Source organism: Phymastichus coffea, unplaced genomic scaffold (assembly GCF_024137745.1).
Source record: "Phymastichus coffea isolate CEN01 unplaced genomic scaffold, Cenicafe_Pcof_1.1 PCOF00142, whole genome shotgun sequence".
In the NCBI taxonomy this organism is placed as follows: Eukaryota; Metazoa; Arthropoda; class Insecta; order Hymenoptera; family Eulophidae; genus Phymastichus; species Phymastichus coffea.
Genome location: NW_026706953.1, coordinates 131,633 through 417,465, shown reverse-complemented (window position 1 = coordinate 417,465; position 285,833 = coordinate 131,633). Strand labels below are relative to the sequence as shown.

The 285,833-nt window shown below is 37.5% G+C and overlaps 25 protein-coding genes and 2 long non-coding RNA genes across 43 annotated transcripts; 13 read left to right on the top strand and 14 right to left on the bottom strand.

Annotated features, from left to right (window-relative positions):
• Nucleotides 1–10,773: 10,773 nt before the first annotated feature.
• On the top strand, nt 10,774–16,319 carry LOC131672077 (protein MMS22-like). The gene is made up of 20 exons (XM_058949018.1): nt 10,774–10,893; nt 10,959–11,167; nt 11,255–11,395; nt 11,469–11,622; nt 11,691–11,873; nt 11,932–12,045; nt 12,115–12,315; nt 12,429–12,691; nt 12,755–12,855; nt 12,929–13,104; nt 13,195–13,356; nt 13,420–13,654; nt 13,726–13,948; nt 14,017–14,119; nt 14,188–14,379; nt 14,481–14,654; nt 14,730–15,089; nt 15,169–15,371; nt 15,925–16,113; nt 16,194–16,319. Exons 1-20 carry the CDS (start codon nt 10,891–10,893, stop codon nt 16,222–16,224), a joined length of 3,417 nt encoding a protein of 1,138 aa, XP_058805001.1. The 5' UTR covers nt 10,774–10,890; the 3' UTR covers nt 16,225–16,319.
• Nucleotides 16,260–18,269, bottom strand: LOC131672078 (high mobility group protein 20A-like). The gene is made up of 7 exons (XM_058949020.1): nt 17,908–18,269; nt 17,653–17,827; nt 17,430–17,544; nt 17,175–17,360; nt 16,989–17,067; nt 16,700–16,915; nt 16,260–16,582 (listed from the first exon to the last, which is right to left on the bottom strand). The coding sequence occupies exons 1-7, from the start codon at nt 17,990–17,992 to the stop codon at nt 16,443–16,445; spliced, it is 996 nt and encodes a 331-aa protein (XP_058805003.1). The 5' UTR covers nt 17,993–18,269; the 3' UTR covers nt 16,260–16,442.
• A 395-nt stretch (nt 18,270–18,664) lies between these two features.
• Nucleotides 18,665–29,908, top strand: LOC131672063 (serine/threonine-protein kinase ATR-like). The gene is made up of 41 exons (XM_058949003.1): nt 18,665–18,772; nt 18,973–19,082; nt 19,165–19,376; nt 19,441–19,620; nt 19,687–19,844; nt 19,915–20,064; nt 20,128–20,323; nt 20,400–20,518; nt 20,596–21,167; nt 21,239–21,403; nt 21,479–21,958; nt 22,043–22,220; nt 22,301–22,546; nt 22,642–22,758; nt 22,834–22,956; nt 23,028–23,275; nt 23,366–23,587; nt 23,667–23,838; nt 23,918–24,044; nt 24,112–24,236; nt 24,315–24,475; nt 24,555–24,715; nt 24,800–24,993; nt 25,109–25,193; nt 25,287–25,432; nt 25,514–25,630; nt 25,696–25,835; nt 25,893–26,117; nt 26,196–26,453; nt 26,521–26,746; nt 26,836–27,023; nt 27,108–27,289; nt 27,548–27,720; nt 27,790–27,933; nt 28,012–28,169; nt 28,262–28,493; nt 28,561–28,699; nt 28,816–28,930; nt 29,041–29,194; nt 29,271–29,507; nt 29,694–29,908. The coding sequence occupies exons 2-41, from the start codon at nt 19,036–19,038 to the stop codon at nt 29,874–29,876; spliced, it is 7,455 nt and encodes a 2,484-aa protein (XP_058804986.1). The 5' UTR covers nt 18,665–18,772; nt 18,973–19,035; the 3' UTR covers nt 29,877–29,908.
• A 201-nt stretch (nt 29,909–30,109) lies between these two features.
• On the bottom strand, nt 30,110–32,181 carry LOC131672065 (actin-like protein 6B). Its single transcript, XM_058949004.1, has 5 exons — nt 32,042–32,181; nt 31,378–31,721; nt 30,970–31,299; nt 30,439–30,888; nt 30,110–30,338 (listed from the first exon to the last, which is right to left on the bottom strand). Exons 2-5 carry the CDS (start codon nt 31,699–31,701, stop codon nt 30,123–30,125), a joined length of 1,320 nt encoding a protein of 439 aa, XP_058804987.1. The 5' UTR covers nt 31,702–31,721; nt 32,042–32,181; the 3' UTR covers nt 30,110–30,122.
• Nucleotides 32,182–42,597: 10,416 nt separating this feature from the next.
• Nucleotides 42,598–46,486, bottom strand: LOC131672082 (uncharacterized). 2 transcript variants are annotated; one of them, XM_058949023.1, is made up of 10 exons: nt 46,311–46,486; nt 45,930–46,142; nt 45,561–45,790; nt 45,100–45,460; nt 44,793–45,020; nt 44,414–44,581; nt 44,072–44,262; nt 43,462–43,687; nt 42,914–43,039; nt 42,598–42,838 (listed from the first exon to the last, which is right to left on the bottom strand). In XM_058949023.1, the coding sequence occupies exons 2-10, from the start codon at nt 46,129–46,131 to the stop codon at nt 42,750–42,752; spliced, it is 1,821 nt and encodes a 606-aa protein (XP_058805006.1). In that variant the 5' UTR covers nt 46,132–46,142; nt 46,311–46,486; the 3' UTR covers nt 42,598–42,749. The 2 variants fall into 2 exon arrangements, with proteins under 2 accessions (XP_058805006.1, XP_058805007.1); XM_058949024.1 differs by lacking the exon at nt 46,311–46,486 and having other exon boundaries at nt 45,930–46,171.
• A 213-nt stretch (nt 46,487–46,699) lies between these two features.
• LOC131672081 (uncharacterized) lies at nt 46,700–50,833 on the bottom strand. The gene is made up of 3 exons (XR_009302593.1): nt 49,823–50,833; nt 49,540–49,730; nt 46,700–49,452 (listed from the first exon to the last, which is right to left on the bottom strand). It is a non-coding gene; the product is annotated as an uncharacterized LOC131672081 (long non-coding RNA).
• A 1,473-nt stretch (nt 50,834–52,306) lies between these two features.
• Nucleotides 52,307–53,746, top strand: LOC131672080 (serine protease 38-like). The gene is made up of 5 exons (XM_058949022.1): nt 52,307–52,312; nt 52,595–52,697; nt 52,770–53,134; nt 53,211–53,441; nt 53,504–53,746. Exons 2-5 carry the CDS (start codon nt 52,643–52,645, stop codon nt 53,663–53,665), a joined length of 813 nt encoding a protein of 270 aa, XP_058805005.1. The 5' UTR covers nt 52,307–52,312; nt 52,595–52,642; the 3' UTR covers nt 53,666–53,746.
• A 12,523-nt stretch (nt 53,747–66,269) lies between these two features.
• LOC131672102 (uncharacterized) lies at nt 66,270–95,670 on the bottom strand. Its single transcript, XM_058949060.1, has 5 exons — nt 95,650–95,670; nt 95,485–95,604; nt 95,303–95,420; nt 94,975–95,236; nt 66,270–66,381 (listed from the first exon to the last, which is right to left on the bottom strand). Exons 1-5 carry the CDS (start codon nt 95,668–95,670, stop codon nt 66,270–66,272), a joined length of 633 nt encoding a protein of 210 aa, XP_058805043.1.
• An 8,259-nt stretch (nt 95,671–103,929) lies between these two features.
• Nucleotides 103,930–106,092, top strand: LOC131672100 (uncharacterized). The gene has a single exon (XM_058949059.1). It carries the CDS (start codon nt 103,930–103,932, stop codon nt 106,090–106,092), a length of 2,163 nt encoding a protein of 720 aa, XP_058805042.1.
• A 372-nt stretch (nt 106,093–106,464) lies between these two features.
• On the bottom strand, nt 106,465–110,034 carry LOC131672072 (odorant receptor 13a-like). Its single transcript, XM_058949015.1, has 9 exons — nt 109,976–110,034; nt 109,303–109,422; nt 109,036–109,153; nt 108,709–108,970; nt 108,134–108,241; nt 107,934–108,024; nt 106,802–106,941; nt 106,595–106,724; nt 106,465–106,528 (listed from the first exon to the last, which is right to left on the bottom strand). Exons 2-9 carry the CDS (start codon nt 109,378–109,380, stop codon nt 106,478–106,480), a joined length of 978 nt encoding a protein of 325 aa, XP_058804998.1. The 5' UTR covers nt 109,381–109,422; nt 109,976–110,034; the 3' UTR covers nt 106,465–106,477.
• Nucleotides 110,035–128,032: 17,998 nt separating this feature from the next.
• Nucleotides 128,033–130,923, bottom strand: LOC131672073 (uncharacterized). Its single transcript, XR_009302592.1, has 3 exons — nt 130,661–130,923; nt 129,506–129,941; nt 128,033–129,431 (listed from the first exon to the last, which is right to left on the bottom strand). It is a non-coding gene; the product is annotated as an uncharacterized LOC131672073 (long non-coding RNA).
• A 4,002-nt stretch (nt 130,924–134,925) lies between these two features.
• Nucleotides 134,926–139,348, bottom strand: LOC131672099 (odorant receptor 13a-like). Its single transcript, XM_058949058.1, has 9 exons — nt 139,205–139,348; nt 138,410–138,529; nt 137,840–137,957; nt 137,478–137,739; nt 136,659–136,763; nt 136,486–136,576; nt 135,249–135,385; nt 135,039–135,168; nt 134,926–134,976 (listed from the first exon to the last, which is right to left on the bottom strand). Exons 1-9 carry the CDS (start codon nt 139,346–139,348, stop codon nt 134,926–134,928), a joined length of 1,158 nt encoding a protein of 385 aa, XP_058805041.1.
• Nucleotides 139,349–152,196: 12,848 nt separating this feature from the next.
• On the bottom strand, nt 152,197–156,078 carry LOC131672071 (odorant receptor 13a-like). Its single transcript, XM_058949014.1, has 9 exons — nt 155,840–156,078; nt 155,244–155,363; nt 154,924–155,044; nt 154,600–154,861; nt 154,287–154,385; nt 154,081–154,171; nt 152,684–152,823; nt 152,469–152,598; nt 152,197–152,357 (listed from the first exon to the last, which is right to left on the bottom strand). Exons 1-9 carry the CDS (start codon nt 155,969–155,971, stop codon nt 152,307–152,309), a joined length of 1,146 nt encoding a protein of 381 aa, XP_058804997.1. The 5' UTR covers nt 155,972–156,078; the 3' UTR covers nt 152,197–152,306.
• Nucleotides 156,079–162,583: 6,505 nt separating this feature from the next.
• Nucleotides 162,584–173,150, bottom strand: LOC131672062 (pH-sensitive chloride channel 2-like). 3 transcript variants are annotated; one of them, XM_058949000.1, is made up of 9 exons: nt 173,009–173,150; nt 170,091–170,280; nt 169,431–169,660; nt 168,514–168,596; nt 168,202–168,357; nt 167,642–167,797; nt 166,606–166,771; nt 165,038–165,218; nt 162,584–164,273 (listed from the first exon to the last, which is right to left on the bottom strand). In XM_058949000.1, the coding sequence occupies exons 1-9, from the start codon at nt 173,086–173,088 to the stop codon at nt 163,992–163,994; spliced, it is 1,524 nt and encodes a 507-aa protein (XP_058804983.1). In that variant the 5' UTR covers nt 173,089–173,150; the 3' UTR covers nt 162,584–163,991. The 3 variants fall into 3 exon arrangements, with proteins under 3 accessions (XP_058804983.1, XP_058804984.1, XP_058804985.1); XM_058949001.1 differs by having other exon boundaries at nt 170,091–170,493; nt 173,009–173,145; XM_058949002.1 differs by having other exon boundaries at nt 170,091–170,377; nt 173,009–173,052.
• A 1,505-nt stretch (nt 173,151–174,655) lies between these two features.
• Nucleotides 174,656–178,370, bottom strand: LOC131672087 (transducin beta-like protein 3). The gene is made up of 15 exons (XM_058949034.1): nt 178,221–178,370; nt 178,093–178,144; nt 177,814–178,021; nt 177,537–177,711; nt 177,281–177,451; nt 177,025–177,194; nt 176,750–176,949; nt 176,480–176,683; nt 176,200–176,389; nt 175,988–176,109; nt 175,737–175,892; nt 175,463–175,628; nt 175,166–175,390; nt 174,968–175,095; nt 174,656–174,890 (listed from the first exon to the last, which is right to left on the bottom strand). Exons 1-15 carry the CDS (start codon nt 178,244–178,246, stop codon nt 174,687–174,689), a joined length of 2,397 nt encoding a protein of 798 aa, XP_058805017.1. The 5' UTR covers nt 178,247–178,370; the 3' UTR covers nt 174,656–174,686.
• Nucleotides 178,371–179,403: 1,033 nt separating this feature from the next.
• On the top strand, nt 179,404–182,670 carry LOC131672067 (HMG box-containing protein 4-like). The gene is made up of 5 exons (XM_058949006.1): nt 179,404–180,178; nt 180,349–180,917; nt 180,991–181,066; nt 181,139–181,282; nt 181,368–182,670. The coding sequence occupies exons 1-5, from the start codon at nt 180,139–180,141 to the stop codon at nt 181,775–181,777; spliced, it is 1,239 nt and encodes a 412-aa protein (XP_058804989.1). The 5' UTR covers nt 179,404–180,138; the 3' UTR covers nt 181,778–182,670.
• A 185-nt stretch (nt 182,671–182,855) lies between these two features.
• Nucleotides 182,856–184,013, top strand: LOC131672070 (protein yippee-like 5). Its single transcript, XM_058949013.1, has 2 exons — nt 182,856–183,242; nt 183,540–184,013. The coding sequence occupies exons 1-2, from the start codon at nt 183,079–183,081 to the stop codon at nt 183,709–183,711; spliced, it is 336 nt and encodes a 111-aa protein (XP_058804996.1). The 5' UTR covers nt 182,856–183,078; the 3' UTR covers nt 183,712–184,013.
• A 1,924-nt stretch (nt 184,014–185,937) lies between these two features.
• On the top strand, nt 185,938–187,150 carry LOC131672069 (protein yippee-like 5). 2 transcript variants are annotated; one of them, XM_058949010.1, is made up of 3 exons: nt 185,938–186,179; nt 186,526–186,707; nt 186,771–187,150. In XM_058949010.1, exons 1-3 carry the CDS (start codon nt 186,019–186,021, stop codon nt 186,821–186,823), a joined length of 396 nt encoding a protein of 131 aa, XP_058804993.1. In that variant the 5' UTR covers nt 185,938–186,018; the 3' UTR covers nt 186,824–187,150. The 2 variants fall into 2 exon arrangements, with proteins under 2 accessions (XP_058804993.1, XP_058804994.1); XM_058949011.1 differs by having other exon boundaries at nt 186,511–187,150.
• Nucleotides 187,151–187,444: 294 nt separating this feature from the next.
• LOC131672066 (tyrosine-protein kinase transmembrane receptor Ror2) lies at nt 187,445–190,357 on the top strand. Its single transcript, XM_058949005.1, has 6 exons — nt 187,445–188,031; nt 188,101–188,288; nt 188,360–188,621; nt 188,761–189,003; nt 189,077–189,264; nt 189,350–190,357. The coding sequence occupies exons 1-6, from the start codon at nt 187,959–187,961 to the stop codon at nt 190,349–190,351; spliced, it is 1,956 nt and encodes a 651-aa protein (XP_058804988.1). The 5' UTR covers nt 187,445–187,958; the 3' UTR covers nt 190,352–190,357.
• Nucleotides 190,358–193,050: 2,693 nt separating this feature from the next.
• LOC131672068 (S-adenosylmethionine sensor upstream of mTORC1) lies at nt 193,051–194,323 on the bottom strand. Of its 2 annotated transcripts, XM_058949009.1 has the most exons (3): nt 194,093–194,323; nt 193,878–194,007; nt 193,051–193,760 (listed from the first exon to the last, which is right to left on the bottom strand). In XM_058949009.1, the coding sequence occupies exons 1-3, from the start codon at nt 194,273–194,275 to the stop codon at nt 193,129–193,131; spliced, it is 945 nt and encodes a 314-aa protein (XP_058804992.1). In that variant the 5' UTR covers nt 194,276–194,323; the 3' UTR covers nt 193,051–193,128. The 2 variants fall into 2 exon arrangements, with proteins under 2 accessions (XP_058804992.1, XP_058804991.1); XM_058949008.1 differs by having other exon boundaries at nt 193,051–194,007.
• A 721-nt stretch (nt 194,324–195,044) lies between these two features.
• Nucleotides 195,045–197,148, top strand: LOC131672086 (cytochrome c oxidase subunit 4 isoform 1, mitochondrial-like). 2 transcript variants are annotated; one of them, XM_058949033.1, is made up of 4 exons: nt 195,045–195,136; nt 196,178–196,381; nt 196,469–196,661; nt 196,729–197,148. In XM_058949033.1, exons 2-4 carry the CDS (start codon nt 196,184–196,186, stop codon nt 196,845–196,847), a joined length of 510 nt encoding a protein of 169 aa, XP_058805016.1. In that variant the 5' UTR covers nt 195,045–195,136; nt 196,178–196,183; the 3' UTR covers nt 196,848–197,148. The 2 variants fall into 2 exon arrangements, with proteins under 2 accessions (XP_058805016.1, XP_058805015.1); XM_058949032.1 differs by lacking the exon at nt 195,045–195,136 and adding an exon at nt 195,183–195,310.
• Nucleotides 197,149–202,108: 4,960 nt separating this feature from the next.
• Nucleotides 202,109–226,714, top strand: LOC131672061 (amyloid-beta-like protein). Of its 2 annotated transcripts, none has more exons than XM_058948999.1 (15): nt 202,109–202,509; nt 209,778–209,831; nt 210,812–210,943; nt 212,639–212,765; nt 213,121–213,211; nt 213,767–213,897; nt 214,941–215,163; nt 215,499–215,757; nt 217,079–217,261; nt 217,364–217,435; nt 217,510–217,700; nt 218,069–218,166; nt 218,262–218,821; nt 219,252–219,398; nt 219,906–226,714. In XM_058948999.1, the coding sequence occupies exons 1-15, from the start codon at nt 202,450–202,452 to the stop codon at nt 220,014–220,016; spliced, it is 2,439 nt and encodes an 812-aa protein (XP_058804982.1). In that variant the 5' UTR covers nt 202,109–202,449; the 3' UTR covers nt 220,017–226,714. The 2 variants fall into 2 exon arrangements, with proteins under 2 accessions (XP_058804982.1, XP_058804981.1); XM_058948998.1 differs by having other exon boundaries at nt 218,006–218,166.
• Nucleotides 226,715–228,073: 1,359 nt separating this feature from the next.
• Nucleotides 228,074–237,548, bottom strand: LOC131672091 (arfGAP with SH3 domain, ANK repeat and PH domain-containing protein). The gene is made up of 18 exons (XM_058949043.1): nt 236,987–237,548; nt 236,204–236,399; nt 235,992–236,139; nt 235,226–235,298; nt 234,995–235,140; nt 234,671–234,925; nt 234,505–234,590; nt 234,273–234,429; nt 233,866–234,130; nt 233,552–233,779; nt 233,237–233,459; nt 232,960–233,140; nt 232,607–232,882; nt 232,387–232,506; nt 232,099–232,309; nt 231,058–231,303; nt 230,493–230,674; nt 228,074–229,325 (listed from the first exon to the last, which is right to left on the bottom strand). Exons 3-18 carry the CDS (start codon nt 236,115–236,117, stop codon nt 229,107–229,109), a joined length of 2,994 nt encoding a protein of 997 aa, XP_058805026.1. The 5' UTR covers nt 236,118–236,139; nt 236,204–236,399; nt 236,987–237,548; the 3' UTR covers nt 228,074–229,106.
• Nucleotides 237,549–243,338: 5,790 nt separating this feature from the next.
• Nucleotides 243,339–244,510, top strand: LOC131672083 (small ribosomal subunit protein eS19-like). The gene is made up of 3 exons (XM_058949025.1): nt 243,339–243,527; nt 243,732–243,802; nt 244,059–244,510. The coding sequence occupies exons 1-3, from the start codon at nt 243,354–243,356 to the stop codon at nt 244,450–244,452; spliced, it is 639 nt and encodes a 212-aa protein (XP_058805008.1). The 5' UTR covers nt 243,339–243,353; the 3' UTR covers nt 244,453–244,510.
• A 1,546-nt stretch (nt 244,511–246,056) lies between these two features.
• On the top strand, nt 246,057–249,387 carry LOC131672107 (GDP-fucose protein O-fucosyltransferase 1). Of its 4 annotated transcripts, none has more exons than XM_058949079.1 (7): nt 246,057–246,420; nt 246,639–247,815; nt 247,888–248,003; nt 248,131–248,254; nt 248,329–248,693; nt 248,755–248,991; nt 249,071–249,387. In XM_058949079.1, exons 2-7 carry the CDS (start codon nt 247,707–247,709, stop codon nt 249,272–249,274), a joined length of 1,155 nt encoding a protein of 384 aa, XP_058805062.1. In that variant the 5' UTR covers nt 246,057–246,420; nt 246,639–247,706; the 3' UTR covers nt 249,275–249,387. The 4 variants fall into 4 exon arrangements, with proteins under 4 accessions (XP_058805062.1, XP_058805061.1, XP_058805058.1 ...); XM_058949078.1 differs by having other exon boundaries at nt 246,057–247,352; nt 247,553–247,815; XM_058949075.1 differs by having other exon boundaries at nt 246,057–247,352; nt 247,888–248,052.
• An 88-nt stretch (nt 249,388–249,475) lies between these two features.
• On the bottom strand, nt 249,476–252,957 carry LOC131672105 (carnitine O-acetyltransferase-like). 7 transcript variants are annotated; one of them, XM_058949073.1, is made up of 12 exons: nt 252,926–252,957; nt 252,117–252,203; nt 251,907–252,037; nt 251,705–251,840; nt 251,463–251,635; nt 251,242–251,395; nt 251,025–251,178; nt 250,765–250,952; nt 250,596–250,696; nt 250,412–250,534; nt 250,024–250,345; nt 249,476–249,949 (listed from the first exon to the last, which is right to left on the bottom strand). In XM_058949073.1, exons 2-12 carry the CDS (start codon nt 252,159–252,161, stop codon nt 249,614–249,616), a joined length of 1,863 nt encoding a protein of 620 aa, XP_058805056.1. In that variant the 5' UTR covers nt 252,162–252,203; nt 252,926–252,957; the 3' UTR covers nt 249,476–249,613. The 7 variants fall into 7 exon arrangements, with proteins under 7 accessions (XP_058805056.1, XP_058805053.1, XP_058805055.1 ...); XM_058949070.1 differs by lacking the exon at nt 252,926–252,957 and adding an exon at nt 252,626–252,693; XM_058949072.1 differs by lacking the exon at nt 252,926–252,957 and adding an exon at nt 252,556–252,664.
• Nucleotides 252,958–254,623: 1,666 nt separating this feature from the next.
• Nucleotides 254,624–255,139, top strand: LOC131672098 (uncharacterized). Its single transcript, XM_058949057.1, has one exon. The coding sequence runs from the start codon at nt 254,624–254,626 to the stop codon at nt 255,137–255,139; it is 516 nt and encodes a 171-aa protein (XP_058805040.1).
• Nucleotides 255,140–285,833: the final 30,694 nt, after the last annotated feature.

Sequence of the window (285,833 nt, the reverse complement as noted above, 5' to 3'; positions counted from 1 at the left end):
CCCAGGTATACAGATGACATCTTGCGCAGAGGATCTTTATTGAATGTTGCTGTTTATACTTCGACGCTAGTCGTCGCGTGCGGCACACGAGACTTTTTCTTGGGCTTGCGACATTTTCTACCGAATGTTCTCGTGTCTGCAGTGGATTAAACTATTGAATTATTTTTTATCCCATAAGGTTTAAATCACTTGTACAAATATAACTTTTTTTCTTATCGAAATAAAAGACGAATATCGTAGACAGCGACGCCAGCAGCGCTTTCAAATACGACCGATGTATGGCCGATCGAAGATAAATCGACAAACGATGAAATTTTACAAGTTCGACACGCGCGTTTCTTCACTTTAAATCAAATCTAAAGCGTTCACACGAGAAAAAAGGAAGCTAACGCGCGAACGCTACATGAAGCTTTTTCAACGGCACGCGAGTCGACGTCGTGTATCAAGTAGAGCGTTTCGCTTACGCGAGCGCGATTCCTTTCTCGATTTCGGTTCATTGAGCGCACGATGTATGTCTCCCCTTTTCTTTATTCTGCTTCATTACATAGAATAGCCTTTCGCTAAAATTAGCTCAGACTTGCGCTCTCGCGAGCGTCTCGTCTCACAAACCACGTATATGTACTATATACTCGTCGAAAGTGTTTACAAAATTAAAAATACCTGCAAGCTTCAGAGACGCGCTCTGCGAATTCGATATTTGTCCGCGCTACCAGGGCTAGACTTGTCGGAAGCGACGGTAATCGTTAAATCATATCTACACGCGCGCTCTCTCACGAATAATTCGCGACGACCCCGAATGCTTAAACTTTTCAGCTTATTTCTCGCTCCGAGGATTCGTTTGTTTTCTCGTGCAAGATATGCTTTTTGGGCTTGGTTTCTTCTTCTGAACTGTGTTTCTTTAGGATTCTGATTCACAAGGTTTTTTCATATGAGCTTTTGTACTAATCAATAACTTTCGACTCAGACTGTTTTATAGTAAATTTGTAAACATACAGTTATGTAAATGTCATGAAAAAACAGTAAGTATTTAAAAAATTGAATACTCTTCATATTATTTAATCATCGTCAATCAGTTTGATTTTATCGTGAAGATACAAGAATATTTTTAAAACTTAATTTTTTTTGTCACAATGTAGATAGCCAAGAAATCAATTGAAAAATGGAAAACATCGTCGTGTTTGATGATTGCGGTATTCAACTTTCGAAAACTATAACTTGGAAAAAAGGTATGTATGTCTAATCTACCAACCGCTATGTTGATCAAGGTTGGGAGACAGTTCGTACAAAAGAGAAGAAAGACATTTCCTTGGATCGGTACTAAACGTACAAATATGAACGAAGATTATTAAAAAAAATCGTAATAGACGCAAAACTTGCATTGCCAAACTAAAGTTACGACAATAGTCGCTTAAAAATAATCATTCTATATAACAGTCGGATGCAAGCTGCGAGACGGCACGTGCGACGATTACGTGTGAGGATTCGCAAGTACGTGGATAGCCAATAGATATTGGGCATTGTCTGAGATCTTAAATTATTCAGATATACATGTGGTCGCGGCGCGTGGGCTTTGGCACTGGTTGCCGCGCGCAAATGTGCGTATTCGTTGGCGTCGCCGTACTCGCTGCCGTACGGTGGAAACTCTCTGAAAACTCTCATCTATCATGTTGAAACGCCTGCGAGTGTGCGAAAATAGTTGCAAGGATAGACGCGCAAGGTCGAGCCAAAGCTCTCTCCCTCTACCTTCTCGTCGCGCTCGCTCCCTCTCTCTCTCTCTCTCTCTCTTTCTCTCTCTGCAGACGTTATCATATATGCGAAATAACATAATGATCATCGTCCCGCTGGTTATTAATTCTATGGACAAATCTCGTTTTTTCTTCCTCTTTCACCGAGTCAATCGACCCCACGTGATATGTGTGTCGCTCAATTATACACAACACCATTATTTTATTCTATTGTTTGACAGAAATACGTATAAAACTGTCTGTCGGTGCGCACGTGGAAACAATCGTGTGATTTTTAGGTTATGAACAAAGCTTTCATATTTGATATAATAAACATGTTCTTTCCATGAAATATTGTATCAAATTTATGATAGTGTAATGTAATTAATTGTAGCAATACTATATAACATTCTAGTATCAAAAACTTACTCAATTGTATTATATTTCTAACTCGTAATCGTATATTACAGACATAATCATTAAATTTTTTTCAAATACTGTGAAATAATAAGTATTATAATAATTAGTTTGTTAATCATTTAATATCCATTTTGAAGACATTCTACATCATTCACTGAAAAATTTTTCAATTACAGAAAACGATATTTTTGTTCTATGGAGACAGGCATCTTCACGCTTTTGAGAAATTATTGTACTACGATCAGCTACATATTTACGCATCCAGTAACCACATGCCAGGTTTATATCGACTTAATCAATTACATAAATTTATAACGAGGAGTAGATAGAAACTTACATATGATTATATATTTGTGGTTTGTAGTTAAGTCTATAATTCTCAATTTTACATTCAAATATCAAACAGTTCGATTAAGATTCTTTGATGCGTTTTATTTTATTTTCTTTAAAATTGGGAAGCTAGAAGGGAGTTTTCGTTAGTAATTTATGCTGAGCTGTATATTATCTTCTCACGGATAGCGTCCAATATATTTTTCATTGGTTTATAACGCCCACCATGATAATAAACTTTCATGACCAGAAATCAACGATAAGGCAATCAATATAAGATGATTTGGCATGATTTAATGTCTCACTGTTCTTCGCGCATTCTTAAGACTACTTAGGTCATATTGATGGTGTAACATCAATATGACTGATAATTGGTATATTTTCAAAAGAGCTAATTGTGATGGAACAATCTCTAATGAACACAAGAATAAGGATATGAAAAGAACTCTCCAAACTATTATATTACATTATTGTCTTTAAAATGTTAATCGAGAACGTAATTTTATTCTACCGGCGGAGACAATTTTGTCCAAATACTTTGTTTTCAATGAAATAAAATTATGAATATAATAATCTTCTTTAAAAAAAAAAAAGCTTTATGGATTTTGCGGGAGAATATTTAATTTTCGTATAAATGATTGTTAACTCTTAGAGTCATAGCTTTACGGAGGCATCTACAGCATAAATTTGGATTATTCGTATTACCGCTTATAGGAGTAAATCTAGGAAATCTTTGAATTTATACTCAGGAAAAAAAATTTTTTTTTTTTGAAGGCACATGAATTTTAATAGGCTTAAATGCTTATTTAGATAATTAATAACAAAGAAATATAAGGGCCCCCAATTTTTTAAAAGACTTATTTCAGAAATTGCACGTCAAAAATTAATTACTGTACTCGTTAAATTTTAATAATATACATAAGCAAAAAATGATTGCTAGAAACGGATAGGGTTATCCTTATGGATTTGGCGTTGCTGATCCAAAGCTGGTATTGTTTTATATCAGGTTCAGAGTTATTTTTATAAAAAAAAGGTAGTTTAGGAATATTCAATAAATCAATGTCGCAAATCTTATGACGCTATGAATCATTTAATTCACAAATTTACAAATACAAGAAAATAAGTATAAAGACATTCGCAACAATATTTTTCTCTAATTACATTAGTCATCAATACAGAAAAACGATTCCTTTTCCTATGTAATAACACTCTGTAAATAACATTTTTATACGTTTGAATCAATTAACTATCTATTTTTATTTAGCATAAATACTAGTTTAATCACAGGTACTGTAATCACAGAAAGTATCTCTTCGCTATTTTTTTCCATCACATCGTAGAACAAGTTTTTTTATTTGTTTATTTTACAGTATTTTCTTCGAAACATGTTTTTGAATACCTCTTATTTTTTTCGTAACATACATATCCCAGCTAAAGGGTTTCAATGAGTAATGTGAACATGGTGAACTATCGAAACATTCATTGCAAGACAAGTAATTTAAATATAACTTTTTCGATTTTTCTTTACTCCATAGCAGCTGAAAAATTTTGTTTGAGTTCGGTGCTGGTTTCAAATCCTTTTTCACAATCTTATCAATATTTTCCATATCCAATTGTGAAACCAAAAAAATATTAATATTATTTGATTTGGATCGAACTGCTGTTTTGAAATTTTTCGCAGATGTGATATCATTTCCACCTAAAACATATTGGTCACAGAGTCCTTTCACTGACCCACCAATAGCATCAGCGCTACTTTTTCCGTGCCCTGGAGAAGAGAAATTCCACGAAGCAAGATAAAGTCCCATTTTCGAACAGTGATATTGAAATAAGTAGAAGTTTGTTTTATTCTTGTACTGGGTTGTTGGACCGTCGCTGCGAAAATGGATAACTTTCAAATCAGGAACAAGTGTTTCAATGAGTTTGAGAATCGGGCGTAAATGCGCCCAGATAGCTGCTGCGTCGTGTCTTAAACAATCGGAAACTGTAGAGAATGAAATCCTTCTCAGCTCATTAGATGGAAAAATTTTATAATAAATTACACCAGTATGCAATGATACTTGTTTTTTAGACGCACCGAAATGTACAGATTGAATTTCATTAGCATATTTACATACGTAATTCTCAGAAAAGTCCATAACTATTTGAGCTTCACCAGGTTTCAATTGCATTTTATTCTTTTCAAAAAAATTCAGTTGGTGCCATATATCATAAACATGTTTAAAAAATGGAGCTGTTAATGCATTAATGTCTTCAATCATTTTTGTAATAGTACATTTAACTTTAATTTTAGTTGTAACAGTGACATTGAATATTTTATTTTTTGCACCAATTCTATTTTCTTTTTGAGTGATCCATTTAAAATAATATGAGTCCAGACTATTTTTTACCTCTTTCACTCTCCTATGTCTACAACTTGGACACTCCCTGTACATGCATGCTTTATTATTTGGATCACAAGTTAATGCTTTAATGAATGATTGAATGTTTTCAGTCGTTATAATCCTATGGTAGCACAGTTTCTGAAAAATGAATTTGAAATTGGCATGTTTTGTGCATAAAAAAGTATCACGAGCTGAAAGCTTTTTATGCGAAATCCAGAATGGTTTATATTTGAAAAACGTTGCCCTTGAAATATTAAATGTTTCCTCCCTCAGATATTTTTTATGTAAATTTCCTAAACTATCAGCCAAATATCGTTTCCTTTTAATTATTCCACCCCTCTTAATAACATCTTTAATTCCAGGACAAACTGTAGAATTCTCATCTTTTTCTAGAAATTTTCGAATTGCTTCCTTGATTTTCTTTGTCATAGCCTTCTTTTTAGTAGTCGATCGCGAGAAAGTAATGTTTATTCTGTCAGCAAATTTACGTAGAAAGTACCCACTGTTAATTTTTTTCATCCTATTATTAGCAAAATGATATTTTTTAATCAATTTTCCTGAAAGCACTTGCCCATAGATTGACCTTTCACATTCATTTTTCAGTTTGCTTTTATTTTCTATCAATTGTGCTTTTAACACTTCTCCAAACAACAAAGAGTTTCTTATCTCCTTTTTACCTATCTTCTCTATTTCTTTTACTTTTTGTAAGTGAATATCTTCACTTGTATTTTTAGATACAGCTTTATACAATTTATTTTTTGTTCGCTTCAGCTCCATTTTCTGATTTTCGATGACATCGAGGGCATTTGCATAAAGCCTGCGAAGTTTCCTTTCTCTTTTTTTTGCAAAAGCTAATGATTTACTCAAGCTGTGAACTTTCTTTCTATCTCTGTTGCTACTGTATACTCTATTTTTGTCAGTCTCATTCTCGTTCTGCATCTCCGAAGAACTTTCGTCGTTTGATGAAAGAACTGAATCGTTTCCATTTGTAGAAAATTGATGATCATCCATCTCAATAAAATCTGTAGACGTCGTTGTTTTTCCTACTGAACTCACATCACTCAAAGGTTCAAAAATTTTCTTTCTTTTACGACTTTTATGATTGTCAGTGTTCAAACTATCATTTCTCATTTCCCATTCGTCATCGACTTCTTCTGATTCAACTGCTTCCATCGATTTTCGCTTTCTGTAAATGAAGTATGTGGGTGCGATGTTATCACGCAATCGGGCACTCTTCCGTAGACTAGAGTGAAAACTGTCATTAGTGACTTCTGTGGGCGTTGTAGATGAACGCAAAGCATCAGCCACGAAACTGTCTGAGCTGGCACCTTGCATATCCCTATAAAATTCACATACACAAATTCACATCACATCTAAACATAATCGAATAATTGTAAAGCTTGTAAACGTTTTTAACTATGTTGCCTACCGAGTACGTAGTTGTGTATTCAACTGTTTGTTTCTATTAAACTCTTCTAGTTTCAGTGTTTTCTTAGCTTTCTTCTCAGCAGCAATTTGTCGCTTTTGTCGCATTGCAAGTCTTTTTGATGCGGCTTTATCAATCTTCGGTGATTCCATGTTTTAGCACTCAATTCACATTCACAAATTTAATCACGAAAACACCGAATCTAATACCTCACCATCAATGACATTTCATCGATCTGAAATACTATTCTAAATGTGAAATTACCACATTCTCACGCATGTACATAGTTGGATTACACGTTGATAAGCCTGCAGCAAACCTCTAGAGTTATAGATAGACTTATCATGTTTTTTTCCTTGAATTAGCACGATAAATAATTTAATTCGTGGTTGAATGAATATTATAGAAATTTTCACTACTTGTTCAGCCTATATCCTGAACGTTTATACGAATCTAAACGTAAGTCATACCAGAACTGTTTATCTTTTACTAAAAATAAAAGAGCTGTTGAGTACAAGCGCGTTCGATAAGAACCTGCCGTGTGCTACTCAAAAATGAAAATTTTAAAGGCGAGGGGCGCGGGAATAAGGAAACTTTGGATTAGCGTAACTTTTGAATGGAAGGTGGCACACCTTAGCGCCAAACGTAATTGAGTTCCGTTATTCAAACACAACAGAGTAATATTAGTTGCAATACCTTTTCTCAAAACTTATTTCGGCAAAATTATAAATTGTTGCAATTATCAAATTTTATGAAAAAGTAGTTCCTTATGAATTTTCATTTTTATTTCGTTATTCGTGAAAGGCACACTATTCTAACATATACAGCCTTAAAGTAGATGTCAATGAGATCCTAAAAAAAAATTTTCGTGTTGATTCGTGAAGACTTATCCATTTAATGAAGTTAATAAATTAGACATCACCACTACTTCTCTTATACATTATTTAAAAAATCGAACTTTACGAATATTTTACGGGTCGGCTATCGAGTATAATTGAAAAAACTATGTAGGACCCTGTTTTGTATCCTTAATTTATTATGAATCCGTTGTTACATATATACAAAAGGTTTTAGTTAATAGTTTTTGTACCCAGATCCTCGAAAATCAAAGGTTCTGAAGATTCACTCATAGCATAATTTTAAGTAATTTTAATTTCGGTTCGATTAATTGAACCTATTACAGATACCGAGAATTGAATGTAGATTGTTTAATCGAATTTGTATAATTGAAATATGAAATCTAGTCTTCATTCAATTTGATTAGTGTGTTAAGTATTGTCCACTGCCGAGGACGTTAGGATTCTGAGGGTTAAAAAAGTTCGATGTCAAAATTAAAGGTAAATAAAACGGCCTGCTCATTCCATTTATAAGGAAAAACTTACGTATCCAGTTGACAACTAAAAAGGCCTTATAAACTTTAAATTGTATTAATACTATAATGTTTCCATTTATAATAATGAAAATAATGTATCCATTATTTCACATTATTAATGATAGGTCATAATTAACTGTACAAAAGATCAGCCGTATTCCCATTTATTTACAGACCAAATAATCGTGGCTCGTATGTCGGTTCTTTCTTTCGGCGAAAGCTCTACCAATGAACTTCCCCTATCTTTATTCTCATTGGTTGGGGGGCGGAGCGTCTACTTCTATGCCTGTAACTTTGTGATAATACAACGTACTTGTAATAGTAGTATACATTATAGGTATTCATTTTGTTTCATTATCAGTAGAATGAAAGACATCTTGCTCTTTTTAAATTGTTATTAATTAAATTATAAATTACTCTTGATTAAATAATTTGCTTAATTTGCACATTACGTATTGAGTAGACATATAGCAAAATAATTTATCAAATTATTTTAGTAACAAGAATTTTTAAATGATTTTCATTATACTGTTACTGTTTATTTAAAAAACTAAAAATAAAATTGTATTTGAAAAATAATTTTATATTATTCAAAATGCTCATTGCACGTTTTGTACTCGCAAAAAATAAAAATTTGAGAGTAACATTCCCTAGTTTTTTATAAATAATTTTTTATTTATTTCAGAAAGTACAATAACTACAGATATAGGTATCAAAGATGCCAACTGCATTATTACAGAGTAGAGTATATAAAAACATAAGTATGCGTACGCCTACTGAATAAGATTTGCTTATCATCATTTTTTTATGTATATATAAGAACGACGTATAATAATAAACATCAATAACGGTAGCGTTTGGCATGTTTTAGTTTGCTTAATTAGCACATATATCGGGGTGATTACACAGGAAAAATATGCGTAATTAAAAATTATAAAACCTGCGTAATTAACTTTTAATACATTCGATGTAGACACAAATATAATTACAACTGGAGGGAAAGAGAAGGGATTTGAAAAAGAGTTTGGCGTGAGAGAGGGAAAAGAAGTCAGTCTTATAGAAGGCTATAGGGTAACATGCAAGATACTTTATTTTTTTTATCAGTTAATTCACAAACCAATAAATATGAGGTGATAACTTTATGTGATTACATTTTCCGTGGCAATACTCACCTAGCTGATATGTCACGTGACTCCAACTTGATTAAAAAATGAATTTGAAATAAATTATATTTTCTATTGGTAACGTGAAATAGTCCGTTAATCAATTGAAATAAAAATCAATTGGGGAAGTAAATAAATGGAATGACTTTAGTTTAAAAAAAATGCAAACTATCCATTTAACCTTTTATGAATATTATAAGAAGACACGAAAGAGCTTCAGTTAAAAGTGTATGTCTTTCGATCGGCTAAGATCGTTCTGTTCGTCGTATATAACTATACTTAGAAATCATGGTAGAGAAGATATCCCTACGCCCTCTCCTCGTTTTGGTTGTAGTCTCTCTCTTTCTTTTTTTATTCTGTATTCCTTTTCCATTTCCATCAGTTGAAATTTTTTCCACCTTTCCATATCCTCGCACATGTTGAAACTAAATATGTTCGGTATTTGAGACAAAAATATCTAAGGTCATTTTTATTGGAATAGTTGTAAAATTGCAGATCGGCGGAAGGAAATTTGTAAACTGTCAAATTTACAAGAGTGGGTTAATAAGCATTATATCGAGACTTTTGTAATGTGATTTTAGCCTTATAAATGTACAATCATTTATAAATAATTAATGTAATTGTTACAATAAAAATAATTATTACAATAATTGTAACATTATTATTGTTATAATTAGTGTAAAAGTTAATATTATTCAATAATAATTATTTTCTAAATGGAAAGTGTAATCATTAAGCGAGCTAAAAAGTTTTGTTTTAAATAAAAATTCAAATCTGTCAATCGATTTATAACTCGTAATTCATATACTACGTCAATTAAACTACACATTCTTTTTATGTGACTTATTAGCAAGTGAATTGTTTGGATGAAAAAACAAATTTTTTGAACTCTATTACGTTTAGATACGACATCTAAAATGATATATTAGAACTTAAAAAAGTATAAATATTGCTACCACTTCCAGAAGATTTTATGACAAGTTGTAAATGCACTGCTTGCATAAGCGAAAAATTTTGTTGTGAATTTTTTTGGTATGAAATATAAAGTTTAATGTTGTTCATTTTGTACATGTGCCAAAGATAAAAAAAATAGAAACAAATGAAATTAATTTATCAGTCAATATAAGTTATTTAAATGAATATTATTATATCGTTGATATAATTGTTAAAAATTGAATAAAATATAACATAAAAAATTTCTGTATAATAGGATCTACCAATACGCGTACTAGATCAATCATTGAAACATGGAAAAAGTCTAACTGTAACGAAAAACCTGCACTGAAGTTTCACTATACCAATAGTAAATAATAGAGTATCCAATTTATAAGTATCCAAGAATAAGTCGCTTTTACAGTTATAAAAAATATTGACTAGGCCAAAAGTTATTAACACTCAAAGTTGGTAAAACGTCAAATTTTGGACCTTGAAAAATTTATAACTTTTGAAATATGCATCTTACGAATAAGTTACAAGAGACATTTTCGCCTTAAAATAAGTCACATTTTCTGAAGAAAATTTGTCCAGCACGAATAAACGATGATTTTATAAATTGTTTAAACAATTGCACTTTAAACAATATTCTATGCGTTTTTCGAAAAACTGACTTGTGTATTTGATTTCTCAAGGGGCTCAAAATACATAAGAATAATCGGTTTTCAGTTTTGGTAAACTTATTGCATACAGGATGGTACTCAGCTTCCAGACTAATTGACTTGACAATCAGCTCGAACCGTGAAAAAATATATATTTACCGTTCAGACTGAAGTAAAATAATAATTTAAACTAGATTTACACTCATTCGATCACACATATTCTGCGCATATTTAGTGCGTCGCTTGCGACATCAAATCAGCTGATTTTTTCACGTGGCGCGAAACCGGTATACACACGCGCACGCGCAACGAGAGTTAATGGACTGATGGACAAGTGTGGAATTGAAATATCAGAGTAGTTTGGTTATTACCTATCGGTTAGGAATAGGTTTTTTACAACGACCGTAAAACAATTCTCAATATAAATAAATGCAGGCGAATCACATAGATAAATAATATTTTGCTCGAAAATTGAAATGGTAACTAAATACATCATGATAATTATTGTTTTGATAAAAATTGTTTTTATATCTTAATTTTCTAGGAGAATTTTGATCCAACTTTCAATTGTACTGGCAAAGTTAATATAAATAATTGGTATATCAATGATTCAAGCTTTTATAAGAAGAAAGATTTAGATATAGTTCTGAATAACAATAAATCATGTAGCAATGGAATTTTTAGTATTTTTAATTATGAAACAACTGGCATCAGTATTCTGTTAAAGCTTCAACATTTTAGTAGATGTTTAGAGTTAGTATATAAATTAATATCATAATTTTCTTAAAAAAAATAGCTTATTCATTAAAGGTTTAATTTTTCTACTTTTTCTTCATATAGTTCTAGATTAAAACAATTTGAAAGATATGAAAAATTAAATACTATTAATGAAACATTTGAATGTCATCAAACAGTTAGCTTCTATTTATTAAGAAAATCAACATGTGAGTTTGTTTATTACCTACGTAATTATTTGAAATGGTAAGTTTTGTAATATGAATGAACTTTTCACAATTCTGAAACTACTTTAAATGTTAATTATTTCATTTATCAGTTTAAAGTCAGAGAATTTTGCACTTAAAGACATAAGTAGTGATGCAGAAAGTGATTTTGATGATTTAGTTGATACAATCATTAAATTTCTCAATAGACTAAAAAACATACCAACATCAACTTTTCTTTATGTTTCATCAACTTCTGGAAATTCAGTATGTGAAATATTTAAATAAAATATTCAATGTTTTTTTTTAATTGTAAAAATAAATGTTTTCTCTAGTCTAAGCACCCAGAATATCATCTATATCACCTTCATTTGGATTTACGCTGGTTATTAATCACACTTCTTTATGTAAAAAATGATCAATGGGATCATTTGAATGAAATTACTGATGATTTGAAAAATTGTATATACGACATTATTGCAGATTTAATATATATAAATATGAATATATTTGAAAGTGTAAGTATTTGATTTAATATAAAAATTAATTTTTCATCAATTTTAATACACTTCACAGATTCCTATTGTGGAACTACAAACAAAAACACCATACAGCTGTACTTGTATGAGAGAATTATGGTTGATACTACAACTATTATTAGACGAATTAAGCAAAAAGAATGTATCTAAGGTATGTTTATGTAATTTCACTATATGATCAAATAGAAAATAATGATAATATGAAATAAAATATTTTTAGTGTTTTTGGAATTATTTTAATTCTGCTTTGAATATGTTGTTTTTTAATAACTCTATGGAAGAGATGCCTCATATAAAACAATATGGAAATTTCTCAGATTGCAAGAATCCAGAATTATTCTGTATATGGTTAACATACCATTTAACATTATTGTATGGGTATGATACAAATGGCAATTATTTGAACAGACCATCAAATCGAGTAAATATTTTTAATGTTAAAAAAATCTTTTATTATCTTTGTTATATGTTATGAATTTATTAATGAATTTATAACAATGAATAAATATTCACCTAAATACTATAACAATTTAGTATGAAGAAATCCAGATGATATTGAGTAAAGAGCAAGTAGATAAAATTTTGAAAGCATATGTCATAAAAGGTGGTAAAGAAGGTGAACGAGATGAAATTGATGAGGAACTTTGTGTCATGATACCTTTATTACAACTTTTATCTATCAATTGGGGGCAATCAGATTTTCAATTATTTGCATTATTATGGGATTGTTTTCATAAGAGATTAGATAAACCATTTTTATTACAGACTCGTGGACCATGGCTAACGTCATCAGAAAAGTAAGGAAATAATTTTGCTATATTTAAAAATTGACTTGATTTACATTAATGTACAAATTTTAGAAAAACTCCTATGGACATTTTGAACAGTGTTAAAGATAGATTGAAAAATAACAATGAAGCAAGCCAAGAATCTAGCTTTAGCTTATTTTTACATTTATTAGGTGAAAGTATTTGGATGTCTCTTACTTTTTAATTTGATTGTGTACTATAAATAATATTTTAATATTTTTACAGGAATGTTTTTAAAAAAAAATTATAGTCGTACAGAATCGAAAATATGGCATCAAATTAAAGGACGAATTTTTATGAAAATCACGCGAAAAAAATTAGAAGAAAGCACAGAATGTGGCCTTTATAATTTTGTTTCTTTATGTCTAACATTAGCTGTTACTGCTGATACGTGTGATGCGGTAAATATGATCAGAAATCACCATAATCTCTGGTATATTGCAAAGAAAATATTGATAAATTAGTTATAATTAGTTCAATTATTGTTACAGACTATATCTATGTTAAAAGTTACTCCAGATGTCCATAAATGGACTGATGCTGACAGTGCTAAAAAATGTTGTTTGTTATGGAAAAGTCAACTTGCTATGTTATTGTTATACCATGAAAAAAAGATACCGCTGAAAGAAATAGCAACCTATTTTACAAAAACGGTGAGCAATTGTTGATCATTATGTACAGTAGTGAACATTTCTTAATTTGTTTCGATTATTTAGGCTGATACACTATGTTGTATTAATGAAGAAAATTCTCGATCAATGATGGTATGGTACATCGATGTTTTAAGAATAATTTTAACACAAAACAATAACTTTGAATGTGATGAGCATGAACTTTTGAGTGGTTGGATTGATAGAATCCTTAGCGACACTGCCCCAAATAGAGTTGGAGTTTTAATTAGTACTCTGTTGAAAGTTTTTCTGAAATGTGTACAAAATCGTGATTTTATAGGTATTATCATTATCAGTGTTTTTGCCAAATTCTGTTGATTTTATTTATTTTACAATTAATAATCTTTATAGGAAATCTATTAATGAGGAACGCTATACTCCAACACGCCTCTGGTCGGGTTCGCACAATGATTACAGTTAATGATTTAAGTAATAATCTTTACGAGAACCTAACAAAATTGGGGGTTGCACTTACAATAGAAGCTTGCAAAGATAATGTTACACTTAAATATGGACATTCAGCGGCAAAACTTTTTGTGCATTATACAACATGTCCTATTTTAAATGATATGAGGTATCTCTTTAATCAATAAACTTTGTTATAACTTTTTTTTTTAATATAACCAATTGTAATTTTTTTAGAGTACCTAAATTATATTTGAATATACTTCTACAAAATGATTTGGCTATAGAATTTTTAAAAAAAGAAAAAGAAATTAAAGATTTTGATCTTCTTTGTATTCAGGTGAACTCTTTAAACATGATTGTAACAAAATTACCTCATTTTATAACAAACTATACATTCAATTTCAGTTATGGATAAAAACAAATATTTTAACTAAAGAAGACAATGAGGACTATTTCTGTTTCAAAAATTATGTTGCCAACATACCAGTAATAAAAGAAATTATGAGTACAGATAGAGATTACTATGAGTTTTTGCAAAGTAATGAACCTTTAGCTAAATTTTTACTTATTGTTTCAAAAAAACGCAAGACATTTCAGGTATACTTATATTTACTTCGAATTTTTTATTTGTATAAATCAATAATTTTTTTTAGGTATTATATACAACATGAAAGAAATAATTTTATGGTATATTTTAGACTGAACAAGAGCAAATGACTTTTGATAATAAATGCAAGTCATTTCTTTTTGGCATTGAAAAGTGGGCTGTTCAACTTATAAATAACGAAAATAAAGATTCTAAACTATCAACTTGGATCTATCAGTGTATTGGATTAATTACAAAAACTTGGTCTCAAATTTTATACTCAAAGGTTTAGTATAATTTGTTAAAATTTGGTTAAACAATATATTTTCAGACGCAAATAAATAATGTAAAATTTTTTTAGAATGCATCAAATATGCTAAAAACACTCATTACTAAAATAGCTCTACCTCTAGATCAGGAAAGTTTGTCATGCCGTATTCATTTAAGCCAGAAAATATTCTCCATGATCATTTTAGGCTTTGAAAATTTAAATATCAACGTTGACATATCTTTACAAAATTTAATAAGAGAACTCTTTGAAAGATATTTATCATTTTTAGTTATACCAACTGATAGCAATGAACGCTCTTTTAAATTGGCAGATCAATTGTCAATGTGTTTCTTTGCTAAACCTGATTTTACAAAGTCAATTTTTTTTATTTTGGCGAAAAATTTGATAACTTTACCACAAGACCAAACCACACATTCAGCTTGTTATCTGGTAAGATTTTGAAATTTTAAATAAATCATTTAGACTGACTGAGAGGTATATAGTTTTTCAATCGTAATTATTTTCACAGGTAATGCATTTACTAATAAATTTAATCAAAGCCGGTAAAACATACTCTATAGAAATATTGGATTCAATAATATTAGAGTGTGTACCAAATATTCTGAGTTGTTATTGCCGTGTACACGACTCGCATCCTCATAAAAAACATACTATGGATTTTTTGCGGGAAATCACAACAAGTCCTTACTATCAAGAAAATGTGTCATTGAGGTTTGTTCTAGTAACATTGATTAACCTTTAGAGGGTCGAGGTTTTGAAAAATTTGTAAATTGCTTTTTTTTGTAAAATATGGTCAAAGATCCGTAAGTTAGGATCAAACTAAATTGGGATGTTAGCAGGTCAGACTTTTTACGCTTAGAAGCGCTTCCCGGTCCGGTACGGTAAGGTCAAATATTAAAATTTTCAAACTTTCAAAATAACATTCAATTGCACAATTTTTTTCATTTTTAGTTTCATTTAGGTTTCATCTAATCAAATAATTTCATTTTGTAAAATTATTTTTTTTAGGAATGACTGAGCACTTATCAATATATTTTACAATATTAATTTAATAATTTATCTAATTAAAATCACTGCTAGGTTAATTCCATACTTATCACCTTAAAAAAGATTTACCATAAATAATTGATTAATTATTATTTGTACAATATAAATAAATTTGATTTTTTTACGTCTCTATAAATTTACCGACTCTCTAAAGGTTTAATTATTTGGTTATGATACATCTTCTTGGTGGATCAATAATATATTTCTTTATTTTTAGAGAAAAGTTGAAGGACTTAACGTGGAATGTATTTAAAAAAACTACCATACCGCAATCAAAAGCAAGTTTTAACTTATTAAGTTTTACTTTCAAGATAGATAAAGAACTTTATAAGTACTTGTACACTAAAATGGAAACATTAGTTTGTGGATGTGAAAAAAATCAATTTTCAAATGCTGCTACTTTGAGGTAAAAAAATAACGAAATAACTTAATAAGGCATTTAGTTTTAATTCTCTTATAAACTTCAAAACATTTTATATTTTATAGATTTCTACTCAACAGTGTAAAGAAGATATAAAAAGTGAAATAGTAAAGCGGATTCGTTGAAACTTACAATTATAGCATTTATTATGTATATATTCACATGTCATACTAAATGTTTCTATAAAATTTTTTATATTTAATATTTTATTACTTATTCTAACGAGTGACAAGTTATTTAATTGAGCTAACTTACTTCCGCTGCCGAGATCGTTGATTTTTTGTTGGGACTGTACAAGTGTTTGTAAGCGAGTGTCATTTAATAAGTTCGACGCGCGTAATAGCAGTTCGGACAGCATTTTTTAATGCTGGCTCGACGTGATTGTTACTTATGAGGTAGTCCAGTCTATCTATGTATGAATCTACATTTTCAGAAGTAGCTCCGTCATGCGCATCTATATTCAGATGATGCAATATATTAATAAATGATCACTGACATAAATAATATAGTAATGCTAAAGTTTTCTACTTTAAATCTTATTTATAATATTGTTATTTAATGCAAATTGTACCTGTTAGAGGCATATTTGAAAAACAAGAGACTAGTTGCACTCGAAGTTTATCTAGATATTGTTGTAGAGTTGCAGTTGATGTCTTATAATAATTTGTATCAGTTTCTAACTGAGTAACAGCTGCATGTAAACTGTCAACATGCCGTTGTAAAACAGCATTTTGAGATTCATAATCTGTTGTTGATTTCCGTAACTGTCGTAATTCTGCCTCACAAGCTAAAATAAATTTAAATTATAGTAATGCAGTAATAAATGTACATTATTTTTTGAAATAGAAATGTTGTGTTACTTTTATTATGCTCCAAAAACTCTTCTGTAAATATTGGAATTTCTACAGTTCCATCATCATTCTTTATTTGATTTGGCACCTTTGATGCAATAAACAGATTTCAATAATGGATGAGAAAGATAATTAATTGTAAAAAGATATTTAATTCTAAAAGATAATTAATTGTAATATTTTAAGAATTATTACATTATTTGTAGCAGGTGGAGCTTCTGATGTAGTAGAGTTATCAGCTTCGTTTTTTTCTTTTTTTACTTTCTTATCTTTTTTAGCAGCTTGTTTCTCAACAAATGCTTTGTAAGCATCAGTCTTTTTATATTCTTCAAATTCTTTGCTATATCTTTCCTTATCTTGCTCTGCTGCATCCAAATATTGCTGAAATAATGATACTATAAATAAATTTGGAAGATACTTTCAAATTAAACTAAAAATAACCAATTATACCTGCTTTTGATCTGTAGGTAGTACATTCCATTCAGCAGCTAATTGTTTAGTTATTTCCGAAAATGGCATTGTAGGATTTTCAGTTCTAACTTTTTCTCGGCGGTCATTTAAAAATCTTTACAAATTCAAAATTTCATTAAACAGTTTTTTCAATTGAAGTAGCTAAATTAAATATTCTTAAAAATGTATAGAGATGGTAGATATATATTATGCATTATTTTACCTGAAATATCCTGTAAGAGGTTGCTTGGGTGCTTTAGAATCTCGTAAAATTTTTTTTCGTTTTTTTGCTTTATTTGTTGTATTCGAATTGGGTATAACTGCTCCTTTTTTAGGTGTAGTATTTTCTGGATTGTTCTCAACTGTTTTCTCTTCTTTAACTGTTGATGTTTTGTTACCTGCAATTTTTAGTTAAATTTTTGCTATGAAAATAAGCTTTATTTACTTTTATTTATAAGCATAAGAAAGTTTATTTTACAAGAAAGATCTTCTGCTTCTCCGTTCACGTTTGAAGTTGATGGTCCAGCAATATTGTCAAGTATACTATCTATGCTTCCGTTCATTTTGATAAAATAGTAAGTAGGATTGTTGAGAAGTTATTCAAACGTTTTCTTCTTTTGTCAATAAAAAGCACAATTTATGTATTGTAAAACAAATCAAAGTTAAAAGAAATAATTAATAATATACTGCTGTTAAAATTAATATAAAATATTGTATTGCTAAAATTTTCAAGATCAATAAATAATTAGTTGTTTATCAATACTGAGTCTTTACGTCTTACTTTTTTATAAAATACTGAATACAATTTTTAAGGTTAGACTTGACTGATGTACACCAAGTGAAAACAAGTCTGGTCTATAATGCTATAATTCTAGTTAAACTACTGTTGAATTTGTGCGGTGGTTGATTCCCACGTTCCAGTTTTCCCATTCTTTCTTATTTGATTATTTGTTATTTGAAATCAACATTACTAACAATAATGTTTACTTAATAATTAATAAAATATCGAAGTTATTCAAATCCATCATTATCAGAATACATAGATACTCATAATTTAAGGCTAAATTATTATAAAATTCAATTTTATTGAAATTATTAAAATTTTATGGATTTTGATTGGTTCACGGAATGAATAGTTTCAATTTCCTAGCCCGCATGTCTTATGCCTACACTATACCGCATGTGCAATGTATGTATGTGTACATACATACACATGCACCTCTGAAATAGCGCGGTAAAGACCTAAATGTATCTAAGTAGCAATAACGAATATTTCATACTTGTAGCTGCTACTATATAACGATGGCATTAATTATTTGATTTATAGTATTATTATTGGAATAGTAAGTGGTCGATCTAGAAAGTTAACAAAATATGTCAATGTATTTTTCTCTAATTTTTGTAACTATAAGGCTGTAAGCAATGTATGTAAACATATACAAGTAGTACATATACAAACAAAGCAAATAGTAGAATTTTTAATTTAGTGTATAAGTTAACGATTTGTATAAACAAAAATTTATCGTATGCTATACTTTTTCAGCAAGCAATGTGGAATACAACCAAATTAATTTTTTAATGGGTGATTTTTGACATGTGAGAAAATATGGAGTCAGATGAGTCCTCTCAACAAACAAATGATTCAAATGACAAGTTTGTATTGATATTTGTGTATTTTCAAATCCTCATACATTTCAAATTTGCACATCATATATATTTAAAATTTATAATTTAGTACGTTGTGCAATCGACAAGTATGGAGTTTTATGAATACAACAATCATAACTTTATTATCAAACATTGGTGGTAGCAAGTCAACAATAGCTGAGGATACCAGTTTTTATGCACTTTTTGATTTATTGTTAAGTAAAAAGAATGAGTTAGATATTCTAGCCCCACGTATAATAAATAATTTTGTATCTAAAAATGTACAGCAAAGTTATACAGGTATTATCAATTATGTCTTTTATACAAAAAAGTATTTAATTCACAACTAATGATTTTTATGTAGCTTTCACAACATGGCTTTTTGGAGTAATGGTTTACTTAACAAATCTTCTTATTAACAATACAAATAATACTTTGTTGAAAAAAGCAATTGAAGTACAAGTATTGATGGTTAGATTTTTATCTCGTTTGAATGTAGAAATTCATGAGAAAATAACTTCTGAATATTTAGATATACTTGGTGGTAAGAAAGAAAAATATTTCTTCTAATTTGTATTAAGCAATTAAATTTATGTACTAAATTTTGCAGAGTTGATGCTCTTTAATGATGAAACAAAGGATACAAAAGAAATAAAGCTAATTAAATTTCAAGCTGATCAAAATGCCTTAGATTATTTGAATTTAACACCATTAACAGTTATTGTTGAGCATGAGGATATTGTACTATTTCAGGATTCAATTTTAAAGGTAGTTGTACGAGTAAAAATAATTTTATTGTACATTTTAATTAAAATGTGTAATAAAAAAAATTTTTCAGATTATAATTGAGACTGATGTGTCAGTCTGGCCACAGAAAAGACTAAAAAAAGAAGTTTTTGATATTTTAGTTTACTCTCAGCCTAAAACAAAAATAACTGCATTAAAAGTTGGTGTTGAAATGTTCAATTCCTATTTACTAAATGATAATGTAAGTTTTATACATATATAAATAATTATTTCTATATCTTAAAATCATTTGTAATAATTTTAGGATATACAAAAAATAATGCTTTATGCAACTGAAATTGTTAAGTCATTATTTGAGTGGAAAAGAAAAGGATTGATCCTCCTTGGAGCATTGCAAGAAAATTCTTCAATTTTTGAACAACTAGTAACATTTGTTGATGATCCAACATATATCAATTTCTACTTTGAAATATTTGCTACTTTGGCGAATCATACTTTAAGTAATAATTCAGATTTAATCTAAAAATGATTTACAGTTCATCAAACTTTATTGCAGCTTATATTTTTTATTTATAGGATCTGATAAGCTTGAAACAGAAATATGTAACAAAATTGAATATCATATGAATCAATTTTCATGCTCAGATGTAAATACTGAAGTTAACAAATTCTTCAGTTATTTTGATAAAGCTATTGTAAAATTTAATTATTATGAATTCTTATGACTTTATTTAGATTTATGTTAAATTATATTTTCTATGGCAATTTGTAGGACTTCAAGAAGATTATAACAAGTTTTATTATGTACGAGTTTGAAAGTCAAAGATTTGATGATCCTTCAATTGATTTGTCCCAAATAAGTAAAGTATGGGCTACTCTAAAGAAGTTCATGTCTAGAAATTTAGAAATGGAAAAGTATAAAGAAACTCTTAAGCTTCTTCAATTAGCTAATTGGATAGATTTTCGATTTTCCCATAAAAATATTACAGTGAATTTATTAGATACTGATGTAAGAAGTATACAGTCTGCATTTTTAAAAGGTTTGGATTCTAATAATTATCGACAGAACAAATTAATTTTCGAGTGTTTTTCTCAATTAATTTCTCTAAGAGAAATCAACAAAGATCAAATTCAAAGCATATTAATGTTGCCATGGCTTGATATTAGCCTGATACCACCTGGAGTAACAAAAACTCACCTCGCAAATGCAAAGTCATTAGATTTTGCAACAAAAGTTAAATGTGTGAATTCTTTGAGCAGATATGGTAAAGGAAAACAACGTATAGAAATATTAAACATGTGTTTATCTAGTTGTGAAATTGAATTAGGAGTTTCTAGTGTTTTGTAAGAAATTTTACTCATCATAATATAATTACTAAATAACTATTTCTTTACAATCTTTTTTTTTAATTTAGAAATTGTTCAATGTTGCTATTGGATAATACTGTTAATTTCAATGATATTGTGGAACAAATTTTAATACCCGCATATAATACACAAAAAGTTGGTTTTCATGACGTTCTTTCTAATATCCTTGGTCAGTTGGCTTGCATTATTTCAGGAGATGGAATAATAACTAGGTAATCTTTGAAGAAACCATAACTTTTTAAATTAAACTCTTTCACCTAGATTTTATATATATGTTATTTTATCAGAGATTCAACAGATTTTGAATTATGGAAGGTAGTCTGCAAATGTTGTGACAATCTTCAAACTCAAAAAGGCTCTCCTAGTAAAATTTCTTTAAAGCATGAAGCTTTGATGCTTCCCTTTTTTGAATTATTAAATTCTGCATCAAATAAAGTGCGGCTTAATATGTCAAAGAATCTACTTAGATTTTCAAATCACGTTAAATGCTTTAATAGTAATTCATTAGCACGAAAATGGATATTGTATGTTGAAGATGATAATGATGAAATTAGAAAAAATTTTAGTGATGCAATTGGGTTGATTTTGACTAATCGTATCGATTCTTCATTGCCAAATAAGTTGTTTCAAGATGATATACCACCATCATTAACAGAATTTATTAATATAATTATGAATAAACTTATTACTGTACTGAATGAAATATTGACGAATTATAATCAGTCACTCCACCAAAGTCTACTGATGACTGCTAAAAATGCAGCTTGGTAAGAATGTTGCTAACAAGTGAAAAATACGACGTTAGAAAATAATTAATTACTAACAAATTTTGAATTAAAAATATTTTTCAGTATACAATCAAATCTGACCGAAAGAAGAGCCTTAAATATTTTTATATTAACTATTGTACATGTAAAATCGTCACCACTGGCTATTGCATTAGCTACTGATGCATTCGGGGAAGTCGCAATTTATCATAAAGTTTCTGCAAAAATGATGTATACTCGTTATAAAAAAGACTTTATGAGAGTAAGCTGTTTTCAAATAATTTTAGTGTTATATATTATCAAAATTGTAATTAATTATGATTATGATTATATTTTTATTAGTTAATGATGACAATAGCTGTGCACAACAGAATAAATTATGACTATAATATGTCAACCACAATACACAGAGTTGCAAAGTGTTTAGGATTTCAAGGATCTCGACAATTATTGCGTAGAGATGGGCATCATGCCGTTAGTTTTCTATTACCTCAAATAATTAAATTTCGCAAAGCTATCACCTTGTTTCACGATATCGCTGAATTAACTAATTCGGCTGAGAAAGACATGTTTAAGGCTTATTTTAAGGTTTGCTCAGTTATCAAATAAAACTAAAAATCGTAATTGTCAAACACATTGATGCATTTTTTCAATATTTAACTTTTGTATTGTCTATTTTTCAGCACATATGCTGTCAAGTTTTTTTATTTGAAAACATTGAAGATGGTGTTCAAATCTTTAAACTAGTTTCCGACATCACTGAGACTAGTATACCTGTTATGACGGCACATGAATTTTCTGTAATAAAATTACTAAATCAAATTGAATGTCAAATTTGTCGATATGATTTTATCTTCATAATTTAATTATTACAGTTTATAGTTACTGAAATGATGTTGCACTTTCATTCTCAAAAGGAAAAAGTTTTGAAGCATTTGGAGTTTCTATCAAAATATGATAGTCAACAAAATCCCAATTTTAAAACGCAAGACGGAATGGTGAGAATAATTTAAAAAATAAAACGTAATAAAAAAATTGTCTAACTATAAATAATATTATTTAATCAAAGGTGCAATATTTGAATGTAATTTTGCACGCCATACTAGTCCATATTGACCAAAATTTGAATCCTAATAATGAAGAAATTATACAACAATATGCATTAGCATCACTTGCTGAAATAATTCGCTTCATGGGACCGAATTACATCACTCAGTATAGATACAAAATTTTGGCAACTTTGAGAACAGCTCTTACCTTTACCAGGCCTGGTTTCAGAAAATTAGCTTGTGATGCGTGGGATGCATTTATTCGAAAGTAAATTCGTTTGCAAGAATTTGCAACCAACTTTTTAGTGTTCAATAGAATAATTGCAAAAAATTTCTAACGTAATATTTTCATTTCCAGCACAACCTTTAAAGAACTAGGACCATTATTAGCTACAATATGTATGTCATTGGTTCCACTGTTTGAAACTTACGCCAAAGAAACTAATTCAATACTTGATTATCTTCTCATTAAAAATAAAGATGCTTTGAAAGAGCATTTATCCGATTTATTTTTTATCAACGATTTGAAAATATCACCTAATATTTCGACTCGAGTGATCAGTCACATGAAACAAATTAGGTAAGATTTTTCAGCATTCTTTAGATTTCGATATTTGTCTACAAAATAATAGAATCATAATAAAGTCAATATTGTATAGACCAATATCTATCGAGGAAAACTTGAGATTGTGGATACAACGAATAGTGCACGAAACGGACGAAGTACGGTTGAAAGCCCTACTGTATTTACAACAGTATCTTTCAAAAAATCGAGATGGAATTAACGTGCTCATATTATCTGATGTCAACGTTCACCCACTCATTGTAGAAGTAATTTTTGTGTTACTTGATTTTTGTATTGAAGATAATACTGTTTATGTTTATAAAATTTTAATTTGAATTTTTTAAGTTACTAGATAGACTTATGGCGGGATGCCAAGATAAAGACGACGCTATACGTATAGCAAGCGGCGACTGTATTGGAGAACTAGGTGCAATAGAGCCAAGCTTATTGCCTAGAAGAATTATTTCTCGAGGTAAAGTTATAAGATTACTGTTATAGGTATATTGCAGTGGTTATTAAAATTGTTATTACTTTATTAGGAGATACCAAGTTTATTCCCGATATAAACCACGAATTTGCTTATGCGCTATTCTGTGAACTCGTCAAAGATTATCAATCGCAAAAAAGCACTCAAAGCATGGATTGTTTTTCATTAGCCATACAAGTATGTATTAGCATGAAAAGGTGTTCAACGTGTTGTTTTATTTATAATTAAATTCGTTATTTCATTACGGGTAAATAGGAAATATTAAAAGCGTACGGTATATCTCCTGGAGGTAGAAACTGCAAGATATGGAATGAATTACCTTCGAAAATCAAACACATGATCTTTCCTCTACTCTCGTCTCATTACCGAAATATGACTGTAGATAATGAAATTCCGATTTCAAGTCCAATCTATGGGTTTGTTTATTTCAAGTTTTTTATTCTATTACAAGTTACATGTTTATTAATTTCATAACACGCTCTTTATTTCTCATAGTTCTGAATTAGGTTCTTCGTTTGAAATGTGGGCTGCCAATTGGATAATTACTATGATAAGAGGAATAAAAGATCCTGTGATCAGCTGTGTTTTAAACGCCTGTCGTCCAGCTTTTAAACGAAACGTTAAATTAATAACTTTTTGTATTCCTTATCTCGTTTGTATGTTTGAACTAATTTGTACTTTATGTGAGTTAATATCTCAAACGATTCCAAGCGATATTATCATTATATTTTTCTTTATAGCATACATAGTAATAAATGGATCGTTGACCGATATTCGAAAATTGACCGCAGAAATGTTAGCTGTAATAGCAATCCAAGAAAGATCTCAAATTGATCGTGAACTTTCGCGTTATCGACCATTACGTGTCACATTTGATGTACAATCAAATAGTGAAAGAGTTTCTGATGAAGCTAGACGAGTTCGTTGTTTACAGGTGAAATTGATATTATTTAACTTTTTTCTATTAAAAAGCTATTAATATTCTCAACGGATTTATGTAGATTAGTTAGTCATTCAAAATAATTTCACTAAGAAAAATATTTTTACAGATCATTTTTTCTACGTTTGATCATTTGCAACGATGGTTAAGAGAAAAGCGGAAATCGCAAGATGAAGCTTACAAAAAAATTGAAAGTAAATATTTCTTTATTTCATCTGATTCTAATTGAAACTGTTAAGAACTATGAATAGTATGAAAAATATTAAACAAATGTGTTTCACTTGCAGAATTTTGTGATGGTTTCCCAAAATTACTATTAGCCGAAGGTTGTTATCAATCCTACGAATATCATAGGGCACTCATATATCTAGAAGAACATATGACTGTTAGCAAAAAGGGATTATCGGAATCAAGAGAAGCAGGTTTATTAGCCGTAATAAATGATTTTTTATATTATGGAGTAATGTTTATATATATTGTTGTTTTTATTCATTTCCAATGATAAATGTTTTAGAAAATTTATACGCAATTAGAGGAACCTGATGGAGTTTCTGGTATTTTAATTAGTCAAGATCAATCACCTACACTTCAACAATTAGTATTAGCCCACGAAGTTAACGGTCAATTCCAGGTAATTCTCAGTCTAAAATAACAATCATAGTTAGTATCATCCAAACAATGAGAAAACCTGTACAGGATGCTGCTACTTGTTACGAGAAATTGCTGCAAAACGCGGGTCGAAATCCTAAGTATTTACACGGAATGATTCAGTGTCATCTTGGCTTAAATCAACCATTTACAGCATTAAATTTAACTAAAGGAGTATCGGATAATAGGTAAGATTATATAAAACGTTTAGTTAATCAAATTTAACAACAATCAAAATTTTTTAGACCGGAGTTGGAAACTCTTATATGTGATTCAGAGCCGTTTTGGCAGCTTGCTCATTTCGGTAAAATTGAAAGTGACTCAAAGAAAAATATCAAATTTAATTTACTTCAAGATTTAAAAAACCGTATAAAGCCTAATATACTATCTATAAAAAAGAAGTTAGTTTCACTATTGACAGCATCCTCTCGTCCAGGTGCATACGAACAAAGTTATTCGTACATTATTAAGTAAATTTCTTTTAATAAATAAAATCATATAATGCAAAGTCACTTATATTCGCCAATTAATTTTTCACATTCTTTTAGACTACACGTTGTGAATGAATTTGAAAAAGCGTGTTCTCTGATGCTGGAGGATTCTGAAAATTTGCCGATGATATTTGATGAATGGGAAAAACGGGACAAACTGATAAACGCTTCGCGAGGTGCCGAATTCATCTGTGGAATGCGAACAGCTATATTGGATTTGGCTGTGCAATTACAAGTGAATTCGAAACCAGAAAAAATTATCATCAAAGAAGAAATTGGGAAGCTATGGCTGAAAAGCGCGAAAAATGCTAGAAAGTAAGATACTTGATTATGTTGGTTTCTATATGAGTCAATTGATATTTTTTAATTAACTTATTTTCAGGGCTGGATTATATCAACAAGCATACATGTACATTTTATATGCTACAGACTTTTGCGCTCCACAAGAACTTTGCATTGAACAAGCCAAACTGTACTGGCAAAAAGGCTCGCATGAAGAAGCTCTTATTACTTTGAAACGATGTTTAGCGACGTATTTCAAATCATCTGCAGAGTACAAGAAGATGCCTCCTCTTACTGTTACGACCGAAAGAGAACAGTGTGCAAAGGTCTATTTCCTAATTTTAGTACAGAAAATGCGCGCGCACACACTTCGTTATAATTTCAAGCTATGATGTTTATCCAATTATTTCATTAGGCTAAGCTGCTATGGGCGAAATACAATGATGAAACGTTGAATGTCGATGCCAATGGAAATATGACAAATTATAAAGAGGCATTTGAAGTATGGAGGCTCTGGGAGAAAAGTTGTCTTGCTATTGCTCGTTATTACGAGTCAGTAATAGACAAAATGAGCGACGAAGAGCGTATGTCATCGAGTGGTCGGTTAGTTGATTTTTGTATATTATTCTTTGTAGCTTAATATAATATAAATACTTTCTCAAAATACGAATATTTTTGTCATTTCAGAGAACTACAAACGCATATAATCAATTATTATGGAAAATCTTTGACGTGCGGTTGTAAATATGTTCATCAGTCACTACCAAGAATGATAACAGTTTGGCTGAATTATGCCTCTCGGGCTAGGACACACTCTGCTTCGGATAATGGCATTGCAAAAACTTTGGGTCAAATGACAAAAATTGTTGGTAAGCCAAAAATAACTACTTATTTTTACAACGACTTTTTAAAAATATAATTCAAATTGACATTCAAGTATAATTTACTTTTTCAAAAAGATGTTCCACATCATACATCCACTTAATCGATTATTAAGATATTATAATTATTAACATTTTATAATTAACAATATAATCAATACTTATATTTTATTATATTCAACGACGCTTGATAATTATTCTCCTCTTATTTATTAAAGTTATTATATTTTAATTTTACTTTCGCAGAAGTGTATATAGAAAAAGTACCTCTTTTTATGTGGTTGACAGCATTTAGTCAACTTGTATCAAGAATTTGCCATCCAAATCGTGAAGTTCAAAATACACTCTTTACGATTATTGTTAAATTGATAAGATCATATCCTCAACATTGCCTGTGGATGATGGCCTCAGTATTCAACGTAATTTTTCATTTTATTTATATTTTTCATCTTTATATTGAACCATCGGTTGAATAATTTTTTATTTAGTCTTCATATTCAGCACGACAAAAATGTTGCAAAGAAATTCTTAACAGAGATGCACTTAAAACAACGGAAATGATAAAATTAATTCATTGTTTTCATAAATTTTGGGAAAGACTTATAGAATTGTCAAACAAACACATTCCTGAGGTAAGTTAATTTTTTTTAGTTACAAAATGATATCGTCAAAATTTCGATTATAATAATCACAGAAATTATTCACTTTAGGGACTGCAAACAACAACCGTCAATGTACTTTCAAAATCGTTGCCTCGTCTATTAGCTGATTCAGATTTCGGACCGATCATGATTCCAACATCAAAGTTTAGACAGCTTCACTTACCGATGAAAGGCGCAAATATGGATCAACATAATCCATTTGCCCCGTAATATCTGAATGTTTCTTTTTCACTTTAGAGTTAGAGTAAAATATTCAATCAATTAAAATTTAAATTAAATTATGTTTATTTCTTTTCAGTAACTGGGTGAGCATAATTGGTATTGAGGAACAGGTAGCAGTGATGCCGTCCCTTCAACGTCCACGTCGAATTGCCTTGCGAGGTTCTGATGGCAACTGTTACTTGTTCATGTGTAAACCGAAAGACGATTTACGAAGAGACTTTCGATTGATGGAATTCAACGATATCGTCAACAAGTATCTTCAAAAGGATCCGGAATCTCGTCGGCGTCGTTTATACATACGTACTTACGTAAGTTTTCTATTTTGCGAAAGATTGAAGTTTAAAAATTAACATAAAATTTCACTAATTGCTGCAGAGTGTGGTTCCATTAAACGAAGAGTGCGGTTTGATAGAATGGGTGCCAAATTTGATGGGATATAGGGTCATAATCATGAATACGTACAAAGAACGAAATATGGCAACCGGTATGAAACAAGTGAAAGCTTGGACATGCGGTGAGCACTTGACTTATTCCTAAATAAAATTATTTAGGATAATATAATTATTAAGATAACTTATTTCTAATATAAATAAAAGTATCTTTCAATATAAAAATACGCTTAATTTATAGCATTGAAAGATCCATTAGAAAAAAAACGACAAGTATTTTTACAAAAACTTTTGCCATGTCATCCACCTATATTTGGCGATTGGTTCCACTACGCCTTTCCGGACCCGTATGGATGGTAAACATTTGTTATAATTTGAAAAGTAACCATGCGATCAGTGAAATTTAATAAAACTTACAAGAAGGATCTATGTGATACTCAAGTAAATTTTCAATTATTATTTTCAGGTATGAAGCGCGAACTGCTTACATTAGAACTACAGCTGTTATGTCAATGGTCGGCTACATCCTAGGTCTGGGTGATCGTCACGGAGAGAACATTTTGATTGACTCCAAGTGTGGAGATTGTGTTCACGTTGATTTCAATTGCCTTTTTAACAGAGTAATTAATATTTTTTCTTCATCAAAAAATACCATAATAATCTACATAAATATTGATTTAAATACTTAATTTAAAGGGCGAAACTTTAGAATGGCCCGAGCGTGTACCCTTCCGTTTAACTCATAATATGGTAGAAGCTATGGGACCCCTGAAATATGAAGGACCTTTTCGACAATCTTGCCGCACTACGATGAAAGTTTTACGAGAACAAGCCAGCACACTTATAAGTGTGTTGAAGCCATTTGTTTATGATCCTCTTGTTAGCTGGAACAGGAATCCACTTAGCGATGCTGGTGAAAAAACTAATGAAAAGGTAAATTTAATTTTAAGCCAAAGTTACGATAAATTAATGTACCATAAAAGAAATTGTCGCTATTCATTGAAATTTTCATCAGTTTGAAATCAATGATTTATTAAAATAAGAATTCAAATATGTATGTGAAAAATGCAAATATAAGTAATCAAAATAACAATTTGAATAATTATATTTCCTTTTTAGGCTGTTGAACATATTAAAAGTATAGAAGATAGACTTAAAGGTATGGTAGGAACACGAGGGAAAAGATTGGAAGCTCTCACGCTGTACTTGAGTGTAGAAGGTCAAGTGAATCATCTGATTTTAGATGCTATTAATATTGATAATCTGTGTCAAATGTATGTTGGTTGGGGGGCATATTTGTGAAACATAGAGATAATTTTTTTGTACAGCCGTTTTTTACTCTTTTTTTAATTATTTTTGTATAAATACGAATTAATATTTTAAAGGATTACCATTTGTTAAAAAAGCGTTGTATTTGATGTTTAAAAATCGAATTCGATTGACAATAAAATAATTATACACTTAAAAGTATAAGTTCAGTCATAATCTACAAAATTCACCTCACGTTGTATCAATAAATGTATTCCACAATATGTAAATTATACAAATTCACGGACACTTTCTTTCCACTTGGCTTTTTCCACTTTCTTCATACTCTTGACTTGATATCCACATTTGTTGAAAAGTTCCAATTGAAGCTAGAATAGATCCGCCAATCCATGCTCCAAATCTACGCTCGGCACATCCATTAGCACTTATCAATTTGAGTCTCATACTGGACGGTATCCTCATAGACAAATCTCGATTGAGTCGTTCAGGGAATCCCTGTAAAATATTAATTAAAAATTAATATTTATTTATGTAAGAGAATATAGATTGTCTATTCCAAGATAAATTTTTATATTAAAAATCCATTGATCATTACCTGAATAAATGAATTTCCTCCAGTAACAACAACACTGCCATATAATGCTGGTCTAACATCCACATCACACATACCAACACTAGTTGTGACAATATGACCTACTCCAAGCATTGTATTTCCGACCATGCCTCCACGCATTTGAACTACGCTAGGGTCAAACAAAGCTTCAGGAATACGAAATCTTTCACAACCAAAATCTTGTCTATATCCTGTTGGAAATTCATAAGGTACTGCAGGAATAGTTGAAACCACTTTTTCATCGTATGGCGTTTCAGAAACTTGAAGAGTTGTGGCTTGAAAATCTTGTATGAGCTTTTTGACCATATAATTGTGCCATGACTTTGTTACTTCTGGGAGATTTTTCTTTTTTACCCATCTAGGTTTGTCATGATCCTTTACTACTTCTTTACTTCCAATCATGTATGCTGGTGAAAGATCAATCTCATTTTCCTGGAAAAATAAAAAATATATTGTACATACATTGAACTAGTAGGTAATTTGAATTCATTGTTTATATATTACTGAACTTACCTGTAAAAATTGTCGACACTGCATAGAAATGTAATCTCCTCCTAAAGGAGATTTTACAATAGCTTGTGTTAGAACAAATCCATCCTGTACAGGAATAGCTGAGGTATGCGTTGCACCACTGTCGACAACAATACCAGTTGCTCTTCCGTTAGCAAAAGCTGCTAAGACAGCATTTTTTACAAGAAAGTAAGCTGGAACATTATATTTTTCAAACATGAGTTCCGTCAGTTTTTCTCTCTTACTTCTAATATTCCAAGGTGATTCAGAAAATAATACTGGATGATATTCAGCATCAGATTGAATGATTTTTGAATACGTATAATCTAAAACCTTGTAAATATTTTCAAAAAGAAGTTATTTTATTTATAATTTATATTATGTAGTTAGAAAAAAATATAAAAAATTTACTTTTTCAAAATGATCCCAATCTTCAATCATACCATCTTTCATGTAACTAACAACTTCCATTCCTTTTCGAGGTACATGTAAAATAGTTGTATCAATGTAGTATTTTGGAATACTTTGGGTAATATTATTATCAGGCTTCTTATCATCAACTTCCATAGGTTCTGCTTTAGTTGCATTGCTATTTGCATCTTCTCCTACACCTACAACAGCTGGGATTTCAGCTTTTGGTGTATCTTCTTGAGCGTAACCAACTCTCAGAGAATAGTGACCCAAATCAAAGACAAGGGCACCTATCTCATCTCCACCATATATCATATTTGACATGATGACAGTTATTAGTAAATCTGGAACAACGTTATTTATATTATCTATTAATCATAATAAATAACATGTTTGGTAAGTAAATTTTCAAGTGATTAATAATTTTTTACAGTGAATATGTTATATCGAAACTTATTACTTAAAATTCACGCATTAATACTTATTAAAATATGTATGTGTAAACGCATAGTGCGTATCAAAAGCGAAAATATTTATTGTTATAAGACTCTTTTATTTGTCTCCAACTAACGTATCGTTCAAAGGTTAATATTTATTATGAGAACTCGCGGATTAAAGTAATTTAAAATGATTTGAAGAAATAGGAGTGAATTTAAAAACTTACATTGCAATTAGTAGAAAAATATTGAATTATTTTGTAAAGAGCTAACTAACTCCAAGCATAAACATCACTATTTCAACTAAAAGACGCGGAGAATATAACCTACAATGATCTCTACTGCCGCCGGGCGGCGCGGTGGTTTAGATTTTTGTGGCAACTGCGCACACTTAGTGTGCAAGTAATGCTCGAGTATTTTCGCTATTCATTGAAATTTTATATTCGTCAAATTACTAACGCAAAGTCTGTGTATATATATATATTAACAAATTTTTCACGTAAAGAATTTTTTTTAACCTAAGTCTACATTTTTACTATTATTACAAACAGTAGTTGTTTAAATGTCTTATACCGTAACAATTTTTATATAACTGTAAATTTTATAATTATTGTTCGTAAAAATTTCTATACAAAAAGTAATAATTGAATATTTGTAATATATAACATACAGTTCGGTTTATTTTTCTTTCCAATAAATACAGTATTATATACTTATAATTATAAATAACCAATTTTATATTTTTAACATAATTTTTTAAGTAAGTTTTGCCCTTTTTAAAAGTGGTTATTGATGTCCATATAATTAGTATCTTCGTTTTTATGCTGTATAAGTAAGTTATCTTTGCGGAGGAACTCATACACATAATTTCCTCATCGAATGGCTTAGTCAATTGATATTTTGTTCGAATAACAATTCAACTTGCAGAGACGAAATAATGTTGAATAAATATAATAAACATTTTTTATAATACAACGATTATACATTTAAACATATTTTAAAAGCATTTTACTATTACTGATTTCTATTATTATAAAATATATAACTACTAAAAGTTAATGTTTATAAGGAACAATCTTTTTTCTTTTTTAATCAAAATCATGGTTAACGTCTTCAAAAATTACTTTTCGAACAGTGTACATTCAACATTGGAAATGCACATTTAGTTCCCGTTAGCTTCCATATTATCACTAATGCCTCAAATGCGACAGAAGGCGGACCAACATCGGAGTAAATAATTGAATATCAGTGGTAACCACTAAATTTTTTTCAAGCAAATTCTCACCTGTTCTGAAAAGAATTATAGCGCCAATTACAGAGAGCTGACAGCCACGCCATTCATAGCGAAGTAAAATTTTGTCACCCATGGATCGAAAGGTTCACGGTATTCGGCATTAGCACGGGTCACTAATCACTAATCAAAGCCTTCCAACAGAGTTCAGATAATTAAGCCTTTCCTCATCCACAATAACAGCTTCCGTATCTTAGTTAACTCACGGATATACCATTGAGCACATCACTTACAACGAGAATTACTTAGTGGATGCACTTTCCAGGATCGACGCACTACGTTTACCAACTACTATAAGCTTAATCGAATTACCGAAGACACAAAGCTCGGAGGAAGATCATCGAGCTTGAACAATTACTGGGATGTACCTCAATTTCATTTAAGCTGTAGAAACTTATAGGTGAACCTGAATTTACTACGGCGTGACATCAACGAACATTCATCCTTTCGTATGTCAACAGTTTTGCAAACAGATTTTCGACACTTTTCGTGTACCCTCTTATCCGAGTGGTATATCCCGTGTACGCATCGCCTCACAATGCTATATACCCTATGGCACATTCCGGACTATGACGATCAGCTTTTCAGGGGTAGGTTTCGGATTTTCTTGAAACTTGGTCTACATATTGCTTATATGGTACTGCATTCAAGTATGGATTATTAGATCATTATAATAATTATATCAAAAGTTATAAACAATTGAACATTTTTGACGAAAAATTTTCAAAAATTTATATCTTCGCAACCATTGAAGTTATCGAAACGAATTTTTTTTATATTACGCATAAAAGGGTGTACTTTACGAAAAATACTTTAATATCAATTTTTCCAAAAGTTATTAACATTTTTTTTAAACAATTGCCCATATCTCAAAAAGTGTTATTTTTATTTTAAAAATTCTTTTTTTATTGCATTCTTTGACATTTTATCTTTAAGAATCCGTTTTAAAATTCATCGAGCAATCATTAGATGCGACACTGAGCGATAATAGTGGACGCTCACAGGCCCTACGACGCCGACAAGTCGGTAAGTTTGATAGCAGCGTCGACGCGCGGTTGAGCGAGCGTCGTAGGGCCTGTGAGCGTCCACTATTATCGCTCAGTGTCGCATCTAATGATTGCTCGATGAATTTTAAAACGGATTCTTAAAGATAAAATGTCAAAGAATGCAATAAAAAAAGAATTTTTAAAATAAAAATAACACTTTTTGAGATATGGGCAATTGTTTAAAAAAAATGTTAATAACTTTTGGAAAAATTGATATTAAAGTATTGTTCACTCAATATTTTCAAAGTACACCCTTTTATGCGTAATATAAAAAAAAAATCGTTTCGATAACTTCAATGGTTGCGGAGATATAAATTTTTGAAAATTTTTCGTCAAAAATGTTCAATTGTTTATAACTTTTGATATAATTATTATAATAATCTAATAATCCATACTTAAATACACTACTATATAAACAATACGTAGACCAAGTTTCAAGAAAATCCGAAACCTACCCCTGAAAAGTTAATCGTCATAGTCTGGAATATTATGTACGGCCTGACGTGCACAAAGACTTAGGTAGCATGGTTAAGCACTAAGAGCAAGTTCCTAGCATTCCTCACTCATTTGGGTATTCGTTTTAACCTCGTAAGTGTACGTCGAAATTGTACGACTACTATAAGGTGAACGGTTTCAAATATTAATAATTTTCTTCACGCACTAGATCATAAGGTTTGGCTCTTTCAATACTGTAACAACAAATCAAGGTTCCTAATTCGAATTCGCTCTTTTCGTGGTGTTTGTCGAGTTGGTCAGCGAGTATCACCCTCTAGAAAATGGACTATTTGAATGCTGACATCGTACTATGAAAGCTGCTATCGTACGTCACGAGGACAAATAATAGTTAGATGCACTCCTATCGGTTTTACTTGCTTGAAAAAAAATCTCAATACATCAGCGACTGAATAACTCTACGGCTCTACTCTAGTGATTCCTGGCGAATTCTCGTATAAAGATTCTCCAACGGATCCACACATTTTTTTAGAAGACTACAGAAAACACAAACGCAATCTTAGTTTAGAACATCCTCACACTCGTACAGTCTCAGCCGTATGTATTTTAATTATACTTTCATAATTATTAAAACAAAAATATTTAGTTCTGAGAGTTAGATAAGCTATACGAATGAAGCATCAGTAGAAATTGCAGAAACTGCTTAAAATGTAGTTTTTAATTAACACAAAAGTCCAAAATAACTTAAAAAAATAGTATTAGAAATGATAATAATTAAACAGCGCTTTAGAAAAAATTAAGTGGTATCTTCAGAAATAAAAAAGCTGAATTTTTCTCATCGACCGAAGTAATGGAATATCTAGAAAAGGCCGCGAATAATAACTAGTTAACAAACAAGATAACATGATATAATTTTTTTTAATAAATATTTTATTTATATTAATATCAATTTTAATTTTTTTAAAAATTTGTTGAATATGCTTAAAAATTTTTTCTTTTTTTACAGGCGGCAGGCTGTTCCGATCGCCCTTCCTTCGCATGTGAATCTTATCATAATAATCTTTTATATTTGTGATGCTGTGCAATCACAGAAAAATTTTGCCAATTATCATCATCGCGTACACCTACCTACCTCTTACTTATATATATATATATATTTTTTCCTTTTACGAGATACTTCAAAGTCCAACCAATCAGTTGACAGATGCTTTTAGCTAAAATGTACACGCCACGAGACCTGGCAGGGAGATACCTCAGAGCTTACCCGATGCGCACACAACACCCCAAGCACTCGCATCTTCCCTCAAACTAGTAAAGCGAATCGACGCCTTCACGAGGAGCTAGGCAGTAAAGAAAAATAAAACTATACCTGATACCAGTGTTGATCCGAGAGCCGATTAGCACATCCACACACACACACACGCGCGCGCGCGTGCGCGCAGGCACATGCAGGCACGCACGCACGAATACGAACATAAATTTCGCTATACGGGTCCTTAGCTCGGGACTTCGCCACACAAGCAGTAAGGAAGGAGGGGGTGGAGTACCAACCTCGTTAAAACAACATTTTCATTTGGCTCGGATGATAGCTCCTTGTTAAATGGCTCCCACCTGGAACACACGACCGGGGAAGAAATCTAAATATAAAAAAACAAAAATGGAAAAAAGGGTAAAACAGCATAACCACAAGCGGGCACGGCCGAATAACCAAATCTCGCTACCGGTTCCGATTGGATGAGAGTCCCATTGGCCGGTGCTGGCTTCATAGATTTTGAGATTCTAAAACTCACGAGATCGTAGAGGTGAAAAAGAACCACAATGAGCAACGAGAAGCTTGTGTCACTCGTAGGAAAAATCAATTAGATCGACTTGGTGACAAAATTGATGAACTTGTACAATTTGTTAAGAACAAGAACGTCTATAAAACCATCAAAAATCTAATAAGGAGTATAGGGGCCTCGTATAAGGTCCTTTATTCAGCGTACAACGATCTGCAGCAGGGCCAGCGATTAGAAACACTAGCCAAAGAGACGCGAATGACCCCGAGTCTCACAGCTAAAAAAGAGAAAGAAAAAGTAAAGGAGAAACATAGGAAAGATCCTCAAACTCCCTTACGCATCCAAATAAGACAACAAAGGAGTACTAGCACTTGGGTCACAGTAGAGAAAAATAAGAAAAAGAAAGATAAGAGAAAACAGCAGCAAGGCTAAATATAAGGTAGGAAAAGAATAGAAGAAAATAAATAGCGCAAGGACATACGATGTCACCCCCCCCCCCCCCCTCGTCCAGACGCAATCAAGATAAAAACAGAAAGTGAGATACGCAGATATCCTAAATAAGGTGAAAGAGGCCCCTGAACTCAAACCAGTTAAGGATAGGGTAACGCATATTAGAAAAACGTTAGCTGGTGAGCTTGTGGCGTCTCGCACAAGGTCGGTGCTGACACCACTCGGACGACAACGACGGCAAGAGACGAGCCAATTTTCCGCTTGAGCGCTGATGCTCGTTAGCACGACCTTTGATGTCACTTTCTGCGGCAAGAGAGGGTAGTTCAGAAGTTTTCTCCGAAAACCGGAACCGACTCTCTCGCTCTCTCGCCTACTGGGCGCCACCGGCTTCGGACCGTTTTTCCGACTATCGTGCCCGTAACGTTTGCCACGTGGAATTATATTGTACACGCGCCCGTCTTTTCACCACCGAGTTCTCTTCTTTGTTTTTGGAGAAATAAAATTGGTAAAAGTTTAATCCTGCATTGTCTTTTGATTATTTTCCGTTTCTCCGCATTAGAGCGTTTGGCCGTCCCGCGTAACAGGCCGCCTCGGCTTAAAGCTATTGTTAAACTCACACACTCACAAAAGATGATAACAACTTTATTATTAAAGAATGATAACGAGTTTTATTTTCGAAACTCAGAAATAGGTTAACAACAGGTATTATTAGAATCGAGCTATTAATACAACTAACTGAAAAAATCATAACACCGACGAGAGAGAGGTTGCTTAGCAACGTAAACGTTCTTTTTCTCTTCAGATGAGCCACACAACACTATTATTGGTACTAGGTAAATCTGAAACATAAACGCCGGAGCTCCAAACAAAAGTATCCTCGGCACTGGGAAATATGGCCGACACCATTGCTCTAACCCAAAGGGAGCAAGTCAACATTAAGGATATGGACGAATAGCCACTACAGCAGAAGGCGATAAATACAAAAATCAACCTGGATAAGGTTTCCGTAAAGGGCATAAAAATGAGAAAGCCATATCACGGCAATCAGGAAGCTACGGTCCTGCTTCCAGTTGCAGCTGCGAAGAAATTGATACAGGAAGAAAAGCTCAGAATAGGCTGGATAAATTGTTGGTTTCGGCTAAAACCAACCTCTCTTCGGTGCTATAAATGTCATGAATTTGGACATATAGCATCGAAGTGTGCAAGCTCGATTGATCAATCTGCGCAATCCTACCATTTTAGAGAGGAAGGGTACAAAGCAGTAAGTTGTTTGCAAAAAGATATCAGGTATAGTAGGGCCTGGGAGAAGAATGGAAGTGATGAAGCTAAATCACTGCAGCATGGCAAAGGACTTGTTAATCCAAACAGTGCCAGAAAGTAACATTGATGTAGCGATATTATGTAAACAATATAAACAGCGGAACGATAATAACTAGGTGTTCGATGCGTCTGCCCAAGAAGCAATATGGGCATACGGAAGTAGGATAATACAGGAGTCTGGACAAGACAACAACGGATTTGTATGAGCTAAGGTTGACGAGGTCAACATTTGTAGTTGCTATGCCTCACCAAATTACTGATAAACGAATTTGAGGACTTGGTTCATAAATGAACGGAAAAGATCAGATCCAAAGCCCAGCAATTGTAACTAAAGACTTCAATGCATGGGCCTAAGATTGGGATAGCAGTAAGATCAATTGACGAGGGGATATTCCACTAGAAGCCTCTGTATCAATTAACATCGTCCAGCTAAATGCAGATACTGATCCAACCTTCACCAGGGCAGATACTATTTCTATAGCTGATCTTACATTTGTTAGCAACACCCTGTCGAAACGTAGTAAGGACTGGAGAGTGGATGGACACTTCACGCATAGTGATCACCAAACTATAATGTTTAAGATTGCACCCCTCCCCCCCCTCATGGGCTTAAAAGACGTAAAACCAAATGTCAGAGTCTGGAATGCAAGAAAGCTCGATAGAGAAAGATTCAAGATTGCGATGCAAGACGTAGACATAACACCAGATACAGCGTCTGAGAAAGCAAAATGTTAAATGCCTGCTATCGTTAAGGAGTGTGATGCATCGATGTTCCAAAAAGGGAACCCGTGACACCACGCACCAGTCAACTGGTGGATGAATAGCATAGCTCAACTGAGGAAAGTATGTCACCACGCTAGAAGACAACACCAATGAGCTAGAGATAAAAGAGATCCCGAGTAGCAGCGTACGCGGTTCAAAAAAGCTCGCTAGAATCTTAAAAAGGTAATAAAAGAAGGGAAGTAAAATAGCTTCAAGAAGTTACGTGACATAGTTAATAGTGACCCCTGAGGTAGGCCATACAAAATAGTAATGGCAAAACTGAAATCCCCCACGAAGAAAGTGACGGATTAACTCAACAAATTACAACATTTAGTGGAAACACTTTTTCCACAGCAGAGACAGATGAACGCTTTAAGTATTGGAATATCGTAATAAAGGAAAACACCCCCCCCCCCAAGCTACGGAGAAGGAACTCTTGAATGCCTTGAAAATAATAGGAGATAAGAAGGCACCAAGTACGGATGATATACCAAATGTAGCTTTAAAAGTGGCGGTTTGATGCCGATCCGATATATTTTTAGATGTTTATAACGAATGCCTAAAGCAGGGTGAGTTCCCGTAACAGTGGAAAATGCAAAGATTGGTACTACTGTAAAGCAGGTAACCCACCCGGCGATCCCTTCTCGTATCGTCCGATATGTTTGTTGCCGATTCCAATACTTGGAATTCTAACACACCGCTGCATTGGGGCTGGGGTCGTTCGACGATCCCACCACCAATGACGTGCATTGGTCTGTAAAAGTTTTTTACCCTAAAACCCTTTAAATGAAAAAAACACATGCACACATACACACTCGACCACTAACTTGCGTCTAGTTCCCGAACCTAAACGAGCCGCACACGTACGCACGCGCACTAACTGACTAAACGGTGACAAAGCGGAATGTCGACCCGCAAGCGGAGCCATTGCGATGCAGTCGGTATGAGCGTGAGCGGGGAGAGCGAAAGCCCGTGAGTGCGAGTGAGATGACCGACAAGCAGCATAAGTAGAAGCGATAGATAATAGTTAATGCGCGAAACTGACTAGAGTGTGCGTCTTTTGCACGACCAATTAGAACCGGATAAGGGGTAGATCAACAAATAGGGTAATTATGCGACGCAATTAACGACCAATAATAAAATCACGCGGGACAAAAACGCAAAATAGACGGCGTTGACAACGCGAATGACACCATGTAGGGCCAATGAGATAAAAGTTCGCGAAGGCTAAGGATAAAATTAAGGAGAAGCAAAATGATACTGCACTTGGCCTCGGCCTATTCCCCGTCGACCTTCAGAAGAGGCAGATATGAATTTAGCGAGGCAGAGACAAGGAAAATTCGGCGACTGTGGAAGGACGTTAGCAGCGAGCGGCAGAGTGAGAGTACCAAGTAGTGATTTCGGAAGGAATTAGCAACGATGGGCGACTGTGAGTACTTATATCACTTAATAGCTCAGAAGTGCATTTTGATCTTTGCGTCTTTCCAACCGATCAAATCGAGGGAATTAGGGAGCGTGCGTTTCGACCTTCACGACGTTCCTATTGACCCAATCGGGACTAACTCGGTAGCGTGGGAATCGAACATTTTAACTGTTTCTCGCAGCGGAGTTAATCACTCGACCAACTAACTTGACTCGTGGGTTCTAGGAACGTAAATCGTGATCACGTCGCGATGCGTCTGTCAGGAATAGCATAAGTATATCTGTACGGTTAAAACAGATATTGGAATAAAAAGTTAAAATCAGGTGATCGCTTAACAGTCAAGGAGACTAGAACGAGGTGTCCAGCGTACGTAGCTCTTTCTCCCCTTTGTTCGACCTCTATTAAGTGGAATAAAGTGTGACCCGTAGGAATTGTTGAATAAATAAAGAAAGTTAAAATCGAGTGACCGTAAATTTAATTACTGAATTATTAACCTGTGATCTTACATCTTATGCGTAGCTACCGCGATGGGATTATTTAGGATAAGTCAACGCGTAAGTATGCCAATGCTATCTTAATAAGAGCATCGGTCATTTAGTGTATTCTAAAAACCAAACCTATTTACTAGAGTGTATGCCTTTTTCGACTGGTCAGGACCGGACAAAAGATAGACCAATAAATAGGGTAATTATACGTCGTAATCAAAGACTAATTATAAAATCAAACAACGGCTACTCGAGGAACCTTAATTTCGACTATATACTCCTAGAGATTGTCTCTACGCAAGACTAGTCGATACCTGTTCGTATTCTGAAATTTTAGTTAAGACTTTTGCTCTCCTTTCAGCTTGAAACAGTTGAGAGAAACTGTCATCGTCCCGACACATAGCGAAAATTTTGGCGCTAATTGCTCTTCTTCGAAGGCCTTAGCGAGCGCCCAACAACAACTAAGCTGAGAGCAGGCTAACGATGTCACTGGTGACCGAGGGACGCAGGGAAAAATAATTTTTTCAAAAATTCCCTAACGTTGTATATTTCGTAACAGAGAATCATGGCTGTGCCAATTCGTCTATTGGCTCTCACAATCATTCGTTCATCGCTTTCAGGCTAAGACTCTGTGCGTGCGTGCGTGCGTGCGTGCGTGCGTGCGTGCGTGCGTGCGTGCGTGCGTGCGTGCGTGCGTGCGTGCGTGCGTGCGTGCGTGCGTGCGTGCGTGCGTGCGTGCGTGCGTGCGTGCGTGCGCGTGTGTGTGTGTGTGTGTGTGTGTAACACTCTTACGACTGTTTCTTTATCATAAGGTGCGCAAGAGAAAAAGAGTAGTGTCAAGTGAGTTGTTGGATCGGGCATACTGCTGTATTTTTTGACGGCTTTTCATTTTGAGATTAGCTTTTCGTTAGATTTGATGCGTGTTTCTCCACCCAACAACGATGGACCCACGGATATTAACGCCTATATATAAAAACTGATGATTAAACTCAACAATATACACCACTTTGCAAAACGAAACATCAGAAATTCATCTCTTTGTACGAAGAAAATCTACAATAAAACAGCTCGACACCTTCAGTTTCTTGATGGTCAGAAAGTTTGGTTTTACAATCCTCGAAGATTCAAAGGAAAGACATCAAAGCTTCAGAGCAACTGGGAAGGATCGTACGAGATTTTGATGAAAATTAACGATGTTGTTTATTACATACAGAAAACACCGAAACACAAAAAGAAAATTGTTCACATCGATCGTTTAGCCACTTATCACGATCGATATAATCTTCTTACTGCTTTGCTCACGGTTCTATTGAGTCGTGGTTTTCTCCGTGAGCCGTTGGACGAATGTCGGAGCAGGAACAGAGGCGTGGATCCACGACGCATCATTCCCCCCTCTTGTTCGAAGATGTTTGTCGAAGTTTCAACACGTTTTAGAAAAATCATAATGATGATGTTACTAGTGATATGCACCCTGTTGAAAAAATTTGCCGAAAATTTTTGCCCAATAATTTTGGCCAAAAATTTCGGTCGACAATTTGTTTCAAAATTTTGGCCAAAAATTCCAGGCAAGAATTTTGGTCGAAAATTCCAGGCAAAAATTTTGGTCGAAAATTCCAGGCAAAAATTTAGACCAACAATATCAGACCAAATTATCGCAAGAAAGACTTTTGAGCAAACAAAGATGATTTGGTGTTTTCATCTCAATAAATGGGGACTAGAACAAGAAACCACGTGGATTATTTGAACATTTAATAATAATCACAGCAAAGTATAATAACATTTTTATGAGTATTTACTAGATAAGTATAATCACGAGCTTGAAAACGAAGTATTAAAAAACTTTTAGCCAATAATTTTGGTCGAAAATTTAGACTAATAATATCAAACAAAATTATCGCAAGAATGACTTTTGAGCAAACAAAACGTTTTATGAATCGTCGGAGGACAGACTAAATTGTTCTTGAGGTTCCTTTGTAGCTTTTGCTTTAATTTTTTGCTTTTTCTCAATTTTTGCACCTGGAAGATTTATTACATTATACTATACATATATTTACCAATATTCTTTTACATTAATCTATGAAAAAAACTTACGTTCTGCCTTTTCATTCATAAACAGCGAGTTGATATGTTCGCTTATGTAAGATTTCCAATTATTTTTGTACATTTCTGCTTCTCGCCTCCGTTTCACGACTTGGTCGCATCGGCAAAAAAATGTTTCTACAATTGAAATCGATCATTTGAAAAAAACAGTTTTGCAATAAAAAAATGTATCATTGTTTATTTTGCAATTGAAAAAAAACGTGATTCATACATGATTTTTCTTTGTTAATTGCAAAATAAACCATGATACATTTTTTGTTGTTTTTTCAGCGGTTTTTTCAAAAAATAGAATTTTTCAATTTAAAAAAAAAAAATTTCTTGATGAGAATAAAAAAACCATTAGCGATACTTTGCGAGGAGTATATACTAGTCAAACACTACCAGAAAAAAAAATTCGAATTGAAAAATAAATTAAAACGGTGTTTTTTTAATTCGGGTTGAAAATCGCATTTTTTTAAAAAAGTACCGCATTCAAACCGCTGTAGCTGCTATATATATATATCAATATTCCAGTGCCTTTGTGATACGAAAATATTTACGTCTTATAGCAGCTTTTTCCTCCCGCTTAAATTCTGATCGGGTTATCCCTGGTAAACGATCGATCTTGCATCCTGCAAGATTAAACGTCTTCCCTATTAGATCTTCTTCCTTGAACATCGCGTGGACTAATACTCTGATCCACTCTTTCATGTCAAAAATTTTTTTCAGCGTATCCCACGTCTTGTATTTAATACTTATGTCACACATAAGGTGGTACATGTGTCTCTATATAATAAAATAAAACAGATAAAAATAATCCCCCCCCCTTTAATATACTTTTCAGAAAAAAATGGCACTCGGATAGGCTGCAGAAACTGTTCGGAAATAGTTTGCAATTAAAACTGCAAGCGAGTTCGTGAGAATTACTCACAAAACAACGTCGCAGAGTTTAATTCATGATAAATAGTAAAGCGGACAATACGTTTTTCTAAAGTTTCAAAATTAGTGCGTCGTCGACATAATTGAAACTTCCATGCACTAGCTTGCCGTATGAATTACAAACTATTTCCGAAGTGAATCCGCACCCTACTCACGTGCCAGTTCTACCTGGAAGGTATATGATAAGGGGGGGGGCAGAAATTTGTTTGTACGTAATATTATCGTTGTTACCTTCTTTCCAGTTTCTGCATAATACGACTTGTAATTTTGATGATTCTCTGATTGCCGTAGATTTTCCGGTTCATACTCGTCATCACTGCCCCGCGTGAAAGTTCTCTTCTCATTACATTCAGAATCTGATGAACTGTGGAAGTTTGCGTACTTTTTTGTTCGTACAAATCGCTTCTTGAACTTCTTCGGACCTGCCATTTTCGAATTATTGAATAATCAGTGAGAGAGAGAGAGAGAGAGAGAGAGAGAAAAAGAGAGAGAGAAAGAGAGAGAGAGGGCAGACTATAGACTCGAGTAAGGGTTTGACCGAGCGTAGCCATGCTCTCGTTTCAAATCACTTACGAGATTTTTTTTCACACTCTTCTTCGATATCGCTCATGTCATCGAATCCGTCACTTCCAGCCGTCCGTTTTTTCTTAATGGCTTTTTCTCGGGGTTCCTTCACTCTCTTGTGGTTTATCTCATTTCTACTCCTCTCCTTTTTTTTATCGTACTGAAAATTCTCTTCATCTATAAAAAAATATTTGTTGGAAGAAGTCAGTTATACAATAGAGACCCCGAAGAAAGCGAAGCCTGCTTATTCGCGATGGATTGGCTGAGAATTATAGTACGGGAGCCCGTCGTATTTTCATATGAGTTATTTTGAAGAGAGAAAGAGAAATAGTACTACAGACTGATAGTAGGGTGGACGTGCTTATGTATATGTTTTAGTAATTGATACCTTTGGCTGAGCCAGATCCAAGACTTTCATTTGTTGACATTTTTCCACCACGACTTGATTCCAGTATTCCAAGACTGTATTCCTCTTCATTATCCTCAAAGTGTCCTGGAAAATCTTGAAACGAGTAATCACCGTGACTATCCATAGCAGATGTATCGGGCGAGTGATCACCATGAAGATTTAAAGCAGTTTTAGAATTCAGTGGTGGTCTCTTTTGGCGTAATGTTTCTGTAAATAAAAAAAAACAATGTATGTTTTATATATTTATTGTTCGTATTGTATTAAGGTTGAAAGTAAATATTCTTACCATGAGATTTATAAATAGTTTCTGGAGCAGTATTCTGACGCTCATTCTGCAAAGTTTCAATAAGTTTCTTGCTTTCTTCCATAAATTCTTGGTTCTTTTCATAATTGCTTCGCCAAAACTTAGAATCTTCTTCATATTTTGCTATCTTTGCTTCTAATTCTTGCTGGTTTTTTTTTAATTGTTCAAACTCTCCATTTTTTAGTTCGATGGACATGTGTAGATCATTGATCTCTTTTTGTTTCTTTTCTAGGTCAGTACCATCTGAATAGACTAATTTGTTCTTTTTTAAGTTTTCTATTTTTTTTTTAAGAATTTCACTTTCTGATGATTTTGAAAATGCTCGTGCATTTTCTTTTATTTTCTATAAAAATATTTTGAAAATCAACATTCATAAAATTTTTTAGATTAGAAATATTTCTAAATTGAATTGAATTAAAATTGAATGCTAAATAAAACAGTACCTTCTCTATTGCCTTCAACTCATGAATGTTTTTTGAATTTCCAGACTGAGAAGATGTTGTGATGATTGATGCTTCATCTATGAGCTCGTCGTCATTGCTAGGGATTGATTTTTTGGTTTTCGTTTCGATCATTGTTTTTTGTTTTTCCAAAATCTCATACATCACATCACTCTTTCTTCTCTTGTCAAAAACTCTCCTCTTTGTAGGGTGAATGAGTTCATTTACATTATCTGTGTGAAATGTGAAGGCAGAACTTATCATTCAGAATATAAAGTAACAAAACAAACATTGAACTTAAGATATATTCAATTCCTCTGAAGCACATCTAATGTTGATATGATGAATATTTATAAATGCATATTTCTTCACCTGATATAGCAAACACTTGTACTAGCTCAGTAATTCTTTCACCATTTTTGATTCGATGAATAAGATGTGGAACATTAAAGTTAAATGTTTCAATCGATGCATAATCAAGTATTAAGGCTGGATCAACTATAGCAACTGTATTTGTCTCATCTCCATAGTAACGTACGGATGCCAGGATTTTCTCACTTTCTCCTTCTGCCATGGCTGATGAACCTGTATCATTACACAAGGACAATTAGAAGAAGGTATCTTCAAAATTTAAGAATCATCATGAATTTCAAACACAATGTCAAATCGCTGATAATTTAAAAAAGTGTGTATTTCACAAAATGATATGAAATATGTAGGTACATTTTATTTATTTATTTAAGTTATACATACCTACATAAATCGCAGGAATAAATTAAACTTGTCTTCTTTCACAAAATCACCAAAAGAAGTTTGAAGAGTGAGAAATCAAAAGAGATGATCACTTTAAAACACCTTTTTGATGAAAAAAAAATGTTTGGTTGCCAAGCAACTTCTATCTTGGGTTAGATGGCTCTGCCTTATTTCAAAATTCAAGTAACTATCTACCATTTGTTCTGATAACTTGAGTCAACGAACTACGAATATATATATATATATATATATATATATATATATATATATATATATATATATATATATATATATATATATATATATATATATATAGAAAAGAATGAAACGAGGCTAAAAAACCAATAATGAGAATTGAACTCTAATCTTGAAATATTAATTCTCTCGTTATTAATTTATCGTTCGTACCCGCATAACCTTCTATTCCTATTCGATATTAATGTTATATTTTGATTTATTCAAACATTCTGACTCAGTGCGCGCTTGTTAAAAAAAAATCGATGCAGACAAGAATTTGAATGTCTTGTATAGCTGGATCAGTGTTCACGTTGCCGGATCGCGTCAGCTATGTCGAGTGGGTTAGGCTAGGTTGCGCAACTGCCGAAAAATCAAACGCAAAATCAACAACTCTCTGAGCGGATGGCCTTATAACATTAACGTGACAAATGATATTTTTCGCTACAAGGAGAGAAAAGTATCGATCATATCAATTTCCATTAGTATGAAATATTTATAAACTGTCACATCAGTAACAAACGGTGAGTGACCATTGAGCCAGCCGGCACGGAAAAATCAAGTGGGAAGTTGCATCATCTAACAGGTAAATAAAGTATCGAGCATTTAGATTTTCGATGATCATTGGCTGCCTATAGACGTTTGATTTAAAGAGATGTTTCGTTTTGAATTTTACAGATATCATAATTTCATCTGACGTATTATCCAGACGTACGTGTATCAGGATAATTATAAGTTCAAAATGAGAAGATCCAGAACCACAGAATGGCGACACAACAAAAGATTGCGTGCTCAAAATTATGAACCTAGTAGTAATGAAGATGAGGATAGGTTGTTTAGGGTGAGTATTGAATATTTTCATGAATTCATGTATTTCAAAAAGATTTTGCTCCAAATTTTCATAAAATTTCGATGCATACTACCCGGTTATAACTTGCAATAAGGGATTTTAAAAAGTTTTTTTTACACACTTAAACTAGAATGTTTTAATAATAGTAATGATTAGTTTTACTGTGGAAGATACTTTTGTGAAAAACATGAAGATGTGGATTTGGATTTTAATTTGAAGACTGGGAATAAACGAGGTTTATTCACGTCTATCCATTCCAATGAAAAGTTAACATGGGGCTTGATGAGAAATGAAAATAGAATTATAAATAGTTGTGGTGATGAATGCAATAGAAATGGTTGTAGTGGACTGTAATTTATTTAAGAAGATCATTGATTCGATTGTTTTTCTTGCAACATTGCAAGGAACAACTTAAAATGATTTTTTTTTTCGATTGCAAGCGTTCATTGATTTCTACCTGGATATTCCTATTTGCTTGCAAAAACGCTGTGTAAATAAAGGCTTGAATCATTTATTGATTCCTAGGTGGATATCCAGGCGAATATCAATGAACAATTTTCATCAAACAGTTATAATCATCATACAGAAACTTTTAAAAACTTATCAATTGATTTAATACGTATAGGAATATAATCGTACACCAGCTCGGTTTTCAAACACATCTACGTCTGGAGAATCTACAATTACTCATCATAGTGGTCAAGTTTCAACCTCAACCTACTCAACATCAACATCCAACAACGCTCCGTCATCTGATTCTCGTAATGGATCAATTACCGACAGTGAAAACATGGATGTTGTAAATCAAGAATTACCACAAGAGGTAAAACTACCTGTAATTTTTTTTACGTGAATATAAAAACATTAATTTTTGATACCTTGCTGTGTTTCTGTCTGTCAGAGAGTATATGAGTAAATCTATGGAAAAATTACATTTTTTGCGGACCCAAAATCGACGCAAAAATTTTTTCTTTGCTAGGCCTCCCGGAAGTTTTTCCTCTTTTATTTAGGGTATATAGAGATCAAAAATACTCACGAACATGAGAAAACTTTATATTCACTTTTTTCGGTACTTTTATATGATAATCAACTTATTTCGCAAATAAAGTCATTCTAATTTTTAGTAACTTGATGATATATTTTGGCGGGATTGATATTTTTTCAACAAAATCTTTTCTAAAAAAAAAGTTCCAGCAATCTTGGAAGTAGAAAAGTAAGCATTTGAAATAAGAACAATTTTCGAGCAGTTTAAAAAAAATTCGAATAAAAAAATGGAAAATGCTGAAAAAATATTGTTCATGCGAACTTTTATAATTTTTACGAATATGTTTCATTTCTATTTCTGACAAATGAAAAGAAAAAAAAATTCAGGGTGCTCTAGCAAAGACATTTTTGCCCTGGTTTGGGTACGCAAAAGTTTACGACTTGGCGGAATATACTTTCTATGTACTGTATCAAATTACTTTTACACCGAATGATAAAACATTTATTCTCTTCATTAGAGTGAAACTGGAACAGACGATTCAAATTTAGAAACTGAAGACGATGATTCCGAAGAAGAGGATAGAATGTATAGAGAATATAGAAATGAAGAACACAACGGCGATACAGAAACTGAAGAAGAAGAACCGTTTGCAAGACTGCGTAACATTTTATGTAGCGATGAGAACGTGACGTTAACAGTGACCGTAAATAAGGCTGAATTGATGTTAGGAGGTTTAAAATTTGGGTTTAAAAATGAGTTGTGTCAGACTGGTTTAGCCGATCTATTAAAATACGTCAATAGTATATTACAGACGAAACTTTTACCGGAAAGTAGATACCTTGTCGATAAAATTTTCAATTCATCTAAAGGTGTTGAATACCATGCTGTTTGCCCGGATATAAATTGTTACAGTTATGTTGGTCAGTTTAATAGACAGGATCGGGAAATGTTGTGTCACGTTTGTCGGAAGGTTATATATTTGAAAAGTCCTTGCTATAACAATTTTTTTGTAGTTTTCGATGTGGCAAATGATTGCAGCAACTTGATTTTTCAAAACTGGGAGCATGTTTATTCTGTTATACAAAAAAGATTTCAGCAATATGATACAATCAGCGACTTTTGTGATGGAAACTTTTACAAAGAATTTGTGAGATCCTTACCACCTAACGAAAGAAAGAACTTTGTTACAGCCACATTCAACAGTGACGGAGCTCCTGTTTTTGAAAGCTCTCAGTATTCAATTTGGCCTGTCCAAATGATTATCAATGAACTTCCTTATAATGTTAGAACTTCAAAAACAGTGACTTGTGGTTTGTGGTTCGGTAAAGTCAAGCCAGATATGAATGTGTTCCTTCAACCATGCGTAGAAATGATGAACAGATTATCTACCATCGGAATCCAAGTCAAAGTGAACGATACCATGCAAAACATGAAGATACATACATTATGCTGTTGTGTCGATTCCGGTGCCCGAGCTCCCATGCAGGGCATTGTTCAGTACAATGGTTACTTCGGTTGTTCGTGGTGCTTGCATCCAGGTGTGTATGTACCAACTCTTCGTGGCGGTTGTGTGAAATATGTCTTGTTAGACGAACTTCCTCCAAGGAGAACCGAATTAGACATGATACAACACATTCAACTTAGTATAGACTCTAACGTTCCGGTTTTCGGCGTAAAAAGGCCATCGTGTTTAATTAACCTTAAAAGCTTTAATGTTGTGTTTCTCATTTGCCAATGAAATCAATAATTACGTTAAATCATATAAGAAGCGGCCATATGTCACTAAATTATTATTTGTTCAGATTCAACATTGTAAGTTCTGATATGTGCCGATGTGGGAAAGAAAAAGAGGACATCGATCATGTCTTTTGGCGCTGTGAACTATTATGTAAACAAAGAACTAAAATGTTCAAAGAACTGTTAAGATTAACTAAATCCGAACCTACCTCAATAATTCCTCTTCTCAAAGACATGAACATAAATGTCATAGATGTTTTATCAGACTTTATTCTAGGAATAGACATAAATATTTAACTTCTTGTTTAGTTGCTAATTAAAACTTTTATTTTTTTCTATTATTTTTATTTTTGCTTTCTCGAAGAGAAAGCATTGTAATGGTGAAAATTTTCGATTGCATAATTTTGATGTTTTTCCATGTTTTCGAGGTCGTTGATCACGAATAAAATGTCCGGATCCGAAAAAAAATGTTCGTGTGTGTGTGTGTATGTATGTATGTGTATGTATGTGTGTGTTCGTATGTGGTCACTTTTTTAGCTCTCTCAGCTAGAAGCTACTACGGTCGAACGGTTCCAGATACGATTATGAAACTTTGCAGTTATTATTATCGTTCCAAAACTTAGAAATGGTAAACATTTTAAGACGATGAGTTGATTTAAACCTAAGTTATGACCATTTTTGATATGTCGTTTTTGCTTCCCTTGAAGAAGAGGCACAGTTCCGATGAATTTTGAAAAAAATTGCTATTGCGCTGTATTTGCATGCTTGTAATAGTTTCAAAGAAATAACTAAATTTATTTATGTAATAACTAAATTTATTGATGTAGCTTTATGTCATTACTAAAAATCTTTAATGCTACTTCTGGAAATTTCCAAATACTTCACAATAATATTAATGGCACAATAATAATATCATCTGTTTCAAAAGACAAAAACTTTTATTATGCTTTGCCTTTTATTTATTGCATTGTGCGCGTGTATAATTTCAAGTTTCAGAGGGAAATTCCAGTTTCAGAAATATCAGCAAATCGTGTTAATGGAAAGCTATAACATTGGAATAATAGTATTTCTGTTAGTCATAATTTCTCGTTGGTATATTATACATTCAAAAATTCACTCATACGCGAATCATACGCTAAAAAATATCACGAATTATTAACTTCAAATCCTAAGTACGAGTATATAATCTACGAAGGAAGTCTATTGATCCATGAAAATGTTAAAAAACAGATTAAAATGAATTTCCCTTCGTCGTGTCCATTAGCTTAAATAAATCTATGAAAACTGTACAAGAAAATCATGCTTATACTTGCACAGGACCGTTAATAACTATAAATCATGTACTAGTGGCTCATCGTTACCGTACCGATAATAGTAAACTGCGTACTCAGGCCGTGAAAGTATTGGCAAATCCATAGTGAAAATTGAGGTAAAGTCGAGTCAATTTCTTGGTCGTGGTACGTACACTATTTTGTACCCAGGAAGGCCGAAGTCATAATGTTACCAATCGAATTACGGCGAAAAATTCAAAATAATAAAAATAAAAATACGCAAGTCTAATAGTCATAAAAGTGGATTAAAAATCCATTACAAATTACACATAAATACACAAGATTTGTATCCTTGTGTCCTTGCATTATGATTTCATTTCTTCAAGTCCCTTCGTATACCCTCAATCAAAATAATGCTTGAATCTACTGGCTAATCCAATTTACGCTTTTAAAAAATGTGTTGCATCTTTAATTACATAGAACAGACTAACCGGTTGTCTGCGACGGTAAACCCAAATAATAAGTTAATATTTCAAGTATTTCATTCAAATAAAATATCAAGATTAAGTCTCTTCAATTTTAGATTTAGAACTGAGATATTTTTTAAAATTATTCAACAAATTAAATTTTACCATTAATTTTATATTAAAAGATTTTTAGGATGACTCACCTGAGTCAATATTTCACAAAAGAAATGCCTAGACATGATTTTCATTTTGATAGCTATTTTTTTTTAACCTTGGCTTTTTATTTACTCATATTATTTATGGACTTAGCAGTTACTAAAATCATAAATGTCACGTTGAACGCCTTATCAGTAAATAATATTTTCTAAACGTGGATAACGCTGTTTGTCTCAATATAAAACGATGCATTCATCAGTTATTTTGGATCCGAATTTCGCAACTAATCTGAAGTCTCCAAAGTACTTGTGAAATATAAAATAAAATGAAATAAAATAAGAAATTTATAACAAAGTTCAATAACGTTCAGTTATGAATGTTATTTAACATTTATTATCTATTAATTTATTACATTTATTATCTATTAATGCGTCGTGTTCGGCAAAAGCATTTTGCTATTAATTTTTGTTGCATAGTTAACTCTTATCAATGGATAATCCCATTGGTTTGACTAATATTTGCCTAGCTTTAAAACATTTAGCATATTCTAATAAATTCTGTATAACGTGTTTCCAAAATTACAGTTTTCAACACAACTCAGACAAAAGTGGTCGTTCGCATCAAACCACGGAATGAATAGCTTGTTAAAGATGTTTAAATATATTATGCACCTCTATTTTATCACAAGTAAGTCAGTCAAAGAGTAATGTTAATTTTGTGTATAAATAACATTTCCAAAAATATAGTGGTGAATTTTAGTTACTCCATTTCCATTTTACGAAGCGACTCCACTGATCGGACCTGAACCGGATGTGCAAGTTGCAACTATATATGAAATGCTGTTTATTGTGTCTATAGGCTGGAATAAATCTTCAAATTATGGAAAAGAAGAAAATAATCATTTATGTGGAGGATCTTTAATAACTACCCAACATGTTTTGACTGTTGCGAATTGCTTTAATTTCAGACAAAACTACCATGAAATTGTTGTGAGAATAGGATCAAATAATTTGAGATTAGCTAAGCTTCATACAATAGAATGGTGGAAAACTTACCATGAATGGCTCAATAAGGCAATTGATCCAGTCAATGAATTAGCTAATTATGATATGGCTATCGTAAAGGTCTATTAAATTTTCTAATCATTTAATGTTGTAACTTTAGAAATAGTTAGATGTTCTATTTGTTTTTATTATATAGTTGCATAATGCTGCGAGTTCAGATATTGAATTACCTACAATAAAATATATGTCCTTCGATAATTTCATTGGCAGATTAGTAATGACAGGAGGCTGGGGCAGGATGGAAAATGACATAGTTTCAAGAAATAAAAGGGTTGGAAAGTTTTTTGTAATGGATCCGAATGAGTGTGAGCTTTTTAGACCGAACCGATATTTTTGTTCCACTTCACTTAATGCTCGTATGACAAAAGTGGGTACAAGTTGAAAACAACGAAAATTGATTTAAAAATAACATTGCTTCGTATATTACAGGGAGACAGTGGCAGTCCTTTGTTGATGAAAGATGAGCATACTTTAATTGGGATTCACAAAGGGGAATGCATAATGAATACGAGTACAGTACCTAGCCATGTGTATGTGCATTTATCTGTTAATAATGCCAGACAATTCATTAACGAAGTGACGCGAATGTGAAACAAATTATATCAATCATTACTAATTAAAATTTCCAAATGTATTTTTTGACAAAATATACTATGTAATTAAATATGAAAAGATATGGAACTGGTTATTCTTTTTTTCATTATATTTACATTGAATATCTACATGAATTAGAACAATTTCAATTTTAAAAAACCATACCAAGCAAAGTAATAAACTATGCTTTGTAACGGTGAAATCCAGTCGTCCCTCAACGGATGGCTCGTGACTGTCCGTACAAATTATTTATTCGGGGATTCGGGAAGCAAAGATCGTTCCCGCGGTTAAATAACGCGCCGAGCACGCGCGTTAATCGTACGCGAACCGTTATATTCAGGATGGGAGTGACGACATAGGTAAGGGAGAAAAAAGAAAGGGGCGGAAGTAAGTGTGACAACGAGCTTTAATAGTAATTGTATTAATGACAAAATAAAAGAGTAACTAAAGCCAACATGAAATTAAATAATCGGATCAAATCAAATAATCGGTTAACAAAGTGAAATAAAGAAAATACAAAGAAAAAGAAATTACGAAATCATTAAGGCGAATAAGCAAAGAAATACAAAGAAATACAAATAAAGAGAAAATCATAAAATAAAGCGAAACTACAAATTAAAGAAAACCGAAGTACAAAAGAGAAAATTACAATAAAATAAAATAAAATAGACGGCCCGGGACACAATTATGAACGACCTCGCAATCGGCAGGGCTGCCGAACTGCGAGGTGTTTATTCGACGCCTCGGACAGAGAGAGAGAGAGAAGGAGAAAACACTACACCGACCTTGCCTCGCGTTAGCTGCGTTGTCCGCCTCGGTACTCCTATGCTCGTCTCCCAAAATGCTCTGCAAATACAATTAAGATATCTAGGCAATCGCTCTCCTTTGTATCCTCGTTTCTCCCTCGTCACTTGCTACGGTGTTGTTGTCGATTGTGAATGTTGGTGTCGTTGTTAATGTTGGTAAATTACTGTTGTTGTTATCGTTATTGTTACTGCTACGTTTATTGCTATTGTTGTGGCTGTTGTTAGTATGTTCCAAATGTGTTCGTCTGCTGTGGTTGCGAGGAGTGTGCGTGTGCGTGTATATGTGTGTCGCGTTGTGCTTCGTTTCGCCCAGCTAAACAAATCGGCGCGAGACTCGCACTCACCAGCTCACCAAGATGGCCGCACGCGCGCACACGCCCGCGTCACCTCGCCGGTCGCCCACGTGCACCGGTGCCGGCTTCGTAATTTATAAGAAACTTCAAACGAAACACTCCGCGCACCGGGCACGTATCACATATGTCTCGAATCTTCGGCGAGGGCGCGGGAACTCACAGACAAAAAACAGGTAATTCGGAAAATTTGTGTGCGCGCGGCGGATCGTACGACTTTTCAGCAGACACTGCCGATCTCCTCTCCTCAAGCCGGCGAGATGCGCGCGCAGGCCTGCCCGCGACTTGCCGGCTTTCCCCTATCTTCTGTCTCTCTCTCTCTCGTTACGCTCTCCTCGTTGGCTCCCTCCAATCGCCGCCGTTGCCGTCGCACCTCAAAAGAAAAGAGCGAGACGGAGTAATTAGAGTGTGCTCAACTGGCGCACTCTCCCCGCTCGGCGAGGCACACGGGGAATCGGTGAGAGCCCGGCGGAGAGCAACGGTCGAGCCGTGATTCTCCGTCACAGCCCCCCCGAAGCAACCGATCCTTTTACCAGGATCGGGGGCTGTTTCCCCCGCTCTCACCGCCCGGGCGCCGTACTCGAGCTGGGAGGGTACTTAATTAGATCAAATCAAATAAAATAATCTTACAGGATTATGATGATAAAGGGAGAGGGTCAGCTTGAAATAGACCAAAGGAGAAACAAACCAAATGCAAACAAAACAAAAAGAAAGGAAGAACAGAGTCAAACATAACTTACTTCGTCGCCTCCCCGTCTTACTGATTTTCCTGACGGGGTGGAGGCTGCGAGAGCTCGCTCGCCTCAGCGACGAACCGCAGCCGGTCCCCAATCGACAGCCCGGCAAGATATGCCAGAGCAATCGATCGAGGAGAGAGAGACGACGGCGTCGATGGTTCCGGAGGCGCCAAAGATGGCAAAGCCACCGATGCCACTGCCGGCATGGCTGCCGAGGGCACCGACGACCGCGCCACCGACGTCGCCGATGGCGGTGGCGACGTCCCCATCGACGCCGGTGGCGATGACGTGGAGGGGGTGATTTCCACCATCCGGTCGGCGTAATGCTCCAGCGCTTGCCAGCGCGGTGGGGCCCGGCACGGCGCTCGGCCTAGTGCTGGTTCGGCCTTTGCCGCTGCCGTGGCCTCCGACTGGGGCTCCGGCCGTGGGATGGCAGATTCTTGCGTCGACGCGGGGAGGGGTGTTCCCGACGCACCCGAGTTGGCGGTGAGAAGGGCCCTTTTCTTGGCCGGACCGCGCTTGGCTCCAGCCCGTGTCCTTCGGCGACGACGGCCGTCCGGGTACACCTTCCAGAAGACGCCGTCGTCGTCGATGAACGGGCGCCACAAACGCGTCTGGCCCGACGCCTCCCCTCCGACCGCAGGTCCGTCACCAGCCAGACCCGGTCCCGGAGGTGAGTTCGACCCGGGGTCCTCCACCTCCATGGGGCCAGGTTTGTCCAGGTTCACCCCTTCGGGGAGAACCGGCTCCGCCCCCGAGGTCTGGGTTTGCCCAACCCCTCCGGACGCGTCTCGGTCCGCCTCACGCCGGCTTGTCGCCTCTACTCTCGCAGTCGGGGTCTTCTGCGAGGGCGGGCTGTCGCCGACGTAGCGGAACTCTACGTCCGTGGAGAAGTTGGGAAGCCGCCCAGCTTTCTTCTTCCTCGAGGGTTCGGGGACGTCCTCATCCTGGTATCCCTCGGGGGGGAAAAGACCCCGTCCGCCGGGCCGCACCGGCGGGAGCGCCCTGCGTGGCCTTTCCTCTGGCTCACCCGACGCCGGAAGGAACTGCACCTCGAGGGGGATTTCTACCTCCCGCCTCGGGGCGCGTGTTGGAACCTTTGGTTCCTCCCGGACCGTCGGTGGGAGGCCATGGTCCTCCTCCCTGGCCGCTCCGAATCGCAAACCCGGGGTGCCCGGTTCTATGCGGGTTTGTAGACCCCGGGTGCGGGCGGTTTGGAGGCCCATGGCCACCCCCGCGTAGGCGCGTCCAATCCGAGCGCGGGCCCGCGGTGCTCGGGAAACCAAGTTGGCCAGCGCCTGCTGGAGCGGAAGCGCCTGACGAGCTGGGCCGGTGTTGAGGTGGTTGTCCCACTCGGCCCGACCCGGGTGGGGAACCGACTCCAGCGGGACGAGGTTGGCTTTGAGAGCCTCCTTCTCCCGCTGCTCCCGAGCCTGCCGTTGCAGATGCGGCGGGAGAGGAACAGCGGCCGGCGGCGCCGAAGGCGCGCCACCACTGGCCTCGCCCACCGCGTCCACGGCCGGCCCAAGAGTAGGGTCGGGTTCCCCCTCAGGGTTTTGCTCGTCAGGCCCGGGGCGAGGGGCGAGCCCCCGCACCTCGGGGGGGTCCGCGGGTGGTAGGTCCGCAGCGGCATGGCTGCCAGCTGCAGTTACCCCCGACCCTCCCAGAGACTCTGCGGGGGCCATCGCCTCCCGCCCCTGAGTCGGGCCCACCAGCGCCTGAAGGTGGCCAATCTCCTCCTCCAGGCTCATGTCGAGAACCTCCTGTAAACAGACAAAGACAGAGTAAAGTTCCCACACCGTACCCCTTTCGCGACCAGATTAATCGAACTGAAGCTACCCTCCACCAGATTAGTACGGGAGTTAGCATGCAACACTGAGCGGATCGACGACTCAAACCACTTGGCCGTCAACGACCTATCGTGGCGATAAAGGGTACTTTTCGGGAAAGGAGGAAGGAAATGGAGCGCGCGCCGTGACCTGCGAGGGTTCCCTAGCTAGTGTCCTTCCTCCCTCTTATGTTCTAGGGTTCTCTTCGCGGCGGAACATACCGTTTTAGCTCCTTTACATGTACGCGATCTACCTGTTTCTTGCTGTCCGTTGTCAGGATATATAATTCTGGGGACAGTACCTCTAGCACTTTGTACGGCCCGATGTACGAGGGGTCTAACTTCGCGTTTCTGCCCTTCGCCGCGTTAGAGAGGGTGTGCGACCTTCGCCACACCATGTCGCCCTCCTGGAATTGGGCAAACCGACGATTTCGGTCATAATGCCTCTTTTGCTTGTTCTGCGCCTGGTCAATGTGCCTAAGCACGAGGCTCCGCAATGCGTTTAGGCGTTTCATCCGGTCGGCCCATTCCTCGGGAGTAAGACGTACGAACGGTCCTCTTTTTTCCACCTCCCTTCGTAAGCTTTTGGCTGGGCGTGGTTCTCTTCCGAAGTTCAGGAACGCGGGCGATACCCTCGTAGTCGATTGTACGGCCGTGTTAATCGCGTGTCGAAACTCGTGCAGGTGTTTGTCCCAATCGCGGTGGTCGTGGTCCACGAAGATCGAGATCATGGTCTTTAGCGTCTTGATCGCCCGCTCGCAAAAGTCGGCCTGTTGGTGGTAGGGTGGGCAGGGTACATGCTCAATCCCGTATTCCTTGAGGGTGCCCCTGAATTCGGCCCCGCAATAGTTCTTACCACTGTCGCTTACTAAATAGTCGGGAATCTCCCATCTGAAAAGGATTAGCTCCTCGAGGGCATTCCCCAAGGTCTTTCCCGTAGCGACAGTGAGTGGCTTGAACTCTACCCATTTGGTGAACAGGTCTTGAAATACCGCCAGGTATTTATACCGGTTCTTACTACGAGGTAGTTCGATTACGTCCGTGGCAATGACTGCCCACGGACGCTCGACCACTCGTTTGCTCATCAAGCCCTTCGGTACGTCCTGTTCACCTTTGTAACGCTGGCATGGTTGGCATGCCTGCACAAACTTCTGCACATCGTACCACATACCTGGCCAGAAGTACTCGCGGGCGATGCGATCGTACGTTTTCTCGCGACCAAGATGTCCCGCCGATGGTTCGCAATGAGCGTCTTGCATGACGCGTGATCGACGCTCCTCCGGTACGACGAGTCGCCAACACTGTTCCTTATGGGTTACTGGGTCCAGGAGTTCGTTGGTGCCATATCTGTACAGCATTCCGTCGTCGATTTTCCAATACTGGAACTTTTGTGGTTTTGACTCCACGTCCTTCAACCGTTGGAGGTACCACGGGTCGACAATATTGTCGAATGCTGCGATGTCCTCCTGGACCCCTGTCCCACGATATAACGCATCCGGGACATGGTGGAATGCCCCTTTTCGATACACCAGCTCGAAGTCCCATTGCTGTAGCTCAAGGATCCAGCGGGCCAGCCGCCCCGAAGGATCTTTCTTATTTTTCAACCAAGTCAGAGCCGTATGATCGGTGACTGCAGTAAAATGCGCGCCCTCGATGTACGGCCTGAACTTGTGAATGCCAAACAGCAAGGCGAGGCATTCGAGCTCTGACACGGTGTAGTTCCTCTCGTGTTCATTCAGTGTGCGGCTCGCGTAGCATACCGGGTGGTCGTACCCCTCGTCGTCCTTTTGCATCAGGCATGCTCCGAGTGCATAGGACGACGCGTCGCAGTGCACATAGAACATCCGGGTAAAATCCGGACGCACTAGCACTGGGGCCTCGGTCAGCGCTTGTTTTAGCGAATCAAACGCTTGTTGCTGTTCGAAGTCCCAACGCCAGGCTTGGTTCTTGCGCAACAGCTTCGTTAGGGGTACTTTGAGATGTGACTCGTGCTTGACGAACCTGGAGTACCACCCGCACATTCCCAGGAACCGGCGCAACTGTTTGATGTTCCGCGGGGCTGGAAAGTCCAAAACGGGTTTCACGCGGTCGGGGTCTGGCCGCAGCCCGCTCTCGTCGAGAAGATACCCCAAAAACGTCACACTCGAGCAACCAAACTCACTCTTCTCGACGTTGATCTCCAGTCCCGCCTGAACCATGCGCTTCAGCGCCTTCTCGAGCCACACCAAGTGGTCCTCGAACGTTTCCGTGACTATAATCACGTCGTCGAGGTACTTGAACACGTGCGGCTCGAAGTCTGGTCCGAACAGTGCGTCCATCAAGCGCATGAAGGTTGCAGGGGCATTGACCAATCCGAAGATCATCCGGTTACATTCCCAAAGGCCGCAACCCGGCGCTCCAAAGGCTGTGTACTTCTTGCTGCCTTCTTGCAACGGTACTTGGAGGTAGGCGCTCTTAAGGTCAATTTTGGAAATGTACCGGGCCCCTCGCAACCGGTCGAGTATCACATCTACCCCCGGCATCGGATAAGCGTCGATGCGAGTGGTTTTGTTTACCGGTCGCAGGTCGATGCACAGGCGGTAGCTTCCGTCGTGCTTTTTAACGACCACCGGTGCGCTACACCACTCGCTCTGGGACGGACGGATTAACCCTTTTTTGTGCCAGTCCGCAATCTCCTGGCGGATGAATTCGGTGACCTGCGGGGAGTACCTGCGCATCGGTGTCTTGATCGGCCTCGCACCCTGTACGTCGATGGCGTGTTCGATCAAGTCCGTTTGCGCCGGTGATTCCTTCGGCACCACTCGCCGCACCAGCGCCTCGATCTGTAGTCGCTGGGGTTCCTGCAGTGTCGAAAGCCCTCCAACTTCCGCGGCCAAGCTCAGGTTCCTCGGTCGGTCGGGAAAGTATATGCGGTTTCCTATTCTCTGCGCAAAGTGATACCACATGTCCCGACCCGCGACACTCCATGTGTCCTCCTTGGCATTTAACCGAAATCCGAACGCACGGATGAAATCCTGTCCCAGAAACATATCGTACTGCAAATCCTGCTCGCACGCATATGCCTCAATCGACCGGACCACCGTGTCGATCTCGATCGTCAGTCGCAGCTTCCCCAGCATACTGACAGATGTGCCCGAGAAACCATTCACCGCGCCAGGGATTCTTTGCACTCGAGCTCGAAAGTCTTGTGTAAGCCGGCGACCCACAACTGATACTTGTGCCCCTGTATCGAACAGGGCGCTGTACGCTTTGCCGCCAACGAGCAGTATGAGCAGTGGGCGGTTTTCTACGATTGCGTCTAGGACGGGGTTCTCACCATCAGATGCGGCCGAACAGTCAGTCGTGACCTCCACGACCACCGCCCCCACCGGAACCGACGAAGCTTCCAGTCCCTTCGTCGCGTTCCTACCAACTGGAGCACACACTGCATCCGATGGTGACCCAGAGGATCCCGGTTGTTCATCAGTGTCCACCGACGTCTCAGACGAGGGGGCAACCCGTGGCGATGGCTCGCCGGCGGGCACTGCCACCCTCGGCCGATGCCTCTCGCTCTCCGGTGCCTCACGCAAGTCCTGGGGTTCCTCATTGTCCGTCTCTCGCCAACGGCTCTCAAGACGCTCTTCGAGCTCTACCCAATAATCCTCGTCCGTCCCTGTCTCCTCTCGACCCTGAATTCGTACCTTTAGGTCGAATTCATCGTGCCCGAGTTCTGCAGCCCACTGCGGGTTATTGCCGAGAGCGTTGGGCCACCACTCCCCGCAGGCCGGTTTTCCGCCAGCCTCCGTATTGGCTCGCAATTTGCGCAGGTGCGGAATGTGCAGTTGGGGGCCTGACAGTTCTGGCACGATTCTTTCGACCTACTTAGAGGGCAACCCGGGGCGTAGTGTCCTGGCTGATGACATCGGAAGCAGATGGGGCTTCCCTGCACTGGGTTAGTCTGGTTTCGGCCAGGACTTGGGCATTCCGAGATTCGATGGCCTTCTCCATTGCAACCATAACACCTCCCCTGGAAGTTGGCTCGATCCTGTCCGGTCCTTGAGTTTTGCTGGCGCCTCGCAGCCTGCGTTGGCGCCTGTAACGATGGGGCAGTTCGCGGGTTATCACCCGCACCCCCGGTGTTCCCCTGAGCCTGGTTGTTGGGGCTTTTCCGCAATGTGGGCTGCACTGGGCTGCTCGCCGCACACTGCCCCCCCGATTCACTACCGGATGACCGTCCGGTTGTGGCGGTGCCGGAGGTTTTCCCCTTTTTCTTCTTCTTCTTGGCTTTGGCCTTATCTGCTACAGGCACCTTCGTCGGGGTAGCCACGGCATTGGCTGCTACGTGCGCCCTCTTTCCTTTCCCCCGATAGGCGGCGTCTTCCACTGGTAGGTTGTCCTTGACCGACGGAGGGTGCCATCTCTTCTCGCATTCACGATGCTTCTCTAATTTCTCGCCGTAATACTCCAAGTCGCGCAGGGTATGCACGGACTTTTCCCTGATATACCTTCCGTATTCCGGGTTGAGACCCGCTTTGGCCAGTCGGACTTGTTTTCTTTCCGAGGGAGGGGGTCTCATCCTTCTGATGACGCTCTCAAATGCGGTCAGGTAGTCGCCAATGGACTCGTCTTGGGCTTGCGTTCGGCGAGCCAATACGTCATATAGCTCCTCCCTTGACAAAGCTCGGCAGTAGTGTCGGCGGAAACTGTCTGCGAAATCTCGGAACGTCCGCCACGTTCCGAGTTTGTTGGCCAGCCATACCTCCGCGCGGTCCAAGAAAATCACATCCAGGGCCGGCAAGACCTCGCAGTCCGGGAGTTTGTACATCCGCACGCAACGCTCAAGCTTCTCCAGGAAACGTTCCGCAGCCGAACCCAGTGCCCCGTTGAATTTTAAATTCCAAGTGCGGAACGCTGTCACGGCATCGGCTCGCTTCCCGTTCAAACGTCCCCTGGATGCGCCCCGTCTGGAGTCGCAAGAACTCGACCTGGCCCGACCGCCCCGACGAGACCGGCATCGGCGACGAGAACGCGGTTCCTCAGGGCTGCTCATGGAGCTCCGAGTGCTCACCTCACTCGACTCCGAAAAGCTCACCCGCGCTTCCCGTCGCCTTCTGCCGAGCCGCCTTCCCCGGCGTAATCGCCCTCGATCCGACTCGCTAGACGACTTTGGCGACGACGCCGGAAAGTCGTGGGTCGGCGTTTCCCCCCACTTGCGCCGGAAGTGGCTATCATTCGTTCAAGTCGGTCAGCAAGGCCGCCGGAGCTCGAACGTCCGGGGGACTGTCCCCGGGTCTCCTCCTGCCCCATGCCAGTCGCTGTACACCTTGGCAGTGTGCGAGTAGCCGGCATATCAATGGGGACCCGAAGCGGTAGGGCCTCATGCGTTATTGGGGCCTGACCCCCTGCGCCAAACCCGAACGCTTGAAGCACCAAGACTAGTTGGTTCAAGACCGCTGGGTCGATCATGGCGAGACTGGGGGGCAAAACGGGATTCGGCTGTTCGGGGACTGGTTGTGCAGGACCCAAGGGTACCACACGCGGTAGTGTCGCTGCTCCCAGCCCGTCCTTCCTGTTTGCGTACGTCGCATCCGCCCGCGAATCTATCGGACCTAACACGGAGACTTCATGCCTTCCCCCTCTTTCGGTGCCCGAAGAACTACTCGCGTCCCCCGCGTCGATCAGGGTACGATTGGCCAAGTCAAACGGCTCCGCTACCCCTGCCGCGGGGGGGGGAGTGCTGGACTTTCTTCCGTCCGGAGGGATGAAGGAGGGAGGTGTCCCCTCCTCCCGACGGGTTGACGTTCGCCTCCCGAGTCAAGGCCTGCTCCAACAGCGTAGCCAGGCTCTGATCGACCCCTGAGTCCCGGTCCCCTGCCTGACCGGCCTGACCCGATTCCGGTAGACGTCCCGATAGGAAATCCTCGGGAAAAAGGGGAGCATCCGTCTCTGGCCGTGCGGCCATAACGAAAGCCCGGAAAAATCGATCCTGAAGGACGGTCGTCTCCCCCTCGGCACTCAAACCCTCCTGGAGCATCAGTTCAGTGAGTTGCTGTGGGGGCATACGCAGAATGCGCGCGCGCAGTTGCTGCAATTCAGGCTGCCTCTTAAGGCGACGAATAAACAATTCTTGTTTACCTGGGAGGGGCGGCATCGTTATCAGGCTTTGATCTCGAGGCAAAAAATGCAGGTAAGCCCCGTTGGCAGTACTGCCAACACGCGACTTGAGCACCTCAACCGATGCGTTTTCCCCTAGCCACTGGTCTTTCGCATTCGTAAAAGTCCAAGAATTCTCAGGCGTTTTGCTCGAATTTCCCAACCTATCCACTGGAAAACACGACGCACACACAATAGAAACAATTGATAACCACAATATCAGGTCGCCGCTAGTTACTCCTGAATAAACGTCCGAAAAGGCACACAAGGATACCCGATCACGCGTACGCACCGCTTATCCCCACAAGGGATGCCATGTAACGGTGAAATCCAGTCGTCCCTCAACGGATGGCTCGTGACTGTCCGTACAAATTATTTATTCGGGGATTCGGGAAGCAAAGATCGTTCCCGCGGTTAAATAACGCGCCGAGCACGCGCGTTAATCGTACGCGAACCGTTATATTCAGGATGGGAGTGACGACATAGGTAAGGGAGAAAAAAGAAAGGGGCGGAAGTAAGTGTGACAACGAGCTTTAATAGTAATTGTATTAATGACAAAATAAAAGAGTAACTAAAGCCAACATGAAATTAAATAATCGGATCAAATCAAATAATCGGTTAACAAAGTGAAATAAAGAAAATACAAAGAAAAAGAAATTACGAAATCATTAAGGCGAATAAGCAAAGAAATACAAAGAAATACAAATAAAGAGAAAATCATAAAATAAAGCGAAACTACAAATTAAAGAAAACCGAAGTACAAAAGAGAAAATTACAATAAAATAAAATAAAATAGACGGCCCGGGACACAATTATGAACGACCTCGCAATCGGCAGGGCTGCCGAACTGCGAGGTGTTTATTCGACGCCTCGGACAGAGAGAGAGAGAGAAGGAGAAAACACTACACCGACCTTGCCTCGCGTTAGCTGCGTTGTCCGCCTCGGTACTCCTATGCTCGTCTCCCAAAATGCTCTGCAAATACAATTAAGATATCTAGGCAATCGCTCTCCTTTGTATCCTCGTTTCTCCCTCGTCACTTGCTACGGTGTTGTTGTCGATTGTGAATGTTGGTGTCGTTGTTAATGTTGGTAAATTACTGTTGTTGTTATCGTTGTTGTTACTGCTACGTTTATTGCTATTGTTGTGGCTGTTGTTAGTATGTTCCAAATGTGTTCGTCTGCTGTGGTTGCGAGGAGTGTGCGTGTGCGTGTATATGTGTGTCGCGTTGTGCTTCGTTTCGCCCAGCTAAACAAATCGGCGCGAGACTCGCACTCACCAGCTCACCAAGATGGCCGCACGCGCGCACACGCCCGCGTCACCTCGCCGGTCGCCCACGTGCACCGGTGCCGGCTTCGTAATTTATAAGAAACTTCAAACGAAACACTCCGCGCACCGGGCACGTATCACATATGTCTCGAATCTTCGGCGAGGGCGCGGGAACTCACAGACAAAAAACAGGTAATTCGGAAAATTTGTGTGCGCGCGGCGGATCGTACGACTTTTCAGCAGACACTGCCGATCTCCTCTCCTCAAGCCGGCGAGATGCGCGCGCAGGCCTGCCCGCGACTCGCCGGCTTTCCCCTATCTTCTGTCTCTCTCTCTCTCGTTACGCTCTCCTCGTTGGCTCCCTCTAATCGCCGCCGTTGCCGTCGCACCTCAAAAGAAAAGAGCGAGACGGAGTAATTAGAGTGTGCTCAACTGGCGCACTCTCCCCGCTCGGCGAGGCACACGGGGAATCGGTGAGAGCCCGGCGGAGAGCAACGGTCGAGCCGTGATTCTCCGTCACAGCTTAAAAAACTATTACTTATTCGTTTTTTTTAAGTCAGCAATTTTAGCTCACGTTTTAAAACTTAAATATAACTAATACGTTCGAAAAAAATATATGAATATTGTACGTTATTCTGCATGATTTATGAGTTAGGTCTCTCAATTAAAAAAGCTCATTTTCTACTAAAATTCATTAATTCATTTTATCATTTTATAATTCAGTATTAACTCATCGGTATAATCGTGCCATTATAAACGTTAAGCATATGTATGTCCGCATCATCAATAGTTTTTAAAATTATAAATTTTGTAATTATTCTCAGTGTGATATCCAAAAGATGATATATGCTCACTATTGGCGAGATATTGTTGCTGATAGTTACTTAATAACTTTTTTACAAATCATATTAGTTCTAACTAATCATACCAGCATATAATTATGCACAATTCTCTACTATAACTATTCAAAATGGTTTTCAAAACAAGTTAAAAGAATTACGAACTGGAAGAAACATTTCTTCAATTTGTCATTGAATAGTTATTCTAGTGAAGTCATTCTAGTGAAGTTCTAGTTTGAATTAATTATGTTTCGCTTCTGTTATTAGTTTTTTCAAATATTCATATTTATTATTTATATACGTTTTTATTGAATAATATAGACATTCACTAATTCCATGTGAAATTAAACAAGGCATTCAGTTAAATTCCGTACGTGATTTTCCAGCCAGGTATCTTAGATCAATGATTTAATGGCTGAAAGATTGTGCAACAAAAGCTTACTTTATATAAGAAGAATAATACATTTTAGACGGAAAGTAGTCAGCTATTAAAATATGAATAATAAAAATAATCAAAAAGGGCGCAACTTTCAACTATTCATTTTGCATACGTCTTGAATACATGTAATTTTATTTCTATTAGTTCAAAAACTGAAATTGAACCTACACCGATAATTAATTCATTATGAAAAATAGAAATGATTACTCGATAATTTCTTGATGTTGAGTAATGCAAGTTCTTATTCGCTGATAATTTTCCTTTTCCTTTGATTCCTTTTTATAAGTTTCTTCGAAACAATTTTCAATACGACGGCTGAAAATTAAAAATTAATGATATAAATTACTTGTGTGAGGCAATGTAATAATTGTTTCTATACTAATTTTAATTTACCGTAATTATAAATGTCAATACAAATAATGAATGTAATTATTATTAAAGACAACGTTCATTGTTTAATTTTTTTAACATTCGAAACGCCAATAATCCAATTTAATTGAGATTAATATTTCTGTGAACTTTATTTTACAACATATTAATCAATTCTTCAATTATAATTTTCTTCGAATGAGAGCTGTTTATTAATAATTTCGAATGCATGCAGGGGACAAAAATTTGATTATCTAAGTATAGAACAGATATTTTTTAATTGTGTTTTGAAAAATTTACTCGCGCAAAACTTTGATTAGATATTCTTTTGTGACGTCGTGGCAACGACACAGCTCAGGTGCGGCTGAGGCTTAGCGCAGTCTCAGGATTCGTTGTCGCCAGAACTGCGATTTCTCGCCTAAACTGGCGTGGATCACTCGTCAAGAAATTGTCTAAATCGAGGGGGAAAGTGCCACAGAGCCTATACTTCCGCTCTCAGATTCCGATCGAAAGTCGTAATCTTTGAGCTAGAAGCACCACGGGTCCTATCAATAGTAGTGCCCGGATTTTCTAATAATATTAACACCTGGAGCCTATCAAAAGTAGTCTCCAGCTAATAAAAAAAAAGGGAAACACGAGCTATTACTTCGCTAGAGAAAAGAGAGAGGAAAGTATAGAAATAAAGGATTTTTCTTATTCGCTTACTGTCTTTTTTTTTATTAAGAAGTTTTGTTGAGTTTGGTGTTGGATGTCTTCTCCTTGTTCAATTCCAGATTTATTCTGTTATTTGGCTGCTTGGCTCTCTGCTCCTTCACTGATAGCACAATGTTGAATTTTCTTCTCTTGATTTTTTTCTCCACGACTCTGATTTTTTTCTCCACGACTCTGATTTTTTTCTCCACGACTGTCGCTCGAAGCTCGTACATCTCTTTTTATACACTGGGGGTGGCTGGGTGGTAAGTCCCTCTCTTAGCGTCTTAGCTTTGGGAGGAGTGGAGTAGGCGATGATGCTTTCATTGGCCTATTTGTCTCTTCTCATTTTCTTCACTGATTTTTCGGGCCCTAATTGGAGCGGGGGCGTGGAGAAAATCGGAGGAGCGAACGCAGAGGTACAGGCCTTGGCTCGTGAGATGGCTCCTCGAGTACCATTCTCAACTAAGATTTATCCAATAAGCGGATTTACAATAACTTAAAAATTATTCTTTTTTGTAAACTCGATAACTTACAAGCTACTTAGTGCTAGGAACAATATTGTATTAAATTTTTCACTAATCATACAATTCTATTTCAGTTTTAATCGGAGTATTAATACAAAACTTATGTAACTTAACAAGGCGATTATCTCCTAATTTCTTACAATAAAAATCCGTTTAACAATATAGTGCGCGTATATAATAATTTTTTTTTTTTTTGGATTTTTCTCTGTTTTTCTTATTTTCTAACTAATCCTAGCTTTGAAATGAGAACTCGATGAGAGGTTTGAGAAGTCATAATTATCCGGGATGTATTGCGATAATGAAACAATTGTATTTAGATAATTTTAATTTTATTTCATTTCAATGGTAAATTTTTGAGCATTCTAAAAGGAGGAAAAATCCGTTGGAAAAGTGGCTTACAGGATGTTAGTCGCAGTTTTATGACTCTCTCCTCTCATCGACATGTTGACACGTGTTAAACACATACAAGGGGCTACACGCTCTTTGCATGCGTTTGAGAACGCTGGCTCGGATGCAGTCGCGGTTTTATTGTTTTTCGGGGAAAAATTCTAATAACTTGTTTCGGTCCCCCTCGCTTTTGAGCGACTGTTCTCGTTTCTCCGCTTGTCTTAAATGCTATACAGAAATATTAAAATTTTAAGAAAAAAATGGTCCGCCGTCACACTTTACATTCTTTTATTTGGGTTGGGCTATTTACGATACAAGAGGTCGTAAAACGTAAGTTCTGAAAACTAGCTTGTAACAACAGAGTATTATTCCCGGCATTAGCAAGGCTATCCTTCGGCTGTCTATGTATAATTTTTAGAAACACCTGAACCCTCTTATAACTAACTAGCACACTAGGCGATCATCTCCAAAAGGTTTGCCGGCGGAATCGACATTCATCAGTTGTATGTTGCATGATGTAGGTGTGATTCATGCGGATTGTGCGATGCGCGTTAACACGTAGTCTTGCATCATTTATGTACCACACATACCATTATTCGACTGACAATGAATTGCACGCGCAAGTGTCACTCGTTTTAACGTCGTATGTTTTTCTTGTTTCTCATCTTTGTACTATATGTCAATACGCTTATACGAAAACTCATCCGTAGTAAATAAAATTCATATATTAATAGAAATGATTAGGTATTTGTTTAAATAAATAACTAAAGATGGATTGAATAAGACTGGTTTATTTTAAGAGCGATGTTGCTCGTTCAACGTACAGAGACTGAGTAATTACATCCACAGGCTGTTACTGACCCTGCTTCGACAGCCCTTTTTTCAGGTAACTAGAATTTTCTTACATACTATCCGTTGCCGTCGTAAAAATGGCGTAACTTGGCAGCCGTCACGAACGTGTCATAAATTTGGCAATTGTCTGTCAAATACACGGCAACCGCCTGTTGTCGAACGGCGTGAAAACCTGAACGGCTATTTACCTTCTCAAAATTTTACTACCTACATCTACTGTATGTATATAAATTATGGCTATATATTCTAATATTTAACGTATCGTGTCGATTTTGAAATCATATACCGTGCAACGTACAATCTTTGTTGGTTTACATTAAGTAATATGAGTTTTTTATGCCTCACGACTTTTTCCCATTAAGCGTGTGCAGTTATTTGAATTTCACTCCATTAAATTTATTCTTAAGCTAAGAGTAGTTAATTAAAATTTTGGAATTTCTTTTTTTATAATAGGTCTTACCAAAGGTCAACAAAATCGTATTGATCACATAGTAAAGAAAGGTATTTCCTTCAAGATTCAAGTAGTCAAACTAGAGAAGTATCTGAACGGACCCAACCCCGACCCTTTTAACGCTCCGCTACGATATAAACGTTTAGATTTACTCTATATCGATATTATAAGATACAATAACAAATATTCCTCGGTAGATACAAACAACCTTTATCTAATAGAATTTTTAGAAACCGCCAGTCGCTATTACGCGGTAGGCAGTACTGTTGCGAACATGCAAGCTGATCGTACTTCGCAGGTCGCTAATTCAACATTAAACGCATCAATGAGTAATATCACTATTAGCAAACTTCATGATTTGCCTAAAATTTCTTACATGTCAATTCCAGTGTTTGGCGGTGATTGTCCAAATGGGGCACACTTTAAAAGTAGATTTATCACATCAATATATTCTCGATTTGATCTCAGCGATGCAGTCAAATGCAATCACCTCCTTAATTCGCTTTCAGGAAAAGTTTTAACAAAAGTCCAACAATACGATCCAAGTGATGAATATTATCTAAAGGTTTGGTCTACTATTCTTGATTTGTACGACCAAAGGCGAATCGTCATAGTCAACCATTTCAATGAAATCTTGGACATTCTCAAACTTTATAGAAATAATTCAGATGATCTTGCTAATCTCTTAGACAGCGTTCGTTAACATCGACATATCTTGAATAGACTTGGAGCGATTTCTGAAAGTAACTGGATTGTAGAATCGTCGAAAGTTGTTTGCCTCCTGCAATTTACAATTAATAACAAGACAGATTGAAAATAAACGACCTCCCAAAATTAGAAGATCTTTTGATTTTTCTTGGTTTTTCTTTACAAATTTGTTCTTTGAGTTCAGAAAACATAATCATCCTCTACAGGAGTCACCAACAACAAAAGAAAAAATGCTAGGGAACACTCCGCGCAAATTCAGGTTAAATTGCCAAAATTATGAGAACTTTCATGAAAAATGCCGTTCTAATCTCCATTTCTATATTTCAACCTTCTTCAACAAAGGATACTTCTTTAGTATGCTTTAAGTGCAAGGGATTTCATTTAACCTTTCTTGTATCAAACATCTCGTTCCTAATGAAGCCTTTCTACGCTACCTTTTCGATATTCCAAAAGGGATCTAATTAGATGATCCTCAATTTCATCTCTCAAAACCTGTCGATATTCTCTTAGCATTTAGTACAACACTTTCTGTCCTATCAGTGGATCAGATTAAACTTTAGTCTATCAAATTCATTATTGTTTTGCAAAAGACCAGGTTGGGTTGAATCGTGGCCGGAGGGGTCTCTGAGCGTGTTCCTGACAACCATGACTTGTGTAAAATTGTTAAATTTGATAAGTTGATTGAATGTTTTAGGCTCATCGAAGATTTCGACCACGAACTGGTCGAATCTTCTTGTAAGCAGCATTACGTCGCTCACATCAAAAGAGATTTCTCAGGTCATTACATCGTTCGCTTTTCTATCCTAAACAATAAATTTAACCTTGGAGAATCTCGTCAGTAAACTCTACGGCGTTTTTATGTGCTCGAGAGTAGATTTCAATCCAAGCCCCAATTAGGAGCGGAGTACACCAAAGTTATGAACATGTATGTTTCTTTAAATTAGATTCTGGAAGAAATGATGTTATTGCTTCAGAGAGGTAACTTTGTCATTCGAAAGTGAGCGTCAAATCATCCTGTTGCGCTCCATTCGATTGACAAGAATATTTTTTACTTTAACTGTTTTGCCTCAGTCAACTGTGCAGAAAATCTTAAAAATCGTTTGAAATTCCCTAAAGGATCTGTTGTAATACAATATCTTTTACATGGATTCGGATGTGACATTGACTAAAAGGAAATTGTTGTCTGGGTTGTTGAAAATCTTTAACTCTCTTGGACTCTGTATGCTAAGGTCTTAATTCAAGACTGCTGGAAGGTACAGGTTACATAAGATGTCCTTAAAATGTTCATACCAAGTTGAAATTTTTAGCTTCTCAATTTCCCAAATTAACTGAAATTTCATTTTCACAACATTTTGTACTCTCCAAGTTCATCCAGATAGATTTTTATGACGCTTGTGCTCATAGATTCAGCGCCCACACTTTTCTGAGATCAGTTGATTCTTTTGGTCAGGTCCTAATGAGATTAATCTATAACAAATCCTGAGTTACACGTCTGAGAGAAGTCACTATTCCTCGTCTCGAACTATGCGCTACTTCGATTTTGAAATGATTCTATACTGAAGTGAAAGGGCATTTAGGTATACGAATACCAAGATAATTCTGTGATCAGATTCAACCATAATATTACGTTGGTTAAAAAAGACATCCATCTTCTTCGAACTTTCGAATCCAATCGAGTAGCCGATATCTAATTTTTAGGTTCTAAGGTAGTTCGTGCAGAAGATATATATATATATATACCATATATATATACCTATATATATATATATACCATATATATATACCTATATATATATACCATATATATATATACCTATATATATACACCATATATATACCTATATATATATATACACCATATATATACCTATATATATATATACCATATATATATACCTATATATATACAGGGTGGACCATTTTAAGTGAGCCAGTACGTTTTCTCGGAAACTAGTGGGGATAGCGAAAAATGTTTCAAACAAAAGTTGTCCAACTTGGAGGGGGACATACCCTCATGACCTTGCCTGTGTCCTTGGATGTAAGGTTCAAGGTCATTTCAAGGTCAATTTTGTTTTCTTAAACGGGACTCCCTATTTTTGACCCTGGATTTGGAAAGAACGGGAAATTCTACGTTCAGATGACCTATTATACGTGGGGTCTGGAGTGACCCTCAAGGTTATTTGAAGGTCATTTTTATTTTTTTACGAGTGTAAGATTTACGAAAAATAGTTTCATACAAAAGTTGCTCAATTTGAGGACATACCCTTATGACCTTGCCTGTGACCTTGGAGGTCAGGTTCAAGATTTTTTCAAGGTCAACTTTGTTTTATTAAACAGGGCCCCTCATTTTGACCCCGGATTCGGAAAGCGTTGATTCGCCCCTTTTATCATATGCTAGCGCAACGCCGTATGCTTTTCTAGCTTAACCATCCATTTTACCCCATAAAAGTAACATTTACCGTGAAGATAGAATATCTGTCATTGTATGGTTTGGCTTATCGAATCTCTTCATTCTCCCTAAACAAAAATTATTTTTTGATACAGCAGCTTAGTTTATTCGTTTATTTCACTGAATAAAGATTTTGTGTTCATTGAAGAGAATTTTTTTGTTACAAATTTTTATTAAAAATTAAATCAAAAGCCTTTTGTTTCGGAGTATGCCGGATTATACTGCGCGTGAACGTGTTGACATGATTATTATTCTTGGTCTAGCCGGAGGGAATTATCGTAGAGCTGCAAGACTTTATCAAGAACGTTTCCCGTACCGAAGACACCCTAATCGTAACACCATTCGAAGGGTTCATGTGAAAGCTCAACAAGGACATTTCTTTCGTACGCGAAGACATCATACTTACGATGAGAATGATGTTCGCGTGCTTGTGATATTGGCAATTATTCATAACAATCCTCATATTAGTACATTAAAAATTAAAAGAGAAACTGGCATACCAAAACAAACTGTCTTGAGAATTTTGAGAAGCCAAAAATTCCGACCATATCACATCACTCTCACTCAAGCCATCACACCAGATGATATGGAAAGACGACTGGAGTTTTGTCGTTGGGCAAGAGAAATGATTCAAAACGACAGAACTTTTTTCCGTAATGTCATATTCTCTGACGAAGCTACATTCAAAAATAATGAGGAGCTCAACAGGCACAACTGTCATTATTGGTCAGCTGAAAATCCTCATTGGCATCGACACATAAATCATCAGCATCGTTGGAGCGTCAACGTGTGGTGTGGCATTATCAATGGACATGTGATTGGACCTTACTTTTTTGAGGGAAATGTCAATGGGGAAAACTTTTCTCGATTTTTACAAAATGAAGTAGATGCACTACTGGAAGAAGTTGACCTCCAAACAAGACTGAGAATGTGGATGCAGTTAGATGGAGTTCCTGCACATTTCCACAGAAATGTTAGAGCTTACCTGGACAACAGATTCAATGGTAGATGGATCGGTCGCGGTGGACCAGTTGCATGGCCACCACGATCTCCCGACTTGACATCTCCTGACTTTTACTTATGGGGATACTTGAAGAATGTCGTTTATCAAGAACAACCAACTACCCGAGAAGACATGATGGATAGGATCAGGATCGCATGTCAGAACATACCGCAGGATGTACTACTAAGGACATTAGATAATTTTCATCGGAGAATTGAATTATGCATTCAAGGAGAAGGAAATGTCTTTGAACACTTACTGTAAAATATTTCACATGTAATTAACAATTGATTAATTTGGTAAATAAATAGTAAATCTAAAATACTTTAATCACTTATCTTCTTCATCACATTACGACCATGAATAAACAGGGCAACATAGACCGCACACGTGACGGCTAAACAAGACGTTGAGTAGAATTTCCGGTCTTTCCGAATCCGGGGTCAAAATGAGGGGCCCCGTTTAAAAAAACAAAGTTGACCTTGAAATAATTTTGAACCTGACCTCCAAGGTCACAGGCAAGGTCATAAGGGTATGTCCTCAAGTTGAGCAACTTTTGTATGAAACTATTTTTCGTAAATCTTACACTCATAAAAAAATAAAAATGACCTTCAAATAACCTTGAGGGTCACCCCAGACCCCACGTATAATAGGTCATCTGAACGTAGAATTTCCCGTTCTTTCCAAATCCAGGGTCAAAAGTAGGGGGTCCCGTTTAAGAAAACAAAGTTGACCTTGAAATGACCTTGAACCTTACATCCAAGGACACAGGCAAGGTCATGAGGGTATGTCCCCCTCCAAGTTGGACAACTTTTGTTTGAAACATTTTTCGCTATCCCCACTAGTTTCCGAGAAAACGTACTGGCTCACTTAAAATGGTCCACCCTGTATATATACCACATATATATACCATATATATAACAAATATCGCGCTGCACGGGGAAGATTATATATATATTGTGATGATGCGTCATCACAGAAAAACCTATGCTACCTTATGCTAGTTCTGCTCCTGCTAGAAACGTGCGGCCAAACGGCTATTGCCGCATATACCCACCCACGCATGTCCAGATCTCGCGACCTATGGTCCCCCGAAGTCTTCCCGACCGACGCGCACGACCCTTACGCCCGCGTACAACCCCTCACACACTCACGACCCGGTCCGATACTCCCCCGGGAAGCTGGAACCGAGCGCGTGAGAACGAGGGAGACAACCGATACGAGACCGATCGGACGCGATTGAGGAAAACCGGTAAGACCAACGAGAAGCAGATAGACAAGGATAGGCAAGCGACACTAACGGACTAGCCAATCGTTATCAGCTTAGGGGTAGCTAGACAAATGGATTGAAACCGACGCTATCTCCACAACCCGTAGGGAAATTAGGCGCCAAGACGCAACCAATGATAAAATTACGTGGGCAAGAAATACCGATATAGACGGCGCTGACACCCGGCTTAGCAACAAGCTAACCAATCATCTAACCGCTAAGGGGAGGTAAGCAAGGAGAAGCGGCGCGTCACCGAAAAATGCCGCGCCAGTACTCGTTCAGCCCTGGTGCCGACCAGACGTCCCGTTAGACTCTGGAGTGAACCAGGCCTAAATCCGCGAGTGAGAAGCAACAACAGAGTGAGTGAACAGCAAGCGAGAAGCAGCAGCAGCAAGCAACAGAAGCAGAGCAGTGGTAGCAGCAACAGCAGAGCAGTAGCAGCAACAGCAGAGTAGTAGCAGCAATAACCCAACAGCATTAGCAACAGCAGCAACGGCAGGAGCGACAGCAACTACAGTAGCGGTAGCTACAGCGGCGTTAGCCGCGGCAGCCGTGGTCGCATTCATATCGAAAAGGCACCCGAGTAAGTACGCTTATCCTTTGTTTAATCGCGTGATTGTTGAACGTCCGCGTTATCGGGAGTGCCGCATGACCTTCGCGCGATCGCTTAAACGTCCGTGTTTTCGGGAGTGCCGTACGACCTTCGCGCGCCAGACCGATCTACTTGCGCACATTTTCGTCACCGACCTCTCGGGCAAAGTTCGTTGTCGCGCCGTTGCCGTTTAATATCCGAGGCAAGTTTTTCACGCGCGCGCGTCTATATACCACAAAACCTCCGCCTAACCTTAACAAGTTGCCGATTAAAAACGAGCCCTTTTCCGTTTGTGAGTCGAGTAATTGTCCGTGTCCGCGTTTTCGGAAGTGCCGCATGATCTTCGCGCGTCCGATAAGATTTCCTCGAGCGCGCACCTTTTGCCACACACCTCTCGGACGCCCTTCTTTGTTATTCCGTCATGTTGAGTGTCGCCTGAATGACAAATTCTTCACGCGCGCGCGCACATTCGTAAATTCTTCGTGTGTGCGTCGGTTGACCGCCGATTTCTCCTTATGCAAGTTTTCTCGGCTAAATTGTTAAAATTAACGAGTTTCTGGCTTTCGCGCGGGCACGAATTCCCCGTACGCGCATCAGTTTCGCTGATCCCCTTTATATGATATTCTCGCTAAATCAAATTGTCGAGTTCCATATGACCTTCGCGCGGGAAACGGATTTTCAGTGCGCGCGTCTATTCACGGTTGTTTTTCCTGATGGGCTTTGTTAAGTGCCAAACAAGAGGGAATACCGCATGACCTTCGCGCGGGCGCCGAGTCTCTTAAGCGCGTCGACAAATTCCTTCTCTGAAGTCAATCGGATATACATACATTACGCGGGCCGCACCTGACCAACGTGCGACCGACCGATCCTGCGCGCGCATGTTTACTTAAATAAATTCCTGAGCTAGTACGCGAAGTAAATAATTTGAATATTGCATGACCGCGCGTTCGTAATCCATCGAGACCGCTCGTATCAACGATTGCCCGCCCAAGTCGACGTTGCGTCGCGGTACGCCATTCGTGCCCCTATCTGTGCCCCTAGTTGTGCGAGCGAGGCTCATGATGGCGCTGCCTTTCCGGGTGAGCTTGATGCTTTCGGCCTCTCGCTTGCCGGCGGAGAGGGGGACAGCGAGCAGTCAGTCGTTGCTAAGAGGTACACGAGTGAGCAGCAAGTGGTAAGAGACTTATCAACGGTAAGAGAAGCGAACCGCTTCACAACAAAAAAAGGGAAAGAGATCACGTTCTACAATAACGCCTGCGGGCTGCGTAGGCGTATTGGGTGGCTGAAGAGCCAACAAGGTGCTATCAAATCTGTGTGAGAGTGTGAGTGCGGGAATTCCCACCGCGTCGACGTTTCTATTGTTCGCGCGCGGCTCGCGCACACGTGGTTAATCGTTTCTAGTTCATAGTACTCTCGTTTCTTTGTTTAATCTCATTGTTCGTTCCGTTAATAAAATGGGTTTTTTATGCCTTCGAGGCTTTTTCCCATAAGTAAAGGTATTAAATTATTTCCAATGCATTCCTAATTCCATTCCTTAATTCCTCAAACATTCAAACAAAAACAAAAATTCAACAAAGGTGGGCGCAATTACCAGCTAGGGTAATTGCAAGAAACTCAACGCTACAATTCACGTAGTATAGGGGTATTCACGGGCGTAAGAGTATATGGCTTATCGAAAGCCCATACGACAGTTGTTCCGAGGAACAGAACTAACAGCAGCATCTAAAAATAGAGTTATTCCACAAAGGGTTTGGTATCATTAATATGCCTTCTATGTTCTACATTTTTGACCTTATATGTAATTGTGTGTGTGTTAGTGTTAATATGTGTGATTAAGTATGGGCCTGCCTATACGTTGGATAAAGGCGTCTTTCTCAGACTCTTCACCAAGATTTTATCGCCTGCTTTATATAGTGGTGTCGGTCCTTTTCTTCGCTGCGACACTTCTTGTTCGTATCGGGTCTTGCTTCTAAGCAGATTCGACCTTATGTCCTTTAATTTATCCAGGTGATTTCGTTGAAATTCATCTACATATCTAGCTGCGTCCTGGGATTTTAATTGAAGAGTAGGAAGATGTGTTTCTAGATGGGTTTTTCTGAAGTACATAGCTTCCATGGGTGCGTAGCCGGTTCCGTTTTTCGTCATGTTGTTGAATATGAACTGTATTTTCTTCAACTGTCGGTCCCAAGTATCTACATGATCTTCAACCAATATTTTTATTTACTCCTTTATGGTGGCGTGCGCTCTTTCTAAAGATCCATTAGAAGCAGGGTGTCCTGCAGCTATGATTATTGGCTTGATCTTGAGGTGTTTGATGAAAATCTTCATAATTTCCGACTGAAGACCTGGTGCATTATCCATGATTATTTCTTGGGGCGCACCGTACAAATAAATTGTTTTGATGCGGCAGGAGTTATCATCCATCCCCATTCAGACTGCCCGCATTGATGGTATTGAGGATAGAGTCTCTGCGTTGGAGAGTAGACTCGATGACTCTTCTTCCAGGATCGATGACGCCACTCTTGCGGAAATGTATGAGCAGAGAAGAAGAGAGCGTAATTGTATTCTCTACAATTTCCCGGAGAATGTCTCTTAGTCACAGGATACAATGGCTTTGTCTGCGCTTCTTGTTGGCGTGAAGTTCGACACCTCTGGTATGACTACCTTGCGCCTTGGAAAGAAGGTCGATGATAGAATTAGACCATTAAAGATTGTCCTTCGTTCTGCTGCTGACGCCCAATGGATCATGCGGCACTCTCCGGATATTTTTAAATCAGTTCCTGGCGTGAAGTGCGGACCTGATCGTACCATGCACCAGCGACAGCAGTTACGGGAGACACTTGCTGAGATTAATGCCAGAACGCGGGCGGGAGAAAATGATCTTAAACTTAAGTTTATGAATGGCATCCCCGGTATTTCATCGTCAAAAAACGCGTAGATGCAGCCAGGATTTCAAAACAACTGTCTATTTACTACCAAAATATCAGCAGCATCAAATCATCAATTACTGGCTTTGTTCATAACGTGATTACTTGTGCACAGAAATTTAACATTATTGCCCTGACCGAATCTTGGTTGGATGACACTGTGGAGGATGCTTTGCTGAGTATTCCTGGCTATTCGTTCGTGAGACTGGATCGTTGTGACGTTCGGAGTGGCAAGTCGAGAGGAGGCGGAATTCTTGTTTGGCTGGAGGATGCATGCTCTTTTCAATCACTTCAAGTCGTTAACTTTAATTTGGAGCATGTCATTCTTAAGCTTGATTACGGAGCACCCATCATTTTGTCTGTTGCCTATTTGCCACCTGTTTCTTCTCTCTCGGCTGCGACTTTCGAATCATCGATGGACTCCTTTTGTTGTTCCTTGGAGGAGTCGGCTACCAGATTTCCGGGTTCTGCCATTCTTGTTATTGGTGATTTAAATCTGCCTCGTTGCTCGTGGACTGCTGTTGATGGTGTGCTTTCGGCTGATGCTACTGTGAGTGGGGCCATTCGTAATTCAGCATTACGATTACAGGATTGTATGGGCTCTCTTAAGTGTGCTCAGCTCGTCCAGTCTCGGAATAGTTCGGGAAATACTCTTGACTTGACCTTTTGCAGTATTCCGGCGTTCCTTTGTGCACCAGTTGATCCGCTTGCGCCGTCCGACAGATACCATGAGCCTTTGGTCATTGTTGTCAACTTCGTTGTAACCACTTCGCCTGATTCTTTACCTCATAGTGCTCTTACCTCCTTCAATTTCAATAAGGCCAACTATTGTGATATTAATTCATCTCTGCTATCTACTCATTGGGATGATCTTTTTGATGGCCACCAGCAGGATGTCGACATGGTGGTTGGTGGTTTCTACAGAAAGTTGTCGGAAATTATTGGCTGCAATGTACCTCTAATGGGCTCTTTTGTTGCTAAATTCCCGAATTGGATGTCTGCGGAATTGAGATCTGCAGTCTCTCAGAAGAAGTTGGCCCATCGGACATTTAAGGCTACGGGGGATGGTGGTGCATTGCATGATTTCAGGATCTTCAGGACGGCTTGTAAGCGCCTTGCGTTACGTGATTATGGCCTGTTTATTGAAGATGTTGAAGAGTCGTTGCAGTCTGATCCGGGAGAATTTTGGAAGTTTGCAAATTGTAAGGATGGTCGCTCTGGTTATCCTGATAATATGTATTTTAATGATGTTGCTGCTTATCATGGCCAGGATATTGTTAACTTATTTGCGGATCGATTCTCATCGGTCTTTTCTGCGGCCTCTCTTCGGGATGGCTTTAACGGGCTTTCCTTCGACTCACATGCGCTGTCAGAAATGTTGTTCGTGCTCGACGATGTGAAGCTTGGTCTTGTAGGCCTTAAACCATCATCCGCGGCTGGGCCTGATGGAATTCCGTCGACTTTCTTTATTAATTGTGTTCATAATTTAGCTCAACCGATTCTTTATATTATGAATTTATCTTTACGTACAGGCACCTTTCCATCGGCCTGGAAACAGGCTTTTGTTATTCCAGTGTACAAGAAGCGTGGTGACAAAAGAGATATTTGTAGTTACCGTCCTATAGCCAAGCTGAATGTCCTCTCCAAGTTGTTCGATCGTCTGGTGTCCATCAAACTATCACCCTTCCTTCTTCGCTCTATAAATGTCTCCCAGCATGAGTTTGTTCCCCACCGTTCCACAGTCACCAACCTCGCAGAGTTCGTAGAATTTCTTGCTGATGCTTTTGATCAGGATCGTCAAGTAGATGCTATCTATACTGATCTCACTAGTGCCTTTGATTGTGTCAATCATCAACTATTAGTAGCTAAATTATCATTTTATGGCGTCCATGGTCCTTTCCTCTCCTGGTGTTTCTCTTATTTATCCCATAGATCATACTCCGTAAAACTTTTACGATATAAACTTTTACGAAATAAATGATGCTTTCTCAGTTATTAAGTCCTCTAATATCTCCTTCTATGCCGACGATGCGAAAATATTTAAAGTTATCTCCTCCTATAACGATGCTTATGAATTACAGTTGGATCTGGAGAGATTTTGTGATTGGTGTTCATTAAATGGGCTCTTATTGAATATTGATAAATGTGCAGCTCTGTCGTTCTCTCGTAGTAAAGCGCCATACATTTATAACTATTCTTTCCTTGATATTGTTATTGGTAGGGTTATTGAGTTTAAGGATCTCGGCGTGTTGTTTGATGTTAGTCTTTCCTTCACTTCACACATCACTCAGTCATGTCGTTTGGCATCTTGGGCATTATTTCTGTTGTTCAGACAATGTCGTGCATTCAAAAGGCCAAGCTCTCTTATTGCACTCTATAATGCTAATATTCGCTCTCGTCTTACTTATGCGTCTGTCATCTGGGCGCCGCGTTTTGACCATCACTCTAAATCACTTGAGATTGTTCAGCATCGCTTTTTACGTTTTTTAGCTAATAAATTCGGCCCACGTATGGATGCCTTTTCTCATGACTACTCTGCCGTGGCACGCGCATTTCATATTTGCACTATCACTTCGTTCATCAACTATCAATCAGCATTATTTATTTATAAAATTTATCATAACATTATCAATTCGATGGCCCTTTCTAATCGCATTCTCTATACGGTGCCCCCGCATATTCTTCGAGCCCGTCATCACACCTTTTTTATACGTCCCCGTAAACGTAATCTTAATTATTTGTCTATTATCGATCGCTCATGTTATCTCATCAATAACTTGTCATCTCCACTGGACGTACACGCAGTTTGTATTGGTGCATTTAAAAAGCTTGTTCGGGAGGACATAGCGGAGTTTCGCTAGTTTTGTTTCTTTTGTCACGCGTCTTCTTGTTTTTTCGTTTGTCCGGTGCACATTGTTTTTTTTTTTTTATTTTGGTTGCCTTTTCCTTCTTTTGTTATCGTATTTTAAATAATTTTTACTTTAATTATTGTTTTTATTTTACTTCAATTTTTCTTACTATTTATATTTATTATGTATTGTATTATGATTTATTTATATTTATTGTATATTTATTATGTATGTTTATTATTTGTCATGTTTTGATATGGGTTTTACCCGTTTGATAAATGAAAAAAAAAAAAAAAAAAAAAAAACGTAGTTGTTGAGTAAAACATTGGCGGTATCGCGGTCGCTAACAGTTTTAACCAGAACAAGAGTTAGGAACTTAGTCAATTGGTCCTGTATGCTGAGAATATAATGGTTTCCATTTATAGAAGCTGGTAATGGCCCGATGTGATCGATTGCAATCCTCTTGCCTAAGCATCTTGGAGGTTGTATCAGCACACCATCTGCCAGTGTGTTAAATTCGGCTCGCTTCGTTATTTGACAATCCTTGCATTTCTTCACAAAGCTCTCAACATCCTTTCTCCAATTTACCCAGAAGTACTTTGAGGAAATTAAATCGAAAGTTTTATTGATGCCAAAGTGACCATTTTCCGGCCCGTGATATAACTTTAGAATCTCCAACTTTTCCGCTTCCGATTTTACCTTAGTGGTCGTAGTTGTTTTCAGGACGACTTCATGAGGTACATCGAACTTGGTGTATAGGTATTTTAACATCCGGGTAACGATATATTTAATATTATTATCTAGCAAGAATAAGTCGTAACACGTAGGGGCAATGAGGCTAATGATGTGACCTTTTAATTTATTAAAAGCCACACATGGCTCATCGTCGTTTTTAATAACGATGTCGTGATCGATTCATATGACAACTGTCGTCAACTTAGTGTGCGTTATTTCACGTATCGGCCGCAATACGGTGCTCCTATAGGTATGCAGGTATTCTTCGAAGTCTTGATTTTTATCGTTGCGGGTGTGCGCGGCGTATACATCAGCGCGTCCGCATGAGTTATTACGGATTCTTTCTTATTCGATCTCGTAATCATACTCCTCCAACTTTAATCTCTAACGCATTAAACGGGATGAAGGGTCTTTGACGCTCATCAACCATTTTAAGGGTTTATGATCTGTTATAATCTTGAAGCGTTTACCATATAAGAAATGCCTAAAATGCTTGACTGTCCATACTATACCTAGCATTTCTCGTTCCGTAATACTGTAACACGTTTCTGCGTCATTCAGTGTCCTAGAGGCGTAAGCGCATGGTCTTTTAAACTTACCATGCATGTGTGAGAGTACGGCACCTAATCCTTTGCCGCTGGCGTCCGTACAGAGGATGAACATCTTGTTGTTATCAGGATACGCTAGAACGGGTTGTTTATCAGGGCCTCCTTCAGGCGCTGAAAGCTTCTCTTTTGTGTTTCAGTCCAAGCACATGCGCTCTCTTTCTTCAATAGATCTGTCATCGGTTTGGCAATTTTGCTGAAGTCCTTAATGAACTTCCGATAATAACCAGACAATCCAAGAAAGCTTTTTATTTCAGTTGGGTTGGTGGGCGACTTGTAATCGCTGACCGCTTGGATCTTGTTCGGGTTAGGCTTAACCCCATCTTTCTTTATAACGTGTCCGAGGTACTCTAACTCGGGACGTAGATACTCGTATTTGTCGGGCTGTAGCTTCAAATCGTACTCTCTTAGTCGATGTAGTAGTGTCCCTAGCCTTTCGTTCTGTTCAACTAAAGTTCTTCCAAAGATGATAATATCGTCGAGAAATACATAGCAGATTCTGCCTATCAAACCGCGCAGTATGTAGTTCATCGCTCGCTGGAAAGTGGCGGGCGCGTTCTTCAAACCCATCGGCATTCTCTTAAAGTGGAAGTGGCCATCTGGAGTGGAAAATGCCGTTAATTTTTTTGATTGTGGATCCATCAGGATGTGGTAGAATCTAGAGTAGACGTCAAAAGCACTGAAATAATGAGCTCCATTCATATTTTCGATTATTTCGTCAATATGCGGCAGATGAAAATTATCTTGCTGAGTGTGCTCATTTATCTTGCGAAAGTCAACAACTCGCCATTTTTGCTGGTCTGCAGCGTCCTTCTTCTTAGGGACCACTAGCAGGGGAGCTGAATAAGGGCTATCTGATTCCTCGATGATGTCCTTCTTCAACATTTCGCGCGTTTGTTCTTTGATTATTTCCTTTTGGAAAGGCGGAAACCTATATTGCTTGGTGAAAATTGGAGTGTCTGTGTTCAGCTTGATGCCGTGTGTCACTTCTTTTACTGCTGGTAGCGCGTCTCTGGGTAGGAAGAATCGATCGCTGAACTTATACAACACTCTCATTATTTCATTCTTTTCCTCTGAGTACGTGATCTAGACGTGTTGCCTGGCTTAGCAACCGCTCACGATTGATCACTTCCCTAGGAATAGTGTTAAAAATCCGTGGTGCTTTACTATCTATTCTGTTTAGGCTTGCTTCGTCGCACTCGTATATCTTAATTTCATTGCTATAGGTTAATTTCACCTTACTTGTAGGGTTCGAAATAACTACTGGTACTTTATTATTTTTTATTTCTGCTAAAACCGAAACATCTTGTTCTTCCATAATGACTGGAGTTGAGTTCTTGAATATAGTAGTCTTAACGATAAGAATTTTTGTGGAGCGCGCGTCGGTTTCTAACGGTGTCTCGTTGATAGGTATAGACATCCCACTTAATTTGATAGAATTCCTTCCGATGTCGTTTACCGCGTCGTGTGTTCGCATAACGTCAAACTCTAGTGTTCCGTCCACGTCTATGGGAAAATCATTGGGTGCAACAAGATACTCATTGTCCTTGTTGAATAGAGTTAGCTTCGCAGTTCCTAACATACTTATTTATACTGTGACCCATTACAATTTTACGCGTATTGTCTTTGTGTGGTTTGCAAGTTGCAAAATCGAGAACCTTATGTTTTATTACGGAAGCCTCTGCGCCCGAATCCACTAATAATTGTATGGTTCGTCGCACTCCTGTGGGTCGTAAGTAGACGATTTGTCGGTTTCCTCCGTCGATGTTGTATACTCGTACGGATCGTCTGTTATATATTCTGTGCCCTTTTCCTCCAGAAACCTCACCGACGGGGGGCGCGTTCGATCGTAGTCCTGCTGAAAATTTCGCCGTTCTTCATTTGGGCGCGCAGATGTATCCCTCTGGAAATTTTTTCTTTCCTCGTTTCGATGAAAATGTTGGCCTCTGTTAACATAGTCCCTTCGCCCGTAATGATTTTTGTCATACCCTTCTCGACGATTAACGGTACCGTACGGCCGCGTCCCTTCTTCCCTTCGAGGGTCTCTCCTGAGCTCTCTTTACGTCGCTTTCTCCTACGCGCGGGCGACCTTCAAATCTGACGCATAGTGGTTCGTTGCGCCTACCTCTTTCCTTTTGACGTGCCTGTGATATTTTTCAAAGCCATTGCCTCTTCTGTATTTCACTTTCCGCGTTCTTCGCGAGGCTGATTGCCTCTTTTAAGGTTTTTGGTGATTTCGTTATGACTCGCGCATTAATTTCGTCCGATAGTCCGATGACGAAGTGCGTAACTCCTTGTTCTTCCTGCATTTCCTGCGCGTACTTTGCGCGTCGTGGATCCTCATTCACGCCCGCGGCTTTCATCACAAGCTGATGTTTGTCTAAAAACTTCCGCGCATACGCGTGTACACTTTCATACCCTGTTCGATGCTCAACTTGAATGATCCTATTCCGCTCTTCTTTCAATGAGCTTAATTCAGTCTCTGTCGTCGCGTAATAGGAGATAAGTAATTCCTTCATGTCCTTCCACGTGTCTGTTTCCTGCGAATCTACTAAATCTTTCGCGCCCATCTTTAATTTGCTGGCTTTTGCCATTTGAAACACGCATTTTTATCTAGACCGTCTTTCATTTACTTCATCGCATCTTCCATTTCGCGTATAAAAACTCTTACATTACCCGAACCGTCGAACTCGGTTATCCATGTAATGACGTCCTTCGGCGTCAATATTCGGTAAGACGCCGGCACTAGTTCGTCGTAGACCGGGTGTCTTTTTGCCTCGGTTTATTCTATTTCTATGTTTTCTTCTACAGGCTTAACGTCGACAAGCTTCGATGCGATGCCGCGCGCCTCTTCCATTAGTTAAGAATAACTTTTAGTTATGTTTAGCGCGTATTCATCTTTTTCTTTCGCGTTCATAAGCGTGTATTTAGACTTCTCAACTACCGTGACTCGGTTGCTGATTCTCGTCATGAAATCTTCGAATGCCTTAGTAAGCGCATCGAGTTTCTTCTCCATTTTTCTTTATTTGTATATAGTGCTACTTATGAGTCCCAATATCCGCACTCATCTCTAATTCTCTCACTCTCTCCAAGTCCTTAGGCCTTAATTATCGACGATGTGATTCTCGCGAGAGAATATACAGCAGTTTTTTGCCAGCTGCTCACAGGTTCCACGCCGCCTTGCAGAGCTTCGAAGTCCTCGCGAGAGGTAGTACAGCAGGTTGTTGCCAAGACGTTCACGTCTTCTTCGAAGTTATCCACTTGCGTCACCCCACACTTAGCACCAATGTCGTATCGCGGAATTCTTGTGACGCGGCCGTAGGATTGAGGAGCAGATGAGGTAGAGTAAATCGACAAGTTTAAGTCTAAGGTTTTATTTCAAAAAAGACTGAACTGCTCGTCTTCGGTACAAAATCAGAACTGCCGCCTTGTTGGGACGCAGCCCTGGCATAACCTTTGGTCAGTATACTCTGGAGAGGGAAAAGTGCAGATGAGTATCCGGATGGCTTAAGAAATACGAGGGATGCACTTTTCCTTCCGCAAAAAAAATTAACAGCGGGGTTCTAAAGGAGGTGAGCAAACAACAATAAAAAAAAAAGGCCGTGTGGCTAAGTGAACGTTGATGCCGTCGATGAGACCGATGCGAAAACAGCCCGACACAAATAACATTTTATAAAAAAAATATGATCACATCTCACGTACGTCTAATTGTACTTCTCGAAATAGTACATTACGATACAAGTGCGGGAAAGTAGATTCTTGTCTCGTGTGGCGTTTACACCCGAGCGAGGCGAGGGTGGAAAGGTACACGAGACGAGAAACTCTTTCCCGAACATGTGCCGTACCGTATTTTTTGATACGACGTATAGAAAGTGTGATTTTCAACTTACTTTTTCTATCGAGTGTGCGGGAAAGACGCACTTTGCGCACGGAGTATCGAAAAAATAATTATTTGTTATTGTACCATTATATTTCTCATAAAAAATAAAAAATATCGTTATCGATCATTATTATTATTATTATTATTATTATTATTATTATTATCATTATTATTACCTCCTATTTATTCACATAAAAGACATAATTAAGCAAAAATAAATTCATAGAAAAATTGTACCTTATGTAGTCTAAATTGTACCATCAGTACAATTCTATAAATTTGTTTCTAAAAGAAATAATAGGACAATTACAAATTACCACTAATTGTTACAACTTACAAGGATGTCATCCGGAAATGCACTTTGCGCAGGCGTAGAGCTTTGTAATTGTCCTATTATTTCTTTTAGAAACAAATTTATAGAATTGTACTGATGGTACAATTTAGACTACAGAAGGTACAATTTTTCTGTGAATTTATTTTTGCTTAATTATGTCTTTTATGTAAATAAATAGGAGGTGAATGATCAATAACGATATTTTTTATTTTTTATGAGAAATATAATGGTACAATAACAAATAATTATTTTTTCGAGAAGTACAATTAGACATACGTGAGATATGATCATTTTTTTTATAAAATGATATTTGTGTCGGGCTGTTTTCGTATCTTCGTCGATGAGTCGGTAGAGACTCAGAGACACTTACTATACTAAAATAGCAGTATACTCGACAATCGAACTCGAAATCAAGATCGAGTGACCATGTGTAGCGGCATCGACACTCTCATTTCTAAAAGAATCTCTTATCTGCCGATATTTGTCGGTTGGTCCCTTTGTTGTTAAATTTAATTACAGCCTCTTCGAAACTCGAAACTTAAGCAACACTACGAATATTGTTTACTTAAAATAAGCGTATGAGAGAAGCGTGTGCCGCATCAAGCTGAATTACGATTTAGAATCAGATTTTACTATTTAACATTACTACGATCACTGCCTCGAAACTCGCCAAAATGCATACATCGCTAAAAAAGATGGCAAATGCATTGTGGTAATCAGACTGGTTGAAAGGTTACCTTTCAAAGCTGATTGCCGACGACGGACATTGAACGACCGTCACCTCGTTGTTTGAGCCGAAAGCCGGAAATATCTGTGGGGTCGCAGACTTTTCCAAAATCTGCACCGTACATGTTCCTCAACCCTTCTCTTAGTTTTTCCGATAAATCGTAAATCAATATCTCAGTTGATTTACGATTTATTTTTTATGATGTCCGACAAGCGATCAGTTCATGGAGCACGTAGTGCAAACAGCCGAACCTTTTCGGCTGGGCCTTTTTTGTAGCAGGCCCGCGCGTGCACTTTTTTCCATCAGATTTCCGCTTTCTCTTTTCCCTCTCCGACGAGTAAAAGCATTGAGTGTTCTCGGGAAAAGGAGAAGCAAAAGCCTAGCTAGGTGGTGCATCCATGCACCCCCGCGAATGACCAGAAGGACGCGACGTCTCGACGAGTGAGCATCGCCAACTCCTCGCCTCGCTACACTCACTTTGTACGCGCGCGCATACCTCGCGATACTCTGTAGTGCTCGCCTGCGCATAGCACACTCATTTTTAACTCAACAATACAGTAATATTTATACAGTACCAATGTGTTATAATAATTGTTTTCAACTATCGCACCTAAACATCCATTATCTCTCCTTACGCCAAACCCAGATCCTAAAGTGGTGACCCCGACGTGATCAGCGGACTCGCATCGTGTGTGAGAACTGACATAGTGACTTGGTTTTGTGATTTTTTGTGTGTCATCGACCATTGTGCGTTATGTTACCGAACGGAGAAAACCCGCAGGCGACAGCAGGAGTCACCGCCGCAGCAGCCGCCGCGGACAACGCGCATATTTATCGCGTAGGCTTACGCCTGCCAACGTTTATATCAAATGACACTCAACTGTGGTTTGGTATGGTTGAGCAGAGTTTTCAAGCGTCGTCTATCACTGCTGAAAACATGAAATTCAGCTACGTCGTTGGATCTCTTTCCCCGCAAGCCGCACAGGAAGTCAAGGACATCATTCTGAGCCCACCGGCCGAAAATCCGTACACCACGCTGAAGACCAAGCTCATCGAAAGACTCTGTAAATCGCAGGAGGAGAAGACGATACAGCTACTGGAAAACGAGGTAATGGGCGATCGCAAACCTTCTGCATTTCTTCGGCATTTGCGTGATCTCGCGGGCGACACGGTCAATGATCCGTTCGTGCGCACCTTGTGGCTTCGACGTTTGCCTACACACATGCACGGCATCCTCGCATCGCAAAGTGAGGCCACCCTAGACCAGCTTTCGATACTCGCTGATAAGGTTTACGAGTCAGCCAAGCAGGCGCAAGTGCAAGCACAAGTATCTGAGCTCAACTGCAGCACATTAGAGGGACTTCTCTCGCTAAAGTTGTCTCAGATGAGTCTCATTTTTCAAGATGAGATTCGCGCTCTGCGTCAAGAGGTGCACTCTCTCCGTGCCTCTAATGGTCATAACAACCCACAGAATGGCCGCTCAAGATCGCGCTCTCACTCTCGCTCACGCCCACACACTCTACAGCCCAGTGATATGTGCTGGTACCATCATACGTTCGGTAGCAAAGCAAAGAAGTGCTCCGGCAACTGCAAGATGCACCCAAACTTCAAGGCCGAGTAATAGCTGCGGCGAGCAGCTCGGCCACCTCCTCGCGCCGACTATTTCTAACAGACAAGAGGACAAACAAATGTTTTTTGATCGACACGGGCTCAGACATCTCTGTACTTCCGCGCTCAATGTTTTCGCCCAAGCTTACAAAGTCAACTTACGAGCTTTCCGCTACGAATGGCTCTGTCATACATACTTATGTTACAGCAGAGCTTTCGCCCAACTTCGGACTGCGGCGCGACTTCAACTGGAAATTCGTGATTGCGGAAGTCCCAAAGCCAATCATTGGTGCCGACTTCCTCGCACACTACGGCCTGATCGTCGATTTGCAAGAGAACCAGCTTATAGACAGGAAGACGAAGCTGACCTCACAAGGACGTTTGTTTACGTGTGACACACCAACGATCAAAGTCATCGTCTTCACAGATGCTACGAAATATGACAAATTGCTCGCCAAATTTCCAGACATCACACGCCCCGACGGTCGAGCACCTGTTATCAAGTACGACACGAAGCACTACATTATGACTACCCCAGGCCCACCTGTCTGGAGTAGACTGCGCCGACTTGCACACGATCGCTATAGAGCAGCAAGCGATTTATTTGACGAAATGGTTCAGCGCGGCGTCATGAGACCATCCTCGAGCAGCTGGGCATCCCCACTTCACATGGTACCTAAGGACGAGAAGAGTGGAGACCATGCGGCGACTATCGTGCTCTCAATGCGCGCACTATCCCAGACCGATACCCAGTTCGGCACATTGTTGGCGACTTTGCTATGCAGCTTCGCGGCAAGCAGATTTTCAGCAAAATTGACTTGGTGCGGGCGTTTAACCAGATACCAATAGCCGAAGAGCACGTCGAGAAAGCTGCAATCATCGCTCCATTTGGCCTTTTCGACCCTCTTTTCATGACCTTTGGACTTCGTAACGCAGCGCAAACCTGCCAGCGTTTCGTTGACGAAGTACTTCGAGGTTTGGACTTCGCGCACTCATACCTGGACGACATTTTAATCGCTTCTGCCAATGAGGAAGAACACCTGCAGCATCTGCGCAACGTCTTCAAGCGCCTCAACGATTACGGCATCGTAATCAACACGAAAAAATGTGTTCTGGGAAAGGCCGAGGTCATTTTTCTAGGGTATCGCGTCACTAGCCAAGGAGTTACTCCACCACCTGAAAGAGTCAAGGAGGTGCAGGAATTTCCACTTCCAACAACAGCAGAGGAGCTACGCCGATTCCTCGGCATGGTCAACTTCTTCAGGACCACTCTTCAAACCACCGCTGAAACTCAAGCTTCACTCAACAACTTGCTCGTCGACAATATAAAGGGCAAGACCAAGCTTACTTGGACACCTCACGCAATCTCGAGCTTCGAGAAGCTCAAACAAGACCTAGCGCAAGCAGCACTACTGGCTTACCCGAAAACAAACGCGGAGCTTGCGATTTTCAGCGACGCATCGGACTTCAGCACAGGAGCAGCTCTCAAGTAGAAAGTTAACGGTGTCTGGGAGCCGTTGGGTTTCTTTTCGAAAAAGTTCTGCCCTGCTCAAGCCAAGTACAGCACCTTCGATAGAGAGCTCCTTGCTGGCTATCTTGCAGTCAAGTACTTTCGCCACATGGTAGAAGCACGCGATTTCACCGTATATACTGACCACAAGCCGCTTACCTTTGCTTTCCATCAAAAGCTCGAAAAAGCTTCACCCCGGGTAAGTCGTTAGTTGGATTTCATAGGTCAATTTACTACGGACATCAGGCATATCTCTGGCAAAGACAACGTCGTAGCTGATGCACTCTCAAGGATTGAAGAAGTAGCAGCAACGCTCGACTACACGGCTGTAGCGCAAGCACAGAAAGTAGACGCAGAGCTCAAGAGCTTGCAAGCTTCCAAGACTTCTCTTCAACTCAAAGGAATGCGCTTACCAGGGAGCGATGCTGAGTTGATTTGCGACTACTCCACTGCAATAGCCCGTCCTTATATGCCACCAGCTTTCCGACGAATTGCCTTCGACACCGTGCACAGGCTCTCACACCCAGGCATAAAGGCAACTACCAAGGAAGTGGCGAAGCGCTACGTCTGGCCATCGATTAACACCGACTGTCGCACTTGGACACGGGCATGTATACAGTGCCAACCAGAGCCGAGTTTAGACCTTTCCCGACCCCTGGGCCAAAAAGACGGGGCCTGGTTGCGAGGCCCTGTTCGCGAGGCCTGGTTTCCACGGCGGGGCCCCGGCCTGGGCCCAGGTAGGCCCATGCCTAAACTCGGCTCTGGTGCCAACGCTCCAATGTGACACGTCACGTGCACTCACCCATCGGCAGCTTTGCACCTCCTTCTTCCAGGTTCGAACACGTACACATCGACATCATCGTGCTGCCGCCGTCAGAAGGACAGAGATACTGCCTAACCTGCATCGACCGGTTTTCTCGCTGGCCAGAAGCTTTCCCGATGCCGGACCAGGAGACCGAGACCGTCGCAAGAGCCTTCTACAACGGCTGGATTTATCGCTTTGGCACGCCGCTTCGAGTGACAACAGACCAAGGTCGACAATTCGAGTCATACCTGTTCAATGCGCTTAGCCGTTTGACAGGTACGACCCACCTGCGTACATCTGCCTATCATCCCGCAGCGAATGGCATGATCGAGCGCGTTCACAGGCAACTAAAAGCTGCGATTCGTTGCCACGAGAACGACAGCTGGACTCGCGCTCTCCCAACTGTGCTTCTCGGCATACGCGCCGAATGGCGCGAGGACGCCGCAGCCACAGCAGCCGACATACTGTACGGACAGCCACTTCGCCTTCCCGGGGAATTGCTCGTTGCATCAAAAACTAACAACGATGACCCAGCTTCTTTCGTGACGGAGTTGCGCAACTACTTCGCGAAGATACGACCAGTCCTGGAAAAATCACACGGCGAGCAGAAAATCTTTATTTTCAAGGATCTGGCAACGTGCAATCCCGTTTTAGTTCGCCGCGACGCTGTGATGTCTTCACTCCAAATGCCTTACGATGAACCATTCCGCGTGCTGACTCGATCGGATAAAACGTTTAAGCTGCAGCTCAACGGTCACACAGCCAACGTTTCTATCGATAGACTCAAGCCAGCCTTTGTCCTCGGAGATGCTCCAGAGAACGCACATCAAAACGACGAGGAAGACGAGTTCCTCTTAATACGTCATCGTCAGGCACAGCCCCAACAACAGCAGCAACAAGAGCCAGTTCCTCAGCAGCAACAACAACAGCCACCGGCAGCTCATGAAAACAACGGACAACAACCAGCTATCCGAAGATCCACACGACGTGTACGTTTCGCAGAGCGCTATCAAGCTGGGTTCAATGAATATTACGGTATTATGATAATCATTCATTGTCACGCATTCAGCATCACTATTAGTACTTTCTTTTCGTGACTTCATCACTGGCAAGGGGGTACTGTGGGGTCGCAGACTTTTCCAAAATCTGCACCGTACATGTTCCTCAACCCTTCTCTTAGTTTTTCCGATAAATCGTAAATCAATATCTCAGTTGATTTACGATTTATTTTTTATGATGTCCGACAAGCGATCAGTTCATGGAGCACGTAGTGCAAACAGCCAAACCTTTTCGGCTGGGCCTTTTTTGTAGCAGGCCCGCGCGTGCACTTTTTTCCATCAGATTTCCGCTTTCTCTTTTCCCTCTCCGACGAGTAAAAGCATTGAGTGTTCTCGGGAAAAGGAGAAGCAAAAGCCTGGCTAGGTGGTGCATCCATGCACCCCCGCGAATGACCAGAAGGACGCGACGTCTCGACGAGTGAGTATCGCCAACTCCTCGCCTCGCTACACTCACTTTGTACGCGCGCGCATACCTCGCGATACTCTGTAGTGTTCGCCTGCGCATAGCACACTCATTTTTAACTCAACAATACAGTAATATTTATACAGTACCAGTGTGTTATAATAATTATTTTCAACGATCGCAGCTAAACATCCATTATCTCTCCTTACGCCAAATCCAGATCCTAAATATCAAACAACGCAACACGAGCCACCAAAACATGGCACAATCTTTAACGCGCGGTCGAAATCATCACAGACTTCGACTCGAGCCAATCAAACAGAGTAAGAAGCAGCTGATACGTGAATAATGAAATCCCATTGGCAGGAGGTCAAGAAGTTCACGCCTTCGACGTTCGTGTGAGGAAAGGGAATTGAGATAAGAAAAAAATTTTTTGCATCGGACTCAGCTGGCGCGGCGACGCGTTTCATTCTTTCTAGATCAGGCTCTGACAAAAGGCAAGTCGCTTATTGTTGAACACGCGTGCGTTAATCATACTTTATTAATTGTACTTCCGTTAACTATACCTTTGTAAAATTTAGAGATACGATTTCCGTGCCGACATAAAGTTAATCATTTCTTAATTTTAACTAACTCAGTTTGCGATTGAGATTTCAAACTTTTATAAATGTAATTTGTACCGTTAGTGTTAATTGCAATCTTAGTTTGGTTCCGAGCGTTCCGTTTTATTTGTTATATTTTTTTGTTTTATTATTAGTTGAATAAATCCGGCATTCTTATATCAAATGTTTTAAAACTTCCACTCTCAGTCCTTTTCACCCTAACAATCGTAGAACATTTAAATCATGAGTGAAATAGTGAATTATTGTAAAATAATAATCTAAACAGTTTTTTTTTTAATTAAGTAGTTGACAAGTTCTTACCTAAAACCTTATGCTCTATTTTCAGGAGAAATTAGCTCGTCATACAAAAATTAGGAGTCATTTCTCGAAGAAAAACTAGGTGCGGTCCACATATGTTAAGATGCGCACCTAGCGACTTCGAAAACACATTGTCCACGTGTTTTTAAACTGTTCGAACAACCGACCGTCCGCATCCGAAATGAAAAAAATGAACATTCTCGTAGATAAACAGAATCTCACTGGTAACTCTGACTCGACATATGAACGTGGGCGAGCGCAAAGTATGCATTTCGTCGCCGTGTTACAGTTATTAACTCTGAAGAATAAGTTCTTGGAAGCTACCAAACTCCATGGAAGGCAAGTGGCTTCCAAAATCTCGCGAGTCACTTCAATACGTGGAAGATCAGTTGGTTGACCTTTTCGCCGAGAAAATGAACGAGCGAGAGTGCGAGCAAGAGGCGACAAGGGAGCAAAAGAGTAAGAGCGAAGCGGAGAAACGGGCAGCACGGTAAGACCCAATGAGGAAAGGGCCATTCACCTGCTACGCGTGATCATTCCCATTTTTCCATCGATATAAGTGTGCCCCAGAGAACTTGGAATTAACAGGTGAAAAGTCAATAATATCTGGCACATCAAGATAATTTAGCATATTTAAGCCTCGCGTGGATGTTTGCGTCTTAGCGAAACGACGCTGAAGAGGCTACACGATCAAGGTTGAAATCATTTTCTCGTACTTTTTTTTTGTTGTGACGTGTATGAGACGAGATTTGAAACACGCTTGCCTTCCCAAGCGTGTCTAAGTCGAGTCATTAAACACGGAGTGTCGAAAAATTATTAATTAAACGAAAAATAAATATAAAAGATAAACAAAATCGCAGTCGTTATGCACGCAAGTCAAGATTTAAATTTTTTGTGCCGGTTATTTAGTTCAATTTTTAGTTTTATGTTCCATCTGATTATTTGTAAATGTATGTATATTGTTGAGAGTGAGAGAATACGCTTTATCTTATTTCAATATTAAGGCATTTTTCCTGTGATCTGAAGTATGTAAAACTACATCATGCCAAATAACGTTTTTGGTTGGATTCGCTGCATACGAAAAACTAGAAGAACGTGGCGGCTACCGTGTTTGTTTATCAGCTACATTTTTAATGACAAAATTATAGTAATTTTTATTTTTTCACAATAATGCTCATGCCTTCATTTATCTTGAACATATAACTACATCAGATTATGATTTTTCACTAATCTAATTATTTCAACGTACCCTAAAATTGTCAGCATTCCACACGCATGATAGATGCAATTCATGTAAAATGTGTCGGTTCCGATAAGTGGTATAATACCATAATAAGCTGTGATAAAAGCATGTATCACTAGTGAATGAAAATACTTTTTTTCGTCGATGAAAAATTCTGCCATTATAAGTGGTTTTCTTGGTCTTGATTCGTTCAAAGGAAGAATTATATCTAGGAAAACCGGTGTCAGAGGAAGACACATAAATGCTACCAAGGTTGATAAAACTGCACCTAAAATATATATTAAAGTACGTTATTAAAATATATATTAAGAAAGCTTTAATTCATCAAACTTACTCAGATATAAAATATTCAGCAGCTTTCCTAAGTTGGCATAGTGAGTTAGAATTTGATTTTCGATTGGATCGACAGTTTCTTCCCAATCTTTTTTTATTTTTTCAAAAATTACCTTTATCTTTATTGACAAATATTTTTATTAGTGCTGCATAAATTTTTCAATTTTGCATAATGCCACGTACTTTCTTTTCGTTGGAAATTCCATTTATAAATTTGATGGTAACAACAATATTGTAGAAGAAAGACACTATGCTTTCAATAACTAAATCTATTTCGTGTCTTATCTCATAAAATTTTATTAACTAAAAATTAAGAGCGAATACAACGTATAAAATTTTGAAAAATACATCATCATTATCAAATTTCATAGTGATAACAATCTTTGTAAATCCTTATTCTCTCTGAATTAAAATACATAAAAATAAATATAGAATGTTTAATAAATAATTATTTTAAAACTACGACTCCAGTCTCATAAATGCGATTGAAACAGGTTAATTTTTGTGGAAATGAAATTTATAAGTGTCGTCTAATATCTTATCTATTCGAACTAAATGAGACGGAAATTTACCTTAGTAATCAAAATGAAGATTTCTTGACTTAGCCAAAAACATCGAAGGATTTTGCTAAAAATCAAGTTATAGTACGGCCATAGCCCGCACTGTACAAAAAATATTTTATTATATTTGTAATAAAACTCAAGTTTATCTTGCCCGAGCATCGTATTCGAAAAATTGCGTGACTTTGACCGAACTCTGAATGACAGTATACACAGCTCTGACGCGCGGCTATAGCATTGTTTCGCAGAATATCTTGAATTTACAAGAGACTTTATAGGAATTTTAATTAAAATTTCAACAGTTAAGTGCACACCGTCTTCAATTTTAACATCCAAATGAACAGTCTTGCAAGTTCTTTTATCTATACTGCTACAATTTTCTCGAACGGTAAAATTGTTCCCACTGAAAAAAAACACATAAAAAATTTGTAACTGAAAAGGCATACGAAGCTCCTATACTCTTGCAAATTCCGTCTCATGTATTAATTTCTACTAGGTCGGCATCACTTTAAATTTCTTTACTGGGTTCATTTTTTATTCAAGATTATTGATTCTACACAAGAGCATCGACGTTAGAAGGGACTGTCGTCTTTATTTATTCCATTTACACTCAGGATATAGACATTGCACTGACACTGGTGAAAGAACATTGTTCTATTTATAAACATTTTTTATCAAAAAATATTGCTCCTGCCTCAATGGAAAAAGATTTCAAGATAAGTACCATAACGAAACAATCATTTATTTAAATCTTATATACGACGGTATTTACTAATATTTTATTTTTTTCATATAAGTACAATAATTTTAGGTGTACAATATTTTTAAGGGTCAGATTCGGGAGGTATGAATGCTAAATATTATGCCGAGTATAAATACTAATCGTACGCGATACTTACGTCAGGTTGAGGATTCGGATTAGTCGAAAACACTGAGACACTTGTTCGCACTTTATTCAAACATATGATCGGCATATATACAAATGCGATGATGACTATGACATAAACAAATAGCACGATTTTGCAACGTGTTCGGAGATGTTAATTGACAACATTGTACATTAACCTTCTACCGTCAACCCCAAACACGACATTTTGAAATGTTCGTGCGTGTCGTCGACGCAAGCCCTTGCCGATACTCATACCGGTATGTACCAGTACTGGTCCTTGTGATCGGCTTAATGCGATCCAACGACGAACACAACATATCACAAATGCATTCGCGCACCGGGCGTGTATTCACAATATAGTCCAATGTCCTCGCGGAGGATTGAAAAATTTGAGAAACGAAAAAACGAAACATTGGGTGACGCGTGTGGCTCAATACTCCAAGGATACTACCAATCGGTCTTATGCATTGTGGCTGTGCAGGCAATTAAAGTCTCTCTCTCTCTCTCTCTCTCTCTCTCTCTCTCTCTCTCTCTCTCTCTCTCTCTCTCTCTCTCTCTATTTCTGTTTCGTGCTCTTTGCAGTCACCGTCCTCTTGTTCTTAACTCCTCATCAGCAGGTCTTGGCTCCACCAATCGTCTCCTTCATCGCACTTCAAAGTACTTCAAATAAAGAGATAACAGGCATAAGTGTGTACGAATACACGGTTAACCTGATAAACGGATGGGTTTGAGAGCTTCAACAGTAGAATATCAGCGTAGTAGGAATTCTCCGTTACACTGCTAAGAGATATAAATATATTAATTTATGTTAACATGCGAAGCCCGAGAATTTTGAAATTAGCGTGTTTTTGTTTTTGTTTCATGTGCACGAATGATATCCTGATCCCCTCCAAAAGAATCGATGGTGCTGACGGCATGTTGGGAAATAGTCCGTTGCACAGTGAGTTGCTCGTGACTAGATTTTACGGATACACTCGTTCGGCATCCACTACAGTGTACGCTCCCTTCATCTCCACTTAACACTAAGCGACTACAGGATCCGAAGGCAACTTTGGACACCATCGACGTTACGCTAATTCCTGGAGATAATGCAAGACATCAAGGAGTTCACCAGACTCTCAACGATGGACCTGACCGGGCCTGTCACTTAATGATAGACTATGCTACATGCACGTAAGAGAAATTAGTACTTATTGCGGGACACCCGCGCACATTTGTAAAAATTGTCAGGGCTCGTTTTCAAGCAATTAGCGTACGTGAATTAAGCAATTTCAATTATCATTGTATCAAGTTAGTAGGAAGGTGTAATTGGTTTATTTGAAATCCTCATTCGGGGCAAACTTTGAATATTTTTATTGTTGTTTTTTTCATAATTTTGATTCAATTTGTAAATCACGTAAGCAAATATAATAACTATTACAGAACATTGATGATTCAGTTGTAAAATAATTACAGTTATTTTCAGTACACACATTATTATTTTTTATTTTTAAAAACCAGTTAGTCACGTGCACTTTTTTGTGTTTGTTCATATAAACATTCACTTTTATATTCTTATTATATCTTTATATTCTTATAATTATTATTTTTATATGCTTATTATCTTCAAAGATTTCTTTCCTTAAACGCGTAACTGTGATGAACGTAAAGCTCTATGTTCTTGTTTAAGTTGCCGTAGTAACATGCAATTTTTGTCAATTAGTTTTTTTCAGCAGATTATATTCTGACAGCAAACTGGAAAGTCAAAAACAAAAAATTTCTTCATTCTAATCTTGTGTTAACCTTTATTCTTCTCATTGGTGACCCCGCCACTTTGATGTTTGATAACTTACGCCACAACAACAGCAATAACAAAATCAATAGCAGATCAACGTGAGTAGTATGTACAACTATGGCAAGAAGTAAGGATACCCTAGCCCGAGTCACCTGCAGTTCACCGTGCTTCCCTTTTGGTTTGACTGATCTATATAGAATTCATTACAAATGTAACTAATAAAATAAATAAATTTCATTATGTTATGTTACAAATAGAAACTGGAATAGTCGTGGAAATCGAGGATGTGATCAACAATCCTTCCGGAAACAACCCACACGCTTTTGTGCGCACTAAAATTATCGAACGTTTATCCGCATCAGAGAAGCAGCGCATGAAACGATTATTTGGTAAAAAGGAACTCGACCACCGTTTCTTCGTCACCTTCGCACGCTCACCGGCACGACTGCTATCCAAGATAACTTATTGCGTCAACTTGCACAGACAGTGTCAAGATAATCAGTCGTTCGTCGGATGCTTCGGGACTTTGAGCGATTGAGTCAACGGACAACGATGCACAAGCATGTAAGCAAAAATTGTTACAACGCTACGACCTAAATTATAATTTTTTATTTTCTTTTTTAATGAATGTACGACAATAACTTAAATAACAAACGAAAACATAGGGTCATAAATGTAAACGCGTAGTGTAAGGATAAATTAAGTTCAGCAACAGGTTAAGAAGACGTAGACTGCCGATAAGTTAAGTTTAGAAATAGCAGAATCGATCGATCGAAGTGATAAATTGCATAATGCTAGTAATATTTTATTGCCGAATACATTTAGATTTTAACGAAGAATACATTAATTTTAGTTAAATTCATTGTACAGTTTCCTCGCGTCTACTACACTCGTTGCTCTTCCGGGTATTTATCTATTCACTTGTGTATATTTGCATTACATATATTATGCAAGTTCGACAAAAGATTATAACGCATAATCCCATATCAAATATTAAAGAATGGCTAAGACGGAAACACAGTGAGATGAAATACCGATTGACTCAGAGACTTAGCGATTATACTTTGTAAAAGATAGAAAATAGATCGAGAGAGGGCAGAAAGAGGGACTCATCTGCGCGATAGAGCCGGCTAGACATTCCCACAGTCAGTATGTGCCGAAATGTCACCGAAAACATAAGCACTAGGGTCCGACACTTTGGTATGAGCGACATGTACGCACAAGCTTCGAGAGCGCGCCTTTGAACCCTTGCGTGCCTATCTGATTGCGCTTTTGAGTGAGCAATAATTCAAGACAGACGAACAACTACGAACATGCGAGGGATGTGTACGATCGAGCGTGTCAAATGCACAGCAGAAATGTACGTGCGTCCGCACATGTGTATGGGTGTGTATGCGTGGTGTGCCGTATTATTATATGTTTGCGCCAGTGAAAATGGGAGGGAAGGTCGGTCACCACGACACTCAGATACCTTCCTGAAATATTTTGAGTCAATAAGCGTAATTGAATTCGATCGAGTTTTCTCGATTGATTGAGCATCGCTGATGCTGTGTTCTGGTCGCTCCTGTATGCGCGGGTGCAGCAATGCATCCCGTGGTCTCTCTTCAAGGCAGTTTGGACATTTTCCAAGATTGCATTCAACTCCACTATGGGAAGCCTTCGCTTCTGCCTTGTGAGTCACATGCTTGCACGGGGATACCAAAGGGGTTGAACCGGGGCCGTTCGGCGGTAGTGCGACCAGAGGAAAGCGAGAGGAAGAAAATACGGGAAAGGCCCGAAAGGCTCCGCCTTCACCGATAGCGGGGGTGGAAGGAAGAGGACATAAAATACCGTTTTTGCTTCATAAAAAAGATAACGCGAAATATATGTTGTTAAATATCTTCTGTATGAAAGCAATAAAAGAAAGCTTTCAGCAAAAGTCGTATTGACTCGGTTATAGAAAGATAACTATATAGTGACCATGGACGTCGAAGGAAAAATGGGATCTTATAACTGCCTCCATCAAGAAAGCAATTAAAACCAAAGAAAAAGAGAGAGAAATACGAAGATGAGACTGAAGAAATCTCAAGACTGACAGGTTGAGAAATACTGTATCCAAAGGATTCTTCTGAATCAGGACAGATTTCAATAAAATAATCCTGAAAATAGTGACGCTGAGTGCTACATGCCATAAGGGAAATTTCATATTACGGTTTTATATTCGTACAGCTATAAAACAAAAGAGTTTTTAGTCAGTAGACGGCGCTGCGTTTCAACGATCTCATCAACAATGCTTGTTACGGTTTAAAAACAATTTTTACCTTACAATCCTTGTAAATACACACACATGCTATATAAGTTTCACCATGTTCTAAGTCATCTGAATTTGTTTGGATCGCACAAATACATCAACAACAACTAACTATAGTCATTTAAGTGCAAAATACGTAAAATATTCCGATCAAACATATTCAGTTATTCGATACGTCGGATAATTCAAGATGAATACTGATCAATTAACAGAGTAACTAAAAGACACTTTCTCTCCACGTGTTGGCCAGAAGTTTACCGTTTTATGCAAAAAAACTTCATAATTCTTGAACGAATTGCTGGAGACTTTATATTATTTAAGAGAAAACGCGCGCCCAACTTTCGTTTTTTTAATGTCCACCCGCGGTCCCAGCTACCCTTTCCTCGGACCTCGTGGGAGGGACTTGCCCTTTTGACTGGATTCTTCCAGTCAAAAGGGCAGTTTTCTCGCATTTCTCATTCAAGAGTATGCCTATATCTAAATAGTAAAGACACTGCAGACAGGCTGACTGAAAACAAGGCAAAAATTACTGTCGGACCTCATATTCTAGAAATCAGACCTTTAATTTCCAAAGCAAAGCGAATCATCATCTCAAATGCTTGCCCCATCATTCCGAATGAAATCATTCTCAACGAACTGAAAAAGCTCGATATCTCGCCTTGTTCACAAATAACATACATACGCGCAGGCTATAACGAACCCGGCTTTACACACGTATTAAGTTTCCGACGACAAATGTATGTAAATCCAGACGACATTGCTAAAATTCCCCCATCGATCTGCATAAACTTCGAAGGAACGAATTACTTCATTTACCTATCAGCCGAAAAACTAACATGCTTTCTTTGCAAAGAAGAAGGACATCTCGCAAAGCACTGTAAAAATACTGAATCAACAACTCAAATTTCTCCAGAAATAAACACTCAAGACATACCAGAAAATAATACGCTAGCCTCATCAGACATTCTTTCGCAGACACACGAAGCAAACACGCTTACACCTGAGCAATCCGCACAACAACAACAGTCAATTACTCCGAACTCTCATCAAGAAAATATTCTGGATATTAAAATGAATGAAATGAAACCTCCGCCTTCAATTCTTAAACGTCCGCTTCACTCGAATTCCATTACTTCGATAAGCACTGATAGCAACTTAAATAACTCAACCCAGGGTGTAAAAACAAGTAGAAAAATAGTAAAAAAAATCAGAACCAGCGAAAAAGTAAGAGCCGATCCGCAAGAGGTTGAAAGTCAAGTAAATCCGGCTAAAGAATTCATCAACAGTAAACAAACGGAATTTCCCATCAACTATGAAGAGCTCAAACAATTTTTAGTCGAATCTTTTGGAAAATCGAATATTCCCGAAATTGCGTCTAAATATACCGATAACATGATCGCTTTCACACAAATGCTTTTGGAAGTCAAAGAGAAAATTACTGATACCAACTTAAATAGCCGAATCGACAGAATTATGAAGCGTATAAATTCAAGTCACAGTGATACCGACAGCGATAACTAAATTTTCTCAATTTTCTTTTTGAAATGAATTCACAAAAAAAGTCTGAAAGTCGGAATTTACGAATCGTCTATTGGAACATGCGAAGTTTCCAGAAACAGCGTCAAGAAATTGAATCTATACTCACAGACTTGGACATATTTATTGGTGTTGAAACCTGGTTATCTCCCAACATCAGTGTACAATTTCCTGGCTTCATCACCTTCAGGCAAGACAGAACTCACTCAAGTGGAGGCGGGATTATATTCCTTATACGTAAAAACTTAGCATTTATAGAACTAGAAAACCTTATTTCTCCGTGTTAATCTGTTGAGTTATGTGGCGTACACATTAACAATATAAATCCTTCTCTCGATATAATTGCATGCTATCGAACTCCCGGTTTCATACTAAGCCAAGATCAATGGAATTCTATTACCACCAATATCCGACCAAATAGCCATTGTTTATTCTTGGGCGACTTCAATGTTCACAATAAAAATTGGAATTGCCGAAAGACTGACACAAATGGTATTAGATTCGAGAACGCCGTATTAAACAATTCCAATCTCTTTTTACATAATGCCGACTCTAATAGTCATTGGGACTCCCACAGGAACCTTTATTCAAATATTGATCTCATCTTCTCTACTGTCAATCTAAGTGACAAAACAAGTGTCTTGGCTCACGATGAAAACTGGGGGTCAGACCATTATCCCTTCTTTATAACTATTAATATAGATAAAAACACCTATGTTAAAAAGTCATTTAAAATCAAAAATGTCCGCACAGACTGGAATTGTGTTTATAAAAATCTTGAAAGCAAATACGAGCAATTTTTACTCGATCATTACGAATCACTTTCACCCCCTGGTAAATACGACTTTTTTACACACATTGTTATGGAATCCGTAAAGCTTGCCACGCCCACATTGAATAGTTCTGCAAAAAATGTAAAGATAACTAACCCTGTTCCTTGGTGGGACAATGAATGCGATAAAGTCAAAAGATTGCGCCGTGCATCATACAAAAAGTGGAGGATGTATCCGGAACTAGACAATCTCATTTTGTATAGAAAACACGCGGCTCTCGCTAGACGTACGTTCAAAAAGAAAAAAAAGGAATGTTTCAGGAATTTTGCCGAGACTATAAATTTCCACACTAGCCAAAATTATGTTTGGAATAAAAGCAAAGTTTTAAAAAATAAGTGGGTGAAAATTTCCAATAATAGTTCAAACCAAAACCTTCAATTCACTGAATGCATCCAAAAAATCTTGGACAAAATATGTTCTCCATATCGCCCAATCAACCCAAGCTTCATTCCAAAATGTAATGATAACGAATTTTTAGATGCTTACTTTGATTTTATGGAGCTAAATATTGCACTCGATGACAAAAATACGAAATCCTCTTGTGGCATGGATGGGCTAGATTTTGAAATTCTCCAGAAACTTCCAGTCAAATTTAAACTCCTTCTTGTCGACATCTTCAATCAAATGTATCAGTTTAATGACTTCCCCGCCTCATGGAAAGACTCCTTTATTCATTTCATACCCAAGAGCAATGACAAAAACGCCCTATATCGTTAACTTCTTGCGTATGCAAGCTTTTCGAAACAATGGTAAAAAATAGACTCCAATGGTGGGCTGAGCAAAATAATCTTCTTCCTGTTAGTCAACACGGCTTTCGTAAAGGACATTCGTGCTCGGACAACCTGTCAAATCTAACCCTCAAAGTCGAAGAAGCTTTCGTAGAGAAAAAAGAAGTTTTAGCCGCCTTCTTAGATGTACGCGGTGCTTTCGATAATGTCAAAATTGATATTTTACTTAATAAATTAGCATCAATCGGCTGCCCAGAGAAACTCCTAATATTTATTAAATTTATCACTTACGAAAGGCTAATATATTCAGATTCATGCCCCAACAACCCCAGACTTGCCACTAAAGGTGTTCCTCAAGGCGGAGTCTTAAGTCCGCTACTTTACATTCTTTATGTTAGTAGTATAACAGAAAACTTGCAAAAAAGCGTTGAAGTGTCACAATTCGCAGACGACATCGCGATCTACATCAAATTCACCTCGCTAAAAAGAGCCAAAAGCATAATTCAAAAAGCAATCCAAATTATTGAAAATAATCTCAAAAAGCTAGGACTAGAGCTTGCGCCAGAAAAAACTGATCTTATTCATTTCAACAACAACAAAATTCTTCCTGGAGAAACAGTAATTGAAGTTGGTCCTAACACCATAAAATCAAGTAAATCAGTTCGCTTCTTAGGAATTATTTTCGATTACAAGCTTTCATTTTTCCGACAAATTGATTCAGTTCACAAACGATGTTCCAAAGCACTCAACATTATTAAGTTCCTCTGTGGAACTTGGTGGGGAGCCGATCCCACCACGCTCCTCACCTTCTATAAAAGTTTTGCACGGTCTATAATCGACTTCGGATCCTTCATTTATTTTCCTTCTCGTAAAAGCGCTGTTGATAAACTCGAAAAACTTCAGTTTAGTGCATTGAGAAAAGCTCTCGGTCTTCGCGTGAGTACTCCAAAAAATATACTAATAGCTGAGTCTAAGATATCTCTTGAACACCGAGCATTTTACCTTTCCAACTGCTTCTTGGCTAAAACATTTTCTTGTCATGATTCACAGACCTTTAAATCAGTGAAACGCTTTTATTATATAAATAAAAAACACTCCAAAAAACCCAAAAAAATCATCAGTCAAAGTATTATCAACTCAATGGAACTAATTGGCAAAATAATTAATAAAGGAAAGACCCACTTGTATTGTCACAACTTTCGTGATCAAATTATTAACATCTCTGTGAATACTGAATTTGGCGAAAAACTGAAACATTCCTCCGACCCAAATAAACAAGTAGCTGATTTTATACGAGAAAATAGCGCCCTAGCGCTGTACACAGATGGCAGTAAAACCTCTCACGGCGTAGGAACCGCATGCGTTGCACTGGAAAATCATTTCGAAGTGAAAAGAAGAATTAACTCTCTATCATCGGTGTATACTGCCGAGTGTATAGCGTTGAGCGATTCGCTTGATGTAACCACAAATAGCGAGCATAGTAACATTTTCATTTTTTCTGATTCGCTCAGTGCTCTCACTTCTCTCGCGTCAAAAAAACTCAGTGTAAAAACTAATCCGTACATTCTCGAAATAAAAACTAAGCTAACGAATCTCTATCTAACTCAACCTCACAAGTCTATAAACTTTTTCTGGATTCCGTCACACCGAGGCATTGAAGGTAATGAAATTGCCGACAGCGTAGCAAAAGCGGCCACTGAATGCGAACTTACTGATGCAGGAGAAGTTCCTTTTACAGACTGTTTTGAAAGCTTCAAATTAACTTGCAAAAATCAAACTAAAGAAGTAATAATAAACCAAGCAAGCTCGACTGGCAAAAATTTTTTTAAAAACTTCTACAAGGAAGCGAAATCCCCTTGGTTCAGTAAATTCAAGCTAAAAAGGGAACTCATCGTCACAGTCAATCGCATCAGAAGTGACCATTACAGTTTAGCAGCATCACTTTACAAAATAAAGGTTGTAGATAGCCCATTATGTAAATGTAATCAAAATCCGGAAGACATCAGTCACATTCTCTGGCAATGTAATTTATACAACTCCCAAAGATTGTCCCTTCTGGCTAATCTCAAAAAGTTGCAGTATCAACTACCCTTAAATATAGAGTCCATTGTCGCGAACTCTGATGTCAATGCGTGCGAACATATACTTTCCTTTTTAAAAAAATGTAATATTAACATTTAAAACCAGCAAAATGTAAAATCCCGCAAGATTTATGTATAAATCATAACAAAGTTTGTATACATCATAACGAACCCTGTACATACTATGCGAAAATAATGTAAAATGTTCTGTATATAACACTTAAAAAAAAAAAAAAAAAAAAAAAAAAAAAAAAAAAAAAAAAAAAAAAGCCTACAGTATGATCAATTCAAAAGATTCTGTTTTCTTCGATACTTGAATTTAAAAGCACGAATTCACCAAATTGTAATATAGATAATTTAATTGGCGTATTTTAAAAAATGTATTTTATTTTTTTGTAAACTAGTCACATTATACAATATGTTTCTTTGTTTGATACTGCTGCATCATTTTTATAAGCAATAGTTATTTTAAGAATTTTTCGGCTTTATCTAGTTGATTTAAATACGGTGAAGTAGGACATGGAAGCTTTCATTACCTTTATAAAACAAAAAATATATATAATATATTCAGTTGATTCAATTACAGGTTAAATAATACTTACAGATGTAAAGTTTTCTAATGTCAGTGAAAAAAGCTTAGTTTGTAAATTGTTTGACTTCGAACTTCTCATTATCATAAACTTAACAATGTACTTAACTTTTTTAGATCCCAAGTGCCAATCAGAAGTACAACTGAAATTAATCGACAATTAATTATTATATTTATAAAATTAAATATATTCATATCAAATTGTACATATTGAACTTACACGTTATTAAAAAATATTTCACTTTCATTCAATAGTTTCTGCCCCAGGAAATTATAGCAAAACATATGAAATATCTGTGCTATAGTAAATACCGCAAATCTGTAGCAGTCCTTGAAACTGTCCTCTAATTTTATTAGTGTCTATAGAGTAGTGAAATTTAGTTATTAATTCAAATTATTTAAATGATAGTGAAGGAAAATATACATTCAGGTGGATAAGAAAGTCTAGATATTTAGTGAAGTATCACAAAGACATATACTTACGGATATGAATGATTTTCAGTGCAATTAAGGGTTATTCAGTGCAATATATTAAAGATAGATAAATCCTCTTGGAAAAAATAATCGGATCACTAAGCATTAAAGTATAGACTTGGAGTAGATTGAGAAAAGGGATATATAACCACTTTTCTCTAAGTCTTTGATGGTAAATATGAAATGAAATAAAAGAAAGGTAGAAAAAATATAATGGTGAAGTTAATAAAGTCAGTCTCTCTTTTCAAGTAGTGCGAAAAGCACTTCACTGTTTAGATCGAAATGTAAAGATGGACTAGAAAAAGTAAACTATATCTTTAACTATAACAAGTTTATAACAGTCTTATGAAATACAACTGTGTAATAGAAGTAGATATATAATTCTAATTAGGCTATGGAAATATCTCACTCAATTTGCAACGTGACTTAAAATAAAAGGACATCCAATCTCACTTCAAAACGAATAAGCCAAGCTGGTCGAGAGCCCATTGTGTTTAATTAAAATGATTTTTCAATATATTTTTTTTTTGGCTTCAATATATTTTTGTGTTGGCCTTATGGCCTTACGTTTCGACAAGAGTTTCAACTGTTGTCTGTTTACGTTGCAGTATTGTCGCGCGTCATAAACTTATACTCATGCAAACTAGATAATACGAAAAACTGATCACCAATTTAATTTTACAATTATAAAATAAATAATTTAAGTCAAACTAATAAGTAACGAATAAGGTAAATAAGTAAAATAATAAGATAACAAAAATTCCAACTATAATGATTCAATTATATGATGTAGCTGATTCATTAATAACTCAAAAACGATTTTCAGATTGATATAAAATCATACTTAAATGTACCTTTTTATTGCAACTAAAACTTACCACAAATCCTGTTATACTCATCAGTATTACAGATACTATTAGAACAAAGAAAAATGATGTACTGTAGATTTTATTTACATCGTCGCAAAATCTGTAAGTTAAATAATTATAGTATTTCATTATTTATTTACTTTATGACACATTAAAAGCCAATCAATTTAATAAAATATAATAATGATTATAATAATCATTATATTTACTCAATGATACTTTGATGTTGTAGTGTGCAATCGATAACTTGCTTGTATGTTTGATCATCTAAATTTTCTTTTATTGGCTTTATTTTTAAAATACTTCTGACCCGATATCTAAAATGAATTTATGCAATTACGATCAGTATTTAATTCATTCATGTTACGACTGTAGCTTTGACATTAATGAAAAGTGTGTTAAAAGTGCGTGACTTAGTGCACCAAATCCTAATTTGAAATGAATGTGCCAAAATTAAAGAACGCACAATAAAATTACAAGTAGGGTTATTTTATTGAATTATAGTTAGATTTAATAAAGAATTATTGTATATTAGTTAGAAAAAACGTATACTATACCCGTTGTAAGCAACGAGTTTGTTATATTTATTGCTGTTTCCTCATTAATTTTATGAATTTTTTCTTTAATACAACGAAAAATCATCAAAATAATAAATATATTTTCGTATCCTTTTATCAATTCAAAATATTATTGCGTTATAAAATAAATATGAGATTTTCGAAAAATGTTCTAAGTATTAAATATATAATTTCTTCTAATATAATTGTATTCATAAAATAATAACCCAAGGATTGCAAGCATTCCAGAAGCATGATGAACACAGTTACATAAAAAAATATCGTTTGCGAAAAGAGGCAGAATGCCAAATAGCGACGTTACGTAACCATGGAATAAAATGGAATAATAATATTTATGCTGATCAACGAAAAATTCGACAATATATAGAGCAGATTTTGGTCTTGATTCATTTAACGGTTTTACTAAATCCAAAATTACTGGCGTGAGTGGAGTACCCATGAACGATAGTAAAACAAAATAAACTATGCCTGAAAGATACATATTATTAAGTGCAAGAAAAGCTATATAGTTAAATAGAGTAACTCCTACCTACCAATATAACAAATAATTAATACCTTTCCTGAATCATAGAAGCCTCTTATAATTTTAATTTGCTCATTATTCTGCAATTGATTCCAGTCCCGTTTGATTTTTTCCAGTACTAATTTGATCTGTATTAATAAAAATATTAAAAACTATGATATGCATACATAACGTTAAATAATCTTAAGAGAAACTAAAATTTTTAATTGAAATGTATATGACGTGTAATTGTACGATTAATTACTTCAACTATTGATTTTCTTTACATATATCTTACTTTATGTTGGTTCACTACGCCGTTATAAAATTTTATAGCCATAATTATGTTATAGAATATATTTGGCAAACATTCCATTATGAGATCAAAGTTTTTTCTATATTCGTATGCTTTTATAACCTGAAAAGTATCGTGGGTGGACTATTATTTTAAATGTTGAAATTAAAATGAACTAAACAACAATAATAATGAATAAATTATTATCAATCATTTTAGCATCGTGCAACATAGTAGTGTGTCAGCTTTTATTTCATATAGCACAATCAACACAGATTTAGATATGTATAAGATTTGTATTGCGTTGAAAAAGTCAAGATCGGAAAATTTATTCATATTGCTAGTCAATAATATAGATAGAAATATATATCACTGTCACTGCAGTCACTATTTTTGACATTTTCTTGCAATGCATTAGTATCGTGCTTCATTCAGAAATTCTGGTGAATTTTAAATTGATTATTTTTAGCCAACTGTTCCGAAATAATAAACATTCTAAAATAGTTCAAGTATACAAGTCACGCAAAGAAACTGAAAAGACTAATTTTATGTTTTACATTTCATAAAAAAATAACGAGTTATTATAAAATAAATGTATAATACTATAAAAGAAAACTACGTAGCACAATGAAAAAGTATTTTCTTTTTTTAAATAACCAGTAAAATGATTGAATACCTCAGGGATGATTATGCTAGTATGCTGTATTATCCAAAAATGATGGAGAAATGTTGATATTACCCAGGATTGGTAAGGCCATTGCCCAAGAATGCTTAAAAATATTTTACTAAACATGTAATACTTGTCCATTCTGTATACTGTAATGTAATCTTTTATTTATCAATGTATAAAAACACCTGTAAACAAATTAATATTGAATATGTTCCGTATAAAACAGATGTGTATCACTATAAAAACTACACTACACCATATACTATCATCAGACTTTTAGCTGCGCTCAAACATCATACACCGTTCGCTTCGCTTGCATAAAACTGAATTCATACAACAGACGGTCGTATGTACAAAATAAAATCTATATAAAAATCTAAATTTTTTACACGACCCACATTCAATTATACATTAAAGTATGCAATTTTATGTTATCAAGTATATTTTCGTATGCGTATAACTTTACAAGAGACTTGTAAGATAATATACTGCAATTTAGTGACTGAATTTACATAAATGGAAGCATTAATGTGATGTTCTGTTAAAAAATACTTTTCTCCTTGTATAACTCTGTGAGAGACGTATAAGATAATATTCTACAATTTGTTACTGTATTTGCATAATTCGTTTCATTAATGAGTTATTCTTCGTTCCGTCCACTACAACGTTTTTAGTATTATTCAAGTCGCTTAAAAAATATACATTGTTAGGATTGCCTTTTATATTTGTATTTATTCAATCTCAAAAGTTTCGGTAAACCGATTAGTATTATTTACCAATCACATTAATGTCATTAATACAGAAAAATACTAGAAACGCCTTTATATTTGTCTTTGAAATAATATATTGTTATGTGTACTTATAACAATAAATAGTTACGTTTGTTGAGTGTCGTGAATGATTAATGAAAAATAGCGTAAAAAGCATTATATATTGGGAAATCCTCGGAATCATTAATTTTTTTTCAAAGTGTAATTAATTTTTGTATTTTGAAGCACATTATAGTTAAACTTATTTAGACATGATTCTAGATGATTAAAAGTGAAAAATATAACCGCGTTACTAATTTATATGAAAGTATCATTGCGTTATTATAAAAAATCGATAAATTAACTATTCGTCGAAAAAAAAAATTTCTCTGAAAAATTTTGTGATTGTATACTAACACTGTTTTAGAGTTCTCAGATCGCGCGACTGTATATTAACATTCCTCGAATCAATCGGATCAATATGTAAACAAAACTCTTAAGTTTTCTAGTCAGCAGTATACATTCTATCGAAAAAATTTCACAATATATTGATACATCGTATAAATTTGTTTGATAATATTATAAATTTTCAACTTTTACCAACATAATTTGTAAAATCATCATTTTTTCTGCTTTAATTTCTATTTTTCTCATTCATATACGATTCAATATCGCGTTTATATCAATGAGTTTCGAAAAGTTTTATGATTCAATATTTTTTCCAATACGTCATATAATGTTGATAAATTTGATCAACAAACAAAACCTTATAACTTTCATAGAACTGAAAATGTGATGTGATGCTTTTAGTAGTAACTTCTACAATGAATATACACGGATTACGCGATGTTTTGACGTGTAAGATAAAAAATCGGAGCTGTGCCGATGAAAAAAATACTATTTTGAAAAAAAGTTACGCGGATATATCTTCGAATATTTTATCTTCTAGCTTTATGATTTTTGATGGTACATAACTTTTGAAGGCACATTTCTGTTTTGTTTTTCAGAAAGCTACAACGCCATGAAATTGAAGTTATAAATTTTAAAGGCATCAAAAAGTTATGGACGAAAATGTAAAAATAAATTAATTATCCAAAACAGAGTGACGCTCATTAAAGTGTGGATCACGGTAAGACGTTGAATGGCACACTAATACCAATGTGATTACTTGAAAATCCTTAATGAGAGGAATATTTCCTGAAGTTTTCAAATCGATTCATAATGGCATTAAAAAAATATAGACAAAAGTCTAAAAAAAAATCAATGGTAACGCTTGAACACGATGCGAATTCTCTATAATTTTATTTTATTTTATTTTCTGTCAGACACGGCAGATAATTTTTCAAACGTGAATTATCATTGATTCGACTAGAATAACATCAAAACTAAAGAGTTACATACTTTATATTCACTTGAAAATATTTTTTCTGAGATAAAAAATCGAGTGACAGAGAAATTAACGGTTCCGTGGATTTTCCCATATATGTTCATGTGATATATTCTAATATGAGTACACTGTCAATGCAAGTAGAGGTATTGATCTCATTTAAAATAGAAAATTTGATTACAAATCACTGCTATAATCATACATTTGACATACACATTTATATTCTTTCTTTATTTATTAGTTATTAGTTACTCGTGTCTTAGAGCGATTTTGCATGTTTAACTATTGTATGTATTGATTTTTTTAGATTCATTTAGGGAAGATGCGGGTCTCAACCTAGGTCGATTAACATCTGACCTAGCAGCATAGCTATGCCGTCCGGGGAGCGGTCCAGCTCCTGGATCCGCGGAGAGCGTCGTGCGGTTGTACCTCGCTGCTGAAGACGCGAAAGGAAGAATAACAAAATGTGCGGTCGCCGAGCGAAAGGGTGCGAGCCGGTATTTAAAACGCAAACAAACAACGCGTGCGCGCCGTAATTCGCCTGTTATACAGCATACTAAAAATAAGGCAACGCCTTGTTACTAGCCAGCTATGCAGAGACCGATTACAGCTCGTCGCTGCCAACAGATCAGCGATCACCACTTACGGCCGCCGCATGCTCACGGTCGCCCTGGGCCTCCAGCGCGAATTTCGATGGACCTCCGTCATCACCGATGTTCCCACGCCGATTTTAAGTGCCGACTTTTTGGACAGTACGGGCCTCTTGGTGGACGTGCACCGTCGACGTCTCGTCGACCCTTCCACCTCCAAGGAGTTGGTTACCCAGCTGCGTAAGGTCCTTATCCACGGCGTTGTCGCCGTAGGTAACTCCACCAATTTGCGGTACCCCCCGCGCGGCTTACGACAAGCTGCTCGCAGAGTTCACGGATCTAGCTGAACCCTCGGAGAAGGGAGCCTCCCTTCAAGACACACTGGTCACGCACCGCATCGTCACAACAGGTGCACCGGTGTTCGAGCGACCGCGTCGCCTGTCGGGTGAACGACCGATTCAGCAGCGAAGGACACCGTCGACCGATTACTGAGGCAGCGAAATATATGCCCTTATTCGAGTCCCTGGGCGAGTCCTCTACACCTAGTGGCGAAAACTGCAGGAGGGTATAGGGCCACAGGCGACTTCCATTGGCTCAACTCCATCACGCTCCCCGATCGCTACCCGCTGCCCGTCATCGAGGATCTGCTTGAGGATTGCAGCGGCTGTACGGTATTTTCCGTGATCGATCTCCAGGAAGCTTACTTTCAGCTTCCCATGGCTGACGAGGACACACCGAAGACGGCGGTGACTACGCCGTTCAGCCTATTTGAATTCCTCCGCATGCCGCTCGAACTTCGCAACGTCTCGCAAACATTTCACGCTACTTAGACGACCTTTTCATTCGCTCGTCTTCGCACGAGGAACACCTCCGTCATCTGCGCATCCTCTTCAATCGGCTGCGAGAGGCCGGCCTGTCATACAGATTGGCAAAGTGCTAGTTAGGCCAGCCCAGTGTCACAATTTTTGACTACAAAGTCTTCTCGCGTGGCATCAAACCTCCAGAGCGCAGGTGACGGCCATTCGAGGCCAACCTCGGCGAAGAGATTACGACGGTTCGTGGGCGTCTTAAACTTCTATAGACGAAGCCTACCGCATGCTGCGCACGTTCAGGCTCCGCTTAAGGAGCTTCTCCGCGGACTACCTAAGAATAGCCGTCGCTCGCTAACCTTGAACGACAGGGCCGAACAGGCCTTTGAGGAGGCTCGACGTAGTCTTGCTGACGTAGTGGAAACAACCTTTTTGTCACCGACTGTGCCTCTCCAACTGGCTACGGACGCATCCAGCTCGGCGCTCGGAGCTGTGCTACAACAATTCGTCGAGGGTCAGTGGCAGCCGCCTATCGGCTTCTTTTCCCAGACACAATTGCCGACAGAGACTCGGTACAGTACAGTAGGTAAACTAGAAAGGCCATAGCTCAGAGGGGTATCGGCTCACTGAGTTGAGATGTGATTTCTGTGAGGCTCCCTTCTTTGAGCTGATGCCCGTGCATCTTCAGCTCAGCACTGTCAACTCACCTCATCTCCCTCCTACTAAGCTGAGATGCCCGTGTATTGTCGACTCACCCCCCCCCCCCCTCGACTAAGATACCCGTGCGTTCTATGCACTCCCCCTCCCCTACTGTACTGATGTGCTCTGATGCCCGTGCGTACTACGCACTCCCCCTCCCCATCCCGTACTATGTTGATGTGCTCCGACCCCCGTTCGTTCTATGCACTTCCCCCTCCCCATCCCGTACTGTGTTGATATGCTCCGACGCCCGTTCGTTCTATGCACTTCCCCCTCCCCTACTAATCTAATAAACTCTTGATGCTCGTGCGTTCTGTGTTACGCGCTTTGATTTTATTGTATGTGTGTGTGTGTGTGTGTTAAAGGACCCCGCACTATCCTTATGGGAAATGGCTTTCGGTCAAAATTTTTGAAACTCAGCTATTTGGCAGATCTTGGCGCATAGATCAAAAGTGTCCATGGGCTCAAAGCTCAAAAGTTAATGGTTCAGGATGTACAGGTCCCCGAAGTTAAACTTTGCAGGATATTTTATACACAGTAAGAAATAGGTGACTCGGGTTTTTAAACTGTATATATTTACGTACGTGCATATACTTATACATGCTTCAGTGTACTCAGTGTCAGTATATATATATTTTTTTTTTGATTAGCCAATGGAATGGATTAATCATTGCTCGATGTGCAGCATCCAGAGTGGTTTCAAGAAGTGATTCATCAGGGTATCTGATATTAGGCTGTTGTCGTGCAAATCCAAGATACCATAAAACACTAGCAACATGCGCACATGAACCTAGAGTACGTGCACCACTTTGGCAGGTACAATAGTAACCTAAAATCGGTTCATCACCATTTTCATTCTGGTGGTCGTCGTCATTCTGGACTTGATATGAGATAAATATTTGATGTCTGACTGCATTGCGTAACCTTGAAAATAGTCGTACTCTAAGAAAACCTGGTTCATTGATGTTTTGATCAACTTCGAAGTGCTCATCATTGTCTCTAACCAGTTTATCTTGAATATAAGACGGAGAAAGCTTGATTTGATACGTTCCAATAGTTAAATCTTGCAAGTAGTTCAATTCCAGTACGGGAAAATCCGCTATTTCCTCACCGTCTAGCGATGCCCACTGTCCATTTCTTCTTGTCAAGTTATTAACTTCGACTCTCGCTTGCACGATATTGGGCATCCTTGGTCTTTGAATCATTTCTCTTGCGAGTTCTGCATTCGTGTCTTGTATTCTGATTACCGGGCGATAGCGATTCAAAATAGCTCTAGCTATTAGATATAGACTGTGTAGATTTTCAGCATGTTGCAAGTTTATTGTATGTGAAAAGAATTTGAAAACAGATCTGAAGTGTCCATTGCGTGCTTCAACTACCCAGCGATGTTTAGTCAATATCCTAGTGTCATTAGCATTTTGCGTAATGAGTTGTCTTTAACCATGTTGAAGAAGAGAGAATGTAAAAAAATTGACCTTAACATGACCCTTAAGGTTAAATCCAAGATGACAATTGGATTCCCTGTGAAAAGTTACTAAAGAATCTCCTCCAAAATAATAAAAACCTTACACAACTTCAGACCGTCGTGAAGTTTAAATGACCTTGAAATGAACTTGAAGGTCATCTTTGACCTATGACCTGAGTACATGTTTGGACGTAAATTTCCCGCTTTTTCGATTACCGTTGTCAAAAATAGGGGTTCCCATTTGAAAAAAAAGTTGACCTTGAAATGACCTTGAAGGTCAAGCTCAAGGTCAAAACCAAGGTCACCACTGGATTCCTCGTTCAAAGTTACTACAGGAATGACCTTAATCTCCTCGGAAATAGTTATATCTCAGGACTTACTAGGGTGTCCCGGAACTTTTTGGACTAATAATAATATATATATATATATATGGGACGATCCATGTCAACCGGATCACTGCTGTGTCCAAAATTTGATGTGACCAAAAAAATCGTCCTCAAAGGAATTCGAAAAAATTCACGCTTGTGTTTTGATGAATTTCAAGCAATTTTGTTCCTTAAATTTTTTTTCCAAAGTCATTTCCTTCTGAGTAAAAAAATCGCAGTTTTTTATTTTTGAAAATTTTCAAAAAATTATAACTTTTTTATTTTTCATTTTAGCGAAAATGGTCTCTGTTACTTTTTTGTAGGAAATGAGCCAGATTTTCATAAAAAAATATGAAATATTAATTTTTTTAACATTTATTACTAAAAATTTAAAAAATAAAATTTTTTGTTTACGAGTTTGTCTCTTGTAGCCGCCATATTAGAGCCGCCATGTTGGATTTTGCAAAGGCGCACACAGCATCAGAAAGTAGATATCCTAAGCTTTAAAATGAGTAGCTGCACGATTTTTCAAATCAAATCTTAGACACAGCAGTGATCCGGTTGACATGGATCGTCCCATATATATATACATATATAAACGAACGGTCTCTCCGAGGATGGAAAGCTTTTTTATTGAATGCTTGCAAGGTACCGTCCTTTTCGGATGAACAGTATATATACATAATAGAGAATGAGAGAGAACATACTGACGCATGTATAAGTATATGCGCGTACGTAAATATTTACATAGTTTAAAAAACCTGAGTCACCTATTTCTTACTGTGTATAAAATATCCTGGAAAGTTCAACTTCCGGGACCTGTACATCCTGAACCATTAACTTCTGAGCTATATGCCAAGATCTACCAAATAGCTAAGTTTCAAAATTTTTGACCGAAAGCCATTTCCCATAAGGATAGTGCGGGGTCCTTTTTAGACTAATCGGAAAAAAACGGACGGACGGACAGATCGGGGGATCGAACGCGCGTTTTCTGGATCTACAGGCCGATGCTCTACCGCTAGAGCTACTGCCATTCGTACTACGGACAATTCGTATTGTGTATATTAGCTACACGATTGATATGTGGGGGGAGGGGCCCAAGCGCTAATAGATACAAATAATAATAATAATGCTGTTATATATATTTATTGTAATTAGTATATAATGAATTTCTTTTTTTTATTATATACACTAATTATAATAAATAATATATATTATTAAAATAAATTTAATAAATATACTGATTATAATAAATATGATATATATATTTATTATAATTGGTATATGATGAATTATTTTTTGCTATTTAATGTGTGTGTGTGTGTCTCATCTACCGAAGATGGTTTAATAGAAAAAAAATGCAAGTATCTGTGAAGACAAAGATGAAAAGAAATGCAAAACAAAATCCTGTTTACTTTCTTTTTTATCGATAAAAAATATATCTTATTCTACATGTTCTTAAAAAAATACATGTTATTCTACAAATTATTGGTGGAAAGGGAGGGGATAGAAGCGTTGGTAATGGTCGCAGTCGAGCCGCCAACCGCCGCCGTCGAACCGCCGTCGAACCGCCGTCGAGCCGCCGTCGAGCCGCCGTCGAGCCGCCGTCGAGCCGCCGTCGAGCCGCCGTCGAGCCGCCGTCGAGCCGCCGTCGAGCCGCCGAAAAAGACCGGAGTGGGGAACGGGTATATAAATCAGCACCCGAGACTTCGGAACTCATTCTCATCGAGAAAAAGTTACCTGCAACGACGAGTCATGAGCAGCAACAGCAGCAGAGGCAGCAGCAGTAGCAGCAGCCGCAGTCTTCTAATTTCATTCTTAGTCAACTTGCTCCAAGGAAACAAAAATTACTGGAAGCTTGGTTTGTCGATAAAATTAGAAAAAAAGAAAGAAAGTTTCCGTGACTAAAATTACTCGAAGTAATTGTGATTTTTTTTGTATGTGGGTGTTTTGTTTCAAGTCAACTGAGTTTAAATATCATTTTTTTCTATAGATGGATCTCGCGCAGCTGTATAATATAGCTTGTATTCAATTCAAATCCACTAAGAAGATTCGTGAATTGGAGACAGAATCCAAGTATATGATCACAAGACTCAAACAAGTTGAAACACGATTCGATGCAAAAATCGTAGTCAAAGTGAACGAGGAGTTCCAGCTGTTTCTACCAAACAAGGTATTAAGTGCACTGATCGTGAATGAAAAGCTGCTGAACGATATGGCAGATTACGCTAATAAACTTAAATTATTTCTCACCCATAAAGGTGATGGTTATATAGAATTTACTACTGCATAAATATATATGTATATCAATGTACGCATAACAAAAAAAAGAATAAAATAAACTTTCTTTATATTTTTTCAAATCAAAATATGTGTTTATTCTACATAGTTTTCTTTTTTTTTCGGTTCTATTTATCCAACTATTGTGCGAATCATCATAGTCTAGGGGCCATAGGCCTTCCCGTGGCCGATGGAGGTCGCGTTAAACACCAAAGTTTTCTAGACGTATTTTGACCTCCTGAATTCGATTTTCGAGGGTGTTTAGCTGGACGAGGCGATTTTCTATTGTTTATTAACAATTTAATTGTTTAAACCGCTATACCATTTTTGTTAATTAAGTTACATGTTTCATGGACAAGTAAAACGATGGCAAATTTCATAACGAATCAATAGCATTTTGAAGTTTGAAAAAATATTGATTAAAAGTCGAGATATAACAATTTAACCAACAGTAACCCGTGTATGTATCGCTTAGAAAATTGCTTTAGTAATTTTGAATTTCCCGCCCGTGAATCCTTTTAAACAAGAAAATCTCAAGTTTAAACTTGTTTAATAAATACTCGCACGAACTTGTATAATCCATGCTTGGTTTCCTTAGTTCATTCTAAGTGTGCAGCGAAAGTTAGTACAAAGAAGAGGTAACTGCGTTTCGATTTTTTTATATTTCAATAATTATAATGAGTGATGCAGAATGCCATGTGTGTGTGATATGTCAAACAATCATAAAAGGTATTAGAGTTACTAGTACTCCGAATGGACGGCAACAGATCATAAAAGCTGCGAGCCTCCGTCGAGATCAAATCTTCGAGCGTCTGCAATTACTTGCAAAAGATGGTAACATTTTGTCGATTTTATTGTATAATTCATCAGCAGTTAATTTTACTATGGACACGATCACTTTTGGTTTTTCACGTAGCTAATAATTTAAATGTTTGATTGTAATAATTAAATTACGAGAAAGGTATAGCTTTTTTTAGCAAAATTGCTTGTAATAGCAACTAACATAAATTAATTTTCAAAGAAAATGATTCTATCTAAATCTGTAAACTATAGAATAATAATACATTTTTAATACGGTTAAAGAATAATAATATTATAGAATAATAATACATTTTTAATACGGCTTTTATAATTATTTTTCAGCTACTTTTTATTATATAAGAAATGAATGCTATAAAGCATATGTCCATAAGCGCGCTTTAGAAAAATTATCAGTCAATAATGAATCCAATGAATGGATTCTGTAACTTAATTAGAAAAAAAGTTACAACAGTATAAACAATAAAGTAAGCCAGCGTCACGGGTTACTGTTGGTTAAATTGTTATATCTCGACTTTTAATCAATATTTTTTCAAACTTCAAAATGCTATTGATTCGTTATGAAATTTGCCATCGTTTTACTTGTCCATGAAACATGTAACTTAATTAACAAAAATGGTATAGCGGTTTAAACAATTAAATTGTTAATAAACAATAGAAAATCGCCTCGTCCAGCTAAACACCCTCGAAAATCGAATTCAGGAGGTCAAAATACGTCTAGAAAACTTTGGTGTTTAACGCGACCTCCATCGGCCACGGGAAGGCCTATGGCCCCTAGACTATGATGATTCGCACAATAGTTGGATAAATAGAACCGAAAAAAAAAGAAAACTATGTAGAATAAACACATATTTTGATTTGAAAAAATATAAAGAAAGTTTATTTTATTCTTTTTTTTGTTATGCGTACATTGATATACATATATATTTATGCAGTAATAAATTCTATATAACCATCACCTTTATAGGTGAGAAATAATTTAAGTTTATTAGCGTAATCTGCCATATCATTCAGCAGCTTTTCATTCACGATCAGTGCACTCGATACCTTGTTTGGTAGAAACAGCTGGAACTCCTCGTTCACTTTGACTACGATTTTTGCATCGAATCGTGTTTCAACTTGTTTGAGTCTTGTGATCATATACTTGGATTCTGTCTCCAATTCACGAATCTTCTTAGTAGATTTGAATTGAATACAAGCTATATTATACAGCTGCGCGAGATCCATCTGTAGAAAAAAATGATATTTAAACTCAGTTGACTTGAAACAAAACACCCACATACAAAAAAAATCACAATTACTTCGAGTAATTTTAATCACGGAAATTTTCTTTTTTTTTTCTAATTTTATCGACAAACTGAGCTTCCAGTAATTTTTGTTTCCTTGGAACAAGTTGACTAAGAATGAAATTAGAAGACTGCTGCTGCTGCTACTGCTGCTGCCTCTGCTGCTGTTGCTGCTCATGACTCGTCGTTGCAGGTAACTTTTTCTCGATGAGAATGAGTTCCGAAGTCTCGGGTGCTGATTTATATACCCGTTCCCCACTCCGGTCTTTTTCGGCGGCTCGACGGCGGCTCGACGGCGGCTCGACGGCGGTTCGACTGCGACCATTACCAACGCTTCTATCCCCTCCCTTTCCACCAATGGAATGTCGTAATGACCCCAAGGAAGCGTATCGGTGGTTCCGGGCAGCAAGAAGCGTTTATCGTCATGCGCGCTGAGTGCGATCTTTGTTTGTCTCTTGCTGTACAACTGATAATGACGTGATCTGATAAACTTTTGCTGTCGGCTCAGAATCACATTTTCTCGGAGATATTTGACGTAGTCGTCGAATGTAATCGTAGCATTCAACACCGAATTCTTGATCCCCTTTGCCTTCTTTATTGGATTTTTATTCTGAACTCTCACGCTGTACATTTTGCTTCTGAGTCCAACGAACTCGAGCATGAGCATTCCGGCGTTCTCTTCTTTCATCTTACCAACCACTTTCTTATTGGCTACGGGAATATTGAACCGATTGGATTCTGGAAAATCCGATGTATCGAATTCGCGAATATCTCGACGCATGACGTCGTAATGTCTACATTGGTGATCTCGTACACCAGCCTGCCCGTGTCGGTGTACAGAAGCTTGCAACGTTCCTCACCAACGGCACTGCTCATGTAGTCGTAGTGGAATCGATACACGAGAGTCTTGGACAAGTCGAGAACAGCGAGATCTATGTAAATGGGTTTTCTCACTGTGATTTCCGTCCGCAATAGTTGAATCGACACCAGTTCGTCGTCGAAAATGTCGCTACTGTGGAAATTTGTTTGAGCTATCAGAGCATCGGCACCGTATCGCCCCTCCCACTTGTTCAACTTAACATCGATGCGTTTCTTTTCGTTTTCCATGGTCTTGCCGTACACTGCATCGTTGAACAGTTTGTATAGCATTTTTTCAAATTCGTTTTTCGCCTGTTTACGCATGTCGCTGTTCAAATCAATATATTTCTTCAACCACGCACTCTGATCAAATTTCATAGCCCGATGAACGTAACCGACGTAACTTGAGGCGTAAACCGTGCTTTATTACTTGCTTAAATGCTCTACAGTGGATCACGTAACGTTCTTTATCATCCAGAGTCGTCATGAGTTTTTTCTGTTTGGATTCAGGAGCAGACTTATGCACTGAACAGAATGGAAGATCTTTATGTGCGTCGTGAATTTCCACCGGATACTCTAAGTCAACTTCGAGTATGTATCTAAAGAGTGAATCATCGGGAAGATCGAAAGAAAAGTTTGCGTCTATGTCTCACCATTTAAAACCGCCTTGTGGAAGAGGTTCAGACATACTCCACCCGTAGAGATTATTTATGTCGTAATACATAAGGTATTTGTCATCTTTCTGTGAATTATAATCAGTCCCCATGTATGGATTGTTGGCGACGCCATACCTGTTGCAGCACTGGCTGATCCCCCCATGAATACCACGTTCGATAAACATGAGCATATTGATATCCGTTAGAAGCTCCAATTTTACGCCTGTATATTTTAACATAGCATCCCAACTTAATCCGGGTGTTGTATAATAGTGAACAGGATCCAAATGATACGTAATTCGACATTTGTTCCTAAAGTTTTCAAATACTTCAGCTAATAAGAGAACATCAGTCTTGAGATATAGATCCGAATAGCTGCCGAGATCGGTGATATTGAACGTTCTCCAAACCTCTTCCGCGTGAGCGTACTCTTCGTCGCTGATATGCGAATCATAAAGACTGCTGTAAAAGTCTTGTTTTCGTGGAAGAGATATCTCCTCGAAGAGATATATTATATATATATATATATATATATATATATATGTGATATTATTTTATTTTTTAAACAACTGTGATCAATGTTGAAGATTTGGATTCTCCTTCACTCAAGAAACTATCAAATCAAACATTTCTTCATGCAGTAACCACACTCTTTATATGAACAAATACATTGAAATTTTTTTATATCAACTTATTCTTTCATGATAGTCATATCCTTATATCCTTCCATTTGAAGAACGATCGATTAAATCTCTAACAGGAAAAAGATATTTGGATATTTAATTATATTTAAATAAATAATTCTTAAAAATAAGACAACATCAATCATTAATTACAATTATAATATTAATAAAAATATATATATCAATACTACGGGGGAATCGAACTCGCACTTCTCATGCGTTCGCCCGACTACGCTATGCCGCTTGAATCGTAGCCATTCTTTCAGAGAGTACTAGTCACTATGCGCGTTTTGTATTCTTAATATCTATCGTCTCTAATAAATATTCATATTCTGTAATATAATTAAATCTATAAAAATTGGTAAAGATTGTTCATAAAATTTAATTTGTGGCCATGTATATGTAATTAGAATTTTTTATTAAAATAAGGCAGACTTTTAACGAAACGGTAATTAAAAAATATCTACCTTATACTTACCTATTGAATTTGCTACAAACTGTATAGAAAAAAATTCTTAAAAATAAGATAATATCTATGATTAATTACAATTATAATATTAATAAAAAAAATATATATTAATACTACGGGGGGAATCGAACTCGCACTTCTCATGCGTTCGCCCGACTACGCTATGCCGCTTGAATCGTAGCCATTCTTTCAGAGAGTACTAGTCACTATGCGTGTTTTGTATTCTTAATATCTATCATCTCTAATAAATATTCATATTCTGTAATATAATTAAATCTATAAAAATTGGTAGAGATTGTTCAAAAAATTTAATTTGTGGCCATGTATATGTAATTAGAATTTTTTATAAAAATAAGGCAGACTTTTAACGAAACGGTAATTAAAAAATACCTACCTTATACTTACCTATTGAATTTGCTACAAACTGTATAGAAAAAAATTCTTAAAAATAAGATAATATCTATCATTAATTACAATTATAATATTAATAAAAAAATATATATATCAATACTACGGGGGGAATCGAACTCGCGCTCCTCATGCGTTCGCCCGACTACGCTATGCCGCTTGAATCGTAGCCATTCTTTCAGAGAGTACTAGCACTATGCGAGTTTTGTATTCTTAATATCTATCGTCTCTAATAAATATTCATATTCTGTAATATAATTAAATCTATAAAAATTGGTAGAGATTGTTCAAAAAATTTAATTTGTGGCCATATATATGTAATTAGAATATTTTATAAAAATAAGACAGACTTTCAACGAAACGGTAATCAAAAAATACCTACCTTATACTTACCTATTGAATTTGCTACAAACTGTATAGAAAAAAATTCTTAAAAATAAGATAATATCTATGATTAATTACAATTATAATATTAATAAAAAAAATATATATTAATACTACGGGGGGAATCGAACTCGCACTTCTCATGCGTTCGCCCGACTACGCTATGCCGCTTGAATCGTAGCCATTCTTTCAGAGAGTACTAGTCACTATGCGTGTTTTGTATTCTTAATATCTATCATCTCTAATAAATATTCATATTCTGTAATATAATTAAATCTATAAAAATTGGTAGAGATTGTTCAAAAAATTTAATTTGTGGCCATGTATATGTAATTAGAATTTTTTATAAAAATAAGGCAGACTTTTAACGAAACGGTAATTAAAAAATACCTACCTTATACTTACCTATTGAATTTGCTACAAACTGTATAGAAAAAAATTCTTAAAAATAAGATAATATCTATGATTAATTACAATTATAATATTAATAAAAAAATATATATATCAATACTACGGGGGGAATCGAACTCGCGCTCCTCATGCGTTCGCCCGACTACGCTATGCCGCTTGAATCGTAGCCATTCTTTCAGAGAGTACTAGCACTATGCGAGTTTTGTATTCTTAATATCTATCGTCTCTAATAAATATTCATATTCTGTAATATAATTAAATCTATAAAAATTGGTAGAGATTGTTCAAAAAATTTAATTTGTGGCCATATATATGTAATTAGAATATTTTATAAAAATAAGACAGACTTTCAACGAAACGGTAATCAAAAAATACCTACCTTATACTTACCTATTAACTTTGCTATAAACTGTATAGGAAAAAAGAAATAGCGCATATAACTTAATTTAAAAAATACCTACCTTATACTTACCTATTGACATTGCTGCAAATTCGATTGGGAAAAAGAAAAAACACTAGACAAAGTTTTTAATAATTTTTTTTCATTTAGCACTGAAAAGTGCTGTTTAATGGAAAATTTCAGAGATTTTTAATATATAATTAGTTTATTTATTGAACAAATATTTTTTCATACGTTATTTAGCACTGAAAAGTGCTGTCTGATGGAAAATTTCAGAGATTTTTAATATATAATTAGTTTATTTATTGAACAAATATTTTTTCATACGTAATTTAGCACTGAAAAGTGCTGTTTTATATTTCAATTGAACGTTGGAATAGCTGTGCGATCGTCTTGAAAAAATGGGCCTCACAAAAAAAGCCGTTGCAGCTACACCACCCATGGCCTGTTCGTTAAGTTTTACGACTGGTCTGCTGTGTGTGAAAAGCCGTTGAACTGACGTTTATGTCTTGCCTGCTGCGTGAAAAGCGCACGCACGACTAAGAACACATTAATATACCCACGCCAAGCTACTCCGCACAATCCCCCTTAGACTTAGCTACTCCCACTACTAATTATATTCGACTTATGCGCGCGACAAAATCAGTGCTCTTGCATAACCCCCACCCTCGACTAGTGGACCAATGAATGGTTGAGGTTATTCCCCTTTTGAAAATATGAAATCAGTTACTGTGTGTCCTGATCATAACGGTAAATACGTAACGACGTGCGCACATCAAAATGTCAAATTTATGAAAAAGTTTTACTTGAATGGTTGCTGCATGGATTAGGAAGAAAGCGATAAAATTATTGAAGGATTTCTATGAATATTCTTTTAATGTAAATGACTTGTAGAATAAGATTTATTTTTTATCTATAACAAATTTTATTTAAGAAAAAACAATGTGTATATTTACTATTACCCTCCCCCCTCTACTCCACTATTTCATGAATTAATAATCAGTATATATGCATATATCAAAAATAATATACAGGGTGGCCCATTTTAAGTGATCCACTGAGATATCTAGATTGGAGTAAGTTTTATCGAAAAAAGTTTCAGACAAAAGTTACTCAACTTTGAGGGGGCCATGTTTCTATGACCTTGGATTTGACTTTGGAGGTCATGTTCAAGGTCATTTCAAGATCAACTTTGTTTTTTTAAATAGGAACCCCCATTTTTGACCCCGGATTCGGAAAGAGCGGGAAATTTTACGTCCAAAACGGTATTTTTAAATTTTTTTTCATGGCCTAGAGAAGGTCGATTTAAGGTCAAATGCATGAAAAACTGCCTAAAAGCGTTTTTTTAATTTTTAAGATATCGAAAAATGACCTCTACAAAATTTGTTCAGAATAGAGTGGGCCACCCAATGCACCAAAAACCTTTGACATTTAACCTCATTTTGAAGGTCATTTCAAGGTCGAAGTGTTTTTTGTAATGGAAACCCCTCTTTTTGACCCCGGATTCGCACATAGCGCGAAACTCAACACAATACCTTATCCAAACGTCGGATTTCGCGCTATGTGCGTATCCGGGGTTAAAAAGAAGGATTTCCATTACAAACAACATTTCGACCTTGAAATGACCTTCAAAATGAGGTTAAAGGTCAAAGGTTTTTGGTGCATTGGGTGGCCCACTCTGTTCTGAACAAATTTTGTAGAGGTCATTTTTCGATATCTTAAAAATTAAAAAAACGCTTTTATGCAGTTTTTCAAGCATTTGACCTTAAATCGACCTTCTCAAGGCCATGAAAAAAAATTTAAAAATACCGTTTTGGACGTAAAATTTCCCGCTCTTTCCGAATCCGGGGTCAAAAATGGGGGTTCCTATTTAAAAAAACAAAGTTGACCTTGAAATGACCTTGAACATGACCTCCAAGGTCAAATCCAAGGTCATAGAAACATGGCCCCCTCAAAGTTGAGTAACTTTTGTCTGAAACTTTTTTCGATAAAACTTACTCCAATCTAGATATCTGAGTGGATCACTTAAAATGGGCCACCCTGTATATGAATATATGCATTCAAATACACACACACACACGACAACGCGTGCACACATACGGATGAACGCGGGGGGCGAGGGGGGGGCGTAGTCCAGTCGCTTTTTGGCTGTGTGTACTCAATATACACAATAAGAGATACCAAGAGCTAAAAGCAGCCGTGATTCACTTGCTAGATCCATAGAACGCGAGATGATTCCCCGTGGTGTTTGCTCATTTTTTTCACTAAATCTGTGCATTACGCGTAAATGAATGGCGTCAAATTAATTAAATTCAGTTAAATACATAAATTAATTTTAATATTTAAAACGCATTTCACATTGGGCGGGCGGGGGGGTGACTCTTGCGCATGATCTAACAGTGCTGATCTGATAGCTTATACGCCTCAGATTACAGAGGGAGCAGCGGCGGTGGCGCCTGATCTCATAGATCTCAGGAGGAGAGGGGGCGCCTGATTTAAGAGTACGGCAGGAGGAGAGGGGGCGCCTGATGGTAAATCGTTACAGTGCCAACATAGGTATAACCTAATGAATGCTTTAATGAAATACTTTACAGAAACGATTAAGTCGTTACAAAAGGCTTCGTGAACTTTCGCACTTAGACGAGAAGACTCGCGCGTCGTAAGGAGAGCGCGCGGAGCTTTATGCCTCGCGTTCAAGGCATGACGAGAGAAGAAGGGAGAGCTAGAATAGTTCTCGCGGTACAATTGCCTGTTTTAGAGCGCACCTCCTATCAACGCTTGGTATGCCAACGCTTGGTGCTGGCTCGATGAAACTCGGACTCGGGACAACCGCCACACATACACCAAATTTCAGTCTGATCGGTCTATTACTTTGTATTTATTCGTTTAAATCAAAGAAATCAAATGATTATAAGAAAATAGACGAAAAAGAATTTTGTGTGTTGATTAAACATTACTTTATTAAAGGTAAAACTCCTCAGGAGACTCAACAAAAGTTTGATAAACATTATGGTGATTGTACACTTTCGATTAGAATGGTTTATAAGTGGTTTCAAAATTTTTGGAGCGGCCATATGAGCACAAAAGACGTTGAACGTTCTGGACGCCCTGTTGAGATCACCACTCGAGAAATCATTATTAAAATTCATGATATAATGATGGCTGACAAAAGAGTGAAGGTACGTGAGATTGTTAGTGCTGTACGTATCTCGAGCGAACAAGTACATAATATTTTTATTTTAATATAATAAAATATTGAATTTCTAGTTTTAGGAAGAAATCATTTTACTTAAAAAACTCAATACAAGCAATGGAAGTACAAGTAATACAAAAATTTGAGCTTTACATATAATCGTAAATACATAATATGTTGTATAATACGACTAAATCTATGGGTCAAGTAACCAAGATTTGTGAGTCTCAATGCGTTCATTCGTAACGATGCATACATTTATTAACACAAACGTGTTTTATAAAAATTTGTTTCTGTGTGCCTAACTTTTATAAAAAATTGTAGTAAGAAAGTAGACAAGTATTATGTTTTTATGACATTCAAAATGGTCAAATATAATAAACTTACTACTAGAATCTCTTTCAAAAATGAAGTACAAACATTTGTTTTATGATAGACTCTTAATGTTAAAATTATTCATGAAAATCATGATTTAATTTTCGATTTTTTAGGCATTTCGTTCGTAAGTTATTACCTCTCCTACAGTATAATCTACTACAGCCTTGTTTTTGCAGTTACCACAGAATCTTTATTTATTCTTAATATTTTATTTCGAAAGCAACCTTATTATTAAATTTGGTAGTTTACTGAAAGGTGACGAAATGGAACATGTTTTTATATCAAATGATCAGTCATATCGGTGCGATATTTTGTTCAATAAATACGTTAAAATCGAGCGATAGTAGTTGCTGTTCTAAAAATATAATATGCTTCACTTATACTTTTAAAAACAACGGACCATTTTGAAATAATAAAAAACCAATATTACATATGTTACGTGGAAACGTAGTTTTCTCAAAAGTTTGTGTAAAAAGTGAGTTTATCCTAAAAAATTATTTAGAGACAATAAAAATGAAGTAAGTAAATATGTCAAGACGTAGAAAAGCTTCAAATTAAGCATGAAAAAATTCTCGAGTAAATATTTAAAAATAATTAAAAGCATGAATAAAAAATTAAAAGTTACGAAAAAAAAGATAAGACAAACTTTGTTTCCTCGTTTAGAAGTTGTCAGATGAGTCGGAATCCACAAAACGTATGACATTATCGCAGATATTAAACTTTTTCAAATAGCCAAGTTTTTTCGGAAAAGAAGAAAATTTTTTTTATTGATAACCAGCAATGAATGCATTTTGTACAAAATTTGTGTTTACATGAAAATTCGAATGGGTACTTTCTTATCGTTGACATATTTTTTAAAGTAGTTCAGGATCTATGTTGTCTTGTAATTATTTAAAATTTACTTCTTTATTTTTTTTATTTGAGTCGCCGTCGTATAAAGCGTTTACAACATAGATATCTTCCAATAAACTTGCCTGATCTATTTCTCATGGACTTCCTGACGTACAATAATTGGCAAATTATCGAAAGGAATATGATTTTGATCTTCAAAAGCTGTCTCAAACACGCGTTGCTGTACCATGAATGTGTAGCTTTCACGCGCTGGATTAACGAATCCATAATCTCGTTTGCTTTTGCTTTTAGCATCACTATCAACCGATTCAGGTTGTTGCCCTGAAAAATTATTGAAATAAAGTATTATATAAAGGTATTATAAAAGAATAAATAATAGTAATAGAAAAAGTTACCTGCGGTCCTCTGCGTGTTAAACGTATTAGTCGGGAGAAGCCAGCGGATGAAGAAGTAGTTCGTAAAGTTGTTAGTTCTTCATATCGAGCATGCTTCATCGGGGCGTTAGGCCATCAGGAGGCAAATCAGTAAATAACTGCTCGTAGTCGTAAAATGATGGTCGGCGAGCAGCTATTGTAGCTCGACCAGATGAAGTAGCTATAGTATCTGGGTTAACTACAGTAGCTTTGGCACCTGGTTAAACTGGAGCAGCTGGGGTACTGTGTTCAGCAGGACGTGCAAGAGCAGCAGGGCATGTAACAGGACGAGTGAAATATTGTGATAGCCAACGATATCGATAGTACGGATATGGTTGGGGCACATTGGAGTCATGTAGTGTCCATTAATGATGAGTGACATCACTCGACGTGTATTTTACACTAAGTCTGTCTACGACTGAAAATAAGAAGTAAATTATTTAATTCAATCATTTAGACTCGTCAATACAATTTATTAAATTAAATGAATTGATCACGTTATTTAGTACAATTTTATTGTATTGTCAGTGTATTTTTCTCAAGAAGGAATCGCGACTTTGTCCCCTGCGTCTTTTTCCTGTTCCCAAAACTCAAGAAACCCATGAAAGGACGGAGGTTTGGAACGATTGAGGAGATAAAGAAAAAATCGCTGGAAAAACTCAAGGCTATACAAGAAAGTGCTTAACAGAAGTGCTTCGAGGATTGAAAAAAACGGTGGCACAAGTGTATTATATCTGAGTGTATTAATATTGATGTTGTAACGGGGTTGATATCCGTCTATTTACTTATGCGCGCGTTCGCCTCAAAGGGCGCACGGGATTGTCTAAACGTTTAAACTCGTCAATCGGAGAGCAGGAGGGAAAGGGCGTTAGTCAACCAACCTTTTACTAGCGAGAAATAATAACTCCAAAATTACAGTCAATATCACATGCGAGATCGTTTATTTTCTCTTATCTCTACAATACGTTCGGCCCGCGTGTTTATGTTTACAAGGCGCGCGCGCGTCAATAACATGCAGTGTCGGATCGCTCGCCGCTCTTTGTTCGCCGAGTTAATACATGCACGCTTCTTACTGAGTACGGGGAATTAGTTATCAGCAATCATACAGCAATCGCGATATTAAGCTGGCCAGCTTACCTTATTAACGGTCGCACAGGCAACAAGCGAGGTAGAAAACACCCGCGCAGCGCACGCTAGTCTCTGGGAAATGTTTATCTGCGGGCGAGGTGTCACGCGCTTTTTGGTTTCGCCCTCGATGGCGAAACTCTCCACTCGCACACGTTCTCACACACTCGCTCTCGCCACATCAAGGCACAGTTCCTCTCTCTCAACTCGTCAGCTCGTCTCGGCACCCGTCAAAACTCGGAAAAACTATCTTTTGGTTGCTCACTGCAGCTAGGCACTCGGATTCTAATCCTCGACTGGTTCATTTGTATTCGCGCGCGTTCCATCCCGTCTCGTGCCGAATTCCCTCGTTACATTTTTCCCCAACCGGCAGGTGATGCCCTCGCAGGCAGCCGCGTGGTTGGGCTGCTAGCGCTAATGGGACGTTTACCGTCACTATATATAAATATTTTTTCATAAAAATAAAAATTTACCTTACTTTTTGAACACACTCGTATGTGTCGTTACGAATGAGACTCACGAGTCTTGGTTATCCGTCCCCTACATTTAGTCGTATTCTATGTTTTTATCAACATATTATACGAACGAAAACATTACATGGAGCTTTACATCTATTTTTGTAGTACTTCCATTACTATATTTTTATTGAGTATTTTTTTATAAAATCTTGTCCTTATAACTACAAATTCAATATTTTATAATATTAAAATCTTATATCGAACTTTTAAACTTCTTGAATAAAATATCTGTAAAAAACAATCGTGTGAATTTCGGTTTTAATGATAACGATTTTTACGAGAATATCTTCAATTTGTAATAAACAAGATTAATATAAACAATATTTTTTGTCTTATAGAACGTTAAAAGTAGGAAAACCTTAATAGGCATCGGACAATTCATTTCAGATAAATTGTCAAATTGTTTCTAATATTGTCTGTCTAAATAATCTTTTGTACATACTTGTATATACATTGTACATACTTTTGTATAGAAATTTTACTGAACAATGCGGATATTGCAATCGAGGACGCAGCGGCAACGTTCACCGATGCAAATGATGTTTAACGTCAGAAAACATCAGCTTCGGTAAAACTCTTGTTAAATACGGTTTATAGGTAGCCTTTCAAACAAAGTAACCCTAGTAAAAAGGGGAGGGGATCAGTTTCGATATAAAATAAGATGGATAATTATGTAGAATGGTATATGTGCGTGTATGCGCGGAAGTATGCCCGTCTTCTATAATTTATTTTAATTCTTCCTTGAAGACGTAATATGCACAACAAGGTACGTAAAAGCGATTCAGAATTTCCAAAAGCCAAATAAAAAGCGAAAGTAGACGAAGAGACGATCTTAATTCTGCGGGCTGAAAAGAAAAAAGGCGACGTGGAACGAGTTTTTCGGAGCGTGTATACAAGCCCAACGTACGGTTTGTTAAGGTTACAAAAATTTGTTAAGGTGCGAATGTTACATAAAAAAAATCAATTGTATCAAGAGCCGTACAATCAACGATACGACACATTTACGATGAAAGAAAAGATGGAAGAGCTGAAAAAGTAGTCGCAGGAGCTGCAGGTGGAATGAGATATAACAAAGCAACCGCAATCAAAGCGTCAGCGACAGCGCGAGATGCTGGAATTATTACTACTCGTAGGTGTTATGAAGTATCAGCTTCAGTGGCTTTAACAAAACTTCTTACTAGGCGATATTTTATATTAATGTAGTAATTGATTTTGAAATTAATGTAACAGTGTGGCTATTTTGTGCGAGGGCGCGGACAGCTTGCGTCGATTTTGTTGGCTGCGGGAATGTCTATCGCTGCGTCCTGTTAACTCCAGGAGGCGAGCGCCTTGGCTAGAAACTCGCTGCAAATGGTTGGTGCAAATGATCGCGACCGCATCGTTATTTATATGCGTTCGCGTTCAGGTGAAGATTCGTGAAAAACAGGTCGAGGCCAGACACGAGTTTTGTTAAAAGTCAGGCATTATCCGCCATCATCTTAATACACTAATCTTATAAAGTGGAGGACGGAAGTATCTGACTCATTCGAGAACGTGCATGTCCTGGCGACCGTTTTGAATATAATATATATATAACGCAAATTTTGCTAACCAGCTTACTTGTGCGACGAGATCATTGTGTGTCCACTTGGATTTCCTACCAGCAAATTTGTCTTGTGGTAGAACGCGGATGCTCCTCGAGGAAGTGATCGATCTTAGAAGTCGTTCTCACGTTGCTCTCTTCTTTCTTTTTTTCTCTATGCTTGCTGTCACGTACGGCGTACATCTAGTCGCGTGTCAAGCTGGATACTTTCTTTGCGCTCTCCCTCTACCCCACTCTCGCTCGTTTACGCGCCCTCGAGTCGGTATTGGCACGCTTTCCCACTCGTACTATCATCCCGCGCGCGCGCGCTGGTATCGATGCACAAACTTGCGCGAATTAACGGTTTGCCCGTTACAGTAGACAACGTACAAATTCGAATAAATATGTTAAATTATAGCCTACTTTTTATGTGTTTTGCCTTATAAAAGAGGTGGCAAAGCAACTGTCGAAAGAACTCAGTATTCTACTTTGATAGACTCCAGAAGTCTCTATATCACTTATTTTGAGTAATAAATACTTAAACTAAATTTCTACGAGTCATTCATTACTCACAATAAGTGATATAGAGACTTCCGGAGTCTTTCAAAGTAGAATACTAAGTTCTTTCGACAGTCGCTTTGCCACCTCTTTTATAAGGCAAAACATATAAAAAGTAGGCTATAAAGGGTTAAACCCATAAGTGGAACACGCGTCACTAAGAACAAGGTCAGACTTTAATTAGTCATTACTCTAATTGAGGGAATTCCTTTTTCATAAAAATTTAAATTTGCCGCTATTATATAGCCTGACCTGTTCCCGACGTTACAGTTCTAAAAACATTATAATTTTTTATAATCACATCCTTCACAATGTAAATACTTTGGTATAAAACGTTCACAGTTCTAATTAGCGTTTTCAAAAAATGTTCTAATAATTTACGTAACCCAATAAAGTTGAAATTATACAATATTTTATCGTGAGAATCTGCCAATTGATATCTTTTATGATTAACTTCGTTTATTTAAAGTTAAACTTTTGCATAGAGCAAAATTCAATTAATTTCACTACAGTTGGTCATTATTTTGAAGTAAGTATGATTAAAGCGATCAATTCATATGAAATTCATGCCCACTATATTGATTCAATTTTCAAACATTTATTATCTACAGTAATCTTTCATGAATGTACACAACATATACCTATATATAATAGTCTACAATAGCTGATTACGTGACTATCTTTCAGCCAATCAGCTCACAAAAAAACTGACCACATTTTGCCAGGTTCGTATTTTTATAGGAGGATTATCTGAAAAGTTTGTTGAATCCCAGAATAGTTGAACATTGTACGTTTTAACATTCGTCGATCAATACAATAATAATGAATGTTATTCGAATACGTAGACACATTGTTAAAAATTTTATGTGCATTTTATATTTGCTTGAAAGTTTTCTGTATTCATATATTATACTACAAAGAATCGTAAAAAACCTTTTTTCGGCATAAAATTTGTTTCATTATGTACATATGTTTCTTTTCTGCTAAATGCGTTTTGTCCCCCTACGACATTTGCATAATAAAAGAATATAATGGATGTAGCTTACAGTCGACGCAAAGGTTCATAACTTCAATACAAATTTAATCAACCACAAATGGGATGGGATTCTTTGGGTATTCTTTACGATAATTTTCTGACGTGAAATGCATAAGATAATAACTTGTAATTTTCCCTAATTTTTATTATTTAGCTTAAAGTCACTTCTGTAGTTAATGCGATTCTCATCGTCTATGTATAACTGTACTATGTTTTGTAGAATTTTTACAATAAATTTTCAAGGAAGTATTTGCTAATGTATCTTCTTAAATATTGTTTAAAAAGTCGATGAGGGTGTGGTAATGTTCTTATCTCAGTTGAGTTAAGAACATCAAAACTTCCGAAATATGTTTTCTTCTTAATTAATAGATATGCTAAATAAACTTCTTATCTCTGTAAAAGTATAAGGAGTAGTATTATTTAGTAATTGATAATTTTGAATAGATATTTGAGGAAAACACACGTGGCTCCTGAAAGATAACCGCCTGAAAAAATAAAATAGCGTAAAGCAATAATTTGAATTTATATCGTATTTGAAAGTATATTTTAAGCAACAATAACATTTACTTTGACTGGCGCATAGATTGCTATTTATCTCAATATATTATCTAACAGATTTGACAGCGGTGAAGTAGGAAAACGATGTTTTCACGATCTACAAAAATATCATAATATACATTTCTCAGTCATATTACTCATTTATGTCATATTATTAACCAATGTAAAGTTCTGCATGCTCAACGGGAATATTAGACACAGGATAAGAAATGGTCTTGAACATCTTAAAAGCATTATATTGATAAGCCTTCGTGTCCTAATCGATGATTCATACAAGCCGGAAAATTGTCTGAAACAAAAATTTAATACTAATGCGATCATTTAATATTTATAATCAGATATCTTTCAGAGAATTGTCTGAATACTTACATTGCATTGAATAATTGTTCATGGTGATTTAGTAAATTTTGACTATGATAACTGTAACAAAATATATGAAATAGTTCTGCAGATGTAAATAATACAAAGCGAATAACTTCAGTCCATTGTCCCCATTTGATTACAACCTTTATAATGAAACAATTGTATACGACAATTATGTGGCATTTTAATTTTTGTCATGAAATATACATGAATCAATATGAAGAATCAATATATCGTTTAGACTGAATATTTTCCATTAAGGTCCAGGCAAAACGGAGGCCACATAGCATCAAATTTAACGTCATGCATAAATTGAAAAATAATACCTATGTTTTTTGTTATTTCTTATTATTTATAAAAATTATTTAAACAAATTATAATAATACTTGTTCTGTGGAAAAACTAATTGCACCAACTAATTCTATGCGAAAATGTTAAAACAAAACTTGTTAACATGAATTCATTAAATTTTAGTTTATTATTAAAATCTAAATTGGAATTGTTGTTACAATAAAAAATATTTACATCATTCTTTATAACTTTTGACGTCTGAGCTTTTCGCAAGGACTTCACGCAATACATTTCAGTTTTTCTTCAATTTTCTCTGGGATTTAATATAGGCACTTTATATAAATATTGTGCGATGTTTATAATAATTTTTCACTAATAAATGCTACTCCGACGAAATAGTGTTTCACAGATTTTCTTTGTGATTAATGTAGTTATTTTTTAATAACAACTGTTATCGTAATTTTTTAAATAATCTTTATAAGTAACTAAAAATGACAAAAAAAATAAGGATATTTTTTCTAATATACCTACGAATGACATAGTCAGTTTGATACTATATCTTACCTTAGTTTTGCCTTGGCTCCATAAAGTTAATCTTATTAAAACTATGGTGCGTAACTTTTGTCCCAAGCACATTGTATTTTCTTCGACAATTTATCAAAAAGTGTTATAATACGCCTCCATAAATAAAAATTACTCTGGTTTTTTGCATAAAAAAATTGATATTTTGGTATATCTTTATATTGGTAAAGACAATATTCATAAATAAGCAGTAATTCACTACAACCGACAATGTCGATTTAATGTAGCTAAAATAAGACTGCACTGGTAATTAGTGTATAATGAAGCAAAAATATGTGTATTTCGGTTGGAGTAATTATCAACTAGTAATGATATTTATAAAATGACTGAAATTCGTGATCGGTAATAAATCACTCATTTTTTCAATTACCACGAGGCCAGTGAAGGTCAACATTGCTAAGAGAATCACCAGCAAAATAGCAAATGAAAAACTGATTGTGTCGGTCATAATTTTCAATAAGCTGAAAAAAATAATTAATTATATTTGGCTTATTGACACTAGAACCATAAATAATGGGTACAATAAAGAATAACATACTTAACTCTAAAATATTAATATGCAATTTTACGCAGGTTACAGTTTCATGAAAAAAGCCATCCTCCAATTTACCAACAATCTTTTCCTTTTGAATATTTTGTAACCGTCTTCTAAACATTAAAAAATTTCAAAATAACATTTTGGTTGTTTTGATTGGGTTTTGATGTTTTATTGGGCTAACAATTAAAACAATATATGTTATGGTTTAACGTTCACGTATCATGCTCTTTTAGAGGTATCTTGTTATTGTTTTAATCCGATAATTCACATATAGAAACTACAAGGATGCAAGGTACTTTTTTATAGTTTTATTGGAACCAGAGCCGGATTCAACTTTTCCAAGGCCCGGGACTAAGAGACAACGTGGCCTACTAAAAAAAATTCGAAATCTTGGGAAAACCCGGCTAATGGTTGAATTATTACATAGTTTTGAAGAATAATTTTGATCATTTATTTTTGTAATAATTCATTGAACATTGTTTAAAAAATAACTTCTATTTCTAATAGTAAAATAACTCAATCAAAAGTGATTGACAAAATAACGCATAGATATGTAATAACATGAAAATAATTCAGTTTAATTTATCTTAATCAGCTCTTCAAACTTTTGTAACATGTCGCAATGCACAAGTTATAATAAGATCGACGAGATCCCTGCAGGCCCCTCCGCCAACCTAGAGCCTATACCTTCCAAGTCCCCAGCTAAATCCGGCTCTGATTGGAACTTGGATTTTATTATTGGTTTATTGGTTTTTATTTTTTATTGGTTTCATTAAAATAGCAAATGAATACAACATGCACATCATAACATAACATTAACTAACCCGAGAATGGCAAGCATTCCGCATATATGTTGAGTAGTTGTGGCTATATAAATGTCAAGATTTACAAGAGCAAACATTCCTAAAATTGTAGTTAAGAAATTATGCAGTAGAATAGGGTAGAAATATTTGTTTTCGTCCACGAAAAATTCAGTTCGATATAACGGTATTTTTGGTCTTGATTCGTTCAATGGTATAAAAAAATCCATTATGATTGGTTCCAATGGAACAGCGCAATACAAAAGTAGTGTAGAATAACAAGAAACTAAAACATATAACAATGCGATAGAAAATTCACGAACCCTGTACGATATTATATAGTAAATTTAACATGCGACAAAATAGTTTGGAAAATATTTACGCACCAATATATACCCAAGACATTAGTATTCCTACTTCTGCATAATTTGATAAAATTTGTCTATCTTCTGCATTATTCAAACTTAGCCAATCCCCGTTAATTTTCTCTAAAAAACATTTTGTCTGAAAATATTACAAAACATATTCAGATATTAGTACTGTTTTTTTTTGTATATTGAATTGAAAAATAATTTTTGTAAAGAGGTAGAGAAAAAGATATTTTATCAAAATGATGCATTAGAATCCGAACATGTTAAAGAATCATTTTAGTATGTAATTTTTGTCTCTTTAAAATTATTTTAATTTACATTCGTATATAATTGTGAAGTAAATAAATACAAACTAATTCCAAAGTACACGATGAAACAATTATATTTAATATGATATTAAATTTGTTTCATGAGCGTTATAAAATTATCTGGTTACTATATTAAAATAAGTTACTAAAGAATAGTTGGATGTGACTAGTAATTACAGAAAACCAATTTTTTCTAGAAGCACTTAACTTTTGGATAACAAATACTAAGAAGAACTGAAATCATTAATAATATGTAAGAAACTATATAAAATATCACCTTTCGTGTGTTGTATGTTAAACATACAAACATAACAGCTATCAGCAGGTTGTAAAAGATGGGAGGCACACTTTCAAATACGAGATCAATGTCATCGGTACTATTAAAAAGTTTGATGATCTAAAATATAAATGTGTTGAGCAAATAAAGATATATGTGGAATAAATTGTGAAAATATTTTAATTTTTTTATTTATATTCTTCGAATACTAATTCATAATCATAATACGTTTTGGACACTCTGTAATTTATTATTTGTAAGATTCATTAATATTCTTTGATATATATCATATCTCATTGAAATGTATACAAAATGGAAGTGCAAGAATTATTCTTGTCTACTCTTTTTTTATGAAGTCTCCTCGCATGATTACTTGAGGGTAAGACGCGCGGTATTGACGGGGTTGTCGTTGGAATCGAGCATTTTCTCAAGGATACGGATACTAATGTATACTTATGAAACGAATAATTATCAAGTCAACTAAAAATTAATAATTATTAAATATGCTTTGATAAAAGACATATGAAAAATATATTATATAAAAAAGATTGACCAATATATATTTCTAATTCAATTTACGTGTCTAAAAAATGTACTATTTCAACATTACGTGTGCGAAGTACAACTTTTCTGCATACTTGGCAAAATAGGTGGGCTTAAATCGACGCTTTCCACACATTGTTTGTAAAAAGATTATTGCTAATTAGATATAAATGTACAATTTTCACACTCATATTAAGCTGTTCGTAACTAATGACTTTGTAAAAGCCAATTAATCTTGAGTTTCTAATTTACCTCTGGTACAATAATGCTGATATGTTGCAAAATAAAACAAAGTTGAGCTGCTATAGCAGAGATTCCTGTTTGATATGGCCAGGAACCGGTAGATATCATGAAATATCGGTTAATACTGAAGTATTTATGAAAACTTTCATCCATTCCATTCATTTTAAAATAAAAAATTTTCAGCGGAGATAGATTTCGCACTTAGTATTATTTTAGAAATAAGTTCATATATAATCGGAAATGTTAAACTTAATCGCAAGTTAGAAATAGTAATATAACATTCGAAGCTATTATTAGTTTATGAGAAATAGCAAGCTGTACAGTCAAATTACTAATATTTAGTATTCAAATGCCGTACAATCAAGTTCAATTATAGATTATTGGTAGTTGTACAACAATCAACTAGAATTTTCTTATGCCTTGCTTTAATATCGATTGTAATCTCTACGTTGAGATAGTAAATGGGCAAAATGGCAATTCTATCAATCCTCTTTTTAACGTTTCGATCGTAGTGAGGATTATATATTTGACTCCTCTTCAGGTTCAAAGTACGATATCACAATAATCATTATTATTAAAATTTTTTAACTTTGAGCCTTAATGACGCTCCATAATTGAATTATTTGTAAATTTATATTGTACTGTACCAAAGAACTGACAGTCGGATAAGTGGCAATCATATGCAAAGCTAGTATATATGTATAATGTAATGGCGCGCAAGCTCAAGAAACAAACACAGAAATACAGTTTGCACATATGTCAACATTCTATTATGATATTATGGAACATAAAATGCATGGAAAATATGTAATTCATGAATTATGTGTGCGTGCTCGAGCGCGCGCGCGAGTGTATGTAATAATTTTGAAACATTGTAAAGTTAAAATATTGATAAAATCTTTATAACTATCTTTGAAGATTTCAGGAATCATTTCAGAATTGATATGGAATCGTCGTTACATTCATTTTACTATCCTCATCATATTAACTATCATTGTATTATAAAATCTTTACTCTGGAACTTTTCCGAGAATAATTACTTACTTTTAATTGGATTATCAGAGAATGGTAAGTTTCTAATAAAAAAAAAATATTACTGAGACATATTACTGCGAAAAAGTGATTCGACTTTTGAGTGGTTCTTTCACCCTTGCTTCGCTCGAGCGCAAACGTCCACACGGGGGTCAAATGAATTTCTCGTATCTTAAAAATAATAAATTTCACAATAATATCGAAATACGCTATTTCAAGATTTTTCTAGATTCCAATCAATTTCGACTAGTATTTTATTTCCGGACTCCAAAAATATCAAAATTCACTTGCATAAAGCATCCATTAAAAAAACATAATTTCGTATAATTAAGACTAGATATATAACACATGCCATAATAAGTCATAACAGCTTAATAAATAACAACAGGAGATTTAATTTTATGGATACATTGAATTGATTAGTTGCAGCTAAAGATTAAAAAGTTTATGCATTATTGCTTTATAGTTTAGTTGTTGGATAGGATGGCAGTAGAGTAGGTTGCAATAAATCATAATTAAGATTCCAATTCCAGCACCAGTTTTCGATTCGACATTAAAAATATTACCTTTACTGTAAATAATGCCAGAACTGACAGTATTTTCATTTAAATTTGTGAGAGGAGACATCCACCGTGCGCCTTGAGCTGGTCTCTGCTAATTTTTCTGGGTTCTTTCTCGGTAAAAAAAGCCGGCGCTGACTTTCACAGGCCGAAATTCGCTCTGGTTCGGAAGGTTGATACAAATAATCGAACACTTTAATTCACTTATATTACATATGGCGATCCCATTTATTGACGCCTTTTCACAAATATCGCTACAAGATCTACTTCACCGCAGTGAGCGCGCTCGCTCAACCTTTCCGCGACCAGAGTTCGCGGGATCACGCGAGCGAGATCGCTCGGCGTGCGCGATAAATTTCTCACAATACGCTAATGTCTGTAATCGAGCGAGAGCTGGCGCGAGAGAGATAAACTGGTCTTAGACCCACCGGATGCCGACAGTCCGTCGGTAGAGAGGCGACGCCGGCGAAAGCGTAGATCCGCTGGAAACGCTGCCCTGGCGACGGTCGAGGTTGCTGCAGGAAGGGCCGCAACACAGCCTTTGCCCCGTGGACGGCGAATGGTCGCTGCTTGTCCGGGCTCAGCTTTGAACACCTGGTTCTCCTGGCAAGTGGCAGTCGCACTCCTGGCAGTAGTTCCTCTCCTGCCGAATTCTTGTCTCCACCAGTCTCTCCTTAGGCGGCCCTAATTACTCGAGAGCTCGCGCCTAACTGCCCTTCCTCTCTCATTTTCTAAGCCTCGCCGTCATAAATCAGTCAAAATCGCTCTCTCTCTCTCTCTCTCGCTCTTCTCGCTCTCACTCGCGCTCACGGCGACACCTCGCCGATCGTCGCGCTCCTCTCTTCAGATCCTGCAACGACACAAGTATGTAGTCGCTATATAGCGTACACTTGGTCGCTGCGCTCACGCGAGGAGAGTACCGCACACAGGGCTAGCGAACATCGCTATAACCCTGTCACAGCCCCCCGCTAAGCCGCGGAAGCCGCAGGCACCCGTGGGTTACCCATCGAAACCCTCCTCGCTCGAACACAGGACCAGCGAGAAAACAACTTAAAACTATAGTACAAAATCAAAATCATAAAACTTCAATAATCCAGATCGCCAACCATCAAAATCAATAAAAAAAATAAATAAACAAACATACATAAACATACCATCTATAAAACAAAAGGAAAGTAAAATAAAATAAAACAAAGCAACGTAAAATCCTTTTAAAGTGAACAGATTTGGTATCTCAGCCTTTTCATGCTTTATCTGGAGCTGCGCCCTTGCCAATCGCCCTGGCAGCGAGCTCGCACGCCTGGCGTTGGATCCTGGTTACTTCTTCCCGTTGTTCTGGCGTTAAACGTGCTAACTCTACCAATATTGCTGCTACCGGATCGCGGTTCACACACCTTCCCCCGCTACAATCTGTCGTTGTGAATGCATTACCTCGAGCTGACTCTGGTCTGCGATTTGAGGCTGTGGCTGCGATCTCGCTACCTCGGCCTCCGCAGCTCTTGCCTGCTGGTATTCCTTACTGCGACGAACCTTCGCATAAACTCTATCACCTGTGGCGAATATCGCCTTAAGAGAGTTTTTACTGGTCGTGCACCCTGCACGTCGATCTCATGCTTAATTAAATGCGTACGCGCAGGCGACTTCTCGGGTACTACTAGCCGCATCAGACGTTCCACTAACTCGTGCTGCGAAGATCGCAACTCGGAGAGCCCCGCGACCTCGGCTCTAACGCGAACACGCGCAAACCTAGGATCACTCGGGAACTACACTCTTTCGCGCTTCAGCTCCGCGAACCAGTGCCACGGGCCATCCTCTATATGCCATCTCCCATTCGCATGATCCGTGCCAATACCGAACTCCTGAATAAAGTCCATCCCGATTATCATGTCGTATTGCACTGGTACATCCACGACTCGCGCTACGATTATTCGTGACACTCTGTCGATCTCAACCCTGAGCCGAAGTTTTCCCACGATCCCGGTTTTCGCTCCCGAAAACCCGAACAACGCGAAGTCGCACGGCTCAATCCTGTCTACAAAGTCGCCGCGTATACGCGGGCCCACGATAGTCACCATCGCTCCTGAATCGTACAGCGCACTGTATGGCTTCCCCGCGATATGGACTACCAACAACTCGCGATTTTCCACCGCGTCCACTTTTGGTTCGCCCACGCAAAGACGAGCACAGAGGCGCGAGAAACCTACACCGGTCCCCGATGACTCGCCTCGCTTCTCGCTCCCCCGACTATCCGTCAAATCTTTGCGTGTCGACTCGCATCCTGCGCCATCCGACGCTTCCAAACCCGATGCGATCGGTGTCGCCCTAACTGCTACCTCTCCGCTCAGCACCATAAACTCCCTGAACGAGGTGACGGATTGCGACGACGTCTCGTCTACACCGTCAAGGTCGTCAGTTTTTGAGTTTCCAGCCTGCTGAGGCGATCTCTCAGTCCGAGTTTGTTCTGGAACCGGCCGCGCACGCGCCGCATTCCCCTCTGGACTTCTCGAAGACCGCGCGGTCTCTGCAGTTTCCATCGAGTTCCTGCCCGGCTGATCCACCCCGCGCGTTCTCGTCGATTCACCTCTCGACCCACGCCCGAGCGTCGGACTCCCTTGGCCATTTCCTCGATTTCGCTCTGATTCGCGTGCATCCAGCATTTCCCCCGACTCCAACGCTCGCTTTCCTCGCTCGCGCTCGGGCCCTGCTTCACGCATTCTTGTCCATCGTTCGTTGAATTCGATCCAGTCGAACTCTTTCCTCGAACTCTCCTTGATTCTATCTTTCGCGCACTCGCGTTGCATAGAGGCCTCCGTTTTCGCGTTATTCGTGCCTAATCTAGCTTCATTTCGCTCAACCTGCTGTTGAAACTCTGCGAACTTGCTATAAAACAGCCTCATGAACGCGACTTTTGCCCCGTTGGATGCCCTATTACGCACAACTACGTGGAACCCGTCGGGCAACTGGATCCCGCTTTTAAGTTTTCCAGAGCTTTGAGCCACACCTGACATTGCGGACATGTTTCCAACGTCTTATTTTCCTTACCGCAGCCTTGGCACGTTAACCCTGTTTTACTTCCCTGTGAACACCGATTCGCGTAATGTCCTAGCTGTTGGCATCTGTAGCAGCGCACTGGGTTCTTTCCCCGATTACGACTCGCACTTTGGTTAGAAACCCCTCTGCCACTCGTGCCTCCAGCCCCCAACGGCTCCGAGCCTGTTCGCGTCGACTTCAAGCTCTCTGGGCTTGGGCACTCGGCCTTCCGATGTCCCAGCCCCCCGCATTTGTGGCATACGCCCTGAAAGGTCACGCGCCCTGCAGCGTTCCTCGCAGCAGGGCTCGCATTTCCCCTGGGCGGGCCCCTCTGCGATTGAACTAGCTGCGATAACATGGCTACCATATCTCTCGGCAACTCTTTTAACGAATCCACATCCTCCCGTTGAGCTACGCCTTCACTATCCGGATTACGGCTTCTGCCTACGGATTTTATTGCCGACTTATTTTTGTTTTCTTGGCGGTCCTTTCTATTCTCATTTCCGACCGCATAAACCCGTTCGCCCATCGCAAAGTTCGCACAACTACTAGTCTTCGCGATTCTTTTTGACGAATCTCCGCGGTAAACAACTTCTGGCATAAACGACTCCTGCGGCGCTGGCGGCGGGCAGTAGCGATTCTCGATGTCCCGTCTGCGTTCAAATCTCTCCCCGTAAACGCGAAGGTCTTTGAGCGTTTGAACCTTTTTTGCCCTGATATAAATGCGTAGTTTCGGGTATAAATTATTTATAATCAGCTCAAGCTGCCTACGTTCCGAAAGCTTCGGTTCTAACCTACTCGCAATATACAGGAAGACCGTAAGGAATTCACCTAATGGCTCATCTTCGCCTTGAGTTCGGCGGCGTAGCGCGTCGTAAACATCCTCGCGTGATCGCCGCGGACAAAACTGGCGCTGGAATTCATCTTTAAAATCCTGTAATGTATCCCAGCTCGGGCGATTCGTTTCCCACCATAAAGCCATTTCCGCGCTAGTAAACGACAACGTTAGCACCGACAATATCTCCGCGTCCTTGAATCTATAAAATGATTGCATCTCATGCAATCGCCTCAAAAATTGCTCCGCTGTCAGTCCGCCTTTCTTCGAGAATGCTAAAGACCAACTTTTTACCGCCGTGACCGCGTCTGCTTGTTGCCCATTAAGAAATCGGCCCCTCGGTTTGCTCGCGCGCTCTTCATCTGACGCGCTCTCCAGCCACGTTTCGTCGTCGTCGTCGAGCGCCGAATCGTAGTCCGTGTCCTCTGCTTCATCAGGCTCTCTACCAGCTTCACGCTTGCCTAACCGCGCACCCGCGGTATCATTCACGCGCTTCTGATCGTAATTCATCTCACAAGGTCGGTACTTCGCCCCCAGCTGCGCGCCATCACGCACCGGCGTGCTCGTACTTCCCGGGCCACGCGTTGCTACCTGCGATATGCCCTCGCGTTCGCCCCGGCTCTCGGCATTATTCACCCTCGATGCTGCCGAAGTCAACCACGCCGGCCAAAACGTTTTTACTGCGCGCTGCCACATCGATGGCTCCTGACCATGGAAACTCTCCGGTCGCCGCTCCGCGCGCGCTCGCACAATCTCTGTTTGCGTGTTCGCAATACCCAGATCTGGCGCGAAGTCCGTCGACACCGAACGATGCAAGCTCGCTCTTTGATCCCTTCCGCGCACCTCCTCACATGCAATCGCACCATCTGTGGCGCGAACTCGCGTTTCAGATGGCAACGCACGTGTTCGCCGCATGCCGTCACTCGGCTTACGTCGAGCGCTTACCGCTGCGTTTACCTCCGCCTCTAAAGTCTCCAGCAGTGATCCGACCCTCACCGATGATGCGCTTCTCGCACCAACGATAGTCGGTATTTCACCTGACAGAAAATCGTCAGCTCTCACAGGTGGTGCCGATTCATGACGCACGCCATATAAAAATGCGCGAAATGCCCTGTCCTGCACGATCGCAGTCGTACCGTCTGTAACTAGTCCGTTCGACATCATCCATATCAGCAATTCCTGAATTTGCATTGCCTGAATACGCTTCCATATTGACTTTAATACGGGAAACTTCATAACTTGCCTTCTAAACGTCTCCGGCCGCGGCCGCGATTCTGCAGCTTTCCGATGCTTGGGCGATCTCGTCACCGACATTGTACTTCACGCGACCCCGCGCGGTAAACAAACAGGCGCCAAAACAGACCCAAGCTTTCCTCGGCCTATTTCACCTTCAACAGGCCTAAGCGCGCTTGTCCTCTTTGTTTTCAAGAACAGCTCAGCGTGCACAAGCCGGAGTGCCTATGGTGCGGGTACGCAACACAAAGACCTTACTCAACCTATAAACACGCCTAATCTTGAGCTCTCGCTTAGCAACAATCCAAACAGCCGAGAATGATCGTTGCGACTCTCGCAACTTTCACTTTCACAAATACACAATTCAAACGTACAAATTTCAACTAGCCAAAACACCCGGCTCGAGCAATCGCAATCTGCACAATAACAGCACACCAATTTACAGCATAATCGCTTAATCACAACACCGCGATACTCGCCTCAGCCCGTTTCACTAGCTCCGGGCTTCCGCGTAACTCGAGCCAAATGTGTTGACACACGATAATGACGAAAACTCAAAATGTCCCATGCAACTAAAATTTTCACTTTTCCGACTTATTTACACGGCTCTCGCTCGCTACTCCGCGAATTCGCCGAAAAGCACTGATCGGCCGAGACACCGCACTGTCCAAAACTTATCACCAAGGGAATTATCGCGATCACCTCTTCCCAACCAGAACAAAGCGATGCGAACAATGCAACCTGCCGAGATTAAACAAAGGATGCCATGCGAGATGGGACAGCCACCGTGCGCCTTGAGCTGGTCTCTGCTAATTTTTCTGGGTTCTTTCTCGGTAAAAAAAGCCGGCGCTGACTTTCACAGGCCGAAATTCGCTCTGGTTCGGGAGGTTGATACAAATAATCGAACACTTTAATTCACTTATATTACATATGGCGATCCCATTTATTGACGCCTTTTCACAAATATCGCTACAAGATCTACTTCACCGCAGTGAGCGCGCTCGCTCAACCTTTCCGCGACCAGAGTTCGCGGGATCACGCGAGCGAGATCGCTCGGCGTGCGCGATAAATTTCTCACAATACGCTAATGTCTGTAATCGAGCGAGAGCTGGCGCGAGAGAGATAAACTGGTCTTAGACCCACCGGATGCCGACAGTCCGTCGGTAGAGAGGCGACGCCGGCGAAAGCGTAGATCCGCTGGAAACGGTGCCCTGGCGACGGTCGAGGTTGCTGCAGGAAGGGCCGCAACACAGCCTTTGCCCCGTGGACGGCGAATGGTCGTTGCTTGTCCGGGCTCAGCTTTGAATACCTGGTTCTCCTGGCAAGTGGTAGTCGCGCTCCTGGCAGTAGTTCCTCTCCTGCCGAATTCTTGTCTCCACCAGTCTCTCCTTAGGCGGCCCTAATTACTCGAGAGCTGGCGTCTAACTGCCCTTCCTCTCTCTTCATTTTCTAAGCCTCGCGCCGCCGCGCGCTCCCACTTCTCTCGCCGTCAAAAATCAGTCAAAATCGCTCTCTCTCTCTCTCTCGCTCTTCTCGCTCTCACTCGCACTCACGGCGACACCTCGCCGATCGTCGCGCTCCTCTCTTCAGATCCTGCAACGACACAAGTATGTAGTCGCTATATAGCGTATACTTGGTCGCTGCGCTCACGCGAGGAGAGTGCCGCACACAGGGCTAGCGAACATCGCTATAACCTTCTCACAAATTATTGGCCCGATAACAAAATTTTGCAGAATATATTTAAGTAACACATAAGAAATTATTATTCTAACGCACTTGAAATAAAAGTAACGATAAATTTGACTGACAAAATGAATTGCAACCAAATTGTAATCATACGTGTGATTAATTGATACTTGTTTAATCAAGGGCCAGGAGTTTTCTGATGCGTGTCAGCGCGTGACCGAATCGCCGATGCTTTATGCTATTTTTCCTCCCGATTTTCTCTCTCCACTTCGACACCGTGGACATCGCTTCTCTCTCGATTCCTGTCCTCTAACGATTTACCGACGTACGCTCTTTTACTCTCTGCTCCGTGCTTTTTCACGATTATTTGGCCTATATCCAAAGAGTAAGAGCCAGAGGCAATGAAACGTAGTATCAAACCTAGTTTGCCTTTTACAACTCAAGTCTCATACGCGATATTTGCATCTTTTCTCTCGGTTGTAATTTAATTTTGCTTCAAAAACTTAACAGATTCTATTCTCATACACTTGACACAACATTCGTACGCCACATTTCCAGTCTTATGAACTAAACGACGATTGCATTTTATAAATAAGATAAACGCTAGATTTAAAGTTAATATTCCAATGCGCTCATTTTCCTTAGAACAATGATGCATATGATTCATTTTCCGTGAGTTTGATTTTTTTGGCATTATTATCGAGAAAGCTAGCGTCATCACGTCAGAAACACATGCACGTTATAAAGATTTGCAATTGACACTCCAGCACCGGGTAATAAACTAGTCGAGGTATTTCTTCAGTCCATAGCCGTATTTTGACCGAACATTTAGTCGTACCTTTTCTTTTTTTTTTTTTTTTGATGGCGTCACGTTGAAAGAAGACTCTGCACCTGCACAGCCTAACCATAAATCACTATCGCTTCCAGATGTGAAGCATTAAGCATTCTTTTGTACAGCTAATTAAACCCCCAAACTCATTTTTCGTTCTGAACACATCCAGGTATGTGCATTCATCATGATACTTGGTTCTCTGGAAAATATTCTATGCTAGATGAATTTTCTGAAAGACGAATAGCAGAGGCAACATTTGAACTAATAGGTAGATCAGTTAAATTGAAAGGTTCAATTTTTGGTAAAAAAAAAATGTTACTCCTTTGTTGATTTGAAATAGTTTCAACGTAATAGATGGCTTTGTTCCATATTTAATGAACTGCAATGGAGGCTTAAACAAACAATTTTGCAACAATTGGTTTGCTAGAATCAGCCTTATTAAGAAAGTTCAAAGTGCTTACATAATTAACTCGACTATCATGTTCAGTGGTCGACATTATTGGAAAGCAGTAGAGCGATCAAATTGGATTCTATTTTACAATATACCAATATTAAAATTGATGTCACAGGAAATCCTCATGTTTGAAAATTATTTAAATGATCAGGCTCTTCTAGTATAAGCCTATTTTATAATATTGCAAATAAAAATAACTGTCATTAAATTACAAAGAGCAGATTTACTTTTAATAAAGTTCGTTGTTAATACGGAATTTCTTTATACAGCTGATGCCATGACGTAAAACATTCATCAATTACTACACTCAGCACAAAATTATGTTGTAATGGAGTCCATTGTATGCTCACAGCAATTACAATATATCTGAATCAGCGATTGAGCGAAGTATGTCGTCATCTATCATTCGAAAATAGTACAATGAAGTTAAAAAACATGTCGAAATAGATCAAGATTCACCGTTATAGAATGTACAAAATATATAGAAAATGGCTTTATTGAAAAAATTAAATTCGCATATAGGTGTTTTGGAAGATGAGAAGTACTGTGAAGGACGGATGTACATTCAAGTCATGTGAAAAGTTATTGTACAGATCAGATAATTCATATGCAATTTTGAAAAACGGCCATTACATATAAATCTAAGAATTTCTTATAAATATGGAAAATGGAAAAGAGTACACTATGCATACAAGAATATCTTAGTGATTAGTGATAATTATGCAATAAGTGCTGAGTTCTACTACATAAAATATGTTATAAGGATGAATGTAGATATTAAGTTCGCCGAATCTAAAAATATTAGTAAGCCACGTGTTTACATAAATATAGTTACAGATAATTATATTTTATCTATGCCTAATATGTATTGGAAATAGAATTTCATTGATTATCATGTCTTTTAAAAATATTATATCATAGGTAAAGCTATTGTACTAATATTAATATACAAATACTCCAACGAAAATGCTTTTTACATTTTTGAAGAATGTTCATTTATCATATATTATACATTTCTGAAATAATATTCTTTTGTAATTACAAATTTATTTCTATTGATTCAAAATAGATTTAAAGTCACTTTGAATTTCCAGAAAATTTATCTGGATTTCATGAGAAACCAACTAAAATTATGATGATGCTCATCTGAGTTTACCAGGAAATCCATCTAGATTTTACAAGAAATCTACCTCGATTGAACGGAAATTCACCTGAATTTTACAAAATTCTAGCTGGGTTTAATAAATATTCATCATGAATTACGATGATTTCCACCTGAAGTCAGAAAATTCACGCGGATTTAAGAAGCAATAATCCACCTAGAAATAATCATGGAGTCTACCTGGAAAACTATCATGGAAATTCATTTCAATTCCTCATGGAATCCATATTTATCTAGATTTCCATATAAAAATTTAGTCTGGACGTCCAGCTGGATTTTTTCAAGATGAAAGCCATCCATCCCTTTAAATAATACGTGCAGTCGACCGCGGCTATAACATTTTCGGTTTGTCTCTCGCTACTTCTTTACAAAAGCTTCAAGAGTCAAGTAAAAATCTTTGAATTCCATCTCGCTAGGAATAGTTAAGAGATTTATCGTTCTTGAATTTTTTTTTTCACACGGCTTAATTGTTTGCTGAAAAGTTTGATTTATAATATAAGTAAGATTCTTTATGTGAGTCTATTCAATTTTTTATCGTCAAAGACGATACTTGTAGATTGGTTGGGCAAAGAAAAAGTCTTTTCGGTATGTTGAATTTGACCGAAATGTTAGTCAAGTTAGCTGTTAGTATTATTGTATGCAAACACAAGAGCTACAGTTGGGTTAGCTGGGTGTAATGGTCGATGAAGAATTCTTCGAGCATTATTTCGCTAGTTCTTCTGTTTGGATTACAAACAAAGTAGCTCGTAGAGTCAGTAAATCATATAATTAATATTATAAAAATTAATTGGAATTGACTCGGGTAGTAGAGATTCATCGTTTTCTTTTGAGTAATCTTGACAATGAAATGAACAAAATATGAGATATACCGAGTTTACTTGTACTTGTGCTTGTTCGAATAAAATGCATTTGCATTTGCAAGTTGAATGTCTTTTCCTTGCAATACATTAATAAGAACTTGCTTGACTGGATTGACGTTCGGAATAACGATATAATTTATTTCATGAGTAGATGATATTGAGATGGTGATTGAGAACTTCAAAATATTTGTCTTCGAGACTTCCCATCAAAGCTTTAGAGGCAAGAAAGATGTGTATATAATCATCAGATATTTTAGGCATGAATTTTATCGGGGTGACCTCGATTAATTTTTCTAAGCTGTCAATGTGATTGTCAATTGATAGACCATCGATAGTTTCGATGACTATGACATACTTTCTTTTAGGTAGTTTGTGCGCATGTAGGAGAACTATTTAAGAGAAAGAACTTGAGTTTATTGTAAGGTCTTCTATTATGGAAACTATCTCTAAAAGGTTATGTAGTTGAAAAACAGAATAATATACAGACACTCAGTATAACACAAAGCAGAAAACTGAGACCTCAATGAAGCCAACCTGCTTACATTACCACGTTAAACTCATGTGAATGAATTACAAATTCGAATTCCTATAAGACCTCAACACATATCTGCTCGTTATAATCACTTAATGAGCACTAAATAATTTGGATGTAATGAGGTCGATTTGCTATTCTTCCAATGATAAATTTAGCACTGTTCTTATCTTTTCTCAGCGCTTAACATGAAAACAATTCTACTGCTTATCATGTTCTTTTGGAAATTCTTACAATCATGATCATTGCTACCCTGGAATTGAAGGTGCCACAATTGTCTTATAAACAAGATAGAATCTATACAAGAATATTGTGTAGAGTATGTACATTGTAATAAAATAATTTTTCCACTTAACATAATGCATACCACAAAGTATTGTTGTAAATTAACAACAAAAGTACAACGTATATGTATGCATTACATTTCTACTTCAATGATAGATGATTTCTCTCATAAGTAAATACAATCCTGTAATGGCGTGGCTGGCTCATATCAGTTGTATTCGATAATTTCGAAAAAATTCTGAGCAAACATTCAAGCAGATACGCTAAACATTATCCTGACAATACCAGAGTAAATAAAAGAGCTACTATTTGCTATAATCAGTAAGCTATTCAAGAAATTCCTTTTAAAATGTTATTATTTCAAACTGCAAACTACCAAACCAAAATGTCAACCAAAATGTCAATCAAACAATGTTCATTATTATTCAATAAGAAGATTGTGATTTTTAACTGTGGTATTTATTCATACATTCAGATAAAATATTTCATATTCCGCTTTAAATTTCAGAATAAGATATTTAATGATATTTGTTAATTATGATATTATGTTTGATATCACTGCATCATTTCTTAATTACAGAATAGATATTGTTTTGAGAACTTTTCGGCTTCACCTAGTTGATTTGAACACGGTGAAGTAGGACATGGAGGTTTTCATTACCTTAATAAAATAAACATATATGTTAATTATTGCTATTACAATTATTTCGATGAAGCCACAAAAATAATTATTTACATTCCAGTCAGTCGAATTTAGTTAATTAATACTCACAGACGTAAAGTTTTCTAAAGACAGTGGAAAAATATTAGCCTGTAAATTTGCTGGCTTTGAGCTCCTGAATACGATGAATTGAATAATGAATTTTGTTTTCCTTGATGCTAAGTACCAATTGGATTCCCAACTAAAATTAATCACCTCTCAAATAAAGTATCGTATTTTTAAAGTCAAACATTTTATATTGTTTTTTGTATCTATATTGAACTTACATGTAGTTTGAAAACTTTTCACCCTGATTTAAAAGCTTTTGTCCCAGCAAATTATAACACAACATATGGAATATTTGAGCTATAGTAAACATAGCAAATCTGAAGCAATCTTTAAAGTTTTCTTCCAACTTTATCACGGCCTGTCCACATTAAAATTAAGTTAATGAATTAAATTGTTCAAACAAAATTCAAATATTATTATTAACTTTGTCGCTATTTATTCTAAATATTTTGCAACAGAAATGTCTAAAGTCAACATAGAGAGTAGCATTATTTCTTTAAGAAAGAGTGTGAATCTATGATACTACACAAGATTACGATTCGTCCTTAGAAAAAACGGTAGTGTCAATATATAAATTGCGAACAACATGGGAAAAATAGTATTTTCACATTTGAATAAAGAACTTTTTCATACAAGGTTATCTAATTTTTACCATTTCCAAAGCTAAACATATATATAAGTTAAGTGGTCTCAGATCAAAATCAAATAAAGTACATTACGATGAAAGTGCCAACAAATAGATTCTTGTCTTGTGTGGCGTTTAGCCCGACCGAAGCTAGAGTGGAAAGATACACGAGTCGAGAATCTCTTTCCCGAACATGTATCATATAGCATTTTTCTATACGTGTGGAAAGCTCATTTTTGAACGCACGTTATTAACCGAGTGTGCGGAAAATACGTGCTTTCCGCACGGAGTGTCGAAAAGTAATTTTACAGTTATGACAAACAAAATTTCCAATGAGCTATTTGTTCATCAATAGCTTTTGCAATCTGTAAAATATTGATTTCGAATACAATGTAGTCTACATTATAGGTTAATCGGTAAAATGAATAAGATTTCAATGCTATCTATGTTAAATGTTTCTATGATGTCTAAAAGATTGATAAATCTAGAGTCGGCGAAAGAAAGAAAAGACGTAACAGGATTCTGGCAATTCAGCTTATGGGAGCAGTCATTGTGGTATAACTCATTCGTTATTCTTTTTTATCATTTGGAAACAAACAGAATATTATTCTGACTATAATAATAAAAGCTGTATGCACTGATAATTACGATATACAAGTACTTATGCCACTTTGAGTGTCTTATGAACTGGAATATATAAGAATTCTACTACGTCTTTTATCTTCCTTCGCCAATTCTAGATTTATTAATCTTAGACGTCATAACAAATATATTTATCATGTCATTAACTCTATATAGGGTCTGACCATACGCTGATTTCCTACTCAACTTCATACACAGACATACATACACACACGCACACACGCACGCTTACGCACACGCACACATAGATTGGAAAAATGCGGATTATGGAGTAATATGCGTGCTTGATATTGACTTATCCGAAAACTGTCACGTAGAATTTTAAATAATCTATTGAACGTTTCTTACCACTACTCCAGTTACACTCATCATTATTATGCATATTGTTAAAACGAAGAAAAATGAGGTGCTGTAGATTTTATTTACATCGTCACAAAACCTGCAAACAGACTAGTTACAATCTTGGTAACTGTTATCCTATACTGAATTTGAAAACTATAGTTGTAATAAATGTTAGTGAAATTAAAAATGAATCGAAAATTAACAACAATTACTCAATTATCCTTTGATGTTGTACTACACAATCGATAGTTTGCTTATATATTTCATCGCCATCTACATTTTCTTTTGATAATTGCTTCTTGAGTCGATGTCTGAAAACAATAAATCATAGAGGCTCAACTAATCAATATAGTTATTTTCATATATTTTTCATAATTTCATGTAGGTTATATCATGGGTTGTGATTCGTGCCTTTGAAAATTTAGATTTCTTATTGCATTTACTAAACAACAAGAAATTAAAACGTTTTTCAAATGTATATAATTCCTTCTAACAAATTATCTGGTTTGTATATGGAATACTTACCCGAGAATGGTGAACATCCCACAAGCGTGATGAACGCAATTAGATAAAAAAATGTCATTTCCAAAAAGAGGTAGTATTCCAAACAGTGATGTCACATAACCATGCATTAAAATACTATAATAATATTTATCTTGATCCACGAAAAATTCCGCTATGTATAAGGGAGATTTCGGTCTTGTTTCATTCAACGGGTTTATGAAATCTAAAATTATCGGTGATAGTGGAATAAACATGAATGATAATAAAACGAAATAGACAAAACCTGAAAAAAAATACATTACTTATTATAAGTAATAGGAGCTACATTTTTAGAGTGCTTTTTACCGATATAAAAAATAATCAATAATCGTCCAGAATCAGAAAAATCTTGTAGAATTTTAATTTGCTCATGATTGTTTTGCACTTTGTTCCAGTCCTGTTTGACTTTCTCCAGAGCTAGCTTGATCTGTATCCACCAAAAAATTAATGAAAATATTTAAATTATGACAAAGATGATATTAAAAAAAAGAGTAAATCAAATTATTACACGGAAAGATATAATATTAAGGTACGAAAAAATAGTTCGTTTATAATCTTTCAATATCGTAATTGTTTGAATTAATAATTCCCAATATTCATATACATGTATACATGTATATACGTACTTTATGTTGATTGATTACACCATTAATAAATTTTACACCTATACCTGCGTTATAGAGGAGATTTGGCAAACATTCTATCACTAAATCAATATTCTTTCTATATTCATATAGTTTTATAGCCTGAAAAATAATATTATACTTTTTCATTTTAATATGAAATTTATAATAACATTGTAAAAGTAATAATGAGAAAATTATCGCCAATATTTTTTTAAGCCTGAACTGACTCGGAAGGGTTAGTAGGCCTTCAATATATTACATAATTTATAAAAAAGGTGAGGGAAAGTAATTGTATTTATATCAGACATTAATGAAATACACAAATTGGTTCGATTTCCCATGCAACACATACGAATAACGAAAAATAATCCGATATTATAGTTGAAATCTTGATTGGTATATTGATTTATATCACTATAAATACAGTTAATTATAAATGTGACTTTTAAATGTGAAATTGCTAAATATTACAAACTTAGTCGTAATATTTTAATTGATGTTATCTTTCAGAAAAAAGTGATCACGAATTGGAAATAAAAGAATTATAGAAAAAGAGTAAATGTTGGCTTCAAGGGCGTAAAGTAAATACTAAATACCTCAGGTATCATAATGCTGATATGTTGCATCGTCCAAAAATATTGACATATTTTTGCTATTAACCGAGATTGGTAAGGCCATTGTCCGAGAGTACTTAAAAATATCTTGCTATACGTGAAATAATAATCCATAATATTCACGAACCTATATCTTTTCTTTGCAGCTTATCTGACTATTTGATTTAGAAGACCCTAAAGAAAATCACAAGTCTCCACTTGATATAAGATGATATATTATGACTGAACAAAAACATGCTATCAGTGAGGACATATTGCCTCGTGAAAACATCGTACACTATTCGTTTAGATAGAAACAAATCGATATAGGCAGACAAGTCGTGAAAAAAAAATCTATATATCAATATAAATGTCGTATACGTAACGTTGAATTGTTCATGGAATTCTGCAATTTTATGTCATCAACTATGTCTCCGTATTACGTATAACTTTGCAAGAAACGAGTAAGATAATATACTGCTATTTAGTGGTCAAATTTACATGATTGAATGTACTAATACGATATTCTCTTGACAATATCTTTCTCTGCGTATTACAACTCTGTAAGGGAAGTATAAGATAATTTTCTACGATTTTTGTCGGTATTTGCATAATTTGTTTCGGTAATGAGTTTTATTCCTTTTCATTCACTACTAATGTTCTTAGTATTATTCAAGTCACTTAATAGAGACACAGAAGATTATTCTTTTATATTCGTACGTATTTTATTTACGTGAAATATTATCGAAAATACTCGTAGACTGATCAATATCATATATCAATGAAATAAATGTAATTAATGTTGAAAAATACTAGAAGTGTCCGTGAATTATCTTTATCTACGCAATAATATTATTAATCTATAATAATAGATAGTTAATTTTACCTGTAATGTTAATCAAATTCACTAAACGTAACGAACGATTTATCAAGAAAATAGTCCAAGAAACCTTATATTATATATATGTTCGTATTACGATTTTAATATCTCACATGCGTAGCTGGGGATATATAAAGATGTCTATAGCTATGCATGTGTACTTATATGCCTCATCCCCATATATGTGTTAAGCGCACTACCCACACAATAAAGTAAGGAAGAGTTGTCACACAAATGCATGTAGGTGAGTCAATAGTACATCTATTTTATATAAATGCATTGAACCAGCCCTAGTGTCAATAATAAACCAGAAATAAACGACTGTCTATTCATGCTCCTAATTCTGTACATATAGTCTGTGGTGAATATCCCTTGTGTGTTATTGTAAAATTTATTGCCTAGTTTGCGAGTGTGTGTTCGACTTTATTGGAAATGTTCTCAGATGTACATTTTCTTTCAACAATTTCTTTTTCGCTTGCATCTCATCATCACGCTTCTTTTCAGTGAACGCGTCTCACTCATTCTCTCGCACTAGTTTAGTAGATGTGGGTCTCTCTCTCTCCCTCTCTCGTATTCGTTCAGTATTGGCGCGTCTCTGCTCTCTCTCTCTCTCACACACTCTTTTTCTATCTATTTCTCTATCTCTTTATTTTAACCGTTTATTTTAACCTGACCTGTATATTGAAGTATTTTTATAATATGCTACAATGGATTATTACTTTATATTGTTAAAAAGAATGGAAGTAAAATTAAGTTCGTTATTAAATAATTCAACAAATATAAAACTAAGCTATAGGTTTTTGTTCAATGATTGTTTTATTCAATTTTAACTAGTCAATTCAATTTTTTTATTACTTTGTTCAGAATTATGTTATTTTATATAGTTAAAATATTAATTATGAAATTGGCATGTTGACAAACTTATAGAAAACCTTAGAAAAAATTATTTATGTATATGTACATAAAATGTGTGACGTCGGGGTCACTCTCAGGTACGCTTGGAGTAAGCGTAAACTCAGGGTTGCTCTGATTTGGCTATCGTGTAACACATTAGCCGGGACGAGCAATATTGTTGCGTGAAGAAAACTGTATGCTAGCGCGGAATGTAATAACCAAATGTTATTACGAACACACCAGACTCACGCTTAATGTGTTCTTAAGGGACTTTAATGAAAATTCACCAGACTCACGCTTAATGAATTTCCAAAAAAAAGGGCGGATTGCTTGAAGAAAGAAAAGGATAGCCAGATATAAGATTTTACTTACTTTTATTTTTTCTAATTACTTATTATTAAGGCTGCGCTCTCTCTGCTCTTTGGCCTCTTTCTCTCTCTATATATTCTGAATATACTTGGGTGGCTTCTTAATTGAATTTTGGCTGACTTTTTCTTCTTTGATGCTTCCTTCAGCACTTACTCACTGGTAATCACTTCTTGTTAGATAATAATCACTTCCTGGTGCCCACTCCACACTGCCCTCCAGTCTTGTACAGAGCTTTTTATAAGCAGTGGGTGGTTGGGTGGGAATCCCTTTCCTCAGGCCCATGAAGCGATAACGGCCAAATTTTGTATTGGTGGGAAATTTTCTAATCATATCTAGGATTTCTTTATTGGTCTGTGGGCGTGAATTTTCAGAGAGAAAGGGCGGTCCCCTTTTAACTTGGGCCCTTTTCTCCAGAGATGGCTCTCGGAGTGCCACTTTTAAGAGCAAGAGTAACGCTAAAGTTTATAATTACTTATACAAAATCGTACTAAACTTAATTAATTTTAACGATACATAGTGATTATTATAAACATTCAGAAAAATTCAAACCTTTTACGATTTATTATAAAATACATTATTGTTCTATTTATTGGTTATTCGGTGACAAAAAGATGCGCATTATAATAACTTACAAAATTGATGAAAATCTATTTAATATTACGGATATTTTCTTAAAATTCGGTGGGAAAAAAATGATAGATTGCATTTTTATGGTCCCCTTCCATTATCAGCGTGATAGCACTTCACGATGTATACGCGATGATCGTAGGCTCCTGTCAACACATGCGCGTGGGACAAAGTAGGATAGAGCGTTGATTGTAAGGCCGAGTACGCAGGCTCAAATTAAATTAAAAAAAAACTAAGTTACGGCTAGCCGTCACAAATGTGAATGGTTAATTGAGTAGAATTTGAATTACTTATTATTATAATTACGCAATGTAGAACTCATATAGGGATATCTGGTGATTAGCAAACGTTTGACCTGTTTTATCGACTAACTGCCGCATATTACTAATTTTTACATTTTCCTCAATTTCGGATAGAAAATCGACAAATGGAAAATTGTTTCGTAATCCGGGAATAACGAGCTATCATCCGCTATTGATATTATTTCTTTTTAAACAGGAGAAAAATATTAAATGCATTTTGCGCGCTGTACGAACGCCCGATTTTTTTTCGCAATTTTCTTAAAAACGGAAAATCCGGAAATAAAATTTCAAGTGGAGACATAATCCGAAAAAAGGGAGAAAACGTTAGCTCATGAAAACTTAAAAATATGATTAAAAAATTTTTTGGGCGTCAGATTCACAAGTCTTGGTACCCGACCGGTGCCGCCACCAGCTGATCATAAGCGAAGGCGCGACGAAGAAATGAAAAATATCAGAAATCTAAAATTAGTTATATAACAAATGAAAACAGTAATATTTATATTTTTTAAAATTCTTTTTACCTTTTCTATCTATATTTATATTCTCTTTAATTTTCGTACCTTCGTATATACTTTTCGTTTCTTTTTCGTTATCCCGTTTTCTATTTGTTTTTACTTTAAACAAGTTTTTTTCGACAAAGTTCAAAGGCGGTTTTTCAAAAAGTAGGAATATTATACCCAATAAAAAAGATTATTAAAAATTTATAGAGAAACAAATACAATTATTTATTCACTATCTAATAGGAAGGGGGGAAACTCTGGAAAACTTTAGGGTTAGTAAGATATCATGAATAGAAAAATAATCAGAGGGAAGATTAAGTAAACATTGAAGAAGTCAAAGAAAGGCAAGCTGGTAGTACAAGACGAGATCATAGGAGAATTTTTCAAAAACATAACTGATAGTTGGTTAGAGGCATTAACGGAGGTTATCGATAAATAAAGCATGGGAGAAGAGCAAATTGATGGAGGTTTGGAAGAGAGCAAGAATCTCACCTATCTGCGGGGGAAGGGAGCTGAAAATTGGTCAAGAATATCTACATGAAATACTCAATAGCTTGGAAAGGAGGAGGGTCGATAAGACGAGTTTTTGGCTCCTTTGGCATTTGGCCAATAATGTAAACTCTATTTTTTATTATTACTATGGAATCTATAGTCAATAAGGAACTAAATGGTACCAATCCCACTCCGCTACTCCCTTTCTATCATTTCCCCCACACCTCTCAAAATTCACAGGATTTTATTTGTTTTTGAGTAATAATAATAGTAGTAATAATAATGAATTGTATTGTATTTCATTGTACTATATTATAATATATTGTATTATGCTATATTGGATTATATTATAATATATTATACTATTGGGAGTACAAATAGAAAATCGCCGTTTTTTCTAATAATTTGAGGTTTTATTGTAAAAAACTCGTTACAATCTCATTCTTTAAAATAATTTCCATCCTTAATCACAACTTTTTCCCATCTTTCTGGCAGCTTCTGAATTCCTCTTCGAAAAAACTGTTCGTTTTTTGACGCGATCCACGAATCGATCCAATTTTTGGTTTCTTCGTAAGAACGAAAGTGCTGTTCGGCCAGGTCATGCGTCATCAATCGGAACAAATAGAAATCAGAAGGGGCGATGTCAGGAGAGTACGGCGGGTGCGATAGGATGTCCCATTTCAAAGTTTCCAGGTATGTTTTCACGACCTTGGAAACATGTGGCCGAGCGTTGTCATACAGAAATATGACCTTGTCGTGCCTTTCCGCGTACTTTGGGCGTTTTTCCTTTAACGCTCGACTCAAGCGAATCAATTGCGTCCGATAGAGGGCTCCTGTGATGGTTTCGCGTGGTTACAGGAGTTCATAGTAAATTACGCCAAGCTGGTCCCACCAAATACACAGTATCAGCTTCGAGCCATGAATGTTTGGTTTCGCTGTCGAAGTTGATGCATGGCCGGGAAGACCCCACGATTTTCTCCGCTTTAGGTTGTCATAGTGTATCCACTTTTCATCGCCGGTCACAATGCGATGCAAAAAACCCTTCCTTTTTTGCCGTTGGAGGAGTTGTTCGCACGTGACAAGACGCCGTTCGATGTCCCTCGGCTTCAGCTCGTACGGCACCCAACATCCCACTTTCTGGATCATTCCTAAGCATTTTAAGCGATGGGAAACGGCTTGCTGAGTTACGCCCAATAAATCCGCAAGTTCCTGTTGCGTTCTGCAAGAATCTTCATCAAGCTAAGCCTCCAATTTCGCATCCTCGAACTTTTACTCCCAATATATTACAGAATGTTGTATTATATTTTTGCATTGTATGAGACTTTTTTTAAACCTTAAAAAATTCAAGAAAATACCGAAAAACAAGTAAAATCCTGCTAATTTTAAGATGAGTGGGGGAAGAGATAGGGAGAGAATAGCAAAGTGGAGTTGGCGTCATTTAGCTATATTATTGAATATAGAATCCATAACAATAATAAAATAAATAAAGTTTAAATTATTAGCCAAATAACAGGAGGACCAAAAACCCGCTTTATCGATCCTCCTCCATTACAAAAAATAGAATAGGAAGAAAGGTGAACGTCAAGAAAATTAAGAAGATGGTGATAAAGAAAGGAGGTAAGATCGAAAAAGAGACAGAACGGTATTGTGAAATAAAAGTGGTAAACGAATACAAATACTTAGGCTTCTGATTTATGGTATAAGGAGGACACAGAACATACATAGAAAAAGTGTCAAAAAGCTTAGAAAGAGCTAAATGCAACATTGGGATTAATGAAAAGGGCGAGACTTCACACACTTGAGAAAAGGCTATACATAATGAACGCGATTGGGAAAGCTGGTTATCTTTACGGAATGGAAATTTGGAGATGGACATAGCAAGAAGTAATGAAAATAGTACAGGGAAAAGTAGCAAAAATGGCAATTGGCTTGAATAAATATATATTTGAATACATCTGAAAAATATAAATAAGAATATGGAAAGACTACCAACAATATACTTAAAAGGAGATCAGAGGAATAAATAACGGGTATCCACCCAAATCGGGAATGGAGTGGACTAAAATTTTCAAGTTTACAGGAAATGATAGAGTTCTAGAACTAATTGGAAGTGGGGAGGGAATACTAAAAACTAGATTGGAGTAAAAAATTCAGATAAGATAAAACAAAATTGACAGATCCGGATACTGAAAACACTACAAAAATTGAAAAGTCTCACTAAGTAGAGAGTAATACTGACAAAAACCAGGAATACCAAGATATATGAAGGAATGATGGGCAAGAATAAAAGGAGAAAGCATAAGTCTAAAGGAGGAAGAGAGTCTAAAGAGAAGAAGGAATGCAGAATGTGCATAGAGGAAGAGGAAAACTTACAACATATATGGATTTACGAAGAAGTAAAAAAATATATTAAAAACGAGTGGTGGTAATCAGTGGATAGCTGAAGAAATGAAAACATAGGACAAGAACAAATCGAAAAACTAGAAAGAATACAAAGTAATAAGATAAACATACGAATATACTAGGAGCTTTGCAAAACTGTTAAGAAAAAAAAAGAAAGAAGTGAAATAGGCCAGCGAAGAAAATGATCAGGAATGATTAGGAGAGAAATAAGGAGAAGGGATAAAAAGAAAGAATTCAAGTAAATGAAGATATAATAATATAATGTAAAATTATCTCCAAATGTAAATTATGTCAATATTTTATACAATGTAAGAGGATTTATGTGATTGAGGGTAATATAACATGTAACTAATGTATAATAACTGGATATATATACACATATATGCAGGTAGTAACTAATAAACCTCTAGGAATAAAGGAAAAACATTTAAGCTCATCAAAATCTAAGAATTCTGTTCAAAAAATTAGGCGAAAGTTCACAATAAATCAAATCAACAATTCTGTTTACAATTGTCAATATAATTGTTTCGATAAGAAACTAAAATTGTCGCATTCTGCCATTAATCTGAAGTATACTTAAAGAATTGTGATATACGTGAATGTAACGAATTTTTTAGCGCTTCATATTACTACGATTTTCAATTGGTCATATTCCTCCAAAAAAAAAAATTTTGTATCAAAAATAAATTCTAGAGAAGCTTCCTTTGAAAAAAATAATTGTAAAGACAACTTCGAATAGATATAACTCAATAATTTGAGGAAAAGTTACCAAAAGAATGAGGTACTTGAAGTATTTGCTAGCGTTGAATTAAGAGGAAGAAAAATTAGTTTAAAAAATACAAAAAATTTAAAAGTTTGAGTAAAGAATGTCAGAATATGAAACACTTTGAAAATAAGTTATATTATAATGTAAGACTATTATATTCTATTCCGACAGCTAATGTACATTCAAAGTATTCTTATACGTATATTAAAATAAACAGACATACAACTTAAAAAAGAGCGTGTCCTTAATATTTACGTTACACCATTCACACAAAATTACAAAATTCACAGTATTGTCAATATCCAAAATTCTTACTAGTATAGTACCTTAATTATATATAGCTTATATACTACCGCGTATATTATCATACTTAAATAACGTATAGAGAATACTAGTACGTTTTTCAAACGGATAGTTAAAAATTATAAAATGAATAGTCTTTAATTGTATATTAATAATTTATGTAAACATCTATTTATATTAAACGTTCACACATATTAAATTATTTCAATTGTATCATACAATTTGGTATAGAATATACTTATCTAGCAGTTAAAACATCATTAATTTAATAAATTTAGTTCATTTATAATGACAAACTTAAAGTACGTAGCCTCTAATCTACAATTAAGTTTATGTTTATCTAATTAAACAGTATCAATAATTAACTATAACGAAAAAATAGTGATCAACATTTTCGAGATTTTCGCAGATACATGCAATACATGCAGACATGCAGATAAGTCTTGATACAAAAATATCACTTAAGAAGTGGTGTTCGTAGGATGTTTGGAAGGCATTCATCCGTGACATATATATCGAGTCGCAATGAGAGATTGATTAAAAATAGTACGTAATGAACGTACAACGTGCGTATTGAACACGCATGGCAATCTTTAGCTCTCTTATTGACATAAATCATTCATATCCAGATAAATGACCAGTAGAGAATGTTGAAAATGAGAAAGGACACGGGGAATACGATACGACTACGTTTGTCGATCCACTGAGCAATTTCCTGAGGAGTCATTGTTGTAAAGGTGTTCAGCTGGGCAAGGGTTGAACGCCTTTGGAACTTTTTGGGAGGTGGCGGCGGCGGCAGTGGTAGTGAAGGATTGCTATCTATTGTTACCACACTACCCGTTGAGTTCTCCTTCTCATCTTCTATCCTCACTGTCGGCACGTTTATCGTACTTGGGAAGCTCTGTAAAAATCATAATTTTACTGTACAATTATCTTTTTTATTTGATAAATTCGAACGAAAAGCAAATTTGATGTGATTATCGAAGAAGTGAGCATTTGTAAGCGAATGTTTACATTGTTTTTATATTGTAATTACGTGTAAAAAGCTTCATCTTAATGAATCGAGCTCCCAAAATATTTCAACGTACGAAATCTAATTCATTCTCAATATAATTTTATAGAATGAACAAAAACAGATTTCTCATTATCTGAAAAATAATGACCGATGGAATATTTCGCTATAGCTGAAATTATTTTCCATTCCAATTTTCATTTAAAATATGTTTTCATTAATTTTTAAGTATTGTTACCATAAAGTGCTAATTTATAAAAAACAATTTAATGATTACTTTATATTTGTAATAATAATTATTAATTAGTTTGAGTGATTATCTGACACGAACTAAGCCGAGTCTTCCGAGTAGTCGAACGGAAATGCTCTTCCTTTATCGTGATTGCTAGTGTTACAACGCGTGCATTATTGAAAAAAAATCTGATTTTATATTTTGTTCTTATACTAATAAGAAACAGCTGTATGATTATTTGATTCTTGTATAAGTGTCATATTCTGACGCACAAGTACCAATATCTACGTTTACTTATCCGTGAAATTCTTGCAATTTATGCTGTGCCTCGAATGAAAACATAGTACGCGTGCTCGTGATTGGGCGAGAAAAAATTGAGTCCAAGTGGTAAAAGAGTGATCGATTACTTGTGACAACTTACGTGGATGGTAAGGTAATTTTGATTGGTATAATCCTTCTCGTAACCAGCATTATCGAGAGACGACCAGGATCGAGATCTTTCGATACCTGTGTTCTTTTGAAACTGCTTACGCGCCAGCCTCGGCGTGAGTGTTGACTTGAGAATGTATTTGCTATTGACCTTTTTCAGTGGCACGTTTTTTCTGGAATCATTAGAAAGCAAAAATACCATTTTAATCGAGAAATTAAAACGACGATTTTTAGAGTATACTTCAAATTTCATTAGTTCAAATACTTGCTCGCAATACCAGATAACTGATATCTATATATACTTTTGCAAATATGAAATTCTAAAATATTTTATTATATTGCCTAGATTGACCATGGAAGTTGGAAAATAACGTTCAAGCGATTCAGTGAAGTAAAAATAATACACAGTAATTCAATTAAATGTCCAGGTATAAATAAAGTACATGAGACACGATGTAAAGGCGTTTTTTAATCCACCGTGTAAATGGTACTTTATCAAATTCGTACAAACGTCTACATTGTTTACTGGAAATATGAGAAAATTGAGGATCAAGATCTTTATATCATCGCGCGGACATGTCTAAGAGGAAAAAAGCTATACTACCGTGCTTGCTGTAAAGATAAACGAATTTTCAAAAGCTTTGAGAATCAACTACCTGTCCTCGTATATTTATTAATAGCGCTCTACGTAGCTCAATCTGTAAGACTGTGCTTTGAAAAGATAATTATTATCAGCAACAAGGATTATGTGAGGCACACCAAAACAAAAAATATCGTGAGAACGCTAAACATAGTCATCTTGCAATATACTTGCACAATTTGCAATATAGAAAGTAGAAATTTTTAGTGAGTACCACCTGTTTTGCGATTTCAAACCAACGTTGTAATATAATTCACGTCTTAAGTTCTAATAATCCCCCTCTTCCTAATCTATCTTGAAAAAGTGATGTATCGCCAAAATCCAGTATTGTAATTGATATTCCATATAAAAAGCGTGAAAATTTGAATTTTATTACTGCAAATCTATTATCAGATTCCTGTCTGTGAAGCTGAAATGCATATTAGCATTTTGCAATTTTTAAATAGCTTAATGTGTCAGATCTGTGATAGTCTTAGAAATGCATCGCGTCGGCAACAAAAACGTTTTGGAATGCTGACCCCTCAATTTTCACATGTATTGTGAATTAAAAACACAAAGATTTCAAATGTATTACTAAAAATTTTCTAACAATAAATAGCAAACTACTAATATTAAGAAAGGGTTAGTACATTTTATGAACCACAGGTCTATGAAACTTTTGGATAATTTTTCGATACATCTTTGTCAAATAATCAATATCCATTCAATTTTTATTTACCATTGAGCATCGAAAGTAATATTTTTCAAAATTTAATACTGTCACGTGAATAATAAAAAATTACTATTTTGTTGCAGTGCATAATGCAACACATTATACAGATATTAAAAAAATATTAGTTATTGTTTAAATACGTAGTCATTCTGTCACGATATGCAATGTAAAGAATTAAAATAATCCGAGATATACTTGTTAAACTTACTTTCTCCTGTAAATAGTGTTAACAAATGCGAATTCAACCATCGCCGCGAAAAGGAATATCGTGCAACCCAGGAACCAAATTTCACTGGCTTTGATGTAGGAAACCTTTGGCAAAGAATTTTCCACTTTCGATGCAAGGGTCATAAATGCGAGTATTGTATTGGTACCTGAAACATAATGCAGAAATTTTGTTCTTAAAGTTAGTTATAACTGGTTAGTTAGTGATTGTTCCCCTCGCGTAGTTTTATGTAAAAGAATCCTTGGATGTTATATTGTGGACAGTAAGCAATGTGTTTTTATGCAAATATTTTAGAGTTCAAGTTGCCGTTGGAATCAATCAAGGCTGTAACATCGCAACTACTTTTTTGTGCAGCTTTCACCATTATAGTCGATAATTTATTCAAAGAGTTTTTAATAGTTACGATTTCAAGTATAAACAATGTAAAAATTTGACTAGATACGATTATCCTCGCAATATTAAGCTTCCAACTAATATTTATGATTGTAGAGACAAAGATATAGGTCATGAACTGCCTTCTTCAATTGTTAATTGCGAGGCATTTTGTAACTACTGTTACAGAATATCAAGATAAATTTATGTTAACGTGCAATCGCTTGATGTCAGTTTCAAGAGACCAATGTCATTTGTCATTCTGGGAGAACCCAGCCGAGGGAAGTAAAACATTCAACAGTAAAAATACACAGCGTTTTTCTACCTTGTGATCAGATAATAAAAAAATATATCTAACGGTAGCTTGCACGCACGTGTCTGATAGCAGGTGTTTTGGCGAGCGCTTGATTGCAAAGGACAAATAAATTTCATAGTGATCTCAACTTAAAGAAGACAGAAATCTTTGTTGACAAGAAAAAGAGCGTTTAAGAGACAGGCTCACATTTTTCGTTCACTGAAATACGTAACAATAAATTTTTAGTATGATGACAGCAAATCTGTTTATAAAAAGATTTATGGCATGCGTAAGTATTTAGCTAGCTACGTAAATTTGACTGCGACACGATTATAAGGTTGATTTTATTACCTAATACAATCCTGGGAGGACTGGCATCAACGTGTAACCAAAACGACACCCATGAAATAACAACGATTAAGATAGATGGGATATAGTAGTCCATCATGAAGAAGCCCATTTCCCGAGCAAGCTTGAATGTTATGTTGATAGAACTAAAATTTCCAGCTGAAAATTATTTGGCAATGTTATTAATCACGCATCCTTAATTTTTATTTCAATAGCCGATATATTAGTAAGAAGCCAGATATCAAACACCTGATAAAAATACAAGAAATATTTGCTTAAATTAACATTTCTGCACATCATTTTATATAATGACATCGCTTTTCGAAAAAGTCAACAAGGTTTGGCAAAACGTGCATTTGCTATGCTGATGACTAGTGTCATACTAAAAATCGATGAAATTCAACAAGAAATATAATACTGGTTCATTTTGACATTGTTTGACATTTTCAAATTAACTTGTATCAATGTTCCAACCAAAATTTTCCATCAGGTGCAATCATCTGAAGTAGCGCGAAATTGAAAATAAAAAATCCGCAAACCCTGATTGGATTTTCAGTACTCACCAAAATGTCCATAATGCTGTTGCGCTGTCGTATACGATACTTCTGATTGGTTAACCCATTGTTCGACTAATCTATACTCCGTAAGATGTAGTTCATCAGCCAGTATAATAGGAGCCTCGTCCCACTTCAAAATCATATCTTGAACGTTGTGTGTCCCTGAAAATGAACGCGACTCTGACATTTTTTTGAATAGCGTCTCAATTACGTTCTATAATATCGTGAATGCATTGTGCTGACTTATATAAAATCATCGAACACGCTATAAAAGGGAAAATAAGAAAATGTTTCACATTTTTATAGAATCTAACGTACAGCTTTCAAAAACCAATGGACACTCCTGAACATCAAATGGGAATTTTTCAAGTCGCAGACCACAGTTGAGAATAGCCTCTAATCTGAAATGACGGAAAAAACATAAATTCAAATTACATAATTCGAAAAAAAAAAAGAATAGTCGATATACTTTTTGTTAATATTTCATTATACCGCAACCGTAAAGAATCGTTAAACTGCTGCTCTTTGAAGTCGTTTGTTTGAAAACTCTAATTATTGTAAATATTGAAAGACATTACGTAAGATTTTTACAAGTAGCTACAATGGATGATCATCCAATTTTTTGAAATTTTTGCATTATCAACGTCATTAGTGTCAAAGTAAATACTTTTTAAGCAATGTGCTATGAATGAAAGTGTAAAGAAACGTATGACACGTAAGAAATGAAACTTAATTTTTAATTTGTTTGACCGTTAATTTTAGCTATCAAGAAGAGACAATGACGTGGGGCCAAATCCTGTAAATCAAGCAATTTAGAGCTTTTATAATATCAACAAATTAACACTACGATTAAATTCTTTCGATGCGAAAACAGTTAAACCGTTTGAAAATTATATTATTTAAAAATTTGCTAATGGAATGTTAAATAAAATACTTTTTACGCACAAAAAGTGTCATTTTATTCATAATGAAGTAATCATTGTGATATATAACTTTGAATTGGCTTGATTTTAATCAAGCATTTTTTCCTTATCAAAAAAGTTTGTTCTCAGTTTTCATCTATTGATATATAAGCTTTACATTTTGCCTGCTCAGCGAGCTATTTTTATTGCAATAGTGGCTTCTTACACGTTGTTCTTTACAAAAGTGTTGCTCAAAAATGACAGACAAACAGGTACCTCACACGTCATGGCCTGTCCCATTGAAACTAAAAAAGTATGAACAATGCCACTGACCTGGTGTTAAGGATTACCATACCGGTAGGATCAATGGAAATGAGAAGATCCTTGACGCTATTGCCCATCAACGCAGAGCTACGTTCATTAGCAACATAGACGGACGGCGTCCAGATGAGATCGTAAGCCGCCTGGCTACCATAGATCTGGCTCTGATGAGGCGCGATGTCCTCGAACTTTAGCCGGTTGTCTAAATAACGGAATTGCAACATCATGTGCACGTCAAATTGCTGCAATTATCAAAAGTTCGCTTCTTAGCATCTTTTAACCGAAGCCGCTTTATTAATCGTTTGCATAATTGTGTGCCTGTTGTCTCTATTATTTAGGCTGACTCGGCAATTGCAAGGATTTTAAACTGATTCAGTGGAAGAAAAAACTTTATTACCAGCATTATTTGACTTATAAGATACTGGTTTCATATCTCGGCGATAGCTCAATCATACCTAATCATTAAATATCGTTGCGTGAGTCAATATCAATTATAAAACTAATCAGTCGGACAATCGTGAATAGTCTAGTGGGCAGCCCTGCGTTAAAATAAAGAGCCGATGTAACGGGTTTCGCAACCATTGTTGCGTGCGCGTCAAAGTTGGAATGTATTTGATAAAAAGATATTTTCGCAAATGAATAATGAAACAAGAGCGAAATTGTTATAATTACCAAAGTCTTGGCCATGTTAGACTTGATGGAGTAGATGTAGGCTCGGACGTAGACTTTAATGGGATCTCGTTCGTCTTGCTCGCCCGGCGGCCTGACCATTTTGTCGTAACGACACTCGCTCGTCAGCTGTTGCAAGAGCTCCGTCTGCGTCAGTGGTCCTATCACGCTCATGTTTTCACAGCTTTCTTGCCTATTTGCAAACCAAAGTCATGTCGTAGCGCGTACAGATTCAGGATTTTCCCAGCATTATTATCCAAATGTATCTTCGTTCTCGAGAAAGCATATGCCTATCGAGAGATTGAAAATGAACGAGAAGATTTTTGCGATATCTCAAGGTTGCTTTGTGGTTTAGCTTTCTTGGGAATTCCCACGAGAATCGCCTGCAGCTAAGGAAACAGATAAACTTGCGACGTTTAATGTTCAGAGCGTGCTCGTGAAAATAATAACAAGCTATGGGCGACAAGAAACCGGTCAATGTTAAGATTATAGTTATTGTCATTGAGAAAAGGCTTTTGCAATTTAAATATTGATTTTGTTGAAAGCACAGCGGGTGTAATTCACGTTGTCGTATACGTAAACATGATCTTTCGCGATAACTCACTTGATCTATACAGAATGTATTTTAGTAATCTTTCGTTTATTTACATGCGCCACATGCACATGTCTGGCCTTACTCGAGATCTGTCGGCTTCTTTCAGAAGTCCTTGCGATAGTCACCATTTCCAGACGGATATTTCAGAGCCCAGACAAAAGGATCACCAATTTAAGCGATCGGTAGATTACGACGCAGTCAACGACCAGTCGTTCAATACTCAGCGGCGAATAGATCGCAGAATGAAGAAATAAGCACAGGCGTGAAAGCTCTTAAGCGCGACCGAGACCTTCGCAAATCGTCATTGGCTCTCGATCTCCGCGGCTGGTTACGGGATCTGTATGCTGCGCTGACGCATAAGCCTTTTTTTTTTCGTTTCGCTTCCTCCTCGATATAAATCGTCCGTGCCTCTTTCTTTGCCTTAATAATAAAATGCATGTCGTAAAGCAAGGCAGAAAGAGAGACCCTGAAAAGCTAACAGTGCTACGTTGGAGGAAGCCGAGAGAAGCTGCGTCGCCGGCGTTATCAGCCTGCTCCGAGCGCGAGATTTATGCCAATACAAATATTGTATTGTTTATGCTGAATTATCAGCGACGCAGCGGAACGCCTGAACCGCGTGACTCAAAAGTGCGCGCCGTTGTGTGCTAGCGTTATAATGCTCGTACTCGCGTGATATTATGTACATCGGGAAAATAGAGAGAAGAATGCTTTCCGATTTTTCGAGGGTACGATTTCACGCGTCATCTCTGTACACGAACACCTCGTCATCTCGCTGATAATCGTACCCTTTTATTTTTTTTTTCCTTCCTCTATCCATTGTGCAAATATATCCTACTGTTTGATCACGTAAGATTTTCAGCACGTAAGATTTTTTACGCTTCGATGCGCGCTTCTCCTACTTTGTGGAAACTTCATCCGAAAACCATAACGATCTACTTTTCGTGGGTCTCTTTGAGGGTTCGGGAATTTTTGAGACATTGAGAAATCAATGCTCGTGCTCTGTTCGATATTATTTTTTTGATCATTCTGGATATTTTTGCCAAAATACGTGCCAAATTATTCGTGTAACGAATTATTATTCATGTAGTATGAGGTCATAGTTAACTATGCTGAACGTTCACATCGTTCTCTAAATATTCTCGATTTACAGATGGTATTTACAGATATGAAACTTAGCGGTTGATTTTCCACGCCAGTAAGTTGGTTGAATGTCAGTGAGCAATTATATTCTTCAAATATTTCGTGGGATATTGGATAATTCGTATGGATTGTAATAACAAGAATGAAAAAAAGAATATTAACGGTTGATTATTTCTACGTAAGGTCGTTAAAAATTTCCGTTAATTCCAACAAAATAATCAGTACTGGCGTGAGTTTTTCCTTTTGAAACTCGCAATGACTCATGCACTCTTCAAACAACTCAAAAGAAGCAAGTTCGTGGCTCTATATCCAATGTCTTTTGTGATATCTAGCACTAATTGACGTGACTCTTGCATCTTCTTACCAACAAGACATTTTTTTCTTATTCTTTCCCGAATTGATCATCAGGTTGACGAGGAATCGTTACATTCACTATCTTTTGAAAATTACCTTTTGCACAACTGAAAATACAATAGCTACTGACAACGTAAACAAGGTGCACGACGATGTTGCAAACCAATTTAAACACCGAAATTCTCAATTAATACAAATACCAATTTACACGTTATACTGTTTTGATGTTTTGACATATTTCATTCGTACCTCGAATGTACTCTGAAACCTCAACGTTTGCAATACTTTTTTTGCACACGTCACAATATTATCAAAATCCATTGTATTCCTCACGTAAATAAAGCAAGTTTTTACATGCACACACAAGCACACAGATTCACAAGAATAACGTAAACTAACGTAAAGGAAAAAATGTCACTATCTTTGTCAAACTTACGATGGTTCATTCGATACCCCATTCAAAAATTGTCAATCAAACTTCGAGCAATTCCATATTAAAATTTGATGAATCAATTGTGGATCTTCACAGCAAAAAATTGATTAGCACAGCAATTACTGGCACGAACGAAATAATGAAAAGAAAAAAAACTGTCCTGCGTTGACTTATCGACAGAGGTGACAGCACACGGCACAGCCGAGAGAACAATTAACAATCGAAGTCTGAATGGATAAAACCAAACGCTCTTACAAGTGAAACGTGACGATTTCGTAATTTGCGGTCGTTTGAGAAAAACCTAAAAAAAAGTCGCGTTCGCCTGCCACTGAAAACCCACGCATGACACTGTTCACGAAGCAAAACTACAATGATGAAAAGTATCGGCAAAGCACTCACTGTCTGGCAGAGTAGACGGGGTTGAGGATTGACGCGCATGATGAGGCGACGACGAGCAGGAAGAAAGAGCCGAAACTCATTCTCTTCGGTCGACTGGAGATCGGTGCCTTCGGCGCGCGCAGGTGACAATGCTTCTGGAGGCTGCGGCACACTACTCCCCAGGCTGCTGGCGGGCTCTACTCCCACTTTTATATTGCGATCGCTTTTCGTCTTTAAGCGCCGCTTTGGCGTTGCGCTATAGTTCATTACGTGTGTGCCGCGCGAGACAAGTACAATACGCCGCCACAGCCGTGCGATATCACAATTAATCGCAAACTGCTGCCGATCTTGTCAGCTGTTACCGGAGTTAACGATTAAAGCTCTTTTTCTTTTTTTTTTAATTGAGACTTCATGCGTATCCCGCAAAATTTACCGTAGCAGCTATGTCAATAACCAAATGTTTACAATCGTTCCACTTTTTTTTACTTTCGCAGACGACTAACTCGGCGAAGATATTCCAGAACATCTGCCAATCTCTCGGTCTTGATCAGACTTTTCATTAATTTTTCTGTTTGGATGACAAACTTTAAAAATTGACGTCAACGCATCAAGATCCATTTTTCTTTTTCAAACCTTCATTAAAAAGCAATCATTTTTGTTTCCTTTCTGCACTCGGAAAAAACAAGTCTTCTTATCACAAGAGGATTTTCTCTTGAACTCTATATTTTGAAATGAAAATCGTAATCTCCCCCTCCCCGAGAATAACGACATATGTATATCTAGATTAACCGTTAAATATGCTTTTTAGTCGTATATATTTTTATATTAATTACTACTCCGGGGCAAAGCATTACTATGTAAAATTTTATTCGCCAACAAACCAAGATTTTGCAATTTACAAGGTACTCTAGACAACGCGACTATATATATGAACGGCGCAAACATCAAAGAACCCATGCCGTATATGAACAATAGAAAAAATGTTTCATCGCGTGTTTAATAAGCGTATAGTTCATTTTATGAAATAGTATATTATTACATGACGGCTACGATATTATCTGCTTCAACAAGTGTAAGTACGTTGCTTATTAACACTTGTTAACCACTCGATTTTGGTAATTCCAACGTAAATATCATATTCAAAGTTATTTCTGAAAAGAGGAGTTAAATTTCTTGCAAAAAGTATTTCACTAATTTTTGTATAATTAATAAAAATTTAAATACTTCTGATTAGCACAGTGCTTGAAAATCGACACAGCACTGTCATTAAAAAATTAGCTATTAGATTGGCAAAGCAGTGACGAGATCGTCTTTCGCCGAGCACTTAGGAATCAACACATTAATAAGTCACACGCTGATTTTCAATTCCTATTATTTTCATTGTGATGATATGAAATCTTTTTGTTCTCGTATGTAACAATATTTGATTCAAAAAGTGAAAAAATATCTTACTTTTAATTAATATCTTTAAAACTTTGAAATTATTCAGAATTTTTAATGGACATTCTTCTTACCATTTTACAATGGTATCAACAAAGAATGCCCATTAAATTCACTATAATAATAATAATACCAAAAGTATGAGGTATGAAAAAAGGAGTTATAAATGAAAAGTACTTTTCAAATATAAATATAAAATTTGTTAATTGTAAAAATATTATTCCAACTTTACTTTATTAAATTCTAACTAAAATAGCATTTACTTATCAACTACATCTTCAACACTGCTATGAGCTTTCATATTGTTTATTGTATATGTTAGCAGATGTAAATCTTGATAAAGTCGAGTCAGTCTTTTGAAATGTCGATCTGTATAGGGTATCATTGATTCTAACTTTGCTTTCAAATCTACTGACTGAAGATTCTCTAATCCAATTTCGTTAAGAATGATGTTGATAACAAGCTGAAAAAAGTTTAAGTTTTATATTCTAAATTAAATATTATATATTACCACAGTGATGCAAAAATAGTTGACTATACCTGTGCTACTTGATAATTGCGAGAATTTGTATTCCAAATAACAGCACACTTCAGAAGTTCCTCTTGTTGTGATGGTTTCAAGTCACAGATTGTAGAGTTAAGATCATCACTATCTTTTTTCACTAATGCTATATATTAACATATTTTTAAATCACAGCTTCCAACTGAAAATTATAGGAAATCATATTCAATCCTTACCTTCTATTACGCGGAAAACATGTAGTGGTTTTTGAAGTTTAAGAGCTAATTTTAGTGCTTTTGTCAACTTTTCAGCTTGCAAACAATTTGCTAATTTTTGCTCATCAAGTACTTGTTGGTCTTTCAATGCTTGAGCTTGAGCTTTTTTCTCTTCGGTGGTGTCTCTCCAAATAATCAGTAAAGAATCACTACCGCCGCTCACGAGACGATTTTCGGTCTTATTCACTTTATATTGAAATTGATAGGATGACTTTATAAAAATGATCTATTTCAAGAATAAACTAATGAAAAACATACCAGCCAATGAAAAAACTCTATTTTCATGTTGATCTAAGGTAAGATCACACGTTCCGTATTTAACGCTCCACAATTCCAGAAAACCGTCTGCACTAGAAGAAATAATTTGCATTCCGCGGGACAGAAATTCCATTCTCAATACAGCAGAATCGTGACCTTCCAGAGTCTGCGCAAAAATTGAAATAATACAAGTAAAAAAAATTTATTTAGATAAAAATTACACGTTAAAATAAAACCATTAAAAGTGAATTTAACTAACGACTGAAATACAAACCTTTAAGCAATTCAATTCAGTAATAGACCATAGCTTTATTGTGCAATCGGCAGAGGAAGTTGCTAATATTTGATCTATTGGGGAAAACCGTACGCACCAAACGCCTCGTCGATGACCGCGAAAAACTCCTAATAATTGTAAATCAGCCGACCACAACTGTAATGTTCAGGAAAACATACATTTTCAATAATGAGTTCATAAAAACTTATTGTTAAGAATTTAACTGAGAAGCATCCATAATTTATGTTTACCTTAGCTGTTTTGTCTTGAGAACCTGTAGCTATTAGTTTATCGTTTGGAGATACTGTCACACAATTTATATCTTTGTCGTGGGCTAGTATAGAGCGTGGAGAGTCAAAGATGATTTCTTTACCTGTTTATTATAATAATTTATTAGTGAAATTCTGGTGTAATACTAGTTTTATTTTATGTTTTAGTAATAAACATATGATATAATAATGACCAGTATATGATAAATTTTCAGGTAAATTCCACACTTTAAGAGTTTGATCTTGACTAGCAGATACGAAAAACTTAGCTTCTGCTTGAGATAAAGCAACAGACCCAACTTGCGCAGTGTGTCGATTTCCTGAAGCTATACAAGTCACCACTTTGGTTTCTTCATCCATTACCCACAATTTTACGCAATGATCCTGAAATCAGTAATTATTATTTGTATATAAACAATAAAAAATAATTTTTATTTTTAGGCAAAAATAACATTATTCATACAATAAACTTACTTTATCACCAGATAAAAGTAAATTTTGATTAACAGGAGTTGAAGCCAAGCACAATACTATATTTTTATGACCACTTAATATCTGACAACTCATTGTAGATAAGTCATAAAGTTTAATATCGGCAGTGTTAGTTGCTACAGCCAAATGTGAATCATTAGTTCCTAAGTATGTAATATCTAAAATTTCATCTATAAATCCTATTAACTGTTTCAAACATTAATTTAATATCAGATCAATTCATTGCATAGGCTAAGATAAATGCATACTCACTTGTTTCTTACATTCAAATTTATCCAATGTATAAATTAAAATATTGTGACTAGTTGAAACAAGCCCAATACTATTACTGTCTTTATTGTAGAGCAAAGATTTTATAGCTAAACCATTTTCTTCATCAGCAGGTGGTATCAATGAATTAGTTTGTTCATAAACCAATTGACCAGATTTCATTTCCCATATTTTAACAACACCTAACGTTATCAATTTTTAAGTGATTAAAAATTATATCACAATTTTATTTTTCAATACCATTTTAAATTACTCACCTTTTTCTCCTGCACTGGCTGCATAAATTGCTGATTCTTTCTTTTTTATGGGTAAAATTGCAGAATTGGAAATGATAAAACAACCTTCTATGCATTCATATACAGGATTAATTCTTATTGATGCTTTCTTCACCAAGTCCCACAGTATCAAAACTTTATCTCTGCCTGAACTATTCAAAAATTGTATTTATAAAGTCAACTTTTATGAAAAAAAGAACTGCTTTATGGAAATAAAATATGTAATTTATAAATCAACCTTAAAGCATGAACTCCATCTTCATGAAAGGATAATGCTGTGACTTTACTAAAATGTCCTTCTAAACGAATTTCTTTTTTGCCTGTCTTAGTACTCCAGGCATGAATGACATAATCATCACCAGATGCAAAAACTAATTCTTTGTCCATTTCAGGATGATAGCAAACAATACTAGTACAATTTAAAATTCAAGTGGTTAATACATCTATTGTTATTGGAATTATCCATACGTATTATTTGTAATATTCAAGCTCACCCAATAACACCTTGAGCACCTTTTAAGTTATGTGTACAAGTATGATGTGAAATATCATATAATTTTACAGATCCATCAATTCCTCCAGATGCCATATTTGTGGCATCTTGTGTTAAAACTATTGCAGATACGGGTCCATTGTGAGTTGACTTCCAAACTTTTATAGGTTTACATTCTGTGAATATAATTAATTATGAATAAGAAATTATACTTCAAAGTTAACTTTGAGTCTGTCAATATAGTAAAACAAAATTATATACCAAAATAGAATATTTACCAAGCACATTCCACAATTTAAATAAAGTACTCTTATGATGTGTTACAATAAAATTGCCATCTTTGCTAACTGTGAAACTATTAATTGTATCTTTATCTTCATCTTCTTTAATTTGACCTAATTTGTGTTTTATTGCACCTTTTGATGTTGAAACTATGGATATAAAATCCGAATTCTGACAAAAAAGGTTTTCTCCATCTTCACACCACTATAAAATTTATTTAATTTATAAATAATTTATAGGTGTAATTAATATCAAACAAATCTTATTCTAATTACCTCAATGTTTCCTCCAGTATAAAAAGCCTCATATTTACTCTCCACCTCAAACCTAAAATGATTTGTTTATTTTATGAAATTGATTTATTTTAGTAAACTATAAAGGTATCTATTTAAAAAATACTTACGATTCCTTCAAGTGACTGCTACTCATTTTTTTATTTCATTGGCTATCTTTACAGATAATAGAAAAAACGAAAAATAATATTTATTAATGTATAATGACATTACATTTGTTCTGCAACTCTAAAACACGTGGTATTTATACCGCGCCATGCCACCATACTGGATATAATCCATAGGGCATAGAGTCATAGACGCGTATAATCTCTAAAATAGCGCCAATAGCGACATGCCGCATGCGGCAGGCATAAAGCATTCAAGCATACATTTTGTTGCTGTTGCCAACTCTTGAATTTAACATTTCATTGATCAAACCTTAATTAATCAATAAATATATATTTTTTGATTTTGTGATCAGAGATCGTACTGATCGTATTATTATTCTACATTATTGATATTAAGAAATAGTAAATAGTAATTCAATAAAGAGAGTAAAATGATGTACAAATAAATTTTATTTTCCAACGTAGATAGCTCTTGCAATTGTTAACTTACAAATGTGTGAATAAATATTTTGATGATTGCTTATGACATATTAGATGTAGCAGTATTTTATTGAATTGTTCTATCATTCCCATGAAATTAAAAAACTCATCTGCATGGATTATTTCATTTGAAATATTGGAATAATACTCCATATATTTATTTTTTTATATTTTATATTTTCATGTAATTGCGGTTCAATCCAAAATCGTCTAATTTTTTTTAACTTTGAATGCACATATAACGTGTCATAAACAATCCTCAAAATAAAGTTCATCGCCAGAACACACAATCCATATACCTATATATATAGCATTTATACAAGCTACAGTTGCACCATTTTGCAAATATGATTATTAATCATGAAATTTCTAACTTACCGATAATTACAAGATTGCGGTTTATTGCGAATTACGATTTTGTTCAGACATTAATTTGCAACCCGTGAAGTTCAAAATCCAAATTATTTTTGATGATTGAGCATCGATAACATCAAATGGATTTTTTTTTAGAGAAAAATTTCAAGGGTACATATCTTGTTAAAATAAGCTCTTGACCCCGTTTATTGCCATCGATATGCTCAATCGTCGAAAATAATTCTGATTTCGAACTTCGCGGGTTGCAAATTAATGTCTGACTAACGCATGCCCATTGCCCAATTATGCTATCTTGGCTTATCGGCGCTCAGTCAGAGACCCACCGCCATCTAGTAAAGTAAAGTAAAGCAATTATGCTATATGTTTTGTATGTATAGTTTATGTAGCATTGGTCATCACATCAATACCTTAGAGGTTAGGGCTAAGTCGAAACAAAATACACACAACTTTAGATTTTCAATTTTATTATAATTAATATGTAGCGAGTTAAAACGATTAAGTTATCGATTATTTTAACACATTTTTATTTGTGTTGAAAAATTAGATGTGGCTATTGATCATCAATCTTCATTTTTCCCGCGCAGCTTGTAAAGATTGCGCGCTATAATCGGCTTGTCAAAACAGCGTCTCGAGACGCTTTGTTTTTTTAGAATGTTTTTTTTTATTTTCTAGTGAATTGTGGATATGTTGTTATTGAAGAACGTTAGAAGACAATTATTGAAAGAGTGATTTTGCTTCGAAATATTAGAAAACGAATAGAATCTAAGAAATGTGCATTATATGGTATTAATTTACGGAATTTAAGTGGAGTGCATCACAAAGTTTTTTCTTTAAAAATAGTGTTAACAATTATTATTTTGTAAAAGTAAAAAACTTACTTAAACATATTAAAAGTTTTTGAGAATTGCTGGTCTGATATTTGAATGTATTATTTTATAAAGGATGAATCGAGATGTGCAATACTGATAAAGTTTATCAATTGTGCAATTAGATATTGATATATGTATTATAAGCCTATGTAATAGAATAGTTCAGTTTTTATTTGTTTATAAAATAATAGTTTATGATGGATTCCTTCGCTACCCTAAAACGTGAAGGGAATGGTGAGTATTATAGATTACTTTGACTAATTCATTATTCAACAATCTTTCAATTGATATCTGGTTTTTAATTTCACTTCATTTCAATGATTAGTTTTTTATTCTAATTATTGATTTTAAACCAAAGATAAGTATTTAATATCTATATTATTAAGTATTTGATATATTTACAGAACTTGAGGTAACAGGTATTTCAAGGAGTGGCAGAGTACGCAAGAAGTCATCAAAACTTATGGATTTTGAATCTTCAAGCAATGTAACTGAAAGCAAAGTTAAAAAATTGAAATTACAGAATACATACGACCAAAGTAGAAAGAAAAAATCAGAAGTGCAACAGCCTTCATCACCAGTTCCTCAAGTTACTCATACTATTCATGTAGCTCAAATACATCATCCACCTTCGAATAAGATATCCATACCATCTCCCAAAAATAGCCCAAAACTTCCACCAGTGACATTACAAAAGAAGAAAAAAATCGAATCAAGTTCTGACTATGAAACGCAATCACAATCCACAAATTCTGATTCTGATGATGATGAAGCTGGTAAAAAGCTACATATTGCTGAATATTCTACTAGTAAAGTGTCAAATTTAAGCTTTGATACTTTGGAACCAGCAGATGATGAAATAATATCCATCAAAAAGTCTACAGCAACTCCAAAAAAAATAAAGAAAAAAGTTAATCCTCCTAAAGTACTTCCCAAACCTACTAAGCCGAAGGAAATAAGTTCACCAAAATCTGTAATTAAGTACAATGGAATAATAAATAAATATTTTTAACATCTAATATCTTAATTCAATAATTGTATTTCAGAAAACAAGATATACCGCCTACATGTTATGGTCTAAAGAAATGAGACAACAATTATTACAAGAATCTCCTTCAATGGGTAAATGTTTTATCTTGAGTAAATAATTTATTAATATTGATTTGTAGTAAATGTGTTATTTTCTCTGATTAGATTTCACAGCTATATCAAAAAGATTAGGAGAATTATGGGCTACAGTGCCTAACATGGAAAAATATAATTGGAGTAATCGTGCCAAACGTCTTTCTGAAAAAATAAATGGATTAACACCTACAAAAAAATTTATTTCTAAAGCCAGTATGTAAAATACTTAAACTTTTTAGGTAAAATAATATTTTTCAAATTTTATTAAATTACATTAGCTCATTATCTAATTTTACAGACCCAACCAAAACTTTGTCACCTGATTCTCCAAAAAAAAAATCAGAAGGTATTCTGCAGTTAGATGCTAAGAAAATGTCACCATCTCAGATTGTTAGAAATAGCAAAGATGCAATACGCGATCCAAGTAAAGAAATGAAAATTTTCAGAGCTGTTGAACTTCAACCCATTGATGTAGCTGCCTATTTAAAATTATTGGGTGAAAGTTTAACAGTGATCGGTGAAAGATTGAAAGAACATAATGGACAAATAACAGTTTCTGGAAGTCTTTCGGTGCTATTGGATTCACTACTGTGTGCTCTTGGTAGTTTGATGTGTCTTACACAACAGGTTCCAGCTATTGGTACTCAAAACTCTAATTCTTTATCAAAAACTTTGGAAAACATTGCATACATAATGCCTGGACTGTAAAAGATTATGTTGAGAATTATATAATTTGTATGTATTAATAGTGAAAATTATCTTTTTGATTGCTCGTTTATTAGTGCATACTTTATTTAAATCAAAATCATGTCATTTACTTTTATAGTAAAACTTATTTGTTTGATCAGTACTTATTAATTTGAAAGTACTGTATATATATTTATATTTCTTTTTAAAAATGCAATTCAAATAATGTTAGTTTTAAATAGTCTGATATTTTTATTAGGTAATATGAAATCAACTTTGAATATGAAATTTTAAATTGCAACCTAGATTATATTTAAATATTACATTTAGGGGAGTGCTGAATGAGTTATTACCCTGTACAATCTTTTACAAAGTATATAATTTCAGTCTGTATAGAAAACATATTTTGGCTATTTGAGATTCCTAATCCAAATATCTAATTTGATAAACAGTTTTTTAAATGTGCAACAATTATTTTATGATATCTGTGTTTTTGTAATTTGTTTTTATAATACTGAAAGACAGTATCTTCTGAAAATTACTTTTTAATAAAAATACAGTGATAGAAATTTCAGAAAGTTAGGCAATTTTAAAAGTAAAACAATGCACAAATAAAAATTGTACCACAGAAAATGTTGTGACTTGTTAAGTTTTGAAAATCCATTGTCAAAAATGTTCAAGCGGTTTGTGCTCCCCTTTGTTTATATCGGGAATATTCGCAATAATATTTATTTGGGCTAAACTTGGAGTTACTCTAAAATTTTATATAATAATAAAAGAGTGCAAAAAAATTGTAGATGTTTTTTTTTGAATAAATCGATTTTTCCAAAGACATCTGTTTTTTCAAACAATATTTCACGAATTATTAAATACTTTGGTTTTTTTAAATCCAAATCTCTGTAATATTATAACGCATAAACATACTGGTGCTATTTTAGTCAATAAATGGACAGGTGAAAAAAAGGACAAGTTTAAAAGCGCATTGTGATTGGCCGTTTGGGAATGGTCGAAATCAGCTGCTCAGTGTATGACGAGTGAGCGTTGTAAACAAAGAGAGTGAACGCATGCTGCTTTTGGCTCTTCTGCTTTATAAGTGTATACACGTATGCTGAAGTAACTTGTCGTAGTTCTCTTGGCTAATATTATTGTCGACAAATATCACATATGAGCAAATTTCGTTTTATTCAATCACCACACATGCTTGGAAAAGCTCTTAATCAGCTAGCATCGCATTTTACAATCGATCTTTGACAGCGATCGACATTGTTTTGTTCTGGAATTTTTTCGTCATCCAGCACAAAGAGACACACAGTGAGAGCACTATGGGCGTAGTATTTCTAGAGGCAATGGGTGACCCTTCGAGACAATACGACTGTAAAAATTGTAAGGCTTATCTAACCAACGAATTACAATTAAAAAGCACTCAATTTCAAAGTGGCAATGGCCAAGCCTTTCTCTTTGACAAAGTGGTCAATATCAAACCTGGGTAAGTAATACTTTGCTTATATACCTTTTCATTGCGCAACTTTGTTGACTTTAAATATTTATATTATGCTGCTTGGTCTGCCTCTTAGTTAAATTTCGTGCGTCGCTGGTGTGATTTGTTTATAATATGCTTCTATCGTGCACCAACTTTCTTTTCTTTCCATAATCCCTTTTTTTAGTATCTGCATCCTTTCATTTTGCATAAATTGTTCTCTCAGACACTTTTTTTTACAAAGTTTCATAAATAACTGCATGTATTTCATAAGTCACGTAAATATATTTTTATCGATCGTTTCAGCAAATCAGAACGGAGAAACATGATGACTGGTTATCATTACGTGCGTGACGTACACTGTAAAAATTGCGATGAAAAATTAGGCTGGATGTACGAATTTGCTTATCGGAAAAGTCAGCAATATAAAGAGGGCAAAATTATTTTGGAAACAGCTCAGTTACGCCAATCGGGATAAAGTCAAGATATGCACGATCACCAATGCGATAAAGACTCATCGATATATGCAAGCAGTTCTGTTACTTCATATTTTTGTTCTTAAACATTTTGTGGGTAAACATATCTTATCATGTGAATAATTAATTAGTGTGCAAGTCCTTAAACGAAATAGATGTTGAGTTTGTTGGTGTAGAATAAGACGACTTTATATACATACATACATGTGTATGTGTGAGTGTGTTATATTCAAATATCATTCCGAATAATATCTGTTGTCATATATATACTGAACCAAATGAAATATAAATATCTTTTATGTAATTGTTGTGGTTTATTAATAACTGTGCTCGAGATCATAAACCAATTTCAAGTATAAATCGCTATTTTGCCTGCGTGATGCGTACCAATGACAAAATCCTCAAAAGTTTAAACTCACGATCACATTATTTAACACATAAATAGAGAACTCATGATGATGAGAAATGGAATATTGATTGTCTTTTTTATTAGATGATTCATGCAGAATCGATCAAATGATTTTCCACTTTCGGTTCTCATTTATGTAAAATTAAAATAAAATTACAAACTAACGAAATATTTGAAATGCTACACAATAAATTAAGTACAATTAATAAGTTATATGATTTAAATAAACACAACTTATATTAGTTATATAATCTATTAATGATTTTTTTAATGACTTGAATGTTCTAGTAAATTTAGAGTGACATTTTTAGTTTTTTTTATAGATTGTAAAATGTTAATTTATTGTTAGATATATACAGTATTTCATTTAAAGAATTCAATTTTACAATTTTTTCTTTCAATTATTAATTATCATTTTCTTTGAATTTACAGTAATACACTTAGTAATAATTTTTAATGGTGGATTGCCTTATCAGGCACCGAATGCCTAGAAACGTTATGCACGTAGGCACGCTTACAAGACAAATCCTTCTTATCTCTCCTTATTCACTTTTGGGGCCTTACTAGACATCCTTTTGGTCTATAGGCCTACATTACGGAAAATAAACTCCCAGCTAGATCTTATTCGAGATTAAGACTCCAAGAGTAAAACTATGTATCTGAATTTAGCTTCGCGGTCACGGAAACTCCGTTGTACTCGTACATGCTAGAACGAGGAGTTCCGAAAGAGGACAGGGTTTTATTACAATGTACGTAGATATAAACATTATATTTCTCTTTTTTTTAACAATATTAATCTTAAATGACTTATTCTCACTTCACTATATTTACTGAAATACTTAACAATTACCTTGAGAACAGGTCACGCATAACGCAGCTGAGGAAAAATAGTTGACAAAACCAAGAACTACTATTTAACACGCACTTTTCACAGTCACACGTGCGTGTGTCACCATTTCTTGATCGCGTGCGCTTCGGTTTATCTATAGGTTTTTCCTCCGTATTCATATTGACGACCGTACTACACCCGGCTGTTGGTCAGCGCGTAAAGAAAAGACGACTGGCTATTTCCACCAAGATTCTTTTTCACGACTTCGAACGCTCTTAATAAATAGATTAACAATATTAAATTAGACAATTATTTGTAAAATAAGAATTATTTTAATATTTGAAAAACTGAAAAAATTCGAATTTTCATTCTTGTCTCGCCGGAACTTTTTTTCAAACAGAAAATACACGATCAAACAAGTAATGTCCGAAAGAGACCGACTCCAAGTTTATTTCTTTACAATTACTCGCAAAGATATTCTTCCATCAAGTAATGAAATAGGACCATCTCGAAAACATATGCACCATTCAATGAGCCCCATTGAATTTAGTTTAAAGCTCCCTACCCTTCCATATACAAAACTAATGTAAATTAATGGGTCGAGTTCGTTCCAAAGTTTAATCGCGTGTAGTGCTCTCAATCTGAAAAAAAAATGTAGATCGATTGTTTTTACCGATCGAAGTACTATGAATCAATTTTAGATCATCGTGGATTATTAGTTTCTTTAAAAATAAATGTTTCAAAATAATGTTTCAAAAATAATACTGAGCTGTGATTTTTCATTTGTCAAGTGACGTAAACAAACCTCCAATCCTAAAAAATATTTTTGTAACAACATTTTTAAACAATAAATATTTTTTAAGAAAATAATAGACTGGACGATCTAAAATTAATTCACTGTACATCCTTCTTTTTTGAATTCGGTAAAAAATAATTATGGACGTAACTTAACGTGCCTTACACACACTTTCGCTCCGAGCTCGCTGTCGACGCTGTTAGAGTTAAGTTGAGAGTGTGGGTGAGAGGAAAACAAGCGACTTACCGAAAAGAGGCACAAATGTAAAAACAATAATGGGTGTTATATTTCTTGAACATATTGGGGGTACCCGACTATTTTCATGTGCATCTTGCGATACAAATTTAACAAACAGAGATCAGCTAATAAGCACAAGATTTACTGGAGCAACTGGCCGAGCATTTCTCTTCAACAAGGTTGTTAACCTCAAGTACAGGTACGTGTCTTGTTTGCAATACTTTCTTCTGATCTTTCACTTTACAAAATTATTTCAAGTTACTATTTCAGAACTAATAAAGTCATTCTTTATATCTATTTATTCATTAAAAACTCGTTATTTGAGTTAAAAAAATTAAAAATGCTTGTTTACCACTAAATTTCATACCTTATTTGGTATAGACTCTATTGAAGCATGTTATTTAATTGTAATTATTGTCATGCATTAGTATTGTTTTATTCATAATTTTATTTCATTTAAATAGAATTATTACATATTCTTTCTATCTGTATTTGCATTAAAGAAAATAATGTTACATTCATTATTAAAGAACCTTTTTTCATAGCGAGGTCCAAGATAGAGTCATGTTAACAGGACGTCATATGGTTCGTGATGTGAGTTGCAAAAATTGTGAGGCCAAACTCGGATGGATGTATGAATTTGCTACTGACAAGAATCAACAGTATAAAGAAGGAAAAGTTATTCTAGAACGAGCACTTATTACTGAAACAGATGGGCTTGGTGAAAGTATATAAATTATCAAGTAGTTTTCCAACATGACATTCAAGTTATATTCGAGTTACATTAAAGTTCAAGTTGATATTAATCACTTACTTACAAAATATTTTACACATAAAAATTAAGTGCTTATCATGTTGCTACAGTCATCAAGTTTTGTTTTTGTATGAATTATATTTTTACAAACGACTGACGCATTGTATCATTTGCATAGGAAAATCTTTTACTCAAAACAAGCAACACTTTGTATATAATTTTCTAACGTATTAAGTTAAGTGAAATTCTATTTAAAAAATTAAAATTTATTATAGTCTTAATTTTTTTTGGAAGAAAAAGGTAAGAAATAATCATGAGATAATTTTTTTTTTCAATCTTACATGATTGTAAAATCGATTGGAAAATTAAACTGATGATTTGTGATAAAATATGTTAAAATATCTGAATAAAAATGTACTAACAATACAAAAAAAAGTCATTTATGTTTCTGATAAGTTGATTGTAATAATGTTATTTCTGTTTTTAATTTTCGTTATTTTCATAGTTTTCCTTTTAATAAAGCGTTGTTTTTCTAATTGTTCTTTTTAACAAACGAATTTCAAAATTCACCCCAAGTTTTACGCCCTCTATCCTACATATGCCGGCGCGTTTTCACGAGGGAAGCGGCCGCTTACCACACACCCCTAGAGATCTATAATTATATATAATTTTCCAAGAATCACACGCAAGAATAAGTAGTAATCAGTCAATCAATTTTTCACCGATTCATAATTTTTGTAAAATTTTATTTCGGTAGTGTTAGTTGTCCAAGCAATATATTACGTTTCTTATCAATGGTTAAAAGTGGACTGTCATTCGTCTCTAAAAAAACCGAAATATCGTGTACAATGCTTGGTGTGACCGCCTTTTGCCTAAAGCATCTTAGTTGCAGTGCTCTATTGTTGATATGTTAATATGTTCGTTGCAATCATTAACACGTTTTATATAACTTTACATTCTTCCTCTAATGTTTAATACAAAATGCTTAAATACGAAATGGTTATCAATTACGCAAATCCAATAATTATATGATATCTAATTGCCAAGATTGACTAAAAAGATAATAAAAAAATGTAATCAATACTCCAAGTTTTCATAAACAAAGCAAACGAAAAGTCTTGGAAAAAGTTTATTTTTATCAGAAATGCAGATAAAAAAAATTATTGAGACTGACAACACATAGTTGAAGGTTTAATTATAACTATATAAATGTGAAAAAGACAAATGTACATTATGATGTTTTGGAACATTCTGATAATAGGCATTAGTTTACATATTGTGCATGGTATCGCTCCTAGTAAGTTACCCTATAATTGTTTCCGTTATTCTTAAGATCAACTAGCTACTTATATAATTGCATTTATAGATCAAGCAGGTGGCTACTGTGCTCCATATAATGGTAAAGTTTGTAAAAAGTACTTGACTGGCATTGGTACAGTATGGTTCAATGATTCTATTGATAACCCAAGTGGATGGTTGAATGAAAAAATTACAACAGATTTGTGGGAAGAATTGATAAAAAAATTAAGTGAACCATGCCGTTCTGCTGCAGAGGTAATATTTTATTATGTACAAACTATAAGTTGTTATTGAAATGTGTGCCAAGTTTTATTTTATTTTTCTAGAAAATGTTGTGCTTTTATGCCTTCCCTCAATGTCAAGGTGGTGTTGGTTTACCTCTTTGCTATGAAGATTGTATAGCTTTAAAGTTTCAATTTTGTTTCAATGATTGGGCTCTAATAGAAGATAATAAACTAAGGCAGATTTATATAAGATCTCGAGGTCATTTTAGACTACCGGAATGTGAAAAGTTACCAAAGATTTCTAAAGAGAAAATGATGTGCTCACATGCTTCTATGACAGTTGTTGATCAAAAACTTGTAACATGTAAGTACTAACTATTGAAACTTTAACAAAAACTTAATGTTCCATGTTAAATTAATCTAGAAAAAATTTCAAAAAACTAATTAGAATTGAGAATAACGTAAAATTTAATACTTATTTTGAATGATCTTAAAATTTATAGATGACTGCTATAGAGGTCAAGGACGCTTTTATATGGGTACTGTGAATACAACAAAAAGTGGTAGACCATGCCAAATGTGGAGGGATCAAAAACCACATAGTCATGAAAGTCCACCAGATGTTTTTCCACAAATTCGTGATGGAGAAAATTATTGTCGAAATGCTGGAGGAGATGAACGACAGCCATGGTGTTTTACAATGGATACTAGTACAAGATGGGAACATTGTGACATTCCTTTGTGTGGTATGAAATATCAATATTGTTTTATTTTTTATTATTCATATAAATCAGAAATTTAATTTTTTAATTTTTTTAGATAACATAACTACCAGAGACATAAAAAACACTTCAAGTGATTTTAAGTTAGCGAATTTATTGGCCCCACCTTTTATAATTATTGCATCAGTTTTAATATTGACAATTGTTATTATATTTTTACTGATTGTTCTCATAAACCAAAGATTTCAAAAGCGTCATCAAGGATACAATCAAACTGAATCTCAGGTATTATTAAAATAATATTGAAAGACTAAGTTGAAGTAAATATTTACTTTATTCAACTATATTAATAATCGTGTTATCTATTTAGGAAGTCAATATTGATTTGAATAAGCTGCCGGATAATGATGCATATCATAAAACGAATATTCCATTGAATCCAAGATTGGAAAAACTTGAATTTCCTAGAAATAATATAATATACATAAGGGATCTTGGTCAGGGTGCCTTTGGAAGAGTATTTCAAGCCAAAGCACCTGGTCTCGTACCTGGTGAAGAATTTACAAATGTTGCAGTAAAAATGTTGAAAGAGGAAGCTGCAGATGATTTGCTGAAAGACTTTGAACGAGAAGCTTGTCTCTTATCTGAATTTGATCATCCTAATATTGTGAAACTTCTCGGAGTTTGCGCTCTTGGGCGACCTATGTGTCTTTTATTTGAGTACATGGGACGCGGTGATCTAAATGAATTCCTACGTTCATGTTCTCCAGGAAATTATATAGTACGGAACATCGAAAAAGATGATACTTTTACGGATTCACGACTTTCACATATGGACCTAATAAATATAGCCCGACAAATTGCCTCAGGCATGGTTTATTTATCTGACAGGAAATTTGTACATCGAGATTTGGCTACACGCAATTGCTTGATCAATGATGAGATGGTGGTAAAAATAGCAGATTTTGGTTTATCGCAAAAAATTTACTTGCAAGATTACTATAAAGGAGATGAACAGGATGCCATTCCAGTACGGTGGATGCCACTAGAGAGTATTTTATACAACAAATACACGGTAGAATCTGACGTTTGGGCTTTTGCTGTTTGTTTATGGGAAATATTCAGCTTTGCACTTCAGCCCTACTATGGGATGACTCACGAAGAAGTTGTCAAGTACATCAAGGAAGGAAATGTCCTTCAGTGTCCAGATAATACTCCACAGTCGGTTTATGAGCTCATGAAACTTTGCTGGAACAGGAAACCTTCTGAAAGGCCAACTTTTAAATTCATTTTTGAATCTCTCAATAATATAAAGTCTGAACTAAAGGCTGAAAACAAGTCAAATAGCGTACCTCTTCGTATACATCTGTAAATGTTATTTAGATTCTTTTATGTAAAAAGATATGATAGTCTATTCATGGTAAAGAAGTAAGAAAAGCATTTAGACTTTCCTCGTATTAAGTATATATACGAGTCTATAAAACTTTTATACAATTTTTATACAATGCATACAAAAAAGTTGTGAAATGCTACAGATTTCTCTGAAATGCTGTTACCACTAAGCGTATAAAATTAGTACAATGTAAAGCTCTAAAAACAAATTTTACAAAAGCGTTTCATATTTACGTTGTACATTTAATGACATTGATATTTAAAAAGTTCGATTAATTTTTTAATTCATTGATTTTTATATGATTGATATTTTTACTTGTTAGAATTTCATTAAGTTTGCGATTAAATTTCATTGTGAATTATGATTTAGAGATTTTTTTTATTCAAATCTTGTTACCAGAGTCGGATTTAACTCTCGTAAGGTCCGGGGCTAGAAAAAGCCCACTTAAGAGATTCGAAAACCCGGCTGATAGCTAAGGATATTAACAATTCCAATAAATCTGAACAGTATTTGTTATCATTACTATTTATAAGACTTTTTTTTCGACATTTTTGATCAATAAAAGTTTCAATTAACCCATTAAGGCCCAAGCCGAAACTGGAAAAGATAGCGTCAAACTAACTACGCCATTCATAGCATATCGAAAAAAAAAGTTACCCGTGTTTTTTCTTTTGCCATTTGCAATTGTTTCTAGAAAGTTATTTAAATAAATTACCCAAGAAGTCACTATTTTTAAAGACTAATCACGACAATCGATTCTACGAGAAAAATTATGAAAGAAATGTTTATAACACTTTTTCACCAAACTTCAATTTGTAAAATAGCAATAAACAATAGGTTGAACCCCTTAGGGTACCAAAGATTTAAAAATTCCACATTTCATGGACATTTTACGCTAACAAATTGAAGCTGATGAAAAAGTGTTTAATACATTTCTTTCATAATTATTTCCGTAGAATCGATTGCCGTAATTAGTTTTTAAACATAGTGACTTCTTTGGTAATTTGTTTAAATAACTTTTTACAAACAATTGCAAAAGGCAAAAGAAAAAATATGGGTAACTTTTTTTCGATATGCTATGAATGGCGTAGTTAGTTTGACGCTATCTTTTCCAGTTTCGGCTTGGGCCTTAATGGGTTAATATATGGAAATCGATGATTCTGAGCAATTTACTTTCAATTTTTAATCTTATAACAGTGCTGACAATCGATTGTCTTAATATATTTGTATGAAAAACATCTTTTAGTTTCATTTTTTTCATCTTTAGTTTCATCTTTCTCTAAACTTCTTTTAGTCCCGTTACCCTCGCTTCGCTCGAACACAAACGTTCACACGAGGCTAAAATGATACTAAATGATACTTTCTCGCACTAGTATTGGAATATACTATTCACCATTTTAATGAACAAAGGGAACACTGCATGTCTAAGTATGCATTTCCACGAACCCATCATTATTCATATATATATACACGCACACACACAAATAAAATACCCGTGTATTTATATATAAATTGTTTCTTGTTCTTTTCGATTAAGATAATGTTAAAGGACAATAAGTGCTTTGAATAATTTTTTATTATATGCATCATTGAGTGTACATACCTACAGTAAATAAATAAAGATAATTTTTTAGAAAATACTTTCAAAAACTTTTCAGTTTCAAAGTACATTGCAAATTTTATAAAATTGCATTGGAAAGTTTGAACAATATTATTTGCATATATGACGAGCCCCCGCTCTCGGACCCGAGGCTCGGGACTATATAACCGTCCCAAGTACCTATAGATAAATCCAGCTCTGTTAATTGTTATACTGATGTAATTGAGGAATACAAATACAAATAATTAATGTGGAATGCTTTTGTTTGAAAACAATTAAAATGCCTATGTAAATTTTAATGAACAATAATTATGTTGAAGCCATTGCACAAACTTGTTCAATGATATGTACATTTAGACTTATTCTACATAAGAAGACAACGGACATCGTATGTGTACCAAGATTATCGAGTTAAAAAACAAATTCTTTGTTTATATCTGGGTGCGTCCGTTATAGCACAGGATGCGAGCAATGACAAAAAATATAAATCTACTATATTAATATTATTAGTACAATAATATATCATTTGACTATCTTTTTTTCACCATGATGAATGTTTGGTGACCAATATTCGACATCCAATGTCTCCTTATATGTAGAAAGTCCCTTATTAAGATTCGTTTAATTTATTTTGTACTTTATTTATTTTTATTTGTATAAAGTAGAATTACTACAATGAAACTATCAACTACATTTATCAAAAAAAAGCCATTCCAATGTTCCAGTCTCTTCATTCTGTACGTATATAGTATCGTAACGGCAAAATACGATGTGACTGATAAAATAAAGTGTTGTTTTTCATAAGAAAATAATAGTTATTTTTAATTTATTTTCAATTTTTAATCCTTAAAATTCTTCATTATTTTCATTTCATCTTTTTATCCTTAAAAATCTGCTTTTTGTAGAAGCGAAAAGTATGCTTGCTGAATATGTTTAAATAGAGAATATTTTTTTAATTTTATATATCACATTTTTATCCAAATTATTGATTGTAAATATTATAAAATATTTATCATAAATTATTTAATATCAATAGTTAGATGTATCATTAAAATTGTTTCTAATAATCCATGCTACAAAAATATAAAAACAGTATTGTTTGTAACCAATCCATACACACTTTAATTAAAAAATTCATTAAGTTTTAACTGTTATTTTACAGTTCACTTGGTAGTTCATTAAATAAACTTATTATTTCATCAATACTATATTTGACAGTCTTTTCAGTATAATCTATGTTTTGATCTTTCTTATTTTGAAAATCTTGTGGAATGAAAATTCGAGATGAGAAAAATAATTCTTTATCATCAGGAATTTTGTTCCAATTAATGCATTTTAAAGCTGATTCTTTATAAAAACATTTCCTAAATGCCATACAATGGACATGTTGTAATTTTTCATAACTTATTCTCATGAAACCTAATTGAGCTAAAATTATTTTCCATGATGTATTTACAATTTTAGTATTTGCTCCTGCATGTTTAGAATCAGGAGTAACAATTAATAATATTCCTTTACTTTTGAGCAACTGATATGCTTTTTCACAGCATGAAAATCTCTGCTTTGGGCATGGAATATATTCTAAAAATAATGAAAAAATAACAGCATCAAAGGACTCTTTTTGCATTTCATATAACATCCCTCTATCTTCTGAATACACTGTTTGGTTATCTATTTTTAAATTTAAAAAATCACATTTTATCACATCTTTTGAATATGGAGCTATATCAATAGCAGTAACAGAAAACAAATCGTCATGCCTAAAAGGATTATAACAACTACCAACATCTAAAACACATATTTTTGGTTCTATTATTGTTTTAATCTGCACTGATTCCAAATCTTCTAATTCTTGAACAAAATTACGCATTAAATGCTTTTCTTTTTCATCAAATTTTTTCATACCTCTTTCTGTAAAATAATGTTTGCATTGATTTTTAATCCATTCTATTCTACAGTAAGAAATAGGATCCATTTCTTTTGGTTTTATTGCCCAATGTTGTGTAGCTAATTGATACATTGATTCAGCATAATTCTAGAAAAGAGAAATAGTTCTTACACAAATAATTAAATCATAAATATATCCTTTAGTTAAATTTGAGAAAAATGTTAAATGTTACCTTTAATTTTTCTTCTTGCAAAGTGTGTATTTCCCATGCTTCATTCGCTCCATGTTTTTCACAATCAATACGAAGCTGTAGATGAATATTTTTTATAAACGCTGCTAATTTTTTGTGCTCCTCTGAAGCTCTTAACTCTGACTTTTTTATTATTTTTCTGTTATCTTTATTACTTTCGTTCATTTTTTCAGGTTAGAAAAATAAACTAAAATTCTTATGCATGAGACGAATCACGCGGATGTGTGTATGTGTGTGTGAGAGAGTGTGTATGAGTGTCATCAATTCAATTTCAACAAATATATATAGTATAGCAGACGAAGAACACTATATATGGTTCAATGGTGCTTGTTCCTTAAATTTTCAAAACTCAAAAAAATATCCGGGAAATCATTCGATGAATAGAATTGAACTATGATGATTAAACAAATATTAAAATAAAGTTTAATTTTGTTGCTTATAAACTTGTTGCAACCACAATCATGTTTTTATTAATTTTAAATCTACTGCTTTATTACAACCTTAATTATAAAAATAACCTTCATATTGAAGAAAATTGTTATATCGATTTACAAAATTAATCACACTCAAGCCATACATTCAAAAAGAATTATGATATTGATATTTATAGGTATATTTGAAGTACTTAATAACATAAAATTATTGGAAGTTCGTTTGATAGCAATTAACGTGATATTATTGTTGAAAGTTCAAATTCAACGGGTACTATCACTTTAACTAGGTCATCAAAATAATAATAATATGCATCATCGCTGTCAAAAATAAGCATGAATATATGTTGAATATGTTCTAATAAGTGTATGCATTGATTCAGTATTGAATTTAATAGTGTTTTTATTGGTTTATAAAAATTTATACATTGCCAATTGCCATCATATGTCATTGATCCAGTATACCTGTACCAGTACCAGTAGTTGTATCTGAAGTCTAGCTCCCTCTATAGGTCACTTTAATAATCGGTCCTTAGCTAGCCGTTCTGCTTGAGCACGCGAGCCGCAGCTGCGATTATTCCGTGTTTTATTTAACGTAAGTAATTTTAATAGTAATTCAATTGCTTGACAAGTGTCACTTGAATCTTTAGGCTTTGTGCTTTACAAAATCTTTATTGCAATAGCGAAGATAATCCTACACTAATTTGTTACGAATCAAAACACTGGCCACTGTAGTCCTAATAGACATTTTCCTCGCTAAAACGATTAGGTAACCGAGCTCGGCTCATATCTCCAATAACACGAACAATTTAGAGATAATCGAGGATTCTAAAGAACTGTAATATCCGTTGATACTCATTAAAAATTTGTTCAACTTGATAGCGTTTTAGTGGTCCTCATACGAGATTATATTATTTTAATGTAAAATTTATCGTCTGTAATAGACATCATGTGATTCCTCAATCGGTGGTAATACTTCACTAACCAACAAAAAAAATGTGCCGAATTATCTGAATGTACTTGTAATTTAGAATGTAACGTTCTTTGTGACTTTATGAAGTTGATAACCTTACGGTTGTTTGTATTGATTTTCTTGTAGATTCAGTAATAAGCATTTACAATTTTATTTATAACTATCACACTTTAATATTTGTTCATCTATGAAAATATTAATTATGAATGCTACAATATTCCATATAAATTAGAAATAAAATGATGCATTTTTGGCATAATCACATTTTGTATTTTATAAATTTTATGATAAAATACAAGTGTCAGGAACAATTTATGCTTCAACTGATTTTAATAAGATGTTTTATTAGAACTGAAACATCCGCATCAGAGTTCTATACAAGAAATCTAAGTCCTTTACATTAGATTTTCTACATAAATTTTTGTTTTTGTACAAGAAATCAATACATAGTAATTTATTCTATTTATTTATATTATTTATCTCTTTAGAGAAATTTATATAATACATAGAAATTTTAAAGAAAATATACTTTTGTACTGTATACAACATATTAAGTTGTCATCATTATTCAAATTTTACTTAATAGTTTATATTGAAAAGATGTAATTATTAATCATTATATTTAAGTTTGATGAATTATAAATGAAATTTATTAAATTTTAGTTTAAAATGGCAGCGAGAGTTTTGACAACTTTCTTACGACATGGTACAAACAAAGTGCAAACACGTTCATATTACCCAGTTCACAACAAAATTGGAAATCGTGAGGTTGTTGGGCCAGGAATTAATCAAGAACCTACTTACATAGATGTAACAGACTTTCCCATGCCTGCAATTCGATACAAAGAGATCACTCCCGACATCCAGGTAACAAAATTATATGAAATTATCAATTTCTTCTTATTTGTATCATAAAATAATGTATACCAAAAATCTATTATTACAATTTTTTAGGCGCTGAAAGAAAAGGAAAAAGGTGATTGGAAGAAGCTCTCAATCGATGAGAAGAAACTCTTGTACAGAGCAAGTTTCAGGCAAACATTTGCTGAAATTGAAGCACCCACTGGAGAATGGAAATCAGTTTTAGGAATTACCTGCCTGGGTGTCACTGTATCGATATGGTTTTACGTATGGCTCAAAAAATACGGTACATATTTACTGTTTGAAAAAATACGATTATAAAAAGCAAACCTAATTTTACTATACACTTTCAGTTTACGCCCCTCTGCCCGAGTCATTCAGTGAAGAAAATCAACTTGCACAGTTGGAACGTATGCGATTATTAGACAACCAACCTATTTCGGGACTTCCGTACGTCAAGCGTATAGAGTAAAGAAATTTTCTAGTAAGTTGATGCAGTAGTAAATAACAAAAACAAACTATGCTATTGCAAATCTTGTATAAATCTGCATTGAGCCATGCAAATAAAATTATTAGAGATATGTTACCGCCGTCGATGATTTATTCAAAACTACGTTACATATTAATGGGTGAATCATATGAAATACTTTTAATAATCAGCAATAAGGCGGATAGATAACTGTTTTGGCAAATATGTTTATAAAAAATTTTCTTCACCAATACTTTTTATGTAATTTAATTTCTTCTATCATTAATCGTGAAATAAAATGATATTGATAAAAATTAACTTGATTGTTTTTGTTCTTGAAAGTATGGTTTATTGATTAAGTATTCAATAGTCAATTTTTTTACTTAATTAAATTAAGCATAATTATTTGTTAAATCAAATAATAAATTAGAATATCGATCAGCATAAAATGGAAGTTGATGGATTTCTGAGTAAGTAATGTTAAGCTTTACTTATGTCAATGATAGCTTTTAATGACCGAAGAAAATATCAAAAATTGTAATTATATTGATTTTTTTTATCTAAGAAATGAACTTATATTTTATCTACTTTTTGTTCTTTTATTTTAAATTTTATTTTATAACTCTACTTTATTACTAAATAATTTTTTTAACGTAAGCTAGTGACAAACTTAATTTAGATTGATTCTTGTAAAGTTAACCAATTCAACATTCAATCATCCGTCCATGACGCCGTCTATTTCATAATTAAATATATTGCTCCCATATTTAATAATTGAAGAGAAAGATATAAGACCATCGCAATTGCATAATTATTTGAGGTTGAACTGTGTGTATTATATCAAAGAAAGACAAACGGTCGTATTTACCGAAAGTAAATTGCTCATTCCTCAAAAATAAAATTTCTTTCAAACTCAAATTTTTTAAAAGCCCTTTATACGTATCTATAATAAGTATATAAATAATTAATAATCATTTACTTCAAGCTTTATAAGCTTCAAATATAATACCAAGAAAACCATTGTAAATTGATAAAGTAGTGTGATTTTTAAATTTAATGTATTGTTGAATTATCATTTTTCAATTGTTTGGCTTAGTAGGTGAAGTTTTGTTTATGTTCACGAGTTAATTTTCAGAAATAATTGAAAAATACTGCACTGAATGAATCGAAATACTTATAGTATTTTTATCGCATTATTTAGAGATATATAAAGAGGGATCATAAACGTAGCTCAATAGAATAAAATTTATATAGTAAATTTCAAGTAAATTAGAACAGTAATGAAGAATGGCAACTTTATTTTATACTTGAAACATAAATAAAAAATTGTATTAACATAATCAATTTTTGCTGTATATAGTGGTAATCAATCAAAATTAATAACTAACTTCGTATAAAATGTGCTTATTCTGTTACGCTCTGAAACGTAATCATTTTTCTTTCCTTTAACGAGAGAATATAATAAAGAGAGAAAGTGACCGAGAATCCGCGCCGTCGCAGACGAAAATCAATGCAACATATTATATTTTATAAGTACTGGTGGAACAGCTCTTCTTGATTGTCTCTGGTAAGTTCATTAGTATTTCATTAAATTATTACTATTACATTTATACTAGTAAATTGATGTTTAATTTAGTGCTCTAGTTTTATTAATGACCTTTTGCTCTCGCTTGCCTGCTCTATAAGCATATTTAATATTTTCATCAAATTAGATTTGAAAATAACGTTTATTTGTACAATACATTTTTTAAACCCATCCACAGACAGAATCCGACTCATTCCATGCTATAAACGTTGAAATTTCAACTCGAAATGATGTACATATTGAGCGTTAAACGAAAGAGAATAGCTTTGTATAACTTCGCTTATCAACAGTATGCTAGTTTGGATTTTGGCAAATGTATCATATATCAATATTTGAGGATGGTTATTACTTCGAGTGTAATATCAATTATTGTCTGATGTGCTAATACTGAATATTAAGCACCAACGGTCATATTTATAAATCTCCTACGCAATGCGTGCCATAAAAACGGAGACAGTGCAATTTTCATATGTACAGAGTTTATACGAGGTCTGTCTGGAAAGTATCGGGCTAACATTTATATCTCTACGCTATTCTTCATCATCGAACGGGTTGCTGTAAATTTGAGGTTTAAATTTCCTTAATTATAGTTTTTGGTATTCCAAGATCTTCTTCTAGTTTCCGCAGTCATACGATGATCTTGTTCGATCGCAAGTCGTACCCGCTTAATATTATCCAATGTTTTTGTCGTCGAAGGTCGACCAAAACGAGAATCACTATCAACAAAAGTGCAGCCCCCTTTGAAACGATATATCACTCTTTTATTCGTGTTTTGCTGATTTCCAGTCATTTTTAACAATCACAAAATCCGACGAATTCAAAAATAGTTTTGTAAACAAAAACACGCTGCGCATGAACTATACGTCCGCGGCAGATGTCATCAAATAACCGATAGGTAGGCTTTACTGTTCAATAGTTACTGCTGAAGTTCACACACACACACACACACACACACACACACACACACACACATGCCCCGTAGAAGTCGCTCGAACACTATGGCGCGGAGATATAAAAGTAGACCCGATACTTTCCAGACAGACCTCGTATGAAAGGTTATTATTGAAAAAGTGGACCGTGACAATTGGATTATTGCACACGAATCTTTTATGCTAAGGTCGACAACTTGCAAGAAAACTATTTGCGCCATTAATCAATCTCATTACAAGAATATTCTTACTGTTACTAATTTTTGTAGAATTCTAAGAATAAGTTTTTATGGTAACAAATTTATTCTAGTAAATATAACAATTAATTCCGTCTTTTCAGAAAACGTATAAAGAAATATCGATTTCGAAGTTATTCCGCATACTTTTTAATGTTTACAGGTTATATAGTAATCATTTTATATGGAAATTAAAATCGACTGTTTTCCGGAGTAAAGGTATTGCATTCCATCAGTGTGATAAATAAATTAGGCTAAATATTTATTCAGTTTGAAGGAGTTATGTTTTCTGAAAGATTTTCTGAAAGATTGTCGTGAAAATCGATCTTCCTGAAGACTCACGCCTTCTTTATTTATTACTAACGTAAGCAAGCGAAAAAGGTGTGATTTTGAAAATCGCCCGCTGCATGTATCGACCAAAATCCGTGCGCGCCCTCCGGCTGTCGGTTCCGTGTAGAGCTGTGCGTTCAACACATTACAACAATCCACGCCACTGACGTATACCAACATCAGGCGTGTCGCGTGCGTGCTTGTACGCAGGCGCTTGTACCGTACACAATGTACGTATGTACATCCCTTCGCGATCCACACTCGCATACACAGTGCCAGCGCGTACTTCCGCTCAAGGGCTAAAGCGAACAATCAGCACTTGTACAGCGTAGCTGCGTGCAGGTGGATAAAAAAAAATTTTTTTCGTTGGCCTGCTGCGAGCGACAGCTTGCACAAGCGTGCGGCCGAGAATGAGGCTAGACAAGTGCCACCCCCCCCCCCTCCCGCTCATTCCCCGAGAAAGAGAGATCACATACATATATACCGCGGCGTACCTCTCCACTTTCCATTGACGCGAGCGCTCGTGTGCAGTTATTTTTGAGCGAACGTGCTGCGCTTTCAACTTTGTTCACCTCGTTTCTCTCTCGTTTTTGTTTTTTTTGTTTCTTCGCCTTCTTCGCCGCTTCCTTGCTCTTTTCTAGGCGGGATCGCGGCGACGAGGAACAAAAATCCAACAACGATGTAATTCGCATTGTTGGCCGGCGAGCTGCGTTACTCAAATACGTACAGCGAGGCCGCTTTTTCGTCAGCCTTGTCCGCCTTTTTTACTTTACGCGGAAAAAAGCTCGCGCTGAACTTTGCTCATTTTCCAGGAGCGACTCGGCTGCGAGCAGGCCTCTCGCTTATTGTCGATTCGCTGGCCAACTTTGACACGAGACGTTTAATACTAGTTCATGAAAAAGCGAAGCAGAATTACCCTGCAATGGAGAGAGAGAGAGAGAGAGAGAGAGAGAGAGAGAGAGAGAGAGAGAGAGAGAGAGAGAGAGAGAGAGAGAGAGAGCTTGTAGATCGGTTGTTGCCTCAGTTTCTCAGCGAGCTTGAGGGACTTTCCCGGACTCTGCATATTCTTGACTCGAAGTACATCCAGGGAGTGAAGCGTAATGAGGATTGATGCGATATAATATCAGACACTGGGCGTGCAAGCTGGCGGAGCTTTTCCGTCGCACGGTAACAGATTTGTACTACTTATTTTGAGCATTTACGTGATGCAAGAGAGCTGCCGTACATGAGCAAGTATATACATCCAAAGCTCGCTCTCACTCGCATTTTTCGTCGAAGAAAAGCCTATATCCCTAAATATTCCATGCCCTCTTGAACCTTTTAGATGTATTAACAATCCCTCATTTGAAATTCAGATGTGGCTTCGGCTCAGCAAGGAGGAAAACTCGCGGGCAAATAAAATAATAGACATATACCCCAAATTCCTCCCTTGGCCCACTGTCATGTGCCGCATTTTAATCAAGAACAATGGGAGGGGTATTATGAAATTGGTGAGAAGTGGGCCTTCTCTTTACGACAGTCTCGAGCGTTTTAATAAAGGCCACGTAGGCAACGACGAAAGGGTAAAACAAATAGAGCAATTAGGAAAGCGAAGAACCTTTGCACGCGGAATTGAAATTTCTATCGCAGCATCGGCGGCAGTGGCACCGACAGCAGCAGCTCGGCCGTGCGACGTATAAGAAAGAATCTTTATCTCTCTCTCTCTCTCTCTCTCTCTCTCTCCGCCGTCTAATTTGGATGATAATTCAAGCGCAGGCTCGGAAAGCTCTCGAGTATAAAGGCGGTGCGCGTAATGGCGTAGCGCTTTCGCGGCGTCGTGGCGAGTCCGCGCTTACAGCGAGAACGCAGCGACGAGGAACGGAGCGACGCGCAGCAGGGCAGGCGACGTCCGCGCCGAGCAGCGCGGCAGCGATTGATCGGCGAGTCGAGAGGTACGCAAAGTATCCGGCCGCGCGGCGTCGCCGTCGCCGTCGCATCGGGCTGAAAAGCTCGCTGCCTCGGCTGCGGCCACGGCGAGCGGGGCGGGGACAGGGGCAGGGGCGGCTCGCGCGGGCGGCATATAGATCTCGGAAGCAGCCCTCGGTCACGTCGCTGGCGCGCGCGCGCGCTTGGGGCAGCTGGGGAGCAGGGCGCAGGCGCGGCCGCGCAACTCGATACCCAGCGCCAGCAGCAGCGGCAGCAGCAGCAGCAGCAGCAGCAGCAGCAGCAGCTTCGGGGGCGTGTGGTGTGCGCCTGTGCCGTGCTCCCCCTGTGTGGATCCGCCAGTGCGAAACTCGCCGTGTTGCAGGACGCGCGCCACCGTGCCACAGCTCCATTGCCAATCCTGATGCTCGCACGCGCCTCTTAGCCCGGAGGTACGATTACGCGTGCTCGATTACGCCTGCTGCCCCTCGCGACCAGCAGTTCCACAGTCGTCGGAGAAACGAGCGACGGTGCAGCAGTTGACAGTGCTGGTGCTTGCCGATCCGCGGACACGCGCGCACACACCGTCGCACGGCAGAGGGCGAGAGCGACGAGGAGGAAGGATGTCGCGGGTGCTGGAGCTGCTGCTCGTCCTCGGCGCCCTGTCCAGCTGCGCCGCTCAGGTACGTGTCGTTCCCTCGGCCACCATTGCGCCCCGAGCGTCGCCTTTGTGCCTTGGTGCCACGGGGAGGGGGTTAGGACGGCGAGCGTACGCGGCCGCTCTCCTCAAATATGCATGGCTTTGACAGGAAGCGGAATCGTGGCGTGCGCGCGGCCGACGAATCGATATAGTCAGCCTGCCCGCGTACCTCGCCATCTCGGCCGCCTGCCTTCTTCGCCAGCAGCTCGCGCGCAGCCCGTCGTCATTGATGCGCCGACAAAGGCCGCGCGCCCGATTGCCTTACGCGCGCTCTTAACCCTGTTATGCGCCGACGACGAGCTGCATCGACGTGTAGCGCCCGTGCCTCGGGCGCTTTCTCCTCGCTCGCTTTTTCCGGCGCCGATGCCGAAACGTCGGGCGCTGGCACAATGCCCCGAGAGCCTCTCGCCTGGCTAGACGCGATCCGTTATTAATCCACGCCGAGCCGCGCGAGCCGCAGCGTCTTGGAACTCTTGGACGAGGCTCGCGACCTCGGGCGACGAATTACTCGAGATTCGAGGGAAAGCCGGCTAATCGAAACGACGTTAAGCTCCGCTCCCGTTGCCGCTATCTTGCAAGGCCTGCTGCCAATTAACCTCTCTCGCTATCTCCCCCCCCCTCCCTCCTCTCTCTCTCTCTCTACCTCTCACTCGCGCGCGCGCGTTCGCGGAATTTTCGGCAATCAAGTTTCCAGCGCAGAGAGCAAGCGTCGATAACGAGATTAAAGTGACAAAGACGTGAAAGCCTGCTGCTTTAATGAAATTTCGCGCTGTCGCGCACTGCCAAACAAAACCGCGCGGGCAATTTGCCGACGAGCGGAAAGAAGCTCCCGCTGACCGAATATTATACGCGCTACGGAATGCCGACGTGGCTTCCGTTGCATTACTTTGTTATTAGTTCGGCGAGCGTCGATGCCGTCGGCACGCGCGCGTGGGGAAGACGCGCTTCCGCGGCGCCCATAACGAGTCGCGCGCGAAAGTCGGGCCCGAGCGAGAAACGCCAACAATGACGATCCGTCGATAAATTGTGCATGGCACGGATTCTCTCTCTCTCTCTCCGGAGCTTCTCTTTTTTATCGATCACCGCGCACAGACACGCCAGCGATTTCTTCTTTCTTCTCTTGCTTGCGCGGCGCGGAACTGGATTTGACTTTGAAATGAAAGTAATTAGTTTTGCGAGGAAACAGCGAAAAGCACTAAAAGTCGTTTAGCGGTCCTCTTTCTCTCGCTCTCTCTCTCTCTCTCTCACCTCTTTTTCTGGCTCGCCAGCGCGAATTTCTCCGTGCGTCGAAAGAAAGTTGCGCAGCGACAGAATGAAGTCTTGATTAAACGGCTGGCTGGCATTGATTTCGCGGCTGGCATTCATGACCCAAGAGAATGAAGCAATTATCCGGCTGACTGAAAAATCGAACATCGCACGCGTCGCAAATAAATAGGATGTTGGCGCGCGCGCGCGCGAGCGTTTACCGCGATAAGTGTCGACCGAACGAATTTCACCAGCAGTTTTTAATTGACACAGTTCGCTCGCGAGTGCCGCCAGCCTTGAGTCGTCGGTCCGAGATGCAATGCTGCGTAGCCTAGTTCGACGGAGGTCCGAATAGCAGTTAGCAGCTGCACAAGCAGCTTTTACGAAGGTCCTCGTAAAAAAAAATAAAAAAGAAGCGCGCTCACGATGTAGTGACCAGAAAGGCTATCGAAATGAAAATAATCAGTTGGCCAAAGAAAGAAGTATGCATCTGGCCTTGACATTATCGATTCGATTTCCAATCTAACGCAATTGGGAAGTTATGTGGGTAGACTGCGCGCTCGCAAAAGAACATTGACTTTGCGCGAGACTTTGGCGTAAGTGATTTGATCACGAACGACGTCGACAACGAAAAGTGAAGGGAAAAAAGTGACTAGTCGGAGGATACATATTGATCGCGCGCGTAACTCACAGCTGTTGGACACGCCAGGCAACACAGGAGCCGAAAAAAGAGAGAGAGAGGAGAGCTGGATTTTTGACGCGCAGTTGGCCTGGCAGTGCACGCGCGCGCACTGGCGAAGCGTTTCGCACAAAGGCTAATGGAAAGCTCTGTCGCGTAGGTGAAAATGCAGTTTACGAGCTGAGCGCGTATTTGCGGAGAGAGCTCCATGGGTTCAGGCTGCTGTCCGTCCCATCGCGCGTCACGCTTCGACGCGCCAGTCGCGGCGAATATGTGTGTATCGATCGACCTACCCACCGCACACACGTAAGCGGCGCAACCTTTTTTCGGTTTTTTTTTTCTTTTATGTCGTTTTGCAAATGATACAGTCGGTAGAGCTCCATGTAGCTCGAAAACTCGGAGCAGCTTATATTGTCTTGCGAGGCTAATTTGTTTTGGCAAGCAATAAGTACGCAAATGCACGGAGGATAGTTGCAGAGGCTTGCGCAGCCGCTTGCTCACTCACTAGCTTGTACTTGAGCAAGTTTGATTAATTTGCAAGTTGCTAACGATGGAGGCTTTGCAAGCACTCGTACTTTAGGCTTCTTGAAAGATGAGAGCCGAGCAGTACGTTGCTGGGGCATCTCTGCTTATCTATCATAGCTATCTTTTATCCTTAAAGATCATACATATTTTTACATATTCCAATAACCACTGGTTTTAGTAGTGCCTTTTGATCGATTGATCGTCTAAACATTTCTAGTTCGGAAATAGTTCGGATTACTAATTGAAATTTGCTCAAGTGCGTTTCTCCATTGCTAGTATATTTTAATTTAAAATCTCATGCTTAACTTCTGAAAGTGGCGCAATGGAAACGTAGAAAGAAACAGTTAATTTAATATTTACAATGAAAGATTTAGGATGGTTAATGAAATTTGAAAAGCGCTTTTGGTATGTATCGCGCACTGAATGAATTCCAAGCGTATTATACACGCTACAATAGATGAAATTTTTAATCCAGATTCAGAGCTGAGAGAGAATAAATGTGAATATGTACATTTGTAAGCTTTCGGTCCGCGTGTATTGAACAAAATTTTTGTTAAAAGTAGTTCAAGCAGTCTCGCGAAAGCGTCGAGTGTGTCTTTGGGGTAAATAAAGCGCCTGCCTTGGAAATATTTAAGCGTGGCTTAAAATTATTCGTCAGCAAATATTACACGGCAAATTGAATTATACCTTGAGATAATTTTTTATGAGATAACAATCATTCGAATGCCGCTTCATTGTAGAGAGATATTATTGCGTTTTCAAATGATACCACTTTTTCATAAGCATTACGTCAACATAGAGAACAATCGATTGAAAAACGCAGCAAAGAAAACTTTACATTTTGTAGTGCACTCTAATAGATCATTTGTCACGTTCTAAATAACTTTAGTAACTGAACTCTCTGTGAACTGTTAATATAAAGAAACACATTTGAAAACAATGATTGAACTTGAGTCATGCCATGATATTCAAAAGCTCAATCGTGTTTGCAAATCAAGCAGACAGCCTAGAAGCCAAATAGTTCTCATGTTAAAAAGCAATATTCAGCGTTTCCGTCTGAAAAATCAATAATTTTGTATATTCTTAGAATAGATGCCTCCAATGATAAATAACTGAATAGCCAGCAGATATGCATACGTCAACGCGTTTTAATGAGTCACACAGGCTCAATTTCTGAATATATAATTTCTCGGAATAGAAAAAGGACTGCGCGTCATAAAACAAAGTCCACGCGGTGCTGATTTCACACAATTTTCTAAACGTTTTGCAGTGGTCGGTTAACGCCTAGGGAACGCGAATAACCTTGAGAAGGAGTTTTTGTTGCGCAGCGACGACAACTCTGCAGAGCAATGGGATTTGGCAAGGCGATAGGTTGAACGTAGTAACGCGGTGGGCAGTGGCGGTAGAAAACGCGCATAAGCCGCCCTCGTTATCGCGCGGCGTTTTCCGGCAAATTAATCAGCAGATCGCAAAAGGATACTCTGCTGACGATTCATCGCGGGAAGCCTATATAAGAAAGCGTAGAGAGCAGAGCCGGTCAAAGAAAAATCCAGCGTAATTACGGTGGCGAGGGGCATCGTCGAATAATTAAAACAGCGGCTTTTTCATCCCTTTCCTTTCTTTTTCTTGCTCCTTCTTCCCTTGCCGCCTCCTCTCAATCGAGCTTCTCTCTCGCTGTGTGCGTCCGTTGGCTCTCACCGGCAGGCTTCGGTTTTACTTTTGCGCGAGGCGCGAAAAGGACTCCTCGCGCAAAGCCACGCCACTAATTATGTACGAGCCCAGCGGCTTTGCCGGCGCCCGTTTGATTGCGGCTGCTCTGCGCGCGAAAAGGGACAGCTCTCCATCACGCTCCGCGCTGCAGCTCTCTTTTCCTCTTCTGCTTCTTCTGTTTCGTGAGCCGGCCGCCAAAGCAAACAACGAAAAAGGACGTGCCGCTAGAGCACGCGAAAAGGAAGAAAAGAGAGCGAGCGAAACGTATAGAGTTGTCCAGGCTCGTTGTAAGTACACATGCCTACTGCTTTATGGGAAATCGTTACTCGCACGCGCGCGCTCCAACGCCTGATGGAGAGCTTCGATATACATATATATATGCGCGTGGCTGTCGACGTCGGTCCCCTGTGGACTAGCGCCGTTGCCACTGCTGTCCATGGTTTACATGCTTATTGGAAATGTGTCTCTGGCTGCTCGCGGGATTCGATTCATCTTTTTTTCCGCCCTTCCCAGTTTCGCGCGCCGCCTATTCTTCGCCCTTTATTCTTCGCTTTCCTCGCCGCATCTCCAGTGTTTACCGTTCGCTCGGCAGATCACTCGACTCGTTGCTGTGCCACGATCGTTTAGCTGACAAGTTCTTCCCTCGCAACTGATAAATTTGGGCGTAGTCCGACCCGCAGGAGCGTTCCGAGTGCTTGCAATTTTTCTTCAACTTTCGCGAATTTTCAGCTCGCACCGTTTACGTTGCAAATCGCAGGCGCTCGAGACATGAAATTTCGCTTGGAAGTGAATATTCTTTTACCGCGGCACTAACGGGATAAAATTGTTCATCGGCTTCGTTCGTTCGCGCAAACTTTTTGTTATTCATAACTGAATAACAAAGAGTGATTTTATTAAACTCTCGTACTGGCGCTATATGAACTTTTTTTCGCCGAACGCATGAAATGGCGTATTATTTATTCGGCATAGAATACATCGATTGTGTTATTACAGCACTGTATCCACTTGAAATGTTGTATATTGCGATCGTTAACTGTTCACGGGGTATTTGTCGTCGTCTGTTAACGATCGATCGATCGAACGAACGACTACTTAAACATGAAGTAGCATTGCAAATCGGCAATTATAAAAATTTTAGCTCGCACGCAAACAATTATTATCAAAGCCAACGGATCTATTTAGTTCGTGCATACACGTGTACACAGTATTTTACGTGGAGTTATTCACTTGAATAACAAGGAACGTATACGCGATGATAAATGTATTTTCAAAATAATCTACGTGTGCTTTCGTGAAGTTTGCGAGTCTAGTTGCTAAAAGAGGACCGTAGAGCGAACGTAAGCGGAATCACTGAATATCCACGTTTCCTTTCCGTTAAACAAAATAAATGTGAAGTCTAGTGAAAACAAAAGCTGTTAACGCTGAGTAGAGTCGAATAAAGAGACACGCAAAAGCCGATTCAAGAGACAAATTGAAAGCGAAGCGTTGCATTTTCGCGAAACATTTCGGAGGCTGCTTCTGTTGCTGCTGCTCGTCGAGGGTAATGAAGATCGATCGTCTAAAATACATTCTCTTGCTGATCGAAAGAGGGAGAGGGAGCCTATAGCCGCGCTCTGAATTAACTTGATTGGAAAATCCGATATTGCGCAGCGTTCGGCGCCCTATGAAAGATGCGGCGCGAATATTTAGCTTGCTGCGACGCACGTGTCGTCGTGCCCCTTTCATATTCCCTCGGCGCGCGGTTCAACGTCGATCAGCTTCGGCCAGCGGATCCAATTTTGCGCGAGCGCTTTGCATAGCCGCGCGACGAGTCATTGAAAAACGGCGACTTGGGCATCGTCGACATTCAATCGGATTCTCGGGATCTCTCCTCGGCGAACCGAAAATTCCCGAAAAAACTATGCCGACACATTCCGAGGGCGCACGCCGCCGCGATGCACGGGCGAGGAGGCGAGCGCACTGCCTCTCGAGAAATCGATTTCCCGGAGCTCCCTCGCTCCCTGCCGGCGCCTACTGAGCGCAAATCAGCAGCGGGCTGCCGCGCGAGAGGCAAAGAAAAAAAAAAACACACACAGTAGCTGCGAAACAGCGAGAACCCCACTGGAGTAGGCGGCTCTACTCAACGAGTTACACAACACACGAGCGTGCGAGCGAGCGCGCGTCCGGGTGGGGTAGAGGCGGTCGATATTTCGCGCGTGGCACACGCGAGAGCTGCGAGCCGTCGATTCGTTTACTCTCTTTTTCCCCGTGCCCGCGCACACGGCTTTCCAGCCGGCCGGGTAGCGCGCCACACGTGCGCCGTACGCGCCAACTTTTCGACGGGCAGAGCGCGCGAGGGTGAGCGAGAGGATAAGAGCGGCCAGAGCCGTTCGCGGCGGCTTGACTCGCGCGCTCCTCGGCCGGCTCCGCGTGTCGCTCGGACGATTATTATTCGTGCGAGGCGACGCGTGCCTGCCGGCGATATTCCGCTCCGGAATATTTATGACGCGTTAAGGCGATGCCTCCCTCGGCTCCCTCTGCGCGACTCTCTTCGGACCGATGGCCATTCCGACGGCAAGCGCGCTCCTGCGTCTCTCTGTCGTCATTTAAAATGCGCAGACAAAGGCGCGAAAAAGAGTTTGGCAGTGGGCGTCGAGCGGCAGTCGAACGGCAAGCCCCGATAAACGTCGAACGTTGATTAAGTAAGGCGCCGGCAAAGAGGGACGGAAAGCGAGGCGCGTGGGCGCGGACCGCCGGTCGATAAAACGCATCGTGTGCGGAGCGCGCGACGTATTGAAAAAGCGATGAGCATGGTAATCCGAAGAGTAGCTTAAGCTTCATAAACTTCGGTGGAGAGCCAATAACCCGCGCTAGAGTAGCGTGCGAACGTAAAGTTGCAGTCGTAAAATCCTGGCCGTATATAGCAGAGGGAAAGGCTGATATAAGCAGCGAACGACGTACATTAGCAATTACCTATCGAGCGGATCTCGTTGGGATCTCTTGCCGCAAAGTTTTACACTGCGTGTACATGTATATATACGTATTGTCGGCGCGGGCGGCACGGCGAAGCCACGACAAACGCCCGAGTATTCTGAGTGCTTTCTTTTTTGCAGGCGGTGTCTGAGCGGCTGGAACTAGCTCCCGCTGGCAGCAGATCCGAACCACAGGTGAGTGCGTCGCGTGATGCGCACGAGCCGCGCAACAGTCGCGCGCCTCCGTCCTCCGCGGCAGAAACGCTCAGCCCTGATTGTTTCGTTTCCGCGGTTGTTCGCGCGTAGTCGCTGCATTTCTTTCGACCGTCCTACTCCGTTGACGAGAGCTTCTGCAGCGGTTCCGATTGCATTCGGTAGCTCGCACAGAGTGTCGTGCGTTCGCGTACTTGCTGATATATGGCTTCCGCCAACGTCGATGCGTGTCTGGATAGAGACCGCCTCTGATTTGCGAGCGCCACAGCCGTACGGGCACGCGCGCGCGCATCTCGGAGAGATTGCGCGCGAGCTAATTAGACGAACATCGCGCGCGACCATAATTTCGACAATCGCAGGTCGTTCGTTGATTCTCGGCATTGTCGCGCGATCGGTGGAAAATCAGGTTCGATTCGCTTTCACGCTCGACAAATCCGGCATAAAACCAACTTATTCCGCGGATGCGAAAAGAAATAAAAAAAAGTGTGTTCCTCGTCGCGTACCCGCGAGCTCGAATAAATTTCTTCGGGCTTTCGCAGTCGGCCGTCGGTGGCGGACAGCTCGATTATAAAGCAGAACTTTATCGGTTTCGTTGCGCGCCGAGTCAATTTTTTTGTTAACCCTCGCGAGCGCCCCGGGCCGTCCGCTCCTGTCGCTTTTCAATTACTTGCCTCGGTGTCCAACTATTTTTGCGGTCGGCACACAGGCGTTCGAATATGCACTGCCCGACACGCCAGCCGACCCCGCGGCTCGGCGTATCCGCGACGACTCTTGAAAGCTCCCGCGACGGTAAATCAATTATGGTCCTTTTTGCCCAGCGATCCGCAGTCGCGAGAGCGTAGATTGATGCAATCGCGAACCGTTCCACGGAGCAATCGATCGGTCGCGCGCGTTGATCTTAGGCGCGGGCGAGAAAAATCAGACGAGATCGTTGACCGAGAGCAATGTTGTCGAATGAATAGGTGGCGACGCTATGCGAGGCGGGTGAGGTGTACCTGGCGCAGCACATGGGCGACCAAGGACGGTGGATCTCGTCGACGGACACCAAGAGCTGCATGACCGACAAGCTAGAAATTCTAGAATACTGCAAGAAGGTAAGAGCCGCTGGCGCGGCCTCGCATTGTCGTGGGAAAGGGACACGAGCGCCCATTGAAAACGTCCAGAGCAGATGCTCAAACGCTGCTCCAGCCCTTTTGTGCTGCGCGAAATTGCCTCAAGAATCGAATCCTTTCTCTCTCTTTCTCTCTCTACCTACCCTTGATTGTTACACACTGGGATCGCTTTATTTGCAAAGTTTTGTTTGCCGTTCGTCTGTTTTCGCGTATATCAAAAGCTCGCGCAACTCGCTTTTTTTTCGAGAACACGCGCTGTTAACCCAGTTAGCCAGTTTAAGGGACGCTTATATTGCGAGCGACGTTTTATTAAAAGGCAAATATGCGCGACGACTTGCGCCGCGCAAATAACAGAACGCTATATGTCTGCAGCACGCACCTTTTCCTCCGATCGTTCTCCATCGAGAGGGAAAAGGCCTTTTCATTTCCTCTCTCGCTCACTCACTCTCGTGACGCGCTTCTCAAACTCGCGCGGCGATATTTCATTTGCTCGCCGTTTTCTCGAGATACGGGCGCGCTCGCTGCCAAGAGTCCGCGCCAAAGCAGCCGCAACACAATATTACCAGGGGCTCGTTCTCCGAGTGTGCGCGCTCGCTGCAACGAGGCGGCCGTGAACAGAGGCCCAACGCACGCGCGCCAAGTGCTCTCGTGGTCGAGCTTTTCGGCACGTCGCGGCGGGGGGGGGGGATCCGTGGCGGAGAGACGCGCGCGCAAATACGGTCAATTCCCGCTATCGGATTACTCGCTCGCTACTTCACGCCGGAAACACGAAAATTCGAAGAGCCCGACGAGTTGTCTCGTGACCCCGCCGCGAATGCACGGCCCGCGGAAGCCGCGGCCAAGTTGGAACTTGTTGAACTTTTTTTCTCTCCGCCGTCTCGCCGAGCGAGCGCACAATTACTCGGCTTTGCAAATCGTTCGGCATAGCCCGGCGAGCGCTTCAACTTGCCTCTCTCTCCGCTTCTCAGCCGTCGACGTCGCGTCTCGATCGCGCGCAGTTTTCCGCCGTCGCTCACCGCCAGTTACATCAATATCAATTGCGCGCAGGCTGCGAGCTTCTTTTGAGCCGGCGGAAACGAGCGCGAGATTGCCCTCTCTCTCCTTCGCATTTATCAGTCTTCGCTTCTCCCTTTCACCCGGCAGAAAGCGCTTATTGCCGCACGTCGCTTCCCGTAACTCGAGCGCCCCCCCCCCCGCCTACGAAGCGTTGCGCACAGTCGGCGTTAAAAAGCAAACGATTCGTAATGACGCCGAGTCGCGAGCGTCGCCGCATCGATCGCGCGTCGCTACCGAGAGACAGCGCACGAGTGCCAAACTCGGTGCGGCTACGAGCTGGCTCGAGCTCCGAATCCCGGCGAGACGCGGATCCGCTAAAGCGAGGCGTGTATCACGATTTCCGCAGTCTAAATTCCCCGCGCCGTTGCCAGCCAAGAATCGACTGCGGGCCTGAAAAGTCGACGGTGAGTCTCGAGGGGTAGAGATAGAGCGAGAGAGCGAGAGAGAGAGAGAGAGAGAGAGAGAATGGGGGGGGGGGGCAGGAAAGAAAAAGCAGCGCTCCAGCTATCTGGCGCTTGGTCTGGGAATACGCGTCTGCGATGCCGAATTGACAGCGAGAAGCGCACATGAGTTTGCCGCGATGCCTGCGAACGCTCTTCTTTCTCTTTTTGTCCCACGTAGGCCTATCCCAAGAGAGACATCACCAACATCGTCGAGTCGTCGCGTTACACCCGAGTCAGCGGCTGGTGTAAGCCCGGCAAGAACAAATGTAAGCTCTCGAGATGGGTCAAGCCCTACAGATGTCTTGGTAAGTGCCCATTTCGCACGTTTATATACGATAAGCCGCGACGCCTGGCCCTTTGCGAGCTGTCGATTACGTACAAGAGTGCCGCTCGCGCGCATCGGATGGCCTCGACGTGACGCGCGGCGTCGGCTGCTGTTGGCGGCACGAGGGCCCGTCGCGCTTTACCGCGCGTGCATGTTTACTTTGCCTAGAGACACCTGCGAGCTATAGCTGCTCGCGGCTGGGATCGATCGATCGTCGGACGCGTGTTTGCCTTAGGTGTGTCATCGAAAAAGATCCGCGACGCGCTCCGTTGCGAACCTCGCGAGGACGCCGGCAACGAGGCTCTGAATAATAGCCGACTCTTTGTCTCTTGCAGAAGGCCCCTTCCAGAGCGACGCGCTGCTCGTGCCGGAGGGCTGCTTATTCGATCATCTGCACAACGAGACCAAATGCTGGGAGTCATTCAGGTAATCGTCGTTGGTCTTTGCCAAACTACTCCTTTCCGGCTTTGCGCGCAAAAGTTTCGGCTGCGCGAGCGACAAGTCGTGTCGGCGCCCGGGAGGCCAGCCGTTCAAGGTTGTGCGCCTCGAAAGCAGAGCGTGCGTGTGTGTATCCTCTCGTTTTCACTCGTAAACTATTTATAGGCTCTATCGACGAGAACAATTTCATTCAGCACACGCCCGAGTATCGCGCATACGCGTCTCTATACCCGTCGGTAAAACTTGACGCTTGACGTCGGGAATGGAAAAATAGCCAGTTAAAAGGGGAAGCACGTGGGCAAGGTTATGCCTCGCGTATCGAACCCCATGAGCCAGCATCTGTCGTCTATCTTCGGAGGAACAAGAAGATGAAGGCAAAGTGACAGAGACTCACGGCAGAACTTTTATGGCTTAGCGTTCGCGCGTTTTAATTAAAGCGACGCGCAGCTGCAGGCAAATCGATAGAGAAACGACAAGAGCTGTCGGGCGCGACACTCGACAGCCTGGAGAGTTTATTAAATGCGCGAACGAATTGTTTCGCAGATGGAATTCGACGGCTGCGGATACCTGCCGCGAGCGCAACATGAATCTACGGAGCTTCGCCATGCTACTGCCCTGCGGCATCAGCCTCTTCGCCGGCGTCGAGTTCGTCTGCTGTCCGAAACACTTGAAAGGTATTTTGCACAGCTCCTCGCTATTCGAGCCTTTTTGCCTCTCTCACTATATATATATACACACGCGCGCGCGCACACACACACACAATGCTCTTCGACGGCTCTGGCTCCTCCTATACTTAAGCGTGAGTCGCCTTTGCCCGGCGTCGAGTGCACTTCGTTGATTGCCACGAGCCCTTCTTTTTATTTTCTCTTCTCATTGCACCAAAAGGCCAACGTCTCGCGGCCGAATTGTGATTGCGGTGCACTTCGACTTCATTCACGCGCGCGGACCCGGATAACCTTCGAGCTCACCGCTTTTTAAACACCCTTTTCAACGAACGCTCTGTGCGCGCTCGTACTTCGCGATTGATCGCTTGCATTTATTGCAGCTAAATGTCCGTTTACTTCTCGCTCGCTTCTGCAGAGCATCGCTGGGGCCGCCGTTCGTTGTGTCGGTATCATCAAGCGGACAAGTTGCAATTAACGTGCGCGCGTAAAATTAGCCGGCGAACAGCACGAAAAGTTGAGCTCTGCTCTATCGCGTTGCCGAACAGTTCGATAACTGCATCTGGACTTGAGCATTGCCATCGGCAGGCTTCGTCGACCCAGCCTCGATTTCTATATGAAATACAACTACTCGATGCACGACAGGTTTCGGGGGGGACAAAATATCGACGGCATCGCAACGGCAAATGGGCACTTAACGAAGCTTCAAACATTTGTATCGAGCAATTAATTACTCTAGGGTTTCGTCTGGAAAACCAAACTCGAAACGCTCATTTTTAACTTTTCGACAAACTGTGTGCCCGGTTGAATAGTAAAAAGCAGTGACGGCAGCGAGCCGGCGTAGCCGTCAAAAGCTGTCCAAACTTAACGAGTATAGTGGACGAAAAGCTGCTGATTTAAAAGTAACGCGAAAGCGGCGGCCGCACCAGCCGTTAATTAAAACTTTCACTTGCCCCCCTTTTCGAAACACACACACACACATACGTAAGCGCGAAGCGGTAAGGAAAAAGAATAGCCTCGACCGACACTTTGTAAAATGTTTATGTGCGCGGCAGAGAACATGAAGCTGAAGAAGCACTACGAGATGCACGTGCCTAAGGGGCTGGTGGATGACTTGGAGGAGGAGGATGAGAATTTGAACGACGACGCCGATCAAGACGACGACGCCGACGACGATTCCGAGTCCGACGAGAACGTGGACGACGTGCTCGGCGATCAGCCTGACGACGAGGACGAGAGCAACGAGGATTACATCGAGGACGACGATACTTCTACCAGGTCACTTTTTTTCAATTTTTGCATTAGATCATTCAGATTCGCGGAAACGACAGTCGCGCCAACGGTTGCTCGGTGATTTTGCGAGAAAAAAATGTGCGCTCTGCAATGCAACTTTATTCCTTTAACGGATAGCCACGCGCTATCGATTTCAGGCGTCACGCGTGAAATATAAATATGCGCGGGGGTGCAAATTAAAGTGGTCAATCTGAAAACACTGAGAGGAGTGTCGGATAGCTTGAAAATGCATGGAAGTTGCGCTCTCGGGCGGCGCTAAGCAAATGAAAATGAAAAAAAAAAAAAAAAAAAAAACGAGTGATCATTTTACGAAAGAGCAGGCCATCGTCGTCGGCCCCGCCACCGTCAAGCAGCACGAACAAGCAGAAGGAGGCGAACTCGATGGAGAGCACGAGCAACAACGCCACTGCGAGTCCAAGCGCTTCCAACGGAGGCAGCAGCAGCACTCAGCAGCCGGGATTCTTGGCGCACGGTACCCCCGATCCCTACTTGACCCACTTCGATCCGCGCTCCGAGCACCAGAGCTACAAGCAAGCGCAGATGAGGCTCGAGGAAATTCACAAGGAGGAGGTTACCAAGGTGGGCCCCCCCTCCCCGTCTCTCTCTCTCTCTCTCTCGCTTATTTCGATCGATCCTATCTCAGCCGAAGCATCTTTCTTGCGAGTATAGTTGAGCTGAGGTCAACTATTCCATGCGCCAAACGCGGACTTTCGATATATGTTTTTGCCGAGCTTCCTTTTCGACTCTTCTATTTTATTGCTTTTATTCTCTTTCTCTGTAGGTAATTAAGTGCCACGTCGCTGAGAGAGAGTGCAAGAGAGTGAGAGAGTGAGAGAGAGAGAAAGAGAGAGAGAGAGGTCGATCGAGTGATTTCGCTCGTGCTGTCGATATTTCATTTGGAGTGCGCCGTGTGACGTCCCGACGTGAAGGTGTTATTACGGAATCGCGATTCGCAGCCATAAAAACGCCCGCTAAAGACAGATTCTCGCTCTTTCTTCTGGACGCGATGAAAGAGAGTCGATCGATGCCGTTTTCAATTTTTTGTTTTTTTTTGTTTTTTTTATCGTACCAAGAGTCCAATAGATGCATTCAGAAGTGCTGAGTGCTCGTCACTTTAACGACAACGAACGAAAAAAAAAACCGACGATGGCGGGCGTATTTCGCGTTAATTCGCGAACACGCATACTCGCAGTTCGCGCCGCGCCATCAATTTATCAAACATGTGGAATGAAAATGGCTTCTAACGTGATTAGTGCAAGATATTTTAATTTAATTAAAGCACGGTGTAGCTGCATTCCTCAAACTGCGCGTTTCATATATATTTAGACCGTAAAATACGATTGGAGATTTATTAAGCTTCGTTGAAATGAGGATCGAGCAGTTATCTTTTTTTTTTATGAATCGATTTCTAATTAAGAATAACGTTCGTAAATATACTAACTCTATAATAATATCAAACCCCACCATTAACTCGAATATAATCATGATAATATAATTATAATGATTACACAATTATTGCTATTTAATAAGTTTCGTTATTCAGCCATAATTCCGGTCAGTTCACTAAATTATCATTCACGTCGTAATCCATTATCAGAATTAACAAATCCACTAACCGTGAAAAGCCGAACGAAAAAAGTAGCCATGAGCGAGAGGAGCAAGCCAACTATTCAATAATAACATGACTCGAGTGATTGTGGCGTACGTAGTGGCGGAGAGGCCGGGGAGCGGGGGATCGATGCCGGTAGCGCGCCGCGTCCAGAATCCATCGGCGAGTGCAATATAAAGGCTCCTTGACACAGATTGCGCGCGCTCACGAAAAGCCCGCGTAGAAATGTCAATAAAACGAAAGCCAATAACACACGAGCATGGGAAACGCCATGACTGGTGGTTTGCGCAGGTGATGAAGGACTGGAGCGACCTGGAGGAGCGCTACCAGGACATAAGGGCGCGCGATCCAGGAGCCGCCGACGCCTTCAAGCGCTGGATGACCGTGCGCTTCCAGCAGACCGTCGCGGCTCTCGAGGCAAGCGGCGCCGCCGAGAAGCACCATCTCAGCGCGATGCACCAGCAGCGCGTGCAGGTAAGCCGACGAGCCGCTCGCCTCTTGTCCGCGGTTCTCTTTGCCCTTCGGTCGAAAGCTCGCCCGTTGACAACTGAAAATGCGTTGGCGGCGCTGTCGCAGGAGACGGTGAAGCAGAGGAACGAGGAGGCCATGTCCTGCTACACAGCGGCGCTGAACGAGATCCCGCCTAACGTGAGTGTGCGGAGCTCGACGCAGCAGCGGTGGCAGCCGAGCTGACGCGCGGCATCGGTTCGCGACTGTTGCAGGAGCACCGCATCCAGAAGTGTCTGCAGAAGCTGCTGCGGGCGCTGCACAAGGACCGCCACCACACGATCGCGCACTACAAGCACCTGCTGGACAGCAGCCTGGAGCAGGCGCAGCGCGAGAAGCCGGCCACGCTGGAGCACCTCGCCGACATCGACCGCATCACCAATCAGAGCCTGCTCATGCTGCAGCGGTAGGTGCCGACTTGGCTCTACGCCTCCTCGATCGGGTTCCGCGTCGATCTCCGGTCCCTGCCGCGAAGCTGCAGGTCGACGGTGACTGCGTCCGTCAAGCCTAGACCACGGATTGCTACCTTCGAACGACTTGGCTCGCCGGCTACGTGTGCTCGGTTCTTCTATAACGGGATAGCTTCTTAGATCTTCTCAGATATCTTCTTAGATTATCGCGCGCGAGAGTTTGAACGTTGGAGCTTGAAAATGTCGAGCGACCGCGGCGCGAGAGGGTAGAGTCCTGGGCTAAGGGATGACGATTTGACAGCTACCCGGAGCTGATCGACAAGATCGGCAAGCTGATGAACGACTACGTGCTGGCGCTGCGCAGCAAGGACGAGACGCCGGGGCTGCTGCTGGCGATGACGCGCGAGGCCGAGGCCGCCATCCTGGACAAATTCCAGGCGGACGTTGCGAGCAAGCAGCAAGGTACGTATCGATTGGCGTCAGCCGGACGCTGTCCGCGAACCCGTCGCCGCGACGAATGTCCGAGCCGCAACGAAGCCGCCGCCGTCTGTCCGCAGAGAAAGAGCACCAGAAGCAGCTGGAGCGCGAACGCAAAGAGCAGCGCAAGGCCGAGAGAGGCGAGCTAAGGAGCGAGCAGCAGCAGCAGCTGATCAAGGAGGAGGCGGGCGACGAGCAGCCGCAAACGGTCACGCCGGTCCAGAAGCAGCCGCAGCCGCAGCCTCAGCAGCAGCAACAGCAGCAGCAAGAGCAGCAGGAGCAGCAGCAGCAACAACAGCTGTCAGAGCTGGACGAGGACGAGGAGATAGAGGACGACCTAAAGCCACAGGCGCAGAAGAAGGACCAGCAGCAGCAACAGCAGCAGCAGCAGCAGCAGCAGCAGCAACAGCAACAGCAGCAACAGCAACAGCAGCAGCAGTCGGTGCTGGAGCACGAGGAGATGATGATGCAGCAGGACGAACCCATGACGGCGCACGCTCTGGCTCACGAGCCTCTGCCGATCGTGCCGCGTCGCGAGTCGCACGAGCCGGTCGCACAGGCGCAGACGGCCCTCAAGCACGAGCAGGCGCCCATCCGCGCCTCGCACAGCATCAAGCAGGAGAACTACCACTCCGAGCCCGTCAGTTTCTTCTCCTCGGCCTCTTCCGCGAGACTACCGATCGATCGCCGACCGCTCCGTCCCTGATTCGCCTTCGTTTCGACTTCATTCGCCAGCACTCGACTCGATGTTCGTTCACACTAACTCGAGAGGCTGGAGGCGAAAATGAAGGGTGCAGTCGTTGATGGTTTCCGAACGAACGAACGAATCAAGTAACGAGGCTTTATCGCGGCTGCCAGTTTTGCATCAGCGTACGCCCGTGAAAAGTGTCGCGTGCGACGCGAGGGGCGAGAGGCTGAGTCACTGGGTTGCGAGGCTTGTGACTCAACCCCTCGAGCCGGTGCGCCACGGCAAATTGACGGTTTCGGCGAAGCGCGAGCAGCGGCGATCGATTGGCGTACAGCGGGCGAACTGGGGGCGACAACTGGAATGCCGTTTTGTTGGTTTGCAGAGCTACTCGGTGAGACGCGACGTCTACCACCGTGAGAGCAGGTCGATCTACTTCACCCTGGCATTCGCTGGCATCGCCCTGATGGCCGCCACCGTGGTCGGCGTTGCGGTATTTAAGCGACGCAACGCGCGAAGTCCTCACAGCCAGGTAGGCAACGTATGCGCGCGCGCGCGCGCGCACTCCACGAGCTCCTTTATTAAATTCCCCGCGTGGCTCCCCGTATACGACTCCCGATTGCGCGCCTCCCTTGCCGTTCGTTGCCGCTCCGCGAGAGCAGCCTCTTTTTCACCGTTACAAGGCGACACCTGACCGTCGGTCCGCCTAACGAAGCCGTGGGTCCAGATTAATCAAGCGCCAGGCAGCTGCCTACGTTATCATCTCATCCGAACGTTATTTAAAGTCATCGACGGCGCCGAGGACGCCGCGAGCCTTTCGCGTAGAGAGACACGCAAAGCCGCTTAGCAGCTTTGCCTTCAACGATCGAATTTCGCAAAGCCTTCCCGGGCTTGGTTCTGGGAAGCGTAGCCGAGCTCTCGAACGACAGTCGTCGCAAGCCTCGCGAGCTATCGGGCCAACACCAGCCTCGCGCGGCGAGCTTCGATCCACGCGACCAGAGCGACGTTGACAAATGCCGGCTTTGATGGTTGATTACAGGGCTTTATCGAGGTGGACCAGGCGGCAACTCCGGAGGAGCGACACGTGGCCAACATGCAAATCAACGGCTACGAGAATCCCACCTACAAGTACTTCGAGGTCAAGGAGTAAAGGCCAGCTCTGGCTGAGAGAGGTGGCACCGGAGAGCCAGAGAGCCGCAGCACAGACACACGGAAATAGAACGAACGTCACGTGAGCGAGACCGGGCGAAGGAGAAGCGACCGGCTCCGTGTAGCTCGCTCGCCTTTTCCACCCTCAACCCCTCACCCCTCCTCCTCCCCCCCCCCCGCCGCCCTCGACCCCTCACCACCAAGTGCGTGTGCGAATGTGCGACCAAGTTTTTTCCTTTCGCGACTTTCCCCATTACCTCTGCCTCCCTCCCATCCGCCGTAATCCTCGGCTTTCTTCCTGTCGCTCCGACACGCGTTTTTTTTTCTTTCTTCGCGGGGCATGAAACAGACAAAGAACTTGATGAGAAAATACTTATTCCTCCCTCCCCGCCCCAACAAACACGTGGATATATCCCCTTATCCCTGATCACGCATATCCTGCGAGGCCGCGTAGCAAAGTCAGTCGTATTAGCCAAGAGCAAGAAACACACACGTGTGCACGGTCTCGCAGATAACACAAAAGAAAGAACAGTAGTCGTCGACGTAAGAGAAGTTTTTATATATTTGTAGGGGTGTAGTGCGTGCGCCAACAAAAAACCAATAAAAAACAAAAGAAAAGAAAAAATTAAAAAAAAAACAAAAAAAAAACAAAAAAACAAAAAAACAAAAAAAGGCCGTTCGAACAACCATCGGCCGCAGCGACCGATACAGGGACAGGGTCGTTGCAAAGATGTTGGACGCGGGATAGTAATATCGAAGCAAATGACGAAGGCAGCCATGGCAAGTTTCTCAGAGTGGAGAGTGCATCCATCTTGCACGTGGTCGAGCCGCTTGATCCCTTCTCTATAAAACGATACGAGCCATGCTTACTCACGCCACGGACACTCGTGCATCTATCAAGTAAGTGTAGGCAGCAAGCACCGTCACCATTTTCCAGGAAAAAGTGTTTTGCGCAGCCTCTGTCACGCTTGCGGAACCCAAAGACGTCAAGTTATATCTCAAGCTTCGCGAATTATTAGCCGGCGCTATATCGTTGATAAATAAATATATATTATATATATGTACGTATAAATGAGAACGAGAAAAACCAATGTCCTAGATAACGAAGCGACTACTCAGGACACTTTTTCCTCCAGCTCGCAGGCTGGCAGCTCTTAGTTGCTATTATTATTGTTCTTCGTTCATCAGACAAACGAGCGACGTCGATGGCGCGTGTTTCTTTTTTATCTCTCGCGATATCTTTCGATCCCTGACGATCTCTACTTTGCTTTCACTGAATATAAATATATAAATATTATATATATTGTATACTTAAGCGACGCATACGTGACGAAAAGAAGACCAATTAAAACAGACGCATGACGCGGTACTTGATGATGGTATTGGCGCAGTTCCTCTACAATGTTCCCGCGATGGATTTTGTATTGACAAAGCCGACACATATACGACAATTACATACATTATACACACACACGGCTCAAAAACCGAGATTAAAATGAGGGCGCTCTGTTTCAATTACCTTGATTGAGCAATACTTAGAATTACTGATCGAGTATTATTAAGACTTAGTTGAAGCATCCATGCCAAACAAACACGACCACTCGAAAAAGTTTTTTTCCTCGGTTTATGTACAAATTCTTCGATTTACGTAGACTTGAAATTAAAATGCATGCAGACATTCGCAAAAGTGAAAGGTTATTCAATAGCTTTGTACTTTCAAAAAAATATGGTGCAGCTCATACAATTTGATTATATAACCAAATTGTCGAAGATACACACACACACACGCACGCACGCACGCACGACAGACAAAACACATCACCGTTTTAGTCGACAGTATAATTAGCGCACGATTGAAAGCAATAACTTCGAATACGAACTTAAAACATGGTCTTGATTCATATAAAATTAAAATAATAGATAGTCTAATTGGCACGTTCCGAAGAAGCAAGGAGAAATATCGACCAAGTATATTTTAATACAGCTTTAGTAATCCGAATACTCACTTCACTTCGCGCTTTATAAAAATTGCATCGTCACGAACGCATATTTTCATTAAAATAATCGACTGCATATATCGTTAATCCAGTTGAAGGGAAAGACTCGTCATTTATGAAAGTGTAGATGGATTAAAAACGATATTTTACACTAATTTTCCATTGAAAATCGTTATTTAGGATAATACGATCAACTATTAAAACTAATAGTAAAACGGGACCTGACAAGACGAAAAATGACATCTCTGAGTAAGTTAAAAAGCTTATGGTAAATGTAAAGCCAAGTCTGGAATGATCGTTGATTCGGAATGAAAAACAAAAAAACAAGCTTCTGGAGTTCTCTTGCAAATGCCGCTTTATCGTCTCTATATTCCACGGGGAAAATGAATTCTCAAGCTTCTCAATTCGCAGATATCACAAGTATATAAACCCAGAAGCTTTGAAGCTTCGCCACGAGCTTTCAATTTTCACAGGTATAAGAGATAAATTTCAATGATTTAGTACGATACACTAAAAACAATACACTTGAAACTATTTTGTTACACTCGTCGAGTACCGGGAATGTAAGCACTCGGACATCGACAAACTATTGTTGTTTGCAAGTGGCGCGTCGTCGCGCAATGCGCCTCGGCGCTTCGATTTGAAAAATTATTGCCAAGGGAAAGAAAGCATTTGGAAATGTTGTCGATGCCCGAAGCACCGATTGATAAAAAAAAAGCGAGCGTGAAATAAATATTGGTTTTCAATAGTGCGCACCAGTGACTCATATATAGTTTTTTGGTAGTACACACAAATTATATTGATAAACACTATTAAACGATATTAATATTATGAGAAAAACACAACACTAATAATTATCTATAATAAAAAAATTTAGACTAATTATAAACAATACATGTATAATTTTTAAGTGTACGCATTTGCCGTAGAGAATGTCCGATTATATTTTCATTTTTTATGACATCCTTATACATTGTCTTTGAATTCTGTGTATTCATGATACATTCGTAACATTTAGAGATTTATTGGTAATAACTATTATTATTACTAATGCTACCATTAATTACTTAATTTCATTACGATGTGTTAACTATATTTCTATTGATATTATCCATTTTGAGATTATTGTTTATTCATTACTATTACATGTTAATCTATTGCATTTATTGTTCATTGATTATCTAACGTGACTAATAAAAAACAACTAATAAAAACCCATTGAATGCATGTTGTTTTAAAAACCAAAGATTTATATAAATATAGATATTACAATTTTTACTTTCCCATTGACAAGTGTAATAATTAAGCAATGATGTTGACAATTGTGGTTTGCCCGATTTATAAATACTGCAAAATTTCTTAGTTTCTTTATTCAAAGTTATTAATTAATGGCATTTGGCCGATTTGCGTAACTTCTATGCATTACTCTCACAACATACATCATTATTTTTCTATCATACTTTAGAAACATGTAATAACGTTCTTGATCCTATGTGCAATGTATTCATTTTATAATTTATAAAACAAAATAATAAAGTATCAAAATTATACTTACTGTTGACTTTTACTGCATGATTAACAAAACAATCATCTATTTGTATATTCAAACATCTGTTAAGATACACACTTCATCATAGAATAATTTCATGCGAAAATCCACTTGAACAAAGACTGTCGTACTGAAACGATCACACATCAATGCATAAACAATTTTTTTTATATTATAAATTATTATTTGTTCCACTGTATCATGAAGAAAATAATCTGACGAATGAAGACAAAATCTGAGCATCCAATACAAAATCAAACAATCTTTACATTAAAAACATACAGAAGAAAAACTAATATATATTTCAACGTTTTCTTCATTCATTTCTGTTTGTTTAATTGATGTCTATAACTCTGCAACTTACTATCATGTTTATTTTCTGTTGGCTTACTAGAAATTAGCGACTTTCAAACATTTATATGTGCTACATTTTCTTTTTTGCTTTGAATACGACAAAATACAAGAATCACGCAAAAGAAATGATGTAAATGAAGCTGCACTCTTTCGTACCCTACAAATATGTAAAAACTAAGATTGCGATGAGATTCAGACGATAATTGAAGTTTGAAAGAATCATCCGCGAGTAATTTTAACATATATCATTGACATCCCATCAGAATGAAATTTGAAATAAAATATTGTTGAAAGCACATTATGGAAATTCAAGAGAAGTCCTGTATAATCCACTTATTTACTGCACAAATTCAATCCTACACAATAATTAGGAACAAACTGCGAGATATTTTAATAATTATAACCATAATGGAGGCTTCATTAGTCCCGATGGACTCTGCAATGCCCTTTACACGTCTGTTTATGAGAAAGATATACAATCTCGTTACAATAATACCTTTATATGAAGATGTAGGTGGCTGTGTTTATTAATTGTAAAAAGCTAATTGGTGTAACATATTATAAATGTTGTGGTACAATACATTCAGCGTAAGACAGATATTTAATAACTTGTGGCTGAAAATCTGTCAAACGTTGTTTTCCTGAAAAAAAAAATCATTCTTTTTCGCTTAGCTTAGACATTTATAAATCTGATTTTCATTGTATCATCCATTTTAGTAAACTTATACCAGGAACGGAACCTAAATCCATGAGTGAAAAACACGAAAAGCGAATGTAATCACTAATTATATTTCGTACATTCAGTCGCTTATTAATTTTCCGCTCTAATCATTTACTTCTGTTCGTGTAGTATTAAAGAACTTTTGTGATGGCAAGATACAATGTAGTATTATAAATGTACATGGAATTCATGTAAGTTGAATCATTTAAGGTATTGATCACCGAACGACTTGAGGAAATTAGGCTTCTTTATCGACGTCATTCCTATAATAATCATTTTGTACGTTACCACGTTAATGTTTTCGTGTGACTTAGAAATATCGTCACCAATGATACATTTGTTCTAAAATCAACATTTATTTCAACATTGAACGGGACAAAAATATTACTTGCTCTTTTGGTGAGATTGTTAGTCTAAATGAGCCATTAGCGAAGTAAAAGTGATGATTTGTTTGAATGTCCATCAAAGTCGACTTTTATCATTTTATTTAAACAATCCGAAGGGTTCTATAAAAAATTTCAGCTATTTTGAACCTTTAAACGCCATTTTGAGAAATTTGCATAAAGAAAATGAGCAAACGAAGTCGATGAAAGAGTAAAATAGAGTAAGATTTGCTAAAGAGCTTTGCAATATAAACCGATTATTAAACAAACGATAAAAGCGTATAGATTGCAGTCATCTTGTAGCAAGTATATGTGGGCTGGCCTCTTAGCCATTTTTACCAATTACAAAGCCGGAATATTAGCAAATAAGTAATTGTTTAATGGAGGTATATGTAGTTAAGATAAAAACTGAAAATTCTGGATACCCAGATGGAAAATGTTCGATGGTTTCGTTCGGCTTGTACTAGCTGATTTCCGATTTTGCAGGCGCATGCAATAATGCTAGAATGCAGTTCAGCGCAGAGCTCCAAAAATTTTGCTTGTAGATCCTCAGGAGAGGAAAAACTAGTATACGTAGGAAGCCATGCCGAAGCCATCGAATAAGAGGAACAAGCAGACGTTGGCAACCTTGGAATGAGCACTAAACCATACACACACTAAATATAATTATATGTATACCTCTACCTTATTATGTGTTTTTCCACTTAGTTTGATAAGAAAACGACTTGAGATTTACAAATGGGAGAACAAAGTTTTATGTGTAAAAATAAGGTATTTGGTTTGGAAACTGTTCATAATAAACTAACTATCTTAAAAAGGTATACCTATTAAAGATATATGATATACACTGTGACGATCATGGTAATATTATATATATATTATATATTTCACGTTTAATGCTTATATATTTGTATATGATTGGACGGCTAATTAGAATATAAATATGCGCTTTGACCAGAATCGCGTGTTGCGCGCGCACACAACATACATACACATACACACGTATATATACACACACACACACTCACTCACACACACGTCTAGTAGTTTTCTACAATAATATGAGCCGTGTTTAGTCCTTCGAATACGCGATCTCTTATCGCAACGTTCACTTTGAATTAAGCATTTGAACGACAATGTTTTTGAGATACAAGAGCATTTGTTGCTTTTAAAACCGTCCTTATAGAAATTTAACTACTAATAGTGCGTAATAAGCTTACACTGAAATCAGTTTTCCATTGGAATATATAAATAATACAAAACATTTTGGTCGCGGCGATTCTGGTCGAACGATGGATGTAAAACGCATGATAAAACCGAAAACGATAAGAATATTTTAGATATATTGAAAAAAAAGATGAAAAAAATACTGTCAGAGAAAAACCAGCAAATTAGTAGCAAGTTATACCACATAAGTGTACTATGTCATCGGCGTAACAGCAGTTTAGGAACAATTAATCCAAACGAGTCAAGAACAAAAGGACAAAATCTACACGTAACTTCTTGTAAGTCGCATACGAAACTCACTTCTATACATTTGTACGAGTAAATAATTACTGTATACACGCAAGTGGACAATTAATAAGACACACACAGCCCAGAGCGTCTACCAAATCTCAAGAAACTATTAAACAATAAGTACATTATGTGAGCTGATTTTCGCTATATAAATGAATAAAAATGGAACAATATAAAGCATTCAGTTTATTTACTTAGCAAGCCAATGCCAAGACAATTATTACGCTTTTCATTTTTCGGTGCTTAACCAACTGCCATTTTCTCTATAATTTTTTTCAGCAAAATTCTATCTATTACATTTACCGTAGTGATAACTTATTTCATCTAGTGAAAACATTTATATTTAAGCAATGAAGTATGGAACTATCGTAAATATATCGATCATATTATCCAGTTATTTTACTAGTCGTCACTATTGTAATCATTAAATTCCATTTTTATTCCGTTGTCGACTGAAAATAACTTTTTTTTAAATAGCCACTTCAAGCGATTTTTTGCTATTTATATATCAGTTAATCGGATAACGGATAAAAATCATGTTTCGGGATAAATCTTTACACTCGAATTCATCCTTTTTTGCATTATAAGCTATGATATGATAGACTTCATTGTTATTCAAAATTAAATGTCGAGTGATTATGACTAAATCTGTACACTACATGCTAATAGGGATCTCTTGATTGCGTATCTTCAGCCGCAGTCAGGTTAATTCTACACATAAAATATTGGTTTTATATCAAACAAATTTTTATTTAGACCTGCAAACGACATCGACCTGATATTTTGACTATTACGTTCCTGTCTTAAGGAATGTAAATTATTTCTGCCAGTGCTGACAGGATGACTAAGTCTTAAGGATTTAACGTCGTACAATAGTCCCGTTTTATCTTTAGCTGGCATATCTTTTAGAATTTCACTGAATAAGTGAATCTGATAATTACTATAAAATTATTTTTTGCATTTCAAGATGAAAATTCGAAAGAAATGTAAATGTATAAAGTATTAGTATAATAATAAATAATGCTATAATACATTGGAATAACTCACGATACTCGTCTATCAGTTTAGTGTTGTTAATTTTGGAAGGAAACGCGCTCAAAGTGTGCTGCGATAAGTCCCAGAGCAAGTAAACAGCGCAAATAGCGACAACAGATAAATCGCTTTAAATTTCACAGCAAAATTGTCAGAATGGTAGATTTCCAAATAGTTATACTATCGAATTACAAACGAAATATAATTTTTTGAAATTAAAAACATAATTATTACAATATTATCAATAATAGCATTTCTAAAAAAATTCAGGTCCAATTTTTTTCCCTCAAATGGTAATTACCGAATGGCATAATTAATTTCGGCAACTTTTCATGATTTGCATTTGAATGATTTCGTCATTATTCATATTTTTTTCGAAAATAAATATTTTTCATTTAATTTGTACATTTTAAAGCATGGATAATAGAAGTTTATGCTTACATTAAAGTTTATGTGAACATTAAAAACCATAATGGAAATAGAAAAAAAACGCAATGTTGTGTATGTAATTTTTGGTATTTATTACTGAAATATACTTATGATCTCTTAATAAATAAATAAGAACTTAACTTCACTACATTAAAGAGGAAAATATTAAAAATTTGTATTCTAATACTGGTAAAAAAATTTGTAAAAAATTTTAGGATGCTGATTGATGTATTGTGAAGTCGTAAGTAGATTACCTTATAAGCATTCTTAAAAAAAGATTTTCAGTACATGACGTATCTAAAGTAGTGTGCTAAATTTTTTAAATTACATTTTTTTTTAAAGTGAGTCTTTTTTATTCAAAGACATATTGGTTTTTAAAGTACAAGTAAATCATTATTGAATAATCGTAATTAATAATACACCTCGACATTTACATTAAAAGAATAAATTGTTTACAACATGCGATCTAAATTTAAATAGTATTTTCGATAATAAATATATATCAGGAAAAAAGTTACAATATTTTGATACAGGTGATGTATGAACATAACAAAAACATTTACATACATACATACATACATACATACATACATACATACATACATACATACATACATACATACATATATATAATATTTATATATCATATATTTATATAATAAATTAATTATAAAAATCACTAGCATCGACATACTAAGGCTACTCCAAATATCAGCAGATACGACATCATGATCGAAGAATTCGAAAAGAAAGACAAAAAAATATATGCATGTATAAATAAAGAATCGACAATGGCACTGCTATGAGAAAATAGAATAACAGAACTGAATAACAGATTGTTCACATAATGATCTCGATCAATCTTTTGAACGTATGTGATAGGGGCTTATCGGTAATTAAAAACACGATTGCTTGCTCTATAATCTCTTACTCACTGTTCTTTCACTCTGAACGGTGCACAATCGAAAAACGTGTCCCAACATCAAACTCGTAACTAGTAATACTGGCAGCGTTATAGACAATAGCCAAACGAGAGAGTATAAATGATGGACCGGCGAGGGGCAATGGGGATGTAAAAACAGAAGAGAGACACGGAAAAAACAACTTTTTAATCTTGGAGCATGTGGACAAAACTGATAGGTATCATTCCACGGCGCTCGGGTGCTCGCTCGAGAAAACCTTCCATCCAGTTGTCATCGTCGGTGTGCTCGTTCGTCACGACTATGACGTCGCCCTCGCGGAACGATAGCTCGTCCTCGTTGTCCGCTTCGCAGTCGTAGAGCGCTCGACATCGACGCAGGTTGAAGCTTGTCGTCGATGGTGGCGGCTGCAATTTATACCAAGCTGTTACATCTCCATTAGTCACTTTGGCAATATCGTTTTGGCCTTGGCTTCCTTTTCGCGCGATCCCGTTAATAGTCCGTCTTCATTGTATTTTTCTTTAATTTGCAATCGACTCTAAAATTTTACTTTAAGATTCCAAAGACATCGTTTCAGCGATAAAGATTGATCGTAGTTTCATTCAAAAGCAATACATTTTTTTATTTGAAAAGTCTAGTTTGCGAGTTAGTATTAAAAAAAGAATTCGATTATCTATAGCAGGTTTATCAAAATTGCAAACGACTCTATATAGGGGGCACTGTACTTTTTTTCATTATCATTTCCAAATCGCGTCGTAGGAACTTTTTAGTCGGTAAAAATCGATACTTATTGCACAGGTGAGTTGCATGCCAAATTGTGATTTTATATGCCAAGTGACATTAAATTTGCGTTCGAGCTCACGATATAACGTTAGCAGCATAAGTCTGCCTAATTAAATACGGCAGAAAACACTAACAATTTTAACGCAAAATCGGTCAGATATAATCACTCACATTTATTTCGTTTACACATATTGCACCTACAAGTGAAAATATAGTTCAAATAGAAGTTGATTTACGAAAAAAACCCGACGGGTATCAGTATGTCAAAAGGTCATTGTACTGATTGCTTTTATTCAACATTAATACGTCTACGGTAAAAAAGACACACGCACACAATTTTTAAAACAATTAGAGAAAAATTAGAGTAGCCGATAAGTCCATCACTGCTCTCGAAACTATTTGCACATTTTCCATGGACTTGGCCTATAGAATGTTCTCAGGGCCGTTTAGTCCGTTTAAAAGCATATATTAAGTAAAGCACACGACGTAATGTTTAGTGACAACAAGGAAAACCAGCCAGCAAACAGATTTACCTGTTCATCCGAATCGATACGTTACGCGCGGAGTTTTTTTTTCGTTTTAGCCAACTTGTAAGGTTGTGCGCAGTTTTTTCTTAAACTGATGATTTTTAAAGACTGATAAATACATATGCGCCAAACAGTTCACCTTGCATCAGATATTTCGATAAACAGACAGATTAACAACATGAGAGGTTTGTAAAGTATAACGATGCGAGGATCTGTCTTTTAGAAATGCAAATGAAGAGGAGAGAGGCTGAGCAAATAGGTTACCTTTCTAGGGGGCGGCAGAGGATTCCCAAGGCTAGGGTCCGCGGCTTCGGCACCCGGATCATCGGACAGCTTTGCGGACGCTGCGCCGCCAGTGCCCGCTGTGGTGACGGTTGGTGGCGCCGGCGGAGGCGGATTCCGCGGCCTCTGTAGCGTCGACGTGTTCAGACCTATCTTGTCGATACCTAGGTCAAACATGCGCCAATCAATTGGCTGTGTGGGCCGACGTGTCTCATCGACTTTATTTTATGCACGACTTTGTCTCAATGCTTTCTCTTTTTGAATTGCTTTTGTGCTCTTTTGATAAACAATGAAAACTCAGTAAAACTTTGTGAAAGATGACAGTTTCATTTTGACATTATAATTAATTAATTAATTAATTAATTAATAACTAAATAAACGATGTGTGTTAAAAGCAGCATTGTAATTATTTATAAATTAGTAGAATTAAGATTTAGCAATGCCTAAGCTACTATTTCTACACACAATTAAAGAATAGGGTACGTGTCTCGCAGGGGAGGTGTCTGTGGTGAAATCAATAGTAAAAAAATAAAAAAGATGATCGTACTCTTACGAAAGTAGTCGGAGCCAGTAGTAGTTGAGGAATAATAATCGCTAGGGTAACTAGTGAAAATGGGCTCACTTGTAGTCCTGGCGTGCGAGGCCGAGGGCAAGGTGCCGTAGTGTGAGGCCAGCAAACCTTGGCCGGACCCGCTGGTGTCAAGGATTGTACCGGGCGGCGGTGCCGGCGCCACCCTCTTCTTCAGTGAGCCGTGAAAGTTTATCGAAACGTCCGGCACCACCGGTGTCGGGACTACAAATAATCGGGTCATTGCTTTACGATCCGATTCGATCGCGTCGACAATCGCCATGGTTTTTCATCATTATTATTTGTGTTCGATCAATCTTGCATTGTGTGTTTTTTTTTCATGTTTACATAAGTATATGACTGACTACGGCTAAGATAGTTCTAAGCAGATGGCCACTGACTACTTTTACTGCTAATCCTCGACTATACGTCATGATTGAATGAGCTTTGTGTTGTAGGTACGTATGTGGTTCGCTTCAATAGCTTACTAAGTATGTTAATTAGCGAAAAATCAAATCAAAAGCTGCTGTGCTCTTTTTCGTTGTCAGTGTTGTTCGGATGCATGTGGCATACGCAACAACGAAAATGTATTCGAAAAGCACGTTCAGCAAGCATGAGCAGATTACATTAAAACAAAAAGTTAGTGGCCACCTTCGAAAAATTAAAATTACTTTGCTTTGGAAAAATTCAAATTGATTCTGAAATTTTTCATCAAAGTAGTTGTAATTTTGTTTAATGACTAAACTTACAAACTAATTAAAGCAAATTTTATGAAAAACTAATGGTTGAATGAGTAAATAATAATAAAAATGAAAAGCCAACAAAAAATATCATTGTTACACTAATGAAAAATCCAAATCAACAATAAGTCGTGTGAACATCAAATAGTAATTGTTAAGTAGTTTTTTGTTAGCTGGTTGTACCTGATAGTAATTGCACATTCTTAAATTAATGATTAATTTTTAATCGTAATTCAAACGTTATTAACAGCTAAAGTGAAAGATAGCTAAAAATACGTACCGATGACGGGTTTTTTTATTTGCGGAGGCGGAGGTGGTGGCATTTGTTCTTTGCTTGTGCAAAAGCCTGGTGACAGGCCACTCTGTAAGCTATCGCAGGTACTGCTTCGACTACGCAATGTCACTGGAGAATCAGTGATGCCTGTATCCGTACCACCAGCGTACGAAGGTGGTCTACTTCGTAATTTTTTCTCGGGTGTTGAGCAGCCATTCTGGAATTTTCACATGAAAAAAATTAATATAATTACAAGTTTTTCATTCCTTAATATGTGTTGATAATTGAACTTACTCTTTCCTCGATGATAGTCTCGTCATCGGAAAAATCTGTCGACGCCTCCTCGTGTGTAAGATTCCAGTCGATATTTACATTCTCGAATAAAGTCTTTTGTCGCTGCAATGCGTGATTCAACTGCAAGAAACGCAGAAATGCCAAATTACTTCTGAGTCTCCGACCCGATTAGTTATTTCGGGTATAAATAGCAAGTGAACATTTTTATTAATAAACTCACCAGTTCTTGACATGTGTGGTGACCTACTTCTTGAGCAATGTCTAGCGGAGTTTTCCCTTGCTTATTGCGAAGCGACGGATCGGCACCGGCTCTTAATAGTAATTTCATAGCTTCTGCTTTGTCATGCTTAGCAGAGAGATGCAGTGCGGTATCTCCATCTGTTGTAGCTTTGTCTATACTACCTGTCGGCATGTTTTGTATCAGAAAGTCTACGATGTGCAGACTGTTCCCCATTTCTCGCAAAATCGCCAAATGCAGGGCGGTTTCACTTAAGTCCTACAAGTATTGTTTATTTCAATAAAACTGATACATTACAATTCAAACTCAAGCTTTACTGCTGCTGTGAAACTTACCGAAGTAGGTAAACTAGACGATAAATCTACGTTTTCTGCATAAACTTGTAACAAGTGATGTAAATCTCGGTTATTTACAGCATGCTCCAGATCCGATAACAGATCTTGCTCGTTAACACAAGTCCTCGTGATATATTTTTTATCTACATATTTGGCTCTAATAAATTCGTACCTTTCTTCCCTGCAAGTTACGTCAATATTACGTTGTTTATAATTATTGTATACATCTATTCGCAACGGTTGTAAATTGCGTTAGTGAAAGTTATTTATAACGTACATTGTAGATGTGGGAGAAGGTTTAAAATTGTGACGTAACATCGCTTCCATAACTTCATTGAAAGCTTGATTTGTCATGTATCTTGCTAACAATAACTGGGATGTACCTATGTTATCTAACGTTAACGATTGTATTCTAGAAATATGGACACCTAAATCCCTGTGGATTCCGCTACACTCTATACATACAATTATTCCAAAATTTGTTGATAGCCAGGTAGCATCTAGGAAAAAAAACAAGATTGAAAAATCTCATTGGTAATGTTCAAATGTATAATTTTTCAAAAAAACCTAAGCAATTAAAACTAATGCTTACCATTTTGTGAAGAACAGTCACAGCACTTATCGTTACCGGGTAACCTCATAACACACCTTATTACGGCTTGTTGAAGTTCAACTAAACTAGGATTACCGTGATTCGCTTCTGGTTTACCACTAGCATCAAAGGCTCTCAATAAAGCGCGCTCTTTGCAGTTGACTAGGACGGACATCCACGCCCGCTGATCCGATTCGTCCTCCGCTTGAAAATGATAAGTTCTATTATCTGAAATATCATGAAAAGTACATTGTTAGTCATGATTCGAGTTAAGTTTTAATTACCTAAAAATACATATAAAATTTTAAACTTACAACTTATAAGGTCAAAGCTCCTCTTATCGTCAGGTACCAGTTTAATTTGGCACGTTAATAAATTCACCCTCGTTGGAGGTTTGCTCTCGTCAGCGTGACATATATCTAGATATCCCTCTGCCTGTACGGAACATCGTCGTTTTTGCCATACGCGTCTCATTTTTCCTTCACTCTTTTTCAAAAGGTGTCCAGTACGCGTCACACCGTGCTGTTTGTCACCTTGTAATTGATGAAGCGAGTATCCACTACTTGTATTTGTATTTAACTGTTTTAAGAAGTAAACCATTGTAAGTTTAATACATATATACACATACACACATGCGCGCACATATACATACACGCGGGCATACACACACATACGCACACATACACAAGCTGCATACAACAAAATAAATATAGGTATGTACCTCTTTATCGCATCCAGAGCTTCTTAACAAACTTCTAAGTTCCATCAAGCGACGTCTTTCTTCGTCTTGAGTCTGTCGAATTTTTTGTAGTTTCATGCTTAAGTCCACCACATAAGAACCAAAGTGTTCAATTGTTTTAAGTCCATCTTGAAAGTAACTAAAATTTTGCAAACGTTAATATTTTAACCGTTCACTCATTCATTGATATAATCTCAAAAAATCATATATTTACTTTGTTTGTGCATGATAATATTCAACTAAGTGTTGCAGAAGTTCTATCCCTTTCTTAGTCTTAATTTCATTAACTTTAATTAAATACTAAACAATAAAACATTTAGTTAATATTCAATACATATTAATTATTGGTGAATTGATATAAATCAACTTAAAAGACTTACTTCACACATTTGTAACTGAAATAATCGCCTTTCTTTCTCCATTTCATCTGCAACCTCTGCTGCAGTGATTTCTGTACGAATGAGGCCAGCCTCTTTAGCATGCTGTTTCTTTTCTTTTTCAATTTTAGTATATTTAGCTTCATAATCTTTCCAGGCTTTATCAAAAGGTCTTTTAAGGTCTCCCTTGACCCCCTTCAAGTCACCTTTTAATACAGAGTCCAATGGAAACATTACGATGTTGCTTATATTTTGCATCTATAAACATATTGTTAAGATTGTATCACTATTTTAAATATCAGAAAATACTAATCCATAAATTATTACCAATGTTTTCATCAGTGCACTTAATTCTTTGGTAACAACAGCAAATTTGAGAAATGCTGCACCTATATCCGGTTCTTGCTCTTTGAGAGCTGCATCCCCCAATCTTTCCAAAGCTCTACCTAAGTACATTTCATTGTCAACATGAGCTGGAAAATGAAAATCCACATATTATACACACTTTGTAAACGTATTCAATTAGGGTAATACATTAATTTGCATAATACCACTAACCATTTCCTGAGTTATAAATTGCTTTGATTGCTTTCTTAAGTTTTGTGAGTCCATCTCTATCAAAATCTAGAGTCTACAATAATATAAATGGTAATATTAATCATTTGATATTTTTTGTAAAAGGAAGCCTACATAAATGATATGTTATTTCAATAATAATAATGTATTAATTTTAATTTGAGCTCTTCAAATGCAGGTTATTTTTTTACATAACATTTTCAAAAAATAATTTTTGTTGTATTTTAAAAATGTACTAAGCGAATATTTTTTGTTTATGAAAAAATAAATTATTATTTTATATTACCCTTTTGACAACAGCTACAGGTTGACTTATACATTAATGAACATAGTCATAATGTCTTTTGAGTATTAATATTATTTATGTATTATGCAAAAAATAATTTATGAAAATTACATACGCAGATACATAATTAAAAGAATTTATTTGTTGTTTTGAATATAGGTGAATTATTATTTTACATCTGACCTTGGTTTTTCAGTACTAAACTGTCGATAAAATTAATTTTCTCCAATAGATTGATTAGAACTACTTTAAAAATTTAATTAAAACTCAAATACTGAAGTAAAAAAAACATGACTCATAAGAATAAAACTATTCACTGAAACATATTTTTTTATTGCATTAATAAGCCTAAGGAATATCCAATTTTTTATTGAATTCTCTTCATTGCCAAAGTAGTTTTATCAGTGATAAATGATTTCAAAATAGTTTTATAGTATTATATCAGCAATGACAAACACTCACTTCCTCCAGTGCAGCAATAGTCTGTCGACACTGTGGCATCCTGGACACAAATGTGGAGGTGGTAGGTGAATTATAGTCACCCCTGGTCTCGTCGATAAAATCACTAACAGCAATGAGCCCTGGCATGTTGTCAAATAAGTCTTGCAAACTGCAATCAGGTGTTGCAGAGGGATATTCCCAGCAAGCAAACACAACACACACAACAAACGCACCACTTGGACTGTAGTGATTGAGCCGCCTTGAGAGGGGAATTAGGTGGTCGAGGCTCTGTGCTCAACTACGGCAGAAGCTGTTCCAGTAGAGAAGAAGCGAGGTCGTCGACGAATACAGCGTAAAACTGCGGACGGACGGCGAAACTGCGTCACAGTTTCTGTTCGTATTTTGGTGTCGCTCCACTAATTTCCGCACCTACAATACACAAACGTTGAACACAAGAACAAGAGAGAGAAATAGAGAGAGTGAAGAGGTGGACACCAGGTGGACACCTCATGAGTGCGCGAGAGCCGTAGCAAACACAAGAGCTGCAACAGCCTAAAGATTGTCGTCGTCGTGGTCTTCGTACGGACGATTTACTGGCCAGCGAGTGATGGGTGGAAAAAGCGCACTCGCCAATCGATATACATATCGGGCAGAGGCTCTCTCTCCCTCTCACGTTCTCTTTCTATCTCCTCTCCTTCTCTTTCTCTCTCTCTCTCTCTCTTTCTCTCTCTCTCTCTCTCTCTCTCAGCTCTCTTGCTATATACAACACTCCACGGTCTGCGAGAGCTCGCCGATGTATATTTACGAAATCAACCTGCGTACGTAGGTCCGCGTTTGTTGCATATAAAGAGTATATAAACGAGCTGTCATATGTATGGAACCGCAACGGCCAAGGCAACGGAGAAAGAATTGTACGAGGGTCCGCATACTACATTGTGCTCGCAGTCGCTCGCACGCTCTCTCTCTCTTTCTCTTTCTATAGCGCGCGCGTATCTGTTATGTGTATGGAGACTCACCAATAGCAAATCCGCGTCGTTGACGATTCCTCGCGAATACTCCCGCTACTGCTGGCGATGCTCATTTTCCACACAATAAAAATAGGCGCTAACACACGGCGAAATGAACGCGAGCATATAAACGATGCATGCACTATTACTGATGGCTGACGATACTCTTATGAGCATATAAGCAACACTGCGGAAAAGCGCATGTGCAAGCCGCGGACACACTATGCGCGCGGCCGCGAGTATTATTATTTTGCTCGACGCGGCGGTAGCGGCATTCAAGATTCAACACACCTGCACTCATATACACACGCACACACACACACTTGCAGCCTCGCGCCACTGCCACTACTCCACTAGATCTGCTTTCTCCGTCTTTCGTGCGCGACCATCGCGGCATCGCTTGTATATACTATATAGTAGTATAGCTCTCTGTATTGCATACCTATATGATAGCCTCTGTATGTTTGTGTATAGAAATATACATGTATACGTATATCACGCGACAATGTGTTTATTAACGGGATTTTAGCGTTAAGCACGTCACGACGTTAATGCACAACCGGATTAGATCTTTGTGGATTTTTGTTCAACGATTTCAATAGTTTGTAAAATGTTATGTTATAGTCGTCTATGGTACGTTATTCGCAAATATATGTTTTCAATTATACCTTCAGTTTCTTTTTGTTTTGCATTCGTCTTATATAATTACCAGTAGTGCGAATCACTATGTTTATATACTCTTTGGCACATAATCTTGAATTTCGTAAGAATTTGTTGATCTTGCTTTTGATTGGAATATTTGCTATAAATTTTAGTTTCATGCTCTATTGACTTATTTTTATTTAAATATTCGATAATTGTATATTAACATTAAAAAATTATTTGTAAATATTTTCAAAAATGTCAAAATCCTCTATTTTTTCAAGTCATCTAAATTTATCATTAATAACCAACGTTTGAAATATTTATAGACATGGAATATTTAAAAATTGTTTTCTTTCTAAAGTTTTCATTTTTAATGTTGATTTCAAGTTTAATAAAACAAATTTTGAAAATTCACCTTTGTTATGTCATGTAATTGGAAACGAACACTCATGTATAAATAAAAATAATTCGATTAACAAAATCCAGGTGACAACTTTTCCAAAGAGTGGAATTTTTATTTTCTATTTCTAATTGATACATATGTGTTGTATATTAAATTTACATATTTTCGACACTCATTGCGCAAAGTACGTCTTTCCCGCACGCTTGGCGAAGAACGAGCGTTGAAATCGTACTTTCCGTACGTTGTATCGAAACAGTACATTACGATACAAGTCAGACTTTTTGAATGAAACAATCATCGACTCTCTTTCTCAAAAACTACTTAAACATTCGAGGATTTCCCTAAATGTTAGTAACAGTAAAAATAATTATATATGATGAAATGAGGCTTGCAATAAAGCTGTTCAATGCAGAAAAGCAGACTATAAATCTATCAAATATAAATTTACTGTAGAAAGATTTATAGAAATTAAGAAACTAGATGCTTCTACTGTACTATAACGTTGAAGCAAGAGAAACAAAAATTGTTCAGATCTTTCTACGAAAAAGTTAGCTTAAAAATCAAGTTCAGTGATTTTTGGAGAACAACTAAAATTTATAATAACAGTTTTAAAAAGATGATAGTTTAGTTTTAGGTAACTAGAAAATTGAAAAGAATATGTGCGACTCTATCGCGGAATTGAGCTGACTTAAACAAATAAGTACAAATGTTCTTACCAACCTTAGCAATCTAAATGAGTAATGTAATAAGTGTGATGAATTTGACCTTTTAAATAGTACCTTTTTCGCTTGATGAACTTCATTGTGTATTGAACAATATTAATGTCAAATCAGCATTTGGATAGTGTATAGATAATTTAAGTATTCTAACTACTGATTATCAAAAGAATTTCTTCGCTTAAGACTCCGTATCTGTTCTTATCGTAGACATTAAAGATGCTTATAATGTATTTCTCCACATAGTGATTAACGATCCAATTGAACTAGGCATACCTAAAAGAATGATTATAACCTTTATTAAAATGTTATTTTTGAAGGTAAGGTCACATTCTGTACACTTACAAAATTTGTCGAAAAAATTGCGAATAATAGATATGTTCCCAAAGGAGTGTTTTAAGTCCTTCATTATATGCGATTTATATCGGGAAAAGTTATCAAATTTTATGTAATTAGTTAATATTGCATTATCAGAAGAAGTTAAAATTTTAAGACTGATTTTGGTTCGCTGTCTCAATTAGAACTCACACAAAAAAATTAGCGAATCGTTGTTTATTTAAATTGAAAATTCTTAGTTTTTTACATTCAACCTGATGCGGCACTGATTCTAGATCTTTACTTCTTCTTTGTTGCTTTAATTCGATCTAAGATTAAATACGGTGTATTTATCTTTTCCCCGTGCAATGATAAGTATATTGATTGACTGCAAAAAATACAAAATGCGGTTATTAGAATCGCAATGGGGTACAGAAACAGTACTCCGATGAACGTTATGTTTACTGGATTTGAAAATTCCTTATTTACAGTATAGATTTAAGTTAAACTGCTATAAATATGTTCTAAAACGTAAGGCTTTGAATCAAAATTTCACTATAAATAATCTGGATGATATTATCCAAATAAGTGGTAATTATACATTTACCAACAATTTTTCAGGTTCGCTTGTGATTGAATACTTTCTGAAAACATGGTACCTTAAAGATGCTATGATTAGTTCTGACAAACACATAAATTATCTTAATGATTTTAAAGATCTTTTATATATTCTATATATTCTTTTCATCTTGTTTGTAAATGGTAAAAGAATCAACAGTAGTGATTTCCCTAATAACCCATTTAATAGCTTATTTCGTGAATACTGTGACGCTACATATGTGTTTACTTTTTCTTGGGTTTGCTTCTTGGAGTAAATGTCAAGAGCTATGTTTGGAATATACAATTTTGGACTCAGCTTCCGTTTTTACGGCGAAATGCAATGCTTTATTGATGGCTGTAGATAGGATTATTGAAAAAGCAATTATTTAATTTTTTTGAAATCAAAGATCGCCCTTACAGCGTTGAAGTCAAACGCATGCGAATCAATACTAATAGTAGAACTTAGTAAGTTAGCACAAGCTAAGTAAAAAAACGTATATTAAATTGGTCTGGATTCCTGCCCATATGCGTATTCATGGCAATGAAAAAGTTGATCTCAAGGCTAAATCAGCAGCCAGGTAAAGTCAGTTAGTCAATAAATCTATTCCAATGTCTGATTACTTGAGCATTCCTAAGAAAGTCTGCAAAAACGACAATGACAGTATTATCAGGAATTTAAGTTATACCAAAGGTACCTTTTTCTTTAAGAATTTCTGTCATACTAGTAACAAACTTTGGTTTTTTAAATTAGACTTGTCAAGCAAAGCTACAATTTCCATTAATAGAATTAGATATAATCATTCATCTTTGAACAGAAGTTTATTCCGCAATAATATTGTATAGTGAAATTTATCGATAACATTAACTGTAAAATTTGACCTAAAAAAAGTAATGTTCCTCGCTTTATATAATATATATTATTTTTTATACTTTATATTAATAGCTTAAGTTTAAACTACGCGCGTTTTAGTATGGCGTATTTTTATGCATCATGGCCATGGAGACTGTATAAGGCAATGTGTGTGTATTGCAGTATGAGATGAGCCTGCCAATATAACAACTTGGAGCTCGCACGAGTGTGGCGGGAAGTTCGAATCCATGTTGCGGCCGCCAGGTGGAAACCGTCCGCGTCCAAACTCCTAGACAAGTCTCCTTACAAAAAGTTGAGCAGAGGTCGAATCAGGAAGGCTCGCCGTAATTCTCATGGGCTTTATTAACATTTTCCTGGACTACAGAGCGAGAGGGAGACAAAACCTTTGAAAACAACCAACCAAGACGATCTTGAAGTGCTGATTGACTCAACGGACCGTTTAAATAACGCAGTGAGGCCGTGAGAGGACGTCGAACGTATTTTGGCCCTCGATTCTATCTGAGAGCCGATGGCCGTTCTTTATTTCTCACCTTTATAATGCCGTGCAACCATTACATAAGTGCGGCATATGCCGGATTTCCCCCAGTCTCGTCTCGAACATATCAAACGAATCATGATTACCGACCACGTATCGAAATTTTCCCATGCCAAAGAAGGCAGCGAACCATGTTGATCAACCTGATTAAAAGAAACTTATTGTCTTTTCATCCTCCCTTTTTCCCTCCTGGAGCGCTATTCTGCGAACATTTCGCCTGCCTTCGTCCGTTGGACGAACATCTACCCACTGAGATGTTACGCACGTAATTTCCCTCGTTTAGTCTTGCCTACGTTGTTTTCACGTTGATCCAGGTTTAACGGCACCAGATAGTCAAAGTACCGTTTTTACGATTACTACGCGGACAAGATTGTTGGGGCCTGAGTGCATGTCGACCACGCGTCCGAGAGGCCACTTTGGTGCAGGGTAGCTCTCATCCTTTAACAGAATCCACTGTCCAAAGCCAAAATTTGGAATCGCATGCTGCCACTTAGCCTTTTCTTGTAGTTGAGGCACGTATTCGTTGGTCCAGCGTTTCCAAAACTGGTCGCAAATACACCGCAGGAGCATAAAAGCGGTCAAAACGATTTTCTGATATTGCGGATGTTTCTTCATCGGGAATGATACCGGAATTGCAGAAATGGTCGCAAGCATCAGACGGTCGCGAGGAACAGGATTGCCGACTCATTGCTTGCCGGCGTACAGTGCAAGACCTGCACGGGTTTTAGCGGATGAGATCAGTTTTGAGAATGAGAAGAGAGCTAGGATGGTCCATGCCACCACAAGTCGAGAGCTTTCAATTCGGTAGGGGTAATACTTCGAGAGGCTATAAATCAGTCGAATTGTCCTTTGTTGGAAAGTGGGTTCACGTAGCGGCGGGTAAATCCGTCTGGATTAGCGATACACGATTAGATTTATGTCTTTCAGTGGCACAGATGCTTTTTGAGTCATATGAACGCGATATGACTATCCGACCATAAGCGGACTGGCGCATTTTTGTGAGTAAATCTAATTTCTATGAGTAACAGACATGCTTATAACTAAGAGCACGGCACCGAGAAATCGAAGGTTCAGAATATTCGTGGTTTTAACAGGTACTACTTTAGTTTTCGTGGCTATAAGTGAATCAGAGTAAGTGCTATCACCGTGATCGATGCGAAGATACGCAGTACACCCACCTCAATGCGTCTGAGAACCATGAATCTCGAATGACTTGTTCTGCGTGAACCCTAACCATCGAGATACCAATAACGAGAGTAGAGATAACAAAGGTCGGCAACAATCTAAGTATGGTAAACCATCTTTCACCGACTTCAGTGGGCATGGAAGATGAATGGTTTAGATTATAGTCAAACTCAACTCTCGATTACACTCACCAGTGATGAGAATAAACACACATCAATGAAGATATCGTAAATACTCAATTTGAAGATTACACACTCAACTTAATCCTATTGCTGAATACTTCTGTGATAATAACAGAATGCATTTTACTCACTTCCTTTAAAGACAGAATCTCGCAGATATTGAGCTATCGCCGAATTCGAACAAGCAGCGAAAGCTGCCGAGTATGCCGCTGAAGCCACTGAAGCCTGGTCCACTGCGGAACGCCGCTTTGAAGCTCGTTTTCTCTTCAACTCTCGACAGACAATTAGTAGATTAAATAATCCGAAAAATAGTAAACTTATTAGATTTTATTATAAGAATGTAAAAAATGCGTAAATTCATAGTCATATTAATAATAAGTAAGTTATTTTTTTCAAAATCAAATAAATTTCTCTTTATTATTATGGATAGTACAAAATTCAAAATCCTACAGTAGAATTGTAGATTAATTATTAACAAATTATATTTGCATAAATACGCATGTGAATATAACATTTTACTTGTGCCTACATTATTTGATCATATTTTATAGTCTTGTCTGAGATTTGATTTTTAAAGATTAAAATATCAAAATGCCCTTCTCCTTATAATATTATCAACATTTTGAAGATTTCCAACAACAAGATTGCTAACTAGTTAACTAATTTTCTCAAAGTATGCAATTTACTTACTTAATCAATTAATGCTTCTATTTAATGATTTCACTTATTTGTTTCAGCGATTTTTATGTCCATTCTTATCTCCAATTATTTATTTATCCAACTCCTATTCCATTCAATTCTTCTCTACCAATTTTCTTATAATTCTTTCTTTTTTCCTTTTTCCTTTCTACCTAACAAGAGGAATAAGATAGAAATAAATAAAAATACAACTTATAGATGAAAATCTATATATTATCGCCATCTATGAGATATGTCTACAAGTACAAGTCATGGTCGAAACTGGTAGTGGTAGGACTGATCGTTAAACCGCGAACCTTGTACCATGTAGTAGCTCGGTTCGCGGTTACTTGCTATCTAGCCTTTTCTGTTTCACAAGTCCTTGGCGCCGTATTGCTGACAGTTTTGTTGCTATCAAATGTAATTTTCAACAAAAACTTGTTACATGTCTCAAGTTATTTCATTAGTTTAAGAGCCAAACATCTATTATGCGTTTCACAAAAATAAAAAAATTTTGAAGGATTTACTACACGATTTTTACTTATGAGCTATCTATTCACGTGGTTTTGTTATATTTGGTGTTACTTAGATTTAATTTGTTAACAACATTTTTGCATTTTTTAGATGCCGTCTGTCACCTTGAAAGATGTTGATCAGCACAAATTTGTCAAAGCATTTTCTGCTTTCTTGAAAAAGTAAGTTTTTAATTTTCTTTCGTGCCTAACCTCATTCGCATGTAACTAACTACTATTGTACATCCAAATAATTGTAACAAATGAAGTTGTGAAACTCTCGCCAGATTTTTAAGATTTCTAGTAATCCATTAACTTTTCCTGTTTTATATTACATTATTTTTGTTTTAGTTTATGAAAGCAGTGATAGCTAGTCAAGTAGCTATCATTATAAAGGGTAATCAAGAGATAGTTGAATTAAAAATGAATTTATTTCCAGGACTGGCAAGATGAAGGTTCCGGAGTGGGTTGATATTATAAAGTCTGCTAAGTTCAAGGAACTAGCTCCTTATGATCCTGACTGGTACTACATTAGATGTGCAGCCCTTGTCCGACATATTTACATTCGTAGTCCAATTGGTGTTGGAGCTGTCACGAAAATTTTTGGAGGTCGCAAACGCAATGGCACTCACCCCAGCCATTTCTGTAGATCAGCAGGAGGAGTTGCCCGTAAAGCACTCCAGAGTTTGGAACAACTCAAATTGATTGAGAAAACCCCCACTGGTGGCCGTAAGTTGACCAGCCAAGGCAGAAGAGATCTTGACCGAATTGCTGCTCAGGTCAAAGCTAAGAGCAAAAAACAACTGAAATTACAAGAGACTTTAGTTCTGTGAAACATCTTATATAATAAAAATATAAAAATCAATTCCTTGGTTGTATTTTCAACAGTAAGTCATTTTGTTTAATTTTATTAAAATACATTGACAACTATAATTTTAAGCAAGTACAATTAATATACATTAGTTATAGCTTAAAAAAATTTTACAAAATAATATATAGTGTAACGGAGTGGTTGTCTAGTAAAAATGAGAAATTTATTTTTCGACACTCCGTGCGCAAAGTGCGTCTTTCCCGCACGCTCGGCAGAAAACGTGCGTTGAAAATCGCACTTTCCACACGTCGTATCAAAAAATACGGTACGGCACATGTTCGGGAAAGAGTTTCTCGTCTCGTGTCCCCTTCCACCCTCGCTTCGCTCGGGTGTAAACGCCACACGAGACCAGAATCTACTTTCCCGCACTTGTATCGTAATGTACTATTTCGACACTCCGTGCGGAAAGTGCGTTTTTCCCGCACGCTCGGCAAAAAACGGGCATTGAAAATCGCACTGTCCACACGTATAAAAAAATACGGTACGGCACATGTTCGGGAAAGAGTTTCTCGTTTCGTGTAGCGTTTACGCCCGAGCGAAGCGAGATAGAATCTACTTTCCCGCACTTGTATCGTAATGTACTATGCACAAACTCCCACGATGCAAAGTTAATCGCCGCTCCGTTAAACACGTATAGTTGTACGTGTATTCGCCTTTACGTCAGATGATTTCGTTTCAGTGTCTTCTTTCCAACTGAGTTGAACTCAACTTAAGACACTTGATTTGTGACACTCGATCTATCTTAGGTGTGACTGACTATGCCTAATCCAGTTAATCCCCTAGATGAAATCGGATTAAAATTTAAGCCTTTATAAATCGGTTAAGCTAATAGGAAACGAAATGACGTAAGCGGTGAATAAAATTAACTAAGTTTAATCAATAAAAACTACAGTCTTTTATGGGCCGAAAGACTAACGCACGCGAATAGGATTTTCAATTAATTATTAATATTCGGTGAGAGAGAGAGAGAGAGAATTCGAAATTTGTCGCGAAAACTAACGCTCGGCGCGAATACAAAAAGTTCAAGTTCGCGGTTGACAAAATACTTTCGAACGTATTTTGTCGCGCAATAATAAAGGGAGGTGCACCTACCCTGCGGTGCAATTATGGTAATCAGTCGTAATTGTTGAAGCGAAGAAATTCGCTCCTCGGATTAATCAGCTGGCTGACTCGCTCTCGAATCTGTTGCTATCTGCAATACTGCTGCTGCTACCAAAAATGCTGCTGCTATCAAAATGCTGCTATTACTGCTTCCTTGCAACTCACGCACGCACGTATCAGAGTAGTCCCAGGAAACTTAATCTTTTAACGCCGGCGAAACACAGTGCAAAAATTTAGGCGGTATATTCGCGATAGCAGCTGAAGCTTAACTGCCTACTTTCAAACTCTCGCGCGCCCCCTCTCTCTCTTAATCGTTCGAACTAACTCGCGAGTAATAGAATCGCGAACGGATCGATTAATTGAATCGACTACCGCTGCAGCCCCCTCCAAGTCCTGACTACCCGGGCAGGACGAATACCCGCGATTCGCTGCCATCAGGAACCTGAAAAGAAAAGAAGGAAAGGAACCAAATGAATTTAAACTTCCCTTCTTTATTATAGCTACTTTATTAGCCTTCCAGGGCCTACATCATCTTTTGGCTACACCTGGCGCTCAATATTTCGGGTAGCGCCAGTGTGTAGCTTTCTTCGGGCACCGCTAGGAGTTGGTCATCCCGGGCTCCCCACATATGTAGCAGCCCCTCTGCTACGATCGGGATTAAGCAGCCTCCCGATCTCGTGTGGCCTGCTCAGTAAACCGAGGGGAGTGCTGGGCGTCGACTCCTTGGGAGGCGGTGATGGTGACGTTTCTCGCCGTGGCGGTCGCACGTCCATCCTGCGACCTGACCACGATTGTGGTGTCAGGAGCCATACGCCCGTCTACATGGACCGTGAGCATCGGCCCAGTACCAGTAGCTCCCGGGGCTCTCTTCTTCTGAGCCGGTGCCGGGAGCGCTGCGGGGGACTCCTGTCCATTGTCTACCCGCAGCAATAGTCATATAAATATGTTCATTTCATTAAAAATATTATTTAAAATCCTTTAAACTTTACAATTTCATTTGTAACTGAATATATAAAAAAAATAATTAATCAAATGCGCCGTCAACAGCGTTGATGTCCAGACTGCTAGGCAGCGGGGAGCAGCGGTGATGGTGCTGAAGCGCCGGAGGGGAATCAAGTTTTCAACTGCTACTGATCTGCGTGATGACTCACTCTTTCTGCTTCCGGATGCCGCTGATTAAATTTTGGTTCCTGCATGCGACGCTAATTCGATTGCCCGACGTGGCACCTTTTCTTTTCTGTACTTCCACTCGTGCTACGTAATTGTCAAAATTACGAAGTCGTTTTTCTTTGTTGAACAAATAGTAAATTCTAAAATTCGCACGCAGTCTACCTCATCGAATTATTTTTTCCGTTCCTTAGTTTTTACTAAAAACAGAACCTATGACCCAGCGTTATGACCCCTCGCCCTTGCCTCGCGATGCTCAACAATACTACCGCGTAGCGCCACAGTCTGGACGAACAAACCATCATGTTTATCATCCACAGCTATCGAGACACCAAAGCGGTGTAGTTTAATCATCGGCATTCCTCTTGTTTTCGTAGTTTTTTTACCGCTGTCAGCGTTAATTATATTTAAGCTTTGTAGTGTGTGGATTATAAATAAAATAGTATTTACATTTATATGTGGAGTGCTAGTTATTCCAAATAACAAAAGACCATGCTACAGCGAAACTGAACAACAAATCGGAAAGTTAGATTGTTACTTACTATTTACGATAATTTCGAAAAAGTAAGAAGGGTGCAATTAAGATCAGCTAAGGTGCAGTTTTTCTGTTGCATTTTAAAAAATATTGATTATCTCTAAAATTTTCGTAGTTGCAAAGAAACAAGAAACGACCATTAATTTAAAAATTTTTCTGTAATAATTAGATCGTACAGTTAAAATCAGAAGCATATTTAGAGAGTTCAATTAAAGATATATTGAATAGTATTTTTTGTCACCTTAACCATTATTTGCAGGTTGGGGTAGGTGAGGTTTGAATTTGCTTAGCGTAGGTATAGGGAATTGTTAATCGAAATAAAAATTTACCGTTTAACATACGGGGTGTCAAGAATTAGTTTACATCAGAGTTTGAATTATTGTCATCTATTATTTTAATAAAGTACCATCGACATGGTAAAGTTTGTGAGTTTTTATTTCTTTGTGAGTATGGTCAAAACTATATTTGGTGAAATAGAACAATTTGACATAAATGGTTACATTGCTTACTGTCCTTGCATGGGTAAATTGATTTATTTTAAAATAACAGAACAATTATTGCGTTATTCATATTATTTTAAAATGTTAATTCAAGGACGATTTGGAAACCAGGCTGATCACTTTCTAGGAGCTTTAGGATTTGCCAAAGCCTTAAATCGAACATTAGTTTTACCACCATGGGTTGAATATAGAATTGGAGAAATTAGATCGGTAATGCAATCTTTGATTAAAAATTTTAATACTAGTGGAAATGAAAATAGTTAGTTCAATTTTTAAGTAACTTTTATATTAATTTTCATTTTTTGTATAAATTATAAATACTTATTTAACTTTACAGATACAAGTTCCTTTTGACACTTATTTTAATATTTCTCAAGTATTAAATTATCACAGAGCAATTTTAATGGAAAATTTTATGAAAGATGTAGCTCCAGTACATTGGCCTCCCTCAAAAAGAATTGGTTAATAATTTTAAATTTGAACTATACTTTAAAATAACATTGAATTATTTTAATAAAACAAATATTTTGTTTAGCTTTTTGTTATAAAGGGAGAGGGAGTACAGATTCATGTAATGCTAAAGATGGTAATCCTTTTGGCCCATTTTGGGATACATTCAACATAGATTTTGTAGGTTCAGAATTTTATGGGCCATTGCATTTTGATGTGCATCATACTGATATGGCTTTCCAATGGCGACAAAAATATACTTCAGCAAAATGGCCAGTGTTAGCATTTACTGGAGCACCAGCCAGTTTTCCTATTCAAATAGAAAACAAAAAACTTCAAAAATATTTAATCTGGAATGATATTATGATGAATAAAGCTAAATCATTTATAAAAAATACTTTTCCACCTGGAGCATTTATTGGAATACATCTACGAAATGGAATAGACTGGGTAAATGGTTGTTATGTCATATACATGTTCTTACAATATTTCAATTTTCTAATTTTTTTAGGAAAGAGCATGTGAATTTATTTCTAGTTCTCCAAATTTATTTGCTGCTCCACAATGCTTAGGGTATAGGAATGAAAGAGGCAAAGCAACTCATGCTATGTGTTTACCTTCTTTTGAATTGATTGTTCGCCATATAAAACGAGTTATTCGTAATGGTAAAGATGTGAAATCAGTTTTTATTGCATCAGATAATAACTATTATATTCCAGAACTAACAAAAGCTTTAGAGAGGGTGGATGTGAGTTAAAAATCTTTGATTACAATTCAAATGAAATAATCAATTCACTTAAAATATTATTATATCATTTTTCTATTAGGTCAAAGTATTTAGGCAAGTGGAAGATATTTCACCTCATCTAGATTTAGTTATACTTGGAAGAGCTAACTATTTTATTGGAAATTGTATTTCCTCCTTTTCGGCTTTTGTAGCACGAGAAAGAGAAGTAAAAGGGTATCCTACATATTTTTTAGGTTTTCCACCAGAAAAAACTGCATCTTCCACAGTGCATGAAGAATTTTAAGAAGTTTAGTTAACTAATTAGCAGTGACATGTTTTATATGCGCTGTTTAACTCAAAACTTAAAAGACTTTCCACTCTGTGGCAATTTTTACTTATAATTGATCAATTCAACCAGTTTTTCTTTTTATAGAACTTTAATTTTATAATAAAAGTTTATATTATATAAAAGTTTCAATTAATTATTAACTGCATCCTTTTAATATTATAAATATTTATATAACATTTCGTATAAATTTATTCCAAATTTTCTTTTTATAAGAGTATAAAAAATCCATTAAATGCTATATAATATGATAAATATGTATAAATTTTATAAAAAACAATTTTTTAAATTATTACATCATAATTCAGCAAGTTTTTTCATAATGCACAAAGACTGCTTTAGTGTATCAGCAAAATTTTTAGATGAAGTGGTGGAACAACTTTTAAAGGAAGAACAAGCAAACAGTATGTTGTCTGTTCGAGGATTGTAACAACACCCATAGCCATCTGGGACTACTGGACCATAGCACATAAAAGATGCTGTTTTGAAAGCAACTTGACTAGATGTTAAGGTAAAGTAGGTACTTTTCTTGTAACCAACATCTGAGAAAAACTTAGGCAGATCAATTTTTTCATCTCGTGCCATCATTTTTAATCCAAAAAATAAGCGATCTACTCCTTGTCCCAATGTTGCCTGAAAATATTAATATATGTTAAAAAGTAAATATTAACATAAGTGAACATTCAATTCTCAAGTGTAACATTTACTTCATTTGCAAGTTTTTTATGAGCATTAATAGCTGCTAACATTGCTGCTTTTTTAGCATTTTCTGGCTCATCATTTTTCGTCATCAATTTTGCAAAACTAACTGATTCACTACATGTTGATCTGATACACTCAGTTCTTGCATTTTTAAATCGACGTAAAGCAGCAGATTCATAGTGTGCTGGAGGTTTATTGTGAAGTTTATAATATGTTAATTGCATTGCAATTTGAATAAAGCTATCTGGACTTAACTTATTTTTTTTAATTTCATTTGCTCCAAAATCATCAAATATGAAACATTCCATATCAATGTCTTGAGATAGTCTGTATAAGAAAGATTCATTATTATAATTTGTCCATGTTATTCTTGAAAAATGCTTTCACACTCACTTATCTACAGATGTTTTTGCTTTTTCCATGGATATTTCCAATGATTTATCTATTTCAAAAGATAAATGTTCAGCCTTTACAAAGTTTGTAGAAATATTAAATTTTTCATCTTGCTTATTTTTTCTGTAAATTGTATCAATGTTATTAGTTAAAAAACAAATTTTCCTTAGTTTCTTTCACTTACATGTAATTTAATACATGATCGTGTAATACTGAAATAGGTAGACCTTCACAAGGACTATGTTCATATTGTATACCAATAAACCCATCAGCTGACACTATAAACTAAACGTTAGAATTTCAAACTTAAATATTAAAAAATCTAGATTATTTTCAAGTTATTTTCAACTAACTTGAACAGTTTTATCATGCCATCTATTTCCAGCATTTACAGCAGAACTACATCCTGTCAAACTTTCCAATGCATATACAGATTCAGTATTTCTATTGACAAACAAATCTCTAGGCAATGATTTATCCAAACAAAGTACAAATAAAGCTGTTTCTATATCTTTTAAAATTGCACTATTCAAGCCAAGGTCTAAAATCAAATTAATTTAATAATAATTGAAATTGATAAGGTTTAATTAATGAATTTTCTATTTGTGTATACTTTTTAAATTTTCATGATCTTCAGCCCATGTATCTCTATCGTTTCCTGTTAAAATACCTATTGGTTTCCCAGGAGTTTGTGATCGTTCAACTATATCTTTTATACATGTTGCCAGTTGTTCTTCACTTGAGTTAGACAATGGTATTTTAAAAAACTGAAATAAATTGTTTGTCTATTTTAGACAATATTGTAATTGAATTACTGCATATTAACTTACATGATTATTACTGATTACTATAACGTGATTGGCATTATCATTGTATAATAGTTTATCCACTCCTTTGTTAGGTTGTCTATGAGTTCCCAAAATCATCATATAAGGTTGCATATCTAATGGTATATTTTTCATCATTTCTTGTTTAATCTTACCACTAAAAAGGAAATTAAAATAATATTTGATTACACAGAAATTGGAAACTCATTTGACAAAATATTAACCTCTTTATCATATCGTCATAGTTGCAAACAGCATTAATGACATATGCTGCACATCTATAAACATCATTGGAAGAATTGAATTTTTGCAAGGGGCTAACTGTTCCTGGACTAGAATGCACAATTACAGGATATCTATAGCCCAAATAAGCTGCTTCAAGCCACCATTCACTCATCTACAAAATCATCATTATATGAATAATCAAATATTGCTTGAATGTTTATGAAAACAAAGTGTAATTTACCCAATTTTCTGTGTTTTCATATTTCTGTTGTAACTTGTGATAAAGTTGTTGACCAACACTATCTTTTTTCAGAAGATCAGTCACAGCTGTTTTAGTATTTTCATATTCTGCCTTACTAAGAAGTGGCTGTACAGACCTGAAACATAGCTAATTGAATAAAAATAAGAAATCAAAAATAAGTAATTTGTTATATAATACTTACTTCAAATACAATTCAGCTGTTTTGTAAAAATCAGGAACAGGCTGTTTTGGAAGAGGATATTGATTTAATTGAATATCAGTTATACTAATTGTTTGCTGTTGCCGTAATACATTTTTCCATCCATTGTAAACCTTTGAATAATAGATAAAATATGACATATTTGTTAAGATCAATAAAAATAACATTAAGATGTATAAAAAATAACTATACCAAAGGCTTATTAATGTAAGAAACAGTTGATACAAATTTATGCATATTTTCTTATTTTCTTGTAACAAATGTGATTTGAATTTGTTCCTAAAAAAATGTACAAATAAAATTAAGATTACACATTGTTATCTTAAATGATCCTTATCTCTTGATAGCAATGTAGATTACAGTATAAGTATTCAACAAAAAGGACTTATTTATTTATTATTTTAACCCACTTTACACAATGTGGAAACTAGCATAATGTATTTTGTTCCTTTTTTTTTAATTATAGAAGCAACAGTGACTTGACAATTCGGGAAAAATTCAAATCAAGTCAGACAGAGAAGAGAATATTTAATTACTAATTGGCAGCGCGAAGACTTATGTAGACATAACAATTAGATGTGTTAGAATGTAATGGAAAGCGCAACTAAATACAACTTTATTGATCTTATACTTTTAAAAGAAAAGAGTAAACGAATAGTTTTTTCTTTATGCTGAATTATTAAAATTATAAAAAATGATACATTTAATTATACTGTGTGCGGGCAAATATCAATATGTCAATAATATCCAAACATATGTTGCAGTCAGCGAGTGAACGCGATGCAGAGGTCGCTATAGTCTCAGAGTCTTGCTCGAGAAGGAACGGGATTTCGATTTCGATTTAGATTTAATGCAGCCTCTGTAGAGCGCATTGATTAAACTTAGTTCCTTGTAGTATTTGTAGTATTTGATATATTGTTTGACAAGATAAACAGTGTCATAAGCTCAATAGTTGGTGATTATACATCATTTATCGAATAGACGAAATTATTCAAGCATACACTCCAAAAACTGCACCGGGCTCCTCTGGTCTACTTCTAACCTCTTCTGAGGTGTTCCTGACGGTAGCCACTGTTAGATGGGCAGCCTTAACTTCTTCATATTTATTATGGGTGGATCTAATGGTTTTTATTTTTTTTGAAGCGGTGAGGAAGGGAAATCTTCATAAGACACCCATTAGGTGGTAGTAGGGTAGTGTTGGATTCGAGATGAATTTTTGGTGTTGAGAGATGCCTACCAACTAAAACCCCTCCTTATGGTTACCAGCCCTGGAGGCCTGGAGCTCTAAACCATAGATGTAAGATTGGCGAGGAGGGAGAAATTGAGACCTCTAGGGGAGTAGAGGTGCAGTGCGCAGAGGCGAAGCTAGAGTAACTGGAGTAGTTATGGGTGAGGTTGGGGGGATGGGATAAGGGTCTTGGGACTTTGTCCTTGGGATTGCTTTTGCAGGTGGATAGGCAATTGATGGAAGGGTTTGGGTGGGAGATGACTGAATCTCGAAGATTAGAGGCGTATAGGGTCGCTGCTGTTGAAAGGGAGGGGAGTCCGATTTCTTTCAGAATCTGGGCATTTCTGATGTACCAGGGGATGTTTAGGGCATTGCGCATGATGCGCATGTAGGTACCGCTTAGTTTGTTTAAGGAGGAGGAGGTTCCCCAGACGGGGATGGCGTAGGTACCAATGCTGCGGATAATTGCGTTTAAGGCACGTATTTTGGTTTGTTGGGAGATATTTTTATTGTTGAAGAAGGGTTTTAGAGAGGCGAAGGCTTCGTGAACTTTGTTTCGTACAGCAGTTGTTTGTGGGTTCCAAGAGAGTTTTCTGTCGAAGACCACACCCAGGTATTTCGCAGAGTTGCTCCAATGGATTTGGTGGCCGCCAACGACCAAGTTTTTCGGGGGGATATTGCGGTGGGAGAAAAAGATTACTTCGGATTTGGTCTCATTTAGGTTAAAACCCCATTTATGATACCAATTGAGAAGCTTGGGAATGAACTTGTTTGAACGCGCAACTGCTTCGCCACATGCGGGCCCTGGCAGGGGATAGCATCACGGATGAGGCCCTGCGGGCCAGATGAATTGACCTTTTGCCCTCGACCACTTCTAAGATGTTAAAACTTCTGCAGAAGGCGGATCGTGACGAGCTGGTACAGACGGCGGATGAGCTGATCGACACCGTGCCCGACATCTGTGCGGTACGTGCGGCGCCCGGGTCAATAGCCACTATAACCGCGCCAGCCGCCGGGTGCGACTCCGTTACGCTGGAGCCGATTAGGGCAGAGCTAAAGGCGTTGCGCCGAATCTTCGAGGACCTCCGCGTCGCCTCGGGCCGAACCCGGCCGAGCGGCTGCAGCAGGTCTCGCACCAGAGACCAGTCTGCCAACCAGAGCAACCTCTGCATTTATCACGTCCATTTTGGCGAAAATGCAGAGAACTGTCGCCCGTTATGCGGCTATGAGGCGGGGATCCAGCCGGGAAGCTGTTAATGCCGCCGCCCGTTGTTGACCATCGACGGCAGGGGAAAAAAGACGGAGACGCGTCTGTACGTGGTTTATCGGGCGTCCAAGAGACCGATGCTCATAGACTCTGGCTCAGTCATCTCACTTCTGTCCCGCTCTCTCGTTCCGGGTCGGCACGACCGACAGCCTCTGACCCTGATAGCGGCCAACGGTTCGCCTTTGCGGACCATACAAACGAGGTATGGTGCGCCTCGACCTGGGATTGACACGGGAATACTCCTGGCCCTTCATCATTGCGGACGTGCCGGAAGCCATTGTGGGGGTCAACTTTTTGGCGCACACGGAGCTGGTGCTTGACCTACGCCACAAACATCTGATTTACCGTACCACCTGCTGTTCCACGACGGCACGGGCGCGCCGCACCGCGATCCACGTGGTCGCGCTCATCGAGGGATCAACCACCAGCACCGATCAGTGCCTCTACGATCAGCTGCTAGTCGAGTTCGCCGACTTATCAGAGCTCAGTGATCAGAGTGCCACCCTGTGCGGCGCGAAGGTGGCCGATCATATCCACGTGGCGGGGCCACCAGTGCACGAGCGCCATCTCGCTGGCGATCGACTTACTGCGGCCAGGGCGACGTTTGACCGCCTTTTCCAGCGGGAAACCATGCGCCCATCGTTCAGTCAATGGGCCAGCCTACTACACATTGTGGCCAAGCCTGGCGGAGGATGCCGGGTGACCGGAGATTACCGGTGACTCAACGCGGTCACGCTGCCTGACCGTTACGCGCGACCGGTCATTGAGGACTTGCTGGAGGACACGCGCGGCTATTCGATCTTTTCGGTCATCGACCTCCAGGAAGCCTACTATCAGGTGCTCATGGTGATTGAGGATGTGGAGAAGGCAGCGACGACCACCCCCTTCGGGCTGTTCGAGTTCATGCGGATGCCGTTGGGCCTTCGCAACGCATCCCAGATGTTCCAGCACTACATGGACAGCCTTTTACGCGACTTGCCATTTATCCGCAATTACTTGGACGACATCCTGGTAAAGTCCTCTTCGGCGGAGAAGCACCGGCGACACCTGTGCGCTCTCCTGGGTCGACTACGGGAGGCTGGTCTCACGATCAAGCTCCCCAAATGTCAGATTGGTCGGCGGCAGATAGTAATCCTCGGCTACGACGTCTCGGAGGAGGGCTTCCGGCCGTCCGCACGGAGGATTGCAGCAATCACGAACTTTCCACGGCCCAATATACGGCGCGTAGCCTGCGGCGCTTCCTCGGCATGGTCAACTTTTACGGGTGCTGCCTTCCCCACACCGCGGAGGCCCAGGCGCCGCTCAACGAGATACTCAAGGGGGCGCGCGGAAGAGCTGTCGTCCTCTCCTGTGGTCAGCGTGGTCTGATGCGGCGTTTCGAGCGATTCGTGGTAGCCTGGTGCAGGCAGTGGCGGCCTCTTTCATCGAGCCGATTGCACGACTGGCGCTGGTTACGGACGCTTCTGATCTGGCCGTAGGCACGGCTCTTCAGTAACAGGTTGATGGTACCTGGCAGCTCGTGAGTTTCTTCTCGAGGAAGCTCTCACCAACGGAATGTCGCTACAGCACCTACGACCGTGAGTTGCTGGGTGTCTATGAGACCATACGCCACTTCCGCCGTATCCTGGAGGGGCGCGCGTTTATCGGTGCTGACTGACCTCCGACAAAACTCCACCGAGGCAACAGCGTCACCTGGATTACGTACTGCAGGACAACGTGGAATTCCAGCACATAAAGGGTGCGGACAACCTTATCGCCGATGCCCTCTCAAGGAACGACGACTCCGTAGAATTTGCTGGCCCACCGGGCCCCGCAGGGACACCGCAATGCGTGACGGTGAGCATACCCTCGCCGCTGGGACCAGAGGTGATCAGCGAGGCGCAATTAGCGGACGGGGAGCTGCTAAGGCTCCTGGAGGCCGGCGCGCTCAACCTCCACCACTATGATTTGGACGGACGCCGTGTAGCCTGTAATATCGCCAACCGAATTGTGTGGCCTTATTTGCCGGGGTCGCTGCGGCAAGCGGCGTTTGACGCGACCCATGACCCGGCGCATTCGAGCATACGCGCGACCGTCCGCACCGTCACGGAGCGTTACGTGTGGCCGGGCATGCGCAAGGACGTAGAACGCTGGGCACATGGCTGTGAGGCATGTTAGAGGCCGAAGATCCACCACTATAACCGTGCCGCGCTGTCGCGCTTCCAGGAGCCAGACGGCCGATTAGAACACCTGTATGTGGAAATCATCATCAAGCCTCAGGTCGGAGTCTGGCGGAGTCTACTGCCTGACCATTCTAGACCGCTTCACCAGGTGGCCGGTCGCGGTGTCGCTGGCGAATGTTCGGGCACAAACAGTGGTTAGGACATTGCTCAATCATTGGATCGCTGATCGGGGATGCCCCCTTACCATCACGTCCGATCAGGGCACTAAGTTTGAGTCGGCCCTGTTCGCAGCCCTGCGAGGTTGATCGGGGCGTAGAGGGTGCGAATAACGCCGTACCATCCCAAGACAAATGACATGGTCGAGTGGTTCCACCGAACGCGGAAGGCGGCGTTGATTGCCATGCGCAGTTTCCGTGGCCCGAGAGCCTGCCTTTGTTGCTCCTCGGTCTACGGAACTGCTATCAGGAGGATCTACAGGCCTCCCCGGCGGAGATGGTTTATAGGGCATCACTGCGCATCCCCGGGGAGTTCTTCGTCATCACTAGTTGTCCTGTGGATCCTTCCTCATTCGTGGCCAGGCTACAGAGACTCATGGGGGTCATTCGACCAGTACCGGCACCGGACCTTTCGGCGCGTCGACCATTCTACTTAAAGAATCTGGCCACTTGCATGCATGTCTTTCGAAAAGTGGGGATGGTCAGGAGACCCTTGAGCAACTCTACTCCGGTCCGCACGAGATTATCAAACGCCTTAACGAGAAGGTGTACATGGTCAGGATCGACGGCGTCTAAAAGTTAATCACGACCGACGTCTTAAAGCCGGCATATCTGGACTCAGCTGACGTTGGTGTCAGGGGGCCATTTGGGGTGGCGGCAAGTGAATCATCAGACCCGGCCAGTGCGTCATCGGATCCGGCACCACTGTCGCTTCCCTCGCGATCGAAGCTGGTTACGGCCGAGCCTTCGCCATCGGAGTCTGACGGGACCATACCTTCGACATCAACAGACATATCACCGACAATTGACCTCGCGCCCCCGCTGGCCAGCGAAGGACGAGCCAGTCCTCGGCCGCGGAGGCAGAAGCACGTGCCCAGCATCCTGCACAAAGGAGCATTGAGCCATTTTCTAATTTTCTAATTTTTCATTTTCATTTGCGCGACTAGCGCATTCGATTTAAACAATCCGCTTAGAGCGAAAGCCAGAGTTAATCTGCTCCTCCTAAGCTGCCCGAAACTATACGTCGCGACTTAAGCTTTCTAAGCGGCTCGAGCCCCAGCCGCAAGGAGGGGACAATACCACACCGACGGAGATATATAAAGAGCGACGATCCTCACGGAAGCCAGAAGGGAGGACGCCGTCGAGCTGGCATCAGTTGCTGTGTTCCGGCTACCGCTTCTATTAGCAAGTCTAGCTTGCTTAAGCCGGGTGCAGTAGCGCACCATCCGACAACAAGTCATCGGGCATTTGACGCCCTCGCCGTAACCATCACGTTAATAAACGCCTGTTCTCCGACATTCGCTGTTAGACGTTTTGTCTCTCCTCCGTCCTTGGCGCCTGCGAGCCTGGCCACACTCTAGAGCTGGTCAAAACATTAAACGTGTGGCGTCTTTCTACAAGTGCGCAGGTGTAGACGAGACGAAGCGAACAAGGAGATAATAACGTTTCTTTTTCCTTTTTCTCCTTCCAAACGCCGTCGAGCTCATTTCAGCTCCGGTAGCGAGTTGCACGGTTCTTCTTTTCTTCCGATTCGCCTAAAATCGCTTCTCGGCTCTCCATGAGTTCGCTCTCACCGTCACCGGAGATTCATTGATAACTGCTTCCTTGTACATTGTAATAGAGCTGTTCTTAGTTCCAATACATTTGAGCAGTCAATTCAAACCTCGCCTCCCTTTCCGCGCGAGTAATTTAGTTGAGTTACTAAAAACGTAAGTGAATTGAAAACGCCAATATTAATAGAACAAACTTAGTATCTTATCAAAGTAAACAGATGACTTTGTTAAACCTAACAACAAACCTAACAACAAGAGCCCTTTGGGGTATAGGTAAAAAAGAAAGTAGATGATAACAAGGAGCTTAGCGCTTGGTAAAATCACTTTTAAAAAATATAGATGTGTTGACAAAATTGCCAACAGTGATAGATATAGAGATGGGTGATTCCTGAAAAAGTATTCGAATACTAAGAATCAAGTTATATAAAGAATCGATTCTTGAAAATCGATTTTTCCCCAAAAGAATCGAAGAATCGGATGAATCGAGCCTAACATTGTAAAAAAATTAATTCAAATTCAAAATGCGCACTGTGCGTAAGTAATACACTAAATGTAGAAAATATAAACGAAAAATACAATAAAAAACCTGTTTATTATAGAATCTTTTATAATTTTAATTTTTATATCAATCTTGTTGGTCAATATAGACAGATAAATAATCATTATCTAATGATCTACATAAACTGTTAATAGGGCTATTGGTCATCAATTTTTTACAATACGCCAAAGCATAATTGTTATCGTTTTTCAAACGAAGGTAGGTTTGAAGACATATGTTTGAAACTCTGAAAGTTCTGTGCATGTTTATTGTAAAGTAAATTTGAAAACGCCTTAGGTCCTCAGGCTAGATCTTAAAAGTTAGCTTAAGTTAATAATTGAAATATTGAACAAATCTATAAACTAATTACACCATTCGATTGGGCGGTTTTTAATTAATCACTTATCGTTTGTGCGTCGATTATGCTCATTTTCTTGATGCGAAAAACAGATAAAATTAATTATGGGTGCTGGCCATGGAGACTGCATACAGGCGACGAAGAGCAATGTATAAGAATTCTCCAGCCCAAGTACCCCATAGAATAGAATGGTGATTTTATTGGCTTATATGAAATATACATTGCCATGTTACATGAAGGTAAGCCTTAAAGAAGGCGCGAAGTTCAACTTATACTATATTGTACAAAGGATATATCTTAACTTATCTTATATTTTATATTTAATACTAACAATGAATTGCGCAATATATAGAATCAAATCAAGATTTTTTTCTGATAATAAAGATATTATGGAGAAGGGCCCGTATTTGTGTATACGTCTAATCTCTTTAAGAAGAACAGTTCTTTGTTTATTATATAACGGACATTCCCAAAAAATGTGTTCAATGGAATCATCAGACTAACCACATTGACACAAGCTACTGTAACGGGGGAGGTTATCTAAAAAATGGGAAATTTATTTAAGAACAAACTCCCACGGTGCAGAGTTAACCGCCGCTCCGTTAAACACGTATGATTGTACGTGTATTCGCCTTTACGTCAGATGATTTCGCTTAATTGTCTTTTATCGAACGGAGTTGAAATCACCTTAAGTCACGTGCCTTGTGACACTCGATGAATCTTAGGTGTGGGCGACTTTACGCCTAATCCACTTAATCCCCGGCCTAGACGTAATCGGATTAAACCCTAAGTCTTTTACAAATCGCTTAAGCTACTGGGAAAATTAAATGACGTAATCGGCGAATAAATTTAACTAACTTTAATTAATAAAAATAACTACAATCTTTATTGGGCCAAAAGACCAACGCTCGCGAACAGGATTTCACAATGAACACTATTCGATGAGAGAGAGAGAGAGAGAGAGAGAAGATTCGAAATTTACCGCGAACTAACGCTCGGCGCGAATACAAAAAATCGCTATCACGATTGACAAAATACCGAATGTATTTTGTCACGCAATAATGACGGGAGGTGCACCTACCCTGCGGTGCAATTATGGTGATCAGCCGTAATTGTTGATGAAATATATCAACTGCCGCTGCCCTCCTATTTATCAGCTGCGCTGCCTCACTCTGCCTTTAATCTGCTGCAATACTGCTTCTGCACTGCTGCTACTTGCTGCTGCAATACCGTCGTTGCACTCACGCACGTAATTGTCCCAGAAAATCTTTTTTAATGGCGATACACGGTGCAAAACAATATCGGCGGTAAACTCGCGTAAACAGTTGAGGCGTAACTGTTTATTCAAATGATCGCACCCCCCCTCTCTCACTTAATTGTTCGTACTAACGCGCGAGAAACAGAATCGCGAACGGATCGATTAATTGAATCGACTACAGTTGCATTACTTAATACAATGTTCTTTCTAAATAGACTCAAGTTTAGGGAGGTGTGGTTAGATCTAGTCCTGTTAACGGAAACTATTGCTTTGTGTGGCAGACCTAGATCAAAGAACCAAGGTTTACTGTCAGCTGTATAAAAGTTTTCAAAGAAAATAGAACCTTTTGAGGAATTTAGGCTCATTATTATATTTTCATTCTCTTCTTAGCATATATTTTTAGAAATGTTTAGAAAATCAGACATTGGAACCGGTTCATTGATTAGGTGGCCATTTTTTGGCTGCAGCTTTAGCTTCAAGATCAACAACTTCATTGCCATGGATACCCACGTGAGCAGGAACCCATGCCAATTTTATTAGAATGTTTTTATCGCGCGCTTATGCTAATTTACATCTAAGATTAATGATTAATACTGAATTACATGAATACGACATTAAAGCTCTAAGAACACTTTCTGAGTCTGAAAAAATGATATAGTTGCCGGAGCCTTTATCAATAATTTTTTCTACAATCAATAAAAGAGCTGTACATTTAGTTGTAAAAATTGATGCTGAATCCAAAATTCCATATTCAAAGCATCGATCTTGACATTTGCTCCAAGCAGCAAAGCCGATGTCTTACTGTTTTCTGTAATTTTGGATCCGTCAGTAAACACAAATGTACGATCAGAGTTTTCAGGAAATAAAGTGTTAAACTGATCATTAGGAGATTTATAGCTATTAATTTTCTTACCCTCATCTAACAGAATTGAAGGCATGTACAGGAGATAGTTAAAATCTTTGAGATATTTGATATGCTTATTTGAACTGATCAAAGAATCTTTGAGAAACCAAACTCTTTAATAACATTCAGTTATAAGGGAGCTAGAAAAATTATTCGCAGAAATAAAATAATCATTTAATTGAATAATCTCCTCTAGATTATTTGTAATTTGATACTGATTATAGGCCATACATTTAAGAATATATTTAAAACAGTTCAGCTTAAATCTGCATTGTAAATACGGAATTCTGGATGCAACCAAAACATTGATTGGAGTACTGGTTCTGTAGCCCATCGCAATTCTTATGGCCGAATTCTGGATTTTTTGCAATCTTAAAATATATTTGTCATTGCATGGTAATATAGTAAAACCTCCATATTCAATCTTAGATCTAATTAACGCTATGTATAACAACAACAAAGACCTCGGGTCAGCGCCCCACCAGGTAGATCGTAAAAAGTTGAGATCTTTCAATTTGAATAAACAGCTATTAGCTAATTTCTTGGTGTGTGAATTCCAATTAAGGCGACGATCTAATGTTAATCCTAAGAACTTAACTTCTTCAGAGAGAGTAATTCTGTGATTATCTATAATGATAAAGGCAGACTTATCAATACGCTTCAAGTTTCAAGTTGTCGAAAGTCATGAGTACGCATTTTTCCGGCGCAAATTCTAATCCTCTGGATTTTAGCAAAGTTGAAATTTTGTTATACCCAACTTCTAGTATAGATAACTAATCAGTATGGCTAATTTTGTTATTATTATAAGTGACTATATCGTCCGCAAATTCTAGAATAGACAAAATGTCGCATACAATTCGGTAAATCATTCTCGTATAAATCGCATACAGAAGTGGGCTAAGCACACTCCCTTGTGGAAGACCCTTATTGACAATTTTTTCAATAATTTTTGTGAATGTACAAAACGTGACTTTGCGTTCAAAAATAACATTTTTAATAAAGCTAATCATTTTTTTAGGTAACTTCAATTCAATAAGATCGTGAATCAAAATGTCAGGAATAACATCATTGTAAGCACCTTTGATATCTAAGAAAAGGGCAGAAACTGAATTTTTGGTGAAAAAATTCCTTTGAATATCGCTCGTTAGAATGCTTAAATTATCAATGCATGATTTGTTCTTCCTAAAACCAAATTGAAACGGGGACAAAATATCAAATTTTTCTGTCCACCATTGGAGTCTTTCTTTAACAAGTTTTTCCATAATTTTCAAAATATTGGAGGCCAACGATATGGGTCTAACTTTGCAAGAGTTTCCTTTAGGAATAAAAATAACTAAATAGTCACTCCACTCTTGTGGAAAATTTTTACACTCATAAATATCATTATATATATCCAATAAAACTCTTTGATAAAATTCTGGAAGATTAATAATGATCTCATAGCTAATTTTGTCTAAGCCTGGGGCAGATTTAGCCTTGACATTGTTCAGAACACATTGTAGTTCATCAAATGAGAACGGGCTGTTTAAGAGGTTAAATTCCTCACATTTATTATCTGAATCATTAAGATTTTCTAGATTATCTAAAGCATTAGTACTAATTTTCTTTTGTGAACTTAATTCCTCGATAGAACTACACATATTTTGTTCAGTTTTCGAGTTACCAGAAATATCACAAGGTTCTTTAAAACTATTATTATCAATTATCGTTGTTCTCCAGAAGTCTTGGAATTTTGTTTTAGGATTAACACTTTCACAAAATGAAATGAATGATTTTTGCTTTTTATCTCTTAAAGTTTTAGAACTAGAAGCATTTAACCTTTTAACTTCAATGAACCTTTGCATAGTAAAACTACATTTGATAGATTTAAGAGATTGATTGATTTAAACGATTGATTATATGTGAGCTTATTTAAAAAGATATTCCAGTTCAGTTTTTTCAAATTATATCTATAATTAACCCTGTGCATGTTAAATTCAATCGAAATTGGATAATGATCACTACTCCAACTATCATCAAAAACTTGCCAATTGCACTTAGCGAACAATTCTGGGGAGCAAAAAGTTAAATCAATACAAGACTCTGAATAGCCAGAATAATTCAAAGTGCAATGAGTGGGACTTTTGTCATTTAATATCATAACCTTATCAAAATCTAGATTATCAACAATAATATTTCCATTAGGACAATCAGTATTGCTGCCCTAAAGGGGATGATGAGCATTCAAATCTCCAGCAATTAGAAAATATTTTGCATCAAAGTTTAAGTTTGAATCCAAGAAGTCAATCCACTTATCTTGATTTAAATTATTATTAGAGTCGTTAACCCTTTGGGGTCTATAGCAAAATGTAATTAGTAAGTTACCTGATTCTAGTTTGACAGCTACTGAGCCTGTCTCAAGAATATTTCCTGAATAACCAACATTGCACACCTCAAAAATTAAGTTCTTTATTAGGCATATAGCTAGGCCACTACCTTCTCGTGATAATCTATCGAATCTTATCAAGTTAAATCCTTTAAGATTAAAAGATTTTTTTTTATTCAGCCAAGTTTCGACCAAAATGATAATATCATATTTAAAAGCTACATTATGTAAACATAGCTTTTTAGTAACGCTACGGCAATTCCATTGTAAAATATTTAAATTTTGATGAAAATTATACATACTGAAAATTTAATAGAATTAAATCCAATTACTAAAAGCAATAAATACAATAAAATTTAAATAGGATCTATTTAACCTTAGCCTTATGCTTATTTGCAGTAGCGTTGCCTGAACCTTTAGTATTTATTTAAGCTGACTCAACGGGATCCTGGTATAGTCCTTGGGCTTCCTAGTTGGTTGTGTAGACTGACAGGAGGCAGACTTATTTTCTTTCTTCTCTTTTTCTTTCTTCTCATTTTCTTGATTGCTCTTTTCCATATTGGTCTTAAAATTTGTAGATATCCCCTGACTAAGCAAAGACTGATGGTTGATAATAGGAGTAGAATTGGTCTTCTGCGTATAAGACACGCCAGTTGTCTTATTTAACTTGGGTTAAGTATTACTTTTCCAATTGGAAAATGATTCAATAGTAATCAACGGTGCTTGACCTGAACTAAATACTAACTATTTTGCTTCAAAATATGATAAATTTTCGAATGCTATTTTTTCGTTAACTATAGTATTTTGTAAATTCTACAACTTTTGTCAATGGATTTATGCGACTCTTTGCAATTACAGTATCTTGGAGTGAGGCCTATGCAGGGAGAACCAATGTGCTGAAATTCACCACACATAGAGCATTTAATTTTACCACGGCAGTTTTTAGCCATATGGCCAAACTTAACAATTAGGCTTAACTTATTAATTAACTTAATTATCAACAATTTAGGTACTGTAGAGTTTTCCTAACATATGGAAATACTTTGGCAATGACATGAAATATCACTATTTCTTTGGGCAATACATCACTTTCAAAATCAATCAAAATAGACGTAGTAGGAACCCACGTTGTATCGCTTTCTGATGTTAACTTCATTCTTCTATTCAACCTTGTGATCTTACTGGTGATAACATTGCTTTGAATACCCACTTTTAAGTCATCTAAATCAATATCTACAGGAATGCCTTTGATCACGCCTTTGCGCGTTTTCTTGAATTCCGGAATGAAGGTAGTTAGACCTTTATCTACAAAACATTTGTCAGATAGAGCATGATTAGCCTCATCCCTGTCTTTGAAGATGATAATACCTTTCGATCTACCGTCTCTTTTAACTTGAACGATCGAATTAAAATGACCGTGAATAGCCATTCCAATTTTAAAAATACTGAAAGGTTTGGCATCACTACAATTTTCCTGTTTTACCCATACGTAGTATGGACCTTTATGAATACTACTATATCCTACAGGTTTGGAAATAGAGCTACCGTCTGTCGGTAAATTAGGGTTTACATTGCTCAATATATTGCGGACATCAACTACGTTCGACCTCTTAGCCGACTTTCTTTTATTAATATCATTAATGTCATCTACTTCCGATGATTCGGAATCATTCACTTCAAGGCTTCTCTTTAACTTAAGAGTCTGATTTTCATCATTCTCCTCCATGTGAACAACTGATTCGTATGGTGTATACAAGCTGACACCCTCGGCCATCTTGAATGTAAAAGTGCCTATCCGGCAAGCCGGTGGCTGAGAAAAACGTGAATATTGCAATCAATAGGTCGTGGATTTACAATCAACCTTGTAACCAAAATTCCCTCGAAGGAAGGAAAACCAGGTTACCCACCAAGTGATTCAACCACCCTCCACGATACTCACACAAAGCGACAATTTCTCAAGCAAGTAGGAGGCACGACCTCAGCTCCTACGATGATCCCAAGTCCCCCATATATATTTAGTAGATTTTTATTGGCAAAACTTTATACAAGTATATGTCCACAACACAAGACCAGCAGCGCTCAATCGAGGCGCCAAAAGACAAAATGACGAAAATTACAGAATATTTTTACAAAAATTATCTGATATAGTTTTACAGATAGATGGTGTATATTTGGCTATAATCTTGAAGTTAACCTTATTTATTAATTTGTTTTAATATAGTTGCATAGAAAGTTAAATTAACTAACTACACTACAAAATTAATAACTGCATAAATATACCTTTATCATCGTTAACTCGAACGATTAAATGTTGATCTTAATTTCTAAGATAAAGTCAGATAAAATACGTATTACATTTTCGTTCATTTCTGATAAAAACGAGGTCACGGAGTATGGGCCGAATTTTACATATTTGCGTAGATTTTTTAATATTTTAGTTCTTTGTACATTAATAATTCGCATTCCCAAAATATATGATCTATAGTATCTTGTGATTTACCGCAACTACAAGTATAGTTTCCAACAATTTTGAACCTATGCAAATAGTAGTTTAGAGACATGTCTCGGCTTCTTATTCTATTAATAGTACTAATAACCTTTCTAGGATGATCCGGGAAGTCTGAAAACCAGGGTTTTTTACTTATTTTATAATAATATTTAAAATAAAACACTCCTTTGGTATCGCTGAGTTGTAATACTTCATTTAAATATAATTAGTAACATTTTTGTTTGTATTTACTATATAAATCAGTGTGTGGCAGTTCGATATGTAACCTCGTACCGCTTTGGGCCGTTTCTTTTGCAACCTCGTCTACTGTGTTGTTCCCTTGTAAACCTTTATGCGCGGGAATCCAGATCAAGTCTAAGACTTTGCCTAATTTTTTACAGTGTAATAACTTAGATTTCAATTGTAAAACAAGCGGGGAGACAACTCCTGAATTGTTCGTATTAATTAAAGCTTTTTAGGTACTTTCAGAGTCCGTAAAGATTCTAAATTTTTGGTTCTCGTTGTCTGAAACTTTTTCGACGACATGGATCAACGCTAGGGTTTCCCCTGTGAAAATGGATGCCCAGTTTGAAATTTTATATAAAAAATTAAAAGTGTTGACGGAACTCCAGGCGGCAAAGCCGACGACCCAATCTTCGCCTTTGACCATTTTCGAGTCATCAGTGAATATATCAATTATGCTGTGTTCTGCAGGAAATATATCTTTGAATGCTTGAGGGGGGGTTTGCTGAGTTTAAAATTGTTTTGCCTGAAGTGAGGTCAATATTTGGTTTATTAAAAAAACTGTCAAATGGTTGAGTAAACTTGAAAAATGTATCGGAGGTAATTAGTAAATCGGAGTAGAGTATGTATTTCATCTCGTCGTAAATTTCAACGAGTAATGATTTGTTGTAGTTGAAGTCAAATTGAAAGTCTTCAGTTAAATTTGAAATGATTTCGATATTAATCACAGTACGGTTATTGTTCATTGAAAAGCACTTGAGCATGTATTTATAGCCTAGATATTTAAATCTAGCCGAAAGATGAGGTACTTTTGATTCAGCGGCGATTATATTGAGTGGAGTACTCTTTTGATACCCTAGAGCGATTCTTAAGGCTGTATTTTGAATTTTCTGTAATTTATTAAAAGCGGAATTGGTGCATGGAGAAATTAAAAAGCCACAATATTCCAATCTTGATCTTATCATTGATTGATATAATAATGTCAATGTAGCCGGGTCTGCGCCCCACCAGGTTCTTTTCAGACAGCTAAGGATACGGATCGAAAAAATACTTTTTTTAGTTAGGAATGAGATGTGTATCTGCCAGTTTAACCTTTGATCCAAGATCATGCCTAAAAATTTGACTTCAGTTGACGGAGTGATTATTTCGCTTTCTAATTCTATTTGACTATTTTTGACGTTTATATTATTTTTATTGAAAATAATTAATTGGCTTTTGTGTAATGCAAACCCGAGATCTCTGCTTCTAAGGAACTCTAAGACCGATACAAGGCCAGATTTTAGTTTCTCGATATCTGTGATAAATCATCACAACGTTTAAACAAAACTATATCGTCAGCGAATTCCAAAATCCTTATATCGGACTCTAAAATGGAACATATTTGTTATGATAATATCCAAATACCTTAGATGGTATTTGGTCAATTATTTTTTATCGTTGGAATTTTTCACGATTTTTTGGTTTAAGTTTAATTATGAAATTGTTTATTCGAAAGACAAAGAAATAAGACACTATTTAGGGAAAAAGCCTGCAAGGCATAAAAAACCACTTTTATTTGAAAATGCACTGATGCTGAAATGATTGATACAAAGATTGGATGACGAAAAGAGATTGAATAACGAGTAACGCCGCACAAAGTGACTTGTACGTACGCCGGTATTTGTTAGAACAAAGAGAAAGAATGCGCGAGGAGAAATTCACCGGCCACGTGGCCGTGCACGCACCGAGAGCTCTTACACACACACACTTTCACACACGATTGATTTTACGATCAAAGTGACAATGATCAAGATGATGTTCGACTCGGTGAAGCCAAACAAGTTCTATTGGCGATGTGGAGACCAATAACAATAAGTTGTTGATTAGTTGAGAAGCATGGGCTTCTCGCCAGTTGAGAAGCGTGAGCTTCTCGTTTGTTTGATCGTTTGATGATCTGTTGTAAGCTGCTGCTGTTGCCAGAATTGTTGACTGTTGTTCTCGTTGTTGCTCACCTGGAACAGAAAACCAACGGACACGACGAACAAAGACTCCGTTCGCGAGGTAAAGATGAGAGCTGCACACGCGATCACTGTTTGCTCTTGATTGACTGTTAGTTTGCGCGCGTTCTCTCGCTCGCCGGTAACAACTCATGGGAATCAAGTCCGTACGGTGGCGCCGCCTAGTCGCCTTTGCGTGGGCCTACCGACACACTCACACATTCGCACACATACATTGTGACGACGGAACAATATTAGTCTGGTATATATTGCATACAAGATGAGGCTTAAGACACTACCTTGAGGTAGGCCCTTATTTACATAATATTGTTTGTTGTCTCTAGAGTTCACGGCTATTAAGGTTCGTTCATATGTCAGATTTTTTATAAAAAGCACGAATTTCTTTGGCAGGCCAATAGTAATTAAATCATCGATAAGAATATCCGGAATCACGCAACTAAATGCATCCTTTACATCTAAAAATAGACCGGCGATACACTCTTTCTTGTAAAAAGCTTCATGGATTTCAGTGGTAAGAATCGACAAATTATCTGCACATGACTTTCCTTTTCGAAAACCATACTATGATTGGGCATACAAGCCATTATTTTCTAGCCAAAATATGAGTCGCGTATTGACCATTCTTTCGAGTATTTTTAAAATACAAGAAGCCATCGAGACGGGGCGGACTTTTTTACTGTTATTTTTGGGAATAAAAGTTATTAGGTAGCGTGACCAGTCCTCTGGGAAAACGCTCTGGTCGTAAAGGTCATTAAACAAATCTAACAAAATCCGTTTATAGAATTCAGGGAGAGCAATTAAAAGCTCGTAGCTAATTTTATCCGAGCCAGGAGACGATTTCAGGTTAACTGATTGAAGAGCTGTTTCCAACTCTTCGAATGAAAATAAAAGATCAATGAAGTGATCGTTACTGTCGATGTTACATTTTGATTCGATTAATTCCGAGATATTTGATGCAGGACACAGATTACTGTTTTTAGGTATACACAAGTCATCCAGACAGTCTTTAGCGCTAAGCAGTGCTGCCATGTTTCCATCTAAGGATATTGGCCTATTCATGCCATTTTTGAATAATTTAATTTTTTTCCATACATCGGAAATCCTAGTGTTTCGATTGATAGAGTTACAAAATTCTTTAAAAGAGTCGATTTTTTTTTCTTTCAACGTGCGGGTCGTTCGAGCTTCCAATTTTTTATGATTGATAAAAGATTCGAGGTTACAACGATATTGAATTGATCTAAAAGAGGCATTGCGCCTTCTCTCAATTTTTTCACATTCTTCATCCCACCAGATAAAATTCCTTTTTTTTTTCCTACCGTGACATTTTCTATTTGTATTGGTATAAATTTTCCTAGTGTCGGAGTCCTCTAGGTCTCTGTACAGCAAATCTAATAGTAGCTTACATCTATAATTGACTGGGGCATTATTAAAATTAATGCTATGAAACTCAAGTTTTTCTTTTTCAAGAATATCATAAAACTTCTGAAAGTCAACATATTTCAAGTTGATGCGATAGTCGCTTCTGTGTGTTTTTTCTAATTTTAGCTTAACGGTTGTAACGATGGGGAGGTGATCACTACCCCATGAATCTTCAAGTACGACCCATTGTGATATGAAAGCCAAGTTACATGAAACGAAAGTTAAATCGATATTCGAATACGTATGTTTCAAATGAGACATGTTAATATGTGTTGGACTATCATCATTCAAAAGATAAAAAAGATCGTAGTCGGTATTATCAGCTATTACATTACCGTTTGTACATTAAGTTTTACTGCCCCATAGTGGGTGATGAGCATTAAAGTCCCCTACAACAATGAATGAGTTATATTTGTTTATTTCATCCATTAAGGATTTCCATTCGTCTACTCTAATATTATTATTGTTCCCTGGGGATCTGTAACAAGATACAATTAGTAATTCTCCTATATCAGTCTTAAGTAAAACAGCACCTGTTTCTAGACTATGCGAGTTGAAGTTTAAGGCAGTTTTTTCATATATAATATTTTTTTTAAGGAAGAAGATTAGTCCTCCTTTGTCCGCTAATCTATCAAATCTTAATGTATTGAAATTACTGATTGAAAATTTTTTTTCTGGTTTTAACCATTTTCACAAATAATTATTATGTCATAGTCGACTGCATATTTTTGCAGAGCTAACTTATTATTAATACTTCTGCAATTCCATTGTAGTAATCGTAGATTTGTATTATCCATTATTGAAGAAATTTAAAAAGAAAGAAATAAACTAACTTTTGACAATAATAAAAATAGAAAAAAAAGAAAAGAAAAAAAAAAATAAAATAAAAAAAAAGAAAAAAAAGAAGAAGAGAAGTTAAAGAAACCTATTTTGCCTGTTCTTTAGAACAGCGTAAACAGGAGAAAGCGGTCTTTTGAATGTAGTGGTGTGCGTGTTTCTTGGAGCAGGTGCCGTGTCTTGTTTACTAACAAGCACTGGATATTGCCCATTTGTTGCCTGTGTGTTAACTGTAAGGACTAAGTCATGCTCCGGAACCTTACAATTAAGAGCCTTGTGGCCTATATTATGACATTTGTAACATTTTATTACTTTAGGGCTGAAGAAAACCTTCTGTTGTTGTATGTATCGAAGATCTGTAAGCTAAAAGGTATAATGAAACCCAACGATCCCAATCTTTCTGATTATTTGCGATGTATTTAGACAAGTATTCAAGTATTGTTTTGTTTTGTCTTTCAACTTGACCATTCGATTGTGGATGTAACGATGTTGTTCTTGTTTTTCGGATACCAAGTAAGTGAGATAATTCTTTGATTAATTTAGAGTCGAAATTACGACCTTGATCTGTATGAATTTCAAGAGGAACTCCATATCTACTTACGAATTCTCGAACAAATACATCCGCAATAGTTTTCGTTCTCGTATTGGAAAGAGGGAAAACTTCTACCCATTTAGTAAAACAATCTATCAAAACTAAAAGATATTTATTTCCTGAAGAAGAAATTGGGAAACGTCCTAAAATATCCATTTGAATTCTTTCAAAAGGTAAACCTACATCGTAAATTTTCATTTGACTGTGGCCTTTGTTAGAAGGACTTTTTTTTGCGATACAGATGGAACAAGATCTACACCACTTTTCAACATCATTTTTATAAGAAGCCCAATAGAATCTTTTACGAATTTTTTTTAGTGTTTTATTAACTCCAAAATGACCACCAGAAGGAGAATCGTGAGCTTCTTCCAAAATCACGTCGATGTAGTTTCTGGGTACAATTAATTGAAGAATTTTGGTTTTTAAATCAGAAGAAATCCATTCACTATATAAAACATCATCTTTAATTACTAAAGAATCCCATTGAGATATATAAATTTTTATATATTCATCTTTAGAAGAAACATCTTGCCATGATAATTTTATCCCATTCTTTTTACTTTCTAAAATAGCCCGAATAACATCGTCCTGATATTGACGATCTCTCCAAATAGTTTGAGGTATTTCCTCAAAAATAATACGTCTTACAGAATTATCCTTCTTATATTTTGACTCTATATTGATATTTGCAATATTTGCAAGATGTATTAGGACAAGGTCGTTTAGAGAGTCCATCTGCATTACCGTGAGAAACGCCTTTGCGATGTATAATTTTGAAATCATACTGATCTAATCTTCCTATCCAGCGTGCTAATTGGCCATCTAAATTTTTGAAAGACAAAAGCCATGTCAATGCAGAGTGATCTGTTCTGACAAAAAAAGGTCTACCACATAGATAGTAGTGAAAGTTTTTGACTGAGTCTACTACAGCTAGTAGTTCACGACGAGTAACACAATAATTTCTTTCAGCTTTAGATAAAACACGACTATAAAAACCGATCACCCTTTCTACCCCATCCTGAATTTGTGATAAAACCGCGCCTATACCATGATCAGAAGCATCTGTATCCAAAATGAAAGGTAAATCAGTACAAGGAAATGCTAGAATGGGTGGAGTTGATAAAACTTTCTTTAAATTTGAGAATGATTTCTTACGATCATCTATCCATTCAAATTTAGTCTTCTTTTCGGTTAACCGGTAAAGGGGTTTCGCAATCGATGAAAATCCCTTAATGAAACGTCTATAATAAGAACATAAACCTGTAAAAGCTTTTACCTGTTTTTTACAGACGGGTTCTGTATAAAATATATTGAAATATATAAATATATTGAAACCATAGCCTCTATCTTTTTAGGATCGGTTCTCTTTCCCTTTTCTGAAACAATATGCCCTAAATACTCGATTTCACGCTGAAAGAAAACACATTTTTTTCTATTCAGCTTCAAATTAGCATCTCGAATCCTTGTAAAGATTGTACGTAAGTTAACAAGCATATCATCAAACGATTTTGCCATTACCATGACATCATCTAAGTAGATCAAGCAAATTTTATTTAAAAGTTACGGAGTAATTTTTCCATTAAACGTTCGAATGTAGCTGGAGCATTGCATAGTCCAAAAGCCATAACGATAAACTGCCATAAACCATTACCTATTGAAAAAGCTGTCTTTTCTCTGTCCTCTGGACGGATCTTAACCTGCCAATATCCGCTCTTAAGATCCAAAGTCGAAAACCAAGAGTTACCAGCTAACTTATCTAAAGTTTGATCGATTCTAGGTAAAGGTTATGAATCTTTGATTGTTTTATCGTTCAACTTTCTGAAATCAACACAAAATCTCCAAGTGTCATCTTTTTTTCGTTTTAACACTACTGGAGAACACCAAGAATTTGATGATTCCTCGATAACCCCTTGTTTGTGCATATCATTAATCATTTTATCAATTTCTACTCGTACATGAAAAGAAAGAGGACGAACAGGTTGTTTCACAGGATTGGAATCATTTAATTCTATTTTATGCTCAATCAAATTACATTTTCCGGCAACATCATCATCTTGAAAAATATCTTGAAAATCTATTAAAAGCTGAGAGAATTTTTCCTTCTGTGAAGAACTAAATTTCGGGAATTATCTTCAAAAATATCTTTCAAAAGATCTGGTAATTCCCCAGCTCATTCCATAACTCTGCAACACTTTTGCCCATCCGTATCACTGTCGATTCTACTTGGAATACCTTTAAAAATTTTATACATCGACTCTGTAATTCCAGTCTTATTCAAAAAATCACACCCAAGTATGCAATCGTCAGTAATATCTGCAACAAAGACAATCATCTGAACTGAATATTGACCTAAATCAATTCTAGCAAGTGTTTTAAACTTAAGAGGAACATTCTCACCAGTGGGATACTTCAAATTTTTTTTATTGAGAGAGATTTGATGGCAATTCGGAGTAATAAATTTAGAATTCAGAATAGTAACGTCTGAAACTGAATCAATTTTCAAAACACACGATTTTTTATTTATGCTACCTTCAAATTCAAAAGTTTTTAAATTCTGAAGAACCCTACAAACACGCAAACTCTTACAATTCGATTCACCAGTAAAATCAGTAGGAGCCTCTTTATCGGGTGTCAAACTTGCCCCTGAAAATTTGACACAAGCTAGTTTCCCTGTTCAGGACAACGAGAGCGCGTGTGTCCTTTTTTATGACAACCCCAACATTCAAGATTTTTCAACCATTCTTGATAATCGAAAGATTGGGCCTGTTTATCAGAACTTTTTGTGTTATTGTCAAACCTCTTTTGTGAAAAATTTTGATTATTATTTGAAAAACCTTTCAAACGTTGAGAAGCCAAATTCTTATTTTGTTCTTTAATAATTTTCACTTCCAAGGCTCGTGCAAGAGCTACTTTAAGAGAAGTAATACGTTCTAATTGTAGAGTTTCTCTGACCCCCATGTGATAAATTCCATTGATGAATTGAAAACAAGCAATTTTATCTTGAACTTCTATCGAACATTCTGGGTAAGCTAATGCAGCTAATTTTTCTATATCGGATGCCAAAGTAAGTAAATCTTCACCGGGTTTTTGACGTCTATTTTCAAATAATGAATAGCTATTCGCTCCCAAATTTTCACCAAAACGTGCCTCTAATTTTTCAAGAAGTAATTTTAAATTTAAGGTCTCTGTATTCTTAAAGTTATTCAGCACGCTCGTTGCCGGTTTTCGCAGAGAAGCGGCTAAAGCGACTACCTGTTTTTCATCACTCCAATTATTAGCTCTAGCAACCAAGTTGAATTGATTGAGATATTCAGACAAAGGGGTTGATCCATCATAAGTGTCGGGCTTCAGACTGTAACCTAACCCTAAATCGACAGTTGTAACTGGATTTGGTGTGTGTAATTGTGTGTTCGGGTCATAACCATCTCTTGTATCGTTCATTTGTATCGTAGTGTTGTTGGTATTGTTTGGTGTCATTGTAGTATTTGGTTCTGTGTGTGACAGAGGAATCATGTTTTGACTCATCTGGTTCAATCGTTGTTGAAGCTGGATAAACTGTTGTTTGAGGGATAGTTGTTCCGACTGCAGTCCTTCGATAACGCGTCGACCCTCGATAACCTCATCGTCACGCACGCGTAGCTCTGCTGCAAGACTCTGTTCTTTCTCAATACGTTGTTGTAATGTCGCTTCAAGTTGCTGACGATGTTGACGTTCGGTCTCTCGAATAGACTCCAGCGTTTCAAGCTGTCGTCGGTATGCATCCAGTTGTGTCCTAGCTTCGTTGAGCTCTAAGAGTGCTTCGCGAAGGAGAGGTGGTTGGGGTACAGGCAGCGGTGGTGGGACATCACGCACGAGCGGAGAAGCATCGGTCGCCGTCGATAAGATGTTGGGCACTACCGACGTGCCGTCAGCGGTTGTCAGCGAGGCACCAACTGTCGGCGGGGCTGCGCCACCCGTCGAGCGCGCACCATCGCGCAAATCATCGGAGCACGAGTCATCAGGTGCCGAGTGCAGCACGTCATGTGGATTGTCTAAATCGATAAGCACTGGATGAGTATGTGCACGGTCAAGAGTACCTGTTTGATGTTGTTGGTTATTAGCAGCGGCAAAATCGGTATCCGTGGCATTGGTAGCAGTGACAGCAGTAGCTCCCTCGACATTAGCAGGAGTAGCGTTAGTAGTAGTTCGAGATCTTGTTTTTATTTGAAATGGTACTCGAGACGGTGTTCGTGGCGTTTTTCCGGACATAGTAGTCTTCAAAAAAATCTTCGGACGAGTCCCCAAAATGTTAAGTTCACACACCCACAAGAGATAATAACAACTTTATTATTAAAGAATGATAACGAGTTTTATTTTCGAAACTCAAAAATAGGTTAATAACAGATATTATCAGAATCGAATTATTAATACAACTAACTGAAAAAATCATAACACCGACGAGAGAGAGGTTGCGTAGCAACGTAAACGTTCTTTTGCTCTACAGGTGAGCCATTGTTGCCTTCTCCAGGTTCTTTTTCTTAAAGCTCTGGTAGATAACACTCCTGCCACCAGGGAAAGGTCCGAGGCCAGTGGGTGTTTTAGCTTCCTACAGGGAGAAACCAAAAGTTTAGTAGATGGTTTAAAAATGATTGATTTGCTAATGAGGAGTCGCTTGAATCCTGGAAACCAAGGCTGTGCTGTCCAGAAAGGTACAACTAAGATGCCTGTCGAATTTTCCTCCCTGATTTTCTTTATAATTCTAGTAATTAGTGCAAGCGATGGGAAAGCGTACCAGAATTCTTCCTTTCGGCAAATTGTAAAAGCGTTTATTACTTGTGCATCCGGGTCTCTATTCCAAGAACAATATCTTTTACACTTATGATTTATGCGTGAAGCAAATAGATCTATTGAAGGGACACCGAATTCTTTTACTATTTTCTGGGAAGCAAAATCTGCTAGTTCCTATTCTGTGTCTACATTATTTATCCGTGAGCCCTCATCAGCGATATTTGCTTTGGAGGCGACATATCGACAAAAATCCAGTGACCTCTTATGATGCACCATTCCCATATCTCTTTTGTCAAGGCATGTAGATTTTTATGTTTTATTCCGCCCATCTTATTTATATAGGCTATAGCTGTTATATTGTCTATTCTTAATAGAATCTGTTTATTTAAGCTAGAGGCGGCGAAGCACTTTAATGCCAGAAAATCTGCCTTAATTTCTAAAAAATTTATGTGCATTTCTCTCTCTACTCTATTCCAAAGGCCATTAGCTTTTCTGTTTGTACAAATAGCTCCCCAACCTGTATTAAAGGCATCAGAAAATATTTCCATATCAAAACAACTCCGTTTTATCTTATTCTTTGCTGTTAATATCTGTGAATGCCACCAATGCAATTTTTCTTTTGCTTCTAATGATAAGGTTATTCACCTATTCATATCTTTAAGGTTATGTTTTAGGGCATTTCTCTTTATTGACTTTAAATGTTTATAATAAAGCCATCCATAGGCTATGGCGGAACATGCTGCTACTAAAATACCAATACACTGGGCAAGAACTTTAATTTTAACTCTGTTCATATTTAATAAGAGACCTATCATCTCTTTAATTTTATACCGTTTTACTTATGGCAAGGCTAATATCATATTAAAAAAATTAATTATGCAGCCTAAAAATTTACAGGCTTGCTTTGGAACTGTTTCACTCTTTTCTCAGTTAATTATAAAACCTAAATATAAAAGCAATGAAACTCTCAATCTAGTGTGCATTTCGCATTCTTCATTGGATCTTCCAAGTATTAAAAAGTCATCTAAGTAAACGACTATTCTTACTTCGTTACTCCTTAGGTAATTTACAATTGGTTTAACTATTTTAGTAAAAACAAAGGGAGCTGACGATAATCCGAAAGGTGTAACACATTAAATTGGTATAATTGATCCTTAAATCTAAATCTCAAATACTTTTTGAAATACTTGTGAATGGGAATTAAAAAGTAAGCTTCTTTGAGATCCAATCTGTACATAAAATCATTTTCATTAAGCAAATTTATTGCTGTCCAAATATCCTCAATCTTAAAATGCTCCTTCTTAATAAATTCTTTAAAATCTTTTATATTTAAAATAGATCTGTAAGAGCCGTCTGGTTTAGGCACTAAGAAAAAAGATGATAAATATTGTCCATCGGTAAACTCGCATTTCTCTATAGCATTTGAGATTAATAGCTTGTTTATGGCTATATTTAGTTCTTTATCGTATTCTCCGTTTGTGCCTGATGTGCACTCAGGTTCCTTAGGTTGAAAAGGTCTAGATTTTTATTCTATTTTGTAACCAGTTATAGTCTCTAATATAAATTTGTCATTAGTGAAACTGTCCCATCTATCCGAAAAAAATTTTAATCTTTCTGTTGCTTTTATCTCAACTATATTTAACGTCTCCTCTGTTGGTATAAGGTTGGGATTGCGTGTAAAATCTTCTCAATGGGTATGTCCTGTGGTTTGAAGAACTGAAGCTGGTGTTCGATCTTCTGCCGTTGTTTGCTCTCCTGCTGCTGTAAGACTGGAGTTACTGACACCTGTAGCTCCCTCGGAACCCATGACCTGCGGGGGAGCCTTTCCAGTTTAAAGCCTTATTCATTGTATAAGAGATAATAGGGTCGGACGGTGTTTTAAAGTTGCTATTCTTAAGTTTTAAGTCCTTTGCTACTTTTTCCATTGTTTTTGCATTTTCTAAGACTCTGAAAATCATCACCAAAAAGTAAGGCCGTAGGATCTCTATCCTTAACTAATCTTTGAACCCTGTCCTCGTATCTACCTACAATAAAAAGCTTTCTAGCATTGGACAATTGGTAGAAGAGATCGCTTAAAAGTCTGATTAAATTACTTAAATTTTTTTAAATAAAATACCTTTCCAAAGGTTTGCTTTTATCGTTTAGTATCACACTTAAGGTCATTGACACTGATACAAGCGCCGCGCTTGAGAGATCTTGATATTATCTAAGGTAACCGTCCTTTGCAAGTGCTCTTGGAGCTAGGTTAGTTGAAATCTCATTTAATTTAGAAGCTTCTAGGTTAATATTCTCATTTTTTCTAGGATATGGCCTAGGAGCATTTTTTTCTCCTCTTTATCACTTAGTCCTTTAATTAACCATATTTTAATTCTTTCAGTGATTGATTTTATTATGATAAGCTTTTCATGATTAGAATCCAGCGGGTTGTCTCCCAACAAGGTCCTCTCTCCTCCTCGACGACCTCGTCTCGGTGTTCCTCCTCGATCTCTCCTTCTTACTTCCCGTTCGAATCCAAAACATCTGCGTTATAGAAAAAAATATTTTTATATATTATTAGCTCGGGCATTGTAGTTTGGGCATTGTCCTCGACTTGGGATCGAGAATCGGCCATTTTGATCCTTTTTTTTTGTGACATTGTCCTCAACTTGAATTTTTTTCTATGACATTATTCTCAACTTGGAATTGAGAATCGGCCATGTTCTAATTGCTTTAGCATTGTCCTCGACTTAGGATCGAGAATCGCCTTATAAGATCAGTTTTATAAATTGCCCTAACAGGACTCGATGTTACATCTGTTGCCAAAAATATATTACCTTGTTCCTATCTTCATACGTCAGGTTTTCTTCAACCTCCACTACTTCCTCCTCTAATGCTTGTATTTCGCCTACAATTCTATTCATATACTCCTCTGTTTTTTTCAAATCAGCCTCTTTCTTTCTTAATCTTGCTTCTTTGTCCTCCATTGCGACTGTAGCGTGTGTCATCACCGAGCGCCAAGAAACGAATGAGTAGAGCGGTCGATAACTCGGATGAGGTAGGGCAAGAGGCAAGGTAGATAAGACAGAAAGTTAACTTTTCCGGATTTATCTCTAAAAAGTGGCGTCACCTGGCAACGAGTTGCGGTACTTGAAGTGAAATATCTACGAACAAGTGTAGCGAAATATAATTATATTACATCTAGTTCTCGATATTACTATGTAGTTCGGCTTTCAGCTGCGAGATGTCACAACTCTTCAGCACAATGTAAAAAATTACTTTGGGCATGTATGTGCGCCCGTCCGTCCCCCCTCCTGCACAGCCGGACTACCATATAAGCTTTATATCGTTTCTTTGTGCGCGGATGTCAACTTCTCTCCGTGATCAGCACAAAAGTTTTTTCGTTTTTTACTTAAATTTTCGCCTATAAAAAAAATGTCCAAGAGGAAGATTGGACCGGGCGATTATGAGAAATGGTTGGAATTTCAAAAGGAATTCAAGAGATTGAAATCCCAATTGGAAACACTTCCGCAATTGTTCGATCGCAGTCCACATACCTCGGATGGTGGATCTTCCTCGTCGGAAACCCCACCTGCCTCACCTGTCGGCTCGCTATGCGTAAATTTCACAAGAAGAAAAATCTCGCGCCTTTGTTTCTCTCCTCCTTTTTACCCCTCCCCCAACTTCCCCCGCAATATTGTTTTCTGTGTTACAGGTCAAAGGACGCCATATTGGAGATGAGATTAGGCACTGACGTTGTTTGCTGTGATGTAGGGTTGCGCGCCTTGGGCGACGTAATGTCCATACATTATGTTTTTACATTTTGTTTATGGAAAAGTGTTGCTAATCTACGCCTGTTTGGCGATATGCGCGTCTTAAGCGACGCCTCCCCTAATATTGCAACCTGATTAGTTTTTTGTTAACCTACATCCGTGTGGCGATTTGCGCGTCTTAAGCGACGCCCGTTTTATATATATTTTTTTCGTTACCTGAGCGAGTTCTAAATCTGCTATATATACACACACGTCTAAATCGACGTATATATACACACGTCTTAAGCGACGTAGATACAACGTCTAAAACGACGTATATACACACGTCTTAAGCGACGTTTATACAAATGTCATAAGCGACGTATATCACTAACATAACCTCGCATTGGGTGAGATGCATCGCTATTTTGCAACTCTATGTATTTTAATTGATGTTTATGTTCAATACATTAAATAACAAACATTAAATATAATTATAGGTGCCGCCATCTATAATAATTTCTTTCTTTTTTCTTCAAGGCGGCAAGGATCCACAAGCTGAAGACGGGGTTGATAAGGTAGAGAAGGACCAAGATGTACTGGAGATTTTGGGTATCGAAGCTATTACCGACGCTGTTAAACGTAAACCCATCGATGAGCAGCTGATTGCTGTCTGGAAGAAGATCATTAACAATGGTCTTAAGAAAGTTACCAAGGATGAACTTTTCCAAGCGTATGAGATCATTTCTGACCTGGACGCCAAGAAGTTGAACCCAGAAATTAAATCCTCTATCTCTACAAGGTTTGTTAAGAAGGATGAGAGACTTTTTGAATTACAAAAGACTGTTGGTTCTTCGTTTATGGCCATTGGTTCAGCTTTGACCTTTATGATGCACGAGGATTGTGACAAGCTTGATATTGTCAAATTGCTTGGCGATGCTGCCAAACTGACGTTATTGACATATCATTTAATATCGATGATTACAAGAGGTGATGTTTACATTCCTGATTTGAGCACACCTATGGCAGAGGTAATGAAGAAATCAGATATTGGTGAATTTTTCTACAACACTAACCTATCAGACAGGGTTAAGGAAACCAAGTTCTCCGAAGACATTACCATGAATCTCAAGCAATCATCTACGAAGAATCCTTTTTTATCCCGGGGCCAATTCTCAAGGTGGTCTCCTTCGCCGAGAGTTTACCCACCGAGGAGACCGTCAGGAACATCTCAGAGTTATCCAACAGACAAGCAGTTCCACAGGAGCAAGCAACATCACTTCAACAAAAACAACTCAGCCAAGAAGACGCTTCGAAGAAGAAGTAAAAGTAGGATCCTCTGGTAGACTACCATTATTCATTAATAGATGGAAAGAATTTACTGCTGATGAACATATTTTAGGAATTATCAAAGGCTATGAAATCCCATTTAAAAGTAAACCGGTACAATTTACACCTCCTTCTATTAATATACACGAAAATGACACCGCTAGATACACTGCGGCTATTGGCGCACTCCTGTCCAAAGGGGCTATTGAGGCATGTAAGGCAAGCCCTGATCAATTTCTCTCTCCTTTCTTTTTAATACCTAAAAAATATGGTAAGGATAGATTCATTCTTAACCTGAAGTTATTAAATAAATTCATTGACACTCCTCATTTTAAGATTGAGGATCTTCCCACGGCTACCAAACTTATTTTTTCCGACTATTTTATGTGTACCACAGACATACAAGATGCTTTCATTACGGTGTTGTCTCACGTAATGGCCGCGAATTGACAATTAGAATTACACAAACGCGACTGTCTCTTTTCGGTCAACGCGTAAGCGCTTTACCACGGGTGCTAGACTCAAACGAAAGCAGGGCGGCAACGTATCTAAAGTACCGAGTGAATAAGTAATAATTAAATAATTTACCCGCAGTTTACGAGGGTGGTCCGATAAGTACTTAGCCTCATCGCCCGATGGCGCCACTCTCGCAAAAAAAAATATTCTATCGCGTAGTACAACCTTCTCGATGGTTACTGTCAAGATTTCAGCCGGATCAGAGTTGTAGTTTATTTTTGAGAGCGTGTGAAAGTAAGTGTGTTCGTTGATTTTTGAAAAATGGAAAAAGAGCAGTATCGGTCGGTGATTCGATTCTTATTTTTGGAATTACCTAAAAATGTAAATTTTTAGGTTTCAACATCAACTCAATTGATTTTACAATTGAACTACCAGGCGATAAGAGAAATCGCATCTTGGAGCTTCTAGATAACTTCCAGCGTAAAGCTCGCTGTTCTATTTTAGAACTTGCACAGATTGTTGGTAAATTGGTCTCTTCATTTCCAGCAGTTGACTACGGTTGGCTGTACACAAAGATTCTCGAGTCCTTCAAGTTTAATTCCCTAATACTAAATAATCATAATTACGCAGCCATTATTACTCTGCCATCTTACATTCATCAAGGAATATCATGGTGGCAGAAAAGCATCAGAGTCTCTATTAGTTCGATCAGATCAACCACCTTCGATAAGACTATTTTCACGGACGCATCCAACTCGGGTTGGGGTGCTACAGATGGCATGAATAGTATTTACGGTGTCTGGGATGAGAATCAGAGGCACTTCCATATCAACTATAAAGAGTTGCTTACGGTTAAATTCGCCTTGCTCCATCTAGGTAATATCCAAGTAGGTAGCCAAATTCTTCTTCGCATAGACAATACCACAGACATTTCCTACATTAATAAGATGGGTAGTATTCGGTTCTCTAAGTATAATAAACTCTCAAGAGAGATTTGGCAATGGGCTAAAGAAAGACGTATTTTCTTATTCGCCTCATATATCGCATCTGCCGACAACGTGGAAGCTGATGCTTTCTCTCGCATCAGTAATAACGATACAGAATGGGAGATTTGCAACCGCGCTTATAAATTGATCGTTCGTAATTTTGGTAACCCGGAAATCGATTTATTCGCTAGTAAACATAACGCTAAATGCCTTCAATACTGGTCATGGTTTCCTGACTCAGAAGCATATTTGGTTGACGCATTTACTACTAAATGGTCAGCCTTTTACTTTTATGCATTTCCTCTCTTTTCTCTAATACTCAGGTGTCTCTCCAAGATTGAAAGAGAAAAGGCTTCGGGTATTATAGTGGTACCAGACTGGCTAAATCAGCCTTGGTATTCACTTTTTAATTCTCTTATATTAGAGAAAATTGTTTTCAAACCTAGACCTGATCTGTTATTGTCGCCTTGTAGGACGATTCCTCATCCAAGACCGACAACTCTGTCCATGATAGTCGCAAAAATATCAGGATAGCTTACATTATGAATGGCATTTTTCCGGAAGCGGCGGATATTATGGCAATCTCGGTCTCCAAGTCAACATCGGTGCAGTACAATGTGGTCTACAATAAATGGTTCAAATTCTGCGAATGCCATGAATTCGATGCATACAAACCAAATAAGAATTCTGTTTTACGTTTCTTAACGGACAGATACAAGCACGGAGTAAGTTATGGGACTGTCAATTCAGATAGATCGGCACTTTCCTTGATTTCGGACAAGATTGGAGCAGACGAGCACATTTCCAGATTTTGGAAAGGAGTTGCTAAGCTACGTCCACCGAAACCTAAATACGCTTTCACATGGGATGTCGCTATTGTCCTCAATTATCTCAAGACTCTTCATCCGCTGGAAGAATTAACATTTTCTCAATTATCTTATAAGACGGTTATGCTTTTATTATTAGCCACTGGCCATAGAGCGCAAACGATAGCTAGCATTAAATTAGAAAACATCTCATCTTCTAAAGATGGAGTCTTTATTTACATTACGGACAAAATGAAGACATCAGCTCCTGGCCAAATGCAACCACTGCTCTATTTACCGTTTTGTATCGATAACCTAGAGAACTGCGTGGCTACTACACTTCTCTATTATTGTGAAGTTTCTAAATCTCATAGATTAAACAATGAAAGAAAATGTTTCATCGCGACAAGAAAACCCTTTAAAGGTATCACTTCTCAGACTGTTAGTAGATGGGCAAAGCTAGTTCTAGAGAAGAGTGGAATTGATCTTACGATATTTTCTGCTCACTCGACTAGGCATGCATCTACATCTTCAGCGCATTCTAAAGGAGTAGACATAGATACCATAAGAAGAACTGCTAGCTGGTTAACGGGATCTCAAGTTTTTGCAAGATTCTATAATAGGCCAATTTTATCCTTAGAAACGCAAAGATTCGCACGAAGCGTTATTGATTCTTAGTCTAGTAAATTTGTACCTTATGTCCCACGTATTATTATTAAGAACTTAAATAATAAATTCTGTAAATGCATGTTAAGTTATTGTCCTCTCTAAAGAACTACATTGTAATATTGTGAACTAGATGGAATATAATAGTATAATCAAACGAACTTACCGTGAAGTTCGATTTAGATTATATTACATCTAGTTCGAAGATATTACAACCCACTCTTTAAATCATAAGCCCTCGTCCCTTATGCTATCCCAGCGCTCTTTTTCTTATTAATCTTACTTCAGTCTCTAAAGCATATGAGGTACAGTACGAAGAGCGAAAGGTGCCGGCTCAAACCGCACCAATGCCGCTCTTTTTTTTCGGTCGATAAAGGTGTGACATCTCGCAGGGCGAAGGGGAACTACATTGTAATATCTTCGAACTAGATGATATATAATCTAAATCGAACTTCACGGTAAGTTTGTTTGATTATACTATATTTTAATTGAAACTTCTTGATAATGAATGACTGATTGATCATTGAATAAGTGATTTGCTGTGAGATGGAGTACGTATAGATATTCTTAAATATTTTAAGATGTATATTGGTTATATTTAGGAACGCATAGATATAGAAAAATGTTAATTGAATGAGTCTGCATTACTTATTCTTACCAAATCATTGATTTTATATCGTGGACAGAATAAATAAGCTAAATAATTTAAAATTAATTCCTGAGTTTATGATGTTGGTAACATAATCTGTTGAAAAATTCCTAGATGCTGCTGTAAAACAAAACTTTTTTACTACAAGTTTGGTTGAGAGTTCGGAAGGAGCTGAGGTCGTGCCTCCTACTTGCTTGAGTAATTGTCGCTTTGTGTGAGTATCGTTGAGGGTGGTTTAATCGCTTGGTGGTTAACCTGGTTTTCCTTCCTTCGAGGGAGTTTTAGTTACAAGGTTGATTGTAAATCCACGACCTATTGATTGCAATATTCATGTTTTTCTCAGCCACCGGCTTGCCGGATAGGCACTTTTACATTCAAGATGGCCGAGGGTGTCAGCTTGTATACACCATACGAATCAGTTGTTCACATGGAGGAGAATGATGAAAATCAGACTCTTAAGTTAAAGAGAAGCCGTGAATTGAATGATTCCGAATCATCGGAAGTAGATGACATTAATGATATTATTAAAAGAAAGTCGGCTAAGAGGTCGAACGTAGTTGATGTTCGCAATACATTGATCAATGTGAACCCTAATTTACCGACAGACGGTAACTCTACTTCCAAACCCGTAGGATATAGTAGTATTCATAAAGGTCCATTCTACGTATGGGTAAAACAGGAAAATTGTAGTGATGCCAAACCTTTCAGTATTTTTAAAATTGGAATGGCTATTCACGGTCATTTTAATTCGATCGTTCAAGTTAAAAGAGACGGTAGATCGAAAGGTATTATTATCTTCAAAGACAGGGATGAGGCTAATCATGCTCTATCTGACAAATGTTTTGTAGATAAAGGTCTAACTACCTTCATTCCGGAATTCAAGAAAACGCGCAAAGGCGTGATCAAAAGCATTCCTGTAGATATTGATTTAGATGACTTAAAAGTAGGCATTCAAAGCAATGTTATCACCAGTAAGATCACAAGGTTGAATAGAAGAATGAAGTTAACATCAGAAAGCGATACAACGTGGGTTCCTACTACGTCTATCTTGATTGATTTTGAAAGTGATGTATTGCCCAAAGAAATAGTGATATTTCA

Bases quoted from the DNA above. Each gene is read 5' to 3' on its own strand.
- LOC131672077 (XM_058949018.1), top strand. The intron at 12,316-12,428 runs GTAAATATTTTT...ATAACAATTTAG, and splicing joins TGAACAGACCATCAAATCGA to TATGAAGAAATCCAGATGAT. The intron at 12,856-12,928 runs GTGAAAGTATTT...ATATTTTTACAG, and splicing joins CTTATTTTTACATTTATTAG to GAATGTTTTTAAAAAAAAAT.
- LOC131672078 (XM_058949020.1), bottom strand. From the start codon at position 17,992: ATGAACGGAAGCATAGATAGTATACTTGACAATATTGCTGGACCATCA. The intron at 17,068-17,174 runs GTAATAATTCTT...ATTGCATCAAAG, and splicing joins CTCCACCTGCTACAAATAAT to GTGCCAAATCAAATAAAGAA. The intron at 16,916-16,988 runs GTAACACAACAT...AATTTATTTTAG, and splicing joins GTTTTTGGAGCATAATAAAA to CTTGTGAGGCAGAATTACGA.
- LOC131672063 (XM_058949003.1), top strand. From the start codon at position 19,036: ATGGAGTCAGATGAGTCCTCTCAACAAACAAATGATTCAAATGACAA. The intron at 22,957-23,027 runs GTGAGAATAATT...ATTTAATCAAAG, and splicing joins TTAAAACGCAAGACGGAATG to GTGCAATATTTGAATGTAAT. The intron at 26,118-26,195 runs GTAAATTTCTTT...ACATTCTTTTAG, and splicing joins AGTTATTCGTACATTATTAA to ACTACACGTTGTGAATGAAT.
- LOC131672065 (XM_058949004.1), bottom strand. From the start codon at position 31,701: ATGTCAAATATGATATATGGTGGAGATGAGATAGGTGCCCTTGTCTTT. The intron at 30,889-30,969 runs GTAAGTTCAGTA...TTATTTTTCCAG, and splicing joins AGTGTCGACAATTTTTACAG to GAAAATGAGATTGATCTTTC. The intron at 30,339-30,438 runs GTAATGATCAAT...AATATTTTACAG, and splicing joins GAGGAAATTCATTTATTCAG to GGATTCCCTGAACGACTCAA.
- LOC131672082 (XM_058949023.1), bottom strand. From the start codon at position 46,131: ATGGCAGAAGGAGAAAGTGAGAAAATCCTGGCATCCGTACGTTACTAT. The intron at 44,582-44,792 runs GTATCAATTACT...ATTTTTTTATAG, and splicing joins TGGATCTGGCTCAGCCAAAG to ATGAAGAGAATTTTCAGTAC. The intron at 43,688-44,071 runs GTAACAACGATA...TTTATTATATAG, and splicing joins ATGCAGAAACTGGAAAGAAG to AGACACATGTACCACCTTAT.
- LOC131672080 (XM_058949022.1), top strand. From the start codon at position 52,643: ATGAATAGCTTGTTAAAGATGTTTAAATATATTATGCACCTCTATTTT. The intron at 53,135-53,210 runs GTCTATTAAATT...TTTATTATATAG, and splicing joins ATGATATGGCTATCGTAAAG to TTGCATAATGCTGCGAGTTC. The intron at 53,442-53,503 runs GTGGGTACAAGT...CGTATATTACAG, and splicing joins TTAATGCTCGTATGACAAAA to GGAGACAGTGGCAGTCCTTT.
- LOC131672102 (XM_058949060.1), bottom strand. From the start codon at position 95,670: ATGAAATTTGATAATGATGAT. The intron at 95,237-95,302 runs GTAAGTTTGATG...TATATATTTTAG, and splicing joins GCTGAATATTTTATATCTGA to GTGCAGTTTTATCAACCTTG. The intron at 66,382-94,974 runs GTACGTTGAAAT...TTTAATTTTCAG, and splicing joins GGAATGCTGACAATTTTAGG to CCGTCGTATTGAAAATTGTT.
- LOC131672100 (XM_058949059.1), top strand. From the start codon at position 103,930: ATGGTAAAAAATAGACTCCAATGGTGGGCTGAGCAAAATAATCTTCTT.
- LOC131672072 (XM_058949015.1), bottom strand. From the start codon at position 109,380: ATGGAATGTTTGCCAAATATATTCTATAACATAATTATGGCTATAAAA. The intron at 109,154-109,302 runs GTAAGATATATG...TTATTAATACAG, and splicing joins GCGTAGTGAACCAACATAAA to ATCAAATTAGTACTGGAAAA. The intron at 108,971-109,035 runs GTAGGTAGGAGT...TGTATCTTTCAG, and splicing joins ATTAATTATTTGTTATATTG to GCATAGTTTATTTTGTTTTA.
- LOC131672099 (XM_058949058.1), bottom strand. From the start codon at position 139,348: ATGGATGAAAGTTTTCATAAATACTTCAGTATTAACCGATATTTCATG. The intron at 138,530-139,204 runs GTAAATTAGAAA...TTTATATTTTAG, and splicing joins TCAGCATTATTGTACCAGAG to ATCATCAAACTTTTTAATAG. The intron at 137,958-138,409 runs GTGATATTTTAT...TAATATTTTCAG, and splicing joins TAACATACAACACACGAAAG to ACAAAATGTTTTTTAGAGAA.
- LOC131672071 (XM_058949014.1), bottom strand. From the start codon at position 155,971: ATGGATTATTATTTCACGTATAGCAAGATATTTTTAAGTACTCTCGGA. The intron at 155,045-155,243 runs GTACGTATATAC...TGGTGGATACAG, and splicing joins GTGTAATCAATCAACATAAA to ATCAAGCTAGCTCTGGAGAA. The intron at 152,358-152,468 runs GTGAGTATTAAT...TATTTTATTAAG, and splicing joins CTTTAGAAAACTTTACGTCT to GTAATGAAAACCTCCATGTC.
- LOC131672062 (XM_058949000.1), bottom strand. From the start codon at position 173,088: ATGAGTTTCGGCTCTTTCTTCCTGCTCGTCGTCGCCTCATCATGCGCG. The intron at 168,358-168,513 runs GTACGTTAGATT...GTTCATTTTCAG, and splicing joins TCCATTGGTTTTTGAAAGCT to GGACACACAACGTTCAAGAT. The intron at 167,798-168,201 runs GTGAGTACTGAA...AATAATTTTCAG, and splicing joins ACAGCATTATGGACATTTTG to CTGGAAATTTTAGTTCTATC.
- LOC131672087 (XM_058949034.1), bottom strand. From the start codon at position 178,246: ATGAGTAGCAGTCACTTGAAGGAATC. The intron at 176,950-177,024 runs GTGAGTAATTTA...TGATAACGTTAG, and splicing joins AGCCAGTGCAGGAGAAAAAG to GTGTTGTTAAAATATGGGAA. The intron at 175,629-175,736 runs GTTTGTATTTCA...ATTTTTGCGCAG, and splicing joins CTGAATTGAATTGCTTAAAG to ACTCTGGAAGGTCACGATTC.
- LOC131672067 (XM_058949006.1), top strand. From the start codon at position 180,139: ATGATGGATTCCTTCGCTACCCTAAAACGTGAAGGGAATG. The intron at 181,067-181,138 runs GTAAATGTTTTA...TTCTCTGATTAG, and splicing joins ACAAGAATCTCCTTCAATGG to ATTTCACAGCTATATCAAAA. The intron at 181,283-181,367 runs GTATGTAAAATA...CTAATTTTACAG, and splicing joins AAAATTTATTTCTAAAGCCA to ACCCAACCAAAACTTTGTCA.
- LOC131672070 (XM_058949013.1), top strand. From the start codon at position 183,079: ATGGGCGTAGTATTTCTAGAGGCAATGGGTGACCCTTCGAGACAATAC. The intron at 183,243-183,539 runs GTAAGTAATACT...CGATCGTTTCAG, and splicing joins GTGGTCAATATCAAACCTGG to CAAATCAGAACGGAGAAACA.
- LOC131672069 (XM_058949010.1), top strand. From the start codon at position 186,019: ATGGGTGTTATATTTCTTGAACATATTGGGGGTACCCGACTATTTTCA. The intron at 186,180-186,525 runs GTACGTGTCTTG...CTTTTTTCATAG, and splicing joins GTTGTTAACCTCAAGTACAG to CGAGGTCCAAGATAGAGTCA. The intron at 186,708-186,770 runs GTATATAAATTA...GTTACATTAAAG, and splicing joins AACAGATGGGCTTGGTGAAA to TTCAAGTTGATATTAATCAC.
- LOC131672066 (XM_058949005.1), top strand. From the start codon at position 187,959: ATGTACATTATGATGTTTTGGAACATTCTGATAATAGGCATTAGTTTA. The intron at 189,004-189,076 runs GTATGAAATATC...TAATTTTTTTAG, and splicing joins TTGTGACATTCCTTTGTGTG to ATAACATAACTACCAGAGAC. The intron at 189,265-189,349 runs GTATTATTAAAA...TTATCTATTTAG, and splicing joins ACAATCAAACTGAATCTCAG to GAAGTCAATATTGATTTGAA.
- LOC131672068 (XM_058949008.1), bottom strand. From the start codon at position 194,275: ATGAACGAAAGTAATAAAGATAACAGAAAAATAATAAAAAAGTCAGAG. The intron at 194,008-194,092 runs GTAACATTTAAC...TCTCTTTTCTAG, and splicing joins TGCAAGAAGAAAAATTAAAG to AATTATGCTGAATCAATGTA.
- LOC131672086 (XM_058949033.1), top strand. From the start codon at position 196,184: ATGGCAGCGAGAGTTTTGACAACTTTCTTACGACATGGTACAAACAAA. The intron at 196,382-196,468 runs GTAACAAAATTA...ACAATTTTTTAG, and splicing joins AGATCACTCCCGACATCCAG to GCGCTGAAAGAAAAGGAAAA. The intron at 196,662-196,728 runs GTACATATTTAC...ATACACTTTCAG, and splicing joins CGTATGGCTCAAAAAATACG to TTTACGCCCCTCTGCCCGAG.
- LOC131672061 (XM_058948998.1), top strand. From the start codon at position 202,450: ATGTCGCGGGTGCTGGAGCTGCTGCTCGTCCTCGGCGCCCTGTCCAGC. The intron at 217,262-217,363 runs GTAAGCCGACGA...GCGCTGTCGCAG, and splicing joins TGCACCAGCAGCGCGTGCAG to GAGACGGTGAAGCAGAGGAA. The intron at 218,167-218,261 runs GTACGTATCGAT...GTCTGTCCGCAG, and splicing joins CGTTGCGAGCAAGCAGCAAG to AGAAAGAGCACCAGAAGCAG.
- LOC131672091 (XM_058949043.1), bottom strand. From the start codon at position 236,117: ATGCCAGGGCTCATTGCTGTTAGTGATTTTATCGACGAGACCAGGGGT. The intron at 234,926-234,994 runs GTAATAATTTAT...ATATGTTTATAG, and splicing joins GTGCACTGATGAAAACATTG to ATGCAAAATATAAGCAACAT. The intron at 232,507-232,606 runs GTGAGTTTATTA...CGTTTCTTGCAG, and splicing joins ACCACACATGTCAAGAACTG to TTGAATCACGCATTGCAGCG.
- LOC131672083 (XM_058949025.1), top strand. From the start codon at position 243,354: ATGAGATATGTCTACAAGTACAAGTCATGGTCGAAACTGGTAGTGGTA. The intron at 243,528-243,731 runs GTAATTTTCAAC...TGCATTTTTTAG, and splicing joins CAGTTTTGTTGCTATCAAAT to ATGCCGTCTGTCACCTTGAA. The intron at 243,803-244,058 runs GTAAGTTTTTAA...ATTTATTTCCAG, and splicing joins TTTTCTGCTTTCTTGAAAAA to GACTGGCAAGATGAAGGTTC.
- LOC131672107 (XM_058949079.1), top strand. From the start codon at position 247,707: ATGGTAAAGTTTGTGAGTTTTTATTTCTTTGTGAGTATGGTCAAAACT. The intron at 247,816-247,887 runs GTAAATTGATTT...TGTTAATTCAAG, and splicing joins TGCTTACTGTCCTTGCATGG to GACGATTTGGAAACCAGGCT. The intron at 248,004-248,130 runs GTAATGCAATCT...TTAACTTTACAG, and splicing joins GAATTGGAGAAATTAGATCG to ATACAAGTTCCTTTTGACAC.
- LOC131672105 (XM_058949073.1), bottom strand. From the start codon at position 252,161: ATGCATAAATTTGTATCAACTGTTTCTTACATTAATAAGCCTTTG. The intron at 251,396-251,462 runs GTTAATATTTTG...TTTCCTTTTTAG, and splicing joins TATGACGATATGATAAAGAG to TGGTAAGATTAAACAAGAAA. The intron at 250,535-250,595 runs GTAAGTGAAAGA...TACAATTTACAG, and splicing joins GATCATGTATTAAATTACAT to AAAAAATAAGCAAGATGAAA.
- LOC131672098 (XM_058949057.1), top strand. From the start codon at position 254,624: ATGGTGCGCCTCGACCTGGGATTGACACGGGAATACTCCTGGCCCTTC.